Source organism: Antechinus flavipes, chromosome 1 (assembly GCF_016432865.1).
Source record: "Antechinus flavipes isolate AdamAnt ecotype Samford, QLD, Australia chromosome 1, AdamAnt_v2, whole genome shotgun sequence".
NCBI lineage: Eukaryota > Metazoa > Chordata > Mammalia > Dasyuromorphia > Dasyuridae > Antechinus > Antechinus flavipes.
In genome coordinates, this window is record NC_067398.1 from 596,806,097 (window position 1) to 597,088,170 (window position 282,074).

Consider the following 282,074-nt stretch of genomic DNA (forward strand, 5'->3'; position numbering starts at 1 on the left):
AAACTAGGAGTAAGAAAATTGACAAAAGACGATTCTGAGAGCATTTTTTGACCTCATCTGGACCCCTTGTCTTGAGATGAAAGGGTACCATATGTACCCAGTCAACCCCTTAGGAAAAAGGCAGCCTTTTCTCAGAGAAGTGTAACTAATAATTGTGATATACCACAGAGAACTCAATTTGCAAACTTGAATAATTTAGTGTATGATAGGACATATTTCTGGTAAATTTTAAAATTGCTCGTATATTAGCCCGGGCTAGCTCTCTGGAGGGCCTCGGGATCAATCAAAGTTAGGACCAAAGTCTTGGTCTTTAGGGGGAGAAGTGAAGGAGGCAGACAAGCTACTATGTGGCTTTGCCAAAGATGTATCCTGGATTCTGGAATCCAGAGTCTCCAGCTCCTCTCCTCATCTTGCAGCCAAGTGACCCTGACCTCTCTCCCTCAGCCCTCCAATCCTTGTCTATGATTACCTCACTACCAAACATTCAGTAAGCCTCAATCTTGAGGAGAACCATCATATTACCATATCATCTAAATATATGCTTATAGAGCCATTAGCTCACATTGAATAAGTAATTAGCCTTAAGTGCTCTGCTGTCTGATTCAAGCACACCTTTTCAGAGTTTCAGCCCTCTACATACTTAAGCCACCTTGATACTAATAAATTTACATTATTTCAGAGTTGTACTTTATATATATATAAAGTACTTCTTGGGCAAAAACCATTCTATAAACTTTAATGATTTGTCAGATATCAAAAGGATATAAAAAGGATATCAAAAAGATATCCTAAACTAAAAGCTTTAAAAGGGGGCCCTTGTCTTGCTTTAGAAATAAAATTAGAAAATTTCTTGAACTCTGTTTTTGAGTAAAGTACAAGTATAACAGAATTTTTTAGATGTTTGCTCACTCACTTATTAAGCATAATTATAGAGTTTGTGGCTAAGGGGAAAAGGCCCACAGAAAGATTTTTTTTGAAAGACCTAAAACAAGAAGGATCTTTTGAGATCTAGTCCAGGAGTTCTTAATACAGGATCAGTGTTCTGTAAACAAATGGGGATGGGTGTGGGAAATTTCATCTTTACTTTCACTAACCTGACTGAAATTAACATTCCCTCAATTATGAATGTAGGCAGCATCACAGTACTTTAGGTTCCCACCAGACCAAGTTAAGATATTATGATCTAATTGAAGTCCCTTGTTTGACACATAGGAAAATCAGCCCCAAAAGCTTCAATAGTTTTTGTGATTTAGTTAGATGGTCTTTGGAATAGAAATGCTATATAGTGAGCATGAGTCAATTTTGCTAAATCAATATTAGTCAAATTGCTAAAAACTAAGACTTCCCTCCACAGAGATTGGAGCTGTGGAAGAGGTCTTAAAGACAAAAAAGTGATTAAATATTCTTTTTTACTTCAGTTTCCATTGCTAGTGTAATGCTTTTTTTTTTTTTTTTTTTGCTGTGGCAATTGGTGTTAAGTGACTTGCCCAGAATCACACAGTTCGGAAGCTTAAGTGCCTGAGCCCAGATTTGAACTCATGTCCTCTTAACTTCAGGGCTGATACTCTTATCTACTGCACCACCTAGCTGGCCCAACTAGTTTCATATTCTAAAGATCATGAGCAAAAAGAAAGGTGTCATATAAGGTAAAATATTAGCAGCAGCACTATTTGTGGTTATAAAGAACTAGAAACAGTAAATGCCCATTAATGAGGAGAAGGGAGATGAATAAATTGTGGCACATGGATATAAAGAAATACTTTATGAATTGATGAATGCAAAGAAGTAGAAAAAAGATATGAACTAATAAAAAATGAAGCCAAGAAAACATACAATACTATAGCACTATAAATGTGAGGGGGAAAAAAAAAGCCTGAATGCTCTCCTAATAGACATGAAAAGCTCTCTCCCTCTGTTCCTTTTGGTTAGAAATAACACTCTTGACATTGAAAATCAGATATCAAAGACAATTTATTAGAAAAGACTCTTAAGGAATCACCTTAATGATTCTGGACAGATGTGGCCCCACTCCTCTTTGGGAAGATAGAGCACCAAACATGAAAGCAGGGAAACTCCACATCTGCCTGTATGATGCAGCCCCGTCCCCCACCCCACCCCCCACCCAGAGAACAGACCAGCTCAGCCTATCCTGGTCATAGTTCCCCCCAATATGCCCACCACATAAATTTCCCAATATATACAAAACATGTTCTCCCCCCATCACACATCCCATGTTCAAAAATGACCGAAAACTCTCCTCCCTTCCCTCCCTCCCCCCAACCACACAGTTCAACACCCAACCAACCTACCAAGCAGGCGCAATAGTGATCCAGCCAAGCCAGGTAACTGAGCTCAACCAGCTCAGCCTGGACTGGCCACTATCCCAAGTTTGTGGTCCCCTCAAAACTGCAAGACTGCCCCTGATGGGCCAAATCCACCACATCCAAACCCCCAAACTCCCATACATTCATACATTCAAGGCCTCCACCCATCACCCAATTGTTCTGTGTATCCTTTCTGGGTTCCCAGTCTTCCTCAACTCACACACTCACTCCCAGGTTAGTGGCCCCCACCATCCCACAACACTGGAAATCCAACTCCCCGGTATCCCTCACGCTTTTGAGAAGGGTCCATTAGTATGAAACAATGTATAAAATGTCAGATTTTTTTTTCCATGGTGTTGGTTGATTTTGATAATTTTTTTCATATAACTTTTTAAAATTATCCTAAAGGAATTTCCTATTAAAATAATATCTAATTTTGTTTAAAATTCATCCTACCCGGTCACATTGCCATGCACTTTGCCATTTTACCCAGGGAGAGATAATTGAACCCCTAACACCAGAACTCATATTTCCACTGGACTGTCAGTTTTGTTAGAAACTCATAAAATAATTCTTGTTTATTGTATACATACAATAATTACAACTCCTGTTTACTTCTCTAATACATAATAAAAGGAGTTCAAACTAAATTATTCACCTTGCCCCTTCACTTTGGCATACAAATATTTTATCTAGCAACACCAAAGCCAGGGACCAGATGATTTGCACTTTTCATAACTTTGTGAATGGCCTCACTCCAACTTAAAAATTGTTATAGATGCTCACCAAACAATGTCTGAAATGATCCCATTTACTAACTTTTTAAAAATAGTTACCTGGTATTATCCTCTAGCTTCATAAAAAATTACTTTCTATAGCAACCAAAGTCCTTGAACAAATATAATAAAAACTTTGATACTAGAAAATCCTGGTTTGTAGTCCCCATCTCTGAACTGCCAAGTAATGTATTATCCTTATCCCTTAATTTCTTAATCTGCAACCTAGATCTGATAATGTTAATCTGCCTTTCAGAAAACATTAGATAAACTAAAACTGGAATGAGCAAACGAGCAGGTGTGGAACATCTAATATGTTTTGTGCAAACAAATGGTGCCTAATAAATACTGGCTCAGCTAGAGAAGAGAGAAAGATTGTTTCGATCCCAACTCTGCTGTTTACTTCTTGTATGTACTTAGTCAAATCATCTCTTGGAGCCTCAGTTTCCTTATTTATAAAACAAAGGGATTAGACTAGATAATCTTTATAAAACTTTTTCTAGTTTGAGATCCTATGAAATGTGAATCAATATGTGAATATAGGTTTTCCAGAATTTAGGACAGCAAAGGGATTTTACCTGATATTACCTTCTTCCTCATTTCCCCAAGATCCCCCTCCATGCTTTTTATTTTTATGTCTCTACTGTGCATAGTAGCATAGGCACTAGAACATAGGTGAGCTGAATAAATATATTTTGAATTGAATTCATTTCCCTGAAATTTTGATTTCAGAAATAATGATAACATTATTGTCTGCAATAATAAGAGTTTAATATTTTTTTTCATTGAATTGATGAGTATTGAATTTTGAACTAGATAAATATCAAAAAAGGATCAGGGTCACGTATGGAGGAACAGACCCTGTATCAAGAAGAACTCTTAACAAATACGAATATGTGATCATAGACAATATCATAAAGGATGTAAAAAGAATTGATTAAAAGCCATATTAATACAAATAGTACGGAGAAGAGAACAAGTTCCACTAGGTGAGAGAAAGCTGTTTCAGTATATTTCATAATTCTGTATTACTTTCGCAGTACAAAAAAAAAAAACTGTGGGTATTACCTACTAAGTACTCAGTAAATATTTGTGGGTTAATTTACAAACACTTAAACTTTTTCCAAAATTCAGATGGCTAACTAATTATTCTTGTTACTGGCCAGCAGGGAGCAGTATAAGCCTTTCTTATAGCCTTCAGGAGCTAGCTGTTTGTGTAAAAAGCAAATTGTACTCCCCTTTTTTCAGTTCTGCTCAATTACCTCTTTCAAAATAAAGGAGTAACTGAATTCAGGACCAATGGGGATTCCTGATGGCATTTATTACAAGTTTGAAAAACTAAGCAATATATTTTGATGTTTGAATTAGCCTGACTTCCTCCTCCGTCCCTCCCCGCCTCCCCAAAAAAGAATATTTTAACTTATCTATTCAGATCTGCCAACTTAGGTCAGCAAGTTGCTTTTTATAGGAATAGCTGCTTTTAAAATGATTTTCGTTACAATGTCAACTCTAAAGAGAATTCACTGATCTCTAAGCTAGGTCCTTTGATTCTAATCATGTATGATTACTAGTTTAGGACAGCCTAATAGATAGAGTACTGGATCCAAAAGTCAAGAGGACGAGTTCAAACTCAACCTTTTATAATTTATTAAATATGTGCCCCTAGACAAATCACTCAATCTCTGCCTTACTTTCCTTTTCTGTAAAATGGAGATAATTATAGCAGCTGCCCACCAGAGTGGAGCAGCTGGGTGGCAGATTGGATAAAGTGTCTAGTCTGGAATTGGAAAGATTTTTTTTTCTTGAGTTCCAGTCTGGTCTCAGATGCTTAGTAGCTGTGTGACACTGGGCAAGTCACTTAACCCTGTTTACCTCAGTTGCCTCATCTATAAAAATAAACCAGAAAAGAAAATGGCAAACCACTCCAGTATCTTTGCCAAGAAAACCTCAAATGGGGTGGTCACAAAAACATAGATATGACTGGAAAACACCTGAACCACAAAAATAAAATCAAATGATAAGCTATTTGTAAAGTACAAACTTTAAATACTATATATAATTTTATTGTGAAAAATAATAAATTAATACAATAAAAATAAAGCATTTTATATCCTTGTTCCTTCAAACATTCTGCCCCATATAGTTATCCAAGGGGTAGCCATGAAATAAGATTTTGTTGATTTTTATGATATTCACAGTCCAAATGAAAGTAGTGCAATAAAGAGAGCATTGATGTCAGGTAGCTCTGACTCAAGTCCAGTCTCAGATCTTTACTACTAGTATGACCTTGACACACAATCTGCCTCAGTTTTCTCTTTTGTAAAGTGGAAATAATAATAGAAGCTACCTCTTAGGTGGATCAAAATAGTTAACATTTGTAAAGCACTTTGACAATCTTAAAGAACCAAATCAATGATGGATATAACAATAATCGAGTAATGATTTTAAGTAGAGTATGATGTAGTAGTTTGCAATTAATAAATATCCTGCAGATACTCCATGAGTCTCAGTTTTTGGTGGTAGAGGAAATGACAGCCTATATGTAGGTAAGAGACAAAAAATCATAACTAGATGAAAACTGATGTATTTCATGTCCTACCTCCCTGAATGCATATTAAGACATTACTTCAATAGACTACGTAACTTTTTATAGGAAATTCTACTACATCCACAAATACATCTCTTTGTGGATCTTTACTTTTGGCTTTGTGCCTGAGAAGGGAGATCACTTATCCTGAAATACCAGAAGGAACTGATAAGGAGCATTTCTTCCCCTTGTATCCTGTCTTGTTACTCCCAAGCTAGAGTTCTCTGAGCTTCTCTCTTTATGGTTTGATCATCAAAAAACAATCTGACCGATCCATGTTATCTCAGGTTCAACTACATTAAGATTTAATGTGATGTTCTCAACTTTTATGGAGAGCTGTTATATTTTAAAGTTCATCTGAGCAGTTTTTCTATGTCTTTTGCTGACATTGATTGTTATGTTGCCCAGAGTCTTTTATATGAGGATGTACACAGTAAATTCTTCCTGGATTTTAATGCCAAAGTCTTTTATCAGACTGTGACCCAATGCATTTCCCTTTAGGCTTCAGCTGCCAAGAAATTCAGCGTTACATTCATTGTTCATTTTGAAACACCCATTTTCCTACTTCTTTTAGCTGGAAAAGATGATGAAATGTTGGAAGAGATGTAGGAAAACTGGGACATTAATAATACATTGTTGGTGGAGTTGTGAACTGAATCAACCACTCTGGGAGAGAAATTTGGAACTATGCCCAAAGGGCTATCAAACTGTGTATATCATGGGGTCAGCTAGCTGACACAATGGATATAGCACAGGCTCTGAATCAGGAGGATCTGAGTTCAAATCCGACCTCAGACAATATTTCCTAGCTGTGTGACCCTAGGCAAGTCACTTAACCCCAATTGCCTCAGCAAATAATAATAATAATAATAATAATAATAATAATAAAATAAACTGTGCATACCCTTTGATCCAGCAATGTTTCTATTTGATTTATCTCCCAAAGAGATCTTAAGGGAAGAAAAAGGATCCACATGTGGAAAAATGTTTGTGGCAGCCCTTTTTGTAGTGGCAAAAAAACTGGAAACTGAGTGGATGTCCATCAGTTGGGGAATGGCTGAATAAACTATGGCATATGAATGTTATGGAATATTATTGTTCTGTAAGAAATGACCAACAGGATGATTTCAGAGAGGCCTGGAGAGACTTACATGAACTAAGTCAAGTGAATCGAACCAGGAGATCATTATACATAGCAACAAGATTATATGATGATCAATTCTGATGGATGTAGCTCTTTTCAACAATAAGATGATTGAGATGAGTTCTAATGATCTTATGATGAAGAGAGCCATCTATACCCAGAGAGAGAATTGAGGGTAAATCAAAACATAGCGTTTTCACTTTTTATTATTATTTTCTTGCAGTTTGTTTTCTTTCTCAATTTTTTTCCTTTTTGATCTGATTTTTCTTGTGCAGCAAGATAATTGTATAAATATGTATACATACATTCGATTTAGCATATAATTTAACATGTTTAACATATATTGAAATACTTGCCATCTAGAGGACAGAGTGGGGGGAAAGAGAGGAAAATTTGGAACACAAGATTTTGCAAAGGTCAGTGTTGAAAAATTATCCATGCATATGTTTTGAAAATGAAAAGCTTTAATAAAAAAATGAAAAAAAAATAAAGAAGGGTTGTCATTGTGGTTTTCCTGTAGACATACATATAAATGTTTATATTTGTTCTTATGTGGTTAGAGAATCCCAAGCTCAGAAAATTATACCAGTTACATCTATCCTATAGATCATTCTAGCAAAGGGAAAGAACACTAAATATATATAGCTAAAAGACCTCTATTTTAATTCCATCTCTGGTATTTTATTAATTTTTATTCTATTTTTATTGTAATCTTGAGCAAGTCACTTAATATTTGTGGATTTCAATTGCCATATCTGCTAAAAGAGAGAGTTGAACAGCGTGACTTCTATCATCTTACTGAACTCTACATGCAGAAAGTCTACTGAACTTCAGTGTTGATTTTAGGATTATGAGGCTTAAATGATAATATATAATTAAATATCAATTATTTTGAAGTCCAATAAACTTAGGTTGCTAGAGAAATGCTACAGTTATTACAAAAGTTCCTTTGACTTCTATAAAATTTATAACTCCATCTTCAGTTTGCCACTATGATAACAAATATTTTCTCTAAGTCTGGAGTTTAAGAAAAACCTCAACTGTTGTCCAACTCCATTTTTAAAGGTGAGAAAATTGAGACCAAGAGATTACATGCGTAGCAAGCATTAAATACCGAATTTGAAGCCAAGTTCTCTGACTCCAATTTTCCTTCTATAAAGATATAATAAATACTTTGTTTCCATTGCTCTTTCCACTGTAGTATAATTTTTTGGAAATATTACAAAGGAAATTCTCACTCTAATTACAGATTGTGCTTAGTACTTAGTACAAATTAAGTACAACCTAAGTAATGTTGGAATAAATTATTTCTTAAATACCTTTTAAATCTCAAATTCCATGAATCAAAAAATTATTGGACCACATTTGAAAATTTTTATTGATTTTTTAAAATCACATTCATTTCTGAATAAGCCCATATGCTCACCCTGCTAATATTACTTCTGAAATTACCTCCTATTGATACTTTATATATGGATGAATGTGTGTGAATGCATACATGTAAACTTATGCTCTACGTCTTCTTTTTTAAAATATGAGTTCTTTGATATAAGGGACTATGTTTTTCTTTCTTTTCCTTTCTTTGGACTCCCAAAGAAAGTACTCTGCCTAATACATAGCAAGTGCTTAATAAATAGTTACTGATTGATTAATAAATCTTTTCTTCTCTACTTAGCAAATCTTCTCTTGTAACATAGATGGGGGAAAGTTCAGTAAATAAAGACATACATATACTGAATCTGTTATGTTGTGCTGCTCTCAATAAAAATGATGGGAAAGAGAATTTTTAAGGAAAAAATAATAAAGCCTGAGTTTTATACCTATAAGATATCCAATCCAAATGTCTGATAAGCAGTTTTAATGTAGAACAGGAAATCAGTAGAGAGCAATACAGGATATTTAGATTGCTCATCATCTTTTTAAAGGTTACAACTGAACTCATGAGAAATGATAAAGTAACCAAGAAAGATTAAAGTAAAAACAGAAGAGAAGTCCCAGGACAGAGCCTTGGAGAATCAGGAGATATGGAGATATTATATGACTAAGGAGTATCAGATATGGTTGGATAATTAAAAGAAGAACAGACACAGAGAGAGACAGACAGACAGACAGAGACAGAGACAGAAAGATACACAGAGAGAGATGTAACACTCTTTTCTAAAATATAATGTTCTCTGAGAACAGGCTTCTGGGGGCAGCCTTCCTTTCAGTTCAGTATAATCAGCCCAAATGCAGCTAGGAATTAAAGTCCAAATCCTTTGTCATCTCCTTCAAAGTCTTGTCTCGTTTCCTGGGGCCCAGTTAGCTTTAATAGAGGCCTATCTCTCTCCTTGGTTCTGCTTGCCTTCTCTGGCTTCTGAATCTCCTCAACTCAATCTCTGATAAGGACCTCATTTCTCAAATACATAGAGAACTGAATCAAATTTATAAAAATGCAAGTCATTCCACAATCAATAAATGGATTTGAACAAAGGATATGAACAGGAATTTTCAGACACAAAAATTAAAGTTATTTATAGTCATGAAAAAGCTTTGATTTAAAAACTGAGAGTCTAATGCATATTGGTGGAGTTGTGAACTAATTCCACTGTTCTGGAGAGCAATTTGGAACTATGTCCAATTGCTATAAAACTGGGCATACCCTTTGATCCAGCAATGCCACTGTTAAGTCTATATCCAAAGATATCTAAAGACATCTAAAAAGAAGGAAAGAACCTATTTATGCAAATATTTATAGTAGATATTTTAGTGGTGACTAAGAATCAGAAATCAAAGGGATGCCCATCAATTGAGGAAAGGCTAAAAAAATGTTGTGCTGTATAATTGTAATGGAATATTACTGTGCTATAAGAAATGACAAGCAGGATGATTTAAGAAAAAAAAATTGGAAAGGTTTACATGAACTAATGTATAGTAAAGTGAACAAAACCAGTATAATTTTGTATACTGTACAATAATATTGTTCAGTGAAGAATTGTGAATGACTTAGCTATGCTTAGCAATGCAATGATCCAAGACAATCACAAAGGATTAATGACAATTAATGATAATATATTATCATATAGTAATGATAATAAGGCATATTATCTGCCTCGAAAGAAAGAACTGATTTTGATTGAAAACAGACTGAAGCATGCTATGTTCCACGTTCTTTCATTTTTTCTTCCAAGTCTTCTTGTACAAAATGGCTAATATGGGAATGTTTTGCATAATTACACATGTATAATTTATATCTAATTACTTGCTATCTCAGATGGGAGTAGAAGTAGGATAGAATTTGGAACTCAAAACTTTCAAAAAATGTTTTTAAAATTGGAAAAATATAAACAGAAAGAACAACTATGATAAAGTAATTAAAAATAAATGTTGCAAATAACTAGCAATATTCATGACTCTAAGACAGCTAGATGGCAGTGTACAGAGCACTTGATCTGGAATCAGAAAGACTCATCTTCATGAGTTCAAATCTGTTCTCAGACATTTACTGGCAGTGTGACCCTGGACAAGTCATTTAACCCTGTTTATCTCTATAAATATGAGCTGGAGAAGAAAATTGGAAACAACTCCAATATCTTGGTCAAGAAAACCCTGAATGACATTATAAAGAGACTGAAACAAGCACACATTAACAACAAAAACAAGGAAGAAATATGGGAAGACAATCCCTTTACCCTGTAACACCTTGAAAAAGGCAATGGAAGGTGGGCTTAATGGATATAAAACATAATATAGAGATATAAATATTTTTTAAATTAATTGACCAACTTTACTGATTTTTTTTTCCTTTTTCAATTCTCTCTTTTTTCAATCTTTCTTTTATGATATGACTCTCTGGAAGGTGGAAGAGAAGAGACACAAGGGGACATTTAGGTGATATAAAAACAAAATATCCAAAAATTATTTTAGAAAAATACATTTATACAAAGGGGAAAAGGAAAGTAATAGTTGATATTGATGTAATATATGAAGTTTTACAAAGATTTTTACATATTTTATTTAATCCTCACAATAACCTTATGAGATAAGCACTACAGGTAATTTTTTTTCTTTTGCAAACTTTACAACTGTAGAAACTAAGATTCAGATGTTGAGTGACTTGCTCCTCATATATCTAGTAAGCATTATAGATAGCAAGTCAACCAGATTTTTCCAGATTTCAGGTACAGCACTCTCTACTCAGCCATGCTATTGTTTCCCAATGGAGTTGGTACAGATTTTGTCTTTCACAAATCACAGAGAACAATCATACATTTTTAAAAATTTTATGGTACATGTAAAGCTGCTGACCATTGCTAAAAGTGATGTTCATGGGAGGAAAAGCATAAAAGATAGCATCAAGAATATATCTACCAATAAAAGGAAATACTCTCATATAGTAAAAGAATGACATAAAAGATAGCTGAAGTTTTGTTCTGACATAAAAGAAATATCTAATATACCAGTAAAAGATCTTCATTATATATTAGAGTCTTATAAAGGGCTCTGTAGTAGAATTACAGAGGGTTGGAAATTATGGAGGCTCACAGTATTGTGCAAAGAACATTGACTCCAGCCAGAAGACTTGGGTTCAGATTCTATCCTTATAACTTAATCATATAACCTTAAACCTGCATTTTGTCATTTATAAAATAAAAAGTATTAGATTGGATAACCTCAGAAGTTTCATTCAGCTCTATAGCTAATGTTATTAATATGCTTTATAATTATGATTATCTAATAAGAGAAAACCTATACTAATAAGATTCATTGAAGCATCAAATTATGACTGTCTAAAGGATAGACAACAAACAAATGAGGAGTTTGTGAGATGTGCAGTTTTTTCTTCTAAAAAGAGATAGTCTATGCATTAAATCAATTCTGATACAGTAACATCATAGAGTTAGTAAAAGTAAATAGTTTGGCCAGGATTGGTCCTAGTATCCAGAGTAGGAGCAAAACAATGTTATTAAGAGAGTTTCATGGGTTTATTTTTATTTATATATGTTAGGTTGGAGAACTTATAGATTTAAGTTAAGAAAGGCCCAGGACATAACAAACATACTTCTTGATCCGAAATATATATCTATCTGTGCACTTCTTTCCATTTCCTTACAAGATCATAGAAACAGAGCCAGAAGTGTAATCCAAAGGCAATATACCCCAATAAACTTTTTCATTTTATAAATAAGGAAATTGTGGCCCACAAAGGTTAAGTAGCTTACCCAAGATCACCTAGCTAACATGTTAGAGGTAGACTAGAACCCATCTGACTCCTGAGCCAGTACTCTTTTCACTTTGCCATACTTCCTGCCTTAACCTTTTACTCTCTTCCCCTCCTCCATCAACTGCCCAAATGTACTAGTGCCTAATCTCTGTAAAAAGGCTTACTATATTCTATCAAAAGATCAGGGTTAGGGAGAGAAAACTTTTGTTGAAGAAGGTAAGGTTATGGAGAATGTTATTCTGAAGTTGAGAATGCCAGATAATTAGGGCAATAGTCAAATTTTTGTATAATATCAATTATAAAATGAAAAAAAAATTGGGGGTGATAGGAGAAAAAAAAGTACTATAAAATTAAGTATCCTAAATTATTCAATCATTAATTGGTGCTTTTCTAATTATTCTTCGATAATGGGTGATGATGTCTCCTAATCCAGTATAATTGTTGTCCATTACAGTTGAAGATAGTGTCCTTCTGGATTGCATTATAATCTATTGGTGGGGCTGTTTTTTTCTCCAGAATATGTTTAAAAATATTTTAACTTAGTACTTTGGTGAGTTCATTTGAGTTTCTTTTGAAATACTATTTCAAAAACTTTGCCAGGATTCTTTCAATTTCCCAGAAATCTTTATCAAGCCTAGATAGGACAGAAAGTTCTCTCATGGCCAAGGTATGAGATAGAAACAATAGGTTTCATTCTGGAAAAAATAACTCTTAAACATAAAGAAGTTCAAAGAGCTTTCCTTCTAATTGAGACTAAATTGGTTTTATTTACATAAAACATTTTAATTCAATGAAAGCAGAATTAACCATTTTTCATCTCACAATGCTCTCTATTCCTTGTTTATTCACAAATTCTTTTTCTATCCATAAATCTAATAAGTAAAACGTTCCATGTTCTTTTAAGTTACTCATGGTATCTTCCTTTATATTTGGGTCATGTGTATATTTAACCTTACTTATCTTGTTAAATAGTGCAAAATACTAGTTTATACCTACTTTCTGACATGTCTGAAGAGATGTAGTCTTCCACTGTTGGTGGAATTATGTGTTAAAGTTCAAATGTTGGAGTTTGTTCTTCTCAAAGCACAGCCGGTTTAGAGGCTTGGAGCCCTTCGGATGTCTCCAAATCCAAAGGTTCTGTCCTTCAGCCTCTGCCTCTGCTTTCTTCAGCCTCCAGCCAGCTCCACTCTTCATGTCATTCCGGTGAAATCTCGACTTGTAGCTTCTTCACTCTGAAGAACTTCTTTGACTGGCCCATTGAAGCTCTATTTATGCTCCTTCAAGAGAGGGATTGTGGGTTTTCTCCCATAGTGCTCTCTGGCCCAAAGAGCTTCAAGGGAGGTGTGAACTCATTGAACTCCAATGAGTAAAGGTGTGAACACAAGCCTTGTATTAATTAGTTCTACTTAGTACCTTGTTTCAGGTTCTGCCCAAAACATCTTCTTGTAAGATTAGATCAACTCTAATTAGTTAGCAGTTAGTAAGGATTCCAACATCTCCCCCTTTCTTTTGTTAGATGAAAACACCAAAGGAAATAGGAAATCTAATCAGATTAGTGGGTTTCTGAAGGGGTACACATAAATCCATCAATATGATATACATGGTATACATAAATCCATCAATATGGGAGGCATTATACATAATTTACATAAGCACATAGCAATATAACACAGGCTAGTAGTAATGTAACAACATGAATCAACCTGAAGATTTACACATGTCCATAAGTCCTAGAAATAGTCCATAAGGAATCCATTGTCCATTAGTTCATGTGCCAGGAATCCAATAGTTCCTATAAGCTCTGAAATACTGCAAAAAGTCTCATCAACAATTTTTCATCTTAAGGAATCCAATGATTCTTGCTAGTTTTTCAAGAACTGAAACAGTCTCATCTTGTCTTAGGAAATCCAATGATTCCTGGGATTTTAAAAAGTTCTTTTTAACAGTCTCATTGTCAGCTATCTGATTCTTTCTCCATCTGTGGAAATATAAGCAGATCCTCTTCCCAAGCAGTTAACCTAATTCCCTTCTATTTACCAAATTTGGGATTTCTCCTCATCATCTGGTAATTGCATTGGAGCTGTTTGCACTGGATATTGCCTTGTTGTCTTAAAAGGCCTGTATTCTTCCCAACTGTAATCCTGATTGCTTTTCTGTTGGTTGATGACATCAGAGTCCTGAATTTCTAAAGGCTCTCTGGGTGTAATCTCAGCTGCTATCATGCCCCCCTTGTCCTTTGATTGATACTTTGGAGCTGGGCCTTCCCTCTCCTTCCTCTGGGTCAATATACATTTAGAGGCCCAGTGAAAGCCTCGGTTACATTTTGGACATGGGGTTTTGGGTTTTCTCTCACCCTGTCTTCTCATTGTATCTCTGTATCTACATTGGGCTCTTAGATGTCCAATTTTTCCACACTGAAAGCATCTACGAGTCTCTCTGGAAGTCCCTTGCCAAGAGGGACTCTGTCTTCTCAGGTTTGGATTTTGGGAAGTCTGCATCATAGCCTGGCTATAAAAGGCACCTGTGCCCACTGTGGCACAACATCTTATGAGTTCCTCTAAAGGAGCATCCTTGCGCAGTCCTAGTATAATTCTTCTGCAAACCTCATTAGCATTTTCCTTAACAAGTTGCCTTATCAAGATGTCTGTTATTGCATTTTCTCCATTTGTTCTTATGATAGCTGTCTGCAAGCGTCCCACAAAGTCAGCGAAGGGTTCATTTGGCCCTTGTGTTATTTTTGTGAAGGCCCCCCCCCTGTCATCTTTATTGTGAAGAGAAGCCCACGCTTTGATAGCATTATCAGCAATTTGCTGATATGCTGCTACAGAATAACTAATTTGTGCTGTGACATCTGCATAAGGACTTGTACCTGTTAGTAGGTCACAGGTGATTGCAGTATGAACTCCACTTTGAATATTTTGTTGGGCTTGTATCCTACAGAGTTCACTATATTCAGAAAGCCACAAGTAGTTCTGTCCAGGTTCTAGGCATATTTTTGCTATCGATTTCCAGTCATTAAGGGTCAAGATTTCAAAAGACAAATTTTGTAATAGCATCTTAACATAAGCTGATGTAGCCCCATAAAGAGTGCATAATATCAATTATAAAATGAAAAAAAAATTGGGGGTGATAGGAGAAAAAAAGTACTATAAAATTAAGTATCCTAAATTATTCAATCATTAATTGGTGCTTTTCTAATTATTCTTCGATAATGGGTGATGATGTCTCCTAATCCAGTATAATTGTTGTCCATTACAGTTGAAGATAGTGTCCTTCTGGATTGCATTATAATCTATTGGTGGGGTTGTTTTTTTCTCCAGAATATGTTTAAAAATATTTTAACTTAGTACTTTGGTGAGTTCATTTGAGTTTCTTTTTTCAGGTCTTTGAGGATTTCTATATCAAAAGGTGAGTATCTTCTACTTTCTTGACCTGAAGAATTAAACTGTTGAATTACAGGAAAAATGTGGTGTTGAAATTCTGATACATTTTTCCCTTCTTCTCTGGCCTTAATTAGTCCCTTTTGCAATCTACTCATAGGACTCAACCATTTTGGAGAGCAAAAAAAGGTAAAATGACTATTGAAAGAATTCACCGAATGCCTCCTGAAAGGGATCCCAAAATTAGAACCCAAAGGAATATCGTGACTAAATTTGAGAACTATCAGACCAAGGAAAAAATATTACAAGCAGCCAGAAAGAAACAATTCAAATACTGAGGAGCCACAATAAGCATTACTCAAGACCTAGCAGCTTCCACTTTAAAGAATCGAAGGGCCTGGAATCTGATATTCCAAAAGGCAAAGAATCTTGGAATGCAGCCAAGAATATATTATCTTGCTAAACTGAGCATTTTCTTTCAGGAAGGAAGATGGACGTTCAATGAAACTGATGAATTCTATGTATTTTTGATGAAAAGACCAGAGCTAAACAAAAAATTTGACCTCCAAATATAAAACTCAAAAGAAGAAAAAGGTAAAAAGAAAAAAAAAAAACTCTTGAGAATTGTATTTCTTTTATGGGTATACATTGAGAATAGATGTATAATCTGAGTTTACTGTTATATAAAAAAAGAAATAGAAAGGGGATTATAACAGAAAAAAAAGGGAAAGTAGGGGTAAAATGAGGGAAATTACATCTCAGGAAGAGGCAAAGAAAACATATTATAATTGAGGGAAAGAAGGGAGAGTGACAAATATTGTATGAATCTTACTCTCATCAGATTGGCCCAAAGAAAGAATATTAGATATATTTGGTTTTACCAAGAAACAGCTCTCATCTTATAGAAAGGTGGGAGGGGAAAGAGGAAAAGGGAAGGGGTAGGCTAAATAGAAGGGAAAAGAGACATAGTAAGGGAAAAGTATAAGAAAGGGGGAGGGTCTCTAAAGGGGGAGGACTGCTTGAGGCAAGTAGTGCTCATAAGCACTGGGAGAGGAGGGAAAGGGGAAAAGGAAAGAAAAGACAAATTGTCGTATGTGGTTGTGATGTAATACTATTTTTCTATAAGAAATAACGAGCAGGTCTATTTTAGAAGAAACATTTATTGCATAAGATAATGAAGAGTGAAATAACCAGCTCCAAGAAGACATTAGATATAATAACATCAACATTGTTTAAAATAACTGAATGATTATGTTACTCTAAGCATTATAAATATTCAAATCAACTACAAAGGATCTATGAAGGAAGATGTTATCCAGCTCCATATTTAGTTGTTCTTCATTCTCAAAAATGACCAAAATGACATTACTATGTTGGAGTCAAGGTACAATGTGTCTGTGACTGATCAGACTAATAGCTCAGAAAGCTTTACCACCATCAGGCACAAATAGTCCATTTGAACAGTTGTGGTGGAGATGTCTTTAAATTTGTACATCTCACACTTCTTTTGAGCTACTATAATTCTGCTTTGCTCCCAGAGCACAAAACCTTCTTTAATGCAGATACTCTATCCTCAACATCATAGGTCTTACTCTAGAAGACTGAGTTTCTCAGCAGTTACCTCTAGAGTTTTTTTCAGGGAAATAAAAACTATTAGATCCCTAAAAGGAGTCAATTCTTCCAAAAAACACAACACAAATACTTCTATAAGAATTAGAACTCAAGAATTCAGAAAGAAGGATGAGAAAAGTTCCAGCTGCCAAAATATATGGATGGGGAAGGGTTCTCTGGAAATGTAGGTTCTTTCAGAATCCATCTGGCCTTTTATTATTCATAGTAATGTAAGAATTTCCTAGTAAAATGAAAAGAGCATTTGAAATAACAAAGCTAAAATTGCATTATTTGTGAAATTTTTGTACCAATTACATGGGGTTTATCAGAAGGGCCTGCCAAAGAGCTTTTCAAAATTATTGCTAGCATCTGAGTCTCATTCCTTATGCTTTCATGAATCAGTACAAAGTACAGCTATGAGCAACAATCCTTTGACAAAATTATTAATCTTACAATTTTCATCTTCTAATTTATGGAAGCTAACATATATGTGGAAAACATCAAGTCTAGAAGAACTTCAAATTTGTTCTAGATATCTGATCTATCACACAGCCTGGAATCTTAAAGTTAGAACATATCTTATAATCATCTATTCTAGATGCTACTTGAAGCATGAATTTCCCCCTGTAGATCATCTGACAAGCCATTGTCAAACCTCAAAGGCTTCTAGAAGAAGCTTTTAAATCATTACTACTAAAAAAGACCATTCTATTTTCAGTCAGCTTGTTTGAATTTCCTTAGGTCTAAGATGATTCATAATGGAAGCTTTTTTTTTTTTAATTTAATTTTATTTAATAATAACTTTGTATTGACAGAATCCATGCCAGGATAATTTTTACACAGCATTATCCCTTGCAATCACTTATGTTTCGTTTTTTCCCCTCCCTCCCTCCTCCCCCCCCCCAAGATGGAAAGCAGTCCTATATATGTTAAATATGTTGCAGTATATCCTAGATACAATACATATTTGCAGAACCGAACAGTTCTCCCGCTGCACAGGGAGAATTGGATTCAGAAGGTAAAAATAACTCGGGAAGAAAATCAAAAATCAAATAGTTCACATTCATTTCCCAGTATTCCTTCTTTGGGTGTAGCTGTTTCTGTCCATCATTTATCCAATGAAACTCAGTTAAGTCTCTTTGTCAGAGAAATCCACTTCCATCAGAATACATCCTCATACAATATCATTGTCGAAGTGTATAATGATCTCCTGGTTCTGCTCATCTCACTTAGCATCAGTCCATGTAGGTCTCTCCAAGCCTCTCTGTATTCATCCTGCTGGTCATTCCTTACAGAGCAATAATATTCCATAACATTCATATACCACAATTTACCCAGCCATTCTCCAATTGATGGGCATCCATTCATTTTCCAGTTTCTAGCCACTACAAACAGGGCATAATGGAAGCTTAATGGAGCTAATTCTGACATTATATATTGGGGTATTCTCTCTTCTTTATCTGGAGTTTCATCAATCCCTTTGTGATAAGAGTGTGGTTGGAGCCAGAGCTATGATACTAAATTGAAGGGAAATAGTGGGCTTTTGCTGTTTTTTTTTTTTCCTTTCTTGTTTGGGTTTCCAAAGGTGAAATGGAAGCAACTCTTGCTGAGAAAGAAGCAGCTATGGCCAGAGCAATAAGTATAGCATGGAGCACTAGAGCAGAAAGAACCAATTTGAGCTGCAGGAAGAAGGATTTATTCACCTTGAATCTGAAAGTAATATAAATTAGTAAGGCAGGAGAAGAGACAACCCTATTTTTTTCATTTATTCATGTTCTCTAACATCAATATAGAGATGGCTTGGAGCAGGGGAAATATAGAGACAGAATGACCTTTTAGGAGGTTATTGGAACAAGAAGAGAAATGAGTAATATGAGATGATATGAGTGAACTCATTGCTGGAACACTCATGTGTCATTGTCAAGTTTGGGGTGATAGGATAAAAACTCGATAGAATTAGGGTGATTCTAGGAGGCTCACTCTGTACCCTGTATTCTTGTGATTGAGTTAGATGAGTTGAAAGTTTTTTTTTCTTCCCTATTCCTATATGATTCTTTAGTACAAATGCTAGGGAATCTCATTCTGTCTGAAGAGGAGATCTGATAGGAAGGAAGATTGAGGAGAGATAATGATGGTTATCTCTATAAAAAGTTGGAGGTTTAAAATCTCTTTTGAATTTTGATTCTACATTATTGAAGTTAAAGAATCATTTCTTGACTTGATTGTCTAAATCTATGGGTGCTAAGAAAATAGATTATAGAAAAAACTATCTTTTAAGGATAACGATAAAAATAAATTATTAAAAATCATATACTGTAATATTTTAACAATATTTTTTTTTCTCCTAGACAAGATTGGAATCAGGAAAAAAGAAGAAAAGCCAAGTTGTGGAGTGTGAACAGTGAAATAACATCACTAGACTTACTCAGACTACACTACTGGCTGAAGGTTTTAAGTCCAAAGGACATGGGAAAATAGCACAAGTAGAGCATTGCAGTGTTATTAATTCAAATAATAATACACAATTTATTAAAACAAAGAAAAATATAATTTTATTATATATTTAAAATGCATAGCAAGTTGTACACAACGGATTTGCAGTTTCATGGACAATCCTTTTTTTTTTTTAATTCTATTGTGTTATAGGAATTTAATTCATAAATTAAAAATAAATAAGTAAATGAAATCAAATAAGCAACAGAATTCCAAGAAATGCCATATAGGTATTTACTATCCTACAGTCAAATGTAGGAGCTTATTACTACACATGGAATGTGAGCCAATCATCAGGCATCTCTTAAATGCTTACTAAGTGCCACCAGAAATATCTTATATGGTCACGTCTAACCTTAAATGCACCAAGAATTATCATGACTTGCCAAATTCCCCTTGGTTTTCATGATAACATAAGAAAATTGGTAAATATTGAACTTTGTTAGAAACTTTATCATGTTGGGAAGTAGATAATTCTATCAGTTTTCTCCTGGAAATAAGTCAGAATAAGAGGAATAATAATACCAAATTGGAAGAAAATTATGAAAATACAAAAAGATTGTTTTTATTTTCAATGATCTTGAACTGTTTCCTGATGCAGAAACCCATATTAAAAACAACATTTCTCCAACACCGTCCCAAAGTCCTACTCTAATGTTTCGTTGTAGCATGGTAGAGACCTGGTATTCATGAATAGAATACTAACAGAGTATAAATTCTAGCAGGTACTATCATTTTGTTAAAGGTTAGGCCCTAGCAATAAATCAAAACTGTTTTTCAAGGACCAGCCTACCTAAGTACAAAGGGGTTTATTTCTAGGATGAAGAATGGGTTATTTGACCATAACAAACTATAAGATGAAGAAAACTATAAAAATCATTTCTGTTTCTGTGATAATAGCGACAAAATAGCAGGAAGGGATAGTGGATCTTAGATTTAGCATAGGAAAGATCATTAAGTCCAAACCCTTACTTTTGCAGAAGACAAAACTGATGTCTGGAAAGATAAAGATGCACCCACAATCAAACAAGAAATAAGCAGCAGAGCCAAGATTCACATCCAAATTCTGAAATTTTTGACTCCAGATCTTCTACTTTTCCCACTCTAAAACTTCATTTTAGGTGAAAGTTGCAGAGTGGTAGATGTAAACCTAATGTAAGAAAAATGACTGGACTACAGGAGGAAGTGTCTTCATTCTTTTCTCAAGGTCTTTCAAAAGAGGCTCAATCACTACTTGGGAAAATTATAGAAAGAATTCCTGTTAACTTATACAGATTCAATTAGGTTTCCAGGACCTTTCAAAATGAGATTGTGTAATTTTTGCCATGTCTCAGGTTTTAGTGTTAAAGGGCATCATAGAAATTATCTAATCCATGAAATGATTATTTGAGAATTTCCATAATTTCATTCTTGAAAAGTTTTCATCCTTAATGAGCCTATTTTCCCTTAAAAGTCTTAGATCAAGAGCTCGTATCAGTCAGTAACCACAATCAGGAATGCAGCCAGTTAATGTATGAGCAGGAAGGCCAAAATTCTGAAGGGTGTACCACCACTCTCTCCCTTTAAAGTCAAGCACGTTAAAAACAGGGAGAGCTGGGATCTCTGTGGAAGCATTTTGTTGTTTTAGACTGGACCTATTACAACTGCAGAGGAAGTAGCCAGATCATATAGTTCCTTTCATTTACTTTATTTATTCAGTTGTAAATGTAATATTCCTTGAGTGAATTCCTATATTCATATATATTACAAGATAATTAAAATGCCACCAATCCAAAGAAACATGATAAATTATACTAGTTCATCCTTTTATCACCCATTATTTCATTAATATATGTGAAACTCTTTTTACAAGTGTCCATCTGTATCTCCTTGGAAGATTCTAGTATGAAAAAAGTATATGGGGTACTAATATCAAACTTAAATAGAAATAAGGAAGAAAAGTCACCCTACACCTAGAATCCCTGCAATCTTCATATCAACTTAGAAAAACCACATATAGTTATATTTTGTATGACTTTATACAATATTATATTTTGCATGACTTCATATTGATATATGATCAATATTATACTGCTTGTTTTCTTAAGGCAGAAGGAAGAGAGAGAATTTAGAACTCAATTTTTTATATGAAGATTTAAAAAATTTTACTCATAATTGGGAAATATTTAATAAAACAAATAAAACATTTTTTAAAAAAGCCATATATTAACAATATCTATATTCTATTTTATTTTTGTTTACTTAATTAAATATTTTCCAATCACATTTTTATTTTGTTCAAGCTACACTTTATGTTGGGGCCAGTGTCTGACACCTTTCAGCTGAGGAATACATAGGGATTAAAACACTTGCCCACATTTTTTAAAAGAATAGCAAGTTGTATTGTAATAGATTTGCAGTTTCATGTACAGTCATTTAAAAAAATTATACTACATTAATAACATGCTTGTATTATTCCACAAATTAAAAATAAAATAAGTAATTTTTAAAAGAATAGCAAGTTGTATCGTAATAGATTTGCAGTTTCATGTATAGTCATTTAAAAAAATTATACTACATTAATAACATGCTTGTATTATTCCACAAATTAAAAATAAAATAAGTAAATAAAATTTTAAAAAGAGACTTGTCCAGATCTGCATAGCCACTATGTGCAGAGGAGGGTTCAAAATCAAGTTTTCCTGACTTATCTTTCTCTAATCACTACACTGCTCTCTATATACCATTTTTTAATAGTGCTAAAAAGTTACATGAGTATATAACCTATATAAATAGGTGCAGTTGCTATCTTTGATGTGTCCAGGAAGATGCTATAGATGATTAAAAACAGATTAACCCGAAGAGCTAAAATAAGTTTTCAGCTTCAAGGCCTAAAAATAAAAGGAACATGGACAGTTAAGGCAGATAGTGAACGGAGAACTCAGCATAAATTAAGAGCACCGGTACTTATTGCTTCCTTGCTGGGTAAGTCAGGAATGGACTGATAGCGTGTCACGAACTGGGCTCTGTTTCCCCAGGGATCTGCAAAGCTTTGTTAATGCTTTGTTATCAGTATGGCAAGCTGTTTGTTAGTTGGGCTTAAAGCAAGTGGCTGGAACATAAATGGGGCGGGGACGGGCGGTTTGCGGATGTGTGCCAGTGTCTGGGAGGGTGTGAGAACATCCCACTTAGTGTGCTTTAGGTACTAGGTGTGGAATTCGTTAGAGAACCGCTAGTTCAGCTGCCAAAGGCTGTCAGGGAGAGCGGGGCGCAGACCCCGGCAGCTGCCCTAACATCAATTCGTAATAGCGAACAGATCATGAAGCACCAGAATGTGTTTGCTACTTTGTACCTCTTGGCGCTGCTCCTCAGCTCATCGGAGCATGGCACAGGTAATTCGGAGAGAGCTGGGGTGGGCGCAACCGCATCGTGGACATACTATAGCCACGACCCTTCTCCCTCTCCCCCTACCCTCTCCCGGGCAAGAAATGGAAACTTTCCCGCACCTATAGTACTGCCAGAAAGGGAAGGAAGCTCGGAGTCCAAGGAAAACTCCGGGAGAAGTCAGAAAAGGTAGAAAAGAAAGCTTTGGCTGGGGATCTGGAGGGACATTAACTTGGTCACCAGCTTTGTAGGTGTCCGAGCAGTATCTACTGGAGAGAAATGAGTGTGAAGCGCGGGAGATTATGGATGTAGAGCTGGAAAAGACGTAGCAGACCTGTATTTACAAGTAAACTTAGACCTGTGAAGATTAAGTGACTTGCCCAAGATAACACCAAAAGTAAGCATCAGAGACAGACTGACTTCACAGCACTTTTCCCAATACTTAAGGCTCAAATCAGAGACGGTTTATATTAGTTTTTTTTTTTTTTAATTATTTCTTTTTAGTAATTGATTTATTTAAAATTTCCCTTAGTGTTTAACCTTAGTTTAGTTAGAGTAACTGGGGAATTGTAGGTTTGGTTAGAATATTTGTACACCTCACACCTCCAAAGACCTCTTAAGTCCCACAAAAGTAAACTAGCAATAGCACTGGAGAGCAATGAGAAGGTATGTGTCAGGGCAGATTGCCTGGTGTCCTCAGACTGTTACCAGGGAGAGGTCTGGGAAGAGACTGATGATAAGAAATTGGAGTGAAGTGTGGGGCCCAGATAACTGTAAAAGAATAAATTTGAGACACATTATGGGGCTAGATAAGATATAGTCACAAGTATTACGTTTCCTATCCTTGATTGTACATTATCTGGAGAAATATATATTTTAAACAGCTCCAGAGTTCTAAAGGAAAGGAGGAAGGAAAGTGTATAGGGCATGGAGGGGGAGATAGGATTTTCAGCACCAAATTAAAAGTCTTTTGGCTATTATTATTGAAAACTTTAATATAATATTATATATATATGGTTTCAATATATTTATGTATATATATAATATATATACACATATGATATATACATAAATATTTGTAGTCAATATAGCCTTCTAATATCAAACTACTTATCGTTTCTTTACTCTTTTATATCCCATTTTCCAACTATTTAATCTTTTTTTTTTTGCATTTTCTTTCAGAATTTTGTGAAATTATCCCTATCTCTAAATTATGATCTTGGCATAGTATTACAATAAGGACCTAGTACTGGTGACATTTTTACTTGATCTTCATACATTAAATTCTCATTTGCAAATTTTAAAAATGCTATGCTTACTTTTATGAAACCTGTTGATTTTGTTGCTGTTGTTATTTAATGACAGGTTTCTTCTAGATTTTTGATTTCTTTTAATTTCATTGGCAATGTCCATAATTTTTTTTTCAGATCTGTTATCTAGCATTAGGTAAAATTTAGTACATATGAAAAATTGGTAGATACACAGCTTTATATTCAAGAAGACCTGTATTCAAATTCTGAAACATATTGTTCTGAGTCATTTAAATTCTCCGTATCTCTGACAACATTAAAGGACTAGAAGTTCATGCTGCATATACTGGGTTATTCTTCCTTCACCAATGAAATTTCAGATATCCTTCAAAAAATCAAATTAAATTAAAGCATATTCTTCTCCCTTGAACACCTCAGATAAGATTTCTAACTAGAAAAAGATTCAAAGAGACTAGACTACTTCATTTTTGTGAAGCTCTGATTTTATGTGTGTGTAGGTAATTTTAAACCTGTTTATTCCTTTCTTCTGCAGTGATCAAACACTTTACAGATGTTTGCCTAGACTTATCTTCATTATACAATAGATTATGTGAGAGCAAAGTTGATCTCTAACTCTACCCTAATTTAACTGAAACCTCATAGTTAATTTTTTTCATTTCCTACTCCAATACATGCTTATCCTTAAATTCTTCACATTTTTATGTTATGTTATATAGTTGCAAGATACTTTGTCTAACAATGCCATGTGAAATTAAATATCATTTAATAATTGCTCTTTGTTAATTAAGAATAATAAAGAAGAATTGTGTCCAGTAGAATGTGAGAACAGGGACTGTTTTATTTGTCATTAGGTACTATTATTTATTAAGTCAAAATAAATTTCAGATACACAGTAAATACTAATAAAACTGGAAATAATATTTAGCTTGGCTTTCAAGCCAGTTCTATAATCTCAATGCTTCTTTCTCTTAAATGGCGATACTATACAATGTAGGTACCAGACATTTGATTAATGATAGAAATTTAGTGCTTGATATTTTTACATTATCATTTGACTCCCTTTCAGATGGCCATAAAATTATTTCTAAAGTCACGGAAATTTTACCTAAATATGGCAGTATAAATGGAGCAACACGACTAACTATTAAAGGAGAAGGTATGTTTCTTTTTTGTCTGTTAGTTTCCTATTTTAAGGTACTATATATGTGAGTGTATTCCTTGAGCATGGTTTTTGCCATAAATGCAAATTAACATAAATATACATTTATATCTGTATTCATTTTTATGATACATATTTAAATCATTTAAGATTTAGCCAGTGTATTTTTTATCTTATTTAGAATATAAAATCCTTGATATCTGGAGTATTTGTATCACTAGTACCTATGTGTGGTCCTGTCATGGTTTAATTAATGCTTCTTGATTAATTGGTTGATCGACTGTTCTCTCTACCTGGCTAGCAAAGTAAAATTCCACTCTTTATCCTTCTGATCAACAACCTTCCAAGAATTCCTGGGAACTGACCCAACTAAGTTCTTCTTTTTAATTACTTGCTTGGATCTAAGGCCTGGATCTGGATAAGTAGAGTTCATACTTAACGCTTCATTTGTAATGTGGGATTTTTTTCATGCCAAATAAAAATAATTTTTTTTTATTGTTTGTTTGTTTTGGGGGGCACAGGAGGATTGAAAGAAAAAAGAGAAAAGGAATTGCCCCAGACTGCTCACCCTTTCTCTGTCATATCACCATGACTATCTAACCTCTTGAACCCTATTTTTTAATGAAGAACAAAATCTTTTCTTTGTCCTTTTTTTGCATCTCTCAGATTGAATGGTACGATACAAGCACATAATAAGCTTCCAGGAAAAATCTGCTATATGAATGAATGGTTCCTAGAAGCAAGTAGAAATGTGCTTTTTTTTCTTAATATTCCCTCCTCATTTTTTCAATTTTGTACTCTTTGAAAGCTAAAATTAATAATATTCTGATCTGTAAATGTGATTTAGGTGGTGGAAAAGAAAAAAATTAAAATGTAATAAAATAACCTACTTTATCTTTCTTTAATATTAATATAGAATCTTAATTATTATAAGTTTTATCTTCATTTGCAGGACATTGTTAATTATTTAGTTACAAACACCACACATCAAAAACCAAATTCATTATCTTTCCCTTAAACCTCTCTCCCCTTTCTAACTTCCTTATTATTGTCAAGTACATCCTCCTTGTCTCTCAACTTAGGTTTTGTCCTTTACTCTCTCCATATTCAATCAGTTCCCAAATTGATTTTACTTTCATAACATCTATCATATATGTCCTCTTTTCTCCTTCTGAAAATGTCATCATCCTAGTAAAAGCTCTCATTACTTCAAATTTGGACTATTGTAATAGCTACTAGTTGTTCTCTCTGCCTCATATCCCCCACTATAATCCTCTACTCAGCTGTCATAAATGATCTTAAATCGCTAAACTGATCATCACTCTCTTATCTGATAAACTTCAGAGGTTTCTTATTACCTCCAGGATTAAATAGACAGACCATTTTAAGTCTTCATAATCTAACTCATTCCTACTTTATGAATTCTTCTTCCATCTCACTCCTCTTTGCAAGACATTCCATTTTTCAACTCAGTGTATTTTCGCTGGCAGTCCTCCATTGCTAAAATTCTCTCCCTCCTCTTCTCTGGCATTCTTCAAAAATCAGATAAATAACACATTTTGCAAGTAGCCTTTCTAGATCCCTCTTAAGGCTAGTGTATACCCTTCATTTTTTTATCTCAATTTTAGCCTTTGTACATAGTTATTTGCATATTATCTCCATCATTGTACTGTGAGTTCCTTGAGGGCAGGGAGTTTAAAAATGTTTTATCTTTCTTTGTATCCTTACAAAGACAGAGACAAGGAAGGGATAATTGAGATGTGGTCAGAAACTCTTATTTGCTTTCTTTTTATTCTTAGCACATACTACAATGCCTGGCACATAATAGCAATTCTTATTTAATAAATTCTTATTAATTTGACTTGCCAGCAAGCATACTTCAATGCATTTACAGACTCCCTGGTATAAGTGATCCTCCCCTAATGCAAATGACAGCCCATCTATGTCTTTTTAACTGTGTGATTTCCATAAATCCTCCACAGAAGGTCTCCCTCAATGCCAGAGGCCTTACTCCAGTGTTCAACATTGTATAAGTGGAAATGTAATACAGTCGGTCCAGCTGTAACCCCTCATTCTCACCAAGAAATAAATGTAAACTAGGTTCAAATGATTTTCAATAGTGTAAGTTAATGATTCTACAAAGGTATGATGCAGTATAGGGTATTTCTAGATTCTTTACTCTAGTTCTTGTTCAGTTTCCCCTCCCCCCATTCCTTGACAATTATATAATATTCCTTTATTTTTATTAGGAGTTAGTAATCAGGAAAAGCCATATTTGTTAAAGATACATTTTCAAAGTCTATTTGATTTTTAATTTTCTTAAAAATTCTATTAGCGGCTCCAAAGCTTTACTTTTTTCCTCAAGCCTTAAAGACCTTCTTCTTCCTTATTTTCTCTCATCTCCAGTAATTTACTGAGAAAAGTGAGATCATTCAATTTGAGCTCCCTTTATTTCTTTCTTTCTCAAAAGATCTACCCTATCTCTTCCTTTCTCCCAGTCTTTGACAATGAGATGGCTCTTCTCACCAAAACAAATACTTTTTTTTGTGACCTTGATCCTGCCATCTTCTCCAACAACAATAACAACTACAGTATGCATTTATTAAATCATTGTTTTATACTCAGAAATGTGCTCAGCACTTGGAATAAAAAGAAAATAAACAACCCATGCTCTCATTTCAATCATCCTCTCTGTGTCTATGTCTGTGTCTTTGTCTCTCTGTGTGTCCCTCCCTCCCTTCTTTCTTTCCTCTCTCTCCCTCCCTCCATCCATCCATCCCTCCTTTTCTTCCCCTCTCCCTCTCCCTCTTCCTTCTTCCCTTCTTCCCTTCTCCCCTCTCTCTTTCTCTCTTTGTCTCTTTCTCCCCTCCATTTGCTGGTTTTTAATCTACTGTCTTCAAACATCCCCAAGTCCCATTCATCTTTAAAAATCCATTAAAGACCACTTGTTGTCTCCTCCCTTCAATTGTTGTCCTCTATCTCTTCCTTTCTCAACTAAATCCCAGAAAAAATGAATCTAAAATGAATGTCTCTATTTTTTCTCCTTAAACTATTAATTCCTTTCAATATTTTGGCATGCTTTTTGATACTGAATTTAACACCTGATCACTATTCTTCTACTGGATACTTTATCCCTGTCTTTTAGAGGTTTTCAGGTGGCACAGCAGATAGAATTTTTTGGAGTCAAGATCAAGGTTCAAATCTGGTGTCACATTTTTCCTAACTGTGTTATCCTGAACAGGCCACTTAATTTGTTTTCTCAACTCTAAAATGGGAAGAATAATACTACTTACCTCCCAAGGTTGTCATGAAAATAAAATAAAATAATATTTGTTAAACACTTTACTAATCTTAAAAGCCAATATAAATGGCAGCTATTATTCTTATTACTCTCTCATGGTTCTCCTCCCACCTGTCTAATAGTTTCTTTTACATGTCCTTTGACTCATCATCTGTAATATGTCCACTAATTGTAAGCATTCTCTCAGTCTGTATTCTTCTCTCTATATATTCTTTCTCTTGCAACCTATTCAGAACTCATATGTTTAATTGTCACCTCTATATAGATAATTTGTAGATTTATATATCCAGTCCCAGTCCCTTACTCCAGTTTCTGTCAGTTTTTCTTAATAATTTCATTTTTCATTTTCTATTAATTTTAGATATTTACTAACTCTTCCTCACTTCAAATATCCAGTCATTTGTCAGACCTTATCATTTTTACCTCCATGTCTTTGATATCACCCATTCTCTTGATTAATACAGCTATAACCATAATTTAAGCCTTTATCGTCTTTTACCTAGACTATTGCCACAGGTCTGTATTTGCTATCCTTGCCTCAAGTCTCTCCATTCCAGCCTCCTTATACATTACTGCTGTAGGTTTTCTCAAGCACCATGATATGACCATGTCATTCTTCTCAATCAATTTTGGGACTGTCTATTGCTTCTAGGATAAAACACAAACTCCTCTATTTAGCATTTAAAACCTTTTACCATCTGGCCCCAACCTCTCTCTTCAGCCTCATTGAACATTACTCCCCCTCCCACAATCTGAGATCTAGATGAACTGGTCTTCTCTTTTTTCTTCACATGTAACCTTCTATTTCAAATTCCAATTGGGACCGCTTATTTCTGGAATTGGAAATACATTCTCTTCTCACTCCCACTGCAAAGAATCCTTCTTTTCCCTTAAGATGCAACTCAAACATTATGATCTTTGTAATACTATTCTACCCTCTGAAACTATCTTATATTTAACTGTTATATTTGATTCCCTCTATATTTTATATTTATTCCAAATACATATTTACATATATATGTACAAATATGCATATTTATTGATTTATTTATTGTCTTTTCTGTTAGAATTTAAGTTGCTTGAGTGTCAGAATTGTTCCATTCTTTGTTTTTGTATCTCGGGAACCTAACACATGCTTGGAACAGTGAATAATAAATAATAAATGCTTTTTGACTGATGGTAAATTGCCAGTTGAAATAATGAACCTTATGTTTAATTGTTGTTTATCATTTAACAAAGTATCAAACATTAAGGAACTAATGCCCTGGCAAAAATTACTCAACCATTCCTTGTCTGAAAATGCCAAACTAATCTTGGACAACTCTTAATAGTCTGGGAACAAGATAGCTTTTATATCTAGTTTGACTTATTCTACCCTTTGGAAAATACTTTTAAAATATCTGTTGTGGGTGCCATTGTCATTTTCCTATAATAAAAGCTCTCACTGGCATTTTCTTATAATAAAAGCATAAGAATGAAACATCAATCATGTTGCTATCAAGAGACTGTGGTTTTCAGTACCTAGTGCCCAAAGAACTTTATACCTCAGAAATCTCAAAATATAACTTCAGCTGTATCAACAATTCTTCCTCTAATTCTTGGCTTTTGAGTTTGATCCATAGTAACTTCACATTTAATTCCATTTTTGGAATTTTACATTTTAATTAAAGTTATCTTTGGAAAAGTATACCATTCTATATTTCAATAAATTCTTTGAGATAAGCTATGTGAATAAAACAAAAATAACTTGAATAGTCTTCATTATTATTATCAACAACAACAACAATAATAATACTAAAAGCCAATACTTACATAGTATTACTATGCCAAAAATTATGCTAAAGGCTTTACAGTTATCATATTATCAAATCTTCACAGTGATCCTGGGAGATAGATATTATTATTATCCCCATTTTACAATTAAGAAAATTGAGACAAATAGAGATTAAATGGCTTATCACATAGCTAGTAAGTATTTGAAGCTAGTATTGAACTAGTTTTCCTGACTCCCAGATCAGAACTTTATCCAGTGCTCTACTGTATTAAATTAAATTAATAATTAAAATATCAGAAGATCTTTAAACATTTTATTGATTGTGATGCAGGTTTTATTTAATGGGTTTTTTTCATTTTTCTATATGATAGAAACAAATTAGTCCTTCCTTTTATAAAAATCTTCAAACTATTCCTAGTATGACAAAGTCCAAAGCCAATAATTATTTCCCATGGAATTTAGAGTTTTTATTTTTTACTTTTGGAATAATTCCATTCATTGAAGGTTAGATTTCATGTTACTATGCCATTGATGAGATTTGCACCCACATAGAAAAGGAAATGGAAAAGTGTTTTCTTAGCAACAGCACAAGTAAAAGTTTCCATGCCCCAGTAAATAGCAGAGATCTTTTCACTTTTTTCAAATCCATTGTGAATGCTGAAGATAAGCAAAAATTGGCAAAAAGACAGCAGTAGTTTGTATGAGGCTTTTAAAAAACTCTTTTATTATGTAGCCAAATAATTTCACAGTAGAGATATCTCAGGTTCAAAACTATCAATAAAACCAAGTAATTAAATAGACATATACTTTTAAGTGTATCAGATTTAGACAAAAGACAAACATAGCATGTAAATTCCAAATTATTCCTTTCTTTAGGATAGAGAAAAATTTCAGATTTTTTGGACTTTGTCTTTTCTCACTCTGCATTTCAGGCTTTTCACCCATATTAGGAGAGATCAGGATCACCTAGCACATACATTGTGTTACAAAATGATAAGAAAATAGTCAAGGAACATGGATGATCAAGCTCTAAGCTGCCATATTCCTATACTTGAAATAGACATCAATGTCTTATTGTAGGAATTTTTCCGTAAGCAAGTAATTTCAATTCTATTCAACAAGCATTGTCTCCCATCTCTGTTCTGCCTGAAATCTAATAGATAGAGTAATGGGATACAATGGAAAGAGCAGTTAATTTAGAGTTGGGACAGATCAGGCTAAAATATCCATCCCCATTACCTAGTGTCATATCTTGGAGTTTGCTCACTAGGTATTCCCCCATTCCTGTGAAATCACAGTTAACACTTAAAACAAACAAATAATAAATAAATAGATAGATAGATCAATTAATTAAAGCTTAATTAATTAATTAAAATTGTAAAACAATATTGTAAAGACATCTAATTTCCTCCTGAAAACTTGCTCTTCCTCTTCCTGATTTTCCCATCTTCATTAGTGATACATGCCACAGCAGTAAACAAGATGGAGTGGTTGACTTTTAAAGGCTAGAAGGCAGGTGCCAACAGGCCTGACTAATATAACAGACTCTCTTACCAAACAGTGCTTAAAAGCATAGAATAAGGCCTAGCTCATGAAATTTTTGAAAGCTATACACATCAGATTATTATTAGAGCTTAAAGTCCTTTAAGAAGGCAGAACTGCATTATGATAGAGCTCTTACAAATTTTTAATTATTTTTCAACTCCATATCTTCCCTGATGCACTACAATAACTTTCTAATTGGTCCTTACTTACAATAGCTCCCTTTTCAATCCATTTTCCTAAATGATTTTCAGAAAAGCTAATTCTATGGTATAGTCCCATTTGTATGATGATTGCAAAATTAGGCTCTAATGATTCAAGTGAAATAGTAGAAACAGTTTTGGACTTGAAGTCAGGAAGATTTGAATTGGAATCCAGATTAGGAAACATATCTGCGTGATTTATGGCCAAGTCATTTAATCTTTGTCTTACTTTTCTATAAAATGAGGATAATAGCACCTACCTCAAGAGTTGTGAGGATTAAATACAAGCAATGTTTTTGAAGTATGCTGTAAATATTAGATATTATTATTATTGAATTCTACTCATATTTTCATATGACCAAATAGACCTTTTTTGCCATCTGCCTTGCCAGAGAACAGGTCCAGAAGGAGTTGACCTTTGCAGTTCTGGAACTCTCACTTTGGGCAACACAATGTCCCAACTAATGGGTGCTTCATATGACCTACCATTATTTCAGAATTTTCCCTATGTACTAACTGCTTCCTGAACTTTACACTCCATCCTTCCTGCATTTGAACAAGCCAACTCCCATGGCTGGAATTCATTCCTTTCTAATCTCCTCCTTTCAGAAAGTTTCAAACCCCTCTTTTATTTAATTGAGCCTCTCTCCTAGCAGACTACCTCTGCTTCAGATATGCTCCTTTCTTTTGTCTAACATCTTCTTTTCCTTCTTTTTTTCTAAAAACTTCTATAATGTTCATGTTTCATACTTATATTCCATACTTTTCCTTACTAATTCCTAATATTTCTTACTCAATTCATGACAAAAAAGGTGGATGTAAACTAATCAGAACCAACTGAGTGAAGAGCTCACCCTCTTTCTGTGAAATCAATTGCCCTTGACTACCTCATAAGCTGTGGAGGTGGGAGGACATTGGCAAACTACCCTAATGTGGAGGAGATGGAACTTTAATAATAAATGATGGGAGAGTTAACAGAATTGGGTATTTCAAGTCTGTAGGATTAATACTGAACATCCCACCTTTTCCCCCCATTCCTAACATAGCTGGAATATCCATCATACCAAAGGTTCTAACACTCTTGCTAGAGTTATCTTAAGTTTGTCTCTATGGCTCTTCTGAGATTCTCATCCTGGATTCTCAAGTTTGGCTTTAAGTCTTTTGTTGTGTGAGTTAAAATAAGCAATAAGGTATCACAATGACTAGAACACTGGACCTGGAATGAGGGCCTGAGTTCCAATCCAACCTCAAATACTTATTATCTGCCAGAGTTGTGAAAATCAAATGAGATCATATTTGTAAAGCACTTTGCAAATTTTAAAGGGTTATATAAATTCTAATTATTTTTATTAAACATGCCATAATAAAAACCTATTGTTATATGCATCCCTAAACTGTTCAATCATTTTATAAAACTTTTAAGTTTCCAAATTATTGAAAGAGACAGCAACAATGTTCTTATAATGCACAAGTACAACCATATTACTCTCCTATTTAAAATTCTTAGGATTGTCTATAATATAAAGTATAAATGTATCCACTGCCTTTGATAGTCTGTTTCCACCCTGCCTTTCCAGAGAGGATAGAGAAATAGCTTTGAACCCAGGAAGACCAGGATCCACGTTCTCCCTCTGACATATACTGGCTATATGACTCTGGGTTACTGAGGTTAAGTCATTCAACCTTAGTATTGTAACCACCTTTCAATGAGTGCAAAAGGAAGGAATTCCATTAATCAATAAAATCATAGGTTCATCCTTATCCTTTCCAACTTTATTTCCCATTATTACTCAAAATGAGCTTTAGGCTTCAACCAAACTAGACTATTAGCTGTTCCTTATCTTACAGAATCAATTCAGGGTTAAAAGAGAACAAACTCATCTAGTTCAATCCACACCCCAGACTAATTCCCACTAAAACATCCAGACTTGTTTGAAGAATCTCTGAGAGGAAAGCTAAGAAGACAACTCTCTCCCTTTTTTGATGATAGCTAAAAGTTAAAAATTGTCCTTAACGTCATCTAAATTTTCCTCTTTGCAACTTCTACCCATTGCTCCTGGATCCTCTCCCAAGACCAAAAGAACAGGTCTAATCCACTTTTACATGACAGCCCTTTAGATACTTGAAGATAGCATCCATGGTGTTCTGATTCTTCCCTCTCCAGATTAGGCATTCCCAGTACCTTCAACTGCTTATTATGTGATACAAATTGTCATCATTTTGATTGCCCTCCTCTGGACATGCTCAAATTTATAAATCTAATCCTACTGTTTTCTGTTTTCATGCATTTGTGCAGACTGTCTTCCATTCTTGAAATATATTCTTAACTATCTATTGGCATTCTTCTCTCTCTTGAGGACTTAGCTCAGGAAACACCTCCTCCAAGTATCTCCCCAATAGAAATTTCTCTCTCCTAGAATTCTTCATCTGGATTTCTCTTTCCTATATTCTACTTGGTGTTAGTTGCACTTATTTGTGTACATGTTTTGTCCAATCTTCCACACTAGATTGTAAGCAACTTAAAATGAAGTAACAACTATGTTCATTCACATTTTTGTACCCCTAGTAACTAATACAAATCCTTATACATAGTAAGTGCTTAATAAATATTTTGTTGAATTAAATAATTCGGTATTGAGTGAAAATTTGTTAGATATATGAAAATATGTATTGAAATAGTATTAATCAATCAGTTTTCTTTCTCTTTCAGGCTTTGCTCAGGCAAACCAGTTTAATTATGGAGTTGATAATGAGCTCTTGGGGAACAGTGTTCATTTTGTTTCTGCTTCTCGGTCAATTCCTTGTGATGTTGAAAAGGATGCGAGTCATTCAACTCATATAACCTGCTACACTAGGTATCTTTAGAAAAAAAATTTAAATTTAAATAAAAAATAAAATGTAAAAAATAAAAAATTTAAATTTATCAACATAGAAAACTCATATACATTATCATTTTTGTCAGTCTAAACTTTTGTGTAATAATTGGCATTATCATTGTTGTAATATCATTATGATTATTTTTAAATATTGTAAAAATGCAGAATAGCGATTCTTAACCTAAGGTCTATGACCTTATTATTATTATTATTATTTGTCAAGACATAGGGCTTAAATGACTTGCTCAGAATCACACAGCAAGGACATATTAAGTGTCTGAGGCAGGATTTCAACTCAGGTCAGGAGGACCTCCTGGACTCCTTTATCCATTGTACCATCTAGCTGCCCCATGACCTTATTTGTAAAAATATTTTTGATAAAGTATTTTAATTGTTTTCTTTTGTTATTCTATGTGTTTTATTTTATGCATGTAAAAAATACTGTTTTGAGCAAGGGTAACCAGACTGTCAAAGGGTCCATGACACACGAAAAAGGTCAAGAAACCCTGAAGAAGAATATTGTTAGATCTCAGGGTAATAAATTTACAATTCTTATTAATTACATTCAGAATGATAGAGTAGGGAAAGGTGATGGTAGAGGAAGGAGATGAGAGTAAAACATGGCAACACGAGTTAGTGAAAAGTGTGCTAGAGCTGGGGAACAGTGAACCTGGATCTGAATCTTGTCTGGGTTAATTATGTGGATCCCTTTGGGAAAGTTTTTTACCTTTTTTGGGAAGACAATAACTCTAAATCATGAGATTAAGAGAGCAAGAATTGAAAATTTGTACATGATAGCATGGACTATAACAGAGGTCCCCATCTTTGGGATCCTCTAGGGCTTCAGGCACATAACCTTTTCCCCTACATGTTTGTGGCTCATAGAGACTAGGAAGAGGTATGAATCTGCTAAAAGTCCAAGATCCAGACTCAGACTTACCTAGCTGCCTTATATGAACAGCTGCTTTAAGAGTTTAGAAAAGCGGGAAAGATGTTTTCTGATCCTCTCTCTTCCCTAACACATATACACACACAAATACACGTGTGCATGTGTGTGTGTGTGTAAATTCTCAAAAAGAGATCTTCTTTTGATGCATTCTGGACAAAGAAATAAAAAAAATGAGAGCAGAAGTTGTTTTTGCCTTTAAAGTCCACTAAATTCTCCCTGATTTAATGGCCATTAAAACATATTTCCTTACTCCCACTGCCAATACAAGGACTAGAAAATTTTAGCATCATACCAAGGTGCCACATCTTTCAGCTCTGAGGGTCCCTGGAAGGGGGCCAGCATCTCACAGAATACAGGGAAATCATATTTATCCCATTGCATAAAGTATTTTGTAAACCTTTAAATGATATAGAAATATAATTGCTACATAATTTTATGCATATTAACTTCAATATGAAATATATGAACAATGATCATTTTGAGTTTTTAAGAGATATTTAATATAATTATATAACAGATAAAAGAGATAATAGTATGAGATTTGTCTCTATTTGAACTTGTAGAATTAAGACAAGATTGGAGACCTGTGTCTGTCATGAAAATGTTATTTAAAGAATTAGAAATTTATTGATATTTTTAGGAAATATTTAGGGTTGGGAAGAATTATTTTATTAATATTACATATTAAATTTAAAATCCTATATGTAATTTCAATTCATTTTTCTAGAGCAATGCCTGAAGATACTTACTCAGTTCAAGTCAGCGTGGATGGAGTTTCTATCACAAATGATAATATCTGTAGAGGCCATATCAACAGTTGGGCATGTAGTTTCCAGGTATGTAGATATCCCATCTCTTTTTTTAAAGTTAGTAGGAAATATATTGAGTAAATCCTTTTTAAAATATTAACAAATGAAGATCTTATTTTCATGGAAAGTGATATTATAGAAGATTTTTTCTTATCATTGCCGCTATGTGGCTCAGTAGATAATTCTGCAATTAGAAGATCTGAGTTCAAATGTGACCTCAGGTATTTATTAGCTATGATCCTAGACAAGTCACTTAACTTCAATTTGCCTCAGTTTCCTGAACTATAAAATGAACAAAAAAATAATATCTCTCTTACAGGTTGTTGTGAGCACTAAATAAGATAATATTTATAAAGTACAATAGCACATAGTAAGTGCTATTCTTACTGTTATTTTCTATACTCAGATGAACCAAAAATGAATCAGAAAACCTGGAATCTAGTCCTGATTCCATTACATGCTATTCTTTGTGTGATACTGTCAAGACATTTAACTTTTCTTAGCCTTAGTTTCCTTATTTGAAAAATAGGAATAATAAAGCTTTAATTACTTATCTCACATAGTGTTCTTATTAAGAAAGTACTCTACAAGATGTAAAGACCTATATAATAAATATGAATCCTCATTATCTCTTCATAACATTTTATATAGAGATTAAAGGTACCTAGTAAGTCACCCATTCTAAATCATTGCCTTTAAGAATATGTTCAAATAAAGCTATACATTTTAAAAGTTTAATAAAAAAGAAAATTTGCTTAACACGAACACAAATGGCTGTTCATAAAAGGTATAGCTATATTTCAGGTAGCCATAGTCCTACTCATGTCCAAAGGGGATGTGAACTCATACAGCAGTAAGATTTTCCTCAAATCTTAAGTTCTCTGATTCCTTATAGGATAAAGTTTTTACCTCCTCAAGTGTCTGAAAAGCTGTAATAAAAGCTGGCTAGTTAGTCTCTTGGGCCAATTAAGTTTTTTAGACAGCTTTAGATCCCTTTTGGAAACATTAACTTTGTCCGTGTGGCAAGACTATAATAAATATTGGTCCTATCACATCCTTAAATTGAAGCTATAATTACAAGGAATTAACTGAATATTTTAAGAATCTGCCCCTTATATATAATATTGGTCTGTCTAGGAGATGCAAATTAAAAAAAATTTAAACATGTGGTTTTTTTTTCCCTACTACAATTCTTTTCTAGCCTTTGTTAATATAATAATTTTTCCATATCAGTAATTAATATAGTATTATGTTTCCTTTTAATATTTAAGATTTTTTGTAAATATTTCCTAAGATGTAGTATGGTATAACAGATAGCTTTTGGATCAATATGATTTGGGTAAAGGTGCTGTCTCTCACTTTACTATGTCTGCGACTCTTGATTAGTTATTTTAGCCTTAGTGCTTTGGACAAATCTTTAAGACTCTTATTTGCAAAATAGTTGAGGACCTGAACTTAGTAGACAGAACTTTCTCATGAGGAATTCCTTTGCTGTATTATAAAATGTTAGCTGTAGACTTGAAAAGTATCCCTCAGACCATCTAATGTAACTCCCTTATTTTATTGATGAGGAAACTGAGACCTAGAGAGGTCAAGTGACTTGTTTAATTCACACAAGTAATGAGTGTCAGAGATGGACTTTGAACCAGGCTTTCTGATTCCAGAGCCAATACTTTTTCTACTTTGCTACCACTGCCTTAGAAAGAAAAAAAACATCAATTTCATCAAATAAAAAGACACCTGTAGGTATTCTTTTCACAATAATATAGCATTCTATCCAAGGCAACTCTATAAGACTTTGTTATGTATATAGCAGGTATTGCCATCTAGGGAAAGGGGGGGAGGAAAGGAGGGGAAAAGTTGGAACAAAAGGTTTTGAAAGGATCAATGTTGAAAAATTACCCATGCATATATCTTATAAATAAAAATCTATTAAATATATATAGCAGGTATCCATAGGTGGAGAGAATTTCTTTTTTATCCATCCTCTTTGTCACTGAAATCAAAGGTTAGTTTTTTTTAATAGCTTTCTATTGCAATTTGATTTATCACAATTTGATCAGATATTGTCAAGTTGTTAGTTAATTTGATTGTATATGATGTTTTACCTTATAAATAATTCTTATAAACAATAGATATAAAAGATTTCATACCTTTTATTATATGTTTCCAGATTGCTCTTTAGAAAGGTTTAAAAATTTGTTTCATTCTGTTCATGCTCTCTTCCAATTGCTCCTCCTCTCCTCTCCACTTTATTTTGCATTTTGCTGTATTTGTTATTTAGGTATGTTTTTCCCTCCTTGAGGGCAGGGAGAACTTGATTTTGCCTTTTTATTCCTCAGTTCCTAGGATGGTGATTCATATATAGTGACAGTCTTGGCATATTGGCTCTTTGTAAATGCTATTGATTAACTGATTGGTAGCTGAAAGCTTCTTTATGTTCTTAGTTAAATAATGCTGTTTCCTCTTTGATTATTATTTTCTTCCTAAATGCCCCCAAAACAATGTGCCTCAGATTTGATAGGAAAATGACAACTCACTAACCTACATTGTGATTCCATCTCTTCTCTTTAAAAAAAAAAAAGAGAGAGAGAGAGAGAGACATTTGCCTATGTTCAATATTTTCATTTTGTTAAGTTCTTCAAAATTTATTGACAATAATTTATTAATCTTATCTCCAGGTAAACCAAGAGATGTTATTCATATTCTTAGGCATAGGAAGTATGAAGATGAAATAAAAAAAAATACAAATTAAAAAGGGATAGAATATCAAATGAGTTCATACTGTGAGATATGATATATTTAGTGGGAAAGGAAGCAGTAAAGGATTATAATGATATCTGAGCTAGTCCTTGAATCAGGAAGAAAATAATTTCAATAAAGAGACTATGGATAATCTGCTCTAAATCATAGGAGGATGGCCCATAGAGAAGTTGAGGACCAGAAGAGGGCGGTATAAGATCAGAAAATGATTACTAGTCCAATTGGAAATTTCAAGCTACAAGAGAAATAGTAAGACATTAATTAGGATGAGGAAGATGAGTTGAAGCCAAACTCTGGCTGGCTTTGAATGCCAGAATCAGGCAGTTTGTTGTTTTTGTTTGTTGTTATTGTTTATTGTGCCCTTTTTGGCAATGAGAATGTATTGAAAGTTTTTGCATTGTGGAAAGATGATTATATACATATATACTAGAAAGATTATTTTAGCAGCAACATGAAAAATCAATAGAGATGAGAGAACTTGGAAGCAAAAAGACTAATTAGGAAGCTAAGTAAAAGGTAAAAAGGAGCTGAACAGAAGCAATAGAAATGGTAGGTAAAAAGGAAAACAGATGTGAGACATATTGATTATATATATGCATATATAAATGAAGAGTATGAATGAGTCAGAGATGATTCCAAATTTTAGTGTGGGTGTCTGGAAGGACAGTTGAAGCATCAGCAGAGGTAGTAAATTTAGAAGGAGAGTGAGATTTTGAGGGGGAAGATACAGTAAATTTGGAATAGGTTGAGTTTCTTTTGAAATTAAAGCATCAAGAAAGAGCTCTCAGAAGGTATAGAAATTTGAGACAGGAACTCTGAGGAGAAATTGAGGCTAGATGTATAGCTTTGGGAGTCCAGAGCTGTATGTGAAAATTTAAACCATTGAAATTGATAAGATCATTGAGGGAATATAGAAAAAGAAAGAAGGAAGACCAACGAGAGAGTCTTAGGGGGTTACCAATGATAAGGAATGACAGAGCAAGAGAAATTAGGCATCAGGGAAGGAGACTGTGGAGCTGTCAAAGAAAATGGAGGAAAACTAGAAGAAGGAAAATTAAAATAAAAGAGAAGAGAAAATAACAAGAAGCAGAAAATAGTGTCCGAAGGCACAGAAATACCAATGGAAGCCAGTTTAGCAATTATTATATGGAATATTATATAGAATGAAGCATTAACCTAAGTGGGGAGTATTTTATAAACAAATAACAAGAATTGGGAGATGGTCACATGCTTAATTAGATCTATAGTGATAATCAAGGTCATAAGAGTCCATCTAAGTCCATACTCATCATTTTACATCTAAGCAAACTGAGGTTAGGTGACTTGTTTAACACTGCACAAAGTGAGATTTAAACCTAGCTGATCTCACTCCATAGCCAGTGCTTTTTCCATTGTGCCATATTGGATGGAATGAACTTAAAAAGAGGTGAAGCTGTTGAATAAGAATGGCAGAGCAAGGCTATGAATATTCTCAGGCCTTGGGTTTCAGGGAAACTATGCCTCTTTGCATAGAAACACAAAGTAGAGAACTCAATTTTAAAATTCAAGTCACATGTAGTTTTAAATAATAATTGATATGAAAATACATTCAAAGGGTTAGAATTATCAGTTTAATTACTTCAACACAACATTTCAATTTATATGCATAATCAATTAACATAAAGATATCTGGACAATTTTTATAATGAAGTTAGTTTTATATATAATTGGATATGTAATGCTTAGGGACTGCCAGAGATAAAGTGCCTTATATGTATTCTTGTTGCTTTACAGACTAAAAATTTTAGAACTCCAACAATAAGGAGCATCACACCTTTGACTGGATTACCAGGTCAGTTATAAAACAGTTAAAATGAATTCATTTTGTCTATAATTTTGTGATATAATATTTTATATTATAGCCCAAATATATATTTGAAATACATAATTTTAGTTAACCAATACCACCTCATCCTTCTATTTCTAGGCTCAATAATAACAATCCAAGGCAGAATCTTCACAGATGTCTATGGAAATAACATTGCTTTGAGCTCTAATGGAAAAAATGTTAGGATTTTGAGGTACTCATTTTATCTAGCAACATCTATTTAATAACAAGATGCAAGATTCTGTCAATAATGTGTATGACATTACTAAATATGTCCACAAAATGAAGAGACTGAATGAAAATTGCTGCTATATCTTGTGGTTCTAACTTGATCTGATATTAAGATGTTTCTATAGTTAACATGACCATGAATCCCAGCAGTACTGCAGAAATGAAAATATTGAGATTGTGAGATAAATGCAATTGACTTGGGGCCTCTGGCCAGTTGTCCTCATTTTCCATCTGCATCAGTCCATCTGTCTCTACTGGGGAAAATAAAAATGAAATTAATCAAAGTAACTTGGAACCAAATCAGTATCATAGCAATAATGGGAATTAGTATAATTTCATTTGAGAGCTGGAAGAGAACTCAGAAATTATTTAGCCTACACATTTTACAGATGTGGAAACTCTACCCAGAGAAGCAGGATGACTATTGCGGTGTCATGTGGCTAGTTGGTATTAGTGTCAGGAATAGACCCCAAATTGTATAATTCTTAATCCACTACATTATGTTGCATCTAAGAATCATTATAACATATTATTATTATATGTATCATTGATGATAACATCATATATAATATATTATCGTATATTATGTGATATGTATAACATATAAGATATAACACAATAGCATTAGCTATTTAAGAGTTTATAGGGGTTTGAAAAAGCTTTTGTTTTCAAGAAAATTGGATATTATAGATTTGGTACTAGTTTTTTTTTTTAAACTGTCATGTTTCCATCGTGAATTGGGAGAAGGTTTATCTTGCTTTTGTTCTTGCTGTATTCTTATTTGTTATTTTCATTTTTTTTGTGGAAATCCTTTTTTTGTTGCCCCCTGTACTTTCCACACATATCAGACAGCAATAATTGGAAACTAATAATAGCAGTGAATCATGCTATCATAGATAAGTATCTTAAAGATCATTGTAGAAATTATGAAGATAATGAGGAATTTCATTGACTTTTACAATGAAAAAACACAGAGGAAAAAGTTTTTCATTGAAACAAGGGAGTTATCTTTATACTTGTTTGTTTAAATTTATCTCTAAGTAGTTAAGAGCAAGACATATCTCATTAATTTTTATATAGGAATTTAGATCTAGATTCATTTAAAAACAGATGTGAGAGTAGAAGAGAAATTTATGATGAGGCAAGTAATGGAGATGAATAGAGAATAAATACAAATATTAACTAGCAAATAACATTGATATGGAAACAATGGCTACATGGAGCCAGATGGCTTCATCAACCACAAATCATACCCAACATAATTTCCTTTAAAAAAAATTACTAAATTCTGATGAGGGAAATGCTGGGAATAAAATTTGTCCAGAGTTTTAGCTTATCTCCTAATAAAATTTCTCATATTATTCCTGTGGAGACTATGGAGAGAGATGGATCATATATTGACAATCAGATTCAAAGTTAGTTAAATGATCAAACTAAAAGAGTGGTCATTAATGGTTCAATGTGAACATGCTAAATGTTCAATGTGAAAATGCTAAAAATCATAGAGTCAAATGCTGTAGATAGATTAAGAAGGAAGGTTTTTTTAAAAGCCAGTTTTGCTTATTAAGAGATTGTTAATAATTCCTGAGAAAATAGTTTCAGTTGAATAGTGAAGTTAGATGCCATGACAAAGGTTTTGAGAAGTGAAAGAATAAAATGTGTAAACAGCTAGAGCAATTAAAACAGAGTATCTACTTAGGACTTTGACTGGGAAAGGAAAAAGAGATATAGGATAATAGAGAAGATAATATGGTGAAATATGGTTATTTTTGTTTTTAAGAGTGAAGGAGATTTACATAAGTTTGTAGGCAATAGGGAAAATGTAGATATAGAATGAAGATAGAAAAGATGGAGGATAATTGTGGGAATGATCCACCAGAAGACTTGAGAGAAATTGGAATCTAGAGTACATGCAGATAAGTTCAATTTGGTGAGAAGGACCACCTCTTCATCAGATTGGAGAAAAGGATGAAAGAAAGGGGTTATTTTATTCTTTTTTTCTTTTTAACATTTTGAGATTTAAAAGGCAGAAAGAAGATGAGGGAACTTGTAATAAATGTTCTTGATTTTCTTTTAAAGGTATGGGGTGTGGTTCTTTACTGAAAGGAAGGGAAGAAAACTAGTATAGAAGAATTGAGAGTGTTTTGAACAGTCTCTGCAAAAAGTGCAATAGGGAATTAATTGGAGATGGACAAAAGGTTTGCCTTGCAGCTTTATGGACCTTATAGGGATTATATAACCAATTTATAGTGGACTCAATCAACATAGGTGAGTGACTTCTTCACTAAGTGAGATAAGAGGAAACTGAAAACATTATGACAGACAATGCAGAAAATGAGAGAAGGTTTACAAAGGTGGGGTTAGGTAGATGCAAGGAGAACTGTCAATTGGTATAATTTATCAGATTAAACTTGTCCTTTTTCTCCATTAAAAAAATGTTTAGGGTTTATGTTGGTGGAATGCCCTGTGAGCTTCTCATACCTCAATCAGATGATTTGTAAGTAATATAAAATGACTTTTAGAAAGAAAAGAATAATAACTTTAATGAATCTTAAAGTAGAAAATGTTTTTAATTAAGAAAGTAATTTTTAATATTTCATACAGCTCTCTTAATACTTTATATATAGTATTTCTAAATAAATGAGTGGAAGTTTTATGGAACTAGATGTATGTAGATTATGTAGACAAATCTGATATCAATAAAAAATGAAGCATTACCCAGGAAATTAGCACATTTGAAACCGTATAGAGAATTGTTTTACTTTTGGAAAAATGTTTTATATTACATATATGTAAAACTTTCATTTTAAAATTAAAATGATATTTGTATGGATAATAATATGAAAATATTTTTCAAAAATGAATGAGATTTTTCATATAAGCAATATGAAAAATATTGTTTTAAAAATTAAACATATGGGTGAAAAATACCATTTTAAAAATAAATTCTTCCTAGAACTGTGTATATATATTTAAATTAATTTCTTTAGAGTTAACTTTTGGAGATATTTATGTTAATTCATTATGCTTTAAGAATTTCATTACATTAAATATTACTTGAATATGTAAACCTTCAACTAGGACATATGTAGGGCATATTTTGAAGTTACATAAAATTTATTTCTAGTATAATTTTACCTGGGAAAAACTTTTATATAGTTTAAAATTAATGACCATGTTAGGAGATTTTAGGAGACTTAGGAGCTTATATTAATATTTATTGATATGAATTTTATTAGGTATGGTCTAAAACTAGATCATGAAAATAGTGACATGGGCACCATGATTTGTAAAATAACTGGAACCTATATTGGTAAGTATTAAGTTATTTTTTATCATTTATTTTAAAGGACTCCAAGTATTTGCATTGTCTCAATCTGTCTCTTTAATTTTCTTCTAAATGCATATATATACATTTATATATATATGATATATGTACATATATGTATAATATATATATGATATATGTACACACATGTACATAGATGTATATACATATATAGTCTTTGATTTCATTATCATCCTTTCTCCCTTCTTTGGCATCTTTTCACAACTTTTCAATTCAATCTTCATATAATCTGTTTTATCTACATCTTTTATTGTTATGATTAGATTTCCATATTTTGTCCATTCTTTTCTTATTCCATTGTATTTTCTGTTCCATTTTGACTATTTTTCTGTTAGCCCTTTACAAAAAAAAAGGACTTGTTTTACTTATTCCTCATTTTTATTCTATCTTTTTATTTCACATATTTTTATTTTATGCATGTTCTAGCTTTATTTTCTCCTTTCATTAAATGGTTTTGTTTCCTGATTTACTTATCTTCCTTATTATCTTTTCATCAATTTGATGATGCACATAGTTATTTTTCTTCCATCAAAAAAGATGAAACAGTGGTGGAGAGTTTGGTTAAGTATTTCATTTTAATTGACAGGTCATCATAATGTCAGCTTCATCTTAGATAGTGATTATGGGAGGTGAGTTATTTCATTATAATACAGCTTTCATAATGAACTTTATGTGTGAAATGCAAACTTAGTAATGATTTACATTTATATTATGATGTACAAAAATAAAGGACATGACCCACTCCAAAAAAAACTTTAGAGGCTTTTAAATATAAAATTTAATTTTATATTAATATAATACAATTAAATTTATTTAATATAAATTTATATTTATAAATTTAATATTAAATTAAATTATAATAATTTAATATAAAACATGGGCACAACATTTACTTTTATAAATTGTCTGAGTATTTGTTGAAAAAAAAATTGGTTCATCTAGATATTGGGCACAATGTAATATTCTGCGATTCTTATAGTTTAATTTTGAATCTGGTTCTATGGATCTACTTTTATTAGAAACCTAATATGTTCAATGCACTCAATAATTTTAAGCCAAGTCAATATTAGTTTTAGCTATTTTTAAATGGTCAAAAATTCTAAATTTGTTTTAGAGCTGTGAAATTTTATAGACAATCATTAGACATTCCTCTAAATTGTCAATCATGAAATGTTAAGAGATGCCTTGTTTAGTCATTTTGGTTTTTTAAAAATTAAGACTAGTTTTCAGTTTCATGATATTCTAAAATATTCACGAATTCAAAATTATTATAAGTGCTTAGAAATATTTCAGTTTGCTGAACTTGATTTGCTTTTCAGACATAGAATTATTAAACATCATGGTACTGATGATCTCATTACATACGAACATATAGGTGGATACAGTTCCCATGTTCACTTACTATAATAGCCAAGAACTCCAGCACCTGGTGCCACTGAGTAAGAATATGTACCTAAAGTGTTTTGTATGATTATAGTAGGCTTGAAATGGAAGTCATGGGAATTGTTGAGTTTAAGCAACTGAGGGACCAAAGTATCATAAAGAATAGGAACTGAGCTAGAGAAAAAGATTGTAAACCTAATACTGAATTAGTTTGGAAGGAAAGAGGGTGATCTGGAAGTCCATAGCATATAACAAGTATATAAATAGTTGTTTTTCAGTCGTGTCCAATTCTTCATGACCATATTTGGGATTTTCTTGGCAAAGATATTGGAGTGATTTTCCATTTCCTTCTATAGCTTATTTGACAAATTAGGAAACTGAAGCTAACAGAGTTAAGTGACTTACCCAGAGTCACAACTAGTAAGTGTTTGAGGTTGGATTTGAACGCAAAAAAATGAGTCTTCCCAACTCCAAATCTGACACTATTTACTGCATTGAGACAGAAATGGCTTCTGATAAAGAGTTATAGTTTCATCTAGCCTGCTCTTCTCAAATATCAACTGATATTTTGTATTCAGACCAGGACTGGCCTGATGCTAAGAAGACTAATCTTTATGAATTTAAATTCATAGCTTCAGAAACTTACTAGCTGTGTAATCCTGGGCAAATTACTTCTGTTCACCTCAGTTTTTTCATTTGTGAAATGATCTGGAGAAGGAAATGGCAAAAAACCCAGATCTTTGCCAAGAAAATACCAAATAGGATCGTGAAAAATCAGACACAATTGAAAAATAACTCACAAAAAGTTTTGAGAGAGGGCTGATTGTCAGGGAAATGTGCTGAAAAATAAGGGGAGGGAATGAAATCAAGGATATGCATGAAGGTGATAATCTTGGCAAGAAAAACAACCACCTCATCTTCAAATTGGAGAAATGATGCCAAGTTTTAAGATGTAGAGGAGAAAAATGGCAAATGGTCTCAGTGTTCTCAATAAAATATGAGACAAGGTTCTAATAATAAGAGAGAATAGTTATGGGAGAATTGAAGAGAAAAGAAATGGATTGGAATAGTTTATGAATCAGTTAAAAAGACTCAGGAAGGAGCAAAAGCCACAGTTTTTCCAGGTGCTAAAAAAAGGTTCATTCATCCTAGTATTTTTCTAAGTAATGAAATGAACTCAGAAATCTAACACAATTATTATATTTGTTCCCTGTTCAAGTAAAATTCTTCCCGCCCCTTCCCCTCCAAATGAAGGTAAATTTTCAAGGAATTTGCACTTTCTTTTATAGGAGTTTCCCACAGTTATCGGCATATTTTGTCTCCTCTCTTAATAAAATTGCAATGTTTCAGACATATGCAGGTATGTAGCTTTTTCCTTCTAAGTTAACATAGTATTGTGACAAAATCAAGGAAAATTAAAATCAGTGATATTTATAAAAAATACAAAACAAAACAACCAAAATTTTAATGTGTGAAGTAATATTAAACCTGCTTGCAGGAAACTTATTGTGGGAAGATGATCAGTATTTTGTACTGCTTAATTACTCCCACCCACATCAGAAAACTCAAATTGATTCTCTAACTACAAATGGAAAAAGAGAATGCCTTGCTTAATTCTTGTCAATCAGCCAATTAATATGTATTAAGTACCTACTATATGACTCTTCCTCTTGCTCCTCTTCCTTTTCTTTTCTGCCTAGATTTTTAATGGTGGTACCTACACATGGGTCTTGTCCTATTATTGATTGTTACAAGAGTTTAGCTGTACTTTATTTCCAATGTAAGCTGGTTTGTTCCTTCTTAGGCAATCTAATTTGCCTCTTCCCCTAACCCCACTCTCCTATGAAACTCACCATATTGATGTTTGTGGTTGCCTAAACACCTAATGGATTTATCTCATTATAGTTAAGAACTCCTGAACTCAAGAGAAACACTAACCTCAGCCTCCCTGATGACCACAATCACACATTGTGCTACCCAAACCAGAAAGGTTTTACATTCTAAGAGAGCTTTTTTTAGATCCAGTGGGGCCAAGGAGTTCTTAAGTTTATTTCAAGAATGTATTCCTTAGTCTGAATGCCTTTCAATTAACTTTTTTTCCATCATAGAGGTCACTAAGATTTCACCATCAAAAGGGAGCATTCAAGGAGGTACCTTATTGACCATAACTGGAAATTTCTTTGACCAGACTGACTCCCCAGTCCGTGTTATCATTGGAGGTATTTTGGGGGTTTTTCTGTATTGTTGATAAACAAAATTTCATGTGCATCATAGAGAACTATAGTTTTCTGTTTGAAAAAGTAATAGAGAAAATTGATATTTCTCCAAAAAAAAAAAAAACCTATAAATGCATTCTCAATATCATATAGTGGGCAGAGTGGTCTAGTTAGCTCAATGTTCTGTGTCTGTCACTAAGAAAATTTGGGGGAAAGTATGATAGTTTTTTGATAGCTGTCAGACAAGGAATACAGCCTCTCAAAAAATAAAAACAAGTATAACATAGAAAGCAAAGGAGAAGTGCATGTTGTATGTAAGCAGGTTGTAACATATAACTTATGAGGAAATGGGAAGAAAAATAGAAGTAAAAGATATCATCAGAGATATGCATGATTGAAAAAGAAAATAGGCTTATCATATGGAAAGGATAAAGAATGACAAGTGGATAACTTAAGGACTCAATTGGTGTTCTTATGATGTCAGAATTCAAGAAAAATGAATAAATCAAGTGACATTCTGAACTAATCATAAAACCCCTGAAGTTTTTATATGCTGATGCTGTTTCATATAAAGGTTGTAGACAATATTTCATTTTCTATAATGAGTTCTGTCCTGGATCTTCTTGTCCATTTTCAGGGCCCCAACATCTTTTAAAAGAAAGATTGGTTTTGAACCAAGAGATTCCAACTTTGTTAACAATGAAAAAATTTTACCTTGATTCAAGCACATGGTATTTTATTGCCCATTTTTAAAAGATCTACTGTTCTAAAGGGAGGCAGCAAAGGGGGAATATTATGTGAAAATAATCTCATTCCAAACATTATTGTGAGGGAACTATTTGATTTAGAAGATAATGAATTGTCTTTTGAAAACAGAAGCCTCTTACTATTAGCACAGTTAAGTTTATGTCAAAAGCATTAAAAATTTTGTTTTCTTTTAGGACCATATGTATTTTTGCCTGGCTTTTTAATTTTGCTTCTGGAAAAAGAGAGGGGGTGGAGGGCGAGGGGAGAGGAAGGAAGGGAGGGAGAGAAGAATCTCTCCTTCTCATGAGAGAAAGAAGGGAGGGAGGGACACAGAGAGAGACAGAGAGAGAGACAGAAACAAAGACAGAATCAGTTTCTCCCAGGTAAGAATTCTGGTTAAATTCATCATTTTTTTCACCAAGATCTCTCCAAAGAATTTGTGATTTAGCTTTTCCTCGGTCAAACATTTTCTTTCAAAGATTCTTTCATTTTTTAAATTAAATAAAATTCCTTGCATTTATTTTCTTTCAAAAATGAAATTCTTTGTAAAACATAGTTCTCCTAAGTAAGAATTAAATATATTGCACGTTGTTTCCTAGAACTTATGAAAATTTCAGTTCAGAACAATTTTAATAAGTTTAGAAAAAAGGGAGACAAATATGGATGATTTGTTGGAGAGCATACATAAATTAATTCATTTTTTTCTATATAAAATAAACATTAAATACCTCATTTCTATAATGAAGTGTTCTAGGTACCAAGGGTATATACTAAACCTTTAAGGACTTTAGAATATAGAAAAGGAAGGCAAAAAATACAAATATGATACAAATTGAAATATACACTTATGAGACAAGTACAAAATGCTATCAGATGAGATAAGGAAGAACCTAGCTTTATTTTGAAGCTTATTTAAATACTCTGATACTTTGATTCTGAAGAATAAATTCTGTTTTTGAATTACTACAGGTCAGAGCTGCAAAGTCCTGCAAGTCACAGAAAATAATATATATTGTAGGACACCACCAAAACCTAATGTTCTTAGAACTACATATCCAGGTAAGTGACCATAAGAAATAGTAGCTATTTCTATATCGATAGAGAGGACCACAATCTATCAACAAAAGCTGACTTGGAGGATTTCTTCAACTGCAAATTTTCCCATAATTCTTCCTTAGGATTTTCTGCATTGGTTACATTGACTATTTGAAATTATGTAACTGAGTCAAAGAAGGGATCATTGTATATGGTTAGTATTAACCAAAAAGTTCATGAAGAACACAAAGCCCTACTATCTATAAATCTATTTTATGTATCTATTTATACATGGCATCTATAAATGCCATGATAAAAAAAATTAAGTGGAACAATAAGGAGATTGCAATGTTTTAACATTTCTGAGCCCATTTCTGAGCAGAGTTTACATTCCCTACATCATGGTATATGTGTTGATCATAATTCAGTTAATTCAGTTATTTGCGCTGCAAAATCAAGGAATTGGGTTAGATGGACACTAAAGTCCCTTTCACTCCTCCATCTATGATATAATAACTTTAAAATGTCATAAACCAAGATAAAAAAAATTTCAGAGGTGATCAAATCAGAAGAAACAACTTCACTTGAAGAGGGGAAACATCACATGTAAATTCCAAGAAAGCAGAAAGTTATTTCAGAGGATTCGTCTCCCTCTGTTTTGGAGGGGAAGGAGTTACTAGATAGCTAGATGACTCCATGGATAGAGTACTGGGCTTGGAATCCAGGAGGAAAACCTAATTTCCAATCTGAGCTGATGCTTGCTAGCTGTATGACTTTGGAAAAGTCGTTGTACCTGTATTTGCTATAATCTACTGAAAAAGAAAATGTCAAGCCACTCTTAATATCTTTCCCAAGAAAACCCCATAAACAAGATGCGCTATGGATTTGCAAATCAACAACAACAATTTACTTAAGGCAAATTCCATGTGTGTGTGTGTGTGTGTGTGTGTATTTTAAACTTCAGTTAAAAGAAATAAGAATATTACAAAAAGGGATTTTTATAGATGTGTAGATGAAATTAGGGTTAGAATAGAAATCAAAATAGTTAAGCATTAGTGACAAAATTTGCAAAAGCATGTGTGTGTGCAGGTCTATGTGTGTGTATGTGTGAATGTGTGTATGTGTATGTGTGTGTGTGTGTGTGTGTGTGTGTGTGTAAGAAATGAAATTGGCATTTCTATAGTATCTACTATGTGCCCAGAATGTGATAAATAAGCACTTTATACATATTGTCTCATCTGATCCTCACAATAACTCTGGGAGATAGATACTATTACTATTCCCATTTTACAGATAAGGAAATTGAGGCAAAGAAGATTAAGGTTTTACAGCTAGTAAATGTTTGAGGCTAGATCTCAACTCAGGTGCAGTACTCTTTATTCTCTTTGCCCCCCCCCTTTACTTCCTTTCTTTTCCCCTCTATCTCTCACTACCCCCTCTTTCTCTCGTTCTATCCCTGTCTCTCCTTCCTCTCTTTTCTCCCTCTCTCCCTCCTTTTCCTTCTCCTCTCCGCATTCTCTCCTCTCTCTCCTCCCCTCTGTTCTCTTATCCTTACTACCCTCTTTCTCCCTGTTTCTACCCTTTCTTTCTCCTCCCTTTTCCCCTCTCTCCCTTCTCTTTCTCTCTCTCCCTTTTCTCTCTTCCTCCTCCCCTTTCTTCTACTCTCTCTGCTCCTCTCTGTCTTCCTCCCCTCCTCTCTCCCACCTTCCCTCTCTCTTTCCCTCTCCTTTTCTCTCCCTTCTCTCTCTTTCTCATATATATATATATATAGAGAGAGAGAGAGATAGATAGATAGATAGATAGACATGTGTACATACACACATATATATCTATACATAATTAGGTATATGTACACACATATACAGTGTTGTATATGTTTCTAATTTCTAATGTTGTACAAACATATTTGTAAATGTAGTGCTTTTTACAAAGTAGAATTTTTAAAGTAATAATTGTATAAGAAAACAGGTCAATTTCTTTGCCAACTAATCATACCATTATTTGAAAGCTGGCTCTTTGAGACGCAAGGCCATAGCCAAAGCAGCAGCATTGACCCAATGGCAGCAAACCATAATTACAGGCAAAGTGCTTAAGAGTAGATAATAAGCTTCTTGACATTTTAACACATAATGTGATAATAGTAATGTCATAGGAAATACAAGGCAGAAGCTAATTTTAATTATGTTAGGAATTTATTAAATAAAACCATTATGTTTTCAGGGCAAAATATGGCCTACATTCCACCTTTAGGTAGTTGGAGCACTCTTGAAAAGGAGTTGTCTAGAAGTAAGCGAGTAAAGAATCTCTTGCTTTGCAGGCTCTTCAGAACCCAATCTAGTCTTGATGAATTTCTGCATTATTTGAACTATTTGCTTGACAAATAGATGAATGTTTCTATTCTGATACTTGCTTGGCTTTTTTCACCTATGGTCCCTTCCTGTGTTTTATAGACTGATTTCTTTGCCAATGACCTGACTTAGAAGTAATGTGGACTTCTCATTTGTTCCCCTACTGCTCCTGGCTATCTTCAGAAAGAAGAAACCAAGTCACTAATATTATAGAATTTTAAGAATTAAAAGGGAGCTCAGTGACTATCTAGTCCAGGGGTTCCAAACCTCAGATCTATTTATTTCTAAGAGAGTCCACAAATAGTTTTCATAGTTTCTGTGAACTTTAATGGAAAAATTTACATCTTTATTTTCCATTATAATTGGTTTCCTTTGTAACATTTTTATTTTTTCCATTAAAAAAAACAATTCTCAGAAGGGATTCTTAGGCTTCACTAGACTGCCAAAGGGGTCCAAAATATGTAAAAAAAACCCAGAATTATATATGAACAACTCTTCCATACTAAAAGGAATGCATACTAAAGTAGATCTGTCAATGGTCATCCACCTCAGCCTGAAAACTGCCAATGAGAGGGAGCCTCTTGAGATAACCCGTTTTACTTTTGAACAACTTTAATGTTCAGGAAGTTTCATTGTCATCAAGCCTAAATTTCTCTCTGTAACTTCTAGTTTCTGCCCTCTGGAGCTAAACAGAATAAATCTCCTCCCTCTTATATGTGGTAGGCACTCAAATATTTGCAGACAGCTATCAGGACATGAGGCAGCTAGGTGGTTCAGTGAGTAAAGCACTGAATCTGGAGTCAGGAAAATCCAAGTTCAAATTTGCCTTCATAACCTTACTAGCTGTGTGACCCTGAGCAAATAATTTAACTTCTGTTTTCCTTAATCCACTGGAAATGGAAATGGCAAACTATTCCAGTATCATCTGCCAAGAAAATCCCAGGAACAGTATTGGCATGCTATGGTTCACAGGGCAAGTCTTAAATGACAGAACGAAAATCATGGCTACTAAACACTACCACAACTATAGCCAAGATCCCAACAGTTTGTTTTTGGCTGATACATTACACTGTTGATCTGTATTAAATTCACTAAAAAACCCAGACCATTTCCAGACAAAATGCTGCCTCACCATGACTCCCCTATATCATAAGAAGATGATTTTTGTTTATATCATGTCAGACTTTTATATTTATCCTTACTAAGTTTCATCTCCTTGCATTCATTTCAATGCTTTGGTCTACCTGGATCCTTTGGGGTATTAGTTTTATCATTAGTTTTGTTAGTTGTTATTCCTAGTTTTGTGTCATTTGCAAATCTAATATAATAGTGAACTGTCATGGAACTATTCTACTTTATGCATATGAATATACAGAATTTTCTAAAAGTCTCTGTAGTTTTAAACACTTAAAGCTTTTAAATCTAAACACTTAAAGCATATATAAATATATGCATGTATGTATACCTGCATTTAGATGCACACATGTACATGCATTATATGTATCTACACACATGTATATATGCACATGCACTATGTATATATACATGGATACATAGATCTATACACACATAGATACAGACAAGATATTCCAAAAATCTTAAAGCAGTTTTAATATCAAAATTTTTGCTATACTCTATATATGCATATATGTAGAGCAGAACATTTCTATGACATAGTTCATTATTATATCATGTACATATTATTGTAAGTAAAATCATTGGTGCTACTGCAAACCAGAACTAAAATCTGAGTTTGCCAGCAAGGGAACACCAGCCATACAGATAGAGACTGCCCAAAGGAACAAAATAACAAAGTTTATATAGGTTTCAGTGTAGGCAGGGGGTGAATTGGATATGTGATAGGATTGAACAAATTCTATTTCTGAGGAAGAAGTAGGGCAGGTGATATTTCATGATTAGCCAGGCCTATTGCTGGGCCCTCATAACAAGAAAGGCTCTTTCCCAGATTCGCTAAAAGACATGACTATCCTTGCTATTTCAGCAGTATAGAAGGTTGTAACCTCCCACTCCGAGGCTCCTGATTGCCAGGGCTATACATACATAACACTGAGACTGATGTTAAGGTGCCAAACAGGCTTTCTTTATTGGTAATCTCAGCAGGGGTTAGCAGAAAGCAAGAGCAAGTGTATTTATGTTTCTGTGTCTCTCTTTTTGCTTCTCTGAATCCCTCTACATCTCTGCCTCTCTCTACTTTTCTCTGTATCCTTCTTCTTTGCCTGTGGCAAAGCTGGCCATTTATATTTACTCTCCTCTGGGATTCCCGGTAAAGACACCTGGAGTTAGCCCTGCATCCTAAGAAAAGATTTAGCAAGAGGACACACCCCTCACCTTCTCAAGGAAACACCTGTAAGACACAGCCTCCTGCCTCAGAGAACAAGCCCCCTTCTACCATCTGGATCCACCCTACCAGCTGACATGGCCTACATGACAATTCTCAGAAGGAAAGTCTCTAACAGAAGATCAGGGCAAGATAAAGGAACTGCTTTTTATTTATATATATATATATCAGGGCAAGATAAAGGAACTGCTTTATATATATATATATCAGGGCAAGATAAAGGAACTGCTTTATATATATATATATATATATATATATATAAAACTCTGCCTATTATATATATGGTAGCACACACATACACATATATGTATGCTACCCATTATATATGTGTCTATATGCACTATGTATATATATGTGCATAATTATTCACAAATATTACATAGATGTATTTAGCATCTGTAATCTCTGCAAGAATGGATGACTTCTAGTATACATGACACTGCCAATAGAGACTGGTTTTATTTTATTCTATACAGGTGGCAGAGGCCTAAAACTTGAAGTATGGAATAATAGCAGACCTACTCATCTTGAAGAAATACTAGAGTACAATGAAAGCACACAAGGATATATGGGAGACACTTGGGTAGATACAGCTTCATATGTTTGGCCTATGGAGCAAGACATGTTTGCTGCCCGATTCAGTGGATTTCTTGTAGCTCCGAATTCTGATAGCTACAGATTCTACATTAAAGGTGATGACCGTTACGCTGTTTATTTCAGCCCGACTGGAAATCCAGAAGAAAAGGTAGGAAAGCTATAACCTGTATCCTACATTTACCACGCCAGAGGCAACATGTTAGCCTTCTTTTCTTGCCATGGAGATGATCATGGGTTCCCGAAGGCTATGCAAGGAGAGTTCAAGCTCTGGAAAGTCCTCACAGCCTGGAGAGGCTTCTACAATGAGTCTAGATTATGTCTGTCATGCAAGACCCAGAATGGGGGTGGTTATGAGAGCATGAAATTTTAGACCATATCAACCCATGAAACTGATGCAGAGCTGGAACTGAGGTCAAGAAGACCTGAGGTTAAATTCTGCCTAGAGTCTATATGACCTTAGACAAGTCACTTAATCTCTGTAAACTGGGATCGTAGACTTCCCAAAGTTATTGTGAGGACAGAATGACATATTTGTTTTAGGTTTTTTAAAGAACTTTGCAAATCTCAAAGTATTATAAGTTAATTATCATTATAATTATTATACATAGGAAAGATACATCCATATGAATGAAATCAGAAATTCTTCAAATGATGAATAACTTTCAAATTCATATCCCTTTCTGCCTCAAGGGTAATCACATAAGCAGGAAAGCATTGCCTCCTCACATCTGATAATCAATCCTTGTCTTTCTTCAAGAATCATTCCCAATATTCCCTCAATTCCTAATATTCAATATTTATTTCATTTCTCTTACCTCAAGTATTACTCTTTTCTCTCTTACCTTATATGTTTTTTCCCCATTGATGTACATACCATGTCCTCTCAGTGGAATGTAAGCTTCATGAAGGCAGGTGCTCTCTTTTGTGTTTTTGTATTTTCGGTATCCTAGCCTTTAACACAAGAGACATGTCTGGATTACATTTTTGATATTTCTTTATAACATGGAGTTGATCGTGCAATCTGTAGGACTCTAACAAGCCTAAAGTGAATCCTGCCAGGCTATACTATGTTAGAAATGAGAAGTCCTATATTAATCATTCAAAGACAACAATACATAGTGTTTTTTTTAATTAAATAACTTTTATTGACAGAACCCATGCCAGAGTAATTTTTTTACAGCATTATCCCTTGCACTCTCTTCTGTTCTGATTTTTCCCCTCCCTCTCTCCACCCCCTCCCCCAGATGGCAAGCAGTCCTATACATGTTAAATAGGTTACAGTATATCCTAGATACAATATATGTGTGCAGAACCAAACAGTTCTCTTGTTGCACAGGGAGAATTGAATTCAGAAGGGGAGAAAAACAAAAATGCAAGCAGTTTATATTCCTTTCCCAATGTTCTTTCTTTGAGTGTAGCTGCTTCTGTCCATCCTTGATCAATTGAAACTGAGTTAGATCTCTTTATTGAAGAAATCCACTTCCATCAGAACAACAATACATAGTTTTGAAAGGATCATAACCAAAAAGTAAATAAAATAAGATATATATATATAGGAATCCTAGTGTTAAGTCAACTTGAAACCTAAGGCTGCCTCCAGAAAACCTCCTGGAGAAACCTGCTCCAAGAGAGAACCATTATATTTTAAAGAAAAAAAATCACATATATAAGGGTAGTTGGGAGGAACAAATATAATCATAACCTTGTCATAGTGCCTGGCACATAATAAGCACTATATAAATATTAGCTATTAATACAGTCATGATAATAGCTTTGAAGTTGATTTGAAGATGCTATTACCTCAGAACTAAAGGATCATTCCTGAATTTCTTGATCTTTGAGAAATCTGTTCTACAAATATAGATCCATAAACATAATACTTTAATCTTTTAAATTTTTTAAAATATATATATATCTAATCTATTGTCATTAATTATTCAGATGTATTGATGATGGGATTAGTAATAGGGCAATGTTTATTTACAAAAGTAGCTTGAAAGAGTTTTCTAATCATAATTGTTCATGGCACTTGTGACTTTGAATTGTAAAGCCATGAGAGTTAATTTTTCCCTACCTGGATCAAAGATATATGACAGAAAATGAAAATAAATTTAATCTAAGGAACATAAACATTGCTATTTTTATTGAAATTCTCATGGATTTCAAATATTGTCTTTTCTACAGTTAAAAGTTTTGGTATTTAATTTTCATCATAGTCACTGGTGCCTAAATATTCTTTCTATGTGAATAGTTTTTCATACAATCTTAGTAAATCAAATTTGAAACAATATCATCTTAGCTGGGGGATATTGTGGGAAGGAAGCAGAAGCTCAAAAATGTTTGTAAAATTAAATTTTAATTGTGGGGGAAAGGCTCCAGAAGCAAGAAATGTGTTTGTTTCTAATATATCCTTTTGTCATTAAGCTATCTAGAAGTTAGAAAGAAGAAATTGTTATTCTTGGTTTTAAATGCTTATGCTAAAAATGTGCACCTATAAATTTCTTCTTTGGGGGCTTAGGTGAAGATTGCATATCATTCTTCATATGCCAATAGTTATTTTTCCAGTCCAACACAAAGATCAGATGTTTTTCAGCTTCAAAAAGGAAAAGAGTAAGTTTCTTTCCCTTATTAAATTGCTTTAATATTTTTAAAAATGCAAATGTATAGCAATGATGTTTGATATTTTGCATTCCAAAACTATGTAGAACTAAAATACTGATGTCCTAAAACTGAGTGTATATAAGTGAAATAATTGTGAGTTTTTATCTCAAGGAACTGTCAGAAATGGTAGATTTGGAATCTCATACCTGACTCAGAGATATGTAATAAAATTAATTTATCAGAGAATCAATAGCATTCAATTAACTAAGCAACTAATTTATAGTTGGCAGCTTTGAATTCTAAACTTTTCCTGGGGAATTGTGAAGGGAGGTTGGGAAGTTGACTTGCCCTATTCTTTAGATCAGTGATTCTCAAAATTTTTGACCTCAGTACCATTTTAAACTCTTAAAAATTATTGTGATTCCTAAAAAGAGCTTGTGTTTATGTAAATTATAACTTTTGATGTTTATTGCATTATAAATTAAAACATCTTTATATTATCATGAAAATAGTCTTCTTGGTCTCTGTTGAAGGATCCCAGGGACCACAGGCAGTTGAGGAACTCTGTTTTAGATCCTCATTGTTGATTATAGATGAGACCATTCATTAACACTAATAATTCAAATGAATTGTCATTATCCTAATCACTATCACCCTCACCATCATAACCATTGCCAAATACTTGAAGCATTTGGGATTATTTCCTATTCTAATCATATAATTTAAACACTTCTTAATCTTATAGTACTATGTTTTTAAAAACTGTATGTTTTCTTACATGTAAATTTATACATTATCCTGTAATGATGTGGTCTTAAAAACAAGATGAGATGTTAACCAATAGTATGATCATTTGTGGTATTGATTATAGAAACTGTACCTGATTTATTTGATGTCAACAAAACTTTGTAACTTATTTTAACAGATCATTTTTAAATGAAAGCAGAATAGTGAAAAGTGCCACTTACAATACAGACAGAATTTTACTTACTTAATATTGATCTTTCACTAGAACAGATGTATTTTTTTACTTCTAATTATTCATTTTTTAGATATTACATTGAAATATTACTGCAGGAATATGGACAAAGTGCATTTGTTGATGTTGGATTGTACCAATATAGAAATCTCTATACTGAACAACAAACAAGTGATTCTGTAAATGAAGAACAAGTTATTCAAGTCCAGTCTGTGATTGTGCCAGAAGTACAGGTTTGCTATTTTTAGAGGTAAAATCGAAAGTAGGTTTCCACCTCTATATTTTGTACTACATAAAAAGCTACTTCTGAGAAAAGTGACAGTATAGAATTATAGAAATGTATTTTAGAGACACACACTCTAGGCTGTGATTCTGTCCAAGTCACTTAATATTTCAAAGTTTTAAGTAACTCTCTAAGACTACAAGTTACAGAAGAAGAGCCAAACTATTCTAGTACCTGAAGGTTTAAAATCTATCTATGTATCTATCTATCTGTCTATCTATCTATCTACACACATACATATCTTTATATATATATAAATTTATACATAAAATTCATAATTTACTTATAGGTACCTTGAAGAATCAATAATTTGAAAGGAAAAATGTACAGGTTTTAAAATTTTAAATGGTATTTTACTATTTACAGTAAAGTAGAATATAGAACTGTACACCTCATTTTTTATATTATTAAAAGTTGTTTATACTTAAGTTTTTTTTTAAAAACAACAGGTCATAACTTTGGAAAACTGGAAAACAACTAACCCAAAATATGAAATTCAGAAGATCACAGTATCCAGTCCATGTATGAAATATAATGCATGTTCATTTTACCAATATAGCTTAATCTACAACAAGGAAAAAACAGGTGAAGTATTTTAACTAAAATCTATATATTTGGAATCATGTATGGATGTTTGAAAGAAAAGTTAATTAAAGCATAGGACAAGACAATACAATGTCTGAGGATGTACTAATAAACAAAGTAGTAAAAGTGAAGCTAAGAATACCATGGTTTTCAGAAGGCTTAGGAAATAATTTAAATTATGTCACGTAGATACCTATTTCATCAAGGCTATCTATATTCAGGCTAGCATTACTGTCTGCACATATACTTATGTATATATGTGTATGTAAATACTTATACAATATATGTTTATATAAGTATATATAAACATATATTTGGTTAGAAAGAAGAAATTTACTATATAAACTTTAGGGCTATCAATAGGTCATCCAGATCCCATGATGGAGATTGGAGATGCTTTGAGGATCCCAGCCTGAACTGATGCCTGGATAAGGTCTCAATTTTCCTGCCAGTGATGCTTTCCCCCTTTCCCCTCTTGATCTGATATTAATTCCTCATCCTCATCTCTGTCAAAAGGAATGCAGAATCTCATCTTTACTTTTATTTGTAAACCCATACCCCCTTTTCCAAAGATGGTGGGATACATATATAGAAGACATGGGTCAATACAGGGTAAGAACTTCTGGGCTTTACCATTAACCTTGAAATTGCACTCTTAGGACTTCTGTTCTTTTCCATAAATCCTGCAGCTGAACTTTACTCCAAAAGTTTTTGAGCTTCTTGTTGGACTATCTTCTATTTATTTTTGTATCCATAGCATTTATCACAGTGTTGGGTTCATTGCAAAAGATTAATAAATGATTTTTCATAATTTATTCATTAATAGATTTGTAATTTCATTGGTATGAATACTTATTTCACCAATACAAATCAAAACCCTTCTATAATTTAAATTTTAGTAGTCTTCAAGGGTTTCTGTTGTGGCCCTCTTTGTGGTAAGTCTCTAAATTTAATAAGACTGGTCTTCAGGCCTGTTACCAGGACCATTATAATAGCTTTTCTGTGTTGGTAAAACGTATCAGAGCATTCTGTTGACATAGTCTTCAAAAAGCTAGGATTATAATTATGCCATGATGATACAGCATAGAAGGATATTCAAGGATGATTGGATGTTCTGTTCTGATTTGATTCTTAAATTTGTTATTGGACAATGTAGCTAATGAATTTATAGAAATATTTAGAGACAGAAAATAAATATTTCAACATTTATAGATCTTTCATATTAAAATGTAAATGCCTTAAATGTAATTAATTAAATTTGTTTAATCAATAAATATTGCTTGGGTACCTATTATATGCTTAGAACTAAGTTAGCTACTATGAATACTGAAAAGCAGTAAGTAACTCAAGAACTTAGTCTTCAATACATCTAAGAAGAAAATTGCTTCAGAGAAGAATTCTGATGGACAAGAATCACTAAAACAACTGGAAAGTAATTGGGAGAAAATTGGATTTACTACACTAAATAGCCTAATTTGTTAATAATGGGTATATGACTTGAAAATATGGTATCAATTAGAATTACCCCAAAATGGAATAGAGTATTTCAAGAGACAGCAGGCTTCTTCTTTACCTTCAAGCAAAGGTTGGGCAACTATTTGTTCAATATATTTTAGTGGAGATTTGTTTCATAAATAGCTTATTCTAGATGGCTTCTGAGGTCACTCCAAACACGCTGACTCTGTGAAAAACTTTTACACTAACAAAATCAATGCAATGGGTATAAGAAAGAAGAGTATTGAAAAATGAAAAATCTTTGCATTATCCATTTCTGATAAATGTCTGAAATCTATAACATATAGGGAACTAACATAAATATATAAGATCAAGAGACACTCACCAATAAATAAGTGTTCAAAGAACAAGTAATTCTCAGATGAAGAAGCAATGATATGAAAGAGTGTCATGGTTATTAATAAAATAATTTAATCTATTCTGAGTTTTTAACATACTCAATAAGTTGGCAAAGATCACAAAAGTTGGAAAAAATGCTAGAGGGGCTTTGCTAAAACTATAAATTAATCTAATGGTTTTTGAAATCATGCTTTAAAAATTGTGATTAAAATTTCCAAGGCCTTTGATTGAAAGATCTCATTGCTAGATATATATTTCAAGGAAGTCAAAGAAAGAAACATCTAATATACATCAAAAAATAATAAGAAAATGAAAATAGTAGGCTCTCCCATGGTTACAAATACATCACAAAGCATTCTTTATATTAAAAAAATAGAAAATAGCAAATACTCATCAATGTATTTGCAATGAATAAATGTTAAATGAAAATAAGTAAATATTAATATAATGGAGATATTTTGACTTTGAATCATTTTGAGAACCATAGCAAGACATTTGTAAGGTGATAAAAATAGAACCAATAAGATGACATAAACAAAAAATGAATGAATGAAAAGCATTTATTGTTTGCTGTTTTGGGAGTATTATGTTAAGCATTGGGAGCATATATATAAAAGTGACAGTTCTTACATAATATACAAAGAATTTAAGTTCTAATGGAGATGACTCATATGTGGAAGTGATGGCCACATAAGAACATTTTGTTCTAGAAAGTCACAAAGACAATGAGAAGAACAAAAAGGCAGTCCATTGGCATGACTTTTCTGGAAATAGCAATGGCAGTTATGATCCAATTATAATTTTCAGAGGGAAAGAAAGGTGTGTATGTGAGGGGAAGAGTGGTAGGAGTAAGTATGGGAATAGGGGAGAGAATGATTTTTTATCAGGAAGATGTGAAGGTGAGTGAAGATGAGGATGCTTGGTCCCAGGCAGTACAGTTGAGTAGTTTAATTTGTCTGGAGCATAGTTTTTAATAGTCTTAATTGGAAGATGAAGCAGCAACAATGAGAACCAGAAGGAAAATGTCTAGGATAAAGATAAGGACACATGTTCTCAGGGAGTGCTAATAGTATAACTGGGAAAGAACCATAAAAGAAAACTTCAATTATGATCACAAAGTTTGATCTCAGAAAATAGATAGAGTAAGTTACTTCCTGCCTTTGTTTGCAAGGGAACTATAAGTCTGAAATATTGCATACTCTGCTGATATGTTCATTTTGTTTTGTTGAATTATATTTTTTCCTCATTTTATTTTTTTATCCTTTTTTTTAAAGATAAGAGCATATCTAGGTAGGAGAGGGAAGAAGGATAAACTTAGAAATGAAGATGATATAAAAATTTAACAAAAAATAAATTAGGAAAAAGAAAACAGTAGGCTTCATAAGGCTTTTAACAATTTCATTAACGAGACCAAAACAACATTCACAAAACAATTACAGACCATACTTTTGAGGAGATAATAAATTGTATGATAGAGACTACTTATATTTGAAGATAGATAAAGATCTATGAGCCACAGTAGTTGAGGAATATTCAACTTAAATACTCTTCTATACCTCTTTCTCTAGATTTACTACCTGCTGATGCTTCAGATACTGCAATGGAATTAGCTTTAAATACTCTGTTGTCTATACAGCCTGATGTAGTTCATGTGGTAAGAACAGAAGGCAATCAAAGTTATGTTTATACTATAACCTTTAAATCAGCCAGAGGTGAGTATGGAGACTATTTTGGCCCTATTCTAAGTTCTTGTTATAAAGTTCTGAATTTATATAATCTTTAGGCCTAGTAAAAGCTATAGAAATGTGGAATAAAATAATCTGATCCATAACCTGCTAGAAAAAAAATTCTGTTCACCTTTTCAAGGACATCTATAAATCATCAATCATTTCGTTTTTTTCTGTAAGCAATTTGTATTTTAATGATTTTCAAGAAATTTATAACCCAACCTAAACCAATAAGAATGAGAAGAATTCCAAAAGTGTGTAACATAGTATGGAATTCTAACTTGTAGGGTAGTGATAATCTGACTTTGCCAACCAATATGGATGGCCAGTTTGTGAACTATTTGTTGTTGTTAGTTTTTTAAATAATGTTATTTAATATTGTTAAATTTTATTTGTTTAATGATCCTTTTAAGACCTAGAAGCAAAAAAAATCCTAGCTGATCTCTTCATGTTTTACATTCTTTGCATTATATTTTTCTTAAAATGTAATTCTAATGATTTTCTTTTATTGTATCTCAGAATAATGTTCAGTAGCAACAACAAATCCTTGCATTTACACAGTGCTTTGAATTTTACAATATATTTTTCTTATCCTTTTGTGTGTTATGATCTATCATGTAACTTCCAATATATAAAACAATTCTTTTAAGAATTCTGCATTTTCTTCAGGTGATTTTGATCTGATCACTTATGAGGTACTTGAAGGAAGTAACATCACAGTGAAGATTGCTGAACAAACCAAAGGAATACCCAGTTTGGATACTTTCACATTAACTTGGGATGGCATTTCTTCCAAACCTCTCACCCCTTGGTCATCAGAAAATGAGGTTTGTTGTAGAAACTTGAGAAGTAAAATAGTTAGTTGTGTCAGTAGAAACTGACCATGACCTATAATTTGCTGCTTTAATTATCATAGGATCATGGAAATCATAGCTTTTACTGATCATTAAAGATCATCCTGTTCAAGTCCCTCATTTTGCAAATGAAAAAATGGAAGATCAGAGAATTGAAGAACTTCTGTTCTTGAACTGCTCTTTGGTACACAAAATTATTCCTTATTCATAATTCATTTCGACATCATTCTGGTTAATTCTCATTTTAAGTTTATTTAGTAGAAAACTTTTTTTAGTTTTAATTTATATTGCTGAAAATATTTTAAAATCTCATTTGTAAGTCAATTATCAATAAGGTGAAATACATTTTATTACTTGAGTCAGTGTCAAGGGGGTTTTATACCCAAACACATTTAACCCACAACATAACCAGGTTAAAAGGGCCATCAAAAAGACCTAAGGGAAAGACAACAGGGACAATTGAGAAGAAAGATGAGGCCTCTTTGAGCTAGTTACTCATAGCTTAAAGAAATTCATACTTTCAACATTCCTGATTCAGAAACTTCCTATATACAAGTGGAATTTAAATTTTTTAAATTATTTTGATTATTCTATAATATTTTAGAGTTATACATGATTTATTGTTTTATAGTATCATCTATATAAATATAAAGTGTGTCAGAGACTTTTTTGAATGCATAGTGACTTCTTGCAATATCCTGGAAGTTATTTTTAATAAATCCTGGCTTTGAGTTTATTGTGTTCTCCATTTCTCCTAAAAAATGATTGCAAATTATTTTCTCACATTCAGTTGAGGGATTTTGTTGGGTTTAGACTGATGAGACTTTAGTTCCATGAATTTAGTTTCAGAATGTTTATGCCTTTTCTCAAAGAGAAAACATGAATCAAACACTTTAATTTCTACAGTGACACCTGTTTTAAATAAATTGAATAATCAGTTTGACTAGAGAATCATATATGGCATTTTAATTTTCTAGTTAACTAAAGATAACTGCTTTTTATGACTATGATGAAAACATAAATGCATCAAAAGATTATTTGGCTGTAATCTCTAGAAAACTCCCACAAGGGAGATATTTTCCCAGGAATGTTCCATTTAGCCTTTTTCTGAAGTATTTTCAGTAAAATAATTTTGTAGGGTTTTTTTTTTTTTAGTTGACAATTAGGAAAAAGTTAGTATTTATCTAATAATTGCATTTACAATCAACTCTAATCTGCTTTTTTTTCCCTTTTTGGCATATTCTAAAACTAATTTAGGTTCAAGCAGCAATAGAAGAAATGGTTAGTGCCAAATGTCCAAAAGAAATTTCCCACCTTAAGGAAGGTTTTGCTGTGAAGTACTTCAAAGATTACGAAACTGACTTCAGCATGGTAGGAAATTCTTTATGAATTCTGAGACAAACAAATTACATAGAATTCATATGTGGAATTTGATGATTTGTTAGTAGTTTATTTTATTTTCATTTCTTTATATTTGTCTTAGCAATCATTTTTGAGCTGAGAAAAATTTTGCTTTGCAAGTTCAAAATTCTTGGATTCATTCCAATGTACTTTGGCCTTTACATGCGATAGAACTGTTATATATTTTTGGCCAACAGGAAACCATTTAGATGGACAAAGTGTTCACAATACTTTTCAACAGGAAATTGTTTGATATCTTCATAAGCTTCCAGAGATCCATTTTCTTTTTTTAATATTATAATGTTCTTTTTATACTTGACGTAAGCCTGAAAGTAATAATCCCCATTTTTATAAATAGAGAGAGGATAAAAAGACCAATGTGCAATTGTAATAACAAAAAGTAAATATTGTAACCCCAATTTTAAATTTTGTAACCCCATTGTAACACACTTATTTTATTTTTATATTTAATCTATTACTGAAAACTCAGGCCTCAGGTTACTGCTATCTATTACAGGTTTTGAGTTGCCACCACTGACAAAGTTTGTCAGTCTCTGAACCAGGTTCCTAACAAGAAGAAAATTACAGAAATTTCTTTATAATCAACATAATTATAAATATGGAAGAGACCTAAGAGTGTAGTTAATCTAACTTTTTCATTTTATAAATCAGGAAATTGAGGCCCAGGAAGTTGTGATGTGTCTAAGATCATAAAGTGATAGCAAGCTTCAAGACAGAATTTAAATGAAAGCTCTCTGAGTCAGTCCTCTTCCTAATTTGCTAAAACTTTTGATATTCTTCATAATAGCACACAAAATTCTTAGTGATTTAAAAATGTATTATGAAGCACTACAAGACAATATAGTTTTAGCATATGAATTGTCTGCAGTTATTATGTTACAGTTTAATTCTGCTTCTTCATGATCTATTGACTTAATAACTCATGCTTAGGTAATACTTTTTAAAGTTTACAAAGCATTTTACATGAATTTTGTCATTTGATTTTTTTCAGCATCTCTGTGAAGTTGGTGCTGTCATTATACCCACTTTTCAAATGAGAAAACGGAAATTAGCTGGCCCAGGGTTACATAGCTCTTATCTGTTAGAGACAAGATTAAAATTTGTCTTTTGCATCCCAGCTTTCCCCTAATTCTACCCTTTGGAGCCAAACAGAATAACTTCCTTTCTTTACCCATATAAGAGCTATACAAATACTTGAGGATAATAATCATGAGCTCCTTAAATCTTTTCCTCTTCCTACTAAACAGTCTTAGTTCCTTTAACCAATCTTCAATTATAACCTCAGGGCACTACTTGATTCTGACTGTTCTCTTTTGAATACTTTCTAACTTGATAATATCCTTACTAAAATGTGGTAGCCAGAAATGAAAATAATATTTTTGAAATGGCCTGTTCAAGGCAAACTGCAGTAGAGCTATCAATTCCCATCTTCCAAACAGTCAACTTCTTTTAATGTTGCAAAGATTGGAATTTTTGTTGTTAAGTAATTTCAGTTGTGACTGACTTTTAGTGAACCATATTTGGGCTTTTCTTGGCAAAGATATTAGAGTGGTTTGCCAATTCCTTCTCCAGCTCATTTTATAGATAAGGAAAGAATAAAGGTTAAGTAATTTGCCCAGGGTCTTCCTGATTCCAGATTTAGTGTACCACCTAGCATTAGCTACCTTGGCTTCCATTTCACACTGTGTCATATTATTTTTGCACTTTACTAAAATCTTAGATCATAGTGTCATGGATTTAGTGCTAGAAGAGACTTTAGAGATTATTGAATTCAACTCCTTCATTTTACATAGAAAAAAAGAGAAGGCCAAAAGAGATTAAATTATTTTCTCAAGATCATAGAGCTTTTAAAAAAGCAGAGGTAGGATTTGAATACATTTCTTATAATTTCAAATACAACATCTCTTCTAGTGTTCCATGATATCTTTTCCGTATGAACCATTGTCTAGATTTTTGTAAATTTATGAAGTTGATGTAAAAAAACCCCAATTATAAGGCTTTACATTTACCTCTATTAAATTTTATCTTTTTAAGTTTAGCTTAGTCTAGCCTGTTAAGATTTTTTTGATTCCTGTCATACAATATATTTCTCCTTCATTCCTAGATTTAAGCCATCTGAAAATCTGTCAGTTAAGCCCTCTATACCTTCATCCACATTATTAATATAAATTCCAAACAATATAGGTCCAAGGACATGCCACTTGAGATTTCTCCCCAAGTTGAGAGATAATCATTATCAACCATTGCTTTCCAAAACAAAACAAAAGTTTTGAAAGTATATTCCACATATATTCTTTTATAAAAAAAATACCTGTACTCAGGAGAGAAGAGTGAAATGTTTAAAAGAAACTTTTTCAGTGTCTATATTTATTTAGGACAGGAGCTATATAAGCTCACAAACTCTTGATATATTATCATGCCTGCTAGGTACAGTATGGAGATTTTTAAAAATGTGATAAGCTATCAGTTATCAAAAACCCTATAGTCTCATTGGAGAAAAATAATACACATAGTTCAAATTGTGTATATAAAGTCTCTTTGTCAAATCAAGTAAATAAACATTTATTAAGTGCCTGCAATGTGTCAGGTATCATGCTATGTGCCAGAGAAACAAAAAGAAGCAAAAAACATCCTTCATTCTCAAGAAACTTACAATCAGATTGCAAAGGCAACATGGAAACAACTATGTGCAAAAAAAGCTATTGATTGGATAAATTGAGGCTATTCTAACAAAGAAGGTACCTACACTAAGGGAAACTAAGAAAGAATTCTAGAAGTTGGAACTTTAAATGATGATTGAAGGAAGCCAGGGAAGCCGAAAAGAAAAGATAAGTAAGAACAGAATTCTAGGCATGAAGAATAGCCATTTAAATTCCAATATAAAATACCAAAATGAATGATATCAACAATGATGGTTTTTAAGATGTTATAGAAGAGAAGAGATCAATGTAGTTTAGAATAATTAAATAATTTATCAGAAAATAGATAGTATTTGAACTGGACCTGAAAACATATTGGCTTTCATATTATGTGCCAATCATGTTTATATTTATGTTTAAATTATAATTCCATTTTTTCCACAGAAACACATTAATCGAGGTCAAATGACATCTGAAACTGAAGCTTACTGTGGTCGTTATTCTCTGAAAAATCCAGCTATTCTTTTTGATTCAGCAGATGTTAAGCCAAATGGAATGCTTTATGGAAATATCTCATTATTTCCTTATAATCAGGTTGGTTTTGAGAAAATCACATGCTAATTGCATAAGGGAAACCATAATAAAAGTGAAAATTCTTGATAGCTTGATAATAGGAAAAGAATTTTCTGACTTCCTATCATTTGGGCATTTGATGTATTTAATGTTACATGTTTATAATTTCTAGGTATTATAATTTTCAAAAATGAAATAAAATAAAACCAAAATAATGATCTGAAAAATTATATTGTTCTCAGTAAGTCATTAGTTATCAGAAAAAAACATGAGGGAACATATGGAATAAAAAAAAATTTTGTATAGTCTTTTGTTTCCCACTGTTAATTAAAAAGAGATGTGCCTAGCATTAAGGATTTATATTTTCATTCATTCATAACAACAAATATTAAGTAGCTCTCTTACTCTAATATATATTGTTGTCTTGGGAAAGATACAAATATAAGTAGGATTCAGATTATTGAACAAGAATAAAAGAAAATCCTAGGCACAGATAAGACTATTTTAATGAATATTATCATGAAATGAGAACATTAAGACCAACTTTTATAAGAAATAGCTTTTTTGCATAACCTTTGACCTAACAATATCATTACTATGCATGAATTCCAAAAAAGATTTTTAAAAAAAGAAAAGGAAAAGTATTGGTATATACAAAAATATTCATGTCATGAATATCTTTTCTCAGGGAAAAGAATTGGAAATTTATCTGATGCCCATTAATTATAGAATGGCTGAGTAAATTGTATCTGATTATGATGAAATATTATTGTTCTATAAGAAATGATGAGCAGAATACTCTCAGAAAAACCAGGAAAGTCCTTCATGAACTCAAGCAAAGGGAAATGTACTATGTACAAAGAAATAGCATTGTTGTGGGATGATCAGCTGTGAATGATTTTGCTACTACTCTGAAAGATTTTTGATGAAAAAGCTATCCATATCCAAAGAAAGAATTGACTGTGCTTAAATACAGACTGAAGCATACTTTGTCTTTTTACTGTTTACTCCTTGAGATTGTTTTTTGCGGGGACAGGGATCTGTGTGGGGTTTTTTGCAACATGACTTTTATAGAAATATTTTGTATAACTTCACATGTGCCTTCTCATTATGGAGGGGGAGAAGGGAGAGAATCTGGAACTCAAAAGTTTTTTTTTTTTTTAAAGAAACAGCCCCTTTGTTCTTAAAGATGCAATGCTATACGCTAATTATGTCCCCAGTGTGAAAGTATGCACTGGATTTTTCTGAAGAATTTCCAAATGTTGAAAATAATATAATGTCATCACATTATGTAATATTATTATATTATATCAAACTTCCTAATGATTATCTCCATCTACACAAATTGGAGCAATTTTATATTTAATTATCTAAAATATGCTCTTACATTAAACTAAATCACTAAAATGTCTAGTAATTTTTGAAATATTTTTGAATAATTCAATAAAAATTGTCCCAAATTTTCACATAACTCTCAGTGAATTATGAAATTTTTTCCTATTGTGCCAAGTATCAAATACTTCAGAAAACATTATAAAATAATCAGGACACATAATACGATTTTATTGAGATTTTTATAACTTTTAATTTCTTTTCTGTTTTGGCATAGTTTTGTCTTGCCTACAAAGGATTCCTGATGACTAATATTGGCCTAAAATTTCAGTACCAAGACAGTAAAAGCAAAGCAACTAAAAACACTTTTATGCAATTCTCCTTTCCCTTTAATCAAGGGAGCAGGTAAGTACGCTCTGCTTGGACATACATACTGCAGCATAACTATATCAAATTCTTATGAAATTTTGTCATAGACTGAATTTTCTATATGCTTAATTCTTCAATCAAGAATTTTGTGTCTGTGCAGATGCTTCTTTACATATTCATGAAAGTTTTGTTAAGAAAAAATATGAAGATAATGAAAATAAATAAATATTAGTTTAGTATCATTAATACAAATGAATCTGAGAAGAACCTTAATGTTCTGATAAACAAGAGAATCCAAATGAGGTCATTAAAGAAGTTGCTTTGCTTCCTAATTCAAAGGGAAAAAAATTACTCCCAGAGCATTATTTTTAAAAAATTAAACATTCAAAACTGACTTCACATTGGCAAGAGATAGAGAATATAACATTTTGTTATATGTATAACGTATGTTATGTATAAAGTAAATGCTAGAAATTATACTTTATAAAAACAAGTTGCAAGTAAGAAATGAAGAAGAGACATATAGATAAGTAATGCCTTTCGAACTACTAATTTAGCTCCATTCATTTTAACAACTCAGGATTCTATTTAATCTTGGTTAATATATTTTATAATAGTTCCTAATTGTATTAAAAAGCATATTTTATTATTGTTGAATCATATATGATATGCTGGTTTTCACACTGTAATCATGTATTTGTGTGCTCATGATAAAACAAGTTACTTTTTAAAATAAAATTTTTCTTTTAATGTATCATTTTCTCCCAAGTTGCAAGATCTACTAACATCATTATTTTGAAAGCATGGAATGATTTCTAGTTTAAGGAGAATAGTAACATCTTTCTGCCCCTTTAAAGAAATGATTAGATTTTTTTTTCCTTGAGCTAAATGATTGATATCTGAATAGGAAAAAATATACATATATAAATTAAATGTTAATCGAAAAAATAAACAGGTAAAGAAAGAGTATGTCATTATTGATGTCATTATAATAATGCTATATTATCATATTTTAATTGTATTACATTTAATTATATAGAGTTAAAGCTCAAGAAAAGGAAATTTGATAGAATTTATAAGAAGACTATATGAATCAGTTTAGTTTAGCTACCCATTATCCAGTTTAAGATACCTGGCTTATGATATCAAGGATATTTGTATATCTTTTTGTTGTATAAAATATCATTAAGACTTCTGATACACCCTGTAAATGTGTGTGTGGTATGCATGAGTACATAAACTAAATTGTGCATGCATATGTATATATGTGATCATACATAAATATATTTTACACACTTGCTTTTGGTTTGGAGTTTTCATTTATGTAGAGAATTTCTGATGAGGAATCTTCCTTTCCCAATAAACTGGTACCTTTTCTGCAAATTATACTCTTAAAGAGTTGCCTTGGATACTAAGAATTTAGTTTTCTGTGATGGACAGAGAGCTGGCCTTGGAAATGGAAAAACCCAGATGTAGGTCCTACCTCTGACATACTAGCTCTATGTCACATTAGCAAGTCACTTAACTTTCTGATTTTCCAAGCAATTCTGTATTTGAGTTATAATGAAATTATCTATTCCCATAATGTATGTATGTATTATATGTGTGTGTATGTACATGTACATATGGCAGCATATATATGTGTATATATGATGACTGTTGTCCTTAATCAAGCCTAAAATATTATTGGTGTAGGGAACTCTTGATATGAAAACTCTCTCTACCAGTGCAGATCAGCAATATGTCTATAATTTAAAGTCTTAGAGAGTTACTTGAAATACTGAAAAGTTAATTGATTTGTCACACTTCTAGTATATGTCAGAGGCTAGATCTGAAATTTGGACTTTAATGATAATCTACTATTCACTATGTTACACTGTCCCCCATTATATTATTTCTTCCAAAATAAAAGAATTATGCCTTTCTTTGCATCTTCACAACATCAGGAATTCAATACAGTCAAATGAACATGTAAGTGGAAGAAAAAACAGCAAATATTTTACTGGTCTTTGATCCTCCTTGAGAGATTACCATCTTTGTTGATGTACTATTAGTTCATTCTGATAGCATGGTATCACTAATTTTATATGGGAATTCATTTCAGCTGGACATATACTTGCATAGATCTCCTCTACCTCATACAAGAAAAATATTCTGGAAAAAATTTCTTCCTTCAAAGGATCAGTTTGCAAAAAGCATCTGAAGTACAGTCTTTCTATGTGGATGTTGTATACCTTGGACAGACAGCAACGATCTCAAATATAAATGGTATTTTGTCTGATTTTTTTCTTTGTAGGGTTGTATTGAGCCAAAAAATACTTTTTAAATATTCACGAAGTCAGTGGTATTATAATTACACTCTAGTGTCATTGATAGAATTTTGTTCATTTTAGGACTCAGAAAATTGCTGCTGGTATCAGGCATTCAGATTATAATAATGTTAAGATGATAGAGTAGAGAAGACAGGGTGACAGAGAGATCACTGTTTGGAATCAGGAATTACTGAGTTCAATCCATTCTCAAACATTTATTAGATCTGTGACCCTGAGCAAGTCATGATCTCAGACTCAGTTTTCTTCTCTGTAAAGACAGAATAAAAATTATGCCTCCTTTAGCGTGTCAAAAAGTTCAAATGAAATAGTATGGGTAACTTGTTTTACATATCTTAAAGCATTATCTAAATGTTAGCCCCATTTCTAAGGAGATACAATGTGACATTATGAATAGAGAGTTTGCCGCAAATTCAGGAAGATCTGAATTCAAGTTCTACTTCTGACACATAGGAGTTATAGGATTCTGGGCATCACTTAGCTTCAGAAAGCTCTAATTAACTCTCTAAGACTATATATTGCAGAGAAAATACTCTCCTGCTTTGGTATAAGGAGTTTCCTCTCCGAAAAGGTCCCTATACCAATGAAATCATAGGTCCAGTCCTTGTCTGTATTATTTCCAAAAAACATTCATTTAAAAAGATAAAAATGTGTTTTTATTTTTTACATACAATAGTTATTCTGCTTATGCATAATTGTTTCATACATGGATGAACCAATTCTCAAAGTGCACCTGTGTGAGTTGAAATTTTCATCTTGGTCACTTGTCATACAGAACTATGTGAAGAATGACTGAGTTGAAAATTTCATCTCACTTAGATCATTATTAATGCTTTTGTTCACAAGAAGATGCAGCTCCTTCATAGTATTCATTGATGTATCTCTTAAATATTTACACAAAACTGGGTATTTTTCACAGGGGCTGCAAAAGGAGTTAGTGGTATCCATATTTACACAAATGATAATGTTCTCAAATTTTTCATTATTCTTCTTTGAATAATCTTTAGAACTAGTTGACAAGCTCTATAAGAAAATCCCTTTCATTATATTAACTGCATTGATCCTTACAACCTTCTATCTTTACACCAATCCCCCTTTTTTGACAGATAGCATATATTCACAAAACAACTGGAAACAATAAAGCTGTGTCATTTGTAATGATCAAATAGACATAAATCAACACATCCCCATGGAGACAGAAGTGATTGCACCAGGCCCTTTCTAAATTTGCTCTAAATCTCTGAGTTAACTACTAATAGACCTAAGAGATTTTACCCCTAGTACTTTGATCTGTCCTTTCTCAGTAAAAATTGTTTGCATTTAAGTCTTTTAGACTACTTGTCTGAAGGTTATTTTCCAGATTTTTACTTTAAACAATTCAATTTATGATCTGTGTGTGCATTTGATGATTTAGGTTTTAAAGAAATTTAGAATGTCATGATTACATTTTATTCATTTTTATTTTTTAGAAGTACCAAAGAGAAGACTTCCAGCATTGGCCAATAGAGGAATATTTCTAAAGCACTTTGAAGTGAAGCAGACTCAAATAATCGGATCATCTGTAACTAGCCAGTACACTGTGACAATGACTTCATGTAATTGTAGTTACAGAATACCTTTACTGGCTGTAGCATTTGCACAGGTAAATCTCCAAATGTATGATTTTTACTATTTATAAATAATTAACCATTAGCTTAATGACTGGGTTTTGTTGTTGTTAAGTTTTTTCTTTTTTCTTTGTTTTTGCCTATGTATCCGCAGCACTTAGGACAGTTCCTTGCATATATGTTAGTAGATCTGATTGACCTGCCCTGTACTTTCCTGCTTTTTATGCCTTTGCTCTTCTTACTCCTATGTCAAGTCTGAGTGAGAATTGGTAGTGGGACAAGGAAACTAAGAGAAATCAAGACACAGAAGTGGAGTAAACTACTAGAGAAGATTGAGTAGATGTTTGAAACCTGAATAATAAAATGTGGTGTTCACATTAATTGGGGGCCAGTAACAGACAGGAGCATATAGGCGGAGTATTACTCGATCATTCAGGAAGATTTTATTCTTAGGGAATTAGACTAGGAAAAAGAATATAGACAGAGTCAATGATTACAGTTGAGATATATGGTCTGGGTTTCAAACTTGGTATGAATAGTTGCAGAATGGAGTCTTGGGAGAAATACCTCAGAGTTTGACAGAGACAAGTAAGTTTTCAAAAAAGTACATCTTCTTTTATTCAACATGATGTGCACTATTAGAACTAATAGATATATTTTATTCCCTTGATTAAAGTAGGTTTCCGTGCCCATGGTTAATTAAATCATAAGCAAGACACTAGGTTCTTTTGGAAGCCTTTGTAATTCCAAAAACAGGTACTCTTATAAATAACTTAACCTTGATTCAAACTCAACTCAAATCCCGCCCACTCTATCAACTTGTCCTTGATCTTCAGTCCACAATGATTTCTGGTATTTTTGTTTTGTTGCTTATTTCTTAATATGAATGTATCTTTTAACTTAAATCACACTAAATCAATTTAAGCTATTTGGTAGCAATACTATTCATGTTGTCTTTCTTTGTAGTACACAAAATGTCTTACATATAATAGTTGTTCAATAAATATTTGCCAATTGATTTATAGGGGTCCAAATTAATAAAGTTTTAATGAAGTAACTGATTGCTATGTAGATGATTAGATTTGTTTTGGTCTGGTTATTTCGATTTTTATTGACTTATGAGATTGTCCTGAACATTTTGAATATTCCTGAATTTGTTAAACTTGTCTTTAATATTGTAATTGTATCATGGCAGATTGGAATGAAAACATGTTAGCATTATCAAAATTAATCATTATTATAAATATTCACTTTGGAATCTTAGGTTATCACTAATATCACAGAGAATGAATCAGTATACAGAGGGATGAGCTGGCCTGGAGAATCACAGATTTGTATCCAAAGAATTCAAGCAGCATCTCCACCAATACATGGCAGTTTTGACATTCAAGCTTATGGCCATGTACTTAAAGGTATAAAAAAGTTCGGGTACTGATTGGTATTTTGGCAAAACAGTAGTCTTGATAACTATAAATTTATAGTTGCAAAGGAACACATATCACATATATACATATGGGTGTGTGCATTACATAGAGGGATGTGTATGTGTATACAACTTATGCATTGGATAAAGTAATGGGACTGGAATCAAGAAAACTTGAGTTCACATTCAGTCTCAGACACTTACTAGATGTGTGATCTTAGGCAAATCATCTAACCCCTATTTGCTAAATAGCAAATATAAAATATGGGGATAATGATAGCACCTAACTCAGAGTTATTGTGAGGATCAAATGAGATATTTTTATATATGATTGCATGTGTGTACACATCTATGTACACACACACACATGCACAGAGATATACATCCACATCCAAATATATGCACATACATACATATACACATGCACACACATATACACTTATACATGCATGCACACAAAATATATGCATTTATATATTTATATATGCATGTATGTGTGTATACATGTATTTTGTACACACACAGAACGGTCAGATCAAGCCAAACATATTTTGAAAATTTCCTTAAGAATAATAGTAAGAAATGTATTGGTCAACCTGCCATCTGGGGGAAGGAGTGGGGGGAAAGAAGGGAAAAATTGGAACAAAGGGTTTTGCAACTGTCAATGCTGAAAAATTACCCATGAATATATCTTGTAAATAAAAAGCTATAATAAAAAACAATTTTTTAAGAATAATAGTAAGAAACAAAATCTAACAATAACAACATTTAGAGCTTAAATTTTAATGAAACATTTTATAAAACAGAAGAAGTTTTCATATTAAGCTATCAATTACCCTTTCCCTTCATTCCCTCTTCATTTATCTCATAATATTTCAGTTGTTATGGCCTATGATACTTATTTGTGTTATCAGCAAAACTTATTATCTTAATGAAAGGCATATGAGCCAAGACTCAGATTTAAGTGAAATATTGGTCACTTATAAAGAATAAAAACACTTGAATTCTGGGGGAAAATGACCTGTTGGGTTTATATTTAACATGTCAGAAGAGAGAAAGAGACAGACAGACACAGGCAGAAAAGGAATATTTATTAAGAATTTACTATGGGTCAAACATTGTGCTAATTACTGAAAATACAAAATCAAATAGAAGGTAAGATAGTCCTCATCCTCAAGAAGTTTACATTCTAAGGAAACAACCCCCCCCAAAAAAAATCTGTTCTTTATCAATGTTGTTTAGAGGATTTTTTTCTTTTTTTTTTCTTTATAAAATTGTCATATATAGAAAGGGTCTAGTGAAGGGAGAGGGGTACTAAAAGAAATTAAGCAATGTAACCACTAATTATATCAATAAAAATTTTTAAAGAATGTTAAAAAAAAAAGAAATTTACATTCTGTTTGGGGAAGTCAACACATAAAAGGAAATTGAAAAGGGTGAGAGAATATAGAAAGAAATAATGGAATCATGGGATGAACTTTGTATAAAGAACATATGACTGAGGTGGAAGCTTTCTTAAATAGAAGTTTGAGAAAGAAGTTCACTAATTGGAAAAAGAGGTCATAAAGGTGGGGTTGTTGCCAGTGAAAAAAAGCAGCTGGGATGGTGGTGGAGAAGAGCGTGGGCTGAGCTAGTTTTGAAGTGAGAATGGTTGGTGTTTCCTCGAATGGAGGTGGAACTTGGAGAGGACATTTGGACAGACAGTAATTTATAATGCAAACTTCACACATGTTGAAAATGTTTTGTGAATTCACGACATCTGTTATTTGCTTTCCTTGTGTATACACAGGTCTATCTGCTGACATTTCAGCTGTGGATTTACAGTATGCACTTCAAAGTATTCCAGAAATGGGCCAAATCTCAGTGATAAGAGAAGGAAACTGTGCTGGGTATTCTTGGAAAATCAAGTGGAGAAGTACATGTGGAAAACAAAATCTTCTGCAGGTTCTGTTTTTTGGACTGATTTCAGGAGTCTTCTAGACCAGATGTCCTATATCAGGCAGGACATTTGGGATTTTGCAGTTTTTGTTCTATATAGACAGTTGTCCTATAGTATACCAGTTTAAAAAACATTTTTGAAGCACCTACTATTTAGCAAGCACTGTTAAGTCTACAGTATATAAAGCCAGAAACAAAATAGTTCTTGCCTTTAAGGAACTCACATTCTATAGATACAATACAAAATGAATACTAGGCGGAGTACAGGTAGGAAGCAAAAGGACTAGAGAGAAGACAAATAGTTTTTGGAGAATTTGAGGAAGGAAAAAGCAGTAATAACTAAGGGGAGGAAGTCAGGATGATGATGGAACTGAGTCTTCACCATGGAAGTAATGACTCCAAAGCTGAGCCTTCAGGGAACAAAAGGATAGCAACAAGTGGAGTTAGGGAGGAAGGACATTCCAAGGATAGAGACAACCTATACAATATGGAAGGAAGTGAGGTAATAATAGCTGACATGTATATAGTGTTTTAAGGTTTGTAAAGCATTTAATGCATGTTATCTCATTTTATCATTATCACAATACTGTGAAGTAGATACTGTTACTAGACCCATTTTACAAATGAGGAAACTGAGACTGAGAAAAGTTCAGTGAATTTGCCAAGATTTCACAGCTAGTAAGTGAAGCAGGCAGTGAAATCAAGTCTTCATGATTGTCTGACATTCTATTTACTCTGCTAATGAGTTGCTCCAAAGACATGATAAAAAATAGATAATAGTTGAAAAATAGATAATAGCCATAGTTGAATTAAAAGCCAGATTCTAAGGGGCTGGTAAGTGAACACATGGTAAGGATATGAGGACAATGAATATAGGCTGTTTTTCCTAGGAGTTTTACTGTTAAAGGAGTGACAGGTGGATTGAGATAACTAGAAGAGATTGCATAGTCATATGGAACCTTTTAAGGATGAAGGATAACTGGACATATTTGTGGTCAACAATAAAGGAACCAATAGATAGAAAGATGTTGAAGACGTGGGAGAGAGAAAAATGAAGGCTTAAGTGTTGGAGATGGTTCCTATGCTCAAGGAACTTTTATTCATTTTTTTCCCAATTACTTGTAAAAGACAATCTCCTACTATTATTATAATGTAATGGTCCTGCCCTAGTAGGATAGAATATGCTAATATTATCATATGAAATATGATATATTATCAAAGAACATTAATTTAATAATGAAAATTATTCCATACTTATTTTCTCCTTTTAATTTGTTCTTTCCATGTTAAAATTTAATGATTTAGAAAAACAAAAATTAAAAAGGAGCATTAGTGTATGGTCTTTCTTATCAAGTAATTATATATATAAACAGATTAAAGATGTCAACATCACTGGAGAAGAGGCTAATATTACAATTACAAAGATAACTGAAGGAGGCCTATTCAGACAGCACATACTAGGAGATCTACTTCGTACAACCCATGAGCAGCCACAGGTATTTACAAAGCCGTCTTCTTGTAGAATTTCTCTTACTTATGAATAGGGGTGAGAAAGAAATTTAAGAGACACTTAAGATATACAATATTATCAAATATATATGCATATATTCAAATATGTGTATATATGTACATTTATATATCTGTGAGTATAGCTGTATAGATATGTATGTATATATCAATATATCACAATATAGACAGATAATACATATATAATACACATATATTATATGTTATGGATTAACCCAATAATTTTTATGGCATGTAGAAGAATAGTATTAAGTAAGATTTATAATCCTATAATTTTTTATTTGAAGGTTCAAGTTTATATCAATGAACTTCCAGCTAAATGTTCTGGTAACTGTGGATATAAATGGGATCCATTGAGCACTCCCACAATTTTGGCCACAAGTCCTACCCAAGGTAACTTCCTCTTATGTTTTATATTTGTTATAGGAGGAACATTAATACTGAATGGTTAACTCAATTGAAAATTGTGTATAATAATGTTTCTCCAAAGAGTCATGCAGTCCAATTCTAGAAAATGCTAGAAAATTCATGAATACATGAAGTCCTTTGAGCAAAGGAAGCAAAGTAGGATTAATTACTTGTCATTGTAAATAGACCTCCTTTTTGAAGCTCAACTCACTACTTTGTGTATCTCTACTTTCAAGTAGGCAAAAATTATTTCTTTTAAATTTTATTCCATGCACTGAAGTATCTTCTTTCATCCATGCTGGTTATTACATTAATTAGCATCTCTCTTCATCTGTTAACATTTTTCTAGTACATTTATCATTTAAGGAATCATAATATAAGTTGTTTCTCATAAAAAGCAATAATCAGATTGGAGAAATGATGAATGAGTGGGACCAGAACTATTACTGAGAAAAGTAGAGCACACATTTTATCTTTTCATCAAATAAATGTTTTGATAGTGCTTAGAAAAAAATGAAGCGTAATTTGTGTCTGCCTAATGTTTCCCAGAATTAAAATAACATAGCATTAGTATTGTAAGGAAGAAAGAGAACTCTTCCTCTTCCCCCCACCCCTTTTTAAAGAAATATCATTAAGTCAGCTTGGTTAGTATAAAAACATTTCCCATTTTCTTGGATGAAGTGCTTTATCCTATCACCCTTATTTTATGCTGTTTTTACATTAGTTATGAGAAAAGTTTGACATTTTTACAAGAAGTGAATCTTTCTGGGGGAAATAATGTATTTTTTAGGGCTTTTGTAAATAATTCAGCTTACTTCAAGATAATTCATGTTGTCCAAACTTCCCCGTGGAATTGAGATGATGTGCTCTGAGTTCATTATTACCTTTTAATTTTTTATGCTTATTTTTTGCATCTATACCTTTTATTTGATACTGTATTTAATTTTTTGTATTGATTTAGACATAATTATGTTCTTTTAGGGACATCTCATGTGAAAACTTCCTTCTAGAAGTGAGTTCCTGAGGCACTAAGAGGTTCAGTGCTAACTCATTGTCTGTCACTGAGAATGTTATAGGCAGGACTTGAATTCTAGTCTTTCCTGGTTCCAGGGCTTTCCTCTTTCTATCACTACACTATGCCAAGTTGCCTCTCTATTTTAATTATATTGGTATACTTGATAAATAGCTGACTCTAAAGCCAGGAAGATCTGAATTCAAATCATACCTACAACACATACTGGTTGTGTGACCATGGGAATATCATTTAAATTCGATATTCTAGCTGAAACTCTGAGACTGTAAATTGCAGAGTAGGTGCTGACCGGTATCAAAGGAGGGAGTTTCCTTATTTGGCAATCCATCATACCAACAAATCTGCAAATTCAGTTCCTGTCCCTAAACTTATATTCAAAACAGGAAAACAGTTTCTTTCACTATATAACTTTTTAATCAACTTCATAAAGAAAGACTCTTCCTTCTCTTTATCAAGTATTTAGTTCATATATTTTCATTTCTATTAAATTCTTTGTTGTCATTCTTTCTTCACTGTCCGTATATATAAGATTATGCATTGAGCAAAGTAATCAGCATTTTTGTTGTTAGTATATTTGTTGCTAATATATGCATATTAATTTCTGATTAGATTTATTTTTTGTTTCATTGTTTATATTTTAATGCAATTTTCTCTTCCATTAAAATGTGATTTAATAATTTCAAAATCTATTTTTTAACATTTTAATTTAATCTTCCCAGGTTCATATGAAGAAAAAACAATTCTAACAATATCAGGCTCTGGATTCTCTTCAAATCCAGCAACATCAGTTACTATTGGTTCAGTAGATTGTCCTATTCTTTCTGTTTATGGTAAGCCACATATTTTTGACATATAAATTTAAAGATGAAATCAAATCAAATTGTTATCTTAAAATAATGATTTTTCTTTAGGGGTAAGATAAAATCGTAAATGTTTTAGATTATGTCTTTGCTCTTTCAATTTAGGTTCCTATATTAAACTTAACTCTTTAGTGTAATGGATGGAAATCTTGACCTCTGTGTTTTGCTGATTTCCTACTTCATAAAAACAATTAAAATCTTACTTTGTGCCAGCTGTATCTTAACACCAGTATGGAAGAATTACTGTACTGGATCTGCCCTATTGTTTTTCTTGCTGTGCCCAGTATTTTTCTCTAACAATGGCATTGTGAGACTTGCTGTAATATTACACAGCTAACATAATAGCTAGCATTTTTATTTATATGGCTTTTATATGCTATCTCATTTTATTTTCACAACCATTTTATGAAGTCAGTGCTATTGCTGCAATTATTTTACAAATGAGGAAGTTGAGGCTGAGAAGTTAAATGATTTACTCAGGGTCACACAGTTAATAAATATCTGAGGCAAGATTCAAACTTGGGTCTTCCAGATTCTGAGTCTAGCATCCTGTGCATTTTACCTCCTAGCTGCCTCATCTAACTTTTACCCCCCTTTAATTCCCACCCCCAACCTTTGTCTCTTAACAGCTCATTATGAATCTCTAATTAAATTTTGTTTTTAGTAATCTTGTAGTGATATGCTAGAATGACACCATTATGGTAGAAGTAAATAGAGAGAATTTGGAGGAAGGGAGAATAAATTTTAAAATTGGGTTGCAAAAGGAAGGAAAATGATAACTTAAGGTAATAAGGTTATGGCAAGGTTTGGAGGTATCCCTATACAGAGTAAAACAAAGTAAAGCATGCAAGGATACAATAAGAAGAAAATTGATTAAACAATTTTATCTAGCAGAGATTATTGGTTTGCTTTTTTTTTAAACATCAAAAATGTCACATTCTTTAAGGAAGTACAAGAAACTTGCCAATTTTTTTGGTTTTGTTTTTAAGGGGAAAAATATAAAGTGTTTAGCATATGTAGGTAAATGTTAACTTTAACAATTTAAAGCAATAATAATAATTTTATATATGCATATTTGTAGACAGAAGGTAAGAATTAGTGAATTTAAAAAAAATTATAGGTTTAAAAAACTATATTTAAAGCCTATATTATCTTTGTTGAGGAAGAAACCCCACAAATATTTATCTTAAGTATTCTTTAACATAAATTTTTGGAAAAACATTCATTTCTAAAGTCATCTCTTTTATAGTTTTAAGTCTAATCCCTTAATTTAACATTCTGGAATTTGAAGAACAAGTTTATGCTCACTCTCTGCTATATGTGGATCTTATGATTTTTTATAGATTTTGACCATCTCCCTTATCTCATGTGTCTAGAGATGCAAAATGATTTTTCATCCACCCTCAAAGACAACCTCCTCTTGATTGTTTTGGTTGCCTTTCTCTGGATTTGATTCAGCAGTATGTTATCTTCTTGTAGATACAACAGGCAGAAATGGACACTGTATTTCAGTCATGATTCACTATAATTCTATACAAAGAGATACCTATGTTTACTGTTTGGTTTTTAGTGCTTTTCCTGATAATCCCCAACATTATTTTGTCTCTCTGCCTATAATTATATGATGCATTGCTATATCAGAGGTCACCAAACCAATGTACCTTTCAGAGTATGTTACCTCTTTTCACCAAATTCAATGAAGCCTTTTTTTCACTTTGACTACTAGAGTCTCTGTTTGTATTTGCTGCTTGAAATTTACTTCACAGAAAACAGTAAGTTGGTTAAGAATACATTTTTTACTAAAGATGTTCTGTTTGCAATTTTTCATTGGAGTAAATAGCTTATTAATTTCCATGGAACTTCAAATACAAGATAATTTATAAGTCTTAGTGCACCATTAAATTTCAATGACTATTTAATAGCTGTTTTAATAGTACCTACCTCCCAGGGTTGTTGCTTTACAAATAGTTATTAAAGCTATTAAAGTACTAAGACTTGTGAAACAGCCTGTACTTTGGCAGTAAATATTTGTAAAGATTTTATATCTTTAATAGGAAGGCATGAAATACATGATCTTATATGGGGTAACAGTACAAGACCTGTCAGGGCATAATATAAAAAATAAACATTTCTTTAATTTTATCTGGCAAAAAGTAATTATTTCTTTTTTTTAACTCAAGAAAATGAAATCAAATGTCAAATCCTTACTGGAAAAGCAGGAAACTTCCCAATTGCTGTCTTTGTAGCTGAAATGGGATTTGCAGACCATTCAGGGGGAGAAATGTTTAACTTCACCTATAATATTCAGATCTTGCATATCTGGCCAGCTTCAGGGAGCCTTGAAGGTAATTGTACTAAATTGAAAGATTGTTCATATGTTTTCTTTCACTTTGTTTGATATTCCTAGAAGAGGGTAAAACAAAGCCATGCAAAAGTTTACATGAGCAGAACAAATTAAAGCATCTCTTTTAAAATATCTTCTTGATTTTCTAGTGACAAATAACATGAACTGAATATGAATGAATGACTGATTTTTACTTTCAAAACATAACTACTTATTATTTATATTCTCATTTAGTAATACCACCTGACACATACAGTACTTTAAGGTTTCTAGATTTCTCTTATATTGTCTCATTTCATGCCAACAACATCCACTTGAGGTAAAATATTAATAAATGTCATTAATAAATTAAAGGTGCTAATTATCCTCATTTTATAGATGAGAAATTGAAACTCAGTTCGATCAATTTGTCCATGTTCATAAAGTTAATGTAATATGGACTCAAGTCTCTCCTAATTCTAATTTCAGCGTTCTTTCTATGTCATCACTTTGCCTTTCAATTTATATAGCAACACTATTATTTATTATATGTTTCTGTATCAGTATCATCTGCTGTCTAGAAAGGATTAATTTATTATCAATCTATTTATCATCAACTCTTCTTTTCATAGAAAAGTATAGCGTGCCTGAGTTGTATGGTAGCAACAAAAGTCTTATGATTTAACTACTACTGCTGCTGTTTCTACTACTACTACCACCACCAATAATAATAATAATAGTAATAGTAATTAACAATAACAACAACTAATATTATTGTTAGCAATTTACTATGGTAAGTGCTTAAAAAATATCTCATTTGATCTTCACAACCCTGGAAGGCAAATAATGTTTATTATTCCCCTTTTTGGTTAAGAAAACTGAGATGGATAGATATTAAGTGACTTGCTCAAAATCACACAGCTAGAACATGTCTGAAGCCATATAGAACTCAGGTCTTTTAGACTTTTCAATCAGTGCTCTATCCATTATGCCAACTAACTGACAAGAGACAGGAAAACAGAACAAAACAAAAAAAGGAAAAAAAATCTTATTTTTTCTTTTTTCCTTCCTTTGTTTCTTCCTTCTTTCCTTCTCTTTCCTTTCTTTTCTTCTTTCTCTTCTTCCTCCTTTTTTTTATCTGCTCAGTTCTAAATTTCAATCAGTTTCACAAAATTTTGGAGATTGGTAGTAGCAAGTATTAATTTAGTCTTGACTCCTAATTATGGTATAATAATAGGGAAAGTATGATTAATAAGAAAGCACTACCCTGGCTCCCCCAGAATAGTTGTGAAAAGTCTTCGTGGTTCATTGCAGCATACTTTCTTCCCAGATTGCCATATTCTATAAATTCATCTCTAGACTTTTTCTGCTGCCCCCAATTTAGTACTTCCAGATTTCAGGGCATAACATGACAGCAGATTATATATTCTAAGCCTATTTATATATCAAGATAATGCTTTAGACTTATATTATCTTGCATTTCCCTTTTTTAAAAACTTGATTCTGTACATCATTCCCCTTCCTTTTGTAGGAGGCACTCTGCTGACATTGTCTGGATTTGGCTTTGCTGAAGACTCCAAGATACTAGTAGGAAATAAAAGCTGTAATGTGATTAAAGGAAATTTGAATGAGATAAAATGCAGAACTCCAAAGGTAAACTACTAGTTCCTCAACTTTTTCTAAAGCATCTATAAGTGATCCCTTGATTTTAAGAGATGGGGGGAATGGCTTTGCTCGCAATAATAGCTATGAGACATGACATGAAATAACATAATCCTAGCAATTACCTCAGTCATAGAATTAGAGTAGTTACACATTGGTGAAAATCTTAATGTAAACAAAATGTTTTTATATGTGTTAAAAATATGCACAATCATAACTGAAAATCTTCTTGACCTCATAGAATTTAACATGTTAGAGGGAGAATGTTATTTAACTTAAAACCAAATTTCATGAGACATAAGGACTAAAACCAGATATGCCAGGTCAAATGTCAAACTTTAGTCAATAACAACACAAGCTTTTTGCGTCTTTTTGAATAGAAGATAATAATAAGGCTAATTCACATTAATAGTGTTTTAAGGACACAGAACACTTTTCTTCAGAGAAACCTGTAAAAGAGAGTTGCAATGATTTTTCCCATTAAATGGATTTGATAACTGAGGACTAGAAAGATGAAGTGACTTCCTCATGGTCACACAAATACCTACTTTTAATTGCAACTCAGGAGGTTTTTTCAAAAAGTTGAAATTGGACCAATGTTTTTAACATGAACACTTGAGTGGTAGAGAAATAAAGCTGACTTTTAAAAATCATGCCAGTATTCATCAATAAGAATTTATTTAACACATACTTTGTATAGGATACTGAATCAGCAGGTGTAAAGAGCATTTTTTGACTGGGAATTGAGCCAATACCATTAAATGTTTCCATTTGTCTCAAGTGGTGATCTTGATTACTTAGAATGGGATCAGTTTAAAAAATGAAAGCAGTTAGTTAGTGTAGGAAATTCATAAGCTACATTAAAGTATACTGACATTTGTAGGAAAAGTCAAAACTTTTTATTTTTAAGCTATTACATACATATTAAAATCATATCTAGAAAATCTAGAGTATGATAGATTTTAAAAATCCTTGCAGGTAAATAAGCTGCAAGATCATTTTTGATCATTTTTGTAAATCCTTACTATATAGAGTTGATATTTAATAAATGGTTGTTGAGTGAATGAATGAGTAAATGAACATGAATATTGTTTACATTGTAAAGTTTCTGCTTCAGTGACAAATTGAAATTCAATTATGTATTTTTAAAAGCTCACTTCAGTAGAACTAGCCCTCTTCATATTGATTATGAGTTCATGTAAATTATTATTTTAAAAACAATTATATAAGAGTATATATTGTATATGTATTACATATATGTATCATGTTAGAAGAAAAAATTCTGAGTTTTATCTCTTGTCTAAGTTAGGGGGAGAAAGCTCAGAAATGAGAGCCAAATGTGCAGCACTATCTGCACCTACACAGTTCAAATACATTCTGGTTAAACTGTTCTACTTTTACTTTCTCCACACAGCAATACATCTCCTTTTCAAAGGCTATACTCTATCCTCAGAATGCTTTCCCTCTTCACCTTTGCTTCTTGGAATCCCTATTTCCATTGAAATCTTTGTTCAATTATTACCTATAAACAAAATCTTTCTCTTTCAACTGTTGTCCCAACATCACAACTTTGTATTTACATATGTCTATTATTTATCTACATCTATGTTATCTCTCCCGCATCTTCCCTAAACCACCCCCTAATCCCCCCCCCAAAAAAAGATGATAAGTTCCATGAGGGTAAGGCTTGTTTTATTTTTTATCTTAGTGCAGTATTAGGTAGGTGCCTAACAAATGAATATCTTTTGAACTGGAAGGAAATAACTGAATTGAATATTTCTAGTTGATTTCATTTAAAAAGTTATTTATGATGTCTTTCTTTTGAATTTTAGGGAGCTGAGGGAACTTTTGATGTTACTATTATGACCAATGGACTATATACAAGTGTTAATTCTGCTTTTAGTTACAACATCTCACAGACTCCCACTATAATGTACTTTAGTCCTAAAACACGAATGCTGCTGGGTAAGAAAATGTTTCATAAGATCAAAGAAGTCTTGCATATATATTACTTTTAAAAAATAGCTACTGCTATGTATTTCACTTGAAATTTTATCACAGATGCTATGCTAGTAATTCACTTTAATCCATGGCATTAGAATAGAAATGGTAAATGATTTTGGATTTCCTTTTTATTCCCTGAGGGAAATAGCAAAGGAAAGAGGTGTGTGACATTCTGCATTAGGATGTTCAATCAAATGGCTAAATGCCTTGATTGATTTTGTAATTGCCTCCAAAAAATTTAGAACTTTCCAGATATCATAGGGATTGTTATTTTCTGTCCAGTGATCGGTGAAGGAAGCCTCATTATGAAGCTGACTACCAGTTAGGAGAGGGATTCTTTGGACATGATAAACCATAAAAGATGAATAGATTAAATCTTATTTCTTACACATGATGCAAATTTTGAATTTGATATTCTTTTGGTCCTTCACTTGAAATTGTTTTTTCTTCATTTGCAATCATAGGCAAAGTAAATTTAACTATTAAGGGCTATAATTTTGGAAATGAACACTCACAGAACATGGTATATGTTGGAAGAACAAATTGTACTATTCTTCATTGGAACTTCACAGACATCACATGTCTTCTACCCAAATTATCTCCTGGAAACTATGACATTTGTGTGGAGGTTGGAAACTGGGGATATGCATCACCAAGGTACAAGTTATGAATTTGAGTTTCTCAAAAAATAAGAATACTCTCCATTTTGTACCTGAGCAAAATGAAACTCAGGAAATTGAAGTGAATCAGTGCTACAGTTCAAATAAAATTTAAAATTTCCAGTCTCATATTCAGAATTCTTCCCATTTGATATTTATAGAACTAAGAAATTCATATTGATATACTTGTTATTTATAGATTGTTAAATGAACAATCAAGGATATGTAGATTTCTAATTTTCTCTGGGAGTAAATAATTGGTGGTAGCACTGATGCTAGTATTATCTTGAGAAGAATGGAAATGGTTTTAATTTTACATATTTGTACTTATGTTGTCATTTCAATTATCTGATCCATTTTTTGATTATAAAAGACCCAGAATGTGCCTCAGAAACAATAACTTGGTTCTAGATTTTCTGTTTGTGTACATGTGTACATATGCATACATATATACACAAATATATAAATTCATGTGTGGGTATAAAATCATCATCTTTTAGACTAATGAATAATTACATATTTTCATCTCTCCCCTTCTGTACTAAAACTATATTTCATGCAAAAATTTAGTAATATGAGCCCATGTAATATTCAATTTTTAAAATCTTTATTTTTCTTTTATAGTGAAGAATTAAATGTTTCCATACAGTATATTTTGCAAGTGACTAACATATTTCCACAGAAAGGCTCATTATATGGTGGTACTGAAATCACTTTAATGGGCTTTGGATTCAGCACAACACCAGATGAAAATAATGTGTTCTTTGGTAAGAATTTGGTTCATTATTCTTGGAAGAATCCTTTTAATTGTACCTTTTTATCAAGATAGTTGGAACATATAAGCAAAGCCAGCTTGCATTTTTAATAACATGAATATTGTGTAGTCATGTGATTCAATTTTCTTTTTATGTAATCATTTTTTTTTTGGTAGGTAGACTTGCCTTAGTTCATTCATTCACAGGGCAATAATTTACTGAATATATACTATACAGACAACATCAAATCAAAAGGGAGAATAACTCTTTATCTTAACAGAAACCAAAATAATCACTAACTTGAAGTAAGTAGAAACATTATTGGATTTGAAGTTATAGGACCTGGATAAAAATTCTAGCTCTGTGTGACATTGGGTAAATTATTTCATTTTTGTGAATCTCAATTTCCTCATCTGTAAAATGGTGGGGTGAAACTAGATAATAAATTATATAATTATAAAACCCTGGAGTTGTAATGTACCTCAAAGTCATTTAATTTGATTTGTATTAACCAAAGATACCTTCAAAACAGAAGTCTCAAACATACTGCTCAACATTCCAGAGTACTACAAAGACCTGATTAAAATATAATTAGGAAATACTTAAATGGATAAAATACGATAAAACATAGTGAATATTAATTTCAGACTTTCAAAGTAAATATGAAGATGCAGGAATACTTATCTATGGCTTATTCTTGTTTTCCCCTTCGATATGAATTTGATACCACTCTATTGCATACCTAGTAAGTGTTTTTCCAGCCTTTCTTAAAAGACTTCATATCTGGGAAAGCACACACCTTCCCAAGCAAGAAAATCTATTTACCACTTTGAACATCTCTAGTTTTTAGGAAGTTTCTGTTATATCAAACCTCAGTCTTCCTGCTTTTGCTTATAAATCTCATATTTAACTCCCATTTACAAATAAAAAGGACCTATCTGATCTCACAGAAAATATGAATCCCAAATGGGAAAAATAGGCTATTGATTGAGCATTAATTAATTAATTAATGATTGAGCATTGAGGACCATGGGTCCAGTTTAATTGAAGTGTGAGATTAGGAGGATATTAAAGAGTCATAGAATCTGGAGTTCAGGGTTGAACGGGATTTTAGCAACTCATATCTGAAAAAGAATCCCCTGAATTATCTACCCAAAAATGGTTGGTCTATACTCAGACTTCCAGAAACAAGGATCCCTACTGTTTGCTGAGATGTTCAAATTGTTAGGAAGATTTTCTGAAATAAGTCCTAAATTTCCTCTCCATTTTTCCTATTTCTGTCCTCTGGGGCCAAACTAATCCCTTATTAACATGACAGCCCTTCAGATAGTTCAACCTAGATATTTTGTCCCCTAGTGAGAGAGACCTTTTGATTTTAGTGCCTTCCTTCTGTCGTTTCCAAATGATCTTTTTTGCACATAGTAATTTGTATGCTGTTTCCCCATTGTGAACTTCTCAAAAGCAGAAAGCTTTTATCTTTCTTTGAATCTCCAATGTTTCACACAATACTTGCCATATAATAAATCCTTAATATATTTGTTGACTGACTGACTAACTGATCTTTCAGCTAAGAATCCTTAATTCCTTCAACTTATCTCTACATAGTATGAACTTCACAACCTTCAACATGCTGACTTTGTTCATCTTAATGCTCTCTAGATTATTGGTGTTTTTCCTGAAATGTGATGCCCAGAACTTTAAAAAGTTCTTCAGATATGGTCTGATAAAGGCAGACTATACAGCAGGATAATCATATTCTTATCCTTTGAATTTATGTTTCTTATATTAAACCTTTCTTGATCCTCCTTAACGCTAGTGCCTTTCCTCTGAAATTATCTCCAGTTTATCCTCTCTATATCTTCATTTGTGCATGATTGCTTTCCTATTGTCTCTCCCATTGTACTGTGAGCACTTTGAAAACTGTCGTTTTTCTTTTCTTTTTGTGTACTTAGCAAAGTCCTTAGCATTTAAGAGAAGGAACTAATAATAAATTCTTATTGACTGAATAACTCTTAGTTCTTAGTTTCTCTGATACCATGGAGTGTGAAAAGACATTGCCCAAACCCTCCTCCCCCACTTTTAGGAGAAAGACTATCATTCATTCTGAACATAAATAGTAATCCCTTGATTGTGACAAAAAAAATTAAATATTGCACACTTAAGCAAGTTTCTGAAAAATTTTCCTGCTCTACATACTTGCCATAACTTCCTTAGTAGTTGTCTTTTAAACTACTTGAGGATTCTAGAATTCATTTTCAAATTTTGTTAAACTTTTATAGACTCTTTAGTACATGAAAACCAGCTACAAATTCCTTCATTTTTTCTTACTTTACCTTTTCCCCCCCCTTCCCTCTCTTTTTTTTTCTTCCCTCTTTCCCTCTCTTTTTTTACCCTCTTTCAATTCTGGTCATTTATTTTACTTCTCTTTGAGTCCTTCATCTGTATCTGTTTTTCTCACTTCTCCTGACCTTAGATTCTTCTCTTCAATCTTTTACTTCAGTCTGAGTCCTCCTGAAGCAGGAGTGGGGAATCTCTGGTCCTCTGGCTGTTTAAAGCCCATGAAATTATTTACATAGCATTTGCATAATTAAAAATAATCAACTCAGGTGATTATGAGCTGAAAGTTAGGTAGAAAAACCTCTCACTCCTTGACTTCTATAAATTAATAGTTTTGTATGGTCCACAATTGATGTTATAAATATCCAAATGCCTCTTGGCAGAAAAAAGGGTCTCCTCCCTGTCATAAAGAATAAATCTCTTTCTCTTTGTCTTCCTTCAGCTCATGCCCTTTTTCTTCAACTCTTCTTGAAGTCCTCCCAAATTTCTTCTACCTAAATCTAGTGTTTGATATTCTTCTAAGCCCTGAAACTACATCCACAATTTGTTCTTACTCACTTCAATCCTTCTCCAGTCAGCCCTGCCAAATCAATCTTCTCCTTTAGAAACTCGAAGTAGAATTATCTCTAAGGTCCTGCCTTATATTCGTGTTAAAGTCTACCTAACAAAGGTCCTAACACTTTGGGTGAAAATGTTTGGAAGATTTTCAATTCCTAAGGAATTAAACCACAACTAATTTTTCTGGCCAATATCTATAACGTTTAAAAAGCTCTGCACAATCCAATCAATATCTCTCCTTAAAATAGTTAACTAAAAATGAATTCTATTTATTTGACCCTTCTAGGATCATTTCCTTGCAATGTGACATCCTCTTCAGAGAATAATATAACATGTATTCTCCATTCAACAAAGAATGTATTTAGAGTTACCAACCAAGGAGAAGATTCAGGTATGAATCCTATTAATAAATTTTTAATTTATGTAGTTTCTCCCCCTTTTCAAACCCTCCATGCCTTACCTGAAACTAACTTCAAGAATACACAGAATCTGTTGTTTCATCAGTATGGACCTGTTCTCTCAACACAAGCTCAACTTCTTTGCACCTTGAGATAAAAGCATCAAACATGCAGCCCACAACACTTTGGAATACAGTCCCAAACACATTGAAATGTAATTTGGAACTATTTAACACAATAAGTAAAAAATGCAATAAAACACAAATAATATGAATTTGAGGTTTTCTAAGTTAATATACACCTCAAAGGGATGTGTGGTTTATGTATGGTTTAGTGCCCCTCATCTCTATTTGAGTTTGACACTGCTACTTTGGGAAATAAGGTCAAAAGTTGTTGCGACCCAGAAATTCATAACATTAAGGCCAGTCTTGCAGTGATGAGTCTCTCTGAACTAAGCTAAGCTGGTCCTTACCTGATAGTCTCATGATCTTTGCGTGTTAATATTCACAACCATGCCATATTATTAGTTAAACAGAGATGATTCCATCCCTCTGAACATGTACTCTGATTCTGTGGAAATAGCCACATATATTGGCATCTTGTTGAGAAAATTAAGGAACTACCAGCACTTAGCAGGTACTTAATAAATGTTGATTGAATGAGTGATTGAAAACCTTCTTGGTCCCAATAACTGAGATTTGTGCCAAATAGGATAGGCCACATTTGTCAAGCAGGGAAAAATTCTCAGGAAAGTATTTTTCCATTCCCCTCCCCCCAACTCACACTTGATTGGCTGTAAGAGACAAAAGAGAATCTCTCTTTTGGGACATCAAGCGTTGGCTCTGCCTTAAACTGTCAAACAGAAAGACTTCAAACTAGAAGAAATCATATTTATTGCATTATTATCTGCTAGGAACTCTGCTTACACAGACTACTCAGAGTAGGACTTTTAATGAAGTCCTCAGGAACCAAATAAGATTATTTATATTTCACTTTATCATACAACTTTTTGATAAAGTACTTTAAAAACAAATACTATCCAAATGCATACATCTCCTTTGACCTAAAACACCACTACTAGACATGAAAACCAAGAGAGTCAAAAAAAGGAGGGAATGATCTATATGTACAAAAAATATTTATAGCAGCTCTTAGAGCAAAAAATTGGAAATTGAGATGAATTACTTTAGGAATGGTTCAATAAAGTATGTGTTTGTGATGGAATATTATTATTCTATTTGAAATGAAGAGCAGTATGCTCTTAGAAAAGAAATCTGAAACTTCTCCAAGAACTAGACAAAGTGAAATGTAATTGCAATGTTCTGGAATGATCAGATGTAAACGACTATTCTATTCTCAGCAGTACAGTGATCCACAACTACTCTGAAGGACTTATGATGAAAAATCCTATCCATTTCCAGAAAAGGAACTGATTGAGTTTGAACACAGATTGACGCATAATCTTTCTCTCCCTTCTTCCCCCCCCCCCCATTCAACTTCATTTTTCTTGAGAATTTTTTTTTCTTTACGGTGGAAGATTTACGTTTTCTTTCACAACATGACTTTTATGAAAATGTTTTGTATAACTTCACATGTGGTTTCTAAATTGTGGGAGAACCTAGAACTCAATTTAAAAAAAAACAAATTAAAAAAGTGTTTTAAATGTAACTAGGAAAAACTATCAAATAAATGAAAATGAAACAATGATAAAGATGATTCAAAAGTTGATATAGTTCTGGACCAGGGTGGTATGGCAGTATCAAGGTAGAGAAAAGAGATACATAAAATATGATGTTATGCAGATAGAATGAATAAAATGTCAACAGTTGAGATATGAGGAATAAGAAAGAAAGAGGAGGTTGTGAGGTTGTGAGCCTAGGTGAGTGGGAAGGGGGATGTATCCTTGACTATAATAGGGAAGTTAGGTAGTGGGAGATTTGAGGGAAAATATGAGTTCAATTTTGGACATATAGAAAATGTTCTAAATCTTACTGCTATATGTGACTAAGTCTTTCAATTACTTCCTGCTTTCCAGATGAAGCCTCCTGATGATTCAGGCTTAATTAATTTTTTTGGTTTCCCATAGTTTCTCCCCATCTTGACTCCTCTGATTTCAGCTTATTTTACCAAATAATTAAATTCTGTATGTGAGAAAGTTAGAATGTTAATTCTAAAATATTTTAACCTCAGTAAACATCTATATGGTTTTTTTCTCTTTTAAATGACCTTTCCCTTTTTGGTCCTAGTTTATGGAAAAGGATATGCATGGTCTCCATCAGTATTAAATATATCTGTGGGTGACATGGTGATATGGCAATGGCAAGCTCAGCCTTTTATCAGAGGAATAGGCTATCGAGTTTTCTCTGTTTCTAGTCCTGGAAATGTGATTTATGATGGCAAAGGATTTACTAGCGGAAACCAAAAAACCACATCAGGTATGTTTTTGTCAATTTATAATGTGTATCTTTTCCTTAAATGTAAGAAAGAATCAATTTTGTTTAAATTATTTGAACAGAAATGCATGATTTGGAGCCAGAGGAACTGAGTTCAAATTTTAGCTCTGTCATTCACTACTCACAAGGCTTTTAATTTTCTGGATTTGTCTTTTCATTTGGAAAATTAGGGAAATAGACTAGGAAACCTCCTATGATTGATCCTAAGTCCTAAGTACGTTTTCATAGGTTCTACAGACTTAGAAAGGACTTAAGACATTATCCTCTAAAGTGATGCAGGAACTACCTCTGACAACATTCCTAACAAGTGATCACCATTCAGTATATCTACCACTGCTAGGGAAGGCTTCTGGTGATGAAGTGAACTCACAATCTTGTAAATATGCCTATTTTATTTTTAGACTGTGCTCATTGTTTAAAATATCTTTATTATGTGGAACTGAAGTCTGCATTACTAAAAAAAAATTACTACTCATTGGTCCTAATTATGTCCTTTAAGATGATACTCAATTGAATATCTCACTGCTTTTCCACCCGAAAGCACTTTAAATATTTGGAAACAACTATTTTGATGTTTCTGTGGTGATGTCCGGGCCTTTCAAACACTTCCTGATGAGCATGGGCCAGTTTTAAAGGATTTCATACATATACTGTCTATGCTATGTATGAAGTATTGTACATTCATACACTCCAGTTCCAATGAATGACTTCTCCCATCTCCAGGAAAACTACAGAATTCAACTCCAGTGGCAGGAAATCACCACTTCATCTTTTGTACTGTTTCTAATTAATTGTACTTAATGCTTCTGGAAGAATGTTTGTCCACTTTTTATCTTTTCTATGCTTCATTTTAATTACTAGCAAGTTTTCCTTCTCACAGATTCTAAGGGTTGAGAGTCCTCACAAGTCAACTAATTCAACTTGTCCATCAGTAGTATACAACTCAAATAGGCAAGCTGTATATTTAATACCTCTGTTGTACATGACTAAGACTTCCCTCTGCCAGGAAACATCCAAGCTTCATTCTTTAAGGACAGGACATTTTTGCCTTTCTTTGTATACAATCATAGTGCTTAGCACAATACCTGGCACAAAGTGCTTACTAAATGTTTGCTTACAGACTGCTTTAAAACTTTCAGTGAGGGAGACCCCATTACCATCTAAGACAACCAACCTATTTGGCATTTAGATAGCTCTATCAATTGGGAAGTTTTCTCCTTATTTTAATCCAAAATTTACCAATGCAGCTTCCAAACTAATCTAATGACCTCTTTTCAATCTTTATTTTCTTTGACCTCTTTATAACATTTGACAATGTTGATCATTCTCTCTTTCTTGAAATTCTTCTAAGTTTTTGGGATACTTGTGGAATACCTTGTACCTAGTTGACTCCTCCTTCTCTGTAAGATCCTTTTCCAGATCCCACCTTCTTTATCCATAGGTGTCCCTCAAAGTTCTGTCTTGGGACCTCTTCTCTTCTCCCACTATACTACTTGGTAATTTTAAAAATTCCAATGGGTTTAATTATCATATTTATGTTGATGATTCTCAAATCTACCTCTCCTGCTCCCATCTCTCTTCTGATCTCCAATCTCACATTTCCAATTTCCTTTCGAGGATTGTGAAGTAGATGTCCAATAGATAAATAAAACTCAATAGGTCTAAAATAGACATTATCTTTTCTCCTATAATCTCTTCACTATCATTTTCTATCTTCCCTTTTTTTAATAGAGGGCAACACCATTCCCCCAATATCTCAGGCTCACAATAGTCATCCTGGATGCCTCACAATCTCTCAGCCCCCCATATACCAAGGACTATTGATTTTACATTTGTAACATCTTTCCAATAAGCCCCTGTCTATCCTCTGACACTGCTATATTACAGGCCTTCATTATCTCTAGATTACTTCAATGACCTGTTGGTGATTCTATCAGCCTCAAGATTCTCCCCTCTCCAATCCACTCCCCATTCAGCCACAAAAATATTTTTTCCTAAAACTAGGGTCTGATCATGTCACTCCCCTACTCAATACACTCCAGTAGTTTTTTGTTGCCTCCAGGATATCTGTTTAGCACGCAAAGCCCTTTGTAACTGAGCTCCTTCCTAACTTTACACCTTACTCCCTGACATATAGTCTTCAATCCAATGACATTAGCCTCCTGGCTATTCCATAAACAGGACACTCCATTTCTCAACTTTGGGCATTTTTTCTGTTGTCTCCAATGTCCAGAATGCTCTGTCTTCACAGCTACTACTCCTGACCTATCTGACTTCCTTTAAGTCCCAATTAAAATCTCATCTTCTACAGGAAGCTTTCTCTAACCCTTTTTAATTTCAATACCTTCTCTCTGTTGATTATTTCACATTTATCCTGTAAATAGCTTGCTTTGTATATATCTGATTGCATGTAGTCTCTCCCATTAGAGTGTAAGGTTCTTGAGGACAGGGCCTGTTTTTGACCTTTTTTGTATTTCTAGCACAGTAGCACAATGCTAGCACACAGGAGGTACTTAATAAATATTTATCAAATTGAATATAATACCTTCACATCCAGAAGACCACTCAGTCCAAAGCAATCACCACAGTTTGCCTATCACTTAGGTAGGTCTGGCAAAAGTAAGGGTGTAGGGCTGTATCCTCATAACCACACTCAACAATTTTCCAAGGAAAACAAGCAAGGAAATAAGGATGGACTCCTGAAATAAGGACCCACATTGGATTATTTCTCCATAACCTTAAAAATAAATGCTTTAAATTTCCAATGCCTCTCCTGTTTCCATATAGCATTTGAAAAGCATAGAAAGATGAATAGGGCAGCTAGATGGCATAGTGGATAGAGAACCAGCCCTGAAGTCAGGAGGACTTGAGTTAAATCGAGTCTCAAACACTGAACATTACTAGCATCTACCTTGAGCAAATCACTTAACCCCAATTCCGTCATCAAAAAAAAAAAATACTTACAGGAAAGAGGACTAGATTTGGAAAGAAAAGATGGGTTCAAATCCTGGCTCTGCAAATTACCTGTATGACCTTGGACATTTCTCTATGCCTCAGTTTTCTTTGTCTGTCATATAAGTAGGTTGGATTTAATGATCCTTGAATTCCCCTTTAGTTCTAAATGCATAATTTTATAATTCATTCCAAAAGGACAAGGGGGAGAGGTAGGTCACTTTCATAGTAAGGCTGCCATTGTGGTCACACACAGATTACTCTGTCACCCATGTCTTTGGTCTTGTATTAACCTTCTCCTCTTCCCTTCCCTACCCTAATACTTTCCATTAGTTAAGTTAAGTTAACTCATTAGGGAGTTAAGAAAATAAACGATCCTGATATATTGTGAGACACCAAATCTGATTTCACTGCATCATCACTGCATTCTCTGTTCTAATATTGCCTGTGTGTTTGTAAATTAGGGATGATGACTGGTAACTAGGACTCAAGTTACCACATTTCCCTTGTATGGAAACCAGGGCTCTGTGGCCAAATGGGGTTTAATACCTTCTTCAAGCCTTGAAATTCCCTGACTCAGTGATTCTTTTAAGAGTTACAGCTTCTGAATTCTCAATTTACTCTTTCTAAATCCCTGAATTAAACCTCTTTTTCCCCCTCATCCTAACTCAGTACTACCTCAAAATAAATCCTAACTTTTTCTTTTTTTTAAAATAACTTTTTATTGACAGAACCCATGCCAGAGAAATTTTTTACAGCATTATCCCTTGCACTCACTTCTGTTACGATTTTTCCCCTCCCTCCCTCCACCCTTCCCCTAGATGGCAAGCAGTCCTTTACATGTTAAATAGGTTACAGTATACCCTAAATACAATATATATGTGCAGAACCAAACAGTTTTCTTGTTGCACAGGGAGAATTGGATTCAGAAGGTATAAATAACCTGGGAAGAAAAACAAAAATGCAAGCAGTTTATATTCATTTCCCAGTGTTCTTTCTTTGTGTGTCCATCCTTGATCAATTGAAACTGAATTAGCTCTCTTTATGAAGAAATCCACTTCCATCAGAATACATCCTCATACAGTATCGTTGTTGAGGTATATAATGATCTCCTGGTTCTGCTCATTTCACTTAGCATCAGTTCATATAAGTCTCGCCAATCCTCTCTGTATTCATCCTGCTGGTCATCCCTTACAGAACAATAATATTCTATAACGTTCATATACCACAATTTACTCAACCATTCTCCAATTGATGGGCATCCATTTTAAATTCTAGCTTCATACTTCATTGGGTTAATGCCCTTTCTTCCTTGAGGCTAATCACTAACTTTCAGTCCTGCAGCTATTTCTTAAAGCTCTTAAATAAGCTAATTAACAACTAGAAAGTACAATTTCCCTCCTGAAAGTTTTAACCTGAAAGTATTTTTTATCCTTTTCTGGTCAGTCTCCCACCATCCTCACTGTCTGACATATGCTATGCCTTCCATAGCAGGAAGAGTAAGGCAAGCACAGAGAAACCATCTTCTTACCTTTTTCATGAAAACTGCTAAATTGAAAGGATGTACTTTAAAAAGGAAAGTGAAACAGCAACTTTTACTAAAAGAAATTTTAGTGTTCAAAAAGAGTTAATTCCCCTCCTGAAGTGTAAGAGAAATAACCACCACCATCTATCATCAAGCATTTATTAAGCACCTACTACATACTAGAAACTGAGCTAAATGACAAAGATTGTAAAAATGGCAAAAAATGACCTTCTCTTCTAGGAGCTCACATTCTTAATGGGAAGACAATATGCCAACTATGTAGATGCCAGAAATGTGGTAATCTCAGAAGGAAGGCATTAGCAGTCTGGGTGGGAATTAGGTGAGGGCAGATTGACAATGGATTCTTGCAGATTGTGCCATAATCTACCCGGAAAGATTTGGTTCTCCTCAATGGGTTGGTGATCAAGGCAATCCCAACAAACTTTGAATGGAAAATGTCATCCGCATCCAGAGAAAGAATCATAGAGACTGAATGTAAATCAACATATAGTGTTCACCTTTTTTTCTTTTTCTTCTGTTTTTTTTCTCTCATAATTTTTACCTTTTGTTCTGATTTTTTCATTCCAACGTGATCCAGAAGGAAATATGCAAAAAAAAAAAAAAATGTACGTACATAACCTCCCCAAAATGTTTTTACATGTAACTAGGGGAAATAATTTTTTTTAAAAAAAGAAAATATTATTGGACCAAAGTGGGAAGAAGATTTCAAAAAAATGTTAGAGAGATGGCCTCTTGCATAACTAGGTGACATTCAGTTTGGTTCCAGAAAGAAGCCAGGAAAGCAAGAAAGTGGAAATGAAGAAGAAGAATTGAAGTAGGAGGGAAAGCCATTGAAAAGGCATGGCATGGGCATATACAGTGTAGTTTGTAAGAAACAGCAAGGCCACTGCTTTGCAGATACAGTAAAAAGAAGTGTTAAGAAGACTAGTGGATTGTGAAGGGCTTTAAAAGCTAAACAGAAGATTGATACTGAAAATAAAAGGGAACCACTGAAACTTGTTGAGTAGGGGAGATAGTAGAAGGGAGCAAGAATGCTGACATGGCCATTTTGTGTTTTTGGAAGGTCACTTTGCAGTTTACTGATGATGGAATGGAATTGGGAAAATCACGAGGCAGAGAGACCAATTAGAAGGGTATTGTAATAGTCCAGATGTGAACTGATAACTAATCAATCAACAATCATGTATTTAGCTATTATTATATGTCAGGCACTATGCTAAGGGCTAAGGTTACAAATGCAGAGAATAAAATCTGTGCTCCTAATAGTTCTTAGGTTCTGACAAAGACAAAAAACCATAAATTTACTTGAGAATAAAGGCAAAGAAATGTCAAATACAAGGTAGTTTGATAGGAATTGTTTAACTGACTCTGTAAAACCATTCATTTAGCTAAACTTTCACTTACCAAATTATCTTTCTCAGTCATCAGCATTAAGTACCTATTATATTTAGAGTACTATATTAGATGCAAGGATGTCTTTAAAAATAATTACAAGGTGTGGATGGTCACCATCCCTAAAAAAACTTTAAAATAGATATGGAGAGACAAGATACACTTGTAGAAATAAATAAATAAATAATTTCTAGAACTGCATTTATATAATAGAAAATAAAGAAGTGCTGACTAGCAACATGAACACAAATGTGATCAATCATGGAAAATAACCAGGTCATTGTTAAAACAATAAAATTGAAGATTGCAAAAATAGCAAATGTCTAGACATGGACATCAGCATTTCTGAATGGGGGAAACATATAAACAATAGAGGAAATAAGAGCAGAAAGTTTGTGAGGGGAAATAATAATTAACAGTGTTAAATCTATAATCCTATCATTCAAAGACAATTAAATGAGATGGTAAGAATTAAACATGATATGAAACCTTAAATAGGAGAACATTATTTTAATCTAATGAATTCTAGGAAATTTATCATTATTTTTACTTCCCAGGTTATATACAGATAATTAAAATGTGGTCTTGATTGAAGATTAGAAGTAGTAATATTCTTATCTCGCAAATCCTTTCAGCTTTTTTGTGGTGTTAGGACTTAAAAGAATTTTTTTAATTCAGTTTAGTTTTGGATTTAGCAGTTTGAGTTTTTCATTCATGAAAAATAATTTTCAAAATTGTTTTACTTCATATCTATATTATATATACACAGATATATAGAGATAAATAGAAAGATAGATAGACTCTGGGATGACTTTGGCTTTGTGTTATGGCTTAAAAAAAAAAAAAAGTGGTAGTTGGATGTCTCAGTGGTTAGAGTACTGGTCCTGGAACCAGGAAGATTTGACTTCTAATCCACTTTTAGGCACTTAACAGTTCTGTAAACCTGGGCAAATCATTTAACTTCTCTCTACCTTATCTGTACTCACTTTATCTATAAAATGAAGATAATGATAGCATTGATTTCTCAGGATGAAGAGGATATTCTGAGGACAAAATGAGATTTTTAAAAATACCTTACAAAACTTATAGTGCTATGTAAATGATAGTTATTATTTTTAAAATATGGAACTTATTCATATAGAGGCATAATTTTACTATAAAATTATTTAGGCAGGAAGTGTGTCATTTGCTTTCTATCCCTATTTTAAACTCTGCAAAAAATGATGAAAAATTAAGAGACTTATGATTTGAGCATTTCATCTGTATTACAATATAATTTTCCTGATACATCATTTCTAAGTATTTTTTTAAATTTGTATTTGCATTTTTTTGTGTGGCAGGTTCTTTTTCTTACCAATTTACTTCATCTGGTATATATTATTATAGCAGTGGTTTCATCAATGAAGCACAATCCATATTTCTGCAAGGAGTAATTAATGTTTTGCCAGCTAAAAATAAATACATTCCATTACACCTATTTATTGATGGAACTGAGGCAACATATGCTCAAGGTAAGAGAAAATAAAATTGTTTATTCTGATGTTTGATGAAACTTCTAATACTGATAGATCATTTGGGAACTCTTTGGATTAGAAAGTTAGAAGATTTGAATTCTACTTCTGACTCTATCATTTAATAACTGTGTGATCTTGAACAAGTCACTTATATTCTCAAAACCTCAATTTTCTTATATATCATATGGGGATACTCATTTACCTTCAAACCCATCTGTTCCATTAGACTATGAGGTCCTTGAGAGTGTAAACTTATCTTTTGCCATTCTTTGTATCCCTAATGATTATTACAATGTCTGGCATGTAGTAGGTACTGAATAAATGCTTATGGCCTAATTAATGTGTTATAGTCTTGCTGTCAGGACAAATAAGAGTATAATATGAAAATATTTTAAAATTCTGTAAAGTCCTGTACAAATATAAATTATGGTTATTATTGCTTTTAAGTCTTTTTCCCATGGGTAGGAGTGACTGTGTAAAACTCTGAAACTTTAAATTAGATTCATTTTCCTTCATTGCCTGTGCCCCCTATTGCTTTTCCTCTCCAATGGACCCTCATTTTAAATACAAATGAGAAAGGACTCAATGAGAAAGGACTCAATTAAAATGTAAATTACCCAACTAAAGCTATGAGTATGTAATGAATAATTTGTGTCATAGATATTAAGATTTCCCCCTAGATTAATAGAGAAGATAATTGCTTTGAAGATCTCTCTCTCTCTCTCTCTCTCTGTCTCTTTCTGTCTCTCTCTCTCTCTGTCTCTTTCTGTCTCTCTCTCTCTATGTCTCTTTCTGTCTCTGTCACTCTACACACACACACAAAATATCTCAATAATCTGTTTTTACAAATCAAGATGCTAAGAGACTAGGTCATACAGTTAATTAGTGGGTAAGGTAGGCTTTAACGCATATCTTCCTGAGTCTCTAAAGTTTCCAGCACTTTAAATTTTAATGGCCTAAAACTGCCCTAAAACTTTTGGGACACCCAATATTTTAAAATTTCTTTATAATAGTTTTTTTATTTAAAAAAATCAAATTAGTTATGCCCCCTTCCTCTCCCTAATACTGAGACAATTATAAGCAATATTTTTATTAATTTTTCAAAATTCTTGATTGACACTTTATAATCACAATAATATTTTTGAGGTTATAGAACAATAAACCATCTTTTACCTAGAGTAGTAGGCTTTAAACAAGAATTCTATATATAGTGTACCCATGCATTAGTGAAAACTTTTGACTTAAATAAAAAGTTTTTCCCCCCAGTTATTCAAATAATTTTACAAAAGTAGCTTATCTAATAAGAGATAGGTAATACCTAGATAAAGTATTAAACTTTGGGATCAGGAAGACCTGAATTCAAATCTCACTTGACCTACTTATTAGCTGTATGACCCAACGTCACTTAGCTATAGTTAAAATGTGGGTAATAGGTTTTTTTTTTTTTTTTTTTTTTTTTTTTTGAGAGATGACATGGTGGATAGAGCCATGGGCTTGACTTCAGAAAGACCTGACTTCAAGTCCCAGCTCAGATACTTTTTAACTTCCTTACCTTCAGTTTCTTTGTGTATAAAATGACGATTAAATAAAACACCTATTTCATGAGACTATTGTGAGAAATAAAAGTGATACCTGCAAACTACAAAATGTTATATAGATACTATTGCTATTGATATATTAGTGCCCCTTATTTAAATGTTATACATATTTGCCAGAATATTGTTACCATCCCCAATTTACTGCAGTTTGATACCAGTTCTGACTTTAGAATAATTATCTGTAACTCACATGCATCTCTTTTTTGTCAAGGAGTATCTAATGAATCAAGCATGAGCATTTCAGAAGCAGAATGTATAGCAGAGGAGTCTTCATATATCCAGAATAAAACTGGAGTTAAAAATCTTAATGGAATTTTCTTTGAGCTTTCAAGCTGTTACTCACCATGTATAAGTAACATTAGCCCATCCTATGGCACAGTAAATGAAGCGATAACAATAACTGGGCATCGCTTTAACAGTCTAGGATATGCTAATAAGGTAGGAACTACTTTTTTTCATACACAGTGTGGTCTTCTTTTAAAAGTGCTGATATGGATAATAAACAGCAATGTTATTATTGTTACTATTGTATAATAGTTGCATTTTATAAATATAAAACATATTTATAGTATATATATATAAAACATAATACATATAACATAAATATTTATAAATATAAATATTATATATAACACAAATATTTATATATAATATAAATATAAAATTTATAATTTTTAATAGAAATATAAAATCATAAATAGAAATATATTTTATATAATATATAATTATATATTATAAATATAAAACATTTATATATAAATATAAAACATTTATATATGTATAAATATAAAATATTATAATATAAATTATAAATGTAATATAAATATAAAATATAAACATATAATGTATAAATATTTATAAATATAAAATAATATATTATATATCATATATAAATGTAAAAATATTTATATATATAAATATAAATATAAAAAAGTATTTGGAAAAAATTAGATAATACTTTTCCCATTTAATTTACTATTCATAAAAGATTTAATTATCCATATATGTAAACTGCTACTGATTCCATTTCACAATTAATACAATTTCAGGTTACCATTGGTGGCTATCCCTGTGTAATAGAATTGAGTTCTGAAAATGTCATCATATGTCATATTGACCCTCAAAACTCAATGGCTATTGGAGTTGGGGAACTTGTCACATTAATTGTGGACAACTTGGGTACAGCCATAAACACCTTGACCAAAGAACTGGACAGACGATTTGTTCTTTTGCCCCATATTGACACAGTGACCCCAAATGTCGGATCTACGAGAGGCATGACAAGATTAATTATTAAAGGGTCAGGATTTGCTGCTGCTTCTGCTCAGATAAAAGCTGCCATTGGAGGTTTTCCATGCACCATTTTGTCAGTAAATTACACTGTGATTGAATGTGAGACTTCTCCTGCTCCTGAACAGCGTGTGGACATAGATCTTCGAATACATAATATCCCTGCTCAGTGTCAAGGAAATTGTACATTTTCTTACTTGGACAACATCACACCCTTTGTAACAGGAATCTTCCCAAATACATTACAAAATGTGTCTACAGCGTTCATGATAGAAGGAGAAGGATTTGGGGAATGTCTGGAGGATGTTCTTGTTTGTATTGGAGACAGACAGTTCAGAGCAGTATATGTTAATGACACAAGCATTTCTGTGGTTGTGAATGCAATGCCAGCTGGTTATTATCCTGTAAGAGTTGTAGTGATGACTAAAGGCCTAGCTGCTGGAAATTTCACTGTAAATAGCCCCTTAGTAGCATCTTTACTGCCAACTTCTGGAAGCACCCAAGGTGGTACTTCTTTGATTATTACAGGAAATGGTTTCTCTCCAGGCAACACAACAGTAACAATCGGGAATGGACTATGTAAGATTGTATCTATTACTCCTAGTGAAATACACTGCAACACTCCAGCCAATTCACCTGCAACTGTCGAAGTGAGGATCCTCATAAACTCATTTGCCTCTCCACCATTGTCATTTACATATTCACAGGATGATACACCATATCTCAAAGATGTTTTGCCAGACAGAGGTATTTTCTTATTTGTACTTTATCTTATCAATACCACTCAATAATAATGAACTAGAATGTAATTTATTTATGTGAGTACTTTCCAAGAATTGGAGGGATTTTTAATATGTATTTTGTAACTGCATGTATTTGCAAAGAAAGAGATAATCATTAGTATATAACTCTTATTCTCCTGATCATCTTTATTTAAATCTCTTCCTTTTGATATTATTCTTATTTTTGTGCATGGGTTTGTGTATATATAACTTGAAAGATAATATATTCTAAAGACATAATTTCAATTTTGCTTTGTACTACTTTCATCTTTGGAGTAAAATACCTTATTCACAACCTTGATCCCCCAGCAAATAAATATTTGACTTTTTTTCTTAAAATTCCTTACAACCTCAGATCTATATATTTATATATGTGTACATTTGTGTGTATACATGAGTATATATCTTCATATTTATGCATATGTATGAATATACAAATGCATGCATATCCAGCCATTTCAATTCACAGATAAGAAAACAAAGGCTCAGAAAATTAAGTGAACTGCCCAAATTCACACAGCTGGTAGGCACCATAAGTAGGATATGAATCCATATTCTTTCACTCCAGGGCCAGATGCTTTTTGCATTGTATCACAGTCACAAAGGGCTTCAATGGCAAGTGAATCTTATATTTATAATATGTATTTGAACTAAATTTTTTATACAATTAAAGATAAAGATGCATTGATTTAAATATAATCACTCTTAGAGAGTTACTATATAACACACGACAATTGAGTATCATTTATTTTTAGTTTTGATATGAGCACTTGGATGCATGTGATCCCAAAATTCATGCTCCCTTTGAGCCTAATCTTGAACCTTCCCATTACTTTCTACAATCCCAATAAATAAAATCAGTGACTTAGGAATGGTGGAACAATTAGAGGAGGATTCCTGATAGTTAAACTAATTGCAAATAATTTGCTCCTAGATTTTGAGTCCACAGTAAACTATATAGCTTTTGAATTTTTATAGAATGCATTGGCATACATCATACTTTTATTCAAGGCAATGCTATTTTTGAATATATTTGTTATGTAAGTGAATAAATATGTGTAAGTAATCCTAAACTTTTTAATGGATTTTTTTAAGGACCACCTGGCACTGAAATTGAAATCATTGGATCTTCTTTTGGTTTTGATGTCTCAGAGGTTATAGTAACAATTGATGATATTCAATGTAACATCACAATGGTCAATGACAGTGTATTGCGATGCAGAGTTGGGAATCATGCTGGGGGCATTTTCCCTGTTATGCTGAGACATCTGACAAGAGGCTATGCAGTTTCCAGGATTGCTTTTGAACATTCACTCACAATTCAGAATCTTTTTCCAAGACAAGGTAGCTAATGGTATAAAAATTAAAATGTTATTTTTGCAAGTCTATGCAATAAAAATGTGATTATAGCATACATATTTTGTAAACTTTATCACCTGCATTCATTTTTAAGTTTCTGTAAAATGCTAAAGGATATTTGTATTCATTTTAAAAATAAGTGAGTATATTAGAATTCCCTAAAATAACCACAAAGTACTAATTGAATGATAACTAAATGAATGAATTACCATACCATATGTCATATGAGCCAAAATGTTATCCTTAAATTATTCAGATCGTTTATTTTAAAAAAATCAACCAAGTTAAAAAAATAATATAGACAATGTAAGAGGGGGAAAAACTACTAAGTGGGAGGTAATCAAGTTACATGATGTGATATTCTTTTCTGTTTAAATTAAATATTTTTCTATTGGAAATTTTTGATAGTTAAATTTTGTAATGTTTAATTATAAGCAGCAGGTATTTAAATTAGAAGAATAATTTAGCATGGTGTTTGACATTTTATATAATCAAATTATCAAAGGCTTCTTTAAAAGAAATCATTTAAATGTTTTTCTCTTTGCTCTTCTCTAGAGAAATAGTAGGAACATTTACTTACCACTGTGTGAATAAATTCTATTAAACAATTATATTATTTATAAGAATTCAGATGATTAAACTTATTTATCTTAATTAAGGCTACAAGTCATATTAATTAAGGATATTCTTGTTGATGGATTTCCCCTAACTAGATTTTTTTTCCTTTTCTTTTTATCTCTATGCTCAGGGAGCTTTGGTGGTGGTCTAACAATGACAGTGATTGGTTCTGGGTTTAATCCACAGAATTCAATGGTATCAGTATGCAACACTGAATGTGAAGTAAATCGACTTCAATCTGATTATAACACCTTATTTTGTAAAGTTCCATTTAATAATGGTAAGTAATGATTAAAGAAACTGCTACCAAGAAAAATGAGAAACACAATTTGTCCCATTATGAAATTCTATCTTGGGATCATTTAGCTTGGTGATATTTTTCTTGAAGAATTTATATGATTTTTCTTTCTTTCCTTCTTTCTTTCTTCCTCCCCCCTTTTCTTCAGTTTCCTCCCCAAATATTGTTTTCTTAATTCATGTATCTTTCAAGAACCATATTCTGTGACTTGGTTATAATAAAATATTATTTTTAACTCAAATTATCCATATCTCAGCAGTCAAAATCAAAACTCCTCATTATTATTTCTGTGCCAGTTTTCACTTTATCTACAATAACACATCACTTATCTGACATCATTAGTAAAAAGACCTGAAAACATACCTTGTTCTCACAGCTATTAAATTGTATAGCCCTACTTCTACCACCTTCCTCACATCCCCCTCACACATCTATCCAATGCTTTATCTATTCTTGATCAATGGGTCTGAATATTACAACTCTGGATATTTTCATTTTTTGATTTGACAAATATTAGGGCTTTTAAAATGTTGTGACTTGATTTTTACTCAGTAGGAAAAATCAATGTTTTGTTGAAAAAAAATATACTGCCAATGGTAGACAAAATAATCTTTAGACGTCCTCTTCTTCAACATCAGTGCATCATGAAACTCAATCTCTGAGAATCACTGCAAATTTCTCAGTCTGGATATCTTGTACTTCCCTTTCTTCCCCAGTTATATGAAGAGAACATTAAATACACTGGAATCATGTGGATACCACACAGGATACCAGGACAGTTGTGTACCATGTCAGAACTATTTTTGAAGGTTGCTATATTCTGAGTCCACCTATGATTTCCTCCCAGAAGTTGATATTTAGAAATGCATTGAGCATAATTGTTGCAGAAGCATTATTAACACACTTTTCTTGTGAATACAATATAATCCTGAATGTATGGCCACCAATTTCCCCACATGCACTTGTTTCTCAGGCAGAAAAATGTTTCTTTGAATTTCTAGAGGAGAAGAATCCCTAAAACACTGGGCATTGGCACTATTTGTGGAAAAAAGTGACGAATTGTAGCTCTATCATGATGATCAAATTCTGAATTTGATAAACATTTGGGAGAGAAACCTCTTTCCCAATTGATTAACTTACTAAGACAACTGACTGGACATTGATAGTCACCAAAATAAACCCAAGTAGTAGATTTAAGATTAGTATACAAGCTGGACCTGGATAAAGAAAGATAGCAAACAGAAAATAGAATTCCATATCTATATGATATATATGAATACCAATTTGTATTATTCTTCCTGTGTAGTGATCTTACGATCTTCTAGAGGTCATTGGCCAGGCTTTGCTGGACAATGCTATGATGGAATATCTCAATAATATTCTCATCTACTTTCAGAAATCCATCTAGTGCCCAGAGTTATTCTGGGCCACTTTTCATTTCAAAGCAATGGCCATTTAATTAATTCAAATGTAAGAGATAGAATTTTGGGGGTATATAATAGCCAAAGAGGAATACAAATGACCTCATGCAGTGCTCTCATGCACAGGTCATAGACTTTGGAATCAGGAAAAGGCTTGCAGCAATCTGTTAAGATTTTGGGGGTGTTACTTGTATTTCATCATCAGGATAAATCATCCAAAGGCATTGCCCCAACATGACTTGTCCCCAAGCAAGTCACTTATCCAGTCTAAACTTCCTTATCTATAAAATGGAATTATGATAGTGACTACTTCACAAATTATGGGATCAAGGGTCAAATGAGATAACATACTTTATTCATTGTGCAGAACTTCAAAACATCATCACTATCATTGTTATCATCATCTTTATCATCATCTTAGGTGTCAAGAATTTATAACCTGGAATCACTAACTTTGTTTTATTAATATTTTGATACCACCACATTTCAACAAAATTGATTTCCTTTGCAAATCTGCTTTTTGTTTTTTGCATTTAAAGATATAATTCTGAGAAGTTCTTAGGCTTTATCAACTAACTATAAAGGTCCAATAAAATACAACCTAAAGCCCTGTTTTGATGTCTTGAAGAGTTCTATTAGAAATAAAGTGAGCAAGCTTTAGTTCATATTCTTTATAACAATTTCTTTGGCTGCTCACATGCCTCGGTTTTTAGTAGCATATGTGTGCTTTAACTATGCAAATACACGGAAATGGTGTTAAAAAAAAATGTAACAGTAAAGCTCTTTTCATTGTGATCTTTTCTCCACAGGCAATGAAACTCAGAAAGATTGTGAAGTGAGGATTGTTAATGGGGAATACTCCATTCAGTCAAATACCACCTTTACATATATGGCCTCTTTAACTCCAGTCATCACTGATGTAACACCAAGAAGAGGAGGCACAGAAGGAGGCACAAGACTCACAATCAAAGGATCAGGATTCAGGTACTTTTATAGCTTTTGATTACTTTAGAAGCCTCTCCTCTCTCTTCCCTCCTCTTCAAACATACATATCTTTCCTTATTTCAGGGTAGTATTAGCTTGTTCCTAATGAGATATCCATAGATGCTATATTTTAGAATGTTAAATCAAAAAGAAAACTTGAAAAATCACCAGCCTAACTTCAAACAGGATTTTACTTCTTACAAATCTCTAGAGAAAAGTATTAAGTAGTATCCCTTAAGGACCTTTTATAATTAGGAAAGCCTTCCTAAAACATCTTAAATTTAAACTGACTTTCTCTTCTTATCTCCTTATTTGAATCAGAAGGGATCACCAATATCAACTCAAAATTGCTCAAAACACTGGAAAATTATTATTAATCCTCTATCCTTAACTCCTTTCTATAGGTCAAATAAAAATCAATCTTTAATCTTTCTTCATATGCCAAACTCTTATTGTTTCTTCATGTTAAAAGAGTACATAAATAGCTGGCAAACACAGATAACCCTTAAAATTCACTTTAGCAAATAGTCTCAGATATCTCTCCAATTAAATCTTTTAACCAGACTGCTAAAAAATGAAAGTAGTTCAATTTACTAATTTGTGGTTTTGGTCCATTTATTTTCTGTATTCTCCTTCTATGTTAATGAGTAATGAAGCAAACTACCAGGGGAAAAGAAGGAACAGTTTAAGACTAGATAGTTTTATTTCTTGGCCTTTTCATTTTAGTTACCTTCTTCTATGCATTTATTTCCTGTATTTCCATAAAAATATGATCTGCCAGCTTCATTACTGACAGCTGATAGTTCTAAGATTTCAAAATAATTCATGAGGAAAAAAATGAATTCATGTGGCTCAAAGATAAAAAATTAGCTTAGTATCTTAAACATAGAATTTGACACTGTGGCAGGAAAATCTGAGGTAAGCAAACAAAATATCTTAGTATGTTTGTTTTTCTTCTTTGTAGTTCAAATATGGAAGATATCCATGTCACAATTGGACAAGCTGTATGCGATGTGAAATCTACCAATGAGACACACATTATTTGTATTACGAATGCCCATTCTCCTTCCCAGTGGGTTAAAATTTATGTCAGCATTGGAAGCAATGGCATTGCCAAACTGGTAAAAGTACTATTGGGCACAGTGAGCATACTTGCTAAGTCTAGCAAATTTTAGGATTAGGGGAGGAAGAACAAATAGCTATGTATTATGTACTCAATGACTCCTAATATAGATAGTTGAGAAGTGACTGTAATACATGTATAGAGAAACAATTTACATTTTTAGAGGAAACATGATATAGTAGAAAGTATGCCAAATATGTAGTCAGAAGATCTGGGTTTGAACACTGGCTCCTTCTTTATTAAATGTATTGTCATAGGCAGGTCATTTGAACCCACTAAACCCCCATTTCTTAATCTATATTAAGAAGTTAATAGTATTTACTTTATCTACTTACAAAATCATAATGAGGTCAAATCTAAAACTAATTTAAACTGTAAAATGTTGTAAAAATGGAAGTTAACTTATTTTTTCTGTTTGTCTAAAACAAAGTAATGATGCTAAGATATCCTATGAAATTCAATAATGTTTAAGGTCTTTTTAAAAATTTTACCACAATCATTTTCTATTATAGGATAATGCTGATTTCCTCTATATTGATGTTTGGTCCTCCAATTTTTCATGGGGAGGCCAATCTCCTCCAGAAGAAGGATCACTTGTTGTAATCACAAAAAGACAAATAATTTTGTTGGATCAAAGTACCCCTGTTCTTAAAATGCTTCTTATTCAAGGTAAACTTCTAAAATTCTCTCTCTCCCTTCTCATTCTTGCTGTCCTTCCTTCTCTCCATTCTGTTTCTTCCCTACCTTTCTCCTTTTCTCTCTCCCTCCCTCTCTCTCCCTCTCTCCTTGACTTTCCCCTTCTCTCTCTTTCTCTCTCTCTCTCTCTCTCTCTCTCTCTCTCTCTCTCTCTCTCTCTCTCTCTCTCTCTCTCTTTCTCTCTGTCTCTCTCTCTCTCTCTCTCTCTCTCTCTCTCTCTCTCTCTCTCTCTCTCTTTCTCTTTCTGTCTCTGTCTCTCTCTCTCTCTCTCTCTCTCTCTCTCTCTCTCTCTCTCTCTCTCTCTCTCTCTCCCCCTCCCTCTCCCCCCTCTTCTTCCCTCCCTTGCCTATGCATATAGTTATTTCTGTGTCTCTGAAAATAGTTTAGACTTTTTTTGATGACTAAGGGTCATTGTGGACATTGCAAAGACTTTTTGCTGTTTAAACCAAATGGCCATCTGTTATTTCTTTCAGTGTCAGGCTATATACCTTATTGCTCATTATCAATGCACCTGCTTCTAACCATGCTCCTTTTTTCTGCTTCAATCTCTTAAAATTTGCTCCTTCTAATCTGTTGATAATGAAGCTTGTTAGAATTGCATGTAAAATCAGTAGGCACAATAGGCATCGAGATAGTACAGAAAATAGAGTGCTGGGCTTGGAATCAAGAAAACTTCAGTTCTAATCTGCTTACTAGCTATGTGACTCTGGGCAAGTCATTTAACTGCTGCCTATACCTCACTTTTCTTATTTCTAAAATGTAGATAATAATAGTAATTATTTCCCAGAGCTAATATGAGGATCATATGAAGTAGTATGTGTGAAATACTTAGCATAGTAACTTAATAAAAGTTTATTTTCTACTTTTTCTATTGAACATGTATGGACTCATCTTGTAAGTAAGTTACTTGTCTTTTAGTCCACAAAATAGTTTCCACTACTCAGATACTTTAAAAAATTACCTTTTTGTAGCCAAAACTGCACTCTTATTGGAAAATGATTGCCCCAAATCTGATTTTAAAGTAAAAAGAATATGACATAATATTATTTTATTTAGAAAATAGTATTTTAATCTGGCCAACAGGCAAAGGAAAAAAATGTTACTCTACAAAAATATTTCCTAGATCAGAGTTTCACTTCTCATGGACATTTTTTTCACAATCATTTTTAGGCCCAAATTGACTTTAAAACCCTAAATTTTTAATATTATAATAATTTGTAGAGCTGTTTTATATTATCACTTGTAAAATAAAAGGCAATACAAGAGAATCCTATCCTAAGTTTTGGTGTATGGGCTTTCTAATCAACAACAATATTTTTCTTCTAAAATCTTAAAAAAAAATTAAGCTACAATTCCATTCATAGCCCCAGCAATACATGGTGAGAAGAAAAGTTAAAATTTACTGTACTGAAAACTGAGTTGATTTATACATTTTAAATGCTATAAACTACTCATTTACCTTTCTATTTTTTAATTGTACTTTTGATTGCAATGAATTTCAAAATGGCTTGATTCATAGGGGGAAGTCTAATATTTGATGAAGCAGACATTGAACTTCAAGCAGAGAACATCTTAATTACAGATGGAGGCATGCTTCAGGTATGTACAAGAACTTCATATGTTTTTTAGTTCACCTCTGCCTTTCCAACTTTTTTCTTAAATATGGCATAGTCTTAAAAAGAACCTTAGTTCCTCCAAAGTTAGTATGATCTGCTAAATATTACCTTCATTTGTGGAGTAGCTGAGGATAAGAAATTGGGAGTATGCTCTAAATGTATTCTCTCCTTTCATAGAAAAACAGCAACATGATGTCAAACTGAATACTGAGTAGCAAAGTTCATTTGTAAGAACTATTATTCAAACTATTCAAACAAAAAGATGGAGGTTGGAGAGATCTTGCAATAGGTGACTAAAGCTAAGACTAAAGATTTTTGGGAATAGAAATGGTTTGTCAAAACATCACAAAATCAGAGTTCACAGGTACTTCAAAAATTATATAGAACAACAATATGAAATATGAAGCTCTTCTATAATATTGTCAACAAGAGATTGCACCGCTTCTCCTTGAAAAGCTCTAGAAGTAAGAACATAGGATCTTTTGAGAGAAAGGCCATTCCATTTTGAAACAATCTTTTGGGTAGAATATATCGGAGGGTAATATAAGGCTGAACCCATCCCTCCTCTTTATACACACATAATAAAAAAAAAATAAGGAATGCCTTTCATCAAGACAGAAATGAAAATATTTTAATTTTTATCATATGACTTTTATCTCATTTAGATTGGAACTGAAGCATCTCCCTTCCAACACAAAGCAGTTATTACTCTGCATGGACACCTACGTTCTCCTGAGCTCCCAGTCTATGGAGCAAAAACTCTGGCTGTGCGAGAGGGGATACTTGATCTACATGGTACTTCAGCCAATATTTAAGAATTTAGTTATAGAAGTGTAGCACTAGAGACTATAAATATGACTGCTGCACTATACTATTGGTTTAGCCATTTGATGACTCAGTTTCCCATCCATTATTTTCAAATAGATCTACTTATAGAGTGGAAATCTTTTATTGTTTACATAAAATGGCATTTAAAAATTCTATAAAATCTCTAAGTAGAGGATGGTTATTCAATTGAAAATGTTATTTTTGAACTGTAATCTTAAATGTTCTGGTGTGACTTCCTACATACTAAATGTAGATAATTGCAGGATTTTCAAGTTGGGAGGTACCTAGTGCAAATCTTTCCATTTATTGATGAAACCGGGAAAAGGGAAACTATTTTCCCAGGGTCATATATGAAGTGCCTTGTGGATGTAAAGTCAGATCCCATATCTTTTTATTCAGAATCTAAAAAAAATTTAAAAGTTGTAAGTAGAATTATTGCAAACTTAATCATATTTAAAAGCCTCCAATGGATGCACTATTTAAATTAATTTCAAAGTATATTATGAAATAAATAACTCTATAATTCCAATAAGCACTCATTCATTTCTCTTTTTTATAGACCTGAATTTTTACATATAGGTTTACATATTATGCTTTTAAACATTAGATAAGAGATTGGATTTATGTATGAATGCAATTTCTTAGAAAACAGACATATTCCATTTTCTATCTACAATCAATTATTATCAATTGAATTGCTATCAGTATAAAAAGTAATCATCATTCCTTCTGTAAGATCATGCCATATTTAGGTTGTTACTTTGTAAAGAGATTTACTCTATTCACTATGCCACTTAGTTGCCAATAATAATAAGCCTATAATACGTTAGTAATCATATAATCTATCTAATCCCCTCTTTTTAAAGTGAGTAAACTGAGGCCCTGAGAGGTCAAACAATCTATCCAATGTCACACCTGCAGTAGTGACAGAGGTTCTGAGTCTTCTGGCTTGGTATCTAATATACTTTCCTCTGACCCTCACTGAATGAGTTACTTGATTTCATATTTGATTCCTGGGTTGAGATCCTGACTCTGCCTTTTTATTAAACTTTTTGATCTTAGAAAAATCACTTAATCTCACTGGGCCTCAGTTTTTCATCTATAACGGGAAGAAACTGGAAAAGATGGTTGCCTCCTTTATCTATCAATCCTATGATACTCATTGTATAGCAATAAAGAAAGCAGTGTACTTATATTTTTTTAAAATATGAAGCTCAAGATGCAAAGGTAAAAACTTACTACAAATTGAACATAATCACAAATAGGTACTATATATTCATATTTATATCTATGTACGTATATATATGTATACATGTATTTTAAAGTATCCACATATATATGTACATGTAAAATCCAAGCTTATAAAGATATAAATGCCTAAGAAAATATATACAAATTTAGAATTTGTATGTTTGTTTGGAATTTGTACAACTCTAGGTCTGCCTATTCCTGTGACCTGGACTCGATTGGCTCAGACTGCAGAAGCAGGGGAGAGTACTCTGGTTTTACAGGAAGCAGTAACGTGGAATGTGGGAGATGAAATTGTGATTGCAACTACTGGACACAGGTACAGCAAGAGAAGGCCCTAAAAATTAAAGTGGAACATAGCGGGTGATTTTCACTAAATGTAATGCTTCAACTGAATTAAATGGCATTTGCCAAAATATCAAACTTTAATCAATTTTCTGAATTAGAGGTAAAGAAACAGATGACATCTGCTTAGTGACTATATCTTGCCCTTCATAGTTTAGATCCCCCCAATTCCAATTGTTTGTAATGATTGAGGGAAAAAGCTATATAAATAAAAGTTGATATCCACAGGACTTTTTTAAATACATAATTTTTAACTAAAATTACCTCTAATTATTCCTTCTGTTTAATCTTATAGCTCAGCAGACAGCAAATAAAATAAAGAAGACCACCAGTCTAACAATATTCTATACTAAGTATTTTTTAAAAATATTTTTACTTTATTGCTCAAATCCCAGGCAATGTAAGATTAAAAATGCTGACATTTATCAAGGAATAAATGGTAATTCAAGACAGAAAACCACTCAATAATGTTGTGATGCACATTTAATTTCAGGGCTTTTTTTTTAAAAGGAAATTAAGACTCAAGCTGGCATTTTTTGTCACTTTGCCATTTTACAAGTTAAAAATAGACATGCAGATGCTAAAGAGAATTAAGTATATACTTAACTTCCAAGTGCTTATGTTCTGACATGAGGGAAAAAACTTTAATAGTGTATTAGCAAAAACATCACATTAGCAAGAATGTCTCAGTTTAATATTTTAAAGTCTATTTTATAGAAATGCTTTTTAATGAGAAATCATTGAAAACTGTACAGTTAGATTCTAGCCTAAGCATATTGAGTTGTCTCTTCCTTTTTATTCTTTTTAACCATCTCCTTCTCAGTTTCTATGTAGCAAACATAAGAGTATGCTTGATTGTTATAAAGCATAGAAAAATATATTTCCTATATATTAGAACTTTAAATTCAGTTCAATTCAATAACTAATTATCAAGGATCCTCAATATGCAAAGCACCAGGCTAGGTGTTTAGGGAAATAAGAAATTCAAACAAAAAATGCTAATTGTGGTACATTATACAGTAACTATATTTCAAAACAATATATGATTTCTCAAAATAAATAAAAACCAAATATTTTGGGAGAGAAATTTGAGGGTGAGGAAAAATCAGGGAAAGCTTTCTAGAGTAGGCTTTAAATGAGAATCTCAAACTGGGAGTCCCAGACTCTTCTTCTTTCATCTCAACCTGAGATCCCATGGAGTCCAATAATAGGTTTCAGGGAGTCTGTGAACTTGTAACTTTTAATATTATATAACTGTATTTCAATATAATTGGTGTTTTGTGAATCAGCTCAGAAACAGCAATTCAATATAAAGGCAAAGATCCAAAGGTATGGGCATTCAATCAGGGTGCAGGACCAATAAATGTCTAAGCCACTGTTCATTTGTGTACCCATGGGACTATAAGGAGAACTAACTACATTACCTTACATGCCAGTAGATAATAAACATCCTGATTTATAATTCTTTGAGCCCTTATATTCCTTCTCATTTTCTTGCCCACAATATCCTCACAGATACTGTTTAATATAAAACTAATAAACATATGGCATGCTTGTGCTTTTCATATTATAATCTTATGGTTTTATTTTGTGTTTGTTTCACAGACACAGTCAAAAAGAGAATGAAAAGAAGACAATTGCATCAATTTCTGACGATGGCATGTCTATAAAGCTAACCAGTTCCTTGAAATATACACATTTAGGAAAGACCATCACACTTCCTGATGGGACATTATTTGAAGCAAGGGCTGAAGTTGGTGTTCTTACAAGAAATATCTTAGTGAGAGGCTCCAATAATGTAGAATGGAATGATAAAATTCCAGCATGTCCTGATGGATTTGATACAGGTATTTTCACAGTGTTAGTATAACTATTTTAATCATGCTAGCCTTAGTTTAGAATTTTCTTGGATTATTTGAAGATACATGAATTCAATTTTAAAATTCAAGTCAAAGTCCTTGTTGACTATATTATTATATGCTGAATTTAAAAGTGCAGTTAAGGTTCTTAAAAAATGAAGCACTGGAGAAGCTAGGTGTTGCAGTAGATAGAGCACCAGCCCTGAAATCAGGAGGACTTGAATTCAAATTTGATCTCAGACACTTAACACTTCTAGCTGTGTGACTCTGAGCAAGCCACTTAACCTCAACTGCCTTAGCCAAAAAAAAAAAAAAAAAGTGAAGCATTTCAGCAATACAGTTTAAATAATGAAATATAGAAAATGTGTTAGTTTGAAGGTTGCACAAAAAAATTAAATACCCTTGAGACAAAACCTTAAGAAAATCAGTAGTTTCTATAGCAACAGAAACTATTTATGCTTTTGATAGAAAAATTATATGGTCCTTTGCTTTTGCTATGTTTATAGATTTGTTTATTCTGCATCGTTTGGATTTTTCCTTGTTATAATCTAGTGTTCTATTGAATTAAATTTCAATTTACAAATCTATAAGACTGCAATCAGTGTAGTATCTGAAAAGCTGACAAAAGACTATTCACCTTTCACTCACTTAACCTCTTTTTTTTTTAATTCTCTAAAAGCTATATAATCCCTATCTTCTGACATGTCATCTATAAAAAATAGGTATATTAGAAGAGAGGATTGGTTATATACACAGTTATAGAATTCAGCCTGATATATTTTTCCCTGAATATTTCATTCAGTCATGATTGTGACTACAGCTAATTCCACTGAACAGTTAATAACAAAATTTTTTGCACTACACAGAAAAAGGCTTGGATAAATTCAATTGAATTCATTTTTTATAACAGCATTTAGTAAATGTCTACAATGTGGATACAAATGATGTGATGATATAAAGACAAAACAAAATCCTTAACCTGCCTAAACTCTGAAAAGTTGGTGCTCTACTTGGAAGCAAAGTCATAGAACAGAAATTCAGTCAGAAGAGATTTGATCTCGTGTGATTTGGTTGCTAATTAGTCATATGATTTACCAGTGGTTCTCAAACTTTTGTTTTCAGTATCTTTATCCTATTAAAAATTATTGAGGATCTCTCCAAAGAGTTTTTGTTTATCTGGATTATATTTATAGACATTTACCATATTGGAAATAAAAACTATTTTTGAATTTGTAGACCCTCTAAAAGGGTTTCAGAGATCCCCAGGATTCTTAGACCATACTTTGAGAATCACTGGTTTAGACAAACCACCTCATATCTCTTAGCTACAGCTTCCTTTTTTTTGTAAAATGTAGATAATAATAGCTGCTCTATCTGCCTCAAAGAAATCAAGGATTCAAGATGATGAATCTGAGCCTTTGAAAAGTGCTATATAGTAGACTGTGTTCATTCACCTAAATTAGGGAAATGAATCAAAATATCTTTATCAGTGTATTTAAAAGTATATATAAACTAAGTAATCACTGATGAAATTATGCATTAACATCTTTTTAAGGGGAATTTGCTACCCAGACATGTCTACAAGGGAAGTTTGGTGAAGAAATAGGAAGCGACCAGTTTGGAGGCTGTATTATGTTTCATGCTCCTGAACCCAGTGCAGATCTAGTCACAGGAAGAATAGAATATGTGGAGGTAAGCAGTGCATTTTAAATAGATTCACATTCCTCTTAAGTTGCAATTAAATGTATAACTATCTTAATAATAATTAATAGCTAGCATTAATATAATGTTTTAAGCTTGGCAAAATGCTTTACAAATTTTATCTTGGGGGCAGAGTCAAGATGGCTGAATAAAGCAAATATATTTTTTACTATTGTTCCCAACACATCCCTCTAAAGAACTTTTAAGAAGGGCTTCAAACTGAATTCTAAGTGAAACTATCAACAAAAAGTCACCATGAATCATTTTTTCCAACCCCCGACAGAATGGTCTACAAATATTGGGAATGGGGACTGACAAGAAGTAAAGTGGAAATGGTATCAGCTGTGGCCTTGGAAGTAGCAGTGGTGCCAGCTGTAAGATTGTCCCAAACACAGAGATGCTAAGGGGATTGGTCAGAAAGTGATTTAGAAAAGATCTCTATTTCAGCACTGAAAAGAAGAACATGTACCATTTGGCAGACCTTTTGTCCATTACTTATTTCTGGGTTATAGTTCCAGGACATAAGAGAGCAATGCTTGCAGTCATGAAGGTTCAGGGTTCCTACCTGGTTTTGGACAAAGTAAAAACCAGGAAGGAAGTAACCAGACCACTCCATAGATCATATTCTGTTGGAAGCACTAAAAACTTACAGGCCAACAGACCTGGGTATAAAGGTAACAGGATATATAAATTATAAAAACAAGTCAGACATCTTCCTTTCTACTCCCAGAGGTAAGCAAAGACAAACTCAAGCATAGGGTCCAAAGTCAAGAAATAGATTATATAAATGAGTTAACAATAACCACAAAAAAGAACCTGACCATAAATGCTACTGTGATGACAGAAAGGCAAGACACAGATTCAAAAGACAATGACTTTAAAATATATACAAGCAAAGCCTTATGGGGAAAAATGCAGATTAGAAACAAGTTTTATAAAATTTTCTAGAAGAATAAAGAAATAGATACAAAAGAGCAGAAATTTCAAAATCAGAACAATAGAGGAAAAATTAGGAAAAGAAAGGAAAGTAATACAAGAAAATTATGAAAATATTACTAACACCTTGGAAAAAGAGAGAAAAATAATAAAGATACTAGTTCCTTAAAAATTAGAATTAAACAAATAGAAGCTTAAAAACTCCAAGACATCAAGAAAAAATAAAACACATTCAAAATATTTTTTAAAAATAGAAAAAATCTTCTATTTATATATTGAAATATCTCAGAAAAAATAAATGACTTGGAAAAGAGAATGAGAAATAATTTAAGAATTATTGGACTGCTTGAAAGCAGTAATTTTTATAATTTTTAAAAATAATAATTTTTTAAAAGCTTAGGCTTTACATTTCAAGAAATTAAAAAGGAGAACTTCCCAGATATTTTAGAATCAAAAGACAAACTAGCTCCTTTGATTTTCAGGATTTCTACTTTATTATTTTTAGTTGAAGGAGTTCGGAAGACATAGTCAGATTTATGGATAAAGGAGGAATTCATTGCCAAACAAAATAGAGAGGTTTATAGTAGGAAAAAGGGATAATTAATTACACAAACTTTTTTGTGTACAAACACAATAGAGTAGCCAAGACTGGAAAAAAACAGGGAAATGGGAAATTTTAGATAGATCATTTTCTCTAATAAAGAGCTCATTTATCAAATATATAAAGAATTGAGCCAAATTTTTAAAAATAGGTGCTACTTCCCAATTGATAAATGGTCAAAGGATATGAATAAGCAATTTTCAGAATAAGAATCAAAACTTTCAATAGTCATATGAAAAAATTATCTAAATCACTAATAATTAGAAAAATAAAAATTAAAACAACTCTGGATGACTACTTCTTACCTGAGATTGGCTAAGATGACAGAAAAGGAAAATGACAAACACTGGAGAGGATGTGGGAAAATAATACTAATATACTATCCATGTTAGTGGAGCTGCGAACTATTTCCATTTTGGTAAACAATTTGGAAGTATGCTCAAAGGGCTATAAAATTATGACCCACTATTACTAAGTCTATGCCCCAAGTAAATCAAAGAAAAAACAAAAGGTCCCAGATGTACCAAAATATTAAAAACAGTTCTTTATGTGGTAGCAAATTAGAAATTGAGGAAATGACCTTTAATTGGGTAATGGCCAAATTGTGGCATATGATTTTGATGGAATACTATTGTACTGTAAAAACCAATGAAGGGAGTGTTTTTAGGAAAATTTAGGCAAACTACTACAAAGTGAACTGAGCAGGATCAAGTGATCACTCTATATAGTAACAATATTATAGGTAGTTAAATGTGAAAGATTTAGTAACTTTCTTTAAGTTCTTTAAGACTGATAATGGAAAAAATTAATCATCTCCAGATAGAAAAGTAATGGATTCAAAATGCAGGTGGAAGACATTTTTTTCTCTTTCTTCATGTATGTGTGTGTGTGGTAGTGTGTGCGTTTTGAGGGGGAACATAGCTAATACAGAAATATATTTCACATTATTTCATACATATAGTGGGAATTTCATTTCTAGCCTTTCAATGAAGGAAGGTAAAGGAGAAGAGAATTAGAAAATTTGGAACTGAAAATAAAAATTAAATTGAAATATGAAACAAATACATCATTTTACCCTCACAACAACTCTAGGAGGGAAGTGCTACAATTATCCCTATTTAACTGGTGAGGATACCAAAGTAGACATCAATTAAGTGACTTTCCCAGAGTCACACAACTAGTAAATATCAAAGGATTCCGTGTCCTGTGTTCTACTTACTCCACTATTTGCTGCCTCTATAGTCAGAGATTATTCCTTTAACAAAGAGTAGACAAGAATAATGTTCTGTTTTGTGAGTGACAAAAGTGAAGATCGGTAAGTAAAGGCTGAAGAACAAAAGTGAGAAAAGACATAAACTGAATCAGAATTTGGAGAGCAAGAGGAAGGCATGATATGATTAAATAGAGATGTGAAATGAACAAGAATTGATAGGATTTAAGGAATGTTAGCATAGAGGCAAAGATTAGGCTTTATAAAATATTATTGTATAATAAATAAAAATATAGTAATAGACTATTTCTCTTCATTTATATACATCCAGATTTCTTTAAAAAAGGGAGAGGGGAATGTAGTGATCTTAACTCCCTTGCTACTAGGCTTTCATATTCAGCTCACTATACTTGATTCTCTGATCATGTACCTTTTGCTGATTTGCTGTGAGTACTTGTCACCAGTGACTTACTCTAGTCCAGTAGTTTTTCTCTGTCTTCATGCTCCTTGGCCTCTGGACTTGATTTGACATTTATGAAATTCTCTCCTCTCTTGATTTCCCTCACACTACTCTTTCTCCTGTTTTTCTAAACAGAACTTTTTGGTGTTCTTTGTTAACTTGTCTGCTTCATTCTATTCATAAAATGTTGTCATTACCCAAGATTTTAGGCTTGTTTTGCTCTCATTTCTTTCTATATTCACTTCTTTAACAATATTGATCACTTTCATAATTTCAGCTATCACAACTAGATTTTTAAAAAAAAACAAACTTGATATAGATCTCAAATCTAACCTTTTTCACAAGCTCTTGAGAGAAATAATTATTCTCTTGTATCATAACTGATTATTATATTAAGACCAATTATTGCATTAAGAGTAGTTTTTGTATTGTAGCCCCCTTTCTACTTCCTCATCCAGAAATCAAGCAGTGTGGGTAATCTTTCTAAAAAACTTGCCCAACTAGGATGACTAAAATCTAATCAAAGAGAAAAAATTCTAAATTTAGGCTGATGGGTGCATTCCTGCTCATTGTATTTGCTCAGATTAGACTGGGAAAATGTGGATTTTCCCTTTTGTCAGACAGGCAATATGGAAAATTTGACCAAGATTTAGTTGATCTAAATCAGGTATCCTAAGACCCTCATTGTAATAAAATCTAGCCTTTCATTGCAATATTTATTTTCTCATTCATTGTTAGCCAATCAGAGTTGATGGCCAACCTCAGGAACACCTACTCTTTCAAGAGCATATAAACTGTGAGCCCACTACTATGAGGGATTGTTGGTCTAAGAGAGATAGCCAAGTGACCAATCTTTATTAATAAACATGCTAGCATTATTAATAAAATGATTAAATTACCCAGAAACCATGTCTCTTTTTAAATGTCAACCTATGTCTTCAATTTCAACTACTTCATGGATATCTTCAATGAAGGTTTTGAACCACATGCTTTTAGAAACCCTTTCAGCTCTGAATCCTGTGATTATTGCCTGAATGTCCCATCAGGGACATTAAACTCATCCTGTCCAGGGCCACATTTACAGCATCTCAGAGCTAAAAGGAACTCTGAGATCACCTAACTCAGCCCTTACTTGAATAGTAATTCGCCCTTTAACATTTATAAGTGGTCATTTATCTGTTTGAAAACCTTAGTGATTTGGGAACCTCTAACTCCTGAGATAATCCATTTCACTTTTGAATAGCTCTCAGTGTAGGAAATTTTCTTTTTATATCTTGTTTAAATCTGTATCTCTCCAACTGCTACTCATTTCTCTTAGTTCTGCCCTTTGGGAGGAAGAAAAAAGGCTCATTTCTTTTCTACATGACAGGCTTTAAAATATTTGAAGATAGATATTTTCCCCTGCCCACATCTCTTCTTTGCATAGCACCAGGAGACCTCATCTTTGTTATCTCTTTCTTCCTCACTCCTCATATTCGGCAAGTCACTATATTCTGTCAGTTCTACCTGCAAATTGCCTGAAGGTTTGACCTCAAATAAGTTAACAACCTTTTTAGGCCTGTTTCCTCATCTGTAAAATGAACAGATCCGTTTAGTTGGCCTCTGAGTTATATGGTGTGTTGGAGCCAGCTAATAGTGGGTCTTGAGAGACAATTGTTAAATTTTTTTCATTGTCAACATTTACACCTTTGAAATCAACAAACACTGAACATTAAGGCTTGATTTATTGTTTTGTGGACCATCTAGACCAAAGTTTCTTAAACTGTGAGTCACAACCCCATTTGGGGTCATGCAACTGAATGTGGGGATCACAAAATTATAGTTTATTATCAATAAATGTTTGTTTTACATACTTACTTGATATACATGTTTACCTGGGATCACATAAAAATGTCTTGTATAAAAAGGGGTTGTGATTGGAAAGAGTTTAAGAAGCCCTCGTCTAAACAATAAAGTGATGGACAAATTTTAATAATACAGATTTAACTTAAAATGTATCATACATACATTTGTTTCCTGAAAAGCCAATTGCTAAACATTTAACAACCCACCACTTAATATATATTCTCTTACAGTTGTAGACTTATGAAAAAATGAATGAATGAATGAATGAATGCATGAATAAATGAATGAAAAAGCATTTGTTAAGGATTTACCAGTTTTTATTTCACTGTATTTAGCATTGGGGATAAAAATAGAAAAGCAAAGATAGGATCTGCTCTTAAGAAGTTCATTCACATTTATTGGGGGAAAAACAAAAATGAGAAATTTTAGCTGCAAGTCTTATCATTAGATTATAAACTTGAGAAAGTTATTTAATGTCTGGGAGCTTCAGGTTTCTTTTATAAAATGAACAAGGTTGGCTTACCAAAATCTCAGAGTTTGAGAAGAGGTGATAGTTGAAGTAGTGATGGTAATGGTAGCCAGCTGACTCACCTGGAACATGCTGCCTCTTGACTCTCCTTCAGGATGCTCTGGTGCTCCTTGAGACCAGGGATTGTGTTCTAACTTTCTTTGTATGCCCAGTGCTTAGCAAAGTGTCTGGTACATAGTAGGTGCTTGATAAATATTAGTTGATTGCCTGAAGATTTCAGCCTGGTTGACCTGCCTGCCTTGTCAGTGGCAGTTTATTTGCAGTTGATGCTGTGATCCTATCAACAGTGTTTTCTCCTGGAAAAGAACTCACACGTGCAAAAGATGTTTGTGGCAGCCCTTTTTGTAGTGGCAAGAAACTGGAAACTGAGTGGATGCCCATTAGTTGGAGAATGGTTGAATAAATTGTAGTATATGAATGTCATGGAATATTATTGTTCTGTAAGAAACTATCAACAGGATGATTTTAGAGAAGCCTGGACTCTCTACATGAACTGATGTTAAGTGAAATGAGCAGAACCAGGATTTCGTTGTACACGGCAACGATAAGATTATGTGACAATCAAATGTGATGGATGTGGCTCTTCTCAACAATGAAATGATTCAGGCCAATTCCAAGTCTTGTGATAAAGAGAGCCATCTACACCCAGAGGGAGGACTGTGGGAACCGAGTGTGGATCACAACATAGCATTTTCACTTCTTTTGTTGTTCTTTGCTTGAATTTTATTTTCTTTCTCATGTTATTCTTTTTATGCAGTAAGATAATTATGTAAGAAAACATTGTTGATAGGATCACAGCATCAACTGCAAATAAACTGCCACTGACAAGGCAGGCAGATCAACCAGGCTGAAATCTTCAGGCAATCAACTAATATTTATCAAGCACCTACTATGTACTATGTATGCCTATATTGTATTTACATATATTTTTTTTACCATGTTTAACATATATTTGATCACTTGCCATCTAGGAGAGGAGTTGGGGGAATGGAGGAGAAATAGGAACACAAGATTTTGCAAGGGTCAATTTGCATATGTTTTGAAAATAAAAGCTTCAATTAAAAAAAGAAAAAAAAAGATAATCGGCTGTGAAAAACTTAGTTATTCTTTGCAGTAAAATGAACCAAGACAACGCTGAAAGATTTATGATGAAAATGCTGTCCATTTCCAGAGTAAGAAATGTTGCTATCTAAATACAGATTGAAGCTTAAAAAAAACCCAATGTTTCCTCCTTTCTGTCTCCAGTCACCATCCTCTCTCCCTCTCTTCCTCCCTCTTTTCCCCCCTCTTCCTTCCTCCCTTTCCTTCCTTCTTTCTTTTTCTCTCCCTCTTTTCCTCCCTCTTTTTCTTCTTCTTTCCTTCCTTTCTTCTTCCCTCCCTCCCTTCTTTCTCCCTCCACCTCTCCCTTCTTTCCTTCCTTCCTTTCTTCTTTCCTTCTTTCCTTTCTTTCATAATTGGGATTTGGTCAGGGTTACACTGCTAGTAAGGCTCAATTTAAATACAGATCCTCTTGATATCTAGGATGGTGTGCTATCTACTGTATCACGTCAATGCCCCTTTAAAATGAGACTATTTATTAATCCTTAAAGAATAGAAGGTACTTTTGAGATTGTGTAGTTAGTTAGCAATTAGCAGTGATGGGATTTGAACTCAGATACTCTGACTACAAATCCAAAGACCTTTCTACTATGACATTCTATTGAAGAAAATATCTAAGAAATATGTGAAAATAGTCATAGATTTAAAGCTGGACTGGACCGCAGAGGCCTTTGAGTTCCACTGTCTCATTTTTAGAGATGATCAAATTGGAGAAAAGTTGATTTGTTCTGTGTACACAACCAAGTGTCTATGGCAAGATTTTCAAACCCATTCTTCCTGATTGTAACTCTAACACTATCCACTACTACACCACACTGACTCATAACTGTGGTTTTTGTATCTAACAGGTATTTCACGCTGGCCAGGCTTTCCGGTTGGGCCGATATCCCATACACTGGCATTTGCTGGGAGATTTGAAGTTCAGATCTTATGTAAGGGGCTGTGCTATTCACCAGACTTATAACAGAGCAGTTACTATTCACAACACCCACCATCTTCTTGTTGAGAGGAACATCATTTATGACATCAGAGGAGGAGCATTTTTCATAGAAGATGGGATTGAACATGGCAATATCCTTCAATATAATTTGGCAATATTTGTACAGCAAAGCACTAGCCTACTAAATGATGATGTCACACCAGCGGCATTTTGGGTGACCAATCCTAATAATACCATAAGGCACAATGTTGCTGCAGGTGGCACTCATTTTGGCTTCTGGTACAGAATGAACAATCACCCTGATGGACCATCTTATGACCCAAATATTTGCCAAAAAAGAGTTCCCCTTGGAGAATTCTTTAACAATACTGTCCATTCACAAGGTTGGTTTGGTTTGTGGATTTTTGAAGAATATTTCCCCATGCAAACAGGATCTTGTACATCCACCATTCCACTGCCTGCAGTATTTAATTCATTGACTACTTGGAATTGCCAAAAAGGAGCTGAATGGGTCAATGGGGGAGCCCTTCAGTTCCATAACTTTGTGATGATCAATAATGATGATGCTGGGATAGAAACCAAGAGGATTCTGGCTACATATGTGGGAGGATGGGGTGAAATCAATGGAGCACTGATAAAAAATGCCAAGATAGTTGGCCATCTTGATGAACTGGGACTGGGTCCCTCATACTGTACTTCCAAGGGTCTGCTCCTTCCATTTAATGAAGGATTAACAGTATCTTCTGTATATTTCATGAACTTTGACCGTCCAAACTGCGTTGCTTTGGGAGTGACATCCATTCTTGGAATTTGCAATGATGCATGTGGAGGCTGGAGTGCCAGATTTATAGACATTCAATACTTTCATGCCCCAAACAAAGCTGGATTTCGATGGGAACATGAAGTCGTATTGATAGATGTAGATGGTTCGCTTACAGGTATTGATATTTCTAATATAAAAATAATATTTATATTGTGCTTTAAGATTGCCAGAGTACTTTATGGATGTGATCTCATTTCATCCTCACAAAAATCCTTGGAGGTAGATGTTATTATTATACTCATTTTATAGATAAAGAAACTGAAGTTAATGGATTTGTCCAGACTTACACAGATATTTAAAAGTGTCTGGGGCTGGGTTTGAATTCAGTTCTAAATAACTCCAAGACTCATGATCTATCCACTGCTAATCCCTAGCTCCTTCTATATCACAACATAACATTCCACATATAGTAGAATAGAATGTAACAAAATTATTATCTCATTTGATCCTCACAATAACCCAAGGAGTTGAGTGCTATTATTATTATTATTATTATTAACATTTTACAGATGAAGAAATGATGCAAATAGGAGTTGAGAGACCTTCACAGGGTAAGACAACTAATATAGCTATATAGGATTTGAATTCAGGTCTTTTTGAGTCTAGACCTACTGCTTTTTTCTGTACACCACATAATTGTCCCAGCATATATATTTCCAGATATCATATAACATGTAGTTTATACATATTTAATTTTGTATGTAAAAGATTATTTTTAACCTTTTCAGAGATTTTTCAATGAGCATATTGTATTTCTTACATTATAACTAAATCAGTTTTTTGTGAATTCTCACATCTTTCCAAATTTAATTATAAGAATTATAATAATATCACTTTCAAATTTGTAAAGTTTCTCTGTCTACATCATCTTATTCAGTCTTCACAAAAGCCTTGCAAGATAGGCATTGTTATCTCTTTTCTATAAATAAGGTAACTGGGGCATGGTGAGGTTAAAGAACTTGCCCCTGGTTCCTCAGTTTAATAAATTTTAGAGATAGGATAGGAACCTAGGGGTAAAGAAGCAGATCCTGTTCTGCCTTATTTATGCCAATTTTGAGGTGGCATATCCTCCTAGAGAACACTAAGATACTGAAGAAAGATGGGTTCATGCCATTTTGGTTAATAATAGATTTTATTAGGGTTAATTGGGGAAACTTCCTCACAAGAAGCCAGTCTTGGTTAGCAATAGAACAAAGTAAAATGGTCAGGCTAGGTTTTATATAAAAATTGAAGAAAGTGTAATGCCAGTGATGACCCAAATTCTTCCAAAGCATTGTTGGAGCTTTTTTGCTACTTGCATTCTCTGTGGAATCATAGATCATATTCCCAAGTTGTGATTCCCACTGTACACCAGTGATCTAAATCCAACACTAGCCATTGTGCTATGTAGCCTCTTAAGGGAAGAGTAGTATCTTCTAAAGCAATTATTCATAGTTCATTACTTTAGAAAATTGAAACAAGGCTGACTATTCAATACTCACTTATCGGGAATTAAAGAAACAAAGAATAAGATTTTCTTTTACAAATTGTATACTCTTCATTGATCAGGAAAAAAGTCTAATGCCAAATAAGTTGACAAGTATTTACTTTATAATATATGTTTAACATGGAATTAATACAGATTCAGCCCATTGTGGAGTCAGCTCCACAAGAACATACAATTATACCTAATATTCATGGCAAAAGCCCCTAGATAAAATAGGATCCTATTATGCCTGGTGAGTTATCAAAGATAATGTTATATTAAGCAGAGTTTTGAGGTTGAGTATTTTGTTGTATTGTGTGTGATTCTTTGAAAAGTAGAATATTCAATTAACCAGGACCCAATTCATCAAACTCCAAAAACAAAGTTTATTGAAAATATATAGTATTATGCTAATGACAGATTATGATACATTCTCTTTCTTTGACATATATCTAACATATTAGATTGATAAAAGCATTTTGGAAATATGTTTCTTTGAATTTTACAAAGTTGTTTTAGGGAAGTTTTAAAAATTTTGTGAACTTTAAAAGTATTTGCATTGTTTTCTTTTCAAATATAGATTCAAATTTGATCAGTTGGTTAGTATTTATAGATTCTTTGATCATTTTAATCAGATTTGTTTCATAACAATAATAAGACTTTATATCTGTGTAGCACTTTTTAGTTCAAAGGCCTGTATTATAGTTTTATTTTATTCTCACCAATGTTTCTGTGAGCTTGAGTAGAACTATATGTTATTTGTCAATTTTATTTATTTTTTTGAGATGTTTTTTGAGATGAGTATGCTATAGTATTTGGAATCCTAGACCTAAAGGTGAGAAGCCTGGATTCCAATTTAATTTCTAACACTGAATATGTGATCATGAAGAACTCATTTAATCTTATTTAGCTTCAATTTCCTTATCTATAAAACAGAGGTAATTAATATAATATCTACATCATTAAGTCTGTGGTAAGGATCAAATGAAAAATGTAAGTTAAATACTTTGTGACTCTAAAGTTATGATATAAAATGTCACCTTTTGTTCTCTTTTAAAAATAATTTTTAAAATACAAGTACTTATGTTTTATATGATTGAATATATATATAACCTATATTTGACGACTTACCATCTCAGGGAGGAGGAAAAGGAGGAAGAGATAAAATTTGGAATTCAGAACTTAAAAGCAAATGTTTAAATTTTTTAAATATATAATGGGGAAAATAAAATATTATTTATAAAATAAAAAACTTTAGGTCAATGAATTTAGAAAGAAAATAACAAGGTATGTGATTAAATGGATCAGAGGTATTGCATATCAAAGCTATAACTAGGATACGATGATCAGGGCTTTGCCCCAGGGTGCTGACCTTAGAGGATGCCAAATTTAAGACTTCTTAAGAGCACTTGTAGTCTTTTAGCAGATAGAATTAGCAGGACTTTGCATTTAGTTAGCATAATTGTTTTTTTTAAATGGAGTAAACAAAGTTAGAAAGATAAATTCCTTGTCCTCTGACTTCCTATTCTCTTACTGAGCAGCCTCTCTTCTTTGGCTGGCCACTTAGGGACTCTGTTCTTTCTTGTTCAACTGAGGTTTTGTAGTCATATCATTTGCCAAGGATGAGAAAATTATGGCTCTATTGTGTATGGTAAGTAATTCACATTTCTTAATTTTGTACAGTGAAGTAAAAGCAATAAAATGTATGTTTATTCCACAGAACACAAAGGACACTCAGTTGTTCCCCACAGCTCATTGTTAGACCTTACACACTGCAAACAAGAAACTGAATGGAGCATCGGTTTTCCTGGATCAGTTTGTGACTCCTCTGTCAGCTTTCATCGATTAGCATTCAATAAGCCTTCCCCTGTCTCTCTGTTGGAAAAAGATGTGATTCTTTCAGATTCTTTTGGCAAGTTTAATTTAATTGTTGTACTCCTTATAGAGCGTATATAAATGTGTTTGAGGGACCTGGAATGACTTAAACTATCATTATCAACAATAGTTTTAGATCATTATTTTATTACCTTTCCAGTGTGGATACTATTATTGTCCTTATCTATAAAATGGAGATGATAATAGCATCTTTTTCATGGCAGGGTTATTGTGAGTTTAAAGTTAGATTTACTACAACATATCTTACTTTAAAGTAAGATATTTCTGCAGACCTGAAACACTACATAAATGTTAGCCAGTATTAAAGCTATTAATGATTACTGTTTGAGCCATTATTAGGTTATTATTAAATGAGATAAACATTATTAGCTATTGTTATTAGTACTAATAACTCCCAATATAAATAGCATTTTAAAATTTGCAAAGCACTTTACATATTTTATCTTGTTTTATCCTCCCAACAATCTCTGTAGGATAAGTGCTATACTAAAACTATAAAGATGTCACCAATAAAATGTCTCTTTAGTTATATCTGGGCTTATCATGGTCTTTGAATAATTCACTTTCCAAGTTTCTTCCTAGTTCCTTCTCTGGAGCAGGATTCCATGGTACTGTTTGATACCTCCCAGTTTAAGGGAGCAAGGGTGAAACAGGGAAATTCCTGCATAGTTAGTGGCCTGAACCACTGGACAAACAAGCTGACATGAGATACATGTCTTGGAATTGGAGGGCCAGAGGTGGAAAGATTATCTGGAAAGGAAGCAGTCAAAAACCAAGATCAATGAAGTTTAAGGGAACTAGCACAGACCTAAACTGGGAGAGAGATTAAGAGGACAGTTTGACTCTGAGGTAGATAACAGGTATTCAAATTTAGAAAGATCTTACAATTAAGTGTATTCTGTGAGTATAGTTAACTGGCCCAATGTTTCTGTGCATATGTGTGCCTGAGTGGCTGAGCCCTCTAGTTTCTTCTGAATTAGGTTTAGCTGGATAGCAATCACTGCTGCCAGCTTTATTGTTCTCATAGCAACCACAGTGTCTAAGCAGTAGTATGCAATAATAAACTATTCATAGCTTCACTTTTGTCATATGGTAGAAAAAATGTTTAGATTTGGAGTGAGAAGAATTGAGTAGAAATTCCTCTTCTGTCACTACTGTGGATGACTAGATAGATCATTTAACTTCTATCAGCCTCAGTTTCCTCCATTTTAAAATTAGAGGGTTGAATTATACGAATCCATTATCCTCTCTGGCTGTAAGATCTCTTTTATCTTAACTTTTGAGGATGCTGTACTTGCTATTTGCTTGAGTTTCCAGTAGATGGCAAAGTTGTGTCCCTTATAAGAAATTCAGCAGCAATTGCTTTTCTTTTACTATACAGGGCTAGAAAAGATTCCACAGTACAATTTATGTCAGTAAATTAAATTATTGAGAAAATGTAATTTTTTTGAATATGCAAAATTAACAGTGATAAAAATGGGCAATTTGATGAAAAGACAAAAACAAGAGTGTGATATAGACAAAAAAATCAAAAAGATTATTTGATCAAATAAACATAATTTTCAGAAATAGTCTCAGTGATCAGTTCCCTAGTCAAATTCTCTAGCAGAGTTTTTCCCAGCAGAAAACCTTTTTAGATTTTATTTGCTATAATAAAATTTTATTGAAATGGATTTATGAATTTTAGGAATCCCTCCACTGATGTAGATTATAACTGCCCATCCTGTTTGACTTTTACCACTTAACCATGTCCTTGTAACAGGTCACTCCAAAATCCTAGAGACCTTTTTTGACATTGAGAAGGTATCAGTGGAGCTCTGATTTTCTAGTTGTCATCTTTTTTTCTTGCCACATGACCAACTTGTCTTCTTATCATAAAACTATTTAATGATTTCCTTTGATAAAGTATGAGTGGAAAATTAAATCTACAAATTTAATTTTTCAGAACCCTCAGGTAATGTTGTGACCAATTGGTTAATATAAAGAGGAGGGCAGCCAAGTAAAGGGCTGGAAGTCCAGGAAATATAAATATTGCTTGAAGAAATAGGAAGTGTTTAACTTAAGAAAAGAATTCTCCAGGGAAACATGACTGTTAAAAAGTTTGTTTTCAAGTCCAACCTGAATCCAAGTACAAGGATTTTTAAGTAAAAGGGTTAGACTTCTTCCCTTTGGTCCCAAGGACTAATTAAGTACAATGGAAAGAAGTTGCAAAGAGACAAATTAAGGCTTCAAATAGGAAACTTTCCTAACAGAAATATCTAAAAATGGAATGAGATACTTTGGAGATTGCCCTTCTCTCTCTCCACAAGCAGCACTAGTACCCTTTAAAGAAAAACTGGTGATTCCTTACTGGATAGTTTATACTGAGAATTCTGTTTTTAGTTATGGATTGATATAAATGTCCAACTAAAGTTCCTTCCAAATCTAAAATGTCATGATTCTGTGAAATGACTTAAAATGTGAGTGCCTTCAACATCAACTTATACCATCTCTACTTAAATGTACTCCTGACTCATGCCAATATAACTTATTTTCTCTCCTTTCCCAATGTGGACTATTGTATTGTAACCATTTCCCTGTTGCCACCTATCCCAGCACCTGAATTTAACCTTCTCTAAAAGCTTTGGTTATAAATGGCTTTAGTGTATTTTGGTCCTTTTCAGGAATCACAACTACTCTATTTCCAAGCTTACTGCTTCACTTATGAAAACTCTCTGGGTCATGGTCTGCTCTCCTTCCTTTCCCCAAAGAAAGTCGAGTTCTTAATTAAGTGTTTAAATATCTAAATAAGCTACTCTCCTTCTTAGGAATTGAATTAAGCATACTGTCTTTGGTTTCTGCACAGCACCTCTTCAAACTCTTCAAAAACTTACTTCTTCCTTTGGTTTCTTGATGTCTCTGCCTTATATAGAACATGACCAGCATGTGATACTAGACCTCTGATTATGTTTTCCCTCTCCCATCTCTGGGAACAATAGTTTAACTTAAAATATAGATGAGAAGATAAATCATTGACTTATACTGTCAGCCAAAATTGCAAGATAATTTTAAAAGTTCTTATTACCAAAATATAGACAAAATTATGTTTTGAATGGAAAATAAAAGGTTTTTAGTATTTTATAATGGGAAATATTTAGAGCTTTAAGTAAAGCAAATAATTTGTAGAGTAGGAATTTTTTATCTGGGGCCTATGAATATGGCTTTAAAAAAGTATTTTAATAACTAGTTCAATATAAATGGTTTCCTTTGTAATGCTATTTGTTGTATTTGAGGAATTTTTAAAAAAATATTATTCTGAGAAGGAGATCTCATCAGACTGCCAAAAGTGTTCATAACACACAAACTTAGGAACCTTTGTAGAGTATATGCAGTAAAATTATTTTTAAATAATTATGAATAATACTAAAAGCTAGGCAGAGATTTCCTATTTGTAATTGACTGTTGAAAATAGAAGCCCTTGATGCTAAGTGAGATGAGCAGAACCAGGAGATCATTATACACTTCGACAACGATATTGTATGAGGATGTATTCTGATGGAAGTGGATTTCTCTGACAAAGAGACTTAACTGAGTTTCATTGGATAAATGATGGACAGAAACAGCTACACCCAAAGAAGGAATACTGGGAAATGAATGTGAACTATTTGCATTTTTGATTTTCTCCCCGAGTTATTTTTACCTTCTGAATCCAATTCTCCCTGTGCAGCGGGAGAACTGTTCGGTTCTGCAAATATGTATTGTATCTAGGATATACTGCAACATATTTAACATATATAGGACTGCTTGCCATCTTGGGGGGGGAGGAGGGAGGGAGGGGAAAAAATGAAACATAAGTGATTGCAAGGGATAATGTTGTGTAAAAATTATCCTGGCATGGATTCTGTCAATACAAAGTTATTATTAAATAAAATTAAATTAAAAAAAAAAGAAAATAGAAGCCCTTCAGAAGTACTGATAAATATAATTGTTTTTTTCCCATGCTTTTATATAGGCACAAGCATTATTCCATTTCAAAAGAAACGACTGACTCACATGTCTGGATGGATGGCATTGATCCCAAATGCAAACCATATTAACTGGTACTTTAAGGGTGTAGAACATATAACTAATATATCCTATGCTTCCACATTCTATGGATTTAAGGTAAGAAAAAATCTCTTAAGAAAACAGTAGTTCACATTTCTTTCGTCCTTTAAGGTTTAAGATTTTACAACTACCCTAAGAAGTACCTACTGCTAAGTGAGCATATATATTACAAACATTTAGCCAATTACAGGGGAAAATAAACCAAAACTTCCAAAGCTTTAAAAGGCATGTAGCAACTAAGTAGTTATATATAATTGTAAAAATATACTGTCTTAAACTATCCCCACTAAAACAAAGAAAATCACAATGTAGTTGTTATGTTTTTTTTTTTTAACACACAGGATGAAGACTATGTCATAATATCTCATAATTTCACTCAAAAGGCTGATATGTTCAATATTATTGATATGAGGAATGGATCCTCAAATCCACTTGACTTGAACACTAGTAGGAGTGGAGACTGGCACCTTGAAAAAAACACTAGTACTTTATACTACCTAGGTGGGTATTCATTCACGTACTTCAGTGCTTTATTCCAGTATCTTGTTGTGCCATCTAAATAATACAGAGTTCTCAATGGGTAGGTGAGCCAAGCAGGATTTCACACTATACCTACCAAACCAGAAAAATTTCAGTATGGAATTGGCCATGGATTTATAATGCCTGCCCTCTGAAAAGCAAACTAAGTTGGGAAAGGCTCAAGGAAATCTGAGGTCCTTGAAATATTGAAGTCTGCATTCATCAGGAAGGGGTTATAGTGTTAATTAATGCTTCATAGAAATACTCCAACATATTTTAATTAAAGACCTAGGTCTGACTTCCTGAGATCAACTTAAGTACTCCTACATAAAGGCTTAACATTTTTTTCTTTTATAAAGAGGCCAGATATGTTCAAAGAAGACACCACACATTATAATTTTTCACATTATTATGCAACCTTTGTGCTTCATTACTTTGGGGAGATTGAAAGAGTTTATGAAAAAGTCTAACAATTTTTGATTATGCTAAATAACCTATGTCAACATTCACCCCAGAATGAATTTCTAGAAATACACTTTCATGATTTACATTCACTTTAGATGTATTTCTCTCAAAATATCCATGATCATAATATATCAACTTTAGGATATGTCAAGGTTGTAAACCAAAAATAATTGTCAAAAAATGCAATTTTTTTCTAAATTATAGTTTTTTTAGATGTAAGTAGTCTTTGGTAACTGAATGTATTAAAGCTATTTCTGCTGTTGCTTTCAGTGTCAGGAAGAAATTATCTGTCTTCAAACCAAGCTACTTCAAGGACATTAGATCCTGGTGTGAAAGATGTTATTGTGAATTTCCAAGCTTACTGTTGCTTCTTTCAGGATTGTATTCCCCTAGATTCTTCTATACGAATTCCTCCTCCTAGAAAACGTCCAGAAATATACAAGTATGATAGTCTTCCATTATCTTTCTTTAAATAATACTTTTCCTATCTTATATCATTCATGATGATGTTCTTTCTCATGTATCATAGTAGTCTTTTTATTCCCATTAGATTTATACACATTTATATGATGTAAAATTTTATCTTAAAATTATTTTATCTTAATGCTTTTTTCCTATTATTGTGCTAATAATAGTAATAATAATTATTGAGTTCTTGGTCACAATAGTAATCTTTAAGTTTCACATTGTTCCTATGGGAAAAAATAGAATCTACTTTGTGATGTTTTGCTTTACAGTAAAATGTTTTATAATGTAAGTAAGCAAGCAAAAATTAAACAAGTGCCTTTTATGTGCCAGGCACTATGCTAAGTTGCTGGAAATTCAAAGGCAAAAACAAAGTAGCCTCTGCCCTCAGAAGCTTGCATCTTAATGGGGAAGATAACATGAATATTTGGATACCAATATGGATATGGATATGGATATAAATGTGTATATGTGCATGCATAACTGTTTACGTGTATGTATGTGGGGGTATTGTGTACATATGTGTGCATATGTGTATATATGTATGTATATACCTCCCACACAAAACAGATAAAAAACAGATACATAGTAAGGTAACCTTGGAGGGGAAAACTGAACATACCAGAAAGGGCCTCATATAGAAGGTTGCACTTGATCCAAATCTTGAAGAAAGTGAGTTAATTGCATGAAATAGAGTGAAAGAGAGTGTTTGAGGCATGGGAGATGGTACAAAGGTATGGAGATGGGAAACAGAATACCTAGATCATAGGATGCGCAGAGTGATATATAAGAAAGTGGTAGCGTGACTGATTGAGAAGGGGACACAATAGCCATCTATTCCAACTTCCCATTTTGTAGATAGAAGATTAAGGTCCAAGAAATTTGAGTTTCCCAAGCTGACACAGGTAAGAAGTGTAAGAACAGAGATTTGAATTCAGGCTCTCATGTCCAAAGGACATGCTCTTTCTACTGTACCATCTTGCCTCATTAAGACATGGTAAGATTATGCAGACATTTAAATGTTAAATAGAGTTTATATTTTATCCTAGAGGCTAATAGACAGTCTTCAGAGTACACTGCATAGATGGATGTGGTTTCTAAAGATTATGCACATAAAAAGAAGGAAATACCTATATTTCATTGCACTTTATATTTGGTCTGCCTTGCACTATTTCTGTCTGTATTTACTTAATGTATATTTGAGAGATTTGAGAGATGATAAATGATACAGTAGATTCAGCACTAGACCTTTCATAAGAAAGGAAGATTTGAATCAAATCCAGCTTCAGAAGCTTATTAGTTGTGTGATCTTGTCAAAGTCACTTAACTTCTTTTGGTCTCAGTTTCCTTATCTGTAAGATGAAGACAGAACAGCAACTGTGTCTCAGCATTGCTATGAGGATAAAATGAGATATTTGTGAAGTACTCAGTTAAATGTCATGAGCCCTTTCCTGTTCTCCTCCAATGTTCATGCCCCTACACATAAACTATCTTATATTTACTTCTTATATAATTAGATTGCATATGCATATACAATTATATGTTGTCTCCCCTGTCAAAATGCAAATCCTTTGATGGCAAGAAATGTTTCATTTTTGTCTTTGTATTGCAGCACTTGTAAGAATACTTATTATAGAAGACATTTAATGATTTTTTTAAACCAATTTATTAGTAACCTGTTGGAATCTTTACAAACTGCTAACTCATTAGAGTTGATAGATTATTGATCTAATCTTACAAAGAGATGTTTTGGGCCAGAACCTGAAACAAGGTAGTAAGTAGATCTAATTGATACAATGCTTGTGTTCACCCCTTTACTCATTGGAGTTCACATGTTTGGGAGATTTCAGGGTTTAGTGTGAGATATCTGAATTCACACCTCCCTTGAAGCTCTTAGGGCCAGAGAACACTATGGGAGAAAATCCACAATCCCTCTCTCTCGTACGCCACAATTCCTTTCTCTCATATATAAGAAACAGACAGAGGCTCTCGGAGAGAGTTCAGCTGAAGATTGAGAAGGGAGCATCAGTTCAGTTGAGGAGAAGCACTCTCTCAAAGGCAAGACAGATTCACCTTGGTGCTGGCTCTGGAGGCTGAAGAAAGCAGAGGCAGAAGCAAAGGACAAAGCTGCAAGGAGAGAGAGAGGCCTCTAAGAAAAGCTAACTGGGTTATATTGGAGATTGAGAGCCAGAAGCCTCTCTCCGAGGGAAGAGAGATCCATTCCATTTTCCACTTGGCTGGCTGGAGGACTGAAGGACAAACCTTTGGATTTGGAGACATTCGGAGGGAGCTCTTGGAACCAAGCAGAGAGATAGGCCTCTAAGCTAACTGGGCTATATTGGAGACCATAAAAGATCTGAACTTTTATCACCTGGCTGCATTTGGGGTAATTATTGATCTGAACTGCAACTAAGGCTGCCTCCAGAAAACCTCCCCTGAGAAACCTGCTTTCTCCCAGAGAGAACCATCATTTATATTATATATTAAAGAAGAAAATCACCACAGTGACCTATAACAGTGGATAAAGTGCAAAGATTGAAGGGAGGGAGAGAGAGAGCCAGAGCCAGAGAGAGCCAGAGCGAGATGGAGGGAGGGGCATAAAGAGAGAAAAAGAGAGAGGAAGAAAGAGAGAGAGAGAGAGAGAGAGAGAGAGGAGAGAGAGAGAGAGAGAGAGAGAGAGAGAGAGAGAGAGAGAAAGAGAGAGAGAAGGGAGAAAGGGAAAGAGAGAGGGAAGAAAGAAACATTGAGGTGATTAGACTTCACAGACAGTAGGTTGTTCTAGAGTAAGTCAGCACCAGTTAATGATGGAAGTTACCAGAGACATTAGTAGAGGTATGATTTTGAAATCCAGAAATTCAGGTACAGGGAATGAATTCAGGCAGTCTTGGGCTACCTCACAAAATAGAGACTCCAGGAGGAGAGGAAATAAATTGTAGAGTTATATATGTATATGTATGTGTGTATGTATGTATATATATATAATTTTTCATACAGAAAATTTTATTCCATCTTTAGTATCTTTACAGTCTTTAGTATCAAAGTCATTAAATATTTATGAATGTATTCAATTTGCATTTTTCCCTACTAAAACAGTACTTTGAAAATATTAAATAGGGTAATATGTTTAGCAAATATTTCCCATAACCTCTGAACACAAACCCCATTATCCCTGTTCTAATGAAATATGAGTCAGTTGTATAATATGAAGAGAATAAAAATCCTAATTTTGAACATATTATTTTATTCACTGTAAATGTCACTGTAAAAATCATCTTTCTCATGATACTGTAAACTCACATAAAAACAAATGAACAATTTCTTAGCTGAAATGGACAATCTTTTATCCCAAACATCTTGTATGAGTGCCCTACAACTTAGGGACAGTTATTCTACAATTTTTTTGGCAATGTTGGTGGTAACAGTGAGAATGGGAATAAATTGATTTTTTCCTCTTCCAGCTTATGGTCTAATGATTCTTTTTGGCAATCATCACCAGAAAATAATTATAGTATCCCTCAAGAAGGAGCAAATGTGGTGATTCCTGAAGGTAAGCATATAAACTGATTATCCCTATGCTTATGCTACATTCAGAAGACTCAGGGCAGAGGTGGATATTTTTGTTCTTTTTGTTTGTTCTTTGCTCTCAAAGAAGACCATGACATCAAGGAGGTGATGCCATGGACATTGCAAGTGAGTTAGATTTAAGTAAGGGAGGACTATGTAAGGTTACTTGCGTTACTTTCTCCTCAAGAGCCACCTGGGTCCCATGGACAAATATAGATCAGAATGGCTGGAGACAGCCTTGGATGCAATGAGAGACCTTGGCTTTTTTAATCTAAGGTCTTCAACAGGTTTTAGTTTGACTGAGGCCACACTTATTCAGGATATGAGAGAATAAGCCTCCCTTTACCATTGGAAGCTGGAGCTCTGACACTGTGTTAGACTAATGAAACACAAAAGCACTAATCCTAGAAGCTGTTAGGAGATAGAAGAAAGGGACACTAGCTGGGACCAGAAAGCAAATAAGAGCAAAATATCTGTCTAGGTGTGCTACACTCGTGCTTTATCTCTTCTCCATACCACTTCACTTTTTTATTTTCCTTATGTTTTTTCTCTTCTTATGGAGAAAGTTTGGTACTTTCTCTTGTCCCTCTGATTTTGTCATCAAATGCTAGATAGATAAGAATAACCAAAGAGATAGTTTTGGCCATTTATAGATAGTCTATGAACATTTATAAATTGATTATTCTTTATTTTATTCAAAATTTGTTTTGTCTTCTTTCCCTCAAGCACTAATGAAATAATTTTGAAAAATCCAGTGTGCCTTGGAAACACAAAATGGAAGGAAAGAGGCATTGCTAATACTATGTAGGGACTTCTAGTAGTGGTGAAGAAAATGAAGAATTTTGATTTAATTTAATATATTAAGTATGTACATTATGTGCAAGCCACTCTATTACACGGTGAGGACAGAAATTCCTGCCCTCAAAAAGCTTATTTTTCATTGGGAAGAATAGACATATACCTATAAATAAATACATTGAGGGAATAGAAAAAAATTGAGGAAATCAGAGAAGGTTTCATTTAGAAGGTAGATCTTTAAAAGAAGTAAAAGATTATAAGAAGTTGAAAGTAAAGATGGAAAACTTTCTAGACATGAGAGACAACCTGTTTGGAAGCACAGGAACTTAAGATGAAATACTAAAGCCAAGGGACTTAGAGTCTAGTTTTGCAGGAACATATAGTTTATGAAAGGAGAATTATGAACTAAATCTAAAAAAGTAAGTTGGAACAATATTGTAGAGGACTTTAATTTCTGGGCTGAGGATGATTTTCTATTTTATTCTAGAAACAACAGGAAGCCATCAGAGTTTTTTTTTTTTAGCAAGTTAATACTATAGAAAAATTAAATATATACCTATGTGAAGAGAAGAATGTGTGAAAGCAGATTTATACCAATAAAGCTATTGCAATAACTAATCCAGATGGCAAGTAATGGAAGTATAAGTTAGAATGGTGGCTATTGTAATTTAGAAGAAAAGAATGAATGCGGAAAAAGTTGTAAGATCAGAATTGAAAATATTTGGGAATTGATTGGATATGGGAAATAAGAAAGAAACTGTAAACTTGGATAACCCAAAATATCATAGTATCGTCAATAGAAACAGGAAGTTTAGAAGAAGATAATGATTCTATTTGGGATTCAGGGAAAGAGGATAGCCTAATATTTGGAATTTGACTGGGAATAAAGTTGGAAGCCTGAGTTAATTGATAAGGTTTTATAGCATGAATATATACATTGATGTGGAAGGTAGTCTGCAAATTATATTATTTGCATGCTGAAATGAAAGTATTTTTTTCTAGGTACATGGATGGTAGTAGATGTAGATATTCCATCACTGGAAAGGCTTATTATTTTGGGAGTCCTAGAGCTAGAAGATCATAAAAATAATGTAAGCACTGGAAAACCTATCTACAGAAAAGTTGTATTGAATGCTACCTACATATCAGTGCAGGTAAGAATGAGGAGGGGATTTTAGAAATATGATTCCTTATCAATTATGGCACATTGTATTATATTCTATACAAATATAGTTTTGAAATACTCTCTTCAACAACCACTTCTCAAGTTCCTACAACTTACAAGGTTCCATATGAGGTAATGAATTTACAAATAAAATAAAGAATATTCACAGCTCTCAAAATGTTTAAATACTAACTGATAAATATCAGTCAACAAATAGGTAATTATTAAGTGCCAACTAGGTGTTGAGGATATAGATACAAAGAATAAAACAGGACATATTTTCAATGAGCTTGAATTTTAAAAGGAACACATAAGTATGTATGTAAATACATATAGCATTGATAAAAATAGGTAAATACACATGTATACACATATCATATATATGTATATATATGCATACACATATATATTATATATATATATATGTATGTGTATATATAAGTTGAGTATAAGGGTAGTTTAGGAAGGAGGATGGTTGCAGTTAGAGGGATTAGAAAAGGCTTTATGTAGACAATCATGCCTGAACTATAAATCATAGAAAAAAAAGGGGGGGGCTCTGTAAGGTGGAGGCAAGGACGAAATATGTTCTAGACATGAAGGACAAAAAGCACAAAAACACAGAAATAGGGAATGGAATCCTGAAAGGCCAGTTTTACTGAGTCATAGTGTAAGAAAAGAAGAGCAATGAGGCCAGAAGATAATAATAAAGAAGATATACTTTTATGATTCAAAAACCCAAATCAGTTTTAGGTTAGGGTTAGATGAGAACTTCCTACTTTTCTATTGTACCATTACCCTGGTTCCTTAGGTTGAGCTTTCCTTGGGAGTGGCTGTCATGTTAGTATTAAGTGTAAACTATGATTGCCCTATTATCTGGACCTTTTTGGTTTGAGTTCAAGTTTTATGTAGATTATTCACATGAATGATTAGGTAAGATGGGACTAAATCCTGAAATAGGCTTGGTGAGATCCTGAACAGTTAAGGACTTCCTTTGTGTCATTAATTAGTAAGCATAGAGTTAATGATAGAAGTGCATTAAAGGTGAAAGTCTGATAAAAATACTTCAGCAATTTGTGCCATCTTCCTCATACATCTAGTTCTTGAACTTGTAATATTTTCTTTCTTCTGTCAATCACCAGTTATTTCCCATTAAAGGGAATTGAACTCATACAACTTTAAGCGTTGCACAACAAAATTATATCTTAACTCCTCCATGACAGAACCTAGAATTGAGAAAATATTATTGGATGAACTTGTTAATGTGAAAAGAAAAATATGCAAGTTGAAACTTATTGCCATATGTTTCATTTGGATGAAAGGAACAACTTTCAGTTATAAAAGAGACTAAATGATCTGTGAGGTCTCTTCCACCTCTAAGTTTCTATGATTTTATATGGAGTCTTTTGAGAATATAGCATTCACTTAAAAGATGATATATAAGGATAATATACAACTTCACAAATTTTACAAATAATTCTTTGGGTTAAGTTTATGCACTATAGGTAGAATTTTCAGTGGACAAAATAGTTGCCTGGCTGAAGAGCAGTCTTTGATTGAGCCCTCCTTTATTTTGCCAAGGTATAGGAAACAGAGACATAGAGAGAGAGAAAAAGAGAGAAAGAGTGAAAGCTTGAGACAGAAAAACAGAGAACACAGAAAGAAAAAGATACAGAAACACATAGAGAGACAGAGAAACAGAGACACATAGAGAGACGCAGAGACAAAGAAGAGGAATCCTGAAGGACTCTTCAAAATTCAGAGAAATACCTTTAGAGTCAGAGAGTCTGGATTCAAATTCTGCCTCTATCACTTACTATTTTGTGATTTGGGGCAAGTTATTTAACTTCTCTAGATCTCAGTTTCCTCACATCTAGAATAAGGGGGTTGGATGTGGTGGACTCTTAAGGACTGCTCCAATTTTCCATCCCTTATACCTCATAGCAGCCTGTTCATTCTCCTTACCAATTAAGCCAATCTGACCAGAATTTCATGTGATTAGTAAATTAAATTGATTGAGTCCACCAGATGTCTCTGGATGAATACCAACCATATAAAATAATTCAGTAATTTTAAGTGGGGATAGAAATGTTAATTGTTACTTAATATATTGTTATTGTGTTGGTGGTTTTAATAAGGATTTTTTTTAGTGTAACAGACAGCTTCCAAAACTTACTTTTTAAAAATACTGGCTTTATGACCATGCTACATAAATCATTTAACTTCTTGGTGTATTCTGGCAATATTCTTAGACTACAAATTGCAAAATGTAATGATCTGGATTGATAGAGAATTGCTGAGAATTTCCTATATTTATAATTTCCTATATTAATAAAACCATAGTCAGACTTCTCCCCCCAAACAAAGTTCCTGCAAATTGTAAAATTTTAATAATTTTTTGATTCATGACAGGGTGGTAGATTAATTGGAGGTTGGGAAGATAATCCCTTTAAAGGAGAATTACAGATTATATTGAGAGGAAGTCATTCTACTCCAGAATGGTCTCTGCCAAATGGACCAAATCAAGGGTCAAAGGTCTTAGGTATGTACCTCCAGATACTAAAATAATTTGGATTTTTGTTTTGAAGATTCATGGTTCTGTTTTATTGACTTGTTTCTTGTTTCTATTGACTGGATAAATTAGACAAGTTACCAGGACATTTAGACTTAAGGAATATGGCTTTACAGATTCACAAAACAAAACACAGAACAGAGTTATAAGCAAACTTAATAGTCACCTAATACAACTAAGACATGAAAGGAATTCTTGTTACAATGTACTGGACAAGTGTTCACTTAGCTAAAAAAGTGTACACACACATATTTTTTTTTTGTAACAGCCTAGCTGTTAAACACTTATCAGCATATTCCTGTATTGTTCTATAAACACTACTTGAGTTCAACATGAGTGCAATAGAAGGCTGAGGGAATGAAATCATTACCAGATTGGAGGCCTGGTGACTGGAGGCTAATAATGATGACTATGATAATAACTGGCACTTATATAGTGCTTTAAGGTTTGCAAAATGTTTTATATCATTATCTCATTTAAGACTTCCAATAGACTTGGTCAATTTATATGCAAAAAAAAATATGTGTGTGTGTGTGTACATATGTATACATACATTGTTAAATTTAAACTGCATTATTAACATTTAAGTCTAAATAATCAAAAGAAAAATAAATCAAGGCCTAATTTATTACTGCTAATTTCTGTGATGTAAATGTTCACCATAAGAATTTAGCAATCAACCTAGAAGAACTAATTAGAATTGTTCTACTGTTCCACTGGTTAGAGTCTGATTTTTGATACATGACTGTGGCACTGGGCAAGTCTCTAAACTTCTCTGTGTTGTAGACAAGTTTATAAATTGTAGAGAAGATATTGAATTGCATTGCAGAAGGGATTTCCTCACTTGGGAGTTCCCTATATCAATGAAATCACAGTCTCCCTGAGACTTACATGAACTGATGCTAAGTGAAATGAGCAGAACCAGGAGATCATTATATACTTCAACAACGATACTGTATGAAGATGTATTCTGATGGAAGTGGATTTCTTTGACAAAGAGATCTAACTCAGTTTCAATTGATCAATGATGGACAGAAGCAGCTACACCCAAAGAAAGAACACTGGGAAATGAATGTAAACTGTTTTCATTTTTGTTTTTCTTCCCGGGTTATTTTTACCTTCTGAATCCAATTCTCCCTGTGCAACAAGAGAGTTGTTTGGTTCTGCACACATATATTGTATGTAGGATATACTGCAACATATTTAACATATATAGGACTGCTTGCCATCTAGGAGAGGAGTGGAGGGAGGGAGGGGAAAAATCAGAACAGAAGTGAGTGCAAGGGATAATGTTGTAAAAAATTACCTTGGCATGAGTTCTGTCAATAAAAAGTTATTATAAAATAAAAAATTAAAAAAAAAAAGAAATCCCAGTCTCCCTAAGAACCATTAGCCATCAATAATTCTTCCACTTATATAAGTAGACTGGTCTGTTCTTACTTTATCTGGTTCTGATTTTCTCTGTTGTCTATACAGTCAGTCACCTAATTACGATGCTCATCTTATGTGCATCATTTATAAATGATTAGTCTTCTTGGGGATGCTCACTCCAGACACTTTTCTCTTTCTCTCTTTCTCTTTCCTCTGCCACTGCTTTGGATTCTCTTCCTTTTTTTTTTTTTTTTTTTTTTGCTCTTTCACCTTCACTGTCATCTAAAATAATCTCTTCCCCTGTCCTCACCCTGTTTCTATTCCTTACCTTGGTCTTGGTTGGCATCTCTAGTAGCAGAACTGAAGAGGATGAGATCATGATGAACTCAAGCAGCTGCTCTTCTCAATACCACATATACACATGCACATAAGCAAAGTGCAATGGTGGGGTGGGAAGTGGCTATAAAGAGATAATCTATTATAGTTACACTTTGCTATCTACTTAATGTTAAGGCATATTTTAAAGGTAAATCTTGATTCTAGTAAATGATTACCTTGTGAGAGAAAGAATTCTAAGTATTCTGAAACCATCTTAAAACATGGAGGTAGTGACAGCAGCTAGGTTTGGTACAGATGTCCCTAGTATAAATAAACTTTAAAATGTCTCTCCTTTTAGTTCTGCCATTAAGAATCCAGGAAAACTCTAGCAGGAGGTACCAGGGTCAGAACAAGTCAATCAATGAGCACTATTTATCAGGTATTTATAAAGATCTAACTATGTAGCACAGTTGCACAAATGAAGGAAGCATTCTTGATGATACAGTTGCCTTCTCATGTAGCCTATAAGTAACCAACTCCAATGTTCTCTTTCCAATCTGAAAGTTTAAGTATCTTAATGAAAAAGATCACATAATCTTTTGTTCTATGTGTATTTCATTCTCCCAGGAATATTTGGTGAATTGGATCTTCATGGAATCACACGTACAGTATATAAAACAAAGCTCTCAGAAACAACCCTGGCAGGTTCCAGAGTCATATCATTGATGGATGATGTTGATTGGGAGGTATAAACAATATTTGATCATAGAAACAAAGACGCACATTTGTAAAAATTGCTTCTTCCTTCCATGATCAATTTTCTTTACAATAGGAAAAATTTGTATGTACAATTATTAAGCTAAAAAAGACTGATCCTCATAGAACTGTTTGACTTTCTAGTTTTCATTCCCAAGTTATCTTAGAGAATGGAATGACTGTCAAAGTCATTTCTTGTTCATTTTACCTAAATGAAAGCATGTAGATTTTCTAGAATGAATAATTGCTACATTAAAATGTTCTGCTATAAATGGTTTATAGATTCAATGTAAAATTGAAAAGGCCAGACACTCAAATTTTGCTTCTAACCTGTTATTTCTCTTAAGCCATTTTTTCACTTAACATTTCAAAACTTTAGGGAAAAGATAGACTAAGTTCAATTTTTTAATACTCTTGTCACGAGGGTTTTATGTTAAATATAATGAAGAAAAATCTCTACACCAATATTCATTTATATAACACTTGGAAACTTAACACCTAAAATCATAAAATACAGTCCATGTGATTCACTAATATTGCAGTTTAGTAGACCAAAAAAAAAACTGTCTCAGAGTCTCATGATAAGAATCAGAGCCACTGAAGGGCACCATTAGCAGCTATTAATAGCTATTGTTATTATTATTGTTATTATTACTTTAATAATAGTTCATTTTTGTATTGCAACTGCTATTTTCTATAATTGAAAATGCCCTGTGGGGAAAATTTAAAGAATATTTTTATACTAGATTTTTCTTTGTAACATTTTAGGTGCAATCAGCAATATGCTGACAAATAATACATGAATTATACACTTAAGTTTAATTTGCATTATTAACATTTTCCCATCACTTTCTTAATTCTAGACAATCAAGAAACCAAATCCTGATTTGTAAAGTTTACTGATTTTTGAAATGTAAATGCTCAAATTAAGAAATTTAACAAAAGACCTTTCTAAGTAGGTGAGAGTTGGTTCCCTCACACTCATGAAAAATCCTGCCCTCAAAAAGGGATGGATTAGATCACTTTCTAGATCCTTTATCAACTATAAGATCATTGTCCTTACCAACTTTGAATTCCCTTTAGGTCTAACAACTTTCAACAGGATAAATAATCATTGTGAAGGATAGTTCTTATCATTTAAGAAAATGTTGCTGAATCCCAATCTTAACCAGTTTTTAATATAAATTTTGACAAATGTATTTGTGTCTGTTTTATTAAATAATGTTATTATGGTACTATGATCTCTCAAACTGATGAAATGGGAGTTAGGGGAAAATCAGAGATGATTCAAAAGAACTAGTAAATCAAGTCAGGCTTTGTTACAATTAGATTCTTGAATTTCCTCTTTTATTCTATTGCTAAGCTGTGCTATTCACAGTAAGAACTAACTGATTATGTTATGATTTCCCTTATAATTTTGAAATTATGGTAACTCATTATGTACATGAAATTTTAAGCCTACTGCTTGCGGTTGATTCTTGAATTTTTGCCTTGAATTTTATAAGGTGGGAGAAGATATTGTGATAACAACCACAAGTTATGATTCCAGACAGACAGAAACCAGAAAGATTATCCAAATCCTGGCTGATCAAAGAAGTTTTATCCTAAATGATTCTCTTTCCTATACTCACATTGGTAAGAAGTTATTTTATAATAAAAATTATAACCAGAATGTTATTAAATATTCACATTTATAAGAGGAAGTGATATAATAGGATGAAAAGTTTATACAATAATAATATCTATGGCTATAAAAGCATTATTATTCAGTTGTGTCCAATTCTTCCATGATCTTATCTGACATTTTCTTGGCAAAGATTCTAGAGTAGTTTGCCATTTTCTTCTCCAGTTCATTTTACAAACTGAGGCAAACAGGACTTGCCCAGGGTAAATCTCTGAGGCCAAATTTAAACTCAGGAACATGAATCTTCCTCACTCTAGACCCAGCACTGTCTTCACTGTGCCACCTAGATGTCCGTAACAAAATTATTCACATTCCTACTGTTATAAATGAGGCAAGTAAGGCACAAAGATGTCAGGGTTTTTTATATGAGGTTACACAATAGTAAATAATTAAATCAAAATTTGAACTGAAACCTTCTGACCCAAGTAAAATGCTGTTTTAATGTTATGATAGTTTAAATCACTTGAAGCTATGCCTAAGGAATGAGGACAGAGGAATTAATTTAAGTACATTAGAAAAGTATTTCCTTAATTTTTTTTTGCCATATATTTTGATTTTTTAGATACAGGCTGAGCTTAGCCTGACTTTTTATCTCTCAAGATGGTAATTTTGAAGAAAAAAAAAATCAGAAGGACTTTGCTTAGAAATTGTCTTGTACTTTTTTTGATGATGGAACTAAGTCAAATCTTTCAAGAATGTGAGTTTATTAATCCCTATAAGATCATAATATCATAAATACAAAGGCATGCAGGTGAGCTTTTTGCCTAAGTGTTTTATCTGAGTTTTTATATTTATTTTGTAGACCTCCATGCCAATTCCAGGTCTCCCCTGCATGCTTCCTCCATCCAATTATATACCCACATTCATTTACAAGTATCCTTCTACATATTGTCTTTTCCCATTAGAGTGAATGATTCTTGATTGCAGGGGCAGCTTTAACTGTATCCCAAGTGCTTTTTGTCAATGTATGTAACAAAGCAAGCACCTAATAAGTATCCCATCTTATTGTCTTTCTTGCTATCTTTTGTCGTAGCCAATGTAACTGGATGCCCTAATCTGGTAACTTTTCATTTCTCCCTTATTTCTATCACATATTAAAGATTATAAAGGCAGTTTTCCAGAATCAATTCACAAACCATTTGCTAAGTGTTTATCATATGCCAGTGTGATGGGTTCCCCCATAGGGGAAAAATGACATACTATATAAATAATTATATTTTACCTAACTGGGGTAAGATAATTAAAGTATATATAAAAGAACCTTCTAGCTTAATCTATATCAATAATTCTTCTTTCTAGGCCTAGTCAAAAACCTTTTTCTAGAAGTCTATATACCACCCCATTTGGTTTTTTATTGTTCCGCCAAAAAATATTGTCTTTTGCTCTGGAACCTCCCTCCAGTTTGAAATAGGCCTATCTAAATAATTCTCAGCCAATCAAGAAGTTTGCTGGTTGTATGGAAGATTTGTGGGTAATACACATTCCTACAGAATCACCAACTATCTGATTTTCCTTTACAGTCCCTCTCCAAGACCACCCTTGAGCCAGAGGGAAAAAAAATTAAATACAAAATAGCTAAAAATGGTACTCCCATCAATGACAAATAGAATATAACCAATCTTCAAAAACAAACTTTGCTAGCAAACATATAACTTAAAATAAAATTAACCATGTTTTAGTACACTGAATATCAGAAATTAAATTGGGCGGTCAATAGATAACAAAAAATGAAGGAAATTGCATGTGGAAAAAGCATTGAACATAGAGTTTGAGGTCCTGGATTCAAATTAGGACTTTGCCACTACTAAGTGGCTCATTAATCTTGAACTCATCAGTGACGTTGGACTAGATAGTCTCTATTATTGCTTCAAGCTATAAAATTCTAGTTTTTAATGACCTCTATAATTCTGGATGCAATATAACTTAATCAGATTCACAATCGGGGCAAAAAGTCAGGCTTATTTAATTTAATTAATGTATTTTTTTTTTCAATTATGTGATTGGTGAAATCCTTTCCAAATCTCAAATTCTGTGATTTCATGATTCTGTGGATAATACACTATGCTATAAGATATGCTGTAAGGTATATGCCTCATATGGTATGAAGCAAGATAAGGTATTGACATTAAGCAAGCTGAAACAGTGTGTCATTTGAGCAAATCATTTAATCCTCCTCTATCAAAATGATAATAAGCTTCATCATTTACCACATTGCCATTTTTAATGAATAAATTGAGGTGATTACAAACTACCTCCAAGAATTAATAATAACTCTGAAATCATTGATTATATTCATAATATTGGAATAATTTTAAGATATATTTTTAGTTATGTTTCAATGTATAAACAAAAAATGTGACAGTCACAATATGCAGTATACCCACGTTTAAATATGTAATCAACATGGTTAAGTTTAAATTTACTTTACATTTATGCTGACATTTTGCAAATAGAAAGGTCTTCATCATGTTACTTCAGAAAGAAAACTGATTCATAAAATAGTTCTTTCTGAGTATAGATAATTGGATAAATAAATTTTTGTTGCAGCTGAAAGATATCAGATACGAAGCACAGGCCAGAATTACACATTGGCAGCTGATGTTGGTATATTGAGCAGGAATATTAAAATAATTGGTGAGGATTATCCAGGTCTGTTCAAGGAATCCTTTGGAGCAAGAGTGTTGGTCAGCTCATTCACTGAAAACGTGGTCACTTACAAAGGTATTGTTTACTTAATGCAAATTTGATTTGTTTTGTAAATAAGGGATGGAGGCTGTTTTTTTTTTTAATTTATACAATTATTTAACAAATACGATCAACTATGTACTATGCCAGATATTATGTTAAGCAATGGAAATATAAATACAAAGAAGCAAATAAGCCTTATCCACAATGAGCTTATATTTTAATTGGGTACCCAGAATGAGCTTATATTTTAATTGGAGAGACAGAAAGTATATATTAAAAACATATAAACAAATATAATTTATTAAACAAAAATATACAAAAGAGTTGAATACAAGGTGGTGTTGGAGGGAGGATACTAGCAACTGGAATAACTTCATTCTTGCAGAAAAGTGGTACTTATGCTGTACCTTAAAGGAAAAGAGGCAGAGGTAAGGATGATGTGCATTTCAATTGTGTGGGACAGCCATAGAGATTGGGTGGTGGGAAAGGGAAAGAGAGAGAGAGAGAGATCTCATGGATGAGGAACAAAGAGAAAGTCAATTTGGCTGGATGGCAGAGTAATGTAATTGTAGAGTAATGTCCAATGAAGCTAGAAAGGTAGGTTGGAGCCAGATTGTGCAGAGATTTAAAAACTAAATAAAAAAGTTTCTGTGTAATAGGAGACTGGTCAATGTGAGTCTAGTCCTGAGAACATGTGCTTTGCCTGATATAATCCTCCATGGGTATCGCCAGGATCCTCCACTGCATATGCCTCAAAGCAGGTTCACTCTACTTCCACCTGTAGAATTGTACTAAGTAGACTCCTGAGAACTGTCTTCTCATTGATCAATTTTTGCTACATATATCTCAACATAAAGCCAATAGGAATCAAATTAATTATAGCATTCAAATGTGGGTTTAATAATTTACTTTTGTTCTTTATAGAATCATGATTAAAAAAAAAAACATGAGAGATTGCATATTATATTTTAGGAATATGTATAGCAATAAAATTATGCATTTTTTTCATTTATCTGACAGACATTTATTGAGCTCTTACTAAGCACAAAACATCATGCTAAATGCCATAAGGGGATATAAATAAGAACAGGCTATAGACTTTAACAACTACAGCTTAGTAGGGTGATATAAAATATGTACCAATAACTCAAATTAAAAATATAGGTTCAAAGTTATATGATTCCTGAGAGGATGAAGAGCTTCCTTTCAGTGGTGGGATCAGGGAAAACTTCATGGAAAAGATAACATGTAAGTTGGGCCTTGGAAAGGTGGAAAAGAGCAGAGATGATAGGGAAGAACTTTCAAAATATAAAATAATAGCTTTAGCAAAAGCACAAAAATCAGGAAAATGAAGAGCAGGTAAATGGAGAGAATTAGAGTTTGATGGAAGCTCAAGATAGATAAGACAGATAAATAGCAGGAAATGAAGTTGGAAGAGCAGTTTTCCATATAATCAAACAGGGCTTTGAATTCCAGGTGAATGAATTCAGACAATTCTAGTTTTAGGGAGATTAATTTGACAACATTGGAAATTTTTAAATTTGAGATTTTGTGAGGTTCTAAGATTTGAGCACTGTGGAAGAAAGGAAGGAGCCTCAAGACAAGATCACTTAGGAGGCCAGCAAAAAAAAAAAAAAAAAACTGGATGAAAAGTAATGATAATCCAAAATAGATGTGTTAACAGTGAGAATGATGATAGGGGGTTATAGATATTCTGGGAGGAAAGAATCAACAGATCTATGATTATTTATGCCATATTATCTCCATACTATCAATAGCATCTGTTTTTGTGTCATGTGAAATTTTCATATGCATGTTTTCATGGTTAATGAGATTTTGAACAAGACATAGCTTAATTCTACATTATGTTCCTTTTTCAGATGATAGCACTGAATGAATACTCTTGAAAATACAATAGACAATAAGGTCATGTAACTATACCAACATTCAGGCCACATTCTTCCATCTTACCCACATAAATATTGGGGGAAATGATCAAAAACTTTACTGAGATTGGTGAATAATGAGTTAAAAAACAGGAAAAAATGGGGTTGTGAAACTATATCGACTCCATTTTAAAGATGTGTATCTTCTTCCAATGTTCTGCCATCTTGCTGTTCTCCACAACTTCCCCAAAAAACATTGACAATTACTCACCAATCACATCTATCAGTTTTTTTAGTACATTAGGATGTATTTTTATGAGTCTGCTCACTTGAACATATTCAAAAGGGCTAGATACAATCTTCTGACTTTTCTTGATCTTAGATTCTTTGACAGTTTTCTTATTCCTTATCAAGCTATGAAATAGAAGAAAAATAATAAAGTATCATATATTATTATCACACTATCATCATCAAACAACAATCTATCCTTTTCCTGTTTTTGGGTCAACCCCTCCTTTTAAACTGTTAATTACTTATCTGGCATCCTATGCACTCTTCTTTCATCTTTTCTCCATTTTTTCAATCTGAGTTTGGTAGTTTTATTGATTTATTTAGCTACCTTTTCAGCTTCCTTAGAATTCTGTGATTTTATTGTGTTTTTGACATAATATATAATGTTCATATAATACTCTGAGGTTTGCAAAGCACCTTATATACATAATTTCATTTGATCCTTACAACAAAATTGTATTATAGCAATTATTTGTATAATTATCTCCTTTTTACAGATGAGAAAACTGAGGTTTAGATAGGCTAAGTGTTATATGTTGATGATCACAGTGTCAGGATCAGCTTTTGAACCTAGGTTTTCCCAACTCCAAATCCAGCATGTGTTCAGAAGCAGTTGGGTAGTACACTGGATAGAATAGTGAACCTGAAGTTCCAGCCTCATATACTAAATAGCTGCCTAACCCTGGGTGATTCACTTTACCTATGCCTGCTCAGTTTTCTAATTCATAAAATAGGTATAATAATAGAACTTATTTCCTAGGTAGTTGAAAAGACAAAATCTAGGCCTTCCCATTCTAAGTCTAACATTGTTCTGCAATATCACACATTCAGAGTTTTGAGTCTTGGAATTTTTTTTTTCTCTGCAAAAAGCATGAAATCTTCATTCTTATATGTCTGTCTATGTTAAATCTTCCTGATTATGTTGTTACCACAACTTCAATATATCATTGATTTCTCTCAAGATTTCTATCACTGCCACTTCATCAATCAATTCTTTATTATTAATCAGAATTAATACCAGAGTAGCAATTTTCCTTATTTCTTCTTCTACCCTTAATGACAAATGAAATTGTAAGTAAGTTGCAGAATACAACTTTCAGCTTTAGGTGTGGATAGAGTATGTGTTGAGGATGCAGATACAACTTGGTCAGTCTCTATGGATACTTTTAGTCAAGTTGACAAGCACTTATTAATTGCTTGCTAAATGACAGACATTTTATTAAATGCTGGGAATATAAATACAAGAACAAAAGGATTTCTGCCCTCAAGGAATTTCTATTCTAATGAGGGAAAACAATACATGAAAGGAAGGTGGTTGGAGAAACGAAGGTATCCAATATAGGAAAATGATAGATATACATAGTTAAAATACCCCATCATTATCTTGCCTTAACCATTTTAAAATCAGTATTCAGAAAGCATTATCTTTAAATGCTACTAAGTGAGAATTGTAGTTTTTCTAATCTTCTTTCACAGTAAATTATTAAGGCATAAGAAATGAAAGTTCAGTTGCTCCAGAAAAAAATTGTCTTCACTTCTCATTCACATCTCACACACAAAAAGTTGTCTTTTAAGCCCTCAGTCAGAAAAGAAACATGTACTAAGAATAGACTCTGAGGGAATAGAAGCAATATGGGCTAAGAAACTGTCCCAATCCTACTAGGTAGATAACTCCTTATTCTTCTCAGACAGTATCAACTCTAATTGAAATCAGAAATTATGAAAAACCCTCAGGAATTGTTCAAGAATAGATCATGCTATCCAATCTATTTGGGGAGGATTAGGAAATGTTCAACCCTAGATTTAAAAAATCCATTTGATGAAGTTTCTTATTGGTCTTCTGGATATGATAAAGAGAATAGGCTATTAGGTTCAAAGGTTATAGGACCTCTGAGTTCATCCAGTTCAATCCCTTTATTCTACTAATGAGGCCCATAAAAATCATATGATCCCCCAAGATTACACAGGTAGTAAATAAAGGAGCTAGAATTTAAAACCAGGTTCTCTGATTCCAAATCCATCATTGTTTACCTTTGTACCATAATTGTCTTTCTAGAAAAATGATAATTAAATAATTATACAATCAGGTAGATTAAAAGACAGCATTATTGGAACCAAATTATCAAACCAGACATGTCTCTAGTGGAATGCCAATCCAACCTTGACTATATTCTCCAAATCTTCAATGAGTATCATGCTTATCACATATTCAGATGACATTAAGCTGAGATGTATCGATATGTTTGGTCTCAGAACCAAGATCTAAAAAGATTTTTATAGGCTAGGAGAATAGGCCAAATTACAATTTTTAATGTAGAATTTATTTTTTTTTCTCTTTATGCTCTGGGAGTCTTTGACATAGATAAAAATAGAAAGATAAGCAAATAGAGTAGACAGAGAGAGAGAGAGAGAGAAAGAGAGAGAGAGAGAGAGAAAAAAAGAGAGAACGAACAAAATGTCCTAGAATCTTACTACTTACTTTTCTCTAAATATTTTCTTGACCATTCATTTGGAAATTCCTTACATATGCTACCTTTTCTATCTACTAGAGACAAATATGCATGAAGAAAGATGACAAGAAAAACTTTAAAATGGGTTATCAGGATAGCCTCTTCTCTCAAGGGTCAGTGTTGGTCCTTTTTATTGCCTCTCTTTCTCCCCTTCAAGTTCCTGCTTGATTTTCTATTTGATTTCATCTTTCTTTGGTAACCTCCTTCACCAAAATTTATTGTCACCTCTTTTGAACAAATCCAAAAGTGTCATATCTTCCTTGGTTTCTCTATAAAATTGGTATTTATTTTCCCCTTTCCTTCTTTTTAGCTGATTTCTGGAAAATCAATCAGTGAGCATTTTTTAAATGACTACTATGTGCCAGTCTCTGGAAAACTACTTTTTGTCATATTTCTACCACTTGTGACATACATAGTATACAAATAGTGATTTACAATACTAAAAGCAATCCAAAACATCAGAATTTCAATTTAAGGTAAAAAAAAATCTTCTGACTAGCTTGGGTACAGAAAAGGAAAGTAAAAATAGGTGAATTTAAGTTTCCATAGAACTTTTAAAGAATCTTATTCAGTATTTCTACACTATTTTGATGTAGCTACTTCACAGGAAAACCTAATAACTTAATATGTGTTTTCCTTAGGAAATGCAAGAATCAGTAATGTTGAATTTTATCACAGTGGTCAGGAAGGCTACAGAGACAATACAGATCCAAGATATTCTCTGGCTTTTCTTAACCTTGGACAGGTTTGTACTTTTATGTTTATATTAAAAAAGTATATGTGAGTGTGAGCATATACAGATATAGAAACATTTATAATTTATCCTATTAATATAACAGTCACTTTTTAGATTAATAGTTTAATAAGTCCTCAGATACCAAAACAAATTCCCCATTACTTTTTTAAACAATCACTTGTGAACAAAGATTTTTTTTTAAATGAAGAAATTAAGATTTTGTGAAAATACAAAGGAAGTAAAGAACTAATTCTTCACTTCCTTTGTATTTCCACAATATATTTTCCCAAATGAGAATATGTTAAATTAAATTAACTTTGTCCAAATCATCATCTTTTGGGATGAGAAGGAATTTCTGTTAACCAAATAATGGAGAGAATTGTTGCTGACATTGTCTCCAACCTTCAAAATATAGAAGTAAGAGAGAGAGTATGATATAGGTTTTTTTTTAAGTTTTTAAATACTCTATAGTGATTCAGGAGATTTGGGTTCAAGTCCTGTGTCTGCCACTGACAAATTACATAATATTGAGCAAGCATCTTATCTTTCTGGACCTTTCTTATCTATAAAATATGTTGGAGTAAAAGATGTTGAGCTGCTTTTTAGCTATAAAAGTCTAAGCTAAACAAATTTTGTAGACATATGTAGACTGTACATGTGTACATATGTGTGCATATACTGCATGTATGTATGCATATATTTATGTATTGAAATATATGTATATATTCAGAATTTACCTATGAATATATTACATATATGTATATACATATACATAGATATATAAATTTATTTAGGATTCTGGTAAAAGGAATACTAGAAAAGCTCATTTGAAGGAAAACAAATTGTTTGCTTTTTCTCCCCAAAAGGTTTCTTTTAAAATGATATTAACTGCAAATGTATTTTGATTTTTCTTGAAATGTATTTCTTCTTCACTTCAAACACATAAACTGAGTTCCAGTGTTGGTTTTTTTTTTTTAAATAGGTTCAAGAGAATGGTTCATCTTATGTCCGTGGTTGTTCTTTTCACAATGGTTTTGCTCCAGCAATTGGTGTGTTTGGTACTAGTGGATTGGACATTGAGGATAACATCATTCACTTAACAGTGGGGGAAGGTAAACTAATTACTTTGGTCTGAAATGTATATTTAGATTTCATTTTCATTAAACTTATAGAAAAGGGAAGAAATTATTACTGGTTATAACTGATAGTCTGACATCATCTCAATGAAGATTAAATAAAAAGTGTTTTAATAATATGTCATAAATATAAATAATTAACATACTTTAGTTTAAAACTATTCAATTATTTCTTACTAATGAAGCATATTCTTTGCCCAGCCTGACTCAGATCACTTCAGGGATTCCACTCAAAGTTCAAATTCAGTGAAGTATTTGTGGCTTGTAAAAATGCAATAAAACTACTTTAGCATAATAAAGAATAAAAAGGACATAATCCTAAATTTTAAAACACAGTAACTTAGATAAAGTAGTTTAACTCCCCTCCATCTCTGTCATCACATTGGCAACCAGGAATACCATTCTCTGCATGATTGTAGGAACAACTAACACCAAAACCCTATAACCTGCCCCCTTATGCTTTAGGATAAGGAAGTCCAACAGTCCCTATGTCTACTTAAAAACTATCCTACCTCTCATAGCAGTTTGCATTCTTTCCACAAAGCAAGATTATTACTTTTTACTCATTAGTCATCTATTGTCATCCTTACTTACATCTTCACATTACTCTATCCTTAGTCAAAGTAAACATAGTACTATAAGTTTCTTTGTAAGATACAATTAATTATAAAGTACTAGAGAGACCCCATGTTGGCAAAATAATTTTATTGGGAGCTTTATTTCTCTCCATTTTATATTTTCTTTTAATTTGCAGGCTTAAAGATATGGGGAAATGGTAATCATGTACGAAGAAATTTGGTTGCTTTTTCAATTTGGCCAGGAACATACCAAAACAGAAAAGAATTAACTTCAACACTGTGGCATGCAGGAATTGAGGTACTAAGAAGGAATTTATCATTTTATGAAGTTAGAAGGGACCTTACAGTAATGAATTAGGAGCAAGAAACAAAATATGTCAGAGAAGTTGTTTATATGACTCTACTTTAGGTTCCCCAAACATCAAGCATTATGGTAGCTGACTGTATATTCCACCTCTGCAAAATGTACCATCATCATTCTATGTGAGGGCCACTGTGCTTCATCCTGACTAGGAAGAAAAAGAAAAGAAGGTTCCTTAGAAGTTATCCAATTAAACTCTTTATATAATACATGAAATCTATTGAGTATTTTCACTGACAGAAAATTTGCCACATAAGGCAGCCAGTTCAATATTCTCAGGAAAATCTATCTTTCCTAGGTGGTAATTGATGCAGTGCTACGATAAGTCAAATTAAAACATACCTCTTACAGAGAAATCGTGGCATAATATGCTGAGTTCTGAACTTGCAGTCAGAGTAGAACTGAATTTAAAGCCCTCATATGACACTTTTGAACTATGTGATTATGTGGGAAATTGATTATAGAACTATATAAATGAGAATGACGATGAGTAGGAGGAGGAGGAGGAACTTGAAAAGGAGGAGGAAGAGAAGGAGCAGCAAAAGTAGGAATGTGAGTAGGAGCAGAAGGAAGAGGACCTTAAGGAGGGGAAAGAGGATAGCATTACAATTCTTCAAACTCCTTTTTCTTAATATTAATTCATACATTTTTCTCTTTTTATCACTTCTCTCTCTAAAATTTTTCATTACTTTCAAATTCTAAAATGTGGATTATGATTCCAGATCTAGTGCTAAATTGGTGAAGTCATAAACCTCTCTCTACAACTCTCAAATTTGTCTCAGCTGCACAATGAGGGTACCTAAATCTCTTAAGATCACTTTTGAGGGATCATTTCTCCTGTATATCTTGAAGTTTGTGGAATGTGTCCTCAAAAGTCTTAGACTAGAAGTGGGATGGAATTAACTGAAAGGAAATACAGAATGGAGAAAAGGGTTTGGAGGAAGGACACTACCAACTTCTTCCCCTTTATATTTCATTTACCTATTCTACCATTTGTAAGGGCAGTGTGATAGAGGTAGTGATAGTGGATAGTGATAACGATAGTAGATAGAGAAAGAAAAGTTGGACAGAGATACATAGGGGAAGAGGAAGGGAGGAAAAGAAAAACAGAGAGAGAATGAGGCAGAGACAGAGAATAGAGATAGCTATTAAATTAGGAATAGCTAAATTCAAATCCTACCTCTGACATACTGACTGTGTCATCCTAAACAAGTCACTTAACTCTCAGTGTTGTAGGCAATTCTCTAACATTCTAAATTGCAGAGAAAATGGTGAACCTCATAATAAGTGGAGTTTACTTTTCTGAGAGTTAACTTGTAACAAAGAAATCATAGGTCCAGTGCCTATCTCTGTCTTACAGTTAAGAAAGTAAACAGAAAAGATAGCTTCGTTGGCTTAATAAGTTCATAGAATCCATTAAAGAGGGAAGAAGAAAGTACAAGTTATATATTTGCTCAGTTATTAAAGGTATTATATTTAGTTTTTTCCTGAAACTCTTGTTTTAGAGTTTCTTGTTTTAGAAATAATGTGATTTAATATTCCTTGGTCTTTCTTAGTATATTTTTCCTTTGATGCTACATTGATCATTTGATCATTTCCTCATGTTTCAGAAGTGACAGGGGTTATGTTTTTATTTTATCCTCTTCTTTTATTTGGTTTCTGAAAATATCTGTTATGTTCAACAAGAACACTAGCTTTTTGTTCTAATGTATTTGATATAAAAGAATTTCTAATGTCTGTACTGAGGCTTAACAATCCATTATAATTATGTTCATATTCTTCTTTAGTAAATAAGTCAATTGTATAATAAAATAGAAGTTCAAATGAATAAGAAAAAATTCAGCAATATAACACTACTTTCAATAAAGTAGAATTGAACATAAGACTGGTTAATCATGGAATCTATCAAAAGGAGTTTAGTTACTAGAATATCAAAAGTCTTTTATAAGCTAATTTCAATCATGAGGCAGTCTTAGGAACCTCAAGAATGGCATTATGCCTGAACTCCAGTGTAATTTGATAGCATAACTTAAGTTCAAAGTGAATAAGCAATTAATTTTTCTTATTTTATCCCTTATAATGAAGCCAAAGATGATACTTCTTATAATGTACACATGGTGACCTAACCCAAATTATTTCCTCTATTTTTGTATTAGATTAATACAGATATCAATACAGTCTTACAGGATAATGTTGTTGCAGGATTTGAAAGAATTGGTTATCATATTAATGGTGAATCATGTTCAGGTAAGTTATTTGATGTATAGCATATCGATAGCATAGATCATCTGTCATTTGATTAAAGAAAACTTTTATTAGTTTAATTCAGTAAGTGATGTAACTTCTTCCTATTACAACACTGAGCAAGCCAAGTGAGTGAAATTATGCCAGGATAATATGGAATCCCAAAGAAAATTGGATACTTTAAAAGAGAGTTTGTGTGTGTGTGTGTGTGTGTGTGTGTGTGTGTGTGTGTGTGTGTGTGTTCCAGAGACCTCATATAATCAATATTCCTGACCTATATACATAAAATACCATTGTCTACTTGGACCAATGATGATTCCACTTTCTTAATTTGGAAAATAGAAAGATAGATAGATAGATGAATGTTCACTAGTTCTATATTCCAGAGAGTCTTATAAAAGTCAAGTAAAAGGCAACAGAACTAAGCATTTGAAAAAAAATAATATTAATTCCAAAGTTGTACTATTCTTTAAAAAAATAGTTTCTTTCTATAAGGGTATAACAGTGATATGAACCTACATTTCTCTAGATGATTCTTAAGTTTTCTCAAAAGAAATAATTATTTTTATATTATTTTTTAAAGCATATTCTTGAAAAAAGTAAGCTTTTTTGACATTAGAAAGAACTGATGTTGAGATATACTCTAATTATAATTTTAAATTATCTTAATACTTAACTAATAAAGTTAATATGTTTGACTTAATATTTTAAAATTTGTAATTTTTCTACAACTTTTAAAAAGGATTTTTGCTTTCCCAAATTATGATTCCTAAACATAGGTGTCTGCTTAAATATATTGTTTCAAAGTTGTGATTGATCATCATAAAGAACTCTTTTTAATGAAACTCTTCTGTAACTCAAAAGACTTAGGACAAAAATTATTGAGTACCAGATTCAGGACTTGAATCCTGACCTTCCTGAATTCAGATCAAATCTTCTATGTACTGTGCCATGTTTTCTCTCATGTAATGCATAATAGTATTAAAACATTGGGATTACCCACAAGCAGCAATTCCCTTTTATCTATCTCATACTTCATTTAAAGAATTTTCTATGTCAAAACTTATTGATTGTTACAGGAAACTCCTAAGTGAGGAAGCTCCCTTTATCCACACAGATCCAATTAATAAACTTAGGAAGCTGACTAAAGTTCTAGAGATTAAGTGACTTGTTCAGAATTGCACAGCCAGAACGTGTTAGAGGTGAAACTTGAACTTGGGTTTTTCTGACTCTATTCACCACACCACACCACCTCTTTTCTTCTTTATATCTCTTTATGTGAAGGGTCAAGAACTCTGCATTATAGAAGGATCAAGAACCAATCTTCTACAATTTTTACAAAGAAAATATTTCAGAGATTTTTATTTTAATTATGTAATATATCTTAAGAAACTTTCTTTTAAATTGATTTTTAAAGTAAAAGGAGAGCAAGATATCCAAAAAAAAATCAGATATCATCTCAAATAATAATAATATGATCTGCAAATGATAGATATAACATTATTTTGTCATCACATAAAAATCAAAGTGGATGTCAATTTTTAAAGTTCTGTTAAACTAAAAAGTGAGCTTAATAAAAACAGAAATCATGCCTTGCTCATTTCATAATTGTTTTGCATTTTTTTCTAGATGAAACTAATTCTGCAGAAAAATGGCATAACAATGAAGCTCATGGAGGTTTATATGGTGTTTATATGAACCAAGATGGCTTTCCTGGGTGTTCCCATATACAGGGATTTACAATTTGGAAATGCTGGGATTATGGCATCTATTTCCAGGTAAATATACTCTATTCCTAATGATTTGTTGATTTTTATTATTTGTTGCCCTCAGAACTATGATGTCCAAAAAAAAAAATGTTTTGCAGACCACAGAGAGTGTGCAAGTCTCTAATGTGACCTTGGTTGACAATGGGATGGGAATTCTTCCCATTATATATCTGCCAGCTGCAACATCTCACAAAATATCCAGCAAAACAGTACGAATTAAGGTAATAAATGAAAACTCTTTCACAAAGTACAATTAGCAAAAAAAAAAAAAAAAGATAATAATCAGGATGCTCCCCAAAAAAGAGATTCCAAGAATAATGCATTTTTTGAGGATTCAATATTTTAGCTTCTAATCTACCTTTAAACTTCTTAATTATAATTTATTTCAGACAAATTCAGTATCACTGTTATTGTTATTATCTTAAGAATATTTCATATTATCACAGATATAATAAATGACTGTTTTCTAGAACTTATTAATTGTAGGAAGCAGCCCCCAATTTAACTGTTCTGATGTCCTCACCAATGATGATCCCAATATTGAACTTACTGCTGCCCATCGGAGTGCCAGACCTCCCTCAGGTAGAGTATTTTGCAAAGTTGAGATTTGCTTGTACAAATAAATATTTAGCTAAATTTCATATTTTCTCCCTTTGGGACAAGGTGGAAGAAGTGGAATCTGCTGGCCCACTTTTGCCTCTGCACACAACATGGCACCAAGGAAACCTCATGCAGGGCTTATGAGTTACAATGCTATTAGTGGATTGTTGGAAGTTTCTGGTAGGTTTAAAATTTTTTATTAGTAAATTGATAGTTTGAAAATAAAAGAGGAAATTTATTTTTATAATTTATAGTTACATCTAAAAACAAAAAACTTAAAATTAATATTTGTATGAATCACTGAAATAAGAAAAATTAAGTCAAAGATCTATAAGGTAAATTTCAAAACCAATCCCCCAGTATATTACCTAGAGAAGTGAAAAAGTGACAATTATTTAACTGTTAACAAAGGAAATGAAAATGATTATGATCATAACAGCAGCCCATACAGACAATTATAGATTAAGTTGGTTTTCCTGTCTAACTCATTAGGCATACAATGAAAGAGCTTGTTCACTTCAATCCAATTTTCTATAGTAAATTTCTTTAGGGTTTCATTTACTGAGTTACTTCTACAAAGGAGATAGCTCATGAGAAAAATTTGGCCTCAAATTCCCTTACCTATTTTTTTCACTTCATTTTACTCTTATTGACATAAGGTTCTTTGATCGCAAAGAACCAATTTAAAATATAACAAGGAGTTTGAAAAGAACATTTCATATTTATTTTAATGAAGTTCCTTATCTGTAAAATGAGGGGGTTATGCCAGGTGGTCTCCAAGGTTCCCTCCAGCTCTAAATTCTACAACAAATGTATTGCAGAAAATTAAAGGAGTTATATTGGCATAAAAATGTGTTTGCAAAGCCAAGCCATATTTCATTAAGAAGCACAGATAACTACTCTTCTTTTAAAATTCAGAACACAGAGCTGCAAAAGACAGAATGTGATAAGGATGAAGGTACCTTATTAAAACTTATTCTCCAGTTGGACTCCCTGTTTTTGGAATAAAAAGAAATAGCAAAAACTTGCAAAATGAACATACCTGAGTATATGTATTTTTGTGTTGCTGTTTCTTTTTGAGTCTGTATTTCTGAATAAATTCACTACACTCAGACAAACAAGAAATCCCTTTGAATAAAGTGATATTGGTAGATAAGTGTGAGATTAGAATGTCATACAAAATGTTTTTTATTTCATTATTGTTTTTAAATAACAAGTATGACAGGTGATTTTGTGTTGCTTTTTGTTTTAGATTCTACATTTGTTGGATTTAAAAATGTTTGTTCAGATGAAACTGCTGTAATGTTCATGACAAACCCTTTAAATGAAGATTTACAACATCCAATCCATGTGAAAAACATACAGACAATTAACACAACTGAACAGTCAAAAATATTTATACATAGACCTGATTTGAGGTAATGCTCATTTGCACTAGATTACTGAAGTCAAACTTTTATTATTTCTATCTTGGTGTTCATTTTCCCATATACATAAAGGATATATTACATATATGGGTTAGGATACCAAAACTATAACTAAGTGGTATAAACTCAAAAATATTACCCATTTGAAAACCACTAAGATTCCATGTAACACTAATATAATGTGCAGGATTAAGTTTGGGAATGCATTTATTATTAAGCAGAACGTTTCAAGCTTATAGTTTATTAAGCACCATCTTTTAAGTGTTAAAAACAGGCTTGGCTTAAAAGTAAGTGGCTATGTAACTCCAGTCACAGATACTGTGAGGTAAAAAGTACCTATGCAATATCTATTATTCCCTTTTTTTAAGTGCCACAGTCTTTTCCTTCTGTATACTTTTTCCTCATAACATTATTAGTTTCCATGAGTTTAATTATCGTCTCCATATATAATGACTCCCAGATTTATATATTTGGCCAGTCTCTGGCCTTCAATTGCCCATTATTAACTCCCTACTCAAATTGGAATTCTGAAAGCATCTCAAACTCAGCATATCAAGAGCAGAACTTATTTTCGTTCCCACCAAACAATCCAACCATTCCTCCAAATTTCCTTACTTCGGGCTAATGTACCACCGTACTTCTATTCATCTGATTCATAACTTCAGCATTATCCTTTACTTATACGTATCTAAACAAATGTAAAATCTGTCATTTTTCTCACTTGTCATCTTTCACATGTAATCCTTTCTCTCTATGCATACAGCTGTCATAGGTTCTAATCACCTGTTGTCTAAAGTATTATAAATAATCTCTTGACCATTTCCCTACCTCAAGTCTTTCCCCACTCTAGTCCATCCCACACTACTCCCAAAGTGATTTTTTAAAGTGTAGATGTAAACATGGTATCCTTCTATTCAATCAACTTCAATGGCTTCTTTTTGCTTGTATAATTAAATTTAAATTCCTTTGTTAAGCTTTTAAAATTCTTTATAACCTAGTATAAATTTATCTTTTCAACCTTACTGAACATTACTTCCACTTTTATACTTTGGCATCTCCTAAAATGATCTTCTATCTATCTGTCTTTCGCACAAAATATTCCATCTCCCATCTCTGTGCTATTGTACTGACTGTACCATACTAAGAACCTCTCTTTCATTCTTCAAGACATACCTCAAGCACTATTTTCTGCCTGAAACCTTTCCTGGACCCACCCACCCCAAATGCTAGTACTTTTCTTCTCTACTTACCATGTATTTAACTACTTTCTATTTATTTGCATTCTTTGTGTATTTCTTCTGCATGTATCTATATATACTTATTGTATAACTGTATATTTACATATACACGTATATATGTATTTGTGTATGTATGTCTATCTCCTTATTGTCTCCCCTAGAGAATATAAGTTTTTTACAAGTAAGGATTATTTCCTTCATTCTATGTGTATCTCCAAAATGCAGTATCACCCTGATACAGAGCAAATATTTAATAAATACTTGCTAATTCATTGATATAGGAAGAATTAAACTGGTTATGTAAACTTCCTTGCATGCTGCTATAATACAATTCCCAGAATTATTCAAATATTTATTACCTATTATGGCTATTTACCTTTCCTTCCTTACCAAATTTTTTGTCTGTGAAAACAATGTGCTTGGAATTCTCATTTGTCTCTCATTACAAATAAAAAGATATAATAACAGAATAAAGAAAATTGTTATCATCATAAAGAACAATGGGTTTAAAAAGGTATATTTGAAGTATATATAGAAGAATCTATAATGCCTAGCTGTGAAGAGCTATAAAAGAGTTGTTATTTTGTTAAAGATTCTATCCTATATATATATGATGCTGTGGCACTTCAGAGCTGAATAAAAGACCTCAACAGTTGAGATTTAGTAAAATTTATAATTTTCTTACTTCAACAGGACCTTATAGAATGAAAATGTGTTTTTTTAAAGCTACAAATGTGTGGTAGTAAAGAATACAATGACTTCTAGTACAGTTTGGTATCATTGACTTGAATCCTGCCAATGCAAATATTACACAATTATTCATGACAAACCATAAAAGGCTGAAAAAACACTTTTCAGCACCATTTGTGTAGGTAGCCATATATTCACTTAAAAGATTTTTTATGATTAGCCAGTGCTGGTACCAGATGAATACAAACAAAACAGCAAATTCATCTACTTTTGAATATTATATACTATGCCAAACATTAGGAATACAAAAAGAAGCAAAAAATATTTCCTGTCCTCAAAGTTTACAATTTAATTGAAGTAACATGCATATAAATATATATAAAACAAGCTTGATTTGAAGTAATTTACAGAAAAAAGACACTAGAATTAAGAGAATAATTAAGTAATTTACAGTAGAATTGCACTGGAATTGAAAGATTGGAGAAGGCTTCTAGTAAAAGAAGGAATTTTTGTTGGGACTCCATTTGTAAGGCAAAATATTAATTTAGTCTTCATGTTTGCAGCAAAATCTTTAATTCATAGGTCATATGACCTTTGAAAAACTCTATTGTACACATGTGAGAGATTGGAAATAAAAAACAGGGAGAGAGTCAATATGAATATGAAGATCTCTTGTAGTTTTGATCTCATGGGCTCTTTATGGTACCCCAGAAGAGTCAGGGGGTCCCTCAGGAATCCTCAAATCACACTTTGAGAACTGCTGCATTAACGCTATGGTTACTATTATTAGTGTCTATCAATTCTATTTCAGTCTTCTAGTTCCCAATTAAAAAAAACAACTATTCATGGAAGGGGTATTCTAATATCTATTAGTTAATTAACAAGCATTTATGAAATGCCTACTATATGCCAGGCAGTGTGCTAAGCATCAAGAATACAAAAAAGGCAATTCTGTTCTATTTTGCATGTAATACCACTTATGAGCTTGGTAAATAAGTACATGGAATGTTGAAAACAATCTATAAACATTAAATAAATATTAAGATTTACTCAATGATATTTAGCATGTCAGAATCATTTTTATTATGTTCCACAGTCTTTTTTATTGAAATTTAAAGACATTTTCAACAGTTGACCAAAAATAATCTGATGAAATACAGACTTCAACAAAATGTTAGTAAAAATATGCTATTTAGTTATAATGAATGTTGACAAATATTCAATGGGATTTTGATTAACAAATGAATATTGATGTTACTAAATAATGATTAATTTTGCCTTTTTTACCTAGTAAAGTGAATCCATCAGATTGTGTAGACATGGTCTGTGATGCCAAAAAGAAAGCTTTTCTTAAAGACATTGATGGTTCTTTCCTGGGGAGGCCTGGTTCAGTGATACCACAAGCTGAATATGAATGGAATGGAAATAATCAACTTGGAGTGGGAGACTATAGAATTCCTAAAGTGATGCTCACTTACTTGAATGGCAGCAAAATGCCTATTTCAGAGAAAGCACCATATAAAGGTTTGAGGAGATTTTCTTGTTTTTAAAGCAATGGAAACAAATATAGCCAAGAACTGGAGATAGATTTTTATTAATAAATTTTATATACTTGTTATAGTAAGAAGGATCTTATGTATCCGAAGAGATTTGTTTTCATTGACAAAATTGTCTATGCATCTGATTCTAGGAATCATTAGAGATTCAACCTGTAAATATATATCTGAATGGCAGAGCTATCAGTGTTTTGGGTTGGAATATGCCATGATGGTTATTGAAAGCCTGGATTCTGATACAGAAATACGAAGACTTTCTCCAGTGGCTGTATTTGCTGATGGTTACGTTGATCTTATTAATGGTAAGTATTAAATCAAAATGGACTACATTAATATGAGACATTTAACAAATACCTGCCAAATTTTTAAACTATGCTATAATTATTTACTGCACATTCTTAACTCAAAATCTTTTTCTTCCATGTTTTCTGTTTGCAAATTAAAAAAAAAAAACACAACACAACAAACCTATATTCAGGAAAAAAACTTGGCTTCTTTGATGTCTTACATATTAGTAAAGTAGAGCAACTATTTCAAACTGGCTACTTTAAACAAAAAATACATATAATCATGCTTTTCCTATTTGTATTAGAAAAAAACTGACTAAAAATAAATGAGAAAATATTCCTGACTCTTTAAATACTATCATTTGCCTTATATGAATTAAAAGCCAAATGACATTTGATAAAGGACATTTAGAGAATTCCAAGGGAGGTATCTACAATCTAGAAATTTTTTTGTTCTGGGAGAAAGTTTTAAGGTACATCTTGGAAATTCAAGTAGATGAGTCTTGCAAACTGCCTAAAGATATGGAGCTAATGGCTTACATCCACTAAGACTATTCTCAGCTGATCCTGCTATAGCTGGACCCTGATAACTCAGTTTGAATCATAAAATATTTATAGAGTGCCTATTTTATACAAGAGACTATGCTAGGCAAAAGTGCTATGGTCCATTTGCCACCCAAACTTCTACCTCTCTCACCTTCCATGGATTTGGATCCACTTAGGTGGTAGCTTAGTATACAACATGTAAAAATATGGAATTCATTGTCTTAAACTTATCTATAATAATAATGTAATAAAATCATCATTTATATAGTGCTTCAAGATTTGTAAAGAGTTTTATATGTTTAAGGATATGTTTATATCCTTTGATCCTCACAACAACCTGTTAGATTATATTCTTATTTCCATTTTATAGACAAATAAACTGAAGCAGAGAGATGAAATGACATGCCCAGGTCACAAAACTAATCGAAAGGCAGGATTTCAACTCAGGTCTTCCTGACTCTAAGCCCAGCTCTCTATCCACTATAACACCTATATAAAAATCAGATTTCATGTGTTTGGTAGTATGATATTTTTAGTATTTCTCTTTCTAACCCACAACTATACACATTGTAGTTTTGTTCAATCCTACCTCTTCTCCCCCACCCCAAAACACACCAAGAATACAGTAGAGATGTTATCAAAATAGAATATGTTCCTAGATGTTGATAAATAAAAAGTTCACTTGAGAAAATGCATTATTTTTGCATTCTAAATTTAGATTGATTTATAATTCTGACTGAAGTTCAGCTCTGAATATTGATATTTCTTCATGACGGCAGGAAATTCAATAAAAGCTTATGAATAAATATATCAAGATCCATTATTCAGTATTTCAGTCAGTGTTTCATACATTTATTATCCCAGACACTTCAAAATTGAAATAATGGGAAAATATTTTTTCTATGGAAGTTGGACTTCAATATCGCACACCTACAAATGAAAAAAGGCCTGAGTCTAAATGAAAATGCATCCATTGTTCTCTGAAAGACTATCTAGAGAGTGAGAAACAGGAGCTGCTCATTTGGATGTTCTTACTAAATGGACAGAATTTCCTTGAGGCCAATTGGTTGCTGAAGCTTATTTCATTTGCTTCCAATTTCTGTAGCTGATATTCAGGAAAAGGACAACAGGTTTCACAAAGATTCCATTTTTTAAAATGAAGTAAAAAATACGAGACCATTCTTGAGATGTGATCATGAGGTTCCCAAATATCCCATCCTCTAAATATTTGTAGGCATCTTCTAAAAAAAGACAGTAGGGCTTAATGCCTGTCAAATGAAACCTGGGTTTTAATTGATCCTAGAACATTCACAAGCATTTTGTCTACAATCAAGTCACTGAACCACTCAAAGTCTATTTCTCATTTGTATTAATAATCCAACAAGAGAAAATACATAAAAATTGCTCATGTCACAGAATAAGATCAAAAAATTCATTCCATAATAAGACTAAATTAAGAGTTTATTCAAGTTACTTCAAACTGCAAAGTAACTCAAATTATATAAAAGTAAATAAATTAATATCTAAGAAGGTTAGAAATTTTGGCAAAGGTTATAAGATTAATGTGAAATTGAGTGAGGGCATGTCAATAATTATAAAACATATAATAGGAGTTTCCATTGAAAAATATAACAGTGTTGTCTACTCCACTTTTGTTCATCACAAGTTCAATAACATATAGGAAAATTTAAACTAATCACACTTAGAATCTTTTAGGTAGGGATACTTCACTTAACCCTGAATTAGTAAATTTTCTCCTCATCTACTAGCATGTAATAGCAATCCTCTGCTGAACACAAAAGTTGTTTGTTACAGCATCTAACAGAGTTTAACAGGAAAAATTGACAGGTTAGTTTTAAGCTAGACAGGTAAGTTCTAAGTTTCATTATGTGGAGTTTAGAGCCTGAACAATGTATTAAGCAGCCACTATGTATCAAGTATTTAGTTAGGGACTGAGGGCACAAAGACAAAGGTGAAATTTTTCTGGTTATAATTTATAGGAACTTACTTACATACTATAGGAATAAACCACATGTACTCATAACTACACATAAAATGCAAATAAAATAAATAAATGATAATTTTGAAGAGGAGGCTAAAATACCTGTGGGCATCAGGAAAGGCTTTATGTAAGAGATAACACTTGATATGAGCTTTGAAGAAAATTGGGGATTCTAAAAAAGCAGAGGGAAGAAAAGAATGCTTTCTAAGAATGGGGCAAGTCTATTCAAAGACATGAAGATCAGAAATGGAAGGTGATATGTGAGAAACAGCAAAAAGGCCAGTTTGGCAATATTATAAATAGATTGAGGATATTGACATAAGAAACCTGGATAGATAGTTTGGAGCCAGGTTATAAAGGGATTTAAATGACAAATAGGAGTTTCTGTTTAATCCAGATGTAAGAGGAAGTTGTTGGAATTTATTGAACAGGAGAGTGACATGGTCAGAACTGTATTTTGATAGCTTTGTGGAAGATGAATTGGAAAAGGGACCAATTTAGTAGGGACCAATCAAGAACCTTTTGCACTATTACTGGCAAGAAGTGATGAGAGCCTGAATTTGAAATGTTATAGTGTAGATAGAGAAGGGGATAGATGTGAGACACGATGAGCAGGTAGAATCAACAGAACTTGCAACCAATTGAAGATGTGGGGTATGGGAAAATGAGGAGTTGAAAAGGACTTTGAGATTTCTATTCTTTTGACTAGACAGACAGATGATAATGATCGGAAGAAGGGTGCACTTTGAGTTAAGGATAATAAGTTCCATTGTTAATTATCTCACACTGATAATTTTATACAAATGATGAGATTCATTATGGCTATTTTCTTTTTTAGGTTAATTACTATACAGAGCTTTTTGGAAGTATTATTTCTAACGAGGATTTAATTGCACAATTCAGGCAAATTATCCTACATTTTCTTATGTTTATAATCTATTTTTAAGATTGGAGAAAGGTGACCTTTCTTTGTTTTTTAGGGCCGCAGGATCATGGTTGGTGTGCTGGGTACACATGTCAGAAGAGGTTGTCACTATTTCATAGCATTGTTGCCCTAAACAAATCTTATGAAATTTATTTTACTGGCACCAGTCCTCAGAATCTTCGACTAATGTTGCTTAATGTTGAGCAAAACAAGGTAAGGCAGAATATTATTAAACCTTTCCTGAATATGGCTACAAAAATTTTTCCCAGCTATTTTTCACTCTAGAGCTACTTATTTTTACTACAGTTGTGGATACCACATTTAAGAATAGACATTGATGAGCTAAAGCAAGTCAAGAGAAACAAATAAAGTGACAAAGTGTGCTGAAGAGAACATCAGTGTCACTTAAATCTAATTTATGTGCAAGTCAAGAAATAACCCTGGGGATATCATGTGTTATTGTCTCAATTATTGACATAATAACTATTGAACTAACTGTTCTCTTTAGCCAGCTGTGTATATTCAGTTCTGGTTGACTGACTTTGAAATCATTGATTCCTCTTAAATCTGCAGCCAAGGAGAAGACTTCTCATCATCACACAGCACAGAAAGAGCACCACATTAAAATTAGATAGATTATGTCAATGCATGCTAGAAGCTGCTCTTCTCCCCCATTGAGTATATTACTGAAGGATATTAATCATATCTATCCTCCTTATTAGAATCTTGCTACAAATGAAGCTAGAAAGTAAAAAGAAATCATAGCTATTCTATTTAGAAAGCAAATGAAGCAAGAAAGGAATGATAAGTACACTAAATGAAAAAAAGCAAATCTACACAGATGTAAATCTCATAATGACTAACAATGTGAAATTATTCATATATTACATAAATAAAACTAAAGATTTATTGAGAAATTAATTATATTAGCAGAAACAATAGAAACAACAACAAACATTAACAGAACTAGAATAAAATGATATATAGATATGAAATAGTAGTGTCAAAGATAATCTAAGAATTATTGAACCACCCAAAATATTAATAAATTTGGAATCTGACCACAATATTTCAAGAAATCATGTCCCCAGGTCTCATTGATTTATTAAAATTAAGGGAAAGATTACAAATGGACAGAATCCACAGTATACTAACAGAGATAAATCCCAGATTCACTTCACATTAACATTGTTTCAAACTCTAAAATTACAACTACAGAAACTTATTGTAAGCAACTAAGAAGAAAAATATCATATATCAAAAAATGTCAGCATTAATGACAGTTTTCATGTAACTAAAAATAGAGACACCTAGATGATACTGTGAATAGAGTGAGGAAACCTTTAGTTTAAAACTAGCCTCAGACACTTAATAGTTGTCTGACCCTTGTCAAATCAGTTAACCTGTCTGCCTCAAGTTTTCTCATTTATACAAAGGAGATGATACTAGCACCTATCTTTCAGGGTTGTAGTGGTAATAAGATGAGATAATTTTTATAAAACAATTAGGATAATACCCAGAATATAGTAAGTATTTAATACTTTTTTTAAAAAATCTAAGTAGAATGAGCAGGAATATAATATATAGGCTCATACACTGAAACAAATTTGCGATCTCATTGATGTGAATGTTCCTCCTATTTATATAGATCACAATCCATTGATATTTGTCCATCCTATGCCTCCCCTATCCTCTTTCTACCATAAGATAACCACAAAACCTCATTCAACATGCTTAGGGATCCTTTTCAATTTCTTCTGACATATTAAGGATACCAGTAGGGAATGTGTTATTATCCCACTCTGACCAAAAGATGAACCCATCATTTTTTCTATCATATATTTCCTTAATGTCATTCTTTATTCTGATTCTCCTTAATATTTCCTTATTTGTCATGGAGCCTTATCAATAATTTTCTGGGTACTACTCCCTTTTTTTAATCTTCAGAAACTACATTGTTCATGAATAAAAATCACATAGCAACAATATTACTATGTAAAATATGTATCTTGTATCTGTGAGAAGTTTGGAACTAAAGGAGAAAATTTTACAGTTTCTCAAAGATGATCATATCGACTTTCTTCCTGTTTAATCCTGGACCAAACCCATTACCCATGATTGTCACAGAGAAAGAAATCATCAGTAAGTGTCTAGCATACTGATGATCAGCTTCTCTACATTTTGCTAGACTTATTGTAATGTAGATTTAGTCTATTGGAGGGACTCTACAGATCTTTCCGGTATGATTGTAATGGCCAAAAGCTTACAATCTACTGGTATAGCCTTTGAAAATGTAGGGTCACATTCACCATGATAAGACAACAATGCAGAAATTTGTGGAAGAGAGGCCGATGTAATTAATGAATATTATTGCAAAAATATCCAATAAAATGGGATGAAAAGAATAATACAGTGTTTAAGAAATGGATTCATTGTGTTCAAATAGGAATTTACCAGATATGAAAGCATTGTTAATTTTAGAAAAAAAACAACAATATTATATAACACATTTGATAAGAAAATCCATAAAATAGTTTTTTTTTTAAATCACCTTGTTAATAATTGCAGAAAAGGCTTTTGATGAAATAGAAAATATATTTATTTTAGACACATTAAAATAACAATAGAATAATTTTTTTAATCTGATAATAATTACTTGAAAATAGATTTGTTAGAAATAACTTAAAAGATATCATCAAAGCTATGTAGAAATAACAAAGGAAATGGGCTAGTCATGTATCAAGAATTTGTTCTTGTTCAATTTCAACTCTTCATGACCTTATCTGGAGTTTTCTTGGCAGGGATAAGAGAGAGATTTGCCATTTCCTTCTCCACATCATTTTACAGATGAGGAAACTGAGGTAGACTTAAGTGACTTTCCCAGGGTCACACACTTAGTAAGTGCCAAAGTGTCATCTTCCTTCTATACTTCTTTCTTCAGAAATGTAGTGATGAGTATAAAAAGCTAATATTTCCATAGCATTTTCGAATTTACAAAGAACTTTTTGTTACAACTCAGTACTATGGGTTGTATAAATATTATTATTGCCATTTTACAGATGAGGAAACTGAAGTCCAAAAAAATGATTCTACTTTCACAAGGTCATTCTGTTAGCAAGTAATAGAAACTGCAACTGAAACCAAATCTTATCTCTAGACCACTGTTCTTATTACTACAATGTGCTACTTCATGAGATATTTTCTAAAGAATTGCATCAGAATTAATTGAAATAGTATCTATTTTAAAATATCCCTTGACTATATGGTCTATTAGGGTATATTTATTATTTCTAGATTATGACATACCTTCCAACATTTTTGATTATACTGTAAGAGCTATAAATCCTTAAATGACCTTGCTTTTTGGAAGCTTGGTACAATTTTTAGTAGATAAATATAATAAATTAGGTCAAACTTGGTAAGACTAGCCTCATTTTTCATTGAAAAAAAGTGAGGTAGAAACAGATAAATGACACAGTAAAGATGTCTTTAAAGATGACTTTATGTAAAGTGTTAGAGCTAGAGTCAAGCTATTCTGGTACATTCATGCTATGACAATGTTTACTGTTCGCCATCAGCAAACATCTAGTTTCTTTCCTATCCCTTACTACCACACACACAAAAAACACTGTTGTATATATTTTTGTAGATATATGGGGCCTTTCTGTCTTTGATCTCTTTGTGTATATGGCTCGGGGGAAATCTCTGAGTCAATTATGTATAGACATTTTAGTCATTTTCTAGAGAATGATTCAAAATTAGAAAGCAGTTTAATTTAGGATTACATTTTATTTTATGATATTAAGAGAATCTAAGTAACATAATGATACAAAAATGAAATTGAAAGAAGAGACAGAACATATTTTTCTCAAGTCAACTGACTTTCAATACATTTTCTGCCAAATTTTTTATAGCTTAACTTCATTTTAATTATACAATGTTATACATGTGCTCATTTTATAGAACTAAATATTTTAAAAACATTAAGTCCATTCTAAGTACTTTGTGAGGCCCTGTATTAGATAGGAAATTATACAACAACAACAAAAATCATTGGACTTCTAGTAATTTGTTTATTTTTTATTTATTTATTTATTTATTTTTATTTTTTGCTGGGGTAATCAGGGTTAAATGACTTCCCCAGGGGTCACACAGCCAGGAAGTATTAAGTGTTTAAGGTCACATTTGAACTCAGGTTCTCCTGATTTCAGAGCTAGTGCTCTATCCACTACACCAACTAGTTGCCTCAGCTTCTAGGAATTTATAGCTTTACTTTATATTCTGTGTTTTAAAGGAACCAAAGGTTATATTATATCGTTTATTTTTAACAGGCTGTTCGAGTAGCGATTTTTTTTTCCACTCTTCAGCGTCTGGATGTCTATGTGAACAATTCATTGGTTTGTCCTAAAAATACAGTATGGAATCATCAACAGAAGGACTGTGAATTTAACATTCACCTACCAACAAGTAATAATCCCTCTGAAATTACAATACCAAAAATACATTTTTATAAAATGGTAGCATTGTCACTAATTTTGTATTCAGAATACTAATGGGGCCTTAGAAGCTAAAGAGGTCAGTAGTCAGAGTATAGCCTTCCCTAATACAGGATCATCCTAAGAGAAAGAGTAGTAAGATAGCAAATTGGCCATGAATGTGACTGTCCTTCTACTCTGATCCTCCCTATCCCCAAGATATGCAAATGTGAGTATAGACCAGAATATGTCAGCCCAGAGAGGCAAGGAGATTATGGTTGCCCTGACAAATATGCCACACAAATGTGTCCATAGAAACACTGATCACATAGGTAAGAACGCATACCTATAGTACATGTACCCTTTTTTAAAAAAATTGGCATGTTATTTGCCCTTCACATACCCTTTGGGATCATTTCCATTCTTCACAATCTTTCAAAGATTTCTAAAAGTAGCTCAAAAGTAATAGCTTTCATTACCCTGAATCCCCCTTCATCATAGAATTTGTGATAGAAAAGAAGAGGGACATGAACTGGGAGGGAGAATTTCCATATAAAGATCATGGAATTTGGAATCAGAGAACCTAACTGAATTTTGGCTCTGCTGCTTACAATGCTTTCACTATTGTAATCTTGAGCAAGTCACTGGGCCTCAGCTTCCTTGTATATAAAATAAAAGAAATATAATAGGTTGTCTGAGATTCTTTCTAGCTCTGAACCTATCATTTTATGATCATTTGTTCTCCAAATGCCATTTTTTTCCTTATTCAGCAATGACTTCTTTCTTGTTGCTCAGAACCAGGTACAAAGCTGGAGTTTCCTTTCTTATGAAAACATTTCTTGTCTTTTCTCCCCCGATTTATAACAATTTATATACCTGACACATGGTATGCACTTAATAAATATTTGTTAATCAACTGAGCAATTGGTTTCTTCCTTCATCTTTCAAAAATGAAATTATCCATTCCAATTAATGATAAATAATCATTAACTAGCTGTGAAGGTCAATGTAAGTACTCCACAATCATTCTGAGAGAGAAATGTAAGCAATCCACTCACAAATAACCCTGTTACAAAGCAGGTGGAGAGTGATCACAGAATCTAAGAATATCAGATTCGGAAGAGAATTCAGAAGTCATCTAGTCTAACTCATGCTAGATCAAGAGTCTCTCCTATAAGCCAATTGATAATGATACATTCTTTTTGAAGATTTCTAGTTGGGAACAAATAAATTAGTACCTCTCAAGTTCAATTTTTTGGATAGACCTAATTGCTATTGGTTATTTTTTCTTTCTTTGATAGTTTTCAAAATGTTTCTAGTTCTTCCCTCTGGATCTGAATCTTCATTGTGAAGGTGAATTTTTTTTAACCTAAGAAGGGATCATCTAATCCAATTATTTCATTTTACAAATCAGGAAGTGAAGCCCAGAAATGTTAGTTAATTTACCAAGGGGGTCAAGTAGATACTAACTTGCAGAGCCAATATTTGTACTAAAGTCCTATGACCCCAAATCTGGGTTCCATTGGACCATGATGGTTATTTGATTTTAAAGAGTACCATCAAGTGTCTGATTTTCCTAAATTTAAAATTTCCTTTTTAGTAGGGATGCCTTATCCTGACAGCTTCATATTTACTTTTTAAAAAATGTGTGTATACATATATATAAATATATATGTGTATACATTTATATATAAATACATATGTGTGTGTTTGTTACATTGCAATGAACCAACCACAAATTCTTGGACACTATTAAAATAGTAAAAAATTTCATTTGAATTCTGTCACCTTTGAAGATATCAGTCCCAGGGGAAAAATGTGTTCATTTGGAATTCATTGATGCTTCTATAAGATAAAAAGTAAATTGGCATTATTGCAGTAATGTACCTTTGAAACTTTTAATACACACTTTATTGTGTGCTTTTGTTTTTAATGAAAACAGCAAGCCTTGCTTGCTTTTGGTAAGAGATAGAATGAAAGTCAAGTTGATTTTTGTGGCACATGTTTAATTTTTATCTTTGTATCTACGGTGCCTAACCAATGCCTGACACATAGTAAGTACTCAATAGATTTTTAGTGAATTAAGTTGAATTTGTAATTGATCTTTGAAATATTTAACATTTAAATAGAACAACACAACAAATGCTTTTTTTATATACTTCATTTATCATTCTGGGTATTGGAGATAAAAATACATAAGTATATTTGGGTACATTATTTATATAACAAATAGGATGAATTTATGATAGGTATAATAGTGATATATAAGTTTAATGCTAGTATTTTTTATTGTGTGGTTATTAACAATATGTTGCTAAAGTAATGTATTTTTATTTTCCACATCAGTAGTATGAGTGTTTTCTCTTTAACATAAGGAATAAAGTGATAAAATCTAAGAAGAAAATTTTCTGAATTCTCTAAATTCAAAGTACTAAATGCTACATGATCAATGGAATAGATAAGACAAAAAAACATTTTTAATTTCATTATTCTGACTGTTTTCCTAAACAGGAGGATACCTTCCTAGCTTGAATTCAGCAGTCTCAGGTGAAAACTATTTTGACAGAACCTACCAGATGCTTTATCTTTTAGTTAAAGGATCTACTCCTGTTGAAGTCCATACTACTGCAGTCCTATTTATTTCCTTTAAATTACCAGCAATAACAGAAGATCATTTTTATAGTTCTCGTAATCTGGTTAGAAATCTTGCTTCATTCCTGAAAATACCAGCTAACAAAATTCGCATCACCAAAATAATTAGAGAAAATGGCCGAAGGAAGAAGAGAATGGCAGTGATCAACATTGAACTAGAAATTGGAGAACCACCCACCCAAATACTAAGCAATCATACTACAGGTTTGTATAATAGAAGGATAGATATGATATAATATATATTTTGTTACATGATATATAAAGTAATTATGTGTATATTATATGATAAAGAGATATTAATTCATAATTCAGTCTAAAACATATTGATACCAGAACCCTAGCTTGACTCCCTAGGGTGAACCAGAATGCATAAAGTTTGATGCAGAATATTGTGGAAGAAAGACCACTGATTTTATTATTTGAAAAGCTGAAGTAAAATCTCTACTTTGTCATATTGGATGATTCAACTAACCTTGCTTAGCTTTAGTTTCCTCATGTATCAAATGAAAAGGTTGGATTATATAACTGCTAGGGTATGTCACTACCTTAGTAGATTCTGTGATCCAAATTTGCTGGATACACCATCCAAATGCACCATATGACAATTTGAGAGTATCACCTCTGCTCCTGCAATTATCAGAAATCATTTCAAGACCCTTGTATTCTGCTTTGGTCTTATAGCAACAGAGCCAGCTCTATGAAGTCAGGACATGCTCACTTTGTTGATTCCTTGCTGTTATAAGAGGGCTTTGAGGATACTAAATTTTTTCTCTTTGTCTCAATATGCTCATCTGTATGAATACATATAAAACAAAGTGAGCCTTCCTTGAAGGTAGAACTATATACAGTGATTGTGGTGTTCTTTTTTCTTCTTTATAATATAATAAAATAAGATGGTTCTCTCTGGGGGAGAGTAGGTTTATGGGGGGAGGTTTTCTGGAGGCAGCTTTAGTATCAGTTGAAAGTAATAATCACCTCAAAACGCAGCCAGGTGATAAAAGTTCAGATCTTTTATTGCCTCCAATATAGCCCGGTTAGCTTAGAGTACTAGAGGCCTATCTCTCTGTTTGGTTCCAAGAGCTCCCTCTCAATGTCTCCAAATCCAAAGTTTTGTCCTTCAGCCTCTGCCTCTGCTTTCTTCAGCCTCCAGAGCCAGCACCAAGTTGAATCTGTCTTGCCTCTGAGAGAGCCTTCTCAATCTTCTGCTCAACTCTCGACTCGTAGCTTCTTCCTCTGAAAACTCTTCTTCTGCCACCAGCCAGCCAAGTGGAAAATATTCGAATGAATCACTCTTCACTGGCTTATATCTGACTCTTCTGAGAAAATGGGATTATGGGTTTTCTCCCATAGTGCTCTCTGGCCCTAAGAGCTTCAAGGGAGATGTGAATTCAGATATCTTATATTAAACCCTGAAATTTCCCAAACATGTGAACTCCAATGAGTAAAGGTGCAAACACAAGCATTGTATCAATTAGTTCTACTTAGTACCTTGTTTCAGGTTCTGGCCCAAAACATCTTCTTGTAAGATCAGATCAATAATCTATCAACTCTAATGAGTTAGCAGTTTGTAAAGATTTCCAACAAGTGATGACCCCAGAAACCATTTGTGGCTGCCCATCAGAAGTAGCAGCTGCAAGTATATGTGGTAGGGATAGATAATAGAAGATTTCTTTTCTCCCTTTTCATTTTTCTTCTTTCACTTAGCACTTTTATGCCTTCATGTTCTAGAGAGCCTATAGGTATACAATGATTGTCATCATAAACAATAGGAATTTTAGAATTTTATTTTAAGTGACAGTCTCTGACGTCTGGAAAATTACAATGTAAGGTAAACATCCTTGGTATAGATAGTACCAAAGAAATACAACAATAAACTGCACTTGTAAAAGTGATTTTGTTGAAACTCCCAGATTGATTTATTAACATTTTATTTCTAGAATTGTGCCTTATTATCATTTGAGTCATTTATAAACTTATTTTGTTTTACTGTGTGAATTTTTAGATCTGTTCTCATTCTTGAAAGATGGGTAGGGTTTTACAGATAGAAAATAGAGAAATTATTTCAATGGAGTAAAAAAAATGGACAAAGGAAAACACAAGACATTCAGGGGCCAATAACAGACCAGTTTGACTAGAGCAGAAGCATAACAAGGTGGGGAGACATAAGGTAGATAGCCATCAGGCTCAGGAGGGTTTATGAATATGAATCAAGGAATGTTGTAACCAGCTTTCCTTGAGCTTGGTGGAGATGGGGTGTGGTTAATGGAAATGAGAAAAATTAGGAGGCTATTTGAACCTTTAAAACATGAAGTATTAAAATTCAAATATTTACTAGGACATAATCTTGAGCAAGTCATTAAATTTGTATGCCTAAATTTCCTCTACTGAAAAATGGGAATAATAGTAATACCTACTTCCCAGGATTCTATTGAGAATCAAATGAAATATTTGAAAAGTGCTTTAACACAATGTAGATACTAAATATATACTTTTTCTTCTCCTCCCCTCCCCTTCTTTTTATTTTCCTTACATCTTAGCTGAGGAAATAAGGTTTTGACACTAGCAATAAAATTGGAAAGTAAGAGATAGATAATTCATTGTATAGAAAGAGTAAATACTATTTGATGACTAATTTGCATATGGAAATCAATGAATAAAGAAAAATAATTTATGTCACCAATAATTTGGACTTCAGTGACTTGAACAGACATAGAAAAGTGAGAAAAAAACTGTCTTGGAGGACTGGTTGGATTCAATTTGGTTCTAGACCTATTCAACTTAAAATAATGGTAGGACATTCAGGTGAAAATATTGTTTAGAAGAGAAGATATAGTTTGAGGAGTCATCAACATAGAGATGAGAGTTCAGCCTATAAGAGAAAATGAAATAGAGTTTTGAGATGCTATAGAAAGGCATTTAAAACATATAGAAAGGCATTTCATTGTAAATAACTAGTTTTCTAGATAAGCAACAAAATATGCAAGACTGCTCATTTTGTCTAGATAAAGACAGATATAATACCTCCTGACAGCTAATAAAGCTACTAATGTTTTACTATTGTGTTGTCTTCCCCTTTAGAATGTAAGCTACTTGAAGGCAGAGATTGTCTGTCTTTTTCATTTTTTTGTATGCACCTGGCATTTAGCATACAATGGCTGGTAAATAAGAAATAATAAATGCTTGTTCCCTCCCTTCCTCCCTTGTTCCCTTCCTTCATTCTAAAAGGTTAATTAAACTCCAGTGGGCAGATTAAGTTTTGGTGCTACCTTTCAAGATTTTTAAAAATGTTATAGATGGTGAGTTTTTTATTACAAGAAGTTTCAGTTAACAAATCTTAAACAGATTACTCAACTTAAATGCTACCTTCTTTTGATCTCACCCCTTCTCTTTGTCTCCTCCATTTAAAAATAACTTTGCTATCCTTAGACTTACTTAGCAATATGTATCTTGCATATATTTATTATAGTTAATTTTATACTGAAGTTATTCATGTATTCCACTGAATACTTCAATGCCTCCTTTTGATGAGAAAATGTAAAAAAACTCACCACTAATCATTCTCTCCACTTAAATAAAAAATTCACAATATTATATTATAAAAAATTATTTCCAATAGGTCAGATGCAATTATCTGAACTCCAAGAAATTTCCAGTTGTCTTGGACAAACCATAATCTTAGGAAAACTCAATAGTGTCCTTGGATTTAATATCTCTTCGATGTCTATTTCTAATCCTCTCCCTAATCCAAGTGACTCTGGTTGGATTCATGTAAGTAACACCATTTTAATTATATTAATGGTCTCTTCTACTGTTTTGGACTTTAATATTTCTATGGACTCATAGTCATTTTTATTATCACCTGTACTTTGTGAATTCATTGCCAATATTATTAACAGAATCAAGGGAAGTTTTTTGAATAAAGATAATATCTTTTCACTAAAATATGTATTGATTAAAAATTATTAAATAACAAAGGTTATAATGAATTGTCTTCTTTTTCATATTTGTAAAATTTATGATCAAAATAATGCCACCATATTGAGCATATATTTTTATTAACAATCTATGAATATACTCTTACTAGGGTAAGATGAATTTACTGCTACATGTTATGAATATACTTAAAATGCAATTATTATTCATATCTATTTTCAGGTGACTGCACAGCCTGTGGAAAGGTCTGCATTTCCAATCAATCACCTGGCCTTCGTGTCTTCCCTTTCTGTGATTACTCAGCCAGTAGCAGGGCTACCAGGACATCTATTTTCCCAGCAGCCTTCAATTAAAGCAATAGATTCTGATGTAAGTGCTATCTCAAAGCTAGGTTATAGCAATCAGTCATAAGTCATATGTAGATATTGTTGAATTTTTTCCTGTCTTTAGGGTAACTGTGTATCTGTTGGAATTACTTCATTGACCCTCAAGGCCATTCTCAAAGATGCCAGCAATAATCAAGTCGGTGGCCTTAGTGGAAATACAACAGTTCCTTTTAGCAGTTGTTGGGCCAACTACACAGACCTGACTCTTATTAAAACAGGTAAGTGTAATGTTTTGGATCTATAAAGACAGATACAAAAATGACAAGGGTACCTCTGTTTTGATGAATTATACAGCAATTTGAACCACAACTTCTAGAAATCTGAACATGTAACTGTGGTCTCAAATTACAGTTCCTATAGTCCCAAATAATGCTGATACTTCTAGCTAACAACCTTCATAAAAAATGTGAAGTTAACAAAACAAAGTTTAAACATTTCCTTTCACTAACAAAATTATATTAATACAAAAAAAGTTCATATCTAAGAAGTAATTTCCTTTTTTAAAAGATTAAGGCTTTCTACAGCAATTTAACCCATTCTTAAGAAAACTATTCATCTACAGACTGAAACATATTATTTTTCATATTCTTTCCTTTTTTCTTTATTTTTATCTTGGTTTGTTTTCTTTCATAAAATGACTAATATGGAAATAAATTTTACATGTTTATACATATATAATCTATGTCAATTGCTTACTATCTCAGAGAAGAGGGAGGGAAGAAGGCATAGAATTTAAAATTTAAACTTTAAAAAAAATTTAAAATTATTTTACATGTAATTGGGGGAACATAAAATAGTATTAAAAATAGAAAAGATATTGTTTCCTGTAATGGATCTTTATCCAAGTCATGTCTCCTTGCTATCCTGGTCTACTTTCTGATCTTTACTCAGTGAGAGCTCCTGTTACACTGTGACTATAAGTACTAATGCTGCTCTCAGTCCTGTGACTGGTTCCTGCTTCATTAAATTAACCAAAGACAATTACTCTCCTCTGCTCTGAAACTATGATCCAGAAATGCATATGGGCAACAGAGTTGCCAAACAGCTCCCAGTTCTGCACCTGGTGTGAGCAGAGGATTCTTTCTGACCAGCTATCCAATTGTCTTACCATTTCTGGACGAGAGTTTCAGAAGCTCCTGCTGCTCCTCTTGAAGCTGCCTCCAAAGCCCACTGCTGGTGCTAAAGTTATGTGCACTCCTGGAAGCCCCCCACCCTACGTCATAGATTCTTCTGATGACTTCCTATGTTGTCTCAGGGTAGAAAAGTGTCTCACTCTGATCTTTTGTTAACTCAGTCATTCCAAAATTTGATTTGAGGTGCTATTTTAGAGTAGTTTAGAGTGGAATGTTGAGAGAAGGAAGGAGCAAAACACATCTATCAAAATTTTTATGTCACATTTTCCACGGTAATGTTGGCAGAACTTTCACATTTGGATGTTACCACCTCAGTTTTCAATATACTATGTGAGGAAGAATGGCCATAGTACTTAAGAAAGTGACATTTTGAAGACTGCTTAGAACTGAGTAGACATGAATAAAGTCTTTACCAGATGCTACAGATTTAAAGGCATATACAGATCAATTTTCAACACATATCAAAGAATGGGAAGAGGAAATTGTTAATTCTACAATAGTAAATCTTAGAGGAATATTTATCTCAATAACATGGTATATTAGAAAGAGTGTTCAACTTGCTGGTAAGAAAACCTGAGTTTGAATCCTAACACTTCCAGTTATTAGATGTTATAACCTTAAGCAAGAAACCTCTCTAAATTTGCTTCCTTCTCTCTAAAATGAAAGGACTGAACTAGATGATTAGTGCTATTCCATCCAGTTTGATAGTCAAGAGTCAATAAGTTTATTAAGTGAATTCTATATGCTGGGCATAAGTATTGGGGATACAAAAAAGTTAAAGCCAGTCTCTGTTCCAAAGGCACTAATAATTTAATGAGGGAGACAACAAGCAAAGAAATGTGCACGTATAAGTTAGATATATGGTAAATAGTAAATAAATAAAAAGAGAAAATTATTAGAATTAAGAGGGATTGGGAAAGGTTTTTGTAGAACATGAGATTTTAGTTGAGACTTAAAGAAAGTCAGGAAAATCAACAGGCAGGGACAAAGTAGTTGAGATTCCATAGCCATTCCTTAGCTAAATAGAATTTCAAATGATAATGATATTTAATACAATCACACTTAAAATTCCTATATCTGTAAACATTATAACATTTTGCCATATCAGTAACTAGTTTGGGCATGTTAGAGATAAGTTGGCAGAATTAAAAAAAATTTTAATACATGAAAAAAAATTTCCAAATAACAAACATGAAGGAATATTTTGCCTGAACCTTATCTGGTCTTCCATATATATATACATATACACACATAACCATAAACAACTTTCAAGTAAATTTTTGCTATGAATTGCAACAGTGCCAGAAAGTCATCAGAACAGTACCTCTTCAAGCTAACTGTTGTGAAAATACATTGTCATTATTTGCCAAAAGAGCTAACCTTATTTTCCCTTAAAATAGCAAGAACAGTAAGAACTCAATAGAAATTATAGTTAACTGCTAACTTTGCTTGTTATGCAGTCCCTGGCAAATAATAGATACTTAATAAATATTGATTTGGCTGATTATACAAAAATAAAAATCCAAACTTGAGATACCTTTTACAGGAAGTATTTCCTATGCCTCCTTGATTTCAGTATCTTCCCTTGTTAATTATTTCCTGTATATAGTTTTTAATTTATATTTTGAATGCTGTAAATTATAAACTCCTTCAGGCATACTAAGCCTTAATAAATGTTGATTGATTAATTAATAAAAACAAAGTTTATCAAATTTTCATAGCTTGGATTTAGTTGGTTTTGATCAAAGAATAGTAGTGGGGAAAGAAGGGGAGGTGGATTCTATGGAGACAAAAATCTTTTATCTCTTGAGAAATGAAATATGTATTTTTAAAATTTGGAATTTCATAATTATTAATAAGACAACAGTGCCGCCAAGAACCCTTTTACACACCAAAACACAGTCAATGGAAATGACTAAGAGTTCTATGAATGGAGAGAGGGACAAGGCAAGAAGGGAAGTTAATATTTTGTTTTACAGAGAAACCTAGTCATGATTTTGTCTTGCAGGGAAAAATTATAAGATTGAATTTGTATTAAATGATGTCCGAGTGGAATCAAGGTCTTTCAGCTTGCCGGTACAGTCCAGTTCCAGCAGCAGTGACAGTAAATCATTAAATATGGACTCAACTGCCCAGAAAGTCACCATTGTAGTTGGATGTCTGTTAGGGGAAAGACTACTCTTAGAACTATTTATGACTGCTATTTTGATTCTGAAGGGAATCATAGGTAAGGTTTTTTTTTTTTCTCTTATAAATTATTTCATGTATTATAGATTGCAAAGATCCTTTTAAAAAAAATGAATAAGAAAAAAAATTGAACATTTACTATGTGTCCTTGTCCAGAAACAACCTAATCCCTAGGAATGAATTTGGCAGTGGTGAGGGATGGGGTACAGAGAAGTAAATATATTTCCTGGTAACAGTTTCACTGGGAAGACAAGATATATATGTGAAATTTTAAATAGCAATTGAAAACAGTGACAATATGTTATATACACTAAAGTACTACAGAAGTTTAGCAGAGGATGTCATTATTGTGAGGTAGAATACTTTAATGAAGACTAAGAGGAAATGGCATTTCAGGTATAGAATATAATATGAATAAAGATATAGAAATGGGAATAACAGACATGTTTGAAGTACAATAAATAGAAGTCAAATAGACATAATTTTTAGCTAAGAAGTATTAGGAATTAAAGTTGGAAAAGTTCTTTGGGGTAAAGTTCTAGAAGGCCTTGAATGCCAGGCTAAGGGTTTTGAGCTTTTGAATATCAGGGAGCCATTAGAGTTTTTTAGGTAGGGATAGACAAATGGAAAGTATGATTAATGGATACTAATCTGAAGTAGTATGCATAATTAGAGGACTAATAAAAGACTAAATATGAGGAAGTTTAGTAACAAGTTTATGACAGCAACTTTCATACACTGGACATAATTTACCAGGACAGAAGAAGAAAATGAGTCAAGGATGATTTCAAATTTTCCACTGTTCACAGGAAAATAGTTCTTCTTTTGGCAGTAATATGAAAATCAGGAGATTTTGAGGGTAATTCATTTTTGAAAGGTTGATTTTGTATAGATTTAGCATACACTTTAAGGTTTACAAAGTGTTTTCCAAACATTATCTAATTTTATCCTTTCAATGACCCTGGAAGATAAGTATCATTATTATCTCCAATTCACAGATGATGAAATTGAGGCAGATAAAAGGTAAGTAATTTGCCCAGAGTCAAGTGTCTTACCTAGTAAGTGTCGGAGGTAACATTTGACGTCAGGTCTTTCTGACTATCTCTAGCACTCTATCAACTGCAGCATCCAGCTACCACCATTGTGATCTCACTACATTTCAACTTGCTGCACAGCATTCTGAGCTACTGCTAAAATGGGTTATATCTTTATTTCCTCCACTATTCATTTTATATATTACTTTATTTTGGAAGGAGCTTAGATATTTGTTCTTTCTAAAGACATGTCAATTGCTATAAAATATTTTACTATCTAAATGTTGGTGATTAATTTAGCTTCCAGCCTGTAAGTTAAGTAATTGCTACTGTGACGGTCACCTACATGATTTACTATTACTCATTATTGTAAAAATTACATGTTGTAAAAATAACAAATAATTAAAATCCATGTTCTCTAGGATTTTGTGTTAGCTCAAAAGATTTTAGTTTTAAGAAGATTTTTAATTCTAGCTAAATGAACGCTCAAGAAAAGTTAAGTGAGCATTGAAATTCATAAGCACCTCCTATATACATAAAACAAATATGCTTTCTAATTGTACATTTTTATTGGTCTTTATCATAGTATTATTTTATGATAAACTACAACTATATTGTTAGCATAACTAAAATTGTTGCAGACTGAAACTAACACAGATGTTAAGTCACATTTGAATCATTATATTACAGATAAAATCAATGAAGTATTACAATGAAGAGCATGCTGAAAATCTGAGATATGCAAGAAGCTACATACTAATGAACTATTTGGTGGAGAAAAAGACAACAGATTTTTTTTTTAATGTTCAAATCATTTACCTATGTAAGATTGAAAAGATGTAAAAATCATCATTTACCTTCAAAATAATCATAGTATCATAGTCTTTAGAGCTGGAAAAGACATTAAAGACCATTAAACTTCTATAATGTAGCAATTCAAGGATTAAATGTACAACTTTCCTTTTTGTTCTATATATTATTTTGTATTATAATTTTAAAACTTGGAGGAATCTGATTTGGACTCGAGTGGTTGCAGGCAAGCTCAGGAACTTTATCCACATGGGTTACATCCTACTCTATAACCTCCTGCACTCTCTTAGTTTCTTCTTTTAGCAGAACTCCAGGTGGAAAGGGTCAAGCTCCTCCCCCACTTTTTATATTGGGTCCATGAGGTCACAGGCACAGCCAATCACAGATGGAGACACTTCCTGTTCCTGATGCGACTTCACTACCACAAAGGTGGTTCCTATTTACTCATAGCCAATCACGTCCAGGTATCTCAAAGCTTACATCCTTTTTTTGCTGCCCTGACCTTTCTTTGACTAACAATTCCCATCTCTTTCCAAGTGGGAACCGCTCATCACATTAAGCTAACTTAGCATCAGCTATATTTCACTTGATCAAGGAGAGCACCAACTATCATGCTCAAAGAGGTAGGATGCAACAGACCAATAAACAAAAGTATGACAGTGAGAACTAGGCTCAACAGTTGCCATAACCAAAGATGATGTTCAACCCATTCAATAGAATCATGCTCAAGGAGATAAGATACCAAAGAGGCAGGATGTCATCTTGGTAGAATGTCACAATTCTGTAGTTACATTTATATACATCAGGGTATCAGTGAGGTAGGATATCTTTTTTTTTTAATAATTTTTTATTGACAGAACCCATGCCAGTATAATTTTTTACAACATCATCCCTTGTACTCACTTCTGTTCCAATTTTTCTCCTCCCTCCTTCCCCCCCTCCCCTAGATGGCAAGCAGTCCTATATATGTTAAATATGTCGCAGTATATCTTAGATACAATATATGTGTGCAGAACCAAACAATTCTCTTGTTGCACAGGGAGAATTGGATTCAGAAGGTATAAATAACCTAGGAAGAAAAACAAAAATGCAAGCAGTTTATATTCATTTCCCAGTGTTCTTTCTTTGGGTTTAGTTGCTTCTGTCCATCATTGATCAATTGAAACTGAGTTAGGTCTCTTTGTCAAAGAAATCCACTTCCATCAGAATACATCTTCATACAGTATCGTTGTTGAAGTATATAATGATCAGTGAGGTAGGATATCAATGAGGCAGGATGTCATCTTGGTAGAATGTTGCAATTCTGTAATTACGTTTATATACATCAGGATGTCAATGAGATAGGATGTCATCATGGTAGAATGTCACAATTCCATAGTTACATTTATATACATTAGGGTGTCAGTGAGGTAGGATATCAATGAGATAGGATGTCATTGTGGTAGAATGTCACAATTCCGTAGTTACATTTATATACAATAGGGTGTCAGTGAGGTAGGATATCAATGAGGTAGGATGTCATCGTGGTAGAATGTCACAATTCCATAGTTACATTTATATACATCAGGGTGTGAGACAGGATATCAATGAGGTAGAGTGTCACAATTCTGTAGTTATGTATACATCTTTTGAGAGAAAAATACAGAAAAAGATGTACACAAGCAAAGTCATATCTTGTAACATTGCCTTAGTAACTTTGGCAGGGGACGTGTTGATTTTTCACCCACTAATTTAGAGGCATAGTCTATAAATGGAAAATCAGGGTGCTAAGCCTCTCCCCAGGCCATCATATGAACAGCGAGTAGCCATGGGAGAAGCGCACAAGCCCATTGTCCATTTAGCAGTCTGTTTATATTGCACATTACCCAAGACAGTCCATTTCAGTTGTTACACTGGAGCTGCATCTGCTGTCTTTGGTGTCATGGTCAGGAGGGACACTGCTGCCATCAGCATCTGAAGGGCTGCTGACATCTGGCTGGTCCCTCTGGGCTGTCATCTGATCCTTCTCTTCTTGGATCCCCAAGACACGGATGTTTCTGGTTGAGATCCATTCCTCTGCTGTTGGGTCTGCCTTTTGCAATGACAAGAGCATACCTGGGACTCAAACCTTGACCCAACCTGGGTCCTTCCAAATGCCATCTAAGCCCTTCCACATTACTTTGATGAGAGGGCTCTTGTCCTTGTCAGCCAATCTGTTAGTTAGCTGCGCTTTCAGAGTGTGCCAGAAGCACATTGCTAGGATAAGATCCAAGGAATGTGAAAATTGTAAGTAATTTATATGTATATATCAACTCATCTAAGTGGGCCTGCGTTGAGTCAGGTGGAGAGTCTTGTAAACCCCAATACTCCTTTTTCTTGCTTAGATAGGAGCATCTTGAGAGTACGATTAGCCCGTTCAACAATGGCGTGTCCCATAGAATTATAGGGGATGCAAGTGGAATGGGCAATGCCAAATTCAGTGCAAAAGAACCTAAAAGCAGAAGATGTATAAGCTGGTCCATTATCTGTCTTAAGTGCATGTGAAACTCCTGCAATGGAAAAGCAATGATAAAGATGGCTGATCAAGTGCCTAATTGCTTTTCCTGATTGGAGTTAAGCCATGAGAAATTGAGAATGTGCATCCACGGTTACATGGATGCACTGCCTTTTAACATGAGTCACATCCATTTGCCATACGGCATTGGGTGACTTACCATGAGGATTTGTTGCAGTATTTTGAGGAGCAGGACAAAAAGGAGCACAAGTAGTACAGCAGTGAACAATAGCTGCAGCTTCTGCTTTAGAGATACCATATAATCTCCTCAATGAGCAGGCAGATAAATGAAACAAAGCATGTGCCTTATAGGCAGGAGAATCATAGAACAGGCTACACAAAGGATAAAGAAGGGTATCAGCTACCTTCTTGCCCTCAAATAGGGTACCAGTGCCATCAGTATGAGACTTAACATGCATTATAAAAAGAGGTGCGGCTCTACTGTTGAGCCTGATGAAGAAGGTCAGTGATGGTGGAGTGTCTGTCATCTTTATATGCATGTGATAGCTGCTGGATGGCTTGACAGGCATAAAAACTGTCTGTGATGATATTAATAGCCTCTTTATACTGTTGCATGGCATGTATAACAGTATATAATTAATTTTTCTGTGTAGAATCATAGGGGGTATCAAGGACATATGTCTCGAGTGTCCTCCCCATGTATAGTGGCCTTGTGATCTTTGGTAGCATCAGTAAAAACATTAGGGCCTTGCACTGGCTCCAAGGAAAGAGATCCAGTGGTAATGCTTACTTTTAATCTTTTGTACAGTTGTCTAAGTGGCTGAGAAGTATGCAAAGGTACTGAGGGACAAAGTTGTAACAGAACTGTCCACGTTAAGTTATCCTGGGCAATAACAAGTACTTGCTGTTCTGGTATACCAAGAGCCAATTGAGGAGGCTGTCCTGAGATAAGTATGGCTTGTTGGCAACATTGCCACAAGAAGAAACCAAGTCCTTCAATCTTATTGGTCAAAATATGTGAAGGTCTAGTAGGGTACAGCCACTCTATGGGGTACTCACCTTGGTGCCGTACAGCGAAAAAGGGCTTATCAATAAATGCTGACAACATCAAGGGCTGTGAAGGATCAATTCTAGAAGTAGGACAAGTGCACAGCAAAGGAATAGATAGTAATGCTGCATGAGTCTCTGCAGACCACAATTGTGGTGATGTCAGGGCAGAAGGGCCTTTTAAAATATCATAAAAGGAGTACACAACAGAAGGAGGAATCGGATTAGTGGACCTCAGCCATTGTAAAGTTTCCACCAACTGTTGAAAGTCAGGAAGAGTTTTATATTTTACCCTCATTCACCTTAGGAGGCACTTTAGACACAGTAAAGTCTTGAAGAATGTGCCCAAGATAGAGAAATGGAGGCTTAGTCTGTATTTTATGCGGTCCCATAGGTTATGTTGAGCCAATATTCAAATAATGTGTTGCCCAATATTTTGCAACTGTGATTCTTAGTGGCCACCAGTATATCATCCATATAATGGAGCATATAAACTTTTGGATATAAACTTCTAACTGGAGCAAGAACCTTGTCCATATACCATTGACAAAGGGTGGGACTGTTAGCCATCCTTTATGGTAAATACTTTCCATTACCATCTAGTGGCAGGAACTTGTAAATTAATAGCTGGAACAGAAAAGGCAAACTTCTCCCTGTCTGTAGAATGCAAAGGAATAAAATAAAAGCAATCTTTTATGTCAATAACCACCATATGATATTCTTTAGGAACCATATTAGGAGATGGGAGGCCTGGTTATAAGGCTTCCATGGGTTGCATGGCAGCATTCACAGCTCTCAAATCAATTAACATGCACCATGCTTTGTTCTTTTTCTAATTATATAAACAGGTGAGTTATAAGCACTAAAGGAAGGCTCAATATGACCCAATTTCTCATGTTCTATAATGATGGCTCTTAAGGCAGTAAGGTTTTCATTTGAGAGGGACCACTGGTCCACCCATATTGGATGGTCATGTTTCCATCTTAAGAGTGGCACTTGCCAGGACTTTCTCAGTGGCCCCTATTAGCTTTCCTCAATGTGTAATGTTGTCTGAAGAGCTTTCAGTAAATCTCTTCCCCACAAGGAGGTTCTGAGCCCTGCGATGACAAGAGGCCTGATTTTCAAATTCCCAATGAAGTATTCTACTAGACTGGAAAGCATGTTGCATTCCACCTACTCCATTAATTGTTACTGTTTGAGTTTGAAGCAGCCATTCAGGAGGCCAAAAAATCAAATTTTGTTATCTGCTCTATATCAATTATTTCTAGGAATGGCCTGTTTTCTATATAAATAGCACACATGGGTTTTTCTTGCCCAATCATTTGAGTAAAATTCACCTCACCAAAAGAATGTAACGGGAGTGCTTTGGCAATTGGATGATCTCCCTTTAAGTTCACAGAATATGGGTGAGGATTGGTAACCAAGATAAATGGTTCCATATGTTTTAATATCATAGTATGTACAATCACAGGTACACATCTGAAAGTCTGATTACTACTCTGTCTTCAGCTTTGAGTTGTACCTCAACATGTGCAGTGGTCCTTGGGTTGATATTAAAACCCTCAATTGTATTCACCAAGGCCTCACCATATTCCTCACCAAGGCCTGATAATTTTCTTCGAAACCTATAGCTCCTCTCTGGGTAGGTTCCTGATTTATCTAATATGCATTTGGGGTCCAATCCTTGGTCTTTAGGGGGAGAAGTGAAGGAGGCAGGCAAACTGCCACAAGGCTTGCTAAAGATGTATCCTGGATTCTAGAGTCTGGAGTCTCCAGCCTCTCTCCTCCTCATCCTGCCACCAAGTGATTCTAGCCTCTCTCCCTCCGCCCTCCAAATCTTGCCTATGATTATCTTAACACCAAGCATTCAGCAAACACCAATAGTGAGAAGAGCCAGTTATCCAAATATATGCTAATAAAGCCATTGTCTCTCAGCGAATAAGTAATTAGCCTTAAGTGCTCTGGTATCTGATTCAAGAATACCTTTTTGGAGTTTCAGCCCTCTACAATCCTCCTTTATGGGATAAGCCTGTAGGCCCCAATCAGAATCCCACGACATTTTATCTTCCCCTTCAGCAGCTGCCTTCATTAAAACTTCCTATAAAGCGGTTTGGGGGTGCCTTTTTCTATGCTCTATAGGAAAAACAGCTGATCTTTGCAAAGCAATCTCTCCCCTGGCTCAGCCTGTAGGCAGAGCTCCTACTTTCCTCTCTGCTCTAAAGTAATTCTTTCTCTGTTCTTTGCCTCAGTTTTAGCTGGAGCTGTTGCACTTCTTGTTCTAATCGCTGTAATCTAGCCTTTGCTCTGTCTCCCATTCTGCTCCTAGGTAAAGTTCCTGCATCTTTTGTTCTGTTTAATCCTCTCACCTTCCTCTCTTGCAGAGCTGTACTTAAGGGGTTCTTTACTATCTTGATCACCTGAGGGCAAATATCCCCATAGGCCTTCTAATGAGGGATATATACTCTGGATTTGAGGAGCTCCCCTCCTGCTTTTCCTTTTCTTTGGGGGTGTTTTTTGGTTAAAGAATCACCCATTCAATTTTCTAACTCATAAGCTTGCTCTGTGTTTACAACTATGCTCTCAGGTTTGGTCACAGTTTGTCCCATAATGTTTCTCTACCTTCTCTTCCGGACAAGGAACTGTTGTGTCTTCTCAAATATTCATTTTTCGATTATTAATTAATATTTTGAGGCCTGACAATCTACTGTGCTAACCCTCACATCTGCTACTGCCAGTCTCTCCTAATTCCAAGGGCTTCAGAGAAATCTCTGGTAAGTATTTCTATCAAGTTTACCTCTTTCTGCGGTCGCCAGAGACCCTGTGGCTGCTGTCTCACAGAGACGCAGTAGAACACAGCAGAGCACTTCAAAGTGGTTGCAGGCAAGCTCAGGAACGTTATTCCCGTGGGTTAGAGCCTTCTCTATGACCTCCTGCATTCGCTTAGCTCCTTCTCTTAGCAGGGCTCCAGGTACAAAGGGTCCAGCTCCTCCCCCACTGAGCTTATATTGGGTCTGTGAAGTCACAGGCACAGCCAATCATAGGCACCACTTCAGAGTGCTGCCATTCCCGAGCTGGAGTGGTCGGAGTTCCCACCCACAAAGGTGGTTCCTATTTCCTCATAGCCAATCACGTCCCGGTATCTCAAAGCTTCCATCCTGTTTGCGCGGCCCTGACCTTTCTTTGACCCTAACATGTTTACTTCTGGTTGAAGAGCTATAGTTAATGGGACATCAGTCATGCTTATGGCAAATGGGGGTGATACTCATGAATTACCTTGTTCATTTTAATCCGATTGAATATCTTTAGAATCTCCCATCACTGCCTCCTAATTTTGGAAGCGGTGTCCTTCTGGCAAGTAGCTCCTCTATCACTTAACTTCTGTTCCCAGGATGACACTTCTCCCTCTCCCAACAGTGCCTCCTACTTTTACTCCAGCCATCATTAGCATACTTAACTAGAGTGTGTAGATTGAATATTTAACAAAGAAAAGGTTTTTCTATCTGACTTCCAAGAGACAAGACTTATGTTCAGAGGTGAATCTGAACAATCTGGTGAGGAATAATGAGATATGGAACACAGGTATCAGTCTCTACCTGCTGCCATCAGTGCAGCAGTGTGTAGTGCGGTGCTTCACCTGTATGTGTGGGTGTAAACACATGCTCACTCCATATTAGACACACACACACACATATTTTAATTTCTTATGTAATTCATCAACACCAGAGATTCTCTCCAACATTTGATTTCAAAAACACTGATATATCTAGACAGAACAAATCCCACGGGTAAGAAAAGGAAGTTCACATTTAGAGGACATTCATTTTAGGCCCCAAGAAGCTTCCCTTCCAAAAAGTATTTCTCTCTTTCTGTATATTACCTGTTATTTCACTATTAAAGAGACATTCCTTTGAACTAAAGTATTGACTTCTTCAAACCCCTTTTTTGAAAATGTCAATAACCTCAGGAGGGATAATTCATAAAGTTATCATTTAGTGAGTTATTTTATCAGATTTCTTTTCTTGCTAACAGCTCAAAGTAATACAAATGTTAATGATTAGGAAGAGAATGATAATGTTGCAAGTACTTTACAAGGAAGTCTAACCTTAGATAAATCTAGCAGGAAAAAAAGGACACAGTATTTGAGGTAGAGATATTTGACAGAAGGCAGGAAATGGTCAGAGAAAATAAAAGTTTGAGGACACTGAGGATAAACTTTACCTTCTTCTAAAAAAAAAAAGTTTTTAAGAATCTTGTTTAAAATGAGAAAGAAACTTAGAAAAACATTTAACCCAACTCTCTCATTTTAAAAATGGGGAAACTGAGGAGAGTGAATGAGATGGAATGTAACACTAGCAAGATCAGATAACAAATTGGAATCAGGTTGAAATGAACTACACACTAGGAGTGAATCATATATCATCTCTGTTACATGACCAAGATAGAAATTATTTCTTCTTTCAATTTCCACATATACTGATTACCAAATTTAAAGATGTCTAGAGATATAAAGCTTTAGTGAAATTTGATACTTTGGGTCATTTTGTTCTAAAGAGGTTTACTTTATTTCCCTTTATAGAAAGAGAATGGGTGACATCTTCAATATCACTTTGAAAGTGCTGTCTCTATGTGAGTGAATAAAACATAAAACTATAACATCAGCATTTCTTACTTTGTTCAACTACTGTTTCCTACTGTCATACTGGATAGAGCGATTATTTATATGTTCTAGCTTTAAAAATTTATTTATTTTATAAAAGAAAATATAATCTTTGTAATTTATGTTTATAAGTCCAACAATAAACTTTTAAAATAATAAACATATACTAAATATCTATATTATTTGGATGATTTATTTGTTACAGCATTAAGTAAAAAAATTATTTGTAATTTCAGTTTACTCATTTCATATTTCACATCAAATTATATTTCATATCAACGAGAATATAAGAGCATATCCCCAAAAATCTTGGTGCAGTTTTATACTTTAATAACTTAAAATTGCACCAAGACTTTTGGAATACCTTGTAAAAGTTTTCAAATAATTTCTCAAGAACTGAGTCACAAACTATAATGTATTTACCAAATACTAGACAGAAATAATTGTAGCATCTCAGAGTCTAAAAGGACTATGGGGTCTTCTAATCCAAATCATTATTGAAATGTGAATCATGTCTGCAACATGCTCATATGGTTATCTTTTCTTTATTTGAAGGCCTAAAATGAGATAGCCATTTTACTTTTGGGTGCCTCTAGTAAAGTGTAAAGTGTCCCCCATCCCTTTATTAAAATGTAATATACTTCTCTATAATTCCCCTGCATTGCTTCTACTTCTGCGTTTTGAGGGCAAGTAAAATAAGTTTGATTTCTCTTCCATATTTCAGATATTTAAAAACAAAGATCAAGTCATCCTTAAAGGAGATCAAATAAGATATTTATAAGATTCTTAGCATACTGTCTGCTTTTTAGTAGGCATATAATAAGTGTTTCTTCCCTCCTACATTAATTCTTCTCTTTTTCAGGCTTTGAAAAAGTCTTCCAATGCCTGGTTTCCCTACTTTTCACCATCCTGATCACCTCTTCCTTAATCCCCCACCCTAAAATGTAGGACTCAAACTTTAATACAGAAGACCTATATGAACTGATATAGAGTGAAATGAGTAGAATCAGGAAATCTTTGTACAAAAGACAGCAATATTGTAATGACCAGTTGTGAAAGATTTAACTATACTGTCAAGACAATTATCCAAGACAATTCCAAAGGATCCATAATGAAAAATCATATTCACCCCTAAAGAAATAACTAATAAACTCTAAGTGCAGACTGAAACATACTTTTTTAAAAGGAGGAAATAAATATCTGTCCTATATCTAATATATACTTTGTCTACTAAGTGCCTTTTCTAGAAGGGACTTTTTAAGCCCCTTTAGGGAAAAACTAAAAAAATGGATCATACCCAATAAATAAGAATTTTTCCATTGGAACTCCAAGGTTGTAGCATTTAGACAGAAAGGATGAGAAAAAGCCTGTCTCTGCTTTTACAGTTAGGCTTCTCCAGAACTTAACTCAATTTGCATGAGTTCAGAGCTGGAGCCTCTTTCTAGGAGAGTAAGAAATCTAGCTTCAAGAAATAGCAATCCACATTCTGACTTTTATTGCTTGTTTCAAAAAATAGTAAAGACAAATAACTCTTTATTCTTGCCATATACATAGCCCATCTTCTTTTCTGGTGAAACATGTCTTTAATGATTTCTTTTACAGCTGTAACACTGGCTGCCCTGGCTCCACTGCCTGAAGGCAAGTTATGTTACATTTCACTTCTCTCTTCAAAGTTTTCTGGTACTGTTAAGGGAGAGATTGAAGATATCAAAGCTTTGTTCCAATGACTACAGGCCCTTACTGATGGTGTTCTTGTGAATATAAGCATGTGTGTTATCTACACCTAGTTCCATTTGGCCTCCAACAGCTTAGATTTAATAATGGAATATTTATTTCCAAAATATGTTATCAAACATACAAACATACTCTACACTATGTTGGTGGGATAAACCCCTCTCTATCACCTTATTCTCTGAAGAGGGGAAGAGACTTTAGGCTTACAGTTTAGTTTAGTTCCCATAGAACAGAATCACAAGATTTAAATCCAAAACCCCACATAGGTTTGAGGACCAGACATCCTAGCTTCTGTTCTGAACAAGGGAAAGTTTAGTTTGGGTACAGAAAAACCCATCAGAAGATTTTGGAATCGTCCAGTTGAGTAGTGATGAGACCAGTGAACTAAGATAGTTTGTGATGTAGGAAGAATGGGATGGATGTGAGAGATTTTAGAATGGAAATGAAAAGATAGAAATTGATTGAATATAGTACACTGACAATAACTTTATGATTGAGAACTTGAGATATTAAAGAATGGTGGTGCCTTCAGCAGAAACAGAAAAATTAGAATAATCAGTAAATTTCAAAGGTTTTAGATGTGAGACATTCAAGTAGAGATATTTGGCAGTCAGTTGCAGATGTAGAATGGGAGTTTCAGTAGAGAGACAAGGACTGAGTATATAGAAATTGGATTCATCTACACAGAGATAATTAAATCCATGGGAAATTATGAGATCATTCAGAAAAAAAATGTAGAGAAAAAAAAAAAGGACCTAGAATAAAGCACTAGATTGAAAGAAATGATTAATAACAATATTTTGGGGAAATGCAGAATTCTCCTTTTTTCAAAGTCCTGATGTTCAGTCTCTTGAAGAAGACTACTAATGATGAGATTGAATTCAGAATCCCACCTATGTGAGGAAACCATTGTGCTCTACTCAGGTTTGGATAAGGATAAATTCTTTGAATAGCCAAGAGTAGGGATAACTTAAGAAGTAAAAGACATAAGGAAAGCTCAGGTCCAATCCCTCGCTGTAATATTTCTTCTTTAATTAATTGTTAATCAATCAGAATTAATTGCCACCCTCTAAATGATGATTTGAATGATTCTTTTATTAATAAATATGCTAGTATTATTAATAAAATGATTAAATTACCCAGAAATTACATGTTTTGAATCTTTTTAAAAACAAGAGAGTGAGATGGAATATTACTGATTAGCCTACAAAGGAGAAGCTATATCAGTTTAGATTTCATTTAGTCACATTTATAAATCACATGTCATATCATCATGTGAGTTCAGTGAATACATTAAAGACATCATCACTAAGGAAAAAACCTTCAAAGTTACATTTTTCTTCTACTGAATCATATACTTTAAAAATATAAATATTTGGTTATATGAATTTAAAAAGCTTTTGCATGAACAAAGCTAATACAACAAGAGAAAAAAGAAAAACAGCCTCTAACAAATATCTCTGATGAGGGTCTCATATCCAAGATATATAGACCACTAATAAAAATAACCAATATTTTGGTTATTACCAAAGAATAAGTTTTTAGAGGATATGAGGAAAATATCAAAAGAAGAATTTTAAACTATTAGTAAATATATTATGATAGAATGCTCAAATCACTAATCAGAGAAGTGCAAAACAAAACACTCTAAGTAATTTTTTAAATCATACCCAGCAAATTAGCAATAATTGTATATGGGAATAGTAAATGTTGGAGTGAAAACAGAAAGACACTAATGTATCATTGATGGAGTTGTGAATTGATCCAAACATTCTAGAAAGCAATTTTATATTATGCAGAGAGTGACTAAAATATCTATATTCTTTGACCCAAAGATTGTACTGTTGGCATATGTTTCAAGGAGCTCAATCAAAAAGAAAATTGGCATATACACTCAAATATTTATAGCAGCACTCTAGAAGCAAAACTATGGAAACAAACATTTGTCCATCAAAGGGAAGATGGCTAAACAATTTATGATATATGAATACAATGAAATATTATTGTGCTATAAGAAAAAAAAAATAGAGAGAGGATAGGAAGATATAAATGAATAGATACTAAATGAAGTAAATGGGAAGAAAAACATATTAATTATTATGACTATAAATAGAAAGTGTTTGTTTAAAAGTGTTATGTCCAAGAGACATAGTTTTGGGGTCATCATTTTATTGATAATGCTAATATTTTATTAATAAAAGAAGTCAGTGATACCCTCAAAATGTTTAAGAAAAAAATCAAAGAGTGGGTGTTAGAGTTCAAATGTTGGAGTTTGTTCTTCTCAGAGCGCAGCCGGTTTAGAGGCTTGCCGTCAAAGTGTTCTCTGCAACAGAGTCGTTCCTTTCGAGTCCAGTGCGATCAGCCAGCCAAGAGGAAAAAATGTGTTCTGGAATGGCTGCCTCGCCTTATATGTGAACCTTCTGAAAGAATGGGATTATGGGTTTTCTCCCATAGTGCTCTCTGGCCCAAAGAGCTTTAAGGTGTGGACTCTCTTGAAGTTAGAAAGTGTACTTTGTGAAGCTAGCATACTTGTGGACTCCAATGAGTAAAGGTGGGAACACAAGCCTTGTCTTGATTAGTTCTACTTAGTACCTTGTTTCAGGTTCTGGCCAAAACAACTTCTTGTAAGATTAGATCAACTCTAATTACTTAGCAGTTAGTAAGGATTCCAACATCTCCCCCTTTCTTTTGTTTTAAAACATAGGGGGTTTCTGAGGGGGTACACATAAATCCATCAATATGGGAGGCATTATACATAATTTACATGAGCACATAGCAATATAACACAGGCTAGTAGTAATGTATGTTGTGATCTAGTTCAGATGGATCTGAATCGGCCCCACGTTGGGCGCCAAAATGTTGTGAGCTTTTTCTTCTCAAAATACAGCCAGGTGATAAAAGTTCAGATCTTTTATTATCTCCAATATAGCCCGGTTAGCTTAGAGGCCTATCTCTCTGCTTGGTTCCAAGAGCTCTCTCCAAATGTCTTTAAATCCAAAGGTCTGGTCCTTCAGCCTCTGCCTCTGCTTTCTTCAGCCTCCAGCCAGCTCCAGTCTTCATGTCATTCCGGTGAAATCTCGACTTGTAGCGTCTTCCTCTCCAGAACTCCTTCGACTGGCCCATTGGCCTATTTATGCTCCTTCCAGAGAGAGAGATTATGGGTTTTCTCCCATAGTGCTCTCTGGCCCAAAGAGCTTTAAGGTGTGGACTCTCTTGAAGTTAGAAAGTGTACTTTGTGAAGCTAGCATACTTGTGGACTCCAATGAGTAAAGGTGGGAACACAAGCCTTGTCTTGATTAGTTCTACTTAGTACCTTGTTTCAGGTTCTGGCCAAAACAACTTCTTGTAAGATTAGATCAACTCTAATTACTTAGCAGTTAGTAAGGATTCCAACAAGTGGGTTCACAGTTTATGTCTTTGCAAGAGTTGATATCTAATCCCTAAGGATCAACTATGATGGGTTAACAATTAATGAGAAAAATTAATATTATCAGAGGTAGAACTATTCTAATGATGGGCTAGGGAATCTAACTTTATGTTCATTTACTTCTAAATTGCCAAGCCTTGGTTGATTTAAATGAAGAATTTATTCCCACTCAAACTTGAGTAAAACACAATGAGCAAGAATTCATCTACAAGAGATGGTCTAAGTAAGGTAAATTTTTTGGTGGATTTCACTAATATTCTTCAAAGGCTGGACTTTGAAAAAACAGAATAGAAAAAAGCCTGGATTATTAACTGGTTATTAACAATCATTTCTTTCAAAAACATAAAAACAAAATAAATGCTATGATATTAGAATTACCAAAGTTGGCCCCAAATAAGAAGTATAAGTGGATATCTCTCCTTATTTCTTTATTGAGGTAGGAATCTAAGAGTGCAGATCATTACATATATTGTCAGACTTGTTTCGAGATGTTGGTTAGTTTTGCTGAATTTTTTCGCTCTTTAATTCTTTATTTTGGTAACATGGCTTCCTAGAAATAGGTAGAAGGGATATATTGGAAAAATTAGAAGTAATGTGAAAACAGAAAAAATCATTAAGATTTTGTTTTCTTAAAGAAATAAAACAACTCAATCTGACTTATTTTAATAAGAGGAAATAGTGGAAAATTCACTGACATGAAAGAATGTCATTCAGAAGCTTGATTCATATAAAGTAACTAATGTTGGGGGAAATTCGTGACATTTTTATGTACCCCCATATAAGTGAAAGGTATAGACATATAAGATCTTAAGTGCTTTTACTTTCATGATAAGTTTTATATATGTGTGTGTGTTATTTCTAAATATATTCTATTTCCTTGTTCAAGACAATTCCAATAGACTTGGAATGGAAGGTGCCATCTGCATTTAGAAAGAGAAGTTGGAGAGTGAATGTGGATCAAAGCATAGGATTATCACACTTTTTTGAATTTTTTTTGCTTTTTTTTTCACATAATTTTCCCCTCTTGATTTAATTTTTCTTGTGTGGCTTAATGAATATGGAAATATGTTTGGAAGAATTTCACATGTTTAACCTATATCGAATTTTTGTTTTATTGGGGAGGGAAGAGGAGGGAGAAAAATTTGGTACACAAATATATATACTCTACCTCCTTCCCTAACCAGAAAAGCTTTCTTTGAAAAAAAAAATCAGCAAAACCAATCAGCAAGTTGACCGCATCTGACAATGTATATCACAAAACAAATCCAGTGTACCACCTCTCCAACAAAATGAGAAATACAGTTCCTAATTATTCTTTTGTAGAGGGTCACAGATAGTGGGGGAACTCTGGGTAAGGTATAGGACCAGCAAGGGAACCTGCTGACTTGTCTGGTTTGACTCCCCATACTCCCTAGGGGCATCTGGGCCTTCCTGAGAAGTCAAGGGGGTGTAACAACTTGTGTTGTAATTAAAATAGAGTTATACTAAAGTGGCAAGTAGACAACTGCACACAACAGCAAGTTGTTTATGTGATTCCACATGCGTAGTATATAGCTAGCACATGTGCAGTATGCTATAGTTATGTAAGAGTATTACCATATATAAGGCTCTAAGAATTTTGAATAAATGAACTCATTTTGACCATCTTCAAGAGTTCCACTCCTTCATTCTTTACTCATGATCAAGATTCCAGTTTACCGAAATCCTTCAGTCAACAGGTCTGGACCTTCTCTGACTTGGTCATTGTAATTATATAATGTTTCACTTCATTATATTGCTCCTTTCACTTATATTTTTGGTGTGATTCGAACAGTTCATGCTGAAATTTATACACTGAGACCAGATTGATACACATACATAAATGCATAAAAAGAATTTAACTTGATTGCAGTTGTAAATAAGACTATAGTGGAAGGAAAAAACAAAATGTAAAATGTAAAATAATATAACATAATTTAAATAGATCTCATCTGACATTAGGCCACAAAAGCCTTGTGTGGATATAATACCTAACATTTGGATATAAAAGCAATTTCAGAGAGAACTATTGCTTTTCTAAGGAAACCTTCACTGTCTTCCACTATGAAACAAGTAAAAGTCTCTTTGTGGAGAAAAAAATTTACTAACTGCAACTGTTAATTGCATCCTATCTTGTATTGTGTATCCTTGGTCTGTGTTTGACATCTCCATCCCTACCAGCTTGAGTACACACCTCTTTTTTCCCTGTTTTTTATCCGTTTGTTCTGTGGGGTCATTCATTTTCATCATCTCAAGTTAATTTTTTCCCTTTTTTTATTTCACTCTGCATAAGTTCATATGTCATCTCATATTTCTCTAAATTTGTCTTTTTTTTTTTTGCTAAATTAACAGTCTTCATCACCACAAAAATAATGCTTTGAATAATTTAGTATATTCAGACTATATACTATCTTTTTTCTGTCCTTGATATATTGTGATGATTGCATATTTAAAATCAGCCTGGAATCAGGAATTCAGGTTAAGGGAAAAATCTTCAATCTTTACTGAAGTGAGGGGGGATTGCGATAGCAATATGGGCAGCTGCGACAGAAAGCCAGCTAGCAGAGGGAGATCTGAGCTGAAGGGCTGTCACAATGGCAATGAGCCAGCCAGCAGTCTCTCCTTCTTCCCTTTCCACTCCCTTGCCTCCACCCACCAAAAACGTCATTTCTTATACAACACATCCGGACTTGCACAAAGAATGGGCAGGGGCCATTCTTTCTCCAAGCATATATATTAATAGAGTATGGTCCAATTACTATTTAGCCTCATGTGCTTGGGACCTCAGTGCATCAACTCAAGCCTCAGTCCATTACAATATATGTGGAAAATGTCAAGCAGTGAGAACTCTAGGTATGGACAATTTTGTTTGTCACTTTAAAAAAATACTTCTAAATTTCTCATCTAAATTGTTGAAACAATTTATGACTTAACTAGAAGTATATCAGCTTATCACATTTCCTATAGCCTCTCAGACTATTTTTTAATCCTTTTTTTCAATTTTCTTAATTTACTGGTTGAGTTCAAACATCAGAAGGTTTTTTTTTAATTTTTGTTTTTATATTTCTTTTATTTTTAGATTTAGATTTAGACATAATTTGATATAATTATTTGACATAATTGATAATGTTTTATAATTCTTTTCAGAACTATTCATTTCTTTTTATGCACTGGGAAGTAGCCCTTAGTCTTACATATATGTATTAATTTATTATATGTTATATATCAAACCTTTATTGGAGAAATCTAATGGAAAGAGGGTTTTTTTTTTCATTTTTTTGGTATTTTGTATTTTTCTTCAGTTATGTGTAAAAAAAATTTTTAACATTTAACATTTGTTTTTAAAACTTTGAGTTCCAAATTCTCTTCCTTCTTCCCTTCCCACTTCCCCCATTGAAAAGACAAGAAATTAGTTATAAGTTGCACATATATAATCATGCAAAGCATTTTTATAATAGTCATTTTGTAAAGGAAAATATAAACAAAAAATCCTTAAAAATAAAGCAAAAAAAAAAAAATAGCATGCTTCAATCTGTATTTCAACAATTCTTTCTCTGGGGATGAACTTCATTTTTCATAATAAATCCTTGTCTTAGATCAATGTATCACTGAGAATAGCTAAATTGTTCACAGATTATCATCTTACAATGCTGCTGTTATTTTGTACATAGTACATTTCAACTTTGCATCAGCTCATGTAGATCTTTCCAGGTTTTTCTGAGAGTAATCTGCTCCTCATTTCTTATAGCACATTAGTATTCCATCATAATTCCACACCACAATTTGTTCAGCCATTCCCCAACTGATCAGTACCCTGTCAATTTCAAATTCGTTGTCCCCCCCAAAAAAGCTGCTATAAATATTTTTGTATTTTTAGATCCTTTTCCTTACAGACTTAGTAGTGGTAATGAGAGAATGGTATACATAATTTATAACCCTTTGGCTATATTGCTCTACAGAATGGTTGATTCAGTTCACAACTGTGCCAAGAATGCATTAGTATTTCATTTTTTCCACCTCTTCTCCAACATTTTTCATTTCCCTTTTACGTCCTATTATCCAGTCTAATAGATATGAAATAGTAGCTCAGAATTATTTTAATTTGCATTCTTCCAATCAATAGTTAGAACAGTTTTTTCATATGAGTATAGATAGCTTTATCTGAAAATCTTTTCATCATTTATCAACTGGGAAATGACTCTTATTTTGATAATTTGATAAAAAAAATTTAAATTTTGATAAATTTAATGTATCTTTGAAAAATGAGGCCTTTATAAAAAAAAAAAAACTTACTTCAAAATATTTCACATTTTTGCTAACTGTATTTTTCTCCATCCTATTCTCCCTACTCTGCATATTCTAATTTCTCTTTCACCCTATTCCTCCTTAAACATGTTTTGCTTGTAACTATCCCCTCCCCAAATCTGCCCTCCTATGGTACCCTTTTCCCTTATCCCCTTTCCTTCCATTATCCTGTTAGGTAAGATAGATTTCTGTAGAGGGTCAGAAATAGTGGGGAAACTCTGAGTGAGGTATATTACACTCCAGCCAGGGAAATTGCTAACAATGTCTGGTTTGGCTCCCCATCCCCCCAAAGGCATCTCAGCCTTCGTGAGAAGTCAGGGGGCATGACAGCCTGTGTTGTAATTAAATCAGAGTTATATTAAGTGGCAAAGAAACATCTGCACACAACAAGTTGTTTATGTGGTCCCACATGCATTGTATATAGTTAGCATATGTGCAGTGTGCTATAGTTATATAATGGTATTAGGTTATAGTTATATAACGGTATATGAAGCAGAGAGAAGCCTTTACTCCTCCATCTTTGTTATGGACCAGAACTCTGAAACAAGGATTATTACTTACAAGGTATTAAGTCAATATAATTGATGAGACAATGGTTATCTAGTTTAGCATAGTGCTTAATAGTTCTCTAAGTTCAGTATGATTCATTTAATCTTACAATAAATACTGGTTTCCTAGTAGTATAATGATTGATTTACACTCAGTGTAGAGCATATAAGCTGGGGGAGTGAGAGACAGATTCATTCATCCCATCTCACACTTTGCGGTGGCAGGCCTGTCCTCCTGCATTTTCTTCACTGAAACCAAGTCCCCTCTGAAGACCATGAGAAAGCTAGTTGAGCACCAGGCCAAGGAGACAATAAAGACTTTTGGACTTTAACACCTGGTTATTATTGTGGTAATTACTGAACTGAAAGGAAGGCTGCTCAAAGACCTCCAGGAAAACCAAAAAGAATGTTACATTTTGATATCCAAACATGGGACTAAGAACCTACATCTGTGACCCAGAAAATAGGGTGAGTACAAAAACAGACAAGATGGAAACTTTGTTAAGGGCTAAACTAGTGCTTCAGCTGAAATGGGATAGATGTTTAGAAAGGAGCTTTCTTTTTCACCTCAAGGAAAATGTGTTGAAAGCTAGAATGGTAAAAAGCCAAGTTTTGATTGTAATTTGGATGCAGATCATTGAACTCTTTGAAATATTACAATACACATCTCCTTGGTTTTCTAAGGAAAAAGAATTAGATCCAAATGAGTGGAAATTAGTAGGAGAGCAATTAAGTGAACATTACAATGATAATGGACCTGATTCAATTCCTAAAGAAATACTTTATACATATAACTTAATAATAATTGGCTTTAAGTATTAGAATAAGGAAAAAAAGAGCAGGAGGAGGAGGATACTGACAAACCAGGTGAAAAATATGAAGAATTAGACAAGAAAGGAGTTAAGTACAACTCAGATGAAACTAAGGAGTGTGGTGCTTCACAGCAAAAGCCATACCCTGACCTACCCCCCCTAAATTAACATTTCATGGGTGGAGGAAGGAGGGGGGGAGGGGCAGTGACACCATCAGCACTACCTATGCAGGAGCTTTGTTCACCCCTAATGATACAATTACAAAAGTCACTAGTTAAAGCTAAAAAAGAAGGACAGGATATATCTGATTTACAAATAAATGCATACCCTGTGATTGAAGAATTTGATTCTTTAGGTCAAGCCAGGAGAAGATACACAATTTTTGATGTGGAAATTATTAAAGATTTTTAAAAGGGGCTACATCATCTTATGTTAAGATGGTATTAGAGAATTTGACTTATGAAATTTTAACCCTTAGTGATTGGAAATCTATAGCAAGGACATGTTTAGAACCTGGACAAAACTTATTGTGGCTTTCGGAGTATAATGAACTATGTAGGATACAAGCCTAATGAAATAGGCAAACTGCAGTTAATATACAAATCATCTTTGCCCAACTAGCAGTTAAAGGTCAATATGCAGATGCTTCAGCACAGATTAATTACCCCATAGGAGCTTATGAGCAAATTGCTGAGGCTGCTGCTGCTGCTGCTGCTGCTGCTGTTATCAAAGCATGGGGCTCCCTCCCAGGAAAAGATGGAGGGGATGCCTTCACAAAAATAGAGCAAGGTTCAAATGAACCCTTTGCTGATTTTATGGGATGTCTGCAAACAGCTGTCATATGAACAATTGGTGGAAATGCTGCAAAGGAATAATGATCAAACAACTTGCTAGAGAAAATGCTAATGAAGTTTATAGAAGAATTATATGGGGACTACACAAAGATGCTCTTTTAGAGGAAATCATAAGATGCTGTGCCATAGTGGGCACAAATGCTTTTTATACCCAAAATGCAAAATATGGGAAGACAGGGTCCCTCTTGCAAAGGACTTCCAGAGACACTCATCGATGCTTTCAGTGTGGTAAAAGTAGGGCATCTGAAAGTTCAATGTAGGCATAGAGATAGAGTGAGAAGACAGGGTGAGAAAACCCCAAGTCCAAAATGCAATAGAGGTTTCCACTGGGCTTCATAATGTAGATTGACCCAGGGAAATGAAAAGTGGGGCCCAACTCCAAGACCAAACAAAAAATAGGTGGGGCAATGATGGCAGCTGAGGTTACACCCAGAGAGTACTTTAGAAGTTCAGGGCTCTGATATGATCAATCAGCAGAGAAGCAATCAGATGGAAGAAAGGGATTACATAAACTATCAATCAAAAAGCAATCAGATAGGAGAAAGGGATTACAATTGTGAAGAATATAACTTTTTAACCCAAAAGAAGAGTAACGTCCAATGCAAGCAACTCCAATGTAATTACCAGGTGATGAGGAGAGATTTAGAAAGTGGTGAAATGGAAGGGACTAGATAGATTAACTGCTTTAAAGAAAGTATTTGCTTGTATCTTTACAGATGGAGAAGGAATCAGATGGGTGCCAATGAGTCACATTCGCCTTGTCCATCAGAGAGAGACAGAAAAACAGAAAAACCTCAAAACAAAGGAGAAGACCTGAGAAACATCTGACACTGAAAGAACATAGGTGATAATGAGACTATCACAGAACTTCAAAACGAGCAGGAATCATTGGATTCCCTGAGACATGATAAGAGTGATATAGGACTTCAAAATCTGCAGGAATCATTGGATTCCCTGAAACTTGCAGGAATTATTGGATTTCCTGACACATGAAGTAATGGACAATAGTTTGGTTTTGGACTATTTCTAGGACTTATGGATATGTATAATTCCTCTTGTTGACTCATGTTATTTGTTACATCACTACTGGCCTGTGTATATTGTTATGTGCTTATATAATAACTCCCATATTGATGGATTTATGTATATCTGTTTCAAGTGAAACCCTTCAGAAACCTGCTAATCTGGTTTGATTCCTCCTTTCCTGAGACATCAGGGAGGGCGTGATCACCTTTTTTGGTGTGTTTTCACCACTTGAGGAGTCAGGGAAGGTGTGATCACCTCCTTTTTGGGGGGTTCTCACCTCCTTGAGAAGTCAGGGAGATTGACCCCCTTATGTTCTAAAACAAAAGAAAGGGGGAGATGTTATGGGCCAGAACTCTGAAACAAGGATTCTTACTTACAAAGTGTTAAGCCAGTAGAATTGATGAGGCAATGGTTATCTAGTTTAGCATGGTGATTAATAGTTCTCTAAATTCAATGATTTATTTAATCTTACAACAAATAATGGTTTCCTAATGATATAATGATTTGTTTATACTCAGTGTAGAACATATAAACTGGGGGAGTGAGAGACAGATTTATTCATCCCATCTCACACCTTGTAGTGGCAGGCCTGTTCTCCATTTTCTCCACTGAAACTAAGTCCCTTCTGAAGGCCATGAGAAAGCTAGCTGAGCACCAGGACAAGGAGACAATAAAGACTTTTGGACTTTAATACCTGGCTTTTTTTGTGGTAATTACTGAACTGAAAAGAAGGTTGCTCAAAGATCTCCAGGAAAACCAAAAATAACATTATACATCTTGGTGCTACCTCTTAATTTTTTAAGATAAATTTTTATTGAATTTAGTTTTTATGTCAATTTCATTTCCCAATTTGTACCTTTCTCTTTCTTCCAGAAAGCCAGGTTCTTAAAGAATTTTAAAGAAGGAAAAACATTTAACAACACAACTGACATCTCTTTCTCCCCCCCCAAAAAATCTGACATTATCTTGCAATATTCTACATCTAAGGTCCCTGCCCTCTCTAAAAGTAAGGGAGGTATTTTCTTATATCCCTTTGGGAACTAGCTTGGTCATTATAAAATCACAGTATATAGTTTTAATTGTTTTCTTATTTATATTGTTATAGCCAGTCAAGTCAAATGCATTAATTAAGACCTGATTATGTATCAAGTGGGTTCTAATAACTAGGGATAAAAAAAAAAGTATACTATGTGCAAATTACTATGTGCAAATAGTCTTGATTCCATGTCTCTGATACAGACTCCATTGTTAATGGATTTGGGAGAGAAATCCCTTCCCCAGCCCAGAGGCCAAAAACTTTTTCTGTTTTAAGATCTAGGTATTTTTTTCCACAATTGGCCTTCTCTTCCTGACTACCTGAAATGAAATCTCTCCACTGACAGAGCTCTTTGTCTTTCTTGATTCCTTAAAGTGTGTATCTTGAAATTAAAAAGCTGCCTAACTTTAAAAGCTACCGGGGCATTGCTGATCCTTTTGCCAGTTAACCACCCTGTAATTCAATTAGATGGAAGGATTTAAAGTCTCCTAAAGGAAAAATGAAACTAAATACTGCTGCACACTTCCTTTATAATCTATAAATTGGTCATCCCCAGTTTCACACTTTAAAATCTGTGAATAAAATGTGAACTACTTAAGGTGTCACACTCTTTACAAGGTTCACATTTCAACTACTTTAAAAGTCTGTTGTCTCTTTCCTTTCATATTCAGCAATCTCCTCAAGGGAAATGGAGAGTTCATCAAGATACCCCAATTAACCCTTGAACATTATTATACTCTAAAATAGGGGACTGAGATTGGCCACTGACAATTCAGTCATTAAAAGCATGCTCAGTGTGTTCTGTCTGATGTAATCCCTATGTGAAGTATGTGCAATTATTACCAGTTTGCTCACCAGAAAATGAGTTCTTTGAATGACTGACAAACTAGAATTAAGAATTCTTACAAAAGGAACTGAACTATGATTCAGTCTATCACTTTTTGCCTTCTTAAATAGGATATTCAATAGATAATCTCACTACATCGAAAACTGAAATCATTATTTCCCCAAATCTTTCCTTCTTTTTATTTCCCTATTGCTATTAAGAGTATTATCCTCCCAATCAGTCATCTTGAAACCAAGAAAGTCATATTTAATGTCTCATATCTATACTCCCTGAACTCACATATCCAAATAATTATCAAGCCCTGCCATTTCTATCTAAATAACCCATCTCTCTTATACTATCACCATTCTGGTACAGGCCCTAATCATTTCATGCCTAGACTATTGCAATAGCCTAGTTGGTTGGTCTCCTGACTCAAGTATCTTCCCACTCCAATCTATCTTCCATTCAACTGTGAAATCTACCTTCCTAAAACATAAATCTGATCATGTTATTCTCCATTTGACATTCCCCATTGATTTCTCTAATATCAAATAGAAAATTTTCTAGCTTTTAAAGTCCTTTGCTACATGGTCTCCTCTTTTCCCATTATTACAATACCTTACTTTCTTCTACATGTTCTCTGATCTGGATTTTTTTTTTTTTTTTACTATCCTTGCACACAATACCAATTCCTACTTATCAACTCAAAGCCTTTTCACTGGCTGTTCTCCATTCCTAGAATTCTTTCCCTCATTTCCAGCTTCTTGATTCCTTCATTATGTGAAAGTAGTCATTCACAGTTTGATAGAATTCAAAAAGACTCTTGTAAAGTCATAAAACTATTTACATCATAGCTGACAAGCTAGTCTAAAAGTAGACTAGCAGTTCAAAATAGTTTGGGGAGAATTTTATAAGCTGTTTTCCAGAGTGTCAAAATTCCAACAATAGTTTATTAACGTACCTATTTCATCTCATACTTCCCAACATTTGTCATCTGTGAGGCAGTAACTCAGTTGTTTAAATTTGCACTTCTCTAATCAAAAATGATTTAGAGCATTATGACATATGAGTTTAGATAATAGATCTCTTCCCCTGAAAACTGTTTGTTCATATCTTTTGCCCATTTATCAATTGAGGAATGGTTCTTATTTATACCATAGCTGGCAGGCTAGTTTCTAAAGAGAATCTAGCAATTTGACATAGTTTGGGGAAGAGTTTTATATACTGAAAATTTGGAAGTTAACTGGCTAACAGCCTACGAGATTGTAAATTAAAAGAGAGATAAGGAGCAATCAGGATGTCTTTTCATCCATTTAAGAAGAAAGATGTCTTTTACCAAGATATTGTAAATCAGACAGGGTGGATCTTTTGCAGAAGACAAATAAGGAAGAACAGGTAAGAGATGTTATTGCTTCTCATTCCTTAAGTAGGCATGCAGTTTTGACCCTCAACTCTGACCTATCAATATTACTTTTTGTAAAAAGCCTTTCCTAGTCTTCCTTAATCTTAGTACTACCTTCCTTCTAATACCCCCCATTAATCCTTTATATATCTTGTTTATATGTAGTTTATTTGTGTGTTGTATTCTCCCTCTTCTTTTCCCCCAATTATATTATTTGCTCTTAGCAAGTATAGAATATTTTGTGCCTTCATTTGAATTTCCAGTTCTTAGCACATTGTTTGGTGTGTAATAGGCATTTAATAAATACTGGTTGACTGACTGATTATATTTAAGTGTACTGGAAAAGAATACCATAAGACTTCAAGTGGAGAACAAGGCCTTTATCTACTTACTTGGGCTATTAATGTGTAGCTACCATGTTTCCCTGATAATAAGACACCATCTTATTATTTTTTTTGGACAGAAAAAACACCAGAGGGCTTATTTTCAGGGGAGGGCTTATTTTAATGCTCTCAATGGCTCCAGCAAGCAAATCACTGGGGAAGAACCGGATGACGTGCTCACTGCTGCAGCTCTGATTGGATGCAGCTCAGGAGCGCAGCACAGCATGCGTTTCACTGGGGTGGGGGAGAGGGGGAGAGGGGGAGAGAAACGGTGCATATAGAGGGTACCATAATATAGCGTGTAGCGCAGGGGATCACCTTCACTACAGTAGCAATCTCAATAGGGCTTATTTTTGGGAGAGGGCTTATTTTAGAGGAATCTTACACAGTAAGGGGAGGGCTTATTTTCGGGATAGGTCTTATTACCGGGGAAACACAGTATGAATCCATGCTCTCTATTCTTTCTGCATTTATTCTTTTTCTACTCTTAGGTAACAGAGCATTGGAAACAGAATAGACTAGAATATAACTTTGTGAGATTTAAAAGGTTGGAAGATTTGCGGTCCAGTGACAGCATCATCCAGACGCTAAAATGTGACCTGCAGATTCAGGTTGGACAGCTTATTAGAAAGAGAGGAGCCATCCATCAGCTATAACACATTTGGAAGTGGGGCAAGTGTTTATAGCAACTGTCTTGCATTCAAATCCATTCTCCCCAAGGACCAAGGTTGTGCAGAGGAAAGTGTTGGGGAGAATAGTTTATATTACTGTTTTTGTTATTTTTTTTAGTATATATATATATATATATATATATATATATATATATATATATATATATATATATATATATATATATGCCTTTGTAAAGGCTAATATTATTGATTAAATGAAAACTGAGTATAAATCACTATAGGATATAAGAGATATGCTAATTGGAAAGGTATACTTGAGGGAGAATACTAGAATAGAACTAATTGCTTTTATTAGCTCTATTATTGCATTTGCTTAGTTGACATGATTGCCACTCCTGCCTTTTTTCACTTCAGCAGATGCATAATAGATTCTGCTCTAGCCTTTTATATTAACTCTCTGGGTGTCTTTCTGTTTTAAATCTATCTCTTGTAAACAACAATGTTAGATTTGGGTTTCTATTCTGTTATGTACTTCTATTTTATGGATTAGCTTATCCTAGTTATGTTCATTGTTATGATTATTTTTCCCTCCATCCCGTTTTCTTCTGTTTACCTTTCTCTCCATTTTTTATCTAATCCTTCATTAAAATAATGTTTTGTTGCTGACCACTAGTTTCTTTAATGTGTCCTCCCCCTTTTTCAGTACTTCCCTTCCCCCCAGATTTCTCCTATTTCCCTATGGGATAAGAATGATTTCTATAACCATCTGAGAGTATATGTTATTCATTCTTTGAACCAATTTTAATGAGAGTGAGGGGTTCACTGTCCACCACCATCCCTTTTCTTCTTCACTGTACAAGCTCTTCCTTGCACACCTCTTTTTTGTGAGAAAACTTTGCCCATTCTCTCTTCCTTCCTTCTTCTTCCCAGTATATATACTTCTTTCTCACCTCTTCATTTTATTTTTTAGATTGCACTTAACATAGTCAACTTACACATGCCTTCTATCTATGTAGACTTTCTTGAACTATCTTAACAATGATAAAATTCCTAAAATGACATGTATCATCTTCCTATGTAGAAATGTAAACAGTTTAGCTTTTAGTCCTCTTGATTTCTCTGTCTTGTTAATCTTTTTGTACTTTCCTCAGGTCTTATGTTTGAATGTCAAATTTTCTATTCATCTATAGTTCTTTCATCAGGAATACTTGAAATTCCTCTATTTTATTAATTATCCATCTCCTCTTCTCCCCTCTCCCAAAGGATTGGCTCAGTTTGGCTAAGTAGGTGATTATTAGTGGTAATTGTAGCTCCTTTGCCTTTTGGAGCCAAGCTCTCCATTTTTTTTTTTTTTAACATGGAACCTACTAAATCTTGTGTGATTCTGACTGTGGCTCCACAATATTTGAATTATTTCTTTCTGACTGCTTGGAGTATTTTCTCCTTGACCTGGGAATTCTGGCATTTGGTTATAATATTATTTAGGGATTTCTTTCCAGAGGTAAGTGATGGACTCTTTCCATTTCTATTTTACCTGAGGATCCAAGATATCAGAGCAGTTTTTCTTTATAATTTTTCTTGAAATATGTCTAGAATTTTGTTTTTCATCATGGCTTTTTAGTCTGATAATTCTTAAATTGTCTCTCAATCTATTTTTAGATCATGTTTTTCCAATGAGCTTTTTCACATTTTATTCTATTTTTTCATTCTTTTGACTTTATTTTATTGTTTATTGATGTCTCATAGAGGCTTTAGTTTCCACATGACCAATAGTTTTTAAGGAATTATTTTCTTCAATGAAGTAGTCAATCAATGGAATAGGTTAGGATCATAGGACAAAATAATCAATAACTATAGCAATCTAGTGTTTGACTAACCCAAAGACCCCAGCTTTTGGGATAAGAACTCATTATTTGACAAAAACTGCTGGGAAAATTGGAAACTAGTATGAAAGAAATTAGGGCTTGACCTACACCTAACACCACATACCATGGTAAAATCTAAATAGGTTCATGATATTATAAGCAAATTAGAAGAACATAAGATAGTTTACCTCTCAGATCTGTGGAGAAGGAATTTGTGTCCAAAGAAGAACTGAAACTCATAACTGAATACCAGATAGAAAATTTTGATTATATTGAGTTAAAAAGTTTTTTTTTTTTTTACTACAAAATTAAGACAGACAAGATCCAAAGGGAAGCAATAAATTGGGAAACCTTTTTTACATTTAAGAGTTCTGATAAAGGCCTCATTTCTAAAATATATAAAATATATATAGAATTGACTCAAATTTATAAGAATTCAAGTCATTCTCCAATTGATAAATGATCAAAGGATATGAATAGAAAATTTTCAGATGAAATTAAAACCATTTCTAATCATATGAGAAAGTGTTCTAAATCACTATCAATTAGAGAAATGCAAATTAAAACACTCTAAGATACCACTACACACCTGTCAGATTGGCCAAGATGACAGAAAAAGATAATGATAAATGTTGGAGGGGATGTGGGAAAACTGGGTCAGTGATACATTTGTTGGTTGAATTGTAAATGGATCCAGCCATTCTGGAGAGTAATTTGGAACTATGTTCAAAAAGTTATCAAACTGTGCATACCTTTTGATCAGCAGTGTTTCCACTGGGCTTATATCCTAAAGAGATCTTAAAGGAAGGAAAGGGACCCACTTGTGCAAAAATGCTTGTGGCAGCCCTCTTTGTAGTGGCAAGAAACTGGAAAATAAATGGATTCCCATCAGTTGGAGAATGACTGAATAAGTTATGGTATATGAATACTGTGGAATATTATTGTTCTATAAGAAATGATCAACAGGATGATTTTAGAGAGGTCTGGGGAGGCTTAACATGAACTGATGCAAAGTGAAGCAAGCAAACCAGGAGATCATTACACACGGCAACAACAAGACTATATGATGATCAATTATCATGAACATGACTCTTTCCAACAATGAGATGACTGATGACAGTTTCAATGATCTTGTGATGAAGAGAGCCATTTACACCCAGAGGACTGTAGGAACTGAATGTGGATCACAACATAGCATTCTTACTCTTTTTGTAGTTATTCACTTGCATTTTGTTTTCTCATTCATTTGCCTTCTTTCATTGACCTGATTATTCTTGTGCAGCAAGAGAATTGTATAAATATGTTTATACATATTGGATTCAATTTATATATTAAGTTTAACACATAAAGGATTGCTTGCCATCTAGGGAAAGGGGTGTGGAGAAGGAGGAGAAAATCTGAAACAAGGGTCAATATTGTCAAAAAAAAAAAAAAAGCTTTAACATTTTTTAAAAAGATATTTTCTTGAATCATTTTCTTCAAAGAATTTTTGTGCCTCTTTTGCCATTACGTCAAATCTATTTTTAAAGTGTTATTTTCTTCATTACTTTTTTGTATCATTTACCAAGCTGCTAATTTCTTTTCATAATTTTCTTGTATCATTCTCATATTTTCCCAGTTTTTCTTCTATTTCTTTGATCTCTTTAACTCTTCCAGGAATTCCAGTAGTACTTAGAGTAAGTGGCATTTTTTTTCTTTCAACCTATAGTTGTAACTGTTCTCACATTGTTGTCTTCTGAGTTGTATGTTTTGGTCTTTCTTGCCACCATAGTAGTTTTTTAAGTAAAGTACTTTTTATTTGCCCATTCTTTCAGTCTGTTTCTTGACTTTGAACTTAATGATAAAGTTGGACTTAACTTACTTGCATGTGGGGAGACATTGTCACAAGTTTTAGGCTTTTAGACTGCTATTTTCAGACCTTGTTCTGTGGGTCTGCAAGTTTTCAGTGCTTCTAAGGTGGTGTGGTTATTGTTCTTGTTTGCTTTCTGGTTTTTACCCTGTAAAGGCCTCTGCTTCCCACTGACCACAAGTGTAAATGCTCCTCTCTGCCCTGAAACTGTGACCCAGAACTACTTATGATCAAGAATTGCCAATAAGTACCAGCTATGCTCAGTGCTAGCAAAAGGTCTCCTGTAACTTCTGATCAGTTGTCTTGCCCCTTTACCATCTCTGGGCTGAGAACCCTTGAAGCAAGCGCTACTCTGGCAGCTGCCTCCAAAGTCCACTTCTCGGTAGTGTACCAAGCACTCCGGATTTCCTCCTATGTTGTCTTAGCCTGAAAAATCTCTCACTGTGACATTTTGTGGACTTTGCTGATCCAAAATTTGATTTGAAGACTTATTTTTAAAATTTTCTGGAGGGAAACATTTGAAGACTTCTGCTGACTTACTGCCAATAGTCTGCCAACTTGGCTCTGCTCCATCCTTCCTTCCTTCTCCCAAATACTACAATGAGATAAAAGGTAGCTCACCTAACCATTGTGAGGTTTTCCCCCAAACCTAATCATCCTATCAGGATCTCCCCACAGATGTCTGGCCCCAGAAGGGTATGACTATACCTACACTCTTAAAAAACCCAGGGAGTCATCAGCTCTAATAGTTCCAGAAGGAAGAAGGATCCCTGGCACTGCCATCTACTCTGCTGCTGAACTGAAAGGTCACTCAGGTGTTTTCATGTATTCTGCAGCTGAATTCTGCTATATGTATTGTCTCTCCCAATCAGATGTGACCTCTTCCTCCCTTTTCTATTTTTATTCTCATAATTTAGGAGTTATTGGTACATAGTGAGTACTTGATATATGTTTGTCCATGCTATTCTTTAGTAGGTGTTTGGTCAATGTCTGTTAACATGAATAAATATATTTAAGGGTGTACTCTGACCGAATAAATAAGGGGAGAGAAAAGAATGAGCAGTCTAATCTTTTGTAACTTATCATTCTTAGAAAATCTGTAGAAACTTTGACCTAAGTGGAAGCCTCTAAAATTTTAAAAGAAATAGCACTGTGCAAAATTAATTTCTTATTATATCCTGACTAGCTCCACTCAAATATGGTTGCTATAGTAATAAATTCAATGCTATGAGAACAACAAACAGTGAAACAGCAAGGATCATAAGATCGTTGATGTCCAATTTAAAAAGATCTTAAAGGTCATTTAGTCCAACACCCATATTTTACAGATGAGGAAACTGAGATCCAAAGAGGTTATGTAACTTGCCCAAGACCAAATATTCATGAATATTATTACACAGTCAAAAAGTATTTTTAAATATTAGAATATTCAGAGTAGTTGAGTAGCTGAGCCCTTTTCAGATGCAAATGTGGATTTTTTTTTTTTAAAGGAAAGCATTCTGTTCAGATTTAGAAGATTGACTAAAACTTTCTAAAGTGATTTTAGAAGAGATTTTTTCCCCTCAACTTTTTAGATTACATAATTAAAATAAGAATTATAAAAAGGGTTATTTTTCAAGAATGAGTTTATATGATTTTGGCCATGTAAAAGATACTGCATGCACAGGTGATTATGTACTTTTATTAAAGAACACTAATACACCTGATTTTTAAAAGTATATAAGAAACAAGGAAATAATTTCCTCAGATGTTCACAATTTACTATTAACATCTGTGGAGCATAACATATAATTGACATAGTACAGAAAAGTCTTTTAAAAAATCTTTCTTTAATTCATTAAAAAAAAAAAATTAATCATGCCAAGTATTTACACTATGCTTTATTTATAATTTATAATAATAAATGTGGAACAAATTTCTTCTCTCCACCTGATTAGCATTGTCATGGTCAAATAAATCTTCCAAGTTAATTTCTCTAAGGAAGTTTTACCTGAGTCAAGCAAAACAGCCAGTGAAAAGTTCAGTAGGCAATCAATGAATACTCACTTAGAACTAAATGAAATGGTTAAATTTTAGCTGCATTACACTTATATAAAATAAAACAAAAATTTAAGCTGTCATCTCTAATCTTAAACATTATGTAGGAGACAAAAATATGCAAAATTCTATAACATTTATGTAATATTTAACAATCAAGTATTACTCTAATGCTTAGAATAGTGCTTAAAACAATGTTTAGCAAATCTTTATAGATTAATTGATTAAACTATCTTACAGAAAATTTATAGAATATAAATTACCACTAGAAAAAAAGAGTTCTAGTTCTCCCTGCGCAACTTATAATGGGCAGACAAGTCAAGGACTCTGTGTTGGTAGTGAATTCAGCTGGGGCCATGCCAAAGGAATGAATTTTCTGGGATCTGATTTGGGAAAGAGTAAACAAGTTCCTGCTGTATTTAGTGATATTAACTGTTCAAACCAGTTTATCTGTTTGGGTGGTAAGACACAGAAGTGAAAAGCCCAATTCAGGAATTCAGGATTTCTTTACCATTTCTCTTTATATTTATTTTGTTTTTCCCTGGGTGATGAACCTTGGAGGATGGCAGTTTGGACTTTGAAATATGTCACTTTTTCTCTAGAGTTTGCAACAAGTAAAATCTTACAATTTCTGAGCTAGATGAGAGTTTAGAGATATAATCTAACACCTTTATTTTACAGTTGAAAAAACTGGGAGTAAAGGAGATCAAGTGTTTTGTCCAAGATGACAACTACTGTAGGTAGGAGCAGAGTTAGAATGGAATATAGATCTCCAGCTCTCCAGACCAATAAGATTCCAGACCAAAAATTCCTCGCCTAATTCTTCAGCTGGGTGCTTCAGTTATTTGACAGTGTTTTCTTTTGACTACAACAGGAAGAGCAAGATGAGCCTGAGGATAACAAATTTCCCTTCTTTCCTACAGCAGAATTTTTCACTGGACTACTCTTCAAAGCTCTGAAAAGTTGTGAATGAGATGATTTGAATTTAGATGCAAGAGTCAGTTTGTGAGAAGGAAATAAGGAGCCTAGAAAACCAGGGTTGTAGAAACAATACAATTCTATGCATCAGCTTGGAAAGAAGAATCCATGGTACTTCTCAAAAGCGTTGCTTGTTTTTAAAAGAAACTGATACGTCTAAAAAGTAAAATTTAAGGAGAATTTTATGCTTTATTAGTGTGTCATTTAAAAAAGTTCAAGAGACATAATTTCTGCATAATTTAATCATGTTATTAATGATGCAAGAATTTTAATAAAAGGATGGTCATTTGGTTATCTGTCTCTTAGACCAAAGATAATCGTGGAGGTGAGTGAATGCTTATATGCTCATTGGAAGAGGGTGGTTTTTGAGAATGACAATGAACTCCAATTGGTTAACAATTAATGAGAATGGATATTATGACAATGATAATCACACACACATACATACGTACATGTGTGTGTGTGTATATATATATATATATATATATATATATGTATATATATATATATATATATATATTTCAGGAAGACATATTTCTGAAGTATGACCCTGAGCAAGTCACTTAACCCTGTTTACCTAAGTTTCCTCACCTGTAAACTAAGATGGACAAGAAAATAGCAAATCTGGAAGGTAGCTTTTCCAAGAAAACCCCAAATGGCGTTGTGAAAAGTTGAATATGGGGACAGCTAGAAGGCACAGTGGATAGAGCACTGAAGTCAGGAGAACCTGAGCTCAAATCTGGCTGCAGACACTTAATATTTCCCCTAGGCAAATCACTTAACCCCAACTACCTCAGGAAAAAAAAAAAGTTGAATATGACTGAAAACTACTGAACAACATACATGCAAATATAACCATATACATATATACATACTATACCTATAATATCATTTATCACTCATGGACTGGTACACATATATGTGGTATTATTGACAGGACACAGCTTCTAGGAGAAAATAGCAGTAATCCTAAGGTTCCCCTGACCTTTTGTAGTGCTATTGTTCTAACAATCTGTCAATGATTTTAAAGTCTTCTGGCTATTAATATAGTCCTAGAAGATTTATAGACCACCAGATAACAATCTGTTGGTCTGTGCTAACAAGGTTTCTGAGACAAATGATGAGACACATACCAGACCACTTCTCAGTTCTACCTTTGGACCATAAAATTAGCATATCAGTGATATGAAGAACCAGATGTCTCAATCTTTTCCTATAAATTTGTCTTCTTTCTGGTTCTCCGTTAAATCCTTTTGGAACTTAGCCTATTTCAATTGGCCTTACAATAACAATAAACATTACCCCTTGACTTAGAAACAGGTTCAAGCCTGCAAATTCTTTTGAGACACCTCACAAAACTGGTCTGAGATCCCAACCTTTTGGGGTCTCTTTTAGAACCTCAACAGTATCACCTATCACATGTGATAAACCTAATCTTCATCCACAACAGGATTTCTACACTCTTGATTCCTCAATTCTCTCCCAGTCTATCCACCCTAACCTGGCTGTTCAGTGTACCAACTCACCTCTACACTGTTTTCTCTTGAATCCCCCGTCTCCTTATCATTTCACCAATTATATTTTACCAATCATCAGCCTTGGATTGCTTCTACGCATATACTGCTTAAATGAGAGTAGAGCTAACTGGATTCACTATACATTTATTATACAACCTCAACTAAGCTTTCACTATATTGCTAGACAATCCTACACTTGACTAACATACTCATTAATCCACTATTCACAACTCCTCTTTCAATTTCTTCAAACTTCCTATAGTTCTTCCCTTTCTCCCTCAGCTAAGAACTTTTAACTCATATTTTACAGGAAAAAAAAAAATGAGGTCACTTGCTTAAGTTTCCTCATCTTCATCTATCACTTGAATACCTTCTGCCACTAACTTGTCACTCCTGTCTTACTTGATGAAGAGAGCTTATTCTTACCAAGGTTAACTCCTCTACATGTTCAACGGAGTACATTCTCTACCATCTTCTCCAGCAGATTGCCCCGTCATCCTCATATTCTTTCTTTTTTTTTTAATTAAAGCTTTTTATTTTTCAAAATTATCTTCAACATTAGCCTTTGCAAAATCTTATGTTCCAATTTCTCCCCTTCCTTCCCCTACACTCTCCCCTAGATGGCAAGTTGTCCAATATATGTTAAATATGGTAGAAATGTATGTCAAATGCAATATATGCACACATATTTATGCAGTTATTGTGTTGCATAAGAAAAATCAAATCAAACCAGAAAAAAGAGAATCAAAATAAAATGCAAGCGAACAACAACAAAAAGAGTGAAAATTCTATGTTGTGAAACACACTCAGTTCCCACAGTCCTCTCTTTGGGTGTAGATGGCTCTTTTCATAACTAAACAATTGAAACTGGTTTGAATTATCTCATTGTTGAAGAAAGCCACATCCATCAGAATTGATCATCGTATAATCTTGTTGCCATGTATCATCTCCTGGTTCTGCTCATTTCTCTTAGCATCAATTCATCTCTTCAGGCCTCTCTGAAATTATCCTGTTGGTCATTTCTTACAGAACAATAATATTCTATAACATTCATATACCATAATTTATTCAGCCATTCTCCTATTGATGGGCATTTATTCAGTTTCCAGTTTCTTGCCACTACAAAAAAGAGCTGCCACAAACATTTTTGCACATGTGGGTCCCTTTTCTTCCTTTAAGATCTCTTTGGGATATAAGCCCAGTAGAAACACTGCTGGGTCAACCCATTTATTTTCAATCTTTCCTTATCTGCTGATTTGTTTCCTACTTCCTACAAACATCTCATCCTCAAAAAAACCTCACTTGACCATTCTGTTCCTGTTATTGTTTTTTATCTCTTCTGCCTTCTGTGGGTAACTTCTCAAAAAGGTTTTCTTATCATAAGTCCTATATACTTCCATTCCTTTTTCTTTTTTAAACTCCTTACAATCTAACTTCTAAGCACATTATTTTACCAAAACTATTCTCTCCAACATTATCAATGATCTCTTAGTTGCTAATTCCAATGGCCTTTTTTGTCACTGTTGAACTCTTTCCTCAATACTCTCTTCTAGGTTTTCAGGGCACAACTTTCTCCTTGTGTTTATTATATAATTGCTCCTTCATATTCTCCTTTGGTGGATCTTCATCTAGATCGTGCTTTCTAACTATAATTGTCCCTCATGGTTCTATTCTAGGCCCTCTTCTCTTTTTCATCTATACTATGTCATTTAATTTTCTGATACTCCATGGATTTAATCTACCTATCCTACTCCAAATTCTCTGACCTCCAATTTAGCATCTCCAATTGTCTATCTAGTATAAATCTTATGCTCCACATGTCTAAAAGTTAAATTATCTTGATTCTGGAATTATCCCCTTCCTGTCTTCTCTGTTATTGAGGGCAAAATCATCCTCCTTTAAAATCTGAGTAATCCTGGATAAATTATCTCTCATTTATCTGTTGATAAAGCCTATATACTTCATATTTGCAGAATCTCTCCAATACCTCCCTTCTCTCCTCAGGCACTGACACCAATCTACCTTATGCCTGCTGGTGGACTTTGCTTTCCTCAAATATTTCCCCATTTGAATCCATCTGCCATTCAACAACTAAAGTGATTTTCCTAAAGGATTGAAGATCCTACCAAGTTAGACCCTAATCAATAAACTCCAGTGGCCTCTACAATCAAATACAAAATCTTATTAGGCATTTAAAGTCCTTCATCAAGTAGCCTTTTCCTACTTTTCCTACCTTTCCTAACTTTTAATTCTAATGGCTTTTCCTTTGTTAATTACCTAGATAGAGTATGTTTGTTTACATGTATCTCATTAGATTGTAAGAAGCTTGAGAATAGGGACTGTCTTTTGCTTCTTTTTGGAAACTGTGAAGAACAGTTCCAGAGAGGTGTTTGATGAAGTGGTAGCAGATCTTCTGACAAAGTCGAAGCTGAGATTAGCAGAGATGAGCAGTGCAACAGAGACAAAGTTCTTCAAGATTCTCCTTAAAGATCTTATATGGAATCGCTAGGAAATGTATATAATATGGTTTTTGAAACAAAGAGTGGGTAGTAGTTTTATTTTTCTTAATTTCAGTAAAATATTGTGATGTTATGAACTGTTGTAAAGAGGGAATTTTGTCTTTCGGTTTCATGTTTACTTGAAGGGAGGTCAAGTGAAATGCTTTGGTGATTTGTCATTGATGTTTTAACTTTTTTTTTTTTTTTTAATCAGTGGCTGAGATAGCATACTGATCAGATTTTCAAATGACACAAATCTAGGAAGTATGGATAACACTGTGTACATACAGTATAAAAATGGGATCCTTAATAGCTAAAGGGTCAGATCCAATTAAAATAAAATATACATCTCTCTACCTAAAATTTTAAGAAATCAGTCCCTTTATGTAAAAGGAATTAATTTAGTCCATTACAAGGTCAGACTGATGTAGTCTTAAAAGAACGGAGGAGTTGATAAGTTTTATAGCACTCTGGTCCGTTCAGACTTCAACTGGCGCATTGTTCACATGTGGATACCACATTTTAGGAAGGACACTATTAAACTGGAATATTTCTCAAATATAACGAATAAATTTGAAATCATGCCGTAGTATTCAGTGAGTAAGGCTGTCTTGGATGTCACTTGATCCAGACAACTCTGTAAAGTATTTGTATAACAAATAACAACTCTCCATTTTACATGAGGAAAATGAGGCTGAGGAGAATTAAGTGACTTGCTCAAGGTAACCGAGTTAATAGAGGGGCAGAATTTAAAACCAGATCGACCTCTTTCCAAATCTAGTATTCCTGTCTGCCATGCCATCTAGCTACTTATCGGATACAGCAAGCCGATAAGCGACAGTTGGAAGTTGCAGGGTCCTTTCAAGGAATTTAAGAGAAAAAAATTTTTTTAAATGTTCGGGGTGAAATACGGAGACATACATGAAGATGAAAAATAGATGTGAATTGCTACATTCCCAGGGCTGTATGATTCAAATCCCAGAGTACTCAAGGAGCGCTCGCTGGAGAGAAGAAAGGTACACTATTTAACCACTGTGGTCACCAATTAAGTATTATTAAAAGCCTTAGAGAAAATCTCTATGCACGGCCCAGTCATATGAAAGTAGGGCTTTTAAGTCCAGCTAACGCATAGGGAGGAGTGGGGAGAGGGTATTAGATTTTTAGAGATTTTTGAGCCTAGTTTATACATTAGGACCATAGATTTGAGAGAAACAGCCAGAGGGCGGGGAGTGGGGTGGAAAGGATTTTGAGGCGTCTGCGGCCGAGATCAACCAGAGAAAAAAGTAGCCCAGAATAGGTTGGGTTTGGGTTTGGAGATGGGAAGACAGGATCATCAAAGAGAAGGTCTCTGAGCCAAGCGGACTCCCGAGGACAGAGGAAACCGGGCCGATCCAGCCTCTCCCAGGAAAGGACTTTTAGTTTCGTTCTTCGCCTTCGCTTTTTTGTTGGCGGTGACACCGCTGAGAACGTTTTCCGGGTGCGAAGGAACAAAGTGTCCGGGGAAACAACCGGAGTGGAGGCCAATGCGACAGACAAGCAATCACTGCCCCAGAAGGAAAAGGTTTGCGACTGGCGCAACGGTCACAAAAGCAACACGCGACAGAGCAAGCAAACGTCCCACCCCGCCGTCCAGGACCGTAGTCTTCATTGGCTCGCGGTTCCGCCGCGTGACCAGCGGCCCAGAGACAATTGGTCTAAGCGAGCAAAGGGGCGGGGTGAGGAAGTGAGGAAGACTAGGCTGCAGCTAGAGACTAGGAATCCAAGGAAGGAAACGTGGGGAGGAGCGAAGAAAGGAGGAGGGGGGAGAGGGGAGGGTTTCCCCCGAGGAGGCGGAGGGCCATGGCAGCGATTCGGCGGAGACGACGGCGGCGAGTCCGCGCGTGGCTTTGAATGAGCCGCTGAGTAAGGCCGAGAACGAGCGCACGCGCGCGTGCCTGCGTGCGCGCGCGGCTCGCGGCAGCTCGGAGCCTCCGCCGGGCTGGCGGGGAGGGGGAGGGGCAGGTGAGTGTGCGAATCGCGCGCGCCCGCGACTGGGGGGGGGGGGTTCCCTCTCCCTTTATTCCTGCAGGCTTCCCCCTCTCTTTTTCCCACCATCCCGTACCCCCCTCCCCAACTACCCCTTTTCTTGGTTCTCTCTCCTTTATTCCTTCTCACCCCCCATCCCCTTTACCTTCGCTAGCCTGGGAACTGGTTCCGGGTCAATCTGACCCCCTCCTCCCCTCCCCCCAATCTCATTCCCACCCCTAATCCCATTCCCACCCCATCAGGATGAGGTTGACTATGACTAGGTTTTTAGCGAAGAACTGTTAGCATCCTAGCTTCTTTTCGCAGCCTTGGGCTTGGGGGGAGGAGGAGAACGAATGTTCTTTAGGGGATCTCACTTTGCTCGCAGCCTCCCCCATAATAAAACACATCCTCCTAAAAATGTGGGGCTGCTTTTCCCAACAGCACCCAATGTCCCAGGACTAGCTCTCTCTGTGTCTTCAGCCTGCTGGCTTGGCCCCAGACAGCTGTTTCTAGCTGTGCATCCCCTTATTCCCTTAGCAGGACATTTCCTCTCATGTTGCGTGCACGGGCAGTGATTGTCGTGTGTGCACCTGAAATGTCACTTTGTTGAGCTTTCCAGATAATAAAGTAGCTACAGTAACTCCCCAGACCCTCTCTTCCTTTTCCCCTCTTCCTGCTTTCCTCGGCTCCTCCCCCCCTCCAACTCTCCAGTTTAAAGTGTTGTATTGAAGGTTAAAATAAATGGAACTCCTAGAATTAAAACTTATTACTAGATGTTGGGATATCTTGCAAATAATCACTTCTAAAAAGCTCCAAGGATTTATTTATTTATGATTAAAGAACTTTAATCTTGCCATCTCAGATTTACTAAGATCCCTGAGGTGGCAGATACTTAATGGCTTGACTCCATGTGTGACTCATGAAAAGAAACGTAGCCAGGACTGGAACACAGGTCTCCTGATTCTACTTCCGGGAGGTTAATAGATTCGGGAAGTCCCTAAATTTTTGGACTTGAGATAGCCTATTTGGGTTTAAAAAAATTTTTTTTCAATTATCCTGTAATTTTTCTGTCCTCTCTTCTCACCATTTGTTTGAAAGAAATAAAAATGACAGAAAAAGAGAGAAGTATAGAACTCTTGTATCTTAGGAAAGAAATTCTCATGTTGTCCATATCCAAAAATGTATTTTAAATTCTAATAATCTATCATTTTTCTTTGTGGATATAGCCAGTTTAATTTCACAATATTCTAATCCTATTTCTCCAAGACACTGTATTAACTTTTTTTTTTTTTGGACGTAAAATGAAGGGCATCTGTGAGTGCTACAAAAGTAGGAATTGTGTTTGATCACCTAATTTCTTTAATTTGGCATAAAGATTACAAAATGACTTTATTAGAAACAGAGGCCATTGTAACTGATTTGTTTTATACTAAAAGTAGATTCTACTTAATGCTATCTTTAACTCTGAATTATGGGTTGTTAAATGCAGATAGAAATACTTTTGAAGTGACATTGATGCCTTAATTCTAGTTATTTTATGTATTTGCATTGATTTCTGCAGTTGTTACCTAGGCAAAAGGTAAATTTAAACCTTCAACTAGTAGCGCTTTTTTTGTTGTTTTGGAGCTGAACTTTCTTTGGTGTTAGTTTCTTAATATAGCACATTCCTGTTGGTTTCTTAAAAGTAGAAATGCTAACGATTTTCTAGGTCACTTACTACACATTAAACCCTTCAAAAATTTGAAGTAACTCTTTTTGCAGTGGCCTAAAACAAAAATAATTTATCTTTTTGGTTTTTTTGTTTTCTTTTGGGGTTTTTATTTCATTTAATAGCTGGGCAGAAATTTCAGTAAGATTGTGAGGTGGATTTTAAAGAGATTGTATTGGTTTGAATAATAGTTGGAGAGTTTGTGTCTGGCATTCACATGTATGAATGACATGCAGTACTTACTGTATTAGGACTGTCACTTGGAAAAGGAAACTGCTTTCTTTAATCATTAGGATTTTGTCAAGGAAGAATATGCTTTTGATAGATTTGTTTACTTTAAATGTGGAGTTTTTCACAGAAATTACATGAAGAGTATTCTAGAAGAATATAATAAAGTACACACTAAATAGCCTCTTGTTTTTCTTACACATTTGTGATCCTCACAGGTAATTTTATTGTGTGGCATATTTAAAGAAGATAAGAACCTCATCCATCCATGCTAGCTTCCTACAAATACCAAAACAGCTATTGAGGGTTTTAAAATCCTATTGATTACTAAATATAATTCTGTTATATCTACTACAGGCAGGATCTCCACATACATACAAGTAGAACAAAATTTGTTTCAACTTAACTCAAAATATCTTTTGAGCATCAACTGTATTCCCGATACCTGTTTGTATATATTTTACTGCTTATGGAATGATACAAAATTTTTCCCTGTTTCATCAAGTTCAAAATTTTAGTACTAAAAGGTTTTGGAACATAAAGTTATATCATGGTGTTATTTTATTTTATTTTGCTGAGGCAATTGGGGTTAAATGACTTTTCCAAGGTCACACAGCTAGGAAGTGTTAAGTGATTGAAGGCAGATTTGAATTCAGATCCTCCTGACTTCAGGGTTGGTGCTCTATCCAGAGCTCCTCAAACTACGCAGGCCCGATGCAGCAGCTGAGGACATTTATCCGCCTCACCCAGGGCTATGAAGTTTCTTTATTTAAAGGCCCACAAAACAAAATTTTTGTTTTTACTATAGTCCGGCCCTCCAACAGTCTGAAGGACAGTGAACTGGCCCCCTATTTAAAAAGTTTGAGGACCCCTGTGAGTCTATCCATTACACCAACTAGCTGCCCCCGATGATGTTATTTTAAAGAAAATGAAATTCAATACTTTAAAAGTTAGCAAAGATGTATGAATGAGTAGTACAAACCTGAGCGTCTTGATAAGATGGCTTGTACTGCAATTTTCACAGACCATATGATGCTTTTGTTAGACTGCAAAATTCAGTATACTAAATATAGTAGAGATAAGGACTTGATTTGTGATTTCATTGGTATTGGAAGTTCTTGTATAAGAAAGGAAACTATCTTTATCAATGTAGGTACGTATTTTCATGTTTTCTTTTATTTAGAGAGCTGCTTAGAGCAATGAGAGGCTCAGTGAATTGCTAGGAGTCACTTAGGCAAGACTTGAACCTAACTTGAGGTTTCAGACCAACTATATCCATTTTGCCACACTGAAAATATATTATTAACACCAAATTTAGTAATAGCATCTTTAAATTATAAAGATGAAATTAGCACGGAATGAGGAAATTCTTGATAGTTCAGGAAGCAAAGGATGGGGGAAAAGATATATTATCATACATAACGGTCATTTCTAAATTAGTTTCAGTAGGTAAACACAATTTATCTATATCCAGTTTATTCTGTAGTTCCAGATATTCAGTTCATTAAATATTTCTTGAATATGAACTAATTAGAGAGGAAGCAGTGAAAAGGTATAGTTGAAAGAACACCGAACTTGAAGATTGGCATTTTTTCTTGTCTAATTAGATATTTTATATCTAATATGCATGTGACCCATGCAAGTCATTTAATGTCTATGTCTCATCATTTGTTAAAAAAAAAAATTGTGCTTTTTATCATCTTCATATTTTTTTAAAGCATTGCTTTTTAATTTTTAAAGTGCAAAAGAAAAAAAGTTGTATTTTTATTTACAGATGTCAAACCTATGGAGAGGATTACCAGGGTGGTTTCATAGAGCACAGGTTGGAGGATTGGAGATTTAGGGGTAGAAGAAATTAATCAAGTCTATTCCTTTCAATTTACAGGTGAGAAAACAGGTTTTAAGAGGAGAAATACTGCCTTGGACAACTATACAGTGGTGCATGGCAGAGCTGGGTATTTGAATCTAGAGTTCTTTCTCCAAATCCAGCTTTTTGTGAAATGTCATATGTTTGACTTTGCTAAGATCTCTTTTTTTAGCCTCTTCAGAAATCATGAACTCTCCCCACTCCCCATTAACCCTTGCTACCCAAGTACCTAGTGTTCTTAATTGATTTTCTGTCTTTCCATATTTACCTACTCTAAATGTAGCCCTCTTTCCATTCAAAATTCCAGTTCCTTGTTTGCAGCTTCCTTCTGCTAAGTATCATCAGATTTAAGATATGAATGACTGTCAAAATATTTGGAGACACCCTTTTTCCAGAGCTAGTCTAGCAAGCAGCTTGGTTCTGAGCTTGGCATAACAACAGTCCTTTGCATTATAGCTGATCTTACCCTCTGGCAAAGGGTATTGCTTTGACTAGCACTTAGGTGTTCACTGAGGCATTTATGATTTTTATATTACTCAGTAACTGTTTAATTTTGTTGCTTATTTCCTAGGAATTTGAGAGCTTTCCATCACATCTCTTGACATTAGTCACAATCCCTTTCTGCTAAGTGAATCAAACTAAGTATTATACTCCTGTACCCACCATATGAATTCTGGTTCTCAACCTGGAGACTGTTTCAACAGGACTTGCAAACGTTTTTCCTTACTGACTCTCCTATCTCTACCCTGCTCTGTTCAATCTGGACATAGTTTAGAAGCTGGTGCTGATCTGTTTGATATTCTTAAGTTGTTTATGCATTTTCATTTTTTTCTTTCTTTTTTAAAAATAGACTTTTTTTAAATTTCCAATTTTTCTCCCTCCCCTCCTCACTCAGTGAGAATGCAAAAGAAACACAATCTCTTACAAATATGTATAGTCATACAAAACAGGTTTCTGCATTAGATATGTTGTTTCCCCTCTCCTCCAAAAAAAAAAAAGGAAGGAAGGAAGAAAAGTATATGGTTCCATCTAACCTCTTGAGTCCATCAGTTCTCTTTCTGGAGTTTGATAATATATTTTATCATGAGTCCTTTAGAATTGGATTTATCATAATTATTAAGTCTTTCAAATTCAATTAGTATTAATAATATTACTATTACTGTGTAGATTATTCTCTTGGTTCTGTTCACTTCACTTTACATCAGTTCATATAGGTCCTCCGAGGTATTTCTGAAACCATCCCCTTCATTATTTCTTACCACACAATAATATTCTATTATAGTATATACCACAACTTGTTTAATAGTTCTCTAGTTGATTGATATTTCTGTTTCCAATGTTTTGTCATAAACAAAAAGAGCTTTAGTTAGTGTATACATATATACATGTGTGTATACACTATATGTACATATATATCTGTGTATCCTTTTTCTCTTATCTTGATATTTTGGAGTATAACCTAAGTAGCAGCATTTCTGGGTCAAAGGCTATGAACAGTTTAATAGTCTTTTGAACATAGTACCAAATTGCTGGTTAGATTAGATCATAGGACATAGATCATGTCCACCAACAGTACATTAATGTGCCTGTTTTCCCACATACTTGATAGCACTTGTCAATTTTCCTTTTTTGTCAACTTAGCCAATCTTGTGGCTATGAGGTAGTACCTTAGAATTGTTTCAATTTGTGTTTCTCCATAGAAATATGGGCAACTGGGTGGTACAATGTTATACAGCACTAGAGTCAAGAAAACTCATCTTGCTTGTAGAGGGCTGAAACTATTGGGTTGGTGCACTGAGGTTGGGACTGCTGAACGCTTGAGGCTAACTACTGATTGGACAATACTCTATGGGCATATGCTTGGAAAATGGTCCTTTCCACTATCTGTACTGGCTTAATGATTGGTGTGTAGAGGATTGTAGGAGGGACTAGGAGGTGGAGTAAGGGACACACTCCTTGGCGGTAGACGAGGGAAAAAGCGGTTGCAGAGAATGTACTTCCATCCTGTTCAATCCTGCATCTAAGACCAAGAATAAAGACTGAGGAATTTTGCTTATCCTGACTCCGGCTGATTCTGGGGTATCCTGGGTGCTAGCGCGGTCGTCACACTTCCTGAATTCAAATCTGGCCTCAGACACTACTAGCTAGCTGTGTGACTCAGGGAAAGACACTTAAACCAGTCTCCCTTATCTATAAAATGAGCTGGAGAAAAAAAATGGAAAAGCATTCCAGTATCTTTGCCAAGAAAACCCCATGTGGGGTCACAATGAACAAGTAGAAAATTAGAGCATGTTTTTTTTTTTTTTGACGAGTGATAGTTTTGACTTCTTTCACTGAAAACTGCCTGTTGAGGCAATGGATAGAGCACCAGCTCTGAAGTCAGGAGGATTGAGTTCAAATCTGATCTGACCCTTAATACTTCCTAGCTGTGTGACCATGGGCAAGTCACTTAACCCCAGTTGCCTTATCAAAAAAAAATTTTCTGCAGAGATTTCCCTTCCTACCCCCAATTTCTGATTTTTCTTATCATTTTAGCTGCATTGGTTTTGTTAATGAAAAAATGTGGTGAGCTTTTTCTTCTCAAAACTCAGCCAGGTGATAAAAGTTCAGATCTTTTATTATCTCTAATATAGCCCGGTTAGCTTAGAGGCCTATCTCTCTGCTTGGTTCCAAGAGTTCCCTCCGAATGTCACCAAATCCAAAGGTCTGGTCCTTCAGCCTCTGCCTCTGCTTTCTTCAGCCTCCAGCCAGCTCCACTCTTCATGTCATTCCGGTGAAATCTCGACTTGTAGCTTCTTCACTCTGAAGAACTTCCTTGACTGGCCCATTGAAGCTCTATTTATGCTAGTACTCTCTGGCCCAAAGAGCTTCAAGGGAGGTGTGAACTCATTGAACTCCAATGAGTAAAGATGTGAACACAAGCCTTGTATTAATTAGTTCTACTTAGTACCTTGTTTCAGGTTCTGCCCAAAACATCTTCTTGTAAGATTAGATCAACTCTAATTAGTTAGCAGTTAGTAAGGATTCCAACAAAAAAACTTTTTAATTTTTAGCAAAATAAGTTATTTTGCCTCCAGGAAACCTCTATAGATCTGATAGGTAAACTTCCCTTCTAGTTCTACTAATTTACTTAATTTTCTGCCCTTTTATGTTTAAATCATGTACCGATTTTGGGCTTATCTTTGTATGTGGTGTTAGATGTTGGTCTCTTCCTAATTTCTATTTTCCAGTTTTCCCAAAAGTTTTTGGTCATATAGTACATTTTTGCCTTAAAGGATAGAATCCTGGGTTAATCAAACACTAGGTTACTAAAACTCATTTACTTCTGTATATTGTGTACCTAATCTATTCCACTGGTCAGTCTATTTCTTATCTAATAATAATCAATCAATAAACATTTTTTAAGTGTGTCCTATGTATCAAGAATTATACTAAGTGCTGGGGATAAAAAAGGAGGCAAAAAACAGTCCTTACCCTCAAAGTGCTAACAATCTAATGAAGGAGACAGCATGTAAGCAATTATATGCAAAAGTAAAAAGAAAGAAAGAAACCAAACTATATATGTGATAAACAGAAAACAACAGAAAACACTGGAATTAAGAGTGATTGGAGAACTCTTCCAATAGAAGGTAAGGAAACAATATAAAGGCATTGGAGTTTTAATAAGTAAGAAAGTGTGGCATGATTGCTTTTGGAAAACCACTGAATTGCCAAGTGGAAGATAGAGTTAGAGTTCAGAGATATTTAAGTAAGGCAAAAACCCATCAGTAGAAAATTGTAGTAGTTCATGTGAGGGAATGAAGGTTTGCATTGGAATGGTGACAGAGTTAGAGGAGAAAAATGTTGTGAAAGTGAAACATACAGACTTTGGCATCAGATTGGAAATGGGGAAGGAATGAAAGATAGTGAGAATTTAGGATGATTCCTAACTTGGTAGCCTGAAGACTGGCTCTCTCCAGTAATAGAGATGGTAGGAGAGAGAAAAAGTTGGGGTGAGGGAGAGAAGTTAAAATGAATTCTGTTTTGGATATATTGGGTTTAAGATATTTGCTGGACATATAGTTCAAGATATCTGAAAGGAAGTTGGAGATGCAGGATTGGAGGTCATTAGAGAATTTGAGACAAGATACATAGGAATTGTTACATAGAGAAGGTAATGATATCCATCAAAGCTGATAAGATCACCAATGAAGTAGTATAGAGGAGGAGAAGAGTGACTAAGACTGCACCCTGAAGAACACATATGGTTAGAGGACATAATCTAGATCAGGAGTTCTTAAACTTTCTACTTGTGACCCCTTTTCACGTGTGACTCTAATTATATAGGTATTTAAATAGGTATATAAATCTGACACTTAATACTTCCTAGTTGTGTGACCCTGGGCAAGTCACTTAACCCCAATTGCAAAAGTAATTTTTTTACTAACTTACTAATTTTTACTAATAAATTTACTTTTTTTTTTTTTTTTTTTACTAATAGTAAACCCTAACTTTGTGACACTCACATTTGGTTATGAGACTCCATATGGGCTTGTAAACTACAATTTAAGAAGCTAGGAAACAGATGAAGATCCAGAAAAGGGGACACATAAGCAATAGTCAGATGAGTAAGAGGAAAACCAGGAAAAGTCTTGCCATAAAAACCCAGAGAGAAGATCGTTAGGTATCAAGAAGAGAGTGGAAGTAATCAACAGTGTCTTAGGTGGCAGAGAGGTCTAGGAGAAAGAGGATTGAGAAAAAGCTATTGGATTTGGCAAGTAAGAGATCATTAGTAACTCTGGAAAGTACGCTCTCAGTGGAAGCATAAAACAGAAGCCAGATTGTAAGGGGGTTAAGAAGAGACTGAGAATATAAAAAGAGGAAACACCTATTTATAGGTGGGTTTTTTTTTTTTGAGCACTTTCTTTGTCAGGGACAGAAAAGAGATAATAAGACTTAAAACAGGTATGGGAGGGTCAAAGCGAGATTTTTTTCAGGCCAGGGGAGACATAGATGTTTTTTAAAGTCTTAGGAAATGAACTAGTAGAGAGAGAGGCTGAAAAAAGTTAAAAGAGTAGGTTTGACAGTGGGAACAATCTCTTGGAGAAAAAAGGACAGAATGGGATTTCTTTAAAAAAGTAGAAAAATTAACTTTGGTACTTCATCATTTGAGATAGGAGGGAAAGAGGAGATAGTGATAGAAGGCATCTTAGTGATAAAGAGATAAGGGAAGAAGAGAGAGTTTGTAGTGTATGTCCATAACTTTTTCCATAAAATATGATGCAAATCTCTTTGCTGAGAATAACAGGAGAAGAAGAAGCAATGGGAGGTTTGAGGAGATGGAAAGAGATTTGGAAGACCTGCTCAAGCAACTGGAATAGTGAGCTAATAAGGGAGATACAGTAGGGTTGTCTAGCTTCATTGAGGGCCCAGTGAATATTATGTAATAAAATTGTTAAGGGTCTAGTCAGAAGAGTTATTTGATTTTTCTGCTTCTTCCTTCATAGCACCCATGTAGGAAAATAGGCAAGGAATGGTGGGAGTGACAGCTTTATAGTATAGTTGGAAATCTTTTACACTAGGCCCCTTTCTTATTTATTTTATTTTATTTTTTGTTTCTCATTGGTTTCCTTGATACTACTCTTGTCCTTTTATTTCTCCAGAAGAATTTTTTTTTTCTTTCTTGGGAGTAGTTCTTTGATATTTTGATTAACATGGCACTTGATAAGTAAATTAATTTAGATAATATTGTCATTTTTATTTTGAATTAACCACCTGTATACAATATTTCTTCAGTTATTTATATGTCTTAATTTTCTGAAGTGTTTTGTAATTGTGTTCACATAGATTGACTCCGAGTATAAAATTTTAAATAGTTCTCTTTTATTTTAAATTAGTTTTAAATATTTTAAATAGTTCTCTATCTCTTTCTGCTGGATTTTGTTGATGCTGTGACAGAAATGGGAATGTTTTTGTATAGGTTTATTTTGAATCTTGCAACTATTTTAATTAGTTTTTAGGCTGGCTTTCTAGGCTTTTCTAAGTAAACCATATCTGTTTAATTTCCTTTTTGCCTGTGCTTATTCCTTCAATTTCTTTTTCTTGTCTTATTGCTGGAGTTAGCATTTCTAGTACAGTATTTAATAGTGTTATGCCACAGTTTTCTTTTATTGTCTTGACTCAGTTTCCCTAATTATCCTGATTCAGTTTCCCTAATTGTTCTGCCTCAGTTTATAATTGTTCTGCTCAATCCTGCAAAACCACCCCTCCCTCTTAATCAGAATATTTGATAAGGATAAAAGATCTTATATTTTAGAATATCAGGATGCCTCTCCCTATCCCTTTCAGAATATCAGAGACTGTCTTATCAAGATGCCTCTCCCCATCTCCGGGTGCCTCCCCCCATTATATCATCCCCCTCTCCTATGGCTCGCCCCACCCTATCAGCGTGTCCTATTCCTGCTTCATTCTAGCACCCTGTGTCTGAGCCACGTGTATATATGTCATTGAGAACTCTCATTGTTTGCTGGATTCTTAGAGAAGATAGTTTCATTCAGCCCTGGGACCAAACATGGATCCATTTGGTCCCAGTAAATCTCTCCCTTTTAAATAAATTATTAAATACTCTCTAATCTCTGTCTTGCCTCAGTTTCTCTGTCATCACAATAGTAATAGTGATTAATGAATTGGGTAGATAGGTGGCTCAGTGGATAGAGCCTTGGGTTTGAAGTCTGGAAGATTTAGCCTCCAGAATTCAAATCTGGCCTCAGACGCTTAGCTCTGTGATCCTAGGTAAATCACTTTAACTCTGCTTCCTCTCCTCATATGTAAAATGAGATGGAGAAAGATAGAAAACCCCACATGGGGCCAGGATCAGACATGACTAAAAAACAGAGTGAACAACAACAAAATGATAACGGACATCCTTGCTTCATGCCTTTCTTATTTAAATAACTTCTAACTTATTCTCATTACAAACAATTGCCTGCTCATTATTTTAGATGAATACAATTTATCTCACTAAGAAAAACTCCATTTAGCCTTGTTGTGTTTTTTATTGCTTGTTTTTTTTTTTAATAGAATTAGTGGTTTTTTATTTGTGTCAAAATACTTTTGTGCACATTTTGAAATAATCATGATTTTTGTTGCTTTTGTTATTGATATGGTCAGTTACATTTATAATTTTCCCATTGGACTAGCCTCATTACTAGTTTAAATCCAGCTTGGTCATAATGTATGATCTTTATAATATATTATTATAATTTTCTTGCTAGTATTTTTCTTTTAAATTTGCATTGATATTCATTGTGGAACTTACTTAGTCTATGTATTGATATGGAATTTAACTCTTATTTTCTTTCTTTTAATTCTCTAAGACAGGTGTCAAAACCACATTTTTATTTTAAGAAGGAATCTAGTGGAGTGCCTTCTTATTTTTTTCAAATGGCACACATATTGGAATTTTTCTTTTAGATGCTTTGTAGAATTTGCTTGTAAATTTTAAAAAATCTTTTGAAATTTTTTGTCTTAGCTCATTTATGATCCCTTGATAAATTTCTTCTCTTCTAAAATAGGGTTACGTTAAGTTCTATTTCTTGTTCTATTAATTTGGGCAATTTATATTTTTATAAATATTAATCTGTTTCATTTAGGTTATTGGTTTTATTAGATGTAGTTGATCAAAATAGTTCCCAATAATTAATTTTCTCCCTCTTTTTTTTGGTTGTAAAATTTATTTTTTGTATTAGTAATTTGGTCTTATTTTAAAAAATGAGATTAGCTAGTGATTATTTATGGGCTTTTTTTGAGTTTTTATTTTTGCTAATCTCCAGGATTTTTTGTTTTTTGTTTTTTTAATGGGGGGGGGGGGAGGGCGTTAATTTGTTGTTTTTCTAGTTTTCTTAGGTGTATATGCCCCATTACTTGATCTAGTCTTTTTTTTTTTTTCCCTTTTATTGATATTTTTGCAGTGTGAGTGATCTCAATTCCTGGTGATCTAGAGGTTAGTGGCAATAAGAGAGTTGTTAAGAATCCCCTTTAAATAGGCTGCAGGTTTTAGGAGTGAAAGAATTCACTCATTCTCGAATTATTAGTTTCAAAATGAAAGTTTATTGTTGGATAGGAATCAGTTTACCAAGAGACTGTCTTCTATAGTGGTAGGAGTTTTGCACTGAGAATGCTTTCTCAGTGGACAGGAGGTCCTGGCAGCTAAGTGAGCTACCTAGGTCCATCTGCAAATACCTTAGTGGAGGGAAATTGTTATATTGGGTATCTTCAGTGGGGGCTGGGACAGCCCAAGCAGGTCAGACCAAGTGGGGGGCTGGGACAGCTCGGATCAGTATTCCTCAATTGAAAGAGAATTTAGAATTTCTATGGGACTTGATTCTCTTATCCTGAAAGATTTGGGTTCTGTCTGGACTCCTTGGAGCCTGGGAGATCCTGATCAAAGGAGAAAAAAATCTCAGAGTGATAATTTTAAAGGGAACAGTTCCCCTCCCCCTTCAATATAAGCATTGAGAGAAATAAAAATTTCCCTAAAAGCTACATTTCTACTGTAATACCGGAGAAACTGAGCAAGATTAGAGATTAGAGAGTATTTAATAGTTTATTAAATGGAGAGATATACTGGAACCATATGGATCTATGATTTGGTCCCAGAGATGAATTGAAACTATCATCTCCAAGAATCCAGCAAACAATGAGAGTTCTCAATAACATACACGTGGCTCAGACACAGAGGGTAGACTGAGGCAGGGGCGGAGTCAGGGTACTGAAGATCAGAATGGGATTCTGACAGGGTGGAGTGAGCCTCTGGAGAGGGGGATGACATAATCAGGGGGAGGCACCCCAGACATGGGGAGAAGCATCTTGATAAGACAGTATCTGATATTCTAATATTCTAATAGCTTGGGATGGGGGAGAGGCATTCTGATATTATAAAACATAAGATCTTTTATCCTTATTAAGTCTTCTGATAAAGAGGGAAGGGGAGGTTTTGCAGAACTGAGAAGCAGGGAAACCAAAGCAGGACTGAGTCAGGACAATACAAGAGAACTGTGGCATAACACTACAAGCTACAAATTTTGGTTTATTTCATTTTTATCTTTATCTTTAATAAATTTGTTGATTTTTTTCTATGAATTGTTCTTTGACCCATTCTTTTTTCTTAGGATTAAGTTTAGTTTTTAATTGATTTTAATCTGTTTCATAGATCTTTTATTAAATGTAATTTTTATTGCATCCTCTGCTTTTCTGCTTTTGTTTATGAGGATTCTGTGCCCTAATTTATGGTCAGTATCTTTGTGAAAGTACTGTTGTATTAGCTGAGAATTAAGAATATTCCTTTCTATTTTCATTCAGTTTTCTTCAATGTATCATATCAAAAGTTTCTAAAATTCAATTCATTTTATTAACTGCTTTCCTTTTTTATTTTATAATTACTTTTGTCATTGTCTGAGAGGGGCAAATTAAGATCTTCCACTAGTATAGTTTTACTTTCTATTTCACCCTATAACTCTTCAACTTTTCCTTTAAGAATTTGGATACTATGGCATTTGGTGCCTGTATATTCTTTTTTCTTTTTTATTTTATATTTTATTTTATTTTATAATAACTTTATATTGACAGAATCCATGCCAGGGTAATTTTTTTACAACATTATCCCTTGCACTCTCTTTTGTTCCGATTTTTCCCCTCCCTTCCTCCAACTCCTCCCCTAGATGGCAAGCAGTCCTATATATGTTAGATATGATGCTGTATATCCTAGATACAATATATGTTTGCAGAACCGAACAGTTCTCTTGTTGCACAGGGAGAATTCGATTCAGAAGGTAAAAATAACCTGGGAAGAAAAAGAAAAATGCAAATAGTTCACATTCATTTCCCAGTGTTCGTTCTTTGGGTGTATCTGTCTATCATTTATCAATTGAAACTCAGTTAGGTCTCTTTGTCAAAGAAATCCACTTCCATCAGAATACATCCTCATACAATATCATTGTCGAAGTGTATAATGATCTCCTGGTTCTGCTCATTTCACTTAGCATCAGTTCATGTAAGTCTCTCCAAGCCTCTCTGTATTCATCCTGCTGGTTATTTCTTACAGAACAATAATATTCCATAACATTCATATACCACAATTTACCCAGCCATTCTCCAATTGATGGGCATCCATTCAATTTCCAGTTTCTAGCCACTATAAACAGGGCTGCCACAAACATTTTGGCACATACAGGTCTCTTTCCCTTCTTTAATATCTCTTTGGGGTATAAGCCCAGTAGAAACACTGCTGGATCAAAGGGTATGCACATTTTGATAACTTTTGGGCATAATTCCAGATTGGTGCATATATATTCAGTATTGATATTAATTCATTGTCTAGAATACTTTTTAACAAGATGTAGTTTCTTTATTGATCACTTTTAACTAAGTGTTTTTGCTTTTGCTTTGAGATCATGATTACCACTCCTTCCTTTTTTTTTTTTAAACAAGCCAAAGCATGACAGACTTTGTTCTAGCCCTTTAATTTAACTTTATGTGTATCTTTCTGTTTTAAAATGTGTTTGTTATAAACAACATATTCTAGTGTCTAATTCTTTAAATAATCTTCTGTTTTTTGGGGTGAGTTCATCCCTTTTATGTTCACAGTTATATGGTACTAACTTTATTTCCTTGTTCCTAGTTTTTAATACTTATTCTTTTCTTTTTACCTTGTCATCTTCTCAAGGTGACACCTTTTGTTTTGCTTATGAACATTGACTACCTTAATTTACCCTCCTTTTTTCTCACTTCATACTCCCTTTCCCTAAACATCTTTCTCTTCTTTTTCCATGTTAGATAAGATGATTTTTTTTGTATTCATCTGTGTGTGAATGTATGCCCTTACCTCCTTGAATCAGTTCAGATGAGAATCAAGTTTAAGTGCTCTCTCCTCTCCTGTCCAAATCCTTCTCCGTTGTTTAAACTCTTTTTATTTATATATTATATTAAATATCCTGTCCCATTTATGTGAGGTAATTTTTCCCATTAGTGTTTTGACCTTCTCCTAATGTATTCCTCTTCCTTACCTTTCTATTCTTCTTTTGGAATCATCCTAATATAAAAATCATACTAAGGACCGCTGCTGTGTTATACTACCTTTAAGAGCCTTTAATAATTAATCATAAAGTTCTGAGGAGTAATGTTTACCCCTATAAGAATTCTAATGGTTTTCTTTTGCTTCTAGGAGCAAATGCAGAATGCTCTTTAGAATTCTCAAATCCCTTTATAACCTGGCCCTCTGCTACCTTTCAAACTTTTTCATATCTTATTCTCTACCACATATTCTTCAATCCAGTAAAACTAGCTTTTCTACTATATCTCATGCCTCTGGGCACTCTTGCTCCATGCCTGAAATACTTTTTCTCTTCCACTTTACCTAGGGTCCTACTTCACTCCTTTTAAGTTCCAGCTAGAATTCTGTCTTTTATTGGAAGCCTTCCCCAAGCCTTCATAATTCTAATGCCTGTTAATTATGTCCTACTGATCTTGCACATGTTTTGCTTTGCATATATTTATATATTGTCTTTCCCATTAGATTGTAAGCTTTTTGAAGTCAGGGACTTTGTTTTGCCTCATTGTTGTTGTTGTTGTTATTCCCAGCAAGGGGTCTGGCATTAATTGGTGTTTAATAAATGTTTATTGATTGCTAAATCTTGGGAAATTCTGATTGTGGTTCCTCAGAATTGAATTATTTATTTATTTGTTTGTTGGCCTGTTTATCTTCATTGTTATTATTGATTTTTTTCTTGATCTGGGAATTCTGGATTTTAGCTACAATATTCTTGGAGTTTTCATTTTAAGGCATTTTTTAGGAGCTGAATTGTGAATTCTTAGAGTTTCTGCTCTGCCTCTGATTCTATGATATCTGGGCAGTGTTACTGTATAATTTCTTGAAATGTGACATCTAGGTTTCTTTTCAAGGCCTTTCAAGTATTCAGTTCATTGATTATCTCTCCGTTTTTCTAGAAACTTCGAGCTATTTCATATTTTCTTTTTTTTTTCCATTTTTTAATTTTGTTTTGTTATTTCTTAATGTCTGATGGAATCATTAACTTTCATTTGGACCAACTCTAATTTTTAAGGAGTTTATTTACTTCAGTAAGGTTTTTTGTACCTCTTACAAAACTGTTAATTCTTTTTTCCTAACTTTCCTGCATATCTCCAAAAACCCTTATAGGTTGCTTTAGAAAAATGACTGACTCATCTAAGAATTTTATCATACAGTATTTCTTAACTTCCTTTTTTATTCTTTATTTTAAATAATAATACTAGGAAGAAATTATATATGTTAGATTGTTTATTCTTCTGGCTGAGAGTTTGTTTACCCTTGAACAAGTAAGTTTCAAGTTAAAGTATGTTATTCAAACTGTTATAACAGTTCTGCATTAGCTTGTAAAGATCTTGGTTCTGGCTTATGAGTAAATCACATCTTTCCAAACTTCAGTTTCTTTATGTTTAAAATAGGGGATTATAGGCTTGCTATGAGGCTTATGAGGTAATATTTGTTTGAGGCTCATGAGGTAATAAATATTTGTTAAATACCATTTTCAATTATACTATAAATATTAAATACTATATTCATAGAAAGACAAAAAAAACCGAAGCAACACTGGTTCAGTATCTAAATTTGTAAAATCTTCAGGTGAATGCTAGTTCTGAGCAATAACATAGACAAGAGAGAAGCAACAAAAGATCAACTAAGCAATCATTTTAGGACCACAAATGGGGGAAAAGTGGAGGAAAGATATATAAAGATTACTGTAACAAATTTTTAATCATTGAGGATATTGGAATCACAACACAGACACTAACATCATAGACCTACATGTTCTTATGATAGGGTAAAAATGATACTAAAGAAAACATAAATGGGAAATCCATCCAGATTGAACTAAGTATATATAGAGAACCACCATGTTGGAAGAGCATGACTGCAGGAAAGAAAAATACATGTTGATTTTTGAGGGGTGGGGAAGAATCATTTAGTACCTCTGATTAAAAATGCCACAGGAAATTGACACCTATGAAACTAAATGCCCTTCTCCTCCCTCATTAGACAAAAGATATTTTTCAAGTATTTATTTAAGGCCTGCTGTGTGCCAGGCAATGTGATAGTAACAGAGTATACGTGTACGAATAATGAAATACTGCCTTTTGAGAATCTTATGTGTTAACCAATGTTATATCTATCTAGCTAGCTAACTATCTAAATGCTTCCAATAGTTATATGAAAAATTTTCAAAAAATAATTAGATCAATAAAAACAATCCTTTGGTAATATACCTTACATCCTTCAGAATTTGTTTTGTATTCCTAAATCTTAGCACAATTTCTGTCTCATAGTAAATAAGTATGAAGTTTATTAGAGAAAGTATGGAAAGTCAGGATCACGATTTCATTATTAATAGTGTTGTTCTACATCTCTGAAAATTTATTTAGTCCTAACCATAGCACTAGACAGCTTGTAGTTTGCATTTTTTTTTTGTACTTTTAAGTCTTTTCTGGGAAATAACAGTTGAAACAAAACATAAATTAAGAAAATTGTATATTTTAATTTGGCCCAAGAAAGTTGATTTAAAAGGCCAGAGAATATGACATTCTGGTAGCTCTAGTATTGACAACAAAATTGGGGAAATACTACATTATTAATTTAAATTATTAATGGCTTACCATATGCAAGGTACTGTGCTAGGTCCTGAGGAAACAGGGATTTAACAGGCTCTGTTTTCAGGAAATTTACAATCTAAAAAAGAATGTAAAATATACCAAATGATTGAATATATTGAAAGAGTTCAAGCAACAGTGATCAGAGAAATTTGAAGACTGTGATCACTTTTAGGTAGAGAGAAAGACAAGTCAAGGAAAACTTTGTGGAAGAGGTTGACTCTTGAGTTTAACCCTGAAGAAGGAATTTAAACAAGTTCCAGGAAAACATTCTGCTTGAAAGATTGGATGGAGCAAAATTTGTTGATTTAATTGAATCAATGGGGTGTGTGGAAATCAAGTTTGCTTAGAATATAAAATATATAGTCTAGAGAATATAGAATGCAAGAAGAGGGAGAGAGGGTAAGTGTGAAAAGTGGAGAAAAGTAGGTTTCTTCCAGGAGAGTGCTGTGAAAATTACTTTTAAAAAAATTACTTAAACTTTTAGTGTGAAGAATTTTTGAAAAGGGAAATCATCGGAAGACAGTCAGCTACCACTTATTAAGCACCTCCTGAAGGCTAAAACTCTAGGAATGCCTAAACAAAAGCTTAGCAGGCCCTGAGCTTAATAGTTGTCTAGGCATTCAATATATGTACTTAACAAGTACATATGCAATAAATATAATAATTTCAGACAGCAGCTGAACAGATATCTGGAGAAATCACATATAAAAGATAGTATCTGAGAAGTTTTGAGAGACAAGAAAATCTGATAAATGGAAATGAGAGAATGTTCTGTGTAGAGAATAAACAGGAGGGCAGTTTGGTCATACTATATATATCACAATTACACATCTAGTAAGTATCTGAGGTCATAGCTGAGATTTTCCTGACTCCAGACCCAACTCTTTATCCACTGAGCCACCTAGTGCCAAGAAGGCATGAAGGGAAAATAATGTCTAAGAAACATAGGAAAGTGGGTTTGGAGCCAAGTGGTGAAGAACTTTAAAAGCCGAATAGAAGAGTTTGTATTTGATCCTATAGGATATGGAAAATTGCTGTATAGTGGAAAGGAAGTGACTTGGTCAGAACTGTGCTTTAGAAATATTTAGGGGTAAAAAATGGATTGGAGAAAGGAGAGACTTGAGGCAGCGAAACCACTTAGGAAGTCTTTATACATAATGTGCGGTGTGATAAGGGCCTGGACTAAGATGGTTGTGGCAAGAATAGAGAGAAGAAAGTGAGTGGAAGAGAAGAGGTATTATTGAAGAAAAATGAACAAGATTTTGTAGTTGGTTGACTGTGTTGAGTCAGGGAGAATGACTTTATGAATGAAAGGATGGTGATACCCTTGATAGTAATAGGGACAGTTAGAAAAAGGAGCAGGATTTACTGCTGCTGTAAGGTTGGAACTGAGATGAACATAAATTTGTACAGGCTAGTCAATGTGGCTTCATAATGTCTTCTAGCTCCTTCTGACATCACGTAAATAGAAACAAAGACAGTGGATGGTGGCAGTAATCTAGGCTTCAGAACTTTGTAAGGAAAACTATCAAGTAGCTCTGCAACCCCAGGCAAATAATTTTCTGAATTTCAATTTTCTCATCTGTGTAAAATGAGAGGGTTGATTCTGATTATCTCTAAAACTTCCCAGATCCAAATTGGTGTTCCTCTGGTTTCAATTTGGATATGTTGAAGATACTAACAGAACATTGAGCTATAGATGTCTCATAAAGATATTAGACTAATAACTTCTTTGTGACCCTAGACAAGTTCTGTCTTTAGTTTCTAATACTACAAAATAGAAATAAAAATAGTATCTACTTTGCAGAGTTGTTATGAGGCTCATATGAAATATTTGTTTTTTTAAAAAATGTTTAGCATAGTGCCTGGTAAATGACATTTTAAAAATGCTTCTTCCCTTCCTCTACCCTTTCTGAGATGTTGATTTATAGTTATGCCCACAATTCATATAAATACCTGCTTATTGAATTTCATTAATTGCGAAACTAATTGCATTTCTAATGCTTGAAAGGAAGAAGTTATTTCCTCAAGTCTTTCTTCTTGACAGCATATCACAAATTTTTATTAGATGGATTGTTTTTGTTTCTTGGGTACCTCTATTTAGGTAATTTTCCCTGAATGCAAAACACAGAAAAATTACTATTCTTCAATTTTTAGCTCAGATAAATATTTTGAATTTACCAGATTGGAAATATTGTTAAAAAAAATTTGCTATATTGATTTTTCTGGTTATTTAACAATAACTTTTATAAAGTATTTTATCTGAAATTTTGCAAAAAGGCATCTTTTATAGAAGGTATCCCAAAAGTTTTAGTGCAGTTTAAGCTATTAGCACAAGGGATCATGTGGAAAATTTTGTGCTGTTTGTGTGAAAAGATAGCCTTTTATTTTTGGTCATCAGAAGTTTGTACAAAAAACTGAATTTTGCACAATGCCTGTCAAGTTAATATATATCCAGTACATTGTATATAGTACAGCATGGTAACTGGCCATTATGATAAACACAAATCATAAATAAAATGTGTTTACTATAACTGTTCACTAATGTATTTCACTAAGAATTTTATTTAAAATAATTGAAACAAATAATGCTTAAACAGATTACTCAGCTAGAAAAATCAATTTGATTCTTACAACAACTTTGTGAGGTGTAGATGCTTTTATCATCTTCGTTTTACATGTGAAGAAACTAATGCATACTGAGGTTATTAAGTCTTGCCTTGGATCGCACAGTTATAAGTATCTAAGGACATATTTGAATTCATGACTGACTATAAACTGTGCCACCTAGCTATCCCATTTAATATATTTTGTTGAATTACATCAAATTTTCAGGCTATTTTTCATTAGAATGACTAAGATATTATGGGATAAATATAGTTGGTGCTTAATAAGTGGTTGTTCATTGACAGAGAAAAAAGTCTAACTATGTGTTGTATGTTTGAGCACTAAATATTTTCATTTTAAAACTACAACTTTAAGAAGAATTACTTTAGGAAAAACTTGAACAAAGTTTTATGTAATGATTATTTTTTCACTTTCTTATATCTAAAGCTTTTTAAATGTTTATATCCTCAGTGATATATGTGGATAGCCCTATATGTTGTTCATATTGACAGTATTTTTGTTACCTTGACACATATACTAGTAATAAAAATACTATTTTATATTATTTTAGTTTTAAAAGGACTTTCACATCCATTCTTAATTGATTTCTTAAATCTCTTTATGAAATTAGATTTTATCCTACTAGATTAATCAAATATAAAAATACATATGTTTGTATATATACAAAAACTTTTTCCATCCTTATAACATGACTCTTCTTTAATTCCAGTGAAACCAGTCTACTCAAGACTCTACCTCTTTCCATTCCTGGAACTATGCCTTAATTATGAGACTTTCTTCAGAAAGGTTCTTTTTTCCTTTTAAATATCCTCTTCTTTGGGCTATCACTCACACCTTCTAAATAGTGGAATATTGAAACTAAGGGGACTTAGTAAAATAGAGTTCTTCAATCTCTTGAAATCCTCTATCCTTTGAGTACTTTCCCTAAATCCTAACCCTAACCCTCCTTAGGAGCAGCTGATAAATTTATGCTATTTTACCTAAAAGGGATTATCCCCATGATACCTATTCACTGTCCTTTTCTTAGAATTATGCATTCTTTTTACCTTGGTGTAATACCTACGCATAAATAAGTTTGTTTTCTGTTAGAATTAGTCTATTTTCTCAAGTTCCATTTACATGACTCATCTTACACACATCATCATGAATAACAATCTTAAATAACAACTTGATTCACCATAAATATTCTTTTTTATAGAGAATTTTAAAAGTTTAGCCTATTTGGATTGTTAAAAATGGGTTCTTTCTAGGTGTCTAAATGATCTTTGGACAAGAGATTTGCTTTAAAAACATACTTATTATTATACTTGTTATATTTGTGGTTATCAAGGATAAGTTTTAAAATGTTTTATCACATTCTCTCAGAATTGTCCTTTTTATTAAATGATATTTTCAGCTTGAAAAGAAGCATATGTATGTTTGTTTTTCACAGGTTCTGCTTTCCGTCATGGCTATCACACAGTTCCGGTTATTTAAAGTTTGTACTTGCCTAGCCACAGTGCTGTCATTCATTAAGAGGTTAATATGCAGGTAAATAGAAGTTTTTATGTCTCGTTTCAGTTCTTTTGTTCTTTCTTTATTGTTGTCTGGTCAGCTTATGATATCTTATTTGTATTCTCTTGATATAACAAGTTTAAAACAAGTGATATTTTTACATTAATAATAGTTTCCTAGAATTTTATTTCCTTTCTTTTTGGTAAACTTACCAAAACAAAAATATGTCTTCTGCTGGGGAAAAACTCAAATGGCATTGTAACTATACAATGGAATACATTGAATTATTTTTTCTCCATCTTTCTGTTATTTCTTTCCATATTAAAAAAATATTTAGTAGATGTGTTTTAAGTAATACATTTGGTTTTAGAGACAAGGGTAATAACCTTTTGTGTGGCAACTAATTTTTCATCCTGCATTCTTTGACAACCCAAGGGATAGAAATAGCTAGGTGGTACAGTGGATAGAGCACTAGCCCTGAAATTAAGGAGAATCCAAAGGAGGATAGTATTCTAAGTCTGGTGGTCAGATAAAGTGAGTAACCAAACTTAAAGGAAAAGAAATTTATTAACACTCTAAGAAAGACTTCTTGTTTTGGTAATAATTTTAGCTTCTTAAGGAATAGATTGAGTTTTTATAACATTTAAGCCTTCTTGAAATATAATTCCAATCAGCAGCATTCTATAGCATTTTATGAATAAAGCATTTAATACAAAAAGGATGGGTAAAGAAAAGGGCAAATGTTTGGAATGGTTCATTATCAAATGAGAAAACATTTCTTCTTCAAGGGAAGAAAAAAACAGGAGGTAACCAAATATTCTTACAGTTCTTAAAGAAAATCTGTTTCATTTCAGACAGCATTGTTGAGGTAGCTATTAAGAGAAAGCTACAGAGTCTCTTTAAGAACAGAAATAGTTTTACTTTTTAATAGTGGATTAAATAATCAGCTTTACTCTGTATTCTTTTATAGTTTTATATGTGTGTGTATGTATGTATGTATGTATGTATGTGTGTATGTATGTATGTATATATGTATGTTATTTCTCCTGCACAGCCTATTATAATACTAATAAAATCAATTGTGTACTGTCAATTTTTGAGAGTGATGTATGTGTAACTTCAAGCATAGCTATCATGGAATGATAGAATCTGAGCTCATTCAATCTGTAATGCCCTTGATGAGGTCAGCTAGCCTACCCTTAAAGAGAGCCGAGAACAGTATTATGTTAAATTGAATCAGATTGTTTTCCTTAAAGTTTTTTTTTTAATTTATATATCAAGATTAAGTATAGAAGCATTGTTATTAATTTCTCTTTATTGTATTTGTTAGTATAAAATATCCCTTTTGTTTTATGGAATAGGTGGGTTTTAGATTACTTGTCTACAAGCAGATATACCCACCACTTTTTTGGAAGCAGCTCATTCCAGTTTTGCACAGTTAATTGTTAAAAAAATTTTCTTTACATCAATCTATATCTTTCTCCCAAAAACTTCATTCCATTGCTCCTGGTACTGTTATATTAAATAGAAAAAGTCTAATCTTTTTTCTGTCAACCTTTTAGATGCTTGAAGATAGCTATCATGCTAGCCCTAAGTCTTTTTTCTTGAATGCCATCAACGCCTCATCTTTGTGTGGTCCAGACCTCATCCTCCTGTTCTTCCTTTTCTGGATGCTCTTTATTTTGTTGTTACTCTTTCTAAGATGTAGCATCCAGAACCAATTGTATTAATTCTACATGTGCTGTTAAAGTGCCTTTGTTCTGAAAATTGAAGTTCTGTTAATATAACCTAATACCAAGTTAACTTGTCATCTTTTTTACTCTAATTGAGCTTGCAGTCCACTGAAATTCCTAAATCATTCTAAGAAGAAATTATTAGTTCATAGTTCTGATATCTTATAAGTAGATTTATAGGATTTCCCTACAAGAATTTAACATATTAAAGTAGTTCTTTTTTTAATGTTATCTTAGGGCTACTTTAAGCGAAGCAGCAAATTAGATAGAAAGTGGACTTTAGAGGCTGAAGATTTTGGTACAAAATCTCTGACACATATTAATTTCATTATAGTGAAAAACTTACTTAACTTCTCAGTGCCCCTGACTAAGACTATATGTTAATGAAGGTGATAAATAACAATCTGTATTAGTAGAGGAGTTTCCTCTGGAAACTCCTAATACTGATGAAATCATCACTAATGCTGCTTATGTGGAAAACTTCTATGAACTTGAAATAGATACATCATTATTAGTTTTCTTTTTTTGTTATATTGAATTAAGAATACCTTTTTGTGTTAAAAGACATAAGGAATCTAGAGTATTTGTTGATAAGCAAATTTCGATGAAGTGAATGCTTCCCCTACCTCCATTTTATTTATATTTCTAGGGTTAAAAACAAAACAAAAAAACCCTAATTTGGACTATTTGTGGAAAGTTATTTAGTTAAGAAGGATAACCACTGATCAGTATTATATGGTATCAGTGCTTTGATTGCAAAGCCTATTTTGTAGCATTTTCAAAGCTCAGAAGCATTTCATAGGGTTTGGAATTTTCCCTTTACTATTGTCTCTATTCCTAAGATGTAAGCATTCTCCTTAGCCTGAAGAGTTTCCTGGCTTCTTCAGGGTAGGGGGGGGGGGGCGGGAGGGGAGGGGGGATATATAATTTCTTAAAAGTCAGAGAAACTTTTTTTTTTATTCTTATATGCCTTGTGCTTAGTATATAAGAACTTTGGTTTTTATTGAATTTATATGTTAACTCTAGAAATTTAGCTACTACTTTTCTTTCATTTCCATAATATACAGTAACATATAACAATAGTGTCATACTCAAATAGAAGTAGATGCCTACAAGCTGTAACTGACTTAGTAGTAAACCTCAAATTAGCATTATCTATATTATATTTTTATTTTTTTGTTAAATGTTTCCCAATTACATTTTAATCTGATTCAAGCTGTACGTAAGATTTGATACTTCTGCTGTATAAGACAGTTAGTTACAATGTATATTTTATATGCCCATAGTTTAAGTTTTAATGTTTTATTTGCATAAAATTAATTAATTTGACAGCTTTTCAGTTGCTCAAGTTTGAAAATGCTGCATATTGCTTACTGAAAAGGTATATATGTAATTTTAATCAATTTATTTGAAAAAGATAAATTCATTCTGCAGACATTTAATAATATGCAGTATATTTTAATAATAACTGAGATGCAAAGGTTAATTAGATGTCGTTCTGCTTACAATTGAGGAAACTGAGACACCATGAGATGATACATTGGTATAGAACTGATTTCTGAATTTTTAAGGGAAGTTGGAATTTTTATTTTAAATATATTCATAGAATAATCATTATAGGGGAATCAGTGGAGAGAAAAGTAGGAAAATTTAGTAAATATTTTGTGTCTTTTTTCAGTGAAAAAAAATTCACTAGTGTATTGAGGCTAAATATTTTATAAAGCTTATAAAAAAAGAAAATAATGTATAAAAATTATTACTTTTCAATTAAATTAAAAAAAAACTGTTGCTTTTTTCCCCGTTTATCTTTGTTGTTTAGTCAATAGTCAATAAATATTTATTAATGATACAAATAAGAAAGACAGTCTCTGTCCTTGAAAAGTTTATATGGTCTAATAGGAGAAGATAGTACACAAAAGGAAGCTAGATGAAAAAGGTCATGACCAAAGCTCTTTAACATAATTATATTTGTAGAATTGAAACCAAGCTGAGTAGCTAGTAGAAAATAAAGATTTGGGAATTCTGAGCTTTCTATAAAGGTGAAGCTTTGGAAGGACTTTTTTTGTTTTCTGTTGGGGAGGCAAGAGGGTTGTTCCACCTTCAATTAGAGGGGAGAGGCAACTGAGGATAATGAAAGAGTGTTGAGTATCAGAGATGAAGCTATCTCTATGATAATGACATTTCTAGTGATAATTATCCTGAGGGGGAAGCATGGTATTCCTGGAGTAGAAATCAAGTAAAGCAGCTGGTGGAATATGAGAACTTCTTTAGTGTTTGCTTTCGGTACTGCTAAAGTCTTCATTCAGTGTATCCTTATTGAACATTTATGTGCAAAATACTGTACTAGACATTATGGGACATATAAAGAATATTATAAGTTGCTCCTGCTTTTACAGATCATTGTATTGATAGAATGTGAAAGCATAAAGACATATGAAGTTGCTGTAGCTTAAATGTGATGTGTATCAGAAGTTTTGAAAAATTAAGCAGCAAATAATTTTCACATGAAAGTAGTTTGGATAACTCTTCTATAACTATCCTTGAATTTGGTCAGAAAATGCTTTTGGTCAGATTCTCTTATTCATAAAATAATTTTTTACACGAATAGCAATCAGAAAAAAAAAAGCAAAAGTTTGATTCTATAATTCAAGGAACTGAATTCTTTTTTCATGGATTTTCTAAAATGATCAGTAATTGGAAGAAAGTCAGCTGCTTTTTTTTTAGTCTCAGGAAGGAAGTAACAATTTCATTTTGTCTTCATAACTTAAAATCCAAAATATGCTAGGTATTATATTGTTATACTATTATTCCCTATTCCCAGTATTTTTCAAAAAATCTCCAAAATCTTTTCTTTATATCTTTTCTTAATTTGTTATCATGTTAAACAGTAGCTATATTGAAAAGTAAGTTTGTCATTCTTATGATTCTATCATTGATTGAATATTGTTGTTTAATAGTTTTGGAAAGGAATTATTCATATTTTTATTTCAGGTCTGGCAGAGGACGGAAATTAAGTGGGGATCAAATAACTTTACCAACTACAGTGGATTATTCGCCAGTTCCTAAGCAGGTAATTTCTGCAAAGGGTTCAATTGATTTAACTAATTCTCTTTTAAATAATTATTGTTGCATATAAATTCATTTCCTTTTGTGATTAACATAATATTATGCAATTATATTTAGTCAGAAGTTGAAGACTGGAGCTCCTGGGATGAAGATGCACCCACAAGTATAAAAATTGAAGGAGGGAATGGCAATGGTACAGCACAACAAAATACAATGGAACAGTTGGAACCTGACTATTTTAAAGATATGGCACCAACTATAAGGAAAACACAGAAAGTATGTCTGAGCAACTCAGTGGAATTATTTGGAATTGATTAATTATATTTAAGGAGTTTGTAACTGAAAACATTTCCTTATTCTAATAGAATTAACTAACATAGAAATCATTGAAAATCCTTTTTTAATTACTCACTTGATAAATTTTTTTGGTCATGGTAGTAATTGTTTTCTCTTCTGTTAAAGTCCTGTCCCAATGTCAATTTTCTTTTGTAAAATCAAGAACTTAGACAAGATGATGCTTAAGATTCCTTGGAATTCTAAATCCTATGATCCTATAAAGCAATGTAGATTCCTACTATTTAGATAGATTTTTGTAATTGCTACCAAACACTTTTTATAACCTTAAATTACTCATGTCCATATTGTGAATCAAAAATTGCAGCATTTTAAGTAGTTTACATGCTTTATAAGCTAGTTTATATATAATCCAGAAGGTAAAAAAAAGACCTGATAATTTTCAATGTTATCTTTCAGATTATTATTAAGAAGAGAGAACCATTAAATTTTGGCATCCCAGACGGTACTACAGGTTTCTCTAGCAGATTAGCAGCTACACAAGATATTCCTTTTATTCACCAGTCTGTAAGTATACTGGTAAAAAATTTTTATGGAAGAAAATAAAGTAATTAGTATGTCTGATCTGCAAAAGCAAAGGAGGAGAAATTCCATGCCTCTGACAGACAGATTTGGCATTTCTATTCTACCTCTCCTTTTATAAGAATATACTTTCATAAAATATTGAGGTCATAGTTCATGCATACACATTAAAAATAGAATACTGAGTGTTATACTCAGAACTGATTTTTAAATTAGTAATGATTAATCAAAAGATTTTTCACTTTAAAAAGTGAAGGTGTACATCTTTTCAAAAACATTTTGGTGTATAAATGTGGCATTTGGACTTTTTTCATGTTTTTAATTTTAGAGTCCTCATGTGTTACCAGACATTAGAATGTCTAAGTAATCCTTTCCTTCAAGGCATTGTTCTGTGTAATAAACATTTGAACAGTTTTATGCTATTTTATGTTTATCAGTTTGGTTCTGTTACTAACCCAGATTAGGGAACTATTTGATAAAGTATGAGAATATTCTGTGTTATTCAGATTCCTTATTTAGGCTTTCAGGTGTTCTAATTGGTCATGCCACTCCATGCTTTCTACTCAGACATTGACTATTTTACTTAGCTATATGGAAGCAGAGTCTTTTAAAGTTCTGAGTAAACAAAAGGAGGGATGATATGTGCTTACATTGTGGATTAAATATATTTTTCTCATTGGGAGTCTTAGTAAGAGATGAGATAGAATGAAGCAGCCTAGGAAATAAGCAAGTAAAAGCTAAAGAATTCCAAAGAATGCCTTTCTCATGCTCCAGAAAAAAATATCTTTCTTACCAATTAAATATTATTTTAGATCAAGAAGTTGTTCATTCAATTGTTTTTATTCAATCATTTTCAATTATGTCTGACTCTTTGTGATACCTTTTGGGATTTTCTTGGCAAAAATACTGGAGTGGTTTGTGCTATTTCCTCCTCCAGGTCATTTTGTAAATAAGAAAACTGAGAAAAATAGGCTTAAGAAACACTGCTAACAAGTATTTGAGGCCAGATTTGAACTCCAGAAGATGAGTTTTTTTGATTCCAGGCCCCATGCTCTGTGCACTATGGCGCCACCTAGCTGCTGCCAAGAGGGAGTCTAGCAGGAACCCAGCCAGAGGCACTGAGACCAAGCATGCCACTCTCCCAAGCCGAGGTTCTGGGAAAGACTAGTATCAGAGGAGAGCTGCCTGCCAGAGCCTGGAACAGCAGGGGTCGCCTGGCAGCCTCTTAGCCTCTCAGCATTCTCTGGCTTGGTCTTTCATGGCCACCAGTGTCCAGAGCACTGCTCCTTTGCTCGTCCATCCCTTAATGTGAATGATGATACTCATGATCAGATCCCATCCACTTCTGCACTCAGAGAACAGGACCTTGATGTGTTGTTGATGAGAAAGGTACATTCTCAAGGGCAGAACTAAGTGAGAGGGGCTTTGGACAGTCACAGCGGCTTTCTGGAGAGTGCAGGGAAGGAGATGAAAAGTGGGATTGGAAAGGGAGATAGTGTGAGAATGGTCCTCACAGTTTTCTAATAGGCCACTAACAATGATTTCAGATAGCTAGAAGCTACTATGATGAGTTTGGAAGATTTTAAAAGCTCTGCTTCACCACATTTAATCATATTCTCACCTAAGGCTAAGTTAGTCACGTCCTTCTGGTATCCTTTTGCCCTTTCCTTGAAGAATAAAGACATTGAAACATAATGTACTCTACAACCTCCTATATATCTTTTATACAGTATCTTATAAAAGTCCTTTTTTATGACTCCCTTACTCAAAAACTAAAGTGTCTATTGTAGTTGGAATTCCTCTTGCATTTTTCATGTTGTTCTCTCTTACCTAATTAATTGGGTTGTTATGAAGAAATGGCTTTTTATTGGTATTTAAATATGAGTTGAAAGTACTGCCCTTTTTTCCCCTCAGGTAAAAGGAAATAAAGGGAAATCATTTAATAGTAATTATTAGATTTTCAGAGTCTGTCTTATAACTGATCTAGTTTTAAGTCTAAAATAATATTATAGTGTTTGACCTTGTATAAAGAGTAAAGACAAGGAAGTTGAAGCAGTTGATAATAGCAAATTACATATTTGCATGTAGTTTGGCTCTAACTTAAAAAAAAAAAAACTATTAATCACTGTTCCATATAATAAATTACTAATATATGTTACCTTGAGGCATTCATATATTCCAATTGTTTTAGAACCCCACTTATTGTCACTGATTTTTGTAGTTTTTTTTTTTCCCTTTTCTGTTACCTTATAATTACTTGATTTTCTTCTTTTTAGCCTGAATTAGGTGACTTAGATACCTGGCAGGAGAATACAAATGCATGGGAAGAAGAAGAAGATGCAGCCTGGCAGGCAGAGGAAGTCCTGAGGTAAGAACATTAAAACCTAGGCATAGAAAATATATAATAAGGGCAGCTGGGTGGTGCAGCCCTGAAGTCGGGAGGACCTGAGTTCAAATCAGGTCTCAGACACTTAACACTTCCTAGCTGTGTGACCTCTCAGCAAGTCACTTAACCCCAAGAGCCTCAGCAAAAAAAAAAAAGTACATAAAGAGGAGTAATATGAAAAAGAGGCATGTGGGGACTCTAATCTTGGAAGTCTTTAAATGCTAGGCTACAGATTTTATATATTTTATTCTAAAGGCAAAAGAGGGAGGCCCTAAAGATTTTTGAACAGGAAGATGACGTGATCAGATTTGTGTTTTAGGACTTTGTATTTGGGAGCTTTCTTGGATTGTTTTGAGAAGGAAAAGACTAGAGTCAAAGAAAGTAATTGGAAGGCAGTTTTAAATTATGATAGTGAGTGGTTGCATAAATGGGAATAAAGAAATGGATGTGAGATTTTGTGAAGGTAGATTGACTAACCTTGGCAACTTATTGATTTAGAGAAGTTTCAGAAGTTTCCATATACTTGAAGGAGAATGGCAGTTTCCTTTATAAGTCACCATCATCTTTGAGATATCTTTTACTCTTCCCTTTCCTTCATCTTTCATATTTAGTCAGTTACCAAACACTTCTACTTCTTAAACATCTCTTATTTTTATTAGCTTCTCTCCCTTCCTATTGCCACCACCATAGTCACAAGTCCTTTTAACATTTCATCTATATTATTCAGTAGCCTGTTTATAGAATTTATGTCTAGTTCCTTCTCTTTTCAAGTATAGGATCAGAGATCTTAAAGGCCTTGTAATCTAATCCCTTCATTTTATAGATAGCAAAACTGATAACCTAGGGAATTTGACTTCCTGAAGTCACAGAGGTAGTAGAAATCAGAGGCAGAATTTGAATACGTCGCTCCTTTTCCAAAATTAGTGCCCTTTCCGTTCTACCACATGGCTTCACATATTTTTTTGTACTGATAACTACCTTCTAACATTAAATATCCCTCCAAACTTAATATCATAAAATAAGCTAGGACCAAGGACAGCTCTTGAGGTCCTTCTCCCTCCAAATTTACTAACCTATTAATAACTACCCTTGCCCTGTGTCCTGTTATCTCTCCATTTTAGCATGAGAAGCTTGTGATGTGAATTGCCTTGCTAAAATTCAGGCATATGATGTCTAGAGCATTTTATCATTCTTACCTCTTTAGAAACTTTGTCACAAAAGGAAATAGTCTCACATAACTTATTAATGATTCCATTCCAGCTCTTATTAATTACTACATCCTTTATTATTACTTACAAATCATCTATTTTTTCAAGAATTGACACCTGTTTTGTGCTGGTCAATAATTTCTAGACACTTCTGTTTTCCAAAATGTCATTCTCTTCTCTTTTAAAAAAAATATTGAATGCTTTACCTTTCTTTTGCTACAGGGACTAGGTGACTTCTACAATCCTTTCTGACTGAGAGTTCTCTCATAATCAGACAGTGATTTTCCCATAGTGACTTTCTCATACTTTCCCTTTAATTAAAGGTTCATTGGGGTTCATTGGGTTGAACCTGAGTTATAATATTTAGTCAGAAAAGAAAGAGATGCTTTAGAAATTTTAGAGCCCAATAGAAGGATGAAAATAACTATTTTAGTCTTTATTATTATTTATTGAAACAGAGAAGTAAGACAAAATGGAAAGAGATTGGGAAAGGAGGAAAGTTAGTAAGTTTTATAGATAAATGTTCTGATCTGGCAAGATAGTACTGCCATTAGACATTTTGACAAACTCTCTAGAAATATTAAAACTCTTTTATTATGGAAGCATAAGGAATTTGCAGTTGTAGGAAGAAATGACAGGTTTTATTTTGTTTTTAATAATTTTTAAATTCTAAACTTAATTTAAACAAATGTCAAATAAAATGAACATTTTCATATACAAAATGTAACAGAAAAAGGAAAATTGTCCATGAAACTGAATTTCTGTTATATACAACTTTTTCTTTTAAACATATAATAAATTCAATATTTTGAATAGGTTTTATTCAATATTTATTCAAATATATTATTCAATAGATTTTAGAAATTTATTTTGAATCTAAGTCAAAATTCCTGGAAAAACCAAAAGATTGTCTTTTCTTTGTTCAATACGAGAGTTACTTCACATTACTAAAGAGTTAAAATTAAATTTAGCTTAATAGTTTCTATGGATGACTTCTGAGCTTCCTCATATTTCTAAGAATTCTATGAGTAAATCATCAATATACTGTAAATATTCCCATACTGAGGCCTTTGTTAATGCTATTTCCTATTAAAATATAACTCGTCTTCATTTCACTTATCTAGATCCTTCCATTTAATGATTTCAAAAATCTTGAAAGGTTGGTATTGTGTCATGATGATCATTTTACAGATGAGGAAGCTGAGGTTCAGAAAGCTAAGAGACTTGCCATGATGACAACTAATATTAAAGGCAGGGTTTGAACCTTGATGCCCAAGTCCAGACTTTTATCTCTTGCAGACTGGGCTATACGTGTCTTATGTTTATTTTACCCTTTATGATCCTTAGCATACACTAGGTGCTCATTAAAAATTATTAATGAAAAGGAACTTCTACATAAATGTTTTTAAATAGAAACTTTAACTTTCAGTAGATATGTACTACTCTTTCCTTGAAATTTAGCTAATAACAAATGCATTTAAAATTTTTGTGTTAGCTAATAAATTGATTAGAAAATTAACAACGATTTCAAAATTTTAGCACTAGGTTTAAATAACACTGGATTTGAATCAGTAAACCCAACTTGTAGTCCTTATCTCTAGGTCTCAGTTTCTTCATCTATAAATTGATGGGATTGGACTAGATAAATTCTCTAAAATTTATAGCTCCAAAATTCTAATTTTATGAGTTTTGATGAATTTGACTTATTAGAAAAAACTATTGAATTATAATTTTATTCTGAAATGTTTGCTTCATAGTGAACTTATTCTAAAGCACTGGGACCACATAGAGCTGTAACATCTGAAAGTACCTAGTGATGAGAAGTTATCATTACCAAAAACTGTAGTACTTTAAATGATTATAAATCTTGTTCTGCGGTTTTAAGAACAGAAAATTAAAACTAATTTGTTTAGCCAGAAGAGGGAGCCATGTAACAGCTGAAACTACTGTGTGTTATAGCCTTTAAGTCCTTAAGAGTAGGAATTTATAGTCTTTTTTTTAAAGGTCATATATGTTAATAACAAAAAATTTTAATATTTAGTCATTAATATGGAAGATCACATTTTAATTCAAAGAAAATAATTTACATACATAATCTGCAAATCTTATAGTGGAGATATCATTTAAGAGGATAACATTTAATTTTTGCTTCGTGTTGTTTATTTTTAACCTGTGAATATTATCCCCAAAGTATATATGAGTTAAATCATCCTAAAGGTGGAAGCATAAGGAGTTTTGAAATTTCGGTTAAGGATGACTCTAATGAAACTTTAACCTATAGATATGGATATATTTGAAGTTCAGAAGTATACTCAGATTGGAGAGAGATAATTCAAATCCTTTCCTTTCTACCTAGTTTCCCAATATAGTTTTAGGTTCTTCTATTAATCAATCATTAATTATTTTTTAAACTGCTACTATGTGACAAGAACATGGGGTGGTTGCTGCTAGATCATGTTTATAAACGAATGCCACGTGCTCTCAACCAAAAAGCGATTCATGTTGTAATACGGCTCTCCCAGCTCAGAGGGACAATTTAGAAGTTAGAAAAGTATGTCTCAAGAGACATAAAACCACCTGGTGAGCATTAGATAGGCAGAAGAGAATACTATCTTTGAGACCAAAAAAGTGAAGCCATTCATCATCTAATCTTGCTTGCACAAAGAAAAGCTTTTTAATTCAACAAATATTAAGTGCAGTATATTGCTTCCAAAAATATTTATGGATTTTGGTGCCAATAACACTTTTATTTATTGAAATTAATTGATATTGAACTTGCTGGTCTGTGAACTAGAAATACTTGAGTTCAAGTCCCCCTTCTGACACACATAACACTGATTGTGTGACCTTGATCAAGTCTCAGTGTTCTAAGACAACTCTATTAGACTGTAAGTTTCAGTGAAGGTGCTAGCTTGCAGTAGTAGAGGGGATTTCTCATCCAGGACTTCCCTATATCAATGAAATCATAGGTCTGTCACCTATACCTATCATTTAATTCATAGTCTAGTTATCTCTTAGTTCTGAGGTTGATTATTCAGTTTGCAGATATACCTTCACCTTATATGTCCCTTGGTGCCTCCCTTTGCAGGGCTTGTTTTGTTTCTAATCTTTTTCAGTGTTACTAACAGTATCAAAGATGTCTAGAATACATGTCCTGAACAGTTTCATAAAGATTTTATATAGATGATAAAAGTAGGTAGATGAGTCAGAGGCTATTTATTTATGTCTTCCCAATCGCCTTCTTCGGGCAGTAATACTGTCCATGCATTTTAAAATCTCTTCTCCTTTTCTTCTTCCTTTTTTCCTCTCCTCTCTTACTTTTTTCTCTTCTTCCTTCTTTCTCCTCTCACTCTCTTCAGATAATCTTGAGAATCAAATTTTAGCACTCTTAATGTTGTTCCTCCCACATAGATTTCCTTTGTATATATTTTTTGTGATCGGATCATATTCCTGTTTTTATCTTCTTAAAGATCTCTGTCAGTTAGCATTTATTAAGTATCTCTATTCCACCCCCCACTTCCCTTTTCCATATGTCAGGTGCTGTGCAAAATATTGGTGATACAAAGGAAAGCAAGTCTTCCTATTGTCCTTTTCTCTATTGAATCTTACATTCTCTGAGTTAAATAACCCCCAATTCCTTTAAATCCTCATATGGCATGGTTTTTAATCCCCTCTCCATTTTGATTGCCTTCCTTTGAACATGCAATTTCCAGTTGGTTAGTTTCCTTCCTAAAATGTTGCATCCAGGACCGAACACAGTACTACAGATCACGATATGCAGAGATTACAGTATCATTGGTCTCTTTCTGGACATTTTGTTTCTATTGATTCAACCTAAGATTGCAGCATATTTGTTGCGACACCTGCTATAATTGTTAACTAGTAATATTCAGGAGATAATTTTTCATCCATACTGTTTTTCTAACTATATAATGTTGGACAAGTCACTTAAGTACTATTCCTTGTTTTCCTTATCTGTAAAGTGGAGATTAATATCCAACTATTCCTATGTGGATGTTATAAAGATAAAACTAAAAATGGTATTAAGGTTAAAATGAGATATAATAGATGTGAAATTTTACACTCTCTAGACCTACAATTTATTATAGTCTTTTAAAACTATGAATAAAGATAATGTTTCCCCTTGAAGATTGCATAAAGATTTAGAGATATGTCATTTCTGAAACATAAGAAAATGCATGTTTTGTTTTGTTTTTTATTTTAGACAGCAGAAAATAGCAGACAGAGAAAAGAGAGCAGCAGAACAACAAAGGAAGAAAATGGAAAAGGAAGCACAACGACTAATGAAGAAAGAACAAAACAAAATTGGTGTGAAACTGTCATAACAGATGTTTACCATTTCCATTTAAAGGATTTTGAGCTCCACAGTATGAGCATCATTTGTATGGGTTAAGAGTATTTTTAGAATACAAGCAAGCTGCTTGATTTCGATGTGTTCATCAGGCCACCCAGGATACCAGGATTCTCCCATTGCCACTTGAACTGCTAGTAGATGGGACTTAGACAAAATGAAAAGACTTTTAAGACAATATTTTTTTCTTCAGTATCTTCCAAACAAAAGAAAATTGATTGCTGCAGAGAGATTATTGCAAATGGGATATACCAGTAACTCTTCAAGTTTGTATTTCTAGCTTGAAAAAATCGGGTGTAAATAATTTTCTGGTGGGAGAACCTACTCTGCTCTCTATTATGCTTTCCTTCAATGTGTGTAAAAAAAGAAATAAACAATTTTAAAAAATACTTTGTCTACATGGTTACCTATCCTGAACCAGATCTAAGCTGCTATTTTAACTTTGTTTCATTTGTTTTACAAGCTGGTATATGCTTATATTACCTTTTACTGAGAGTGGTGGTATGCTTAATGTTAAAATTTCATACAGCATTGAAGAATGTGAGAATTTTATTGAAGAAAAGCCATTGAATGTGTAGTTTTCTTTCTAGATTATTATAGGCTTTTTGCATCATGAAGATTTTTTTTAATAGAAAGTAATATTATCTATGTTATAATACATAGCTAAATTTCTCCGGACCTCACTTTCTTTATTTCTAAATGAATGTATTAGACTATATAATTTTAGTGTTTTCTGTAAGCTATGACATTTCTCAATTTTATCAAATTGATATTGCATGTGTAACATAAGAAAAATTGTCAAGGCAGCTGTTATTGTGTTGAGCTTTTTTACATTTGACTTGTATATTTCAACAAATATCTAGTAGAATTTCTCTTCTAGGTTTTTAGAGATAGTGTGTGTCTTGATTACTTTAGTTTCCAAAATCCATCTGGCTAACTTTTACAGATGACGTAAGCGTTTAATTTCTAATATTTTTAAGTATAATAATAAGTTTTTTAGTATTAACTGCATACATTTGACATAATCCAAGTTTCCTATGTTAACTAAAAATATTTATTAAATTATAAAAGCAAGTGAAGATAAAAATAACTTTTACCATATAGGATTTAAATATTATTCTGAATTAATTTATTCTGAATCTCAAATACCATTTTGATTAAAAAGTTTTATTGTTGTTTATTTTTCTTTAAATTAAAAAATTTGTTTGGCTACTAAAGATCCCCTGACTTCTATACTCAAGAGCTAAAATATACCCAAGGTAATTGATCCCATCCTAAAATGATTTTGGATATTATTTTTCTTCTCACTTCTGTTCCTCATTTCCAACATAAACAATCTTAACAAAGTAAGCCAATTCAATTATAGTGTAATTGTAAAGCCACACAAAAAAAGCCAATCAGAAATCAATTGGATTTTTATGGATAGAGGGAGGACTTGTCAATGATCTGCTGTTTTCAGCACCAGTATAGTATATATGGTTATTGTTTTTTATACAAAGTCGACTTTAACAAATAAAATCCTTTTGGTGTTGAAGCCTCAAAGAAAATCTTCAGAAGGTCAAATTAAATATCCAGAGTTTTTCTGCCATTGAACTTTTAGAACTCCAGTTCTCTGAAACAATCTTTCTGTTCTTCTCCATCCCCTTCCCTAAACTCAGTAAATGCTTGGGTTGTATATATTGCCAAAGTTTCTCTAGTTTTGAAATTTTCTATTTAAAATAATCGATCATTAAAGGTTTAATGACTGGCAATGACTATTGTGATAATTATAGAATGCAAAAAAATATTCCATGCCTTCAAGGAATTTATGGGAGAAAACATGCACATATGAAAAGTACTTTTAAAAATAAGTAGAATGGGGCAGCTAGGTGGTGTAGTGGATAGAGCACCAGCTCTGAAGTCAGGAGGACCTGAATTCAAATCTGGTCTCAGATATATAACACTTCCTAGCTATGTGACCCTAGGCAAGTAACTTAACCCAAATTGCCTCAACAACAGCAAAATAAGTAAAGTGATGGGAGGGAAGGAAAGTAGTAGAGCTGGTAGCATTGAGAGAGATCTCATGTAAAAGGTAATCGAGCTGAGCTTGAAAGAATCTTGTCATTTGTCTTTTTCACTCACTTCAATGTACATATATCTTTGGATGTTTGAGGATTTTGCATATATCTTTTGGTGTAATTTTGTGTTTTCAAATCATTTTTGGATGAAATCTGCATGTAGATGATATACCCATGGAAACTAATGAGAATATAAAGTGTACAATGAAAAGAGTAGAAGGCTCTGGACAGTACTTCAGGGGATTCCCTTAATTTGTAGGTTTGGACAGCCAAAAAAGAATCAAGCAAGGAAAAAGTAGCATCATGAAAAGAGACTATCCACAGAGTTGAATGCTGCAGAAACATCAAGAAAAAGGATCAAGATTATTAAGCAAAGGCATAGAGGTTTAGGCAGTTAAAAAATCATTACTAACTTTGGAGAGGGTATTTAAGTTGAAAGATGAGTGCAGAAGCCAGACATTTTAGAATAAAATGAGAGGAAAGGAAATAAAGGCAGAGAGTAAGTTTAGATGGCTTTCTCAAGGAAAAAGGAAGAGCTAAGGAAGTAATAAGATATAGAATGAGAGCTCAAGGGGATGACAGAATCAAGGAAAAATATTTTTTTTCTTTTTTAAAGGATGGGGGGAAGATGATCTGTGTCCTCTTTTCTATAGACTCCCTCTCTTCCTTCAGGATTTAGCTCAAGCACTAACTTTTATTTGATCACCTCCACTGTACCCTAAAGTGTCTGCTGCCTACAAATATGCCCATGTTTTCCCCATCCTTTAAAAAATACTCTTGTTTGACTACTATCCTTGCTGGATAACCCTTTAAGAAAGTCATCATTAATTGATCTCTCTACTCATTTCCTGCCATTCTTCTATTAGGAGGAAAATTTTCTCATTGATATCGGAAATATCTTTAGCAAGGAAGAAAGCCACCATTTCTCAAAGCCTGAAGGGAAAGAGGATGGAGACAAATACTGTGAATTTTCAAATCTAGCAATAATTAGAGAAACTATTTGAGGGCACTAAAATTTGAAAAGGCAAAAATTAAAACATGATGCATGTGTGTGTTATGTCTTCCCTTTTGGAATAGAAGCTCTTTGAGGATGCAAGACTGTTCCATTTTTATCTTTGTATTCCCAGCACTTACCACTGAGTCTGGGATCAAGTAGTTACTTAATAAATTCTTACTAATTGATGATTTCCAATGACTGTGCTATTTTAAAATTAGTTAATTTATGTTTTTACAGTTCTTTCACGTCAAGAAGAATAGAAATAACTGAGCTTAGCACTTAGGTACCGTAGGAAGAATTATTAAACTAGGAAATTAAATTAGGAAGTTCTCAGCCATCTAGCCCTTACGAATGTGGGTTTGACCCTTTAGGCTCTGCCTGTTTTTCTTTCTCAATAAAATTTTTCCTAGTTGCCATTACCTTCCTCTCGTTCGACCTAGGAATTGCCCTTCTTCTACCACTACCCTGAGCCATCCAACTATCAACTACCAACATTATACTTGCCCTGGCATACTCCCTCATCATCCTACTCACAGGCGGTCTAGCATATGAGTGATTCCAAAAAAGCCTTGAATGGACTGAATAGGTTTTTAATCTAATTAAGATAATTGATTTCGACTCAATAAATCAAATTGTGGTTCTACCCGATGAATACTCATGGTATATTTCCTTGTTTTCTGTCCATCATGTGAGTTCATCCCACCTTTCAGTTATGGTGCTCTCCTTAGGACCTCAGCCCACAGACCAAAGTTTCCCTTTCTGTTCTCAACTTTTCTTAATTCTAATTTTACATTAGTAATTTCACAACATTGACTTAAGGAACGCTTGTCTGAGGCATCAAAATAAGTTGTGGTTCTAATTTAGATACAAGAATAAGCAGAGGTGAGACAGTTCATCAAGAAGGTCTCAGTTTTTGGAGAGAAATTATGAGAGAGAAGGGGGATAGGTACAGCTGTGAACTTGAACTTGAAAAGAGTTCTACCTTCTTGCTTCTTATCAACCACTGACTTGAGAAAATGTTAAGTACTCAGTCTTTGCAAACCATATTGACTCATACCTGCTGATGGGTATGTGGTACAGCAGTGTTTATGAAAATATGAAGTATCCCAGATAGTAGGGAGATGTTAGTCCAGACTTATCATCTTGGGGATGAGGAGGAGAACTAGTCATCGGCAACATTTCACCTACATGACTGCATTACATATTAAAGGGGAAAGTTTGGAAAACATTAAACAGTCTTTGGCCACCTTAAATACATCAAGGATAGCACAAACTTCCCATCTTGTCACTTTGTTTTCAAAGATCATAAATGTAGAGTTGAAGGGATCTTTACAGTTCAGCTACTCAAACTTCGCATTTTAGAAGGAAATTGTAACTCTGAAGGACATACAAGTCTTACATACAATCCAAGTATGTGTTAAGGACATCCAAGTAGATGGCAAGGATCATGGAAAGCAGAACAAGGAGGAACATATGGAAGGTTCTGAGCTTTATCAAATCTTTCTAACAATTAGAGCTATTGAAGATTGCAATAGGCTGCTTTATGACATAACAGTTATCCCCTTTTTGGGAACTATTTTTCAAGAGATTTGGAGAATTAATTCTAAAGGGAATCAAAAATATGTTTGCATCATCTCTGAGATTCTTTCCTTTCTCAGCTTTTATGATTCCGTGACTATGTCATCTTCCAAAGTACTTGGAGCTATATTCTGTAATAGAAGGTGATTAATAAATGTTTGAAGAAATGAAATCCTGAAAAAAAATGAGGCAAGAGTGCATTCCAGGAATGGAAGATATGGAAATGCATATGGGTCCAGGGAATCACATTGTTTATGGAATAGCAGTAACCTAATTTGTCTAGAATGTAGTATATATAAGGAAGGGAAATTTAAAAGAGTCTGAAAAGTATGCTTGGAACCATATTATATAATTAAATATATCAAATTAAATATAATTAAATAAAACTGCGAAGCTAAAGATTTTTGAGTAGAGGAGTGGCCTGTTCACATACATGACCTATGAGATTTTTTAATAGCCATTTAAAGAATGAATTGGAGAGACTAAAGGAATAGAGACAACTTGAGAAAATATAATAGTGCAGGAAAGAGGCAATGAGAAATTGAATTAGAGTCCTAACAGAGTAAATGGAAGGAAGAGACTATGAGAAATGTTCTGGATTAGAGGTAAAAAGCTGTAGGGGTAAATCAAACAAAGATGATACCTACATTTGAGGACAGGTGATTGAGAATTGAATTTTAGTTGCACCAACTGGCTCTACTACATTAAGTATTAAGTTGAAGTGACTCACTTAACTTCCTTGGGCCTCAGTTTCCTCAAGTATAAAATGAGGTATTTAATTCAAATGACCTCAACTGTCCCTTCCTTCTCTAAATCTATGATCCAGTGAAGTAGAGAAGCTAATTGAAAAGAAATAGCTCTTTTAAAAATGTAGGTTTTATTAAATTGGGAACTTAGGGGGATGTTGGCAAGTATTTGCACATAATGATCTTCTACATGTTCTCATAACATTTCTGTTGTTTGAGAAACATACCAAAGATTAGAAAAAAAGCATAGTTTATTGGGTAATTCTCTTTCTTTTTAGTGAGGAAGTGTTTAAGCTAATTTTGACTGATCAGAAGATTAGAATGTTAATTTTCTAGATAAGATAAATTCTCAAGTTTGCTGTAGAGTTGACAGTGGAATTTTGAGAGCAGTACAGGCCTGTTCTCAATTGGAGAGTTGCTCTCAATTCACTTAGTAGTTAGTGATCTACATAATTATCTTTCACCTAGCCATGTAGTTCAGTAGATTGAATAGTGGGCTTGGAGTTAGAAAGACCTTCCTAGCTATATGACTTCAGGCAAGTCTGACTCAGTTTTCTTAACTGTAATGGGAATAATAGTTGCAGCTATCTCACAAGATTGCTGGGTGGATCAAATGTCTGTAAAAAGCACTTAACATCATTCCTAGAACACTGTAGGCATTTAATATAAACACTTGCTTCCTTCCTTTCATGAATAAGAATAATCTTGACATTCCTGTTTTCATATTATCTCTCACATCTCACCTTTTTCTATCCACACAATTACCACCCTCAGTTCAATTATTAAAATTATTGCAAGAGCCTCAACTCACATTTCCCACCACTCTAGAACATCCTTTACAGTCAAAATAATTTTCTCTTAAGCACAACTCTGACTATTTGACTTTCTATTGACTCTAGGATAAAAAATACATACTTTTCTGTTTAGACTTTAAAACCTTAAATAAACTAGTCCCAGCCTCAATGGACATTATTTCCCTTTCTACCCTTGAAGAATGATCTAGTCATGTTGGCATTTATACATCTCTTTCTTAATCACGGTATTACATCTCATATCTGTGCACTATCTACTCCCCATAGTAAGAAAGCACTTTCTCTTTTTTTCTTGTCTTGTCAATTCTTTTTAAAAGCTGTGCCTAGGAATTCCCCCTTCCTTTAAGAGGCAGATTAGGCACCATCTTCTGAATTAAGCCTTTCCTGATCCCCTAAATACTAATGCCACCCACTCTCAAACTATCTTGTATTTAACTACTTTGTATATGTTTGTACTTGGTGTCTTTTTTATTAAACTGTAACCTCCTTTCTATTGGGAATTTTTTCATTCTTTGTACTTAATTTCAAGTACCTAGAACAGTGTCAGGCACAAATACTTGTTGATCAATAGATTGATTTTTAAATCAAAAGGTTGTAAGGAGAAAATAAGATATAGATAAAGTACTTTGTAAAAGATATATATATATATCTTTTACAAAGTACTATCTTATTTTTTTATCTTATCTTATTTTATATATATATTAGATTAGGAGGGAAGCAGTAAATTGGGGAAAAATTTTACACCCAAGGGCTCTGATAAAGGTCTCATTTCTAAAATATATAGAGAATTGACTTAAATTTATAAAAAATCAAGCCATTGTCCAATTGATAAATTATGAACATTCAATTTTCAGGTAAAGAAATTAAAACCATTTCTAGCCATATGAAAAAATGCTCTAAATCACTATTGATCAGGGAAATGCAAACTAAGACAATTCTGAGGCACCACTACACATCTTTCAGATTGGCTAAGATGATAGGGAAAGATAATGATGAATGTTGGAGGGGATGTGGAGGATAAAGCCAAGATGGCAGAGAGAACAGACATTTCTTTCTGACCTTCTCTCACAACCCTCAGACTAATTCACAAATCCAGCCTCTGAATTAGTTCTGGACTGGCAGAATCTATGAATATTGGGAGTGCAACAAATTATCAACAGAAGATAATTTCAAAGATTGCCAGAAAAGGTCTGTTTCAATCTGGCATGAAGGGAGGCATGCCAAGGGCAAGCAGGTCATTCATAGACACCAGTGCAGCTTTGCAGACCCAGGGCACTGGGAGCTCCATGCTGGAGGAATCTATGGGGAGGAATCTATAGCAGTGTTGGCTACTCTGCCATGGCTGCAAGCCACTAGATCAGCAAACAAGTTAGAAAACATCCAAAACAAAGATAAAAGGTAAATAGTAATCCCCTAAACACCATGAGACCTGGCCATGGCCACCCAGCATGGGGAGTGAGTCAGCATGTGAGTTCGTGCAACCACTCCCACTTCATTGCCATTTGTAGAGGAAGTTTGAACAAACTCTTTTGCCCTAAAAACAGATCTCAACTTTAAAAAAAAAATGAATAAAAAAGCAAAAAGAACTCTGATCATAGATAGTATTTTTTGATGAAAGAGAAGAACAGATTTCAAACCCTGAGAAGAGACTAAAAGCAGATTGTCTCCAGATGAAGCCCTGAAGGGTGATATAAATTGGTACCTATACAAGGCTCTCCTAGAAGAAATTAAAAAGGTCTTTAAAAAGATCTGGAAGAAAAATGGGGAAAGGAAATGAAAACTTTGCAAGAGGGTTTGGAAAAGGCATATAACTCATTAAAAGATAGATTTGATAAAATGGAAAAAGAAAACAACTCCCAGAAAAACAGAATTTGTAAAACGGAAAATGAAAATAGCTCCTTAAAAAACAGAATTTGTGAAATGGAAAAAAGAAGAGATGTGGGAAAACTGGGACACTAATACATTGTTGTGGAGTTGTGAACTGATTCAGCTGTTCTGGAGAACAATATGGAACTATGACTAAAGAGCTATCAAACTGTGCATACCTTTTGATCCAGCAGTGTCTCCACTGGGCCTGTATTCCAGAGAGATCATAAAAAAGGGAAAAGAATCCACATGTATGAAAATATTTGTAGCAGCCCTTTTTGTATTGGCAAGGAACTGGAAACTGAGTGGATGCCTATCAATTGAAAAATGACTGAATAAATTATGTTATATTAATAGTATGGAATATAATTGTTCTATAAAATATTTCCAGCAGGATAATTTCAAAAAGAAGAGACTTACACGAACTGATGCTAAGTGAAGTAAATAGAACCAAGAGAACATTATACATAACAATGACAAGATTAAACAATGATCAATTCTGGTGGACATAGCTCTTTTCAACAATGAGATGATTCAGGCCAGTTCCAATGGTCTTCTGATGGAGAGAGCCATCTGCACCCAGAGAGGACTGTGGAGACTGAGTATGGAGCACATCGTATTTTCACCTTTTTTTTTTTTTAATTGTTGTTCGCTTGCATTTTGTTTTCTTTCTCATTTTGTTTTTGTTTTTGATCTGATTTTTCTTGTGCAGCATGATAATTATGGAAATATGCATGGAAAAATTGCACATATTTAACATATATTGAATTACTTGCCATCTAGGGGAAGGGGTTTTGCAAGGATGAATGTTGAAAACTATGCATATGGTTTGAAAGTAAAAAGCTTTAAAAATAAAAGCAACAAAAAAGATATTTTTGTAGAAATAAGGATAAAAAGAATGGACACTTTAGTATACCCTCTAAATAAAAGGTGGGGGAGATGCCAATAAATTGGTAATTGGTTGAAATACTGAAAATAATATTTTGACATAATTGATTTTCTTTGTAATTCTATGTGTTTTATTTCCCATCTTTAAACACATTATTCTGTGAAGAGGTTTATCGAGAGGCTTTACCACTGAAACAATGGGATCCAAGACACCAAAAAATCAAGACTCTCTACACTAATTGGCACATTTTGTATAACAATAAAACACTAGTAAATCTATTTTCATATAGAAGAATGAGGGAAGAGTCACAATATGTTTCCATTTATCTGGGATGGTGGTTGAGAAATGTGGTTTTCTGATTAATTGTGCATTCTAATCACTATGTGTGCCGTCCATGAATGCCAATATTCAAAGAACTAAAAATACAATAAAATGTATTTTGACTCATGGAATCTCATAGCCAGAGGTACCTTATGTCCATCAATTAATACTAAAACTGCATTGATCATAATTTAACCTTTCAGTGAGCCAGAAAGGTCCTTGGGGGGACGCTAGGGGAGCATTATAAAAACTATCATAATATAGATTGTAGATTTTGAAGGTATAGGAGATAGGGTAGAACAGATTCTGAGCCTTGGGCATATTCTCAAAACAGCTTTAAAAAAATAAGCTATTCATTTATACCTCCTTAAAACCAGCATAGATTAAAACAAAACAAAACAGCTAACTAAACTTTCCAGTTGTTTGTATTCTGGATAAATGCGAACTTTGATTTGTTTGCCTTGTCAGTGGCTGTAGCAGTCAAATCCTTTAGTCTATTGTTACTTTCATCTTTGAGGCTGATCTGACTCAGTATGCAATTGTTCTTATAAAAGCCTCAAGAAATGAATACCCGGGAAAAGATTCTTGTCTTTAAAAAAGCCATAGAAATGATTCCAAATCTTTCTGAAGGAAAACCCCCAAAACAAAGAGGAACAGACCCAAGTACTACTTAGGCTGGGATTATGATAAATGCAAATCCCAGACTTTCCCTCACCTCCCCCAATCTCCCTTTCCCTCCCCTCCTTCAAATGTCAGAAACGCTTGGCATCTGAGTGGATTGCTGTTTTTTTTTTTTTTTTTTTTTTTTTTTTTTTGCCTTTTTCCCCCCAAGCAGCTCAGTGTGGAAAGGTCAGCACATCCCTTTGGGAAAACTCACTTATAAATTAGAATGTTTGCACACATACAGCCCAGGAAATATTTAAAACATCCTTCCTTTTTAACAAGATGAACAGATTCTTAAGTAGTATTGGATTTAGTATTTTTTATTCTCTGTTTGTATATTACCAGTGCTGATATCTATGAGAGGACAACCAGAGAAGAGTATTGTCAGAAAGACCAGATTATCTTGTCCAAACCAGCAAACGCCTTGAGCTTTTGAAGGAAGGGCAATCTGTGTTCCATTCCTTATTTCCTCTATGGGATTTATTTATAGCAGCCTTTGTTCTGACTCAAAGCTTTAATTTTCTAAGTATTGTAATAGAATCTGTGAAGCCCCAAATAAGGGAGAGTGAAAACTGGCCCAATATATATCTTCTTCCCTTGGTGTAGTTTTGAAACTAAGCTGATAATGTGAAACTATTAAATCTATTATAGGTGATTTGCTTCTGTCTATTTATTTATACCATTAAGACTGCAAGGCATTAGGAGAAAAGTATGGGCCTCTCATAAATGACTGCCTCCCCTTTGACAATGATTATATAGTTGTTTATGGAGAATTCTTCTCAATCAGAGTCCATCTTCCTTTTCAGATTGAGCCAGTGAGGATCAACTCTCAATATATATGGTTACAATGGTTTTTATTGTATTTTGCTAAGCAGAAGTCTTTAGTCCAAAAAAAAAAAAAAAAGCATCTCTGATACAGAATTGACTAAAAATAAATTTACCAGAGAAAATGTGAAGAACAGTACATTAGGCACCTCTTTGTAGATCCAGGTATTACTTCTCCTTTAGGAAGAGGTCATTTTGGGGATACTCCAAGAACCATTCAATTTTATAGAATTAAAGGCTGACATCAAAATCCCTCCCAGACAAGTCCTTCCAAAGCTAACTACCAGAACTATAGCTAGCAATTTTCTTTTTCCTGGATGGAGGCAAAAACAAATGAATAGAATAAGGGGGAGTGCCCTATAGATAGAGTGCTTCTGAGGAAGGCAACAGCCAATCCATAGCCCAGTCCATAATTCCATTGGTGTGGGGTGTGGGAGAGAAGGGAGGGTACCTCCAGGAAAAAATGCCAAAATAATGTGTGTGAGAGAAGGGGAGGAGAGAGGGAACAGGATAGGCATGCTGATAGAAGAAGAAAGCACATGCCATCCCCCAGTCCTATGTCAGCACACTGAGATTAAAATACCTTTTTGCCTTGCTCTAATTATAGTTCTATAGATTAAATTTGTTAATGTGTGAAAAATAAGTAAACATATATGTATATGAATAGAGATGTGAACAGAGGCTCATTTGAAATCATAATCACTAGGTAGGTAAAAATTGAGCTTACCATCCACGAAGTCCAAATTCTAACAAACTGTGAGGAAACATATTCCCATTCCCATTTATATTTTGACACTATTTTATTTGTAAATCAAAAGGTTTTTCAGAATTCAAGGACAATAATGAGCTTGGGCATATCTAGAAAGGGCATCTTGTATGGTAAGAAGATCAGACACCATGCTATATGAGGATTGATTAAAGAAAAAGGAAAATTTTGACTAAAAATGAGATCTTCATTGTGTTGAAATAATTTAACAGTTGTCATGAGGAAGAAATTTATTTCTGCTTGTAATAAGAGCATTATTACTAGAATCAATGAGTTGAATATTTTAGAGAGGTCAATTTCAATGTAATAAAAGGAGAGGGAAGCTTCCTGGCAATTAGTGTGGTCTTTATATGGAATAGGCTATCTTGGATTATATTATAGGTTACTGGAGAAATTCAAATAGAATTTGGGTAGCTACTTGTCAAGGATATATATTGTATCAGGGATTTATGCTTTAGGAAAGAGTTATCCTAGGTGAACTTTAAAGTCCTGACAAAGTGACTGCTCAGGTCTTTTGCTTTCCTACTGAGAGTCACTGAATTTTGAAAAAGGAAATACCAAACCTTCCAAGATTCTCTTTCTGTTAATAGTAGCAGCCAATGTGCAGCAGGAAACTCAGGTCTTCTGGTCCTGATGGCAGAGCCCTGGAACACGTGGCAATCTCCACTCACAATTTCCCCTTCTTCTCTCTCTTTCCCATTTAAAGATTCAGTTCTTCATTGACTGATTTGAAATATAATGATTTTTAAGGGAATTTAAACCCTAAATTTTATTAATGATGAGGTCCTGGAAAGCTGGGTGGGGTTAGTAGAAAGGGATTGGGGCAAGGAAAAGGGTGGGAAAAGAACAGTTTAGCTTAGTGGTCTAAATCTCTGTGGAAATTTCCCCTTCTTTCCTTCCCTTCCTCTCCCCCTTCCCCATCTTGCTGTGTCCAGCCAAGAAATGCAAGTTATGTCAACCCCCTGAGACTTACTCTCTGTGGAGCTCATGGGCAGCCTCACCTTTCTATGTCCTGTCAGAAATCCTGGTTATGTCCCTGAGGATAAATTTCCTCTATAAATCTGCTTATGGGCCATGCCATTTTTGCTGCACTCTTTTGAATCAGTCCCCCATTACTCTGTCTCATGGTCTTTCTCCTTACTTCTCCCCATGCCATGTAGTGTCTCTCCTAACCCCACTATACCTTATGGTGTCTCCTCTCAGACCCTATTTATTCTCCTTATTAGCTAACTCCTTTAGGGTGCTAATCCCTTTTAGGATTTAGCCTGCCAGCTAAGAGCATGTTCCAATCTCATGGGGTATTCCGTTTCTCCTCATTAATTGTGGGTTCCACTAGGGAACTTGTCCTTTCCATAATTAATTGTTAAAACCCAATTCTTGCTAACTAAATGCTCTTCCACTCCATTTCATATTTATCACTCCCGGTGTCTATTTTATCTCTTTATTTTGTTGTAACCTCTTTTAAATAAACTTACCTTTTGTCAAAGAAAATGGCCATTGTGAATTCTTCACATAACCCTGAACCCCAACATCTGATGCCTGTATCAGCCATATCAATTGGCATGGATGATCTCAATATGAAACTTCATGTAAGGAAAATTAATTTCCAGGGCAGTTTTAGTATTTTTCATATACCCTAATGCTACTAAGAAGCAAATACTTTATCTTTTTATAAGGAAAATTCTTTGGGACTTCTATCTAAAGTGAACCTTAAAGGGTTCTTTCAGTTTCAAGAGGAGCTTTACCACAGAGTAATCATGGTAGTCCCTGTACATTTCAATCCCAGTGAGGCCAGAAGGCAGGGTGGAGATGGAATTCTCCAAGGGCTTAAGTAGGCGGTCCTTTGGTCTTATAATTTTATGTTTGGTTCTCTACATTTAATGTATGAGTCACTTTCTAAACATAAATCCGGGGAGACTCTGCATGGATAATAAGGCAGACATCTGGCATATTTTGGACTTCCTGGTCAAAAGGGATAAAGGTATAGGGCAAGCACCATTCCTTTCCCTTTCCTCAGCTTTTTCCCCCATGTGAAACAAGTGCTAGACCCTCTTACCCAAACTGACTACTCAGAGGCATCTTTAGATACAAAACAGGAAGCAATTATTTGGTTCTTGCAAGGAGAGGTCCAAACATGCCAGCTGAGCAGAACCAGAGCCTGTCAGCTCCCATCTCCTAGCATTATATGCCTGACAGTGAGCCAGAATTGTTGAATTGGTTAAATAGCAAAAGACTTGGGTTCATTGGATGAATTGAAAAGGAAATAACCATTGACCAATGCTCAGCAATGCTGTGTACTTCCTGTGGGTCATGTAACTTTCTAAATCTAGGGGTTCTGATTTCTTCTGCCCTACAGCCCTTTGAGAATAAGGATTACCTAATTTCCTGAAATTTAGGCCTAGGATCTGATCTACTCCATCTCGGAGACTTTTTGAGAAATCTTCACCTGCTCCCATTCACCCCTATTAAATAAAACAAAACAGAACAAAACAAAACCCACAATAAATCAAAAGCCAGGCTTCTCCTGGCATTTTTATGTTGGAGATATAAGGGACATTCTAAACTTGGATGTTGGTAAGTGGACAATAACATATTCTTAGTATCCAATGACATTGGACTAGTCATCTTCCTTCATATATCCTTTGTGTTTAATTTGGATATTTATGATTGCTAAAATAATTTATTCATTCAAAGTCATTCTTAAAACAATATTGTTTTGCTGGACACAACATTCTCTTGGTTTTGTTCATTTTACTTTTCATTATTTTGTGCAAATCTATGTTTTTCTAAGCTCATCTAAGCTCATCATTTCTTACATCACAGTAGAATTCTATCACAATCACAACTTGTTCAAACATTCCTGAATTGATGGGCATCATTGTAATATTCAGTTCTTTGCCACCACAAAGACAATTGTTATAAATATTTTTGAACATATAGTTTCTCTTCCTTTTTCCCTAGTAATCTTTGGAAATAGACCTATTAATGGTATTTCTGGGTCAAAAGGTATAGGCAGTTTAATAAGTCTTTGGGCCCAATTCCAGATTGCTCTCCAGAATGGTTGGAATAGTTCACAATTCCACTAACAATGAATATGTCCCAATTTTTACATATTCTCTTCAACATTGTTGCTTTAACAAAAGAACTGTTCGGTTCTGCACACATATATTGTATCTAGGATATACTGTAACCTATTTAACATGTATAGGACTGCTTGCCATCTTGGGGAGGGGGAGGAAAGAGGGAGGGGAAAAATCGGAACAGAAGTGAGTGCAAGGGATAATGCTGTAAAAAATTACCCTGGCATGGGTTCTGTCAATAAAAAATTATTTAAAAAAACCATTTTGTTGCTTTCCTCTTCAATTATTTTAGGTGCAAAATGATATCTCAAGGTTATTTTAATTGCATTTCTCTACTCTATAATGATTTAGAATTTTTTTCATATGACTATAAATTATTTTGATTTTTTTGTCTGAAAACTTCCTGTTTATATCTTTTAACCATTTATTGATTGGGAATGACTCACATTCTTAGAGAATGTTTTTCTTTGTACATTTGAGATATGAGACTTTTATTTAAGAAACTGTCTATAAAATTATAATCCCCTCAAATTTCTGTTTTCCTTTTGATCTTGGCTGCATGTTTCATTTATACAAAATCTAGATAGCTTATATATCAATTTTGATTATTATCTTGGTAAATGATATAAGATACTGATTCATTCCCAATTTCTGTCATACTGCTTTGCATTTTTCCCAACAATTTTTGCCAAATAACGAATTCTTACTCTAATTCTTTATACTTATCAAATACAAGGTTGCCAATATTTATTTGCTGCTGTAAATTGTGTGTACACTGTTCTACTAATTTATCCTTCTATTTCTTAGTACCAGATAGTTTTGATAATTATTATCTTATAAAATAATCCAAGATCTGGTACTGCTAAACCTTCTTCCTGTTCATTTTTTTCACTAGTTCATTTGATAATCTTGACTTTTTGTTTTTCCAAATGAATTTTATCATTTTTTCTAATTCAGTAAATTTAAAAAATTAAATTATTGGGATAGTGTTGAATATATAAATTAGTTTAGGTAAAAATGGCATTTTTATTATATTGGCTCTAAACCATGAATATTTAATGTTTCTCAAAATTATTTAAATCTGATTTTATTTGTATAACAAGTTTTTTGTTTTATAATTTTTAAATTTAGATCCTGGATTTGTTTTGGCAGCTTTACTCCCAGGTATCTTATATTTTTAAAGTAATTTTAAAGGTATCTCTGGTTTTCTTTTCTTTAAGAATTTTGTTTGTGATATATGGGAATACTGATGATTTATGTGGATTTACTTTATAACCTGATACTTTGCAAAAATCATTGTGTCAGCTAACTTTTTAGTTGAATCTTTAATATTTTCCAAGTATATCATCATATCATCTGCAAAAAGAGATAGCTTTATTCCCTCATTCCCTACTCTGATTCTTTTTATTTCTTTTTCTTTTCACTGTTCTTGCTAGGATATCCAATACAACATTGAATAATATTGGTGACAGTGGGTATGCTTGTTTGATATCTTATCTTTGAAGCTTTTAGCTTAATCTTATTACAAATAATACTTGCTAATATTATAAATTTGTTATTACAAATAAGAACTTGCTAATTGTTATTAGCAACAATATGTGTTGCTAATAAAAAGCATTAGATAAATGCTTTTTATCAATTTAAGGAAAAATTCATTTATACCATACTTTCAAGTGTTTTTAAGAGAAATGAGTGTTGTATTTTGTCAAAAGCTTTTTCTGCATCCATTAATATTATTACATCACAAAAAAACTTTTATTATTGAGATAATCAATTACATTAATAATTTTCCATATTTTAAGCTATTCCTGAATTATTGATGTAAATTCCATTTGGTCATAATGTATAATCTTTTAAAAATATTGTTGTAATTTTTAAACTAATGAAGCTTTTCCATCCATATTTATTAGTGAAATGGATCTATAATTTTCTTTCTCCATTTTTATTCTTTCTGGCTTAGATATCAGTATTGTATTTGTTTCATGAAAGTACTTTGGTAAAATCACCTCTTTGCCAACTATTCCAAATGATTTATTTAGTATTAAAATTAGTTGATCTTTAAATTTTTGGTAGAATTCATTTGTAAATCTGCCTGGTCCTGGTGCTTTTTTTTTTTTTTTTTTTTTTAGGAAGCTCATTTATGGTTTATACGAGTTCTCTTTTCTAAAATAGATTTTTTTTAGATATCCTATATCTTCTTCTGCTAATCTAGGCAGTTAATATTTTTGTAAATATTTTTTCACTTCACTTAGATTATTAATTTATTGACATATAATTGGGCAAAGTAGCTCCTCATAATTTCTTTAATTTCATCTTTTTTAATAGTATCTTCATCCTTTTCATTTTTAATAGAGATTTGCTTTTCTTCTCTTTTAAAAATCACATTAACCAATGGTTTAGCTATTTTATTGTTTTTTCACAAAACAATTTCTAATTTTATTTATTAATTCAATGTTTTACGCTAAATTTTATTAATATCACCTTTAATTTTTTTGCATCTCAAATTTAGTATTTAATTTGGGATTTTTAGTTTATTATTTATCTAGTTTTTCAAAATTTCAAGTCCAATTCATTGGTCTGCTTTTTTTCTGTTTCTTTGATGAAAGCATTTAGAGATATAAATTTTCCTCTGATCACTGCTTTTGCTGTGTCCCATAAGTTTTGCTATGTAAATCTTTACTGTAATTGTGAAACTTAATGAAGTGTTTATATGATTTATTTTTTAACCCATTCATTCTTAAAATTAGGTTTTTAAGTCTCCAGTTAATTTTTAATCTATGTCTCTATGGAAACTTATTAAATATAATTTCTATTGCATTGTGATTTGAAAAGAATATTTTAAGATTTCTGAAAGGTACCATGAGCCAGAGGAAAAGGTGTATTCTTTTCTATTTCCATTCAATTCTTTCCAGATACCTATCATATGTAGCTTATCTAAAATTCTATCTACTTCTTTGAGATCTTATTTATTTTTTGGTTAGCTTATTTAATTATGAGAGGGGAAGATTGAAGAAAAGCCCTATATTATAACACTACTATATATCTCCACTGTAATTCACTTAATTTTTCTTTTAAAAATTTAGATGCAATAGTATTTGGTCATATAGGGTCAGTATTATATTGCTGGTATCTTTTACAAAGTGTAGTTAACCCTTCATCCTTATTGAGTCATGAAAGTGACCTTGAGCTCTCATATGCAGTGTCAGAGTAATCCAAACCATGGCAAGTCCTGCTGAAGTAACTGCAAGTAAAGATCCATTGAAATGCCTGGGGTCTGTTTATCATCTGAATGCCATCTAAATTCAGAAAGATTTATAATCATTTGGTCTGAAAGTAATGAACTGTTTAAACTTAAAAACTCAATAGTATGCTTTTCATACTGTAGGTGTTCAATAATGGACTCACTGTTAATACTTATTCTATCACAGGACTCAAAACACTTTCTCTTTTATAGATTTCACATTTTTGGCAGTTTATATATTTATGGTATTTTTAGTCCTAGAATATGATTGCTACTTCCATTCATTATTAATCTGATCAACTTCCCCAAGATAAGTGGATGTTTTGATAAGATAGAATGGCTTTTTTTATCTATTTTTTATTGTTGTTGCTGAGGCAATTGGGGTTAAGTAACTTGCCCAGGGTCACACAGCCAGGAAGTATTAAACATCTGAGACCAGATTTTAACTTAGGTCCTCCTGACTTCAGGGTTGGTACTCTACACACTGAGCCACCTACCTGCCCCTAGAATGGCTTCTTTTGATGTCTTGCAAATAACTCTAGAAAATTAGCCAGTCCACATAAAAAAACAAACAAACAAGCACAACTTCTCTCACAAAGGCACAGGCAGGTATAAATTGAGAAATATGTGAAAAGAAACATAATGTTGTAGATAAAATGCTCAATTTAGTATCAGGAAAACTTGGATGAGAATATTTTTCTGAGACTCTTATTTCCTCATGTGAACATGGAAATGATAATAAAACCTTTTGCAAAAAGTTTTGAGGATTAAATGTAATCAAAAGGATTAAATCAATCAAAAGTAGATAAAGCTGTCAGTCTTTTATTGGGGATAAAAGAGTTTCACAGAAGAATTCATTTTTGTTCATGTTCATATTTTTATGTGTGTCAAAGGAAAGTCTATGTGGTTTAATAAGAGGAACAAATAAGGAAGTAGGGCAGTTCAGTGATCCCTACTTTATAATAGGGTCACATTTGATGCCTCCCAAATAAGGCAAACCATCAAACAGCAACTTCAGAGTAGGGTTGTAAAGGGAAGAAAAGCAAATTGGAATATGGAAGGT

The 282,074-nt window shown here is 33.4% G+C and overlaps 2 protein-coding genes across 3 annotated transcripts; both read left to right on the top strand.

The window, feature by feature from the left end:
• Window positions 1-22,693: 22,693 nt before the first annotated feature.
• On the top strand, window positions 22,694-190,104 carry PKHD1L1 (PKHD1 like 1). The gene is made up of 78 exons (XM_051970994.1): window positions 22,694-22,889; window positions 25,219-25,308; window positions 34,842-34,986; window positions 36,684-36,792; window positions 41,302-41,359; window positions 41,495-41,588; window positions 44,070-44,123; window positions 44,866-44,939; window positions 45,562-45,604; window positions 47,648-47,718; window positions 48,467-48,577; window positions 50,291-50,380; window positions 55,540-55,808; window positions 58,179-58,270; window positions 59,314-59,473; window positions 59,973-60,108; window positions 63,531-63,674; window positions 64,359-64,516; window positions 65,801-65,914; window positions 69,049-69,198; window positions 70,787-70,914; window positions 72,983-73,146; window positions 74,678-74,850; window positions 76,080-76,227; window positions 78,028-78,182; window positions 79,550-79,672; window positions 79,991-80,096; window positions 81,864-81,974; window positions 84,185-84,349; window positions 85,859-85,980; window positions 87,822-87,954; window positions 88,458-88,650; window positions 89,277-89,419; window positions 92,589-92,693; window positions 94,947-95,135; window positions 102,384-102,554; window positions 104,367-104,593; window positions 105,205-106,192; window positions 107,323-107,571; window positions 108,335-108,484; window positions 110,733-110,907; window positions 111,872-112,028; window positions 112,543-112,699; window positions 114,246-114,325; window positions 115,008-115,137; window positions 116,608-116,737; window positions 118,369-118,610; window positions 120,178-120,314; window positions 127,851-128,880; window positions 131,951-132,142; window positions 136,118-136,269; window positions 136,554-136,713; window positions 137,467-137,638; window positions 141,120-141,208; window positions 143,026-143,177; window positions 145,598-145,727; window positions 148,074-148,192; window positions 149,708-149,837; window positions 152,434-152,607; window positions 157,903-158,006; window positions 158,980-159,109; window positions 159,888-160,009; window positions 162,229-162,319; window positions 163,946-164,094; window positions 164,184-164,306; window positions 164,556-164,667; window positions 164,749-164,865; window positions 165,938-166,103; window positions 169,332-169,564; window positions 169,731-169,898; window positions 173,412-173,569; window positions 177,688-177,823; window positions 180,343-180,687; window positions 184,100-184,251; window positions 184,639-184,785; window positions 184,867-185,020; window positions 187,944-188,162; window positions 189,847-190,104. Exons 1-78 carry the CDS (start codon window positions 22,817-22,819, stop codon window positions 189,870-189,872), a joined length of 12,738 nt encoding a protein of 4,245 aa, XP_051826954.1. The 5' UTR covers window positions 22,694-22,816; the 3' UTR covers window positions 189,873-190,104.
• A 37,698-nt stretch (window positions 190,105-227,802) lies between these two features.
• EBAG9 (estrogen receptor binding site associated antigen 9) lies at window positions 227,803-263,559 on the top strand. Of its 2 annotated transcripts, none has more exons than XM_051970995.1 (7): window positions 227,803-227,915; window positions 249,468-249,565; window positions 254,254-254,332; window positions 254,446-254,604; window positions 255,082-255,189; window positions 257,481-257,572; window positions 263,024-263,559. In XM_051970995.1, the coding sequence occupies exons 2-7, from the start codon at window positions 249,483-249,485 to the stop codon at window positions 263,142-263,144; spliced, it is 642 nt and encodes a 213-aa protein (XP_051826955.1). In that variant the 5' UTR covers window positions 227,803-227,915; window positions 249,468-249,482; the 3' UTR covers window positions 263,145-263,559. The 2 variants fall into 2 exon arrangements, with proteins under 2 accessions (XP_051826955.1, XP_051826956.1); XM_051970996.1 differs by lacking the exon at window positions 227,803-227,915 and adding an exon at window positions 248,803-248,821.
• The last annotated feature ends 18,515 nt before the right edge of the window (window positions 263,560-282,074 follow it).

Coding starts and splice junctions, on each gene's coding strand:
- PKHD1L1 (XM_051970994.1), top strand. CDS start 22,817: ATGAAGCACCAGAATGTGTTTGCTACTTTGTACCTCTTGGCGCTGCTC. Junction 69,199..70,786: donor CATTATTTCCTTATAATCAG/GTTGGTTTTGAG, acceptor GTTTTGGCATAG/TTTTGTCTTGCCTACAAAGG. Junction 149,838..152,433: donor TCTTTCCTATACTCACATTG/GTAAGAAGTTAT, acceptor TTTTTGTTGCAG/CTGAAAGATATCAGATACGA.
- EBAG9 (XM_051970995.1), top strand. CDS start 249,483: ATGGCTATCACACAGTTCCGGTTATTTAAAGTTTGTACTTGCCTAGCC. Junction 254,333..254,445: donor ATTCGCCAGTTCCTAAGCAG/GTAATTTCTGCA, acceptor AATTATATTTAG/TCAGAAGTTGAAGACTGGAG. Junction 255,190..257,480: donor TTCCTTTTATTCACCAGTCT/GTAAGTATACTG, acceptor TCTTCTTTTTAG/CCTGAATTAGGTGACTTAGA.